At 41.2% G+C, this 288,358-nt stretch overlaps 1 protein-coding gene and 1 non-coding gene across 3 annotated transcripts; both read right to left on the bottom strand.

Annotated features, from left to right (window-relative positions):
• Nucleotides 1-84,640: 84,640 nt before the first annotated feature.
• Nucleotides 84,641-222,704, bottom strand: LOC126416107 (phosphoenolpyruvate carboxykinase [GTP]-like). 2 transcript variants are annotated; one of them, XM_050083617.1, is made up of 12 exons: nt 222,558-222,704; nt 95,080-95,197; nt 93,173-93,318; nt 91,525-91,709; nt 90,783-91,041; nt 90,244-90,376; nt 89,943-90,156; nt 89,603-89,804; nt 87,616-87,814; nt 86,413-86,565; nt 85,609-85,809; nt 84,641-85,263 (listed from the first exon to the last, which is right to left on the bottom strand). In XM_050083617.1, the coding sequence occupies exons 1-12, from the start codon at nt 222,584-222,586 to the stop codon at nt 85,159-85,161; spliced, it is 1,944 nt and encodes a 647-aa protein (XP_049939574.1). In that variant the 5' UTR covers nt 222,587-222,704; the 3' UTR covers nt 84,641-85,158. The 2 variants fall into 2 exon arrangements, with proteins under 2 accessions (XP_049939574.1, XP_049939573.1); XM_050083616.1 differs by lacking the exon at nt 222,558-222,704 and adding an exon at nt 103,950-104,055.
• Nucleotides 222,705-273,622: 50,918 nt separating this feature from the next.
• Trnap-ugg (transfer RNA proline (anticodon UGG)) lies at nt 273,623-273,694 on the bottom strand. The gene has a single exon. It is a non-coding gene; the product is annotated as a tRNA-Pro (tRNA).
• Between the last annotated feature and the right edge of the window lie 14,664 nt (nt 273,695-288,358).

Genomic DNA, 288,358 nt, shown 5'->3' with positions numbered 1-288,358 from the left:
AGTTAGATATAGTGGGAATTAGTGAAGTTCGGTGGCAGGAGGAACAAGACTTTTGGTCAGGTGATTACAGGGTTATAAATACAAAATCAAATAGGGGTAATGCAGGAGTAGGTTTAATAATGAATAAAAAAATAGGAGTGCGGGTTAGCTACTACAAACAGCATAGTGAATACATTATTGTGGCCAAGATAGACACAAAGCCCATGCCTACTACAGTAGTACAAGTTTATATGCCAACTAGCTCTGCAGATGATGAAGAAATTGATGAAATGTATGACAAGATAAAAGAAATTATTCAGGTAGTGAAAAATTTAATAGTCATAATAGAAAAATTTAATATTCATGGGTGACTGGAATTCGTCAGTAGGAAAAGGGAGAGAAGGAAACATAGTAGGTGAATATGGATTGGGGGGGAGAAATGAAAGAGGAAGCTGCCTTGTAGAATTTTGCACAGAGCATAACTTAATCATAGCTAACACTTGGTTCAAGAATCATGAAAGAAGGTTGTATACCTGAAAGAATCCTGGAGATACTAAAAGGTATCAGATAGATTACATAATGGTAAGACAGAGATTTAGGAACCAGGTTTTAAATTGTAAGACATTTCCAGACGCAGATGTAGATTCTGACCACAATCTATTGGTTATGAACTGCAGATTGAAACTGAAGAAACTGCAAAAAGGCGGGAATTTAAGGAGATGGGACCTGGATAAACTGAAAGAACCAGAGGTTGTACAGAGTTTCAGGGAGAGCATAAGGGAACAATTGACAGGATTGGGGGAAAGAAATGCAGTAGAAGAAGAATGGGTAGCTCTGAGGGATGAAGTAGTGAAGGCAGCAGAGGATCAAGTAGGTAAAAAGACGAGGGCTAATAGAAATCCTTGGGTAACAGAAGAAATATTGAATTTAACTGATGAAAGGAGAAAATATAAAAATGCAGTAAATGAAGCAGGCAAAAAGGAATACAAACGTCTCAAAAATGAGATCAACAGGAAGTGCAAAATGGCTAAGCAGGGATGGCTAGAGGACAAATGTAAGGATGTAGAGGCTTGTCTCACTAGGGGTAAGATAGATACTGCCTACAGGAAAATTAAAGAGACCTTTGGAGAGAAGAGAACCACTTGTATGAATATCAAGAGCTCAGATGGCAACCCAGTTCTAAGCAAAGAAGGGAAAGCAGAAAGGTGGAAGGAGTATATAGAGGGTTTATACAAGGGCGATGTACTTGAGGACAATATTATGGAAATGGAAGAGGATGTAGGTGAAGATGAAATGGGATATATGATACTGTGTGAAGAGTTTGACAGAGCACTGAAAGACCTGAGTCGAAACAAGGCCCCGGGAGTAGACAACATTCCATTAGAACTACTGATGGCCTTGGGAGAGCCAGTTATGACAAAACTCTACCATCTGGTGAGCAAGATGTATGAGACAGGCGAAATGCCCACAGGCGAAATGCCCACAGACTTCAAGAAGAATATAATAATTCCAATCCCAAAGAAAGCAGGTGTTGACAGATGTGAAAATTACCAAACTATCAGTTTAATAAGTCACAGCTGCAAAATACTAACGTGAATTCTTTACAGACGAATGGAAAAACTGGTAGAAGCGGACCTCGGGGAAGATCAGTTTGGATTCCGTAGAAATGTTGGAACACGTGAGGCAATACTAACCTTACGACTTATCTTAGAAGAAAGATTAAGAAAAGGCAAACCTACATTTCTAGCATTTGTAGACTTAGAGAAAGCTTTTGACAACGTTAACTGGAATACTCTCTTTCAAATTCTGAAGATGGCAGGGGTAAAATACAGGGAGCAAAAGGCTATTTACAATTTGTACAGAAACCAGATGGCAGTTATAAGAGTCGAGGGACATGACAGGGAAGCAGTTGATGGGAAAGGAGTGAGACAGGGTTGTAGCCTCTCACTGATGTTATTCAATCTGTATATTGAGCAAGCAGTAAAGGAAACAAAAGAAAAATTCAGAGTAGGTATTAAAATCCATGGAGAAGAAATAAAAACTTTGAGGTTCGGCGATGACGTTGTAATTCTGTCAGAGACAGCAAAGGACTTGGAAGAGCAGTTGAACGGAATGGACAGTGTCTTGAAAGGAGGATATAAGAAGAACATCAACAAAGGCAAAACGAGGATAATGGAATGTAGTCAAATTAAATCGGGTGATGCTGAGGGGATTAGATTAGGAAATGAGACACTTAAAGTAGTAAAGGAGTTTTGCTATTTAGGGAGTAAAATAACTGATGATGGTCGAAGTAGAGAGGATATAAAATGTAGACTGGCAACGGCAAATAAAGCATTTCTGAAGAAGAGAAATTTGTTAACATCGAGTATAGATTTAAGTGTCAGGAAGTCGTTTCTGAAAGTATTTGTATGGAGTGTATCCATGTATGGAAGTGAAACATGGATGATAACCAGTTTGGACAAGAAAAGAATAGAAGCTTTCGAAATGTGGTGCTACAGAAGAATGCTGAAGATAAGGTGGGTAGATCATGTATCTAATGAGGAGGTATTGAATAGGATTGGGGAGAAGAGAAGTTTGTGGCACGACTTGACTAGAAGAAGGGATCGGTTGGTAGGACACGTTTTGAGGCATCAAGGGATCACAAATTTAGCATTGGAGGGCAGCGTGGAGGGTAAAAATCGTAGAGGGAGACCAAGAGATCAATACATTAAGCAGATTCAGAAGGATGTAGGTTGCAGTAGGTACTGGGAGATGAAGAAGCTTGCACAGGATAGAGTAGCATGGAGAGCTGCATCAAACCAGTCTCAGGACTGAAGACCACAACAACAACATGTGTGAAAATATTGCAGAACACTGTCACTTGCTTGGGTCACACTCTCCCTTATGCGGCCAGTGGACCTATAGTAGCAGGCCATTGGCATCCTTTTCTCCCATAGTGATGTGATAATATGACGGCAGACAGGAAGTGCCCGACTACATTTGCTCAAGAAATGAGATACATTACAATATTGTTATATGTCATTCCTGTTTAGAATTGTATAACAGAGACATTTCTGTGCTCGGCCAGATTTGTTTGATAATGTGTTTGCTGTGTTTGAAGTTCAGTATTAAGGAGCTTCATTTTCTTGAGTGTGAGAAATGTTACAAAGAAGTGTTGGTTGTTTATTCTTTACAAGTTGCAATTTTAGCAGTTGTGTGTAGGTGTCATCTCTCTACTTTAATCCCATGCAGTTGGGTACTAGTATATTTCAAGACTCATTAATTATTGAAAACAGCAATTATCAGAGGATTAAATTTATGCCCAGTGATTATCAGAGGATTTAATTAGGCCCATTTTGTGTGGTGTTTGCCGTGGGTACTGACAAGAAATTAATGCATCTAGATTCTGGTAGTCCAATTGGTAGGCTCTACCCTATTACCAAGAATAATTCAGCATCTCCCAATAGCAAATTTGCCATGCCCTTCTAACTATCTTACACACAAAAATGTAAATCCGTATCACACCTACTCAATTTGTTTCTACTGCCAGTTGGGTCACATGATGTGATATTGTGCTGCAGATGTGGTTCTGATGGTAAGGAAGAACACCGAGACCAATTTTTTCCCAATATTTATTCAGTATTATTTTTCTCTTTTGTTAATGAAATTTGTTGTGACAACATGATCTGTTGCATGTAGTGTTCCCAATGTTGATATCTAATTTATTTATGAACTGTAATTATTTGATATTACTTAGCTGACTGATTTATATCCTCGTGGCCATGGATACTAAAAAATTCAGACTTTTAGAGATTCTATAGGAGATGCTGCAAGTATAGAACTTATCATAACATGTAGCTGCATAAATAAATACAATCCTTTTCCAGTCCGTGTGACATATATTCTTGCAATATTATACAATTTCTTCATAATGAACTTTCTTCAGGAATATTAAAATAATTACTTGACTCTCACTCTCAATGTATTCTTGGTCAGATGCAGACACACCTTCTGAATGTTGGCATGCATTACACTTGCTGTAGTGGTATGGCTTACATCCACTGTGGGTGGTAGGTGCAGTAATCAGTGGATTACTACATAATGTAAATGCCAAGTTGACAGATTGAAATACAACAATAAAATGAGTACATATTTCAAATTCCTTTATTCACTTTAATAACATTTCATACTGTGATTTGTGGCACTTACTCCAGGGCTGATGTGCTTCTCAAGCATGGGGAAATTATGCATAGACTGTGCACAAACACACCCACAGGTACTGCTACTTTTGTAGATAATGCAGTCACCATCCCAATACAAAGATTTGTCTCCTCCAGATAATTTCCACATGCAACTACATGCCAAACACATACACAACAGTTGTGCTCTCCTAAATATTAAATTATTATGTTGTTTTATGATTCACAAACATCATTCATCAGTAAGGTAAATGTAGGGATACACGTCAGTCTTCTGGAACGACATGTAAACCCATATGTTAGGTGGGGATCTAGGTTAGGTTGAAAGGTTCAAATGTGTTATTGGTTTATGTGTTTTAAAGAAAGTGATTTTTTGCTGTATTTCACATTTATACTTGTGTACTATGAAAATATCTCATTTAACTGCTACATCACACTAAAGATCACGAAAAAATGTGTTTTGTATAAAAGTGTGTACAGAAGCATCAGGAAATGTCTTGTTGGTGGCTAAAAGTGTTACTGGAATATAATTCATTTCAAGTCACATCTAGAGCTATAGTTCTTAAATGGGAAAATCAACTATTATTTTAAGATTACGTATATTCATTTCTGAAAGTAAGTCCCCAATTTCAGCATTCAGTAACTATCAGTTACCAACTTTAGTATATTACTGCCCTCAGATTTACAGCATTTTTAAACAAGAATGAGAAAAATGACAAATTTCATGTGATATTTCACAAAAACTGCTTTGTTTGTGTTGTGTCAGAAAAATTGCATATTTGGTTTTATCTTTTACGCAAAATTTTGCTGTCCCTAATAATTACTATGTAGTTAACAAATACATCTGAAATAAGGTTTTGCATTTATAGGTGGAAATTCAGCTTATAAAATTTTCCCACTTCTTCTTAAAGCCTTCTAAGATTTATCTAGAAAATGAAATTTTGCTGTTTTAGTATTCCATTAACTAAAATGTTTGTCAGAAACACAATTTATTTTTGGATACAGAAAAATCAAGGCAGACAAATAACAAAAATTATATTTGGAAACTATTTTGATTTAATATTCAAACATCTTGGAATTCTTATAAGTATTTAAAGTATTTCTTAAATTACATATGGTTAAAAGAAGAATGCCTCCATAACCAAACTATGCAGTCCGCCTTTGGCAGCAGTGAAATGAGGATGTGATGTTTGCATCCATCCTGCTGTGCAGTGCATGTGTGAGTGTTTCTTTCTGCCTTCTCGTCGTGGCAAGTGCATTGTGTCTGCCTTTCAAGAGCACCGTGGCACAGTTGTACCACCATACTACAATTAACATCTGTTTTCAAGTGGACCACCGAAGACCTTGAGCAAAAGAGGCCGTACATTTTATTTCAGTATGATCTTCATATTACACCTCAAGACGTCATTGGGATCCACTTACCAGTTACTATAACTGTCATCTATATCAGACTGATAAATGAGGAGATGTGCACAGATGTCATGTGTGTACAGATGTCATGTGCAGACATGCTTGTCAGCTCAAATTTAGGCATTCTGATGGCCGTATAGGGGCTGTCTCAACAGACCACAGTGGATTTGGCATCTGCACCCTGATGTTATTAGAGCTCTCTTTTGAAGTCCTGCCAGATGTTGGGATGACACTATTCAAACCATTCAGTAATGTATAAGCCACCTGACTCAAAGTGGCAAACGTTTGAGGCACATCACATCGTAAACTGTGGGCAGCAATTAAAATTGAATTGATGAAGATATGCCATCCTAGTTAGTTACTGAGGGCTGCAGGTCCATCGTCCTGTATGATGAACAGCCACGTATCCAATGCAGACTGCTTCAGACACTGGTCAGCAACATTGCACCCCCTTTGACACCCACTGCACTCCCCCTCACTTAAATGGCGGCTACAAAAGCAACAGATATTCTTGCCCAGGATCAACACACCCCACTGCTGTCAATGGTCAATGACAGTGCAGCAGACCACGCACCTCCTTCCACGTTGTTTCTGGCCAAACTGCCTAAGGAAAACAACCACTCACACCCAAGGGCTGGCCTTCTTGAGAAGACGGATGTCAGACCAGGAGTTGTACTGACTTCTGCCTTCCTCCCAAAGGGGACAGCATTGGATGACTGTCACCCACACTCTGTCATGAAGCAACACATCCACAAACATTGGTCTCCATGAAAATGAAAGGAACGGTGGACTTCTTCTGATGCATGAACAGGACAAGGACCTGCCGTGAGATGACACAAAGCATTCTACCACCCAGGCATCGGGTAGCAAACTCCCTCTCTACCACCACAGCCCTCTGTCCTGTCACAATGTTGCAGTGAGTACAGTACCTGCATTCTACACAAACAGCCCACTTTCTACTGCTGAGCATGCATGCAAGTGCTCCACTGACAGTACTCTTCAGTGACTACCAAGTGTCACATCTGCTGACTCCTGGGTGGACTACATCAAGGATGAACCAGAGCACCCCATTGGTGATGAGAGCAGCGGTTCCCCTTCAGCTTTGTCCAGCACCACCCAGCCACGGTAACCATGGCTGCTCTGGCAGCTTTGATGGGGCTGCCCCTTGTGGCCACAAACATTGTACCAAATAACTTATTGGTGGACGGGGGGTGGGGAGGGGGGGGGGGGGAGGGGGGTCTATCAGACTTACCACCTAGCAACAATTAAATAACACAATGCATACCATAAACTGGCCTTGCTCCAGGACACACACAACACAACAGACATTGACATCGCCCTCCTTCAGGAGGTACATATTGAAGATTTCACAGGACCGTTTGGCTACATGGCTTGTGTCTCACATGCATCTGCCACTGGTAGTGAAATGCCGTTCCTCCTCTGTGAAGCTGTATTTGCTGAAGACATCAAGTATTTCCCTGACACCAGAGGTATGGATCTTACTATTTCAAGGAGTCAGACTCATAAACATCTATGCACCGTTCGGATCGGGTCGGTGTCGTGAACAATGTGCATTCTTTGCAGACACTGTCATACTCTTCTTCAAGGGATGGTACTGGAAGGAGATTTCAACTGCACCAAAATGCCCAAGGATAAGATACCACATCACTCTCCATGCACACAACTTGTCCTAGTTGTCAATAACTTCAGCTTGTATTGATTGGAACACATTCAAGGTGACCAGTGTGGCTTTATGCACTATACTAACCAATCATCTAGCTGCATTGCTAAGGTTTACATCTTATGCTCCATTGTTAAAGGGACAAGAGTAGTCAAAGTGAGATCTATAACATTTTCTGACTGTGTGGCCTGTATGTGTGCAATCATCCATGGCCTTCAGAAGGTATGGCATGGCTGTGGTCCATAAAATTTGAATGTGGCAGACCTCACTTCTCCTGAATGTCAATGATTCATAGAGGACGCGTAGGACTCTTGCATTTACTGGCCTTCTAGTCTGCCTTTTTGTGGTGGTTACTCTGCATCAAGCCTGCCTTCCGGTAGACCTGACTGGCTATGGTAGAGATGTGGCGGCATGTAGGCAACTTTCAACTGACATCTGTTATAGCAATCTATGACAACATTCCTGCAATGTTCCTGCCTGCCACACTCACCCACATGGCAGAAGATGGTGAATCATGCCAAGGCGCAGATCACCACCCTCACCAACTGCCAGCTTGAGGGAAGGATCAGGGAGCATGCTCAAGACAGAGTGGCTCAGAAGGGTCTGTCCATATATCGTATCACTGCAGAAAGACAGTGCCGGCGAAGAGCTTTGATCCTTGTTGTCACGATGGACAATGCCTAGATACTCATCATGACGCAGGAAATGCACTTTTACACCCACTATACTGGCCTATACTTGGAGCATCACCATCTCCTGGACATGATCATGTAGGGCTCTCAGCTCACTTTGGCACAGCCGCACTGGCTGTGACAATGTGACAACAGATTCAACTGAAGATGTAATGGAGGTGGATGTCCTTGAAGCGATACAGGCAGGAGCCGCTCATAAGCTGCTAAGAACTGACAACCTCCCTCTGGAGTTCTGCTGGGCTTTCCAGCAATTGCTGGCGCCAGCTTGGATGGACATTTGCTGTGATCTAATATTTCCCAGAGTGCATCTCCCTGAGGCTTTTCTTGAAGGACTGATTGTACCCATACATAAACCATAATGCAGATCCAGGATCAGTAATCATCACCCCTTGACCTTACTCAAAAGTAACTGCTGGAGCATGTCTCAAGCAGATGGCCCAATATATTACTTCTCAGTACCAGGCATCATTGGGAGATAATCATAACATCTGCACTGCACTCTTTCAGTATTGTGACATGATTGTTCTTGCCTGGCTCACCAAATGTCTTGAGTCTTGGTCTCCCTTGACATCAGGCCCTTAATACAGTTGCCTTCACACTTTTGATGGTGGTACTTCTACGTATTGGGTACCCAGATGCCATCATAGAGGTACTGATGTGTGCTGGCCGGTGTGGCTGCGTGATTCTAGGCGCTTCAGTCTGGAACCGCGTGACCACTACAGTCGCAGGTTCAAATCCTGCCTCGGGCATGGATGTGTGTGATGTCCTTAGGTTAGTTAGGTTTAATTAGTTCTAAGTTCTAGGCGACTGATGACCTCAGAAGTTAAGTCGTATAGTGCTCAGAGCCATTTGAACCATTTTTTGGTACTGATGTCTCCTTTGTGGTGCGACGTCCAGGGCACTCTACAGCTTCTGTCTCATGCTGTTGATCATGATCCAATGCTCAGTGAGTCAGGGCTGTCCTCTCTCAGCGATATTGTACACCTTTGCTTTGGAACCACTGCTCTGTGGCCTCTGACAATACCTGGTGCAGATGACACTACATGGAGTCACTTTATGCTGCACTGCCTATGCCGACAATCTGGTACACCTCTTCTGTGGCAGTGATGATGTCTGCACAGCATTGGCATGGGTAGTGACCTATGGCGCATCTTCGAGCAGTAGTCTCAATGTTCAAAAATCGCATGCTCTATCTGTAATTAAGGGACTACCTGATGGGTGCATCAACCTTACAAGTAAGTGACATAATACATAGCTTAGGCGTTGGTTTCACAATTGACCTCTGGTGTACTATAGTTCTCAATGACAGGCATCTGTTAAACCAAATCACAGCTGGGGTAACTGATCACCATCGTAGGACTCTAAACAGCCTGCAATGGATGTGATATGCCAACGTCCATTTGGCATCATGCATTCCCCTTGATGCACAGGTGCTTCCAATCCTGCTGACTCTGTCCCACTGCGTGCTGGTAGCTTTGGCATCCTTTGCTGGTATGAGCATGCTGTTTAAGATCCATGGTGAGAGGAGACTTGGGTCTTTTTCATGTTCAGGACAAAGTGAAGGCCTTATTTGTAAGCTCTTACATGAAGATGTGGTGACGTTGTCTGATATGTCATACAAGCCTGTTCCTGGAGGCCTTAGTGCTGACCTATCTCTCCCTTGGTGCTGTTATTGGACAACCCAGCACATTTCTTCTACATTGGCCAATTCTTCCCTATACTAAGTTACTTATGCACCACACTATTGCCCACACTGTTAAAATCAGCTGAAGTGATGTAAATGAACCTGCAACTGAATAGTGTGCCAAAAGTGAGTGAAAGGAAATTCTCCTATCTGGAGTGACATGTTGTAAGGCATACAGTGAATGCTGGTGCTTTTGATATGGTCTTTCAGTGTACTTGGTATGAAACAGTAAACAGGAAGCAGATGTGACAGCCCTGCTGATATCAAATTCACCTTGCGGACTGTGTGTCATCTGTCACCTGTGTAGTAATGGATATGCATCATGACCATCACCATGTCTGTGGATCAGTGAAGGACATTTGCCATTTGGTTTGCCAGATGTTGGCTTTTGACTGAATAACTGTAAAATACCTCTTCTTCGCAGATGAAGTGTATTTTCCGAGAGCAAATATGAATTCTGTGACACTGAGGCCATGCTGTTTGTTACTTGTTCAGTGATGGTGAGAAGACAGTCCTCGATTTTTGACAGTACTTAAACAAATGACAATGCATGATCTTATGGCACCACAAGAACCAACAGTATTTCTGAAATTTTCTCAATTGCATGTTCCATAACCCACCGTGCAGGTGGATTATCCATGACAGGAGAAGTTGAACCATAAACTCTTTTTTTGGTAGGATTGAACTCCCTACATTGATCACGTAGCTACAGAAGACATGCATTGTTAATTTTGCTCAGTGTTGTAGAGGGAGTGTCCTTACGTAGTAATGAGGTGATCTTTTTTTTTCCTTCCTTCCTTTTGGTAGGCAATGAGGGTTGCTTTTATTTACCTTCACCTCAATATTATGAGGCATGTCATAGTACAAGCTTATGCAACACATTGGTGATGATAAAAAAATCCTTTTTCATTTTCGCTCATGCACTTTGGCCCTCTGGCCCTCTTGGGTGCCATACACCCTTCCTAGTTCTGAGGGGGAGAATGGTACCTTTTGACCAAGCCTGGCCCACTTTGCACCCCCCCCCCCCCTTTTACCAGAAATTAAAAAAACCGTTTCCCTTTACCTAACAAAAAATGGTTAGTATCTCTGTGTTTGATGCAGAAGGAGCTGAGATGGATACCTAGTACCAACTCAGATTTTTTTCTGAGAGAGGGAGGTCTGGCACAGGATCCACTCAGCCCTTGTAAGGTCAACTGAGGAGCTGTTTGAATAACAAAGTAGCAGCATCCACAGGATTCATCTACCGGTATTAATGTCTGGAAAGATTGATGACACGCTAATCTCATGTTCCATAGTCATAGATTGCTCCTCATAACACCTCGTAGATGCTGCTCAGCCAGTCGGAACAGGCCTGAGGCCTAATCTGTGAGTGGTGTTTAAATTTTATGAAACAAGAAAATGGTTCAAATGGCTCTGAGGACTAGGGGACTTAACATCTTAGGTCATCAGTACCCTAGAACTTAGAACCACTTAAACCTAACTAACCTAAGGACATCACACACATCCATGCCCGAGGCAGGATTCGAATCTGTGACCGTAGCAGCCCCGCAGTTCCGGATTGCAGCGCCTAGAACCGCACAGCCACCACGGCCGGCTATGAAACAAGACAAGATTTTTTTACAAGGAAGCAAATGAGGCCATCCATGTAAGGTTTGTCAATCATAAAACAGATACTTCTAAGTGGGGTCCAAATTTTATGACCATGTGGTTTTGCAGAGTCTAAGCTTATCAATATTCCATCAAATAGATTGTTTCTACTTAACTACTTATATCATTGTCATGATTCAAGTCTCAGTTGCCCATCATGAACAATAAAGAATAACAGTTAAGGCTTTTATTGGTGTCACATACATGGCTGTACTTATTTTATGTAAGAAAGATTTGTTTATTTCAGTGTTTTCAGGAAGTGGTTGCAGTCAACAAGGTTTTCCTGGGTTGTGAGTTCTGTGGAATGTATGAAGATATGTATATTATTTTTTATGCACCTTTTTCTAGTGTTTTTGGAACAACTTTATGTCATAGTAACAGACACAGTCTAAATGATTATATTACAGTATAAAATCCCCTCCCCCCTCTCCCACCTCACACGTCCCCCGAAATTCCACACATATTCCACAAGGGATGGAAGTCTGCAACCTGCACATTTGCTTTAAAATATTTTAGTATAGAGGCAACACCAATATCTGCGACAGGTTTCTTTTAAAATTTCTGTCTGACAAAATATCATTCCAAAGAAACATCAAAATTTTTTGAAATTTAGTTTCACTCATTCTAATTCTTGATTGTATAAAAGTTCTTGAGAAATGAAGTATGACAAAATTAAAGGAGTTATGAATGGAGATACAAAACTTCCTGGCAGATTAAAACTGTGTGCCCGACCGAGACTCGAACCCGGAACCTTTGCCTTTCGCGGGCAAGTGGAGAGCTTCTGTAAAGCTTGGAAGGTAGGAGACGAGGTACTGGCAGAAGTAAAGCTGTGAGTACTGGGCGTGAGTCGTGCTTTGGTAGCTCAGTTGGTAGAGCACTTGCCCGCGAAAGGCAAAGGTTCCGGGTTCGAGTCTCGGTTGGGCACACAGTTTTAATCTGCCAGGAAGTTTCATATCAGCACACACTCCGCTGCAGAGTGAAAATCTCATTTTGGAAATGGAGACACAATTTGAAATTGAAACAACTTACTGGTGATAAATAAACATTTTGCTTCACAAATGCGAGGCTACAGGAGGCAGTTCTTCATGCATATTTTTCTAACTGATCGTTAAAAGTTATCAATGCATAGTCTCCTTAACATCACCATTGTACACCTCTCAGATCTCCGTCATTTCCTAAAATCATATGCTTTTATCAAAAGTTAATCTCAGTTACATGTTCAACATACGTACATATGCTCAACAAATATTTAAGAAGATCAAGGATATCCAGTCAGCCAGAAATCATAGAGAAAAACAATTTCTGAAAATTAATTACTTTCATATGGTTGAAAATACAAAGCAATACAAGTTAATCATAAGATACCGTATGTAAAGATCAAAATATAACTAATAATAACCACTATTATGAACAGAAAAGTTCTTGTACATAACTATATACAATAGTTACTCCTCAAAATCAGTTTTAGCATATGAACAGAGGTGTTTGAATATCACGCAGTTGTATATTGCCATTTACCATGAATATGAATATTATGTTATTTGGCTTACACAGAGGCAAACTTGACCATGTAGAGTGTGTTGCTGCCAATGAGGAGCAGGCATGTAATAATAGAAATAGTAATAGCACTAACAGTAATTTTAAGAATCAGCAGAATGGCAATGCAAACATCCAAACATAAGGTGTTTGCCATCCTAAGAAAGGTAGGAAATGGAGAAATAATAACCATAACCAACAATGGCAACCAGATGATAGTAATTTTGTTCATAACAAAATGTGCAGGTAAACAACAGTATTGAAAGTAATGCTGTTCCAGGGAAACAGTAGTTGGCAGGGGCAGGAAAAGTAGTTCCCGTCTATGAGGACACCAGCGCTCACCAGATGGTTACATTTCCTAAGCCAGTAATTGCACCGATTAGTAAGACAGATCAGAATACTCAAACTGAGCATTTGGATGATGAGTCAGTAGCCTCCAATGATACAGCAGAAATATTAAACCACTCACAGAATTCAGTTGATACCGTGTTAGAGATGCTTTCTAAATGGGAAGAGCAAGAGAAGGCACAGCAACGCAGTGTTAGGGAAGAGCTGCAAAGTACTGAATTGTCAGGTGAAGAAGCAGAAGAAATTCATGCTTATATCTACGATGAGAATGATGTTCTCTTATCTAAAGTGCCTGTGCAGGATGTTGATACTGTGCTGATAGATTTAGGGCAGGAGGTAAGTGAAAATGTAGAGGGTAGCCTGTTGTGGGTCGATGAACCCAGTGGCTGTGACCAGTTGTCACTTGAGAAGGAACCCGACAATAATAATGAAAGAGGTTTAGCTGTACCTAGTGTTATGCCTGGTTTGGAGGTGCAGAGTCGTTCTGACCACCATAATTTGGGTCACATTTAGCAAACTAAATGTAATGAAGTCGTGCGGTATTTTTATTTGAAATTAGTAGACTGACTGGAAAAAGCAGCTGAAAATGTGGTTCAGGAAACCCCTACATACCTTGATATGAATGTAATGAAGACAAATGTCGATCACTTTAGCTGGAGACAAATCAAGAAGGAATTGTTGGATGAATTTGAGGAACCACCTGTACAACCTAGAATAAGCCACCCTATAATACTAGTAAATATATTTGGTATCGATATACATTGTCTCTTAGACAGTGGCACTGAGGTGAGTGCATTGTCTCAGTCCTTCTTTGATGCATTACCTAGTAAAGATAAGCTTACAGTAAGGAGGGTATCAGGACTGAGAATAATTGATGCTATTGGCAAGGTGTTAAATATGGTAAAGCAAGAAGCTTTGCTGCCCTTTAATATTAATGGTAATGTAATTGATCATCCATGCTTAATAGTAAACAATCTAAGTATCGAGGTTCTAGTTGACATAGATTTCTTGTCAAAGTAACAGGGCATTGTTGACTTTGAGAGAAGCCAGTTAAAAATGGTCTTGCCAATAACTGGAGTAATTACAGTACCATTTATTGACAAACACATAGTAACTAATGATGAGACTTGGGATCTGCCTATACGAGTTCTGAAAAATAGAAGGTATTGGGATGAAGATGTTGATCTTAGTAAAGGTAGGTTGAACACAGCAGAAGGAGAAACAAAAAATTTCATGTTCGTATACCAAGGAAATTTCAGGATTATAGGAAAACCGAATGCAAATGTGTGTAAGCTGGACTACCCGAAGAGTAAAAAAGTATTAGGTCTCAGAAATGTGATCGACCTAAAGAAATTCATGGGTAGTGAATGAATTCGGTAGGGAGGAGGTTGTTCTGTAACCGGAGAGGGTAAGGAGTCATTCCAATCCTGGGAGCGGAAAGACTTACCCTAGGGGGAAAAAAGGACGGGTATACACTCGCACACACACACATATACAGACACAAGCAGACATATTTAAAGACAAAGAGTTTGGGCAGAGATCAAACTCTTTGTCTTTAAATATGTCTGCTTGTGTGTGTGTGTATATATAAAAAAAAACAAAGATGAGGTGACTTACCGAACAAAAGCGCTGGCAGGTCGATAGACACACAAACAAACACAAACATACACACAAAATTCAAGCTTTCGCAACAAACTGTTGCCTCATCAGGAAAGAGGGAAGGAGAGGGGAAGACGAAAGGAAGTGGGTTTTAAGGGAGAGGGTAAGGAGTCATTCCAATCCCGGGAGCGGAAAGACTTACCTTAGGGGGAAAAAAGGACAGGTATACACTCGCACACACGCACATATCCATCCACACATACAGACACAAGCAGACATATTTCATGTCTTCATGTCTTCATCAGGAAAGAGGGAAGGAGAGGGAAAGACGAAAGGATGTGGGTTTCAAGGGAGAGGGTAAGGAGTCATTCCAACCCCATAAATACTTCAAGGACGTAATAATGGCCCTGAACAGTATTTGTGGTTGAGACATGGAGGACACGTCCTTGAAGTATTTATGGCGTTGGAGCTGGCCATTATTTTGGTGTAGTGTGTGCTAGGACACACCTACACATATTAAGGTTATGAGTTGGAGGTGTGAATGCGACCGTAGGTACCCTTATCAAACAATGGAAAATACGTAGGTACCCTTATGTTAGATGAGACAAAGCAGCTCATGGCGTCCTATAGGTTTAAGGAATTTAGCATAATGCATATCCATGATTACTTAATGCACTTTCGTGGTAAGTCGAGAGAGACTACCTGTGGTTTCAGCACCCGATCAAGTGGAAATGGAATGCCACGTGAGTAAACTGATCAGCTGCAAGACACCATAGAAATGAAATCAGTGAGCTATCCTGTGCTTTAAATTATTACTAGAGTGAGTGTTACATAAGTACATACACTAGCAACATAATTGAATAACATAACTGCAGACGTGAAACATTATTAATAGCTCAGCATAATTAAACTTCAATTAAATGTGGAACTGACAGAGCAGCAAAGGACCAATAAGTTAATTTAGTAATCGACTAATCATAATGTGTTTTGAACACTCAGCAATTGTACTCCTATTACCACAAGTTATTCAAATGTACAGAGAAGGTAAAAATGACAATAATAATTAAGTATACTCATACCGTATCTAAGAATGAGATAGTTGACGATGAGCCAGCCTGTAAATAAATACAGATGTGTCAGGAATGTACCAAGCATTGGTTCAGTGTTCTGGCCCAGAAATAATAATTTGAGATTTAAAGGTTTCATGATTGTTTGCCTTGGGCATAAAATTTTCTTTAATACATGATTAATGGCATATTCAGCCATTTGTTTACTGATTTAATTACAGTAAAGTAACCATGAGATTGAAAAAGAAAACCATTCTGTTAACTTTGTTTCAGTAACGAGTGAGAGGTAAAATGTATATATCCCCATTTCATTGTGACCCTTCCTTAGTTATTACGTGAACGGAGTCTGAGGCACTTTTTTTATTTTTTTTTTTTTTTTTTTTTTGTTCTACAGGACAAACCAGATAATGGCAGCCTGGTAGCTGCGTGAAAGTGTGGAGTGACTTGGACGCAACTCACAGTGACCCCTCCCCTTTCCCCATTGCACTATAAAGTGGACGTGAAGGATGCACACCATAGCAACTTCCCTCCTCTACCCTTGTGAATCGAAATGCCAAAGTGGCTACAACAAAGTATGTAAAAGTGGAAGTGTTATGATTTGTGAAATTCTCTTGCAGGTGTAGAAAAGACTGCCAACATTTCATTGTTTATTTATGTAACAAGAATAATCATGTAATTTTCTTTGTACCTATGTATGTAAAAATATCTACAGACAGCTTAATAGGTTTAAGAGTTTCACCTAATTAAGTGAAACTTGGGCCAAACATTTTCATAATTTTACATGTTTATGTGTTTATGGATATATGTATGCCAAATTGTTTCATTGATTTTCGAAACTACTTAAAATTTTGAGTGATTTTCTAGGCAGCATCATGCCATCCATTTAATACCTGTTTCATGAATAATTTAATATGCAAGGCATTAGTGTCATGAATTCTGCAGGCTTGCTATTTATGTATTTTATAGATGTTCTTATCAGTTTCACAATTTTGCGTAAGAGGCAGTGAACATGCCAGCAATCTAAATAATTGGAGTAGGTAATAAGTTTTCTTTTAATATTTCTAAATGTTTAAATTTCAATTTTTCCATTTTTGTAGGAGTTAAGCTGTACTCTTACTTCCCCTTTTGTAATTAATATTTTCATTTACATTTTAAAAAAATTAAGTAGAGGGCTATGTAGGGAAGCAGCCTACTCATGACATATAGAATTCGTATGCTTTCCACTGTGTGCCAGACTAGTCCGCTCTAACCAGCTATGACATCACAAATGTTGCACAGTACCTTAAATGTAAAGTAAATCATCTGAAAAGTTAATAGCATGTCAGGAGTGATGCTAAAATAATAATGTGTTAAGTTTTAGTTTAGTAACTTTAATAGTTTTCGAAATTTGGACGTTTTACGTAAAAATCATCGGCGCAACAGGAAGGAGCTAGAAACTTCAAAATTTATATTCAGATTCCTTTTTCATTGTAATTTAATGAAAACAGCATGCTGCATCTCACAAAGTAATATTTTGGTTGAAACTCATGATTTTCTGTTTTTGTGACCTAAAAATCCGAAAGCAAGCTTACAACTGGGGAGATATCACATATGGGGCTCTTCAAGGCTCTATGTTCTTCTTCACCTATGTAAATGATCTTCTGTCTAATATCTTCATCTACATGTATATCTACATAGATACTCTTCAAGGTACCATATGGTATGTGGTGGAGGGTACCCTTTACCATTAATAGTCATTTTCTTTCATGTTCCACTCGCAAATGGAATGAGGGAAAAACAATTGTCTATGTGCCTCTGTATGAGCTCTGATTTATCGTATCATAACTTTATGCTCCTTACACGCAGTATATATTGGGGACAGTAGAATAGTTTGGCAGTCAGCTTTAAATGCCACTTCCCCAAATTTTCTCAATAGTGTTTCTCGAAAATACCGCCGTCTACCCTCCAGGGATTCTCATTTGAGTTCCTAAAGCATCTCTGTATCACTGACATGTTGTTCAAACCTAACAGCAACAAATCAAGCCCACCTGTGGAATGGTTCAATGTCTTCCTTCAACCTGACCTGGTAAGGATCCCAGACACTCGAGCAGTACTCAAGAATAGGTCACACCAGGATCCTACATGCATAATCCTTTACGGGTGAACCACTCTTTCCTAAAATTCTCCCAATAAACCAAAGTTGACCATTCACGTTCCCTACCACAGGTGTCACATGCTCACTCCATTTTATATCACTTTGCAATGTTACACACAGACATTTAAACAACTTGACTGTGTCAATCAGGACGCTAGTAATATAGCATCTGAACATCACAGGTTTGTTTTTCCTATTCACCCACATTAACTTACCTTTTTTCACATTTAGAGGTAGCTGCCATTCATCACACCAACTGGAAATTTTGTGTAAGTTGCCTTGTATCTTCCTACAGTCACTCAACTTCAACACCTTATGATACACCATGGAATCATCAGCAAACAACCGCAGACTGTTGCTCACCCTGCCTGCCAAATCATTTATGTGTTTAGAGAACAGTTTTCCAATCACACTTCCCTGGGGCACTCTTGACAATACCCTTGTCTCTGATGAACACTCGCCATTGAGGACAACACACTGAGCCACTCACATATCTGAGAACTTATTCCGTATGCTTGTACCTTGGTTAAAAGCCTGCAATGGGGCTGTGTGTCAAATTCTTTCTGGAAATCTAGAAATATGAAATCTGCCTCTGGCTCTTCATCCATTGTTCACAGTATATAATGCGAGAAAATGGGGAGCTGAGTTTTGCACAAGTGATACTTTATAAAACCATGGTGATTAATAGACATAAGCTTCTCAATCTCAAGAAAGCTTATTAATATCCAACTGAGAGTATGTTCAAGGATTCTGCAGCAAACCGAAGTTAGGGATATTGGTCTGTAATTTTTGTGGGTCCTTTGTTTTACCTTTCTTATATATGGGAATCGCCTGTGCTTTTTCCTGTCACATCTAAATTTATGTGCTGTTGACCATAGACTTTCTTTGAATGACTCTAGAACTGTGACAGCAGAACTGGGTGGCTGGTAAATACATTCAAAATTAGCTTGGTTTCATCTACACCTGTTATATGTGACCAGATAACGTCACTGTCACACTCAACTTGGACCTCAATAGAGACAATATTTTTCTCAACTGTATTGAATACTCCCCTCCTATGGCCTCTAACCTATCTTTTCAATATACTCTCCATGACTCACTAAATATCTCAGAGCTTTCCACTTTGGGTTTCAGCCAGTTCTCAGTCCCAAGAATAGTTTGAGTGTGAGACCTTTCCTGGAGAGCAGCAAATTCAGGAATTTTATTGCAAATACTTCTACAGTTTACTGATAAAATTATGACAGCCAAAGTGTCTTTTTTCAGAATGCAGTTTATTGTCTTTCCTTACTGTATATCGACTGACAAATATTTGTCAGAGCATCTCGAAATACTGCCTAGCCTAAAAAACCCTCATGTTCACTCCACAAGCACTCTGCTATCAGAGCAGCTGCTTCCTTTGTGTAGTGTACCCATGACCTCTCAAGGGGAGTCTTACAAATCCCCATGTGATAATGTAAGTCTAGAAACTTGCAGCCCATACCATCACTCACCCTTGGTTGAGACTCTGCCTTTGGCTCCAAACCAGAGGACCCTGATCAACTCTCTGAGCAGTGCTGCAAATTGCAAACTCTACTTGCACTGCACAGGTCTTCGCCACTTCTGCCAGATTCCTGTACAACCTGGGGATGGCCTCAGAACCCACACTACAGGTGTCGTTGGTGCCAATGCGAGCCACAGCTTGCAGATAACTGCACCCTGCATACTTGCTAGCTGCAAGCCAGGCTGCCTCCAGAACCTCAGATGACACCTCTGAACAGACATACCAAGTGCACTTCGCCTTTCTTTCCAGCCTGAACACTATATGCCTATGAGGCTCCTAATGAGCCTAATGTTGGAGCTCGCAATAACTAGTAAACCCCTCCTCCTCATGTGCCTGCTTGGACCCTGCTGTAGAAGTGGCCATTCTGTACACTCAGTGGGTGAATGGGTGAGGCAAAGTGCCAGTCTTAACATTGGCCCTCCATCTCAAGTGACACGAATGCGTTACTACTCGCCACTCACCCCACTGTGAGGGTGATTCAACCATGTCAGATGCATTAGGAGCTGCCTCTGAAGCAAAGTCTGTGGGTAAAGCAATCGACACCTGAGGTGTCCCATGCAATGCTACAGATTCTCCACCACTGCCACACCCTGAGGCAGCAGCCTGAAGGTGACTGACCACAGCCAAAAGTGCATACAGCTGTTCGCGAACTGCAACCATCTCCTCCTGAGTCTACATACAGCATACACACATCATACCCATCCTATAATTTAACAAATATACTATGAGTGAAACACAGAAAAAGATACACACTTAACTTGCTGCTCTGTAGTCATGTATCAGCTGACAGCTGGAGCTCGACAAACTGGCTTACTGAATGAATGGACAGTTGCTTTCACAACAAAAGAAATGAGAAACTACTGTGCAATAGAGTGAATGAATTTATACTTACAAAAACATGATATTAAACCTCTTAAACAGAAAAGCTCACATGAATTTTAATAAATATCCTAAGGAAAAACACAGGAAAAGATAAACACTTAACTTGCCACTCTGTAGTGATATTTCAAATGAGAGGTGGAGGCTGATTTAAAACAAGCATAATTAGTTTTTTTGCTTATAATACTAGTATTGTAATCCAAGCATACATACAGAAACAGAAAAAAATATAAACAAAATTCATAAAATTATTATTGACTGGTTTTCTGTGAATGGTTTCACCTTCAATGTAAAAGACACAATATATTTATGTATGCAAGTCGTGGGTTACTACACCAGTGATAAGTGTGACACATGGTGGGGAAATAATATGTAGAGTAGAATCTTCAATGTTCTTGGGTATTCATGTTGTTGTTATTGTGGTCTTCAGTCCTGAGACTGGTTTAATGCAGCTCTCCATGCTACTCTATCCTGTGCAAGCCTCTTCATCTCCCAGTACCTGCTGCAGCCTACATCCTTCTGAATCTGCTTAGTGTATTCATCTCTTGGTCTCCCTCTACGATTTTTACCCTCCATGCTGCCCTCCAGTACTAAATTGGTGATCCCTTGATGCCTCAGAACATATCCTACCAACTGATCCCTTCTTCTAGTCAAGTTGTGCCACAAACTCCTCTTCTCCCCAATTCTATTCAGTACCTTCTCATTAGTTATGTGATCTACCCATCTAATCTTCAGCATTCTTCTGTAGCACCACATTTTGAAAGATTCTATTCTCTTCTTGTCTAAACTATTTATCGTCCATGTTTCACTTCCATACATGGTTACACTCCATACAAATACTTTCAGAAATGACTTCCTGACACTTAAATCAATACTCGATGTTAACAAATTTCTCTTCTTCAGAAATGCTTTCCTTGCCATTGCCAGTCTACATTTTATATCCTCTCTACTTCGACCATCATCAGTTATTTTGCTCCCCAAATAGCAAAACTCCTTTACTACTTTAAGTGTGTCATTTCCTAATCTAATTCCCTCAGCATCACCCGACTTAATTCGACTACATTCCATTATCCTCGTTTTGCTTTTGTTGATGTTCATCTTATACCCTCCTTTCAGGACACTGTCCATTCCCTTCAACTGCTCTTCCAAGTCCTTTGCTGTCTCTGACAGAATTACAATGTCGTCGGCGAACCTCAAAGTTTTTATTTCTTCTCCATGGATTTTAATACCTACTCCGAACTTTTATTTCGTTTCCTTTACCGCTTGCTCAATATACAGATTGAATAATGTCAGGGACAGGCTACAACCCTGTTTCACTCCCTTCCCAACCAGTGCTTCCCTTTCATGCCCCTCGACTCTTATAACTGCCATCTGGTTTCTGTACAAATTGTAAATAGCCTTTCGCTCCCTGTATTTTACCCCTGCCACCTTCAGAATTTGAAAGAGAGTATTTCAGTCAACATTGTCAAAAGCTTTCTCTAAGTCTACAAATGCTAGAAATGTAGGTTTGCCTTTCCTTAATCTTTCTTCTAAGATAAGTTGTAGGTTCAGTATTGCCTCACATGTTCCAACATTTCTACGGAATCCAAACTGATCTTCCCCGAGGTCGGCTTCTCCCAGTTTTTCCATTCGTCTGTAAAGAATTCGTGTTAGTATTTTGCAGCTGTGACTTATTAAACTGATAGTTCAGTAATTTTCACATCTGTCAACACCTACTTTCTTTGGGATTGGAATTATTACATTCTCCTTGAAGTCTGAGGGAATTTCGCCTGTCTCATACATCTTGCTTACCAGATGGTAGAGTTTTGTCAGGACTGGTTCTCTCAAGGCTGTCAGTAGTTTTAATGGAATGTTGTCTACTCCCGGGGCCTTGTTTCAACTCAGGTCTTTCAGTGTTCTGTCAAACTCTTCACGCAGTATCATATCTCCTATTTCATCTTCATTTACCTCCTCTTCCATTTCCATAATATTGTCCTCAAGAACATCGCCCCTGTATAGACCCTCTATATACTCCTTCCACCTTTCTGCTTTCCTTTCTTTGCTTAGAACTGGGTTTCCATCTGAGATCTTGATATTCATGCAAGTGGTTCTCTTTTCTCCAAAGGTCTCTTTAACTTCCCTTAGGCAGTATCTATCTTACCCCTCATGAGATAAGCCGCTATATCCTTACATTTGTCCTCTAGCCATCCCTGCTTAGCCATTTTGCACTTCCTGTTGATCTCATTTTTGAGACGTTTGTATTCCTTTTTGCGTGCTTCACTTGCTACATTTTTGACATATTTTTCATATTTTCGATCGATAATGTCATATAGAACAGGGTTCTGGGGTCTCATCTTTAAGGAAGAAAGTCTTCAGTGCTCAAAAACATGCTGTAAGAATAATATGTAGTGCTCAACCATGATCATCCTGTAGACATCTGTTTAAGGAGTTGGGCACTGTGACTACTGCTTCACAGTAAATTTATTCCCTCATGACTTTTTTTGTAAATTCACTAAACTCCATATAAGATAATATCCCAATCCATCCTGTATAGTTTTCACTCTGAACTACATGTTACAAATTATCCAGAGAGTTAAATGTCCTGATCAAGATCAAAACTAAATTCAAACCTAGTCATGGTATCCTAAATTCAGTTGACTTAGTGAACAAGTTAAGGGGCTCCGGAACGCCCTATACTTGCAATGTTAAAATAACGCTTATAAATTACATCTTTCCTCACAAAGTATTTGAGGTAGGAAGTTGAACTTTTTACAGATTATTTATTGGAATATGGGCTACAACTTAACACAGGGATTTTACAAAATTTTAGTTCAGTTATTAAAGATTTTCTTCAGTTGCAGTTACTGCAACACTGTTCCAAAAGGTGGTCATGTATGAACACTTATCACATTTCAGTTGTATTTCACTAGCAAGTCCTACGTGCTTTATTATGGAGAGTTCCAGACCAACTTCACTACAATGAATACATCTTACACAGTTTGAAAAAATTCCTTTGAGAACCGACATATCAAATATTTCATTCACATCCGATTCGCCCATAAAACATTCATAGTTTTCACTCATTGAACCAAGCTTCTTCTGTGAAGTATTTTCTTTCCCACTTTGACTGCTATGGACAGGTGTACTTGAGAGGTTAGGTTCACTCACTTGGTTATCGTCTTTATTGTTTACAGTAATAACACATACCTTTGGCTTTCCAACATTTCTCCTTTTCTTAAAAGCCTTCAGAGGATTTCTAATAACTTTACTTTTACTCATTATTATACTTCAACAAAACAGAGACTCAAGAAACAGAATTAATTACGAATATTTTCGGGATAACAACAGAGTAAATAAACATGAAACAATCGACAATCACACCAGCGATATATATTGAACCATCACAGGTTAGCCACAACACATACTTTATCTCACATCACTAAAATGTACCTGATGAACACGGACGCTAATAATAACACCATTTGACAGCAGTTTAACAGCGCCACAGTGGGTCACGCCCATGTAGAACACATTTCAAAAAAAATTTAAAAATGGTTGTAGTCTTCGGAATTGAATAAATTATATATCTATTAAAAGGTAATAGTCTGCAGATTCAGAAAACTCAAAAAAGTAAAAATTGAACTTTTCATGATTTTGAGCCTTTCCGGAGCCCCTTAAAAGACATGCAACCCCACAGGTTTTATATTCCAATAATCAATACCAGTTTTAACAAATATACATGACCCTCCATCACTCGATGTAATTCTAGAGAATGATTATGAAAGATTGAAGTCTGCAAGTTTTGTGATTGACATTGCATCTTTAGGCAGCCAGTGTTCAGTTAAACACATTACAGAAGCATTTTTAACTCATCAGTAAATAAATTTTCAAGATCACTTAATTTGTTTAGCAATGATTGGACATTTTGATGAATGAGCATGAAATTAAAAGATTTGTTGGACTTTGGCATATTTAATTGATCACTTACCTTTATCTTGTCAACAAAAATCATTCAGGTGTACTGGAAGTACTGGTTTTCTTTTCCCTACTGCACTTATTCTTCTGTTATCATCTGCTGCAGAATTTTCTTCTGTGTCTAGTGCCCCTGTTAGTTGTTAAGCTGCTCCAGTTGTTGATTCTGCTGCTGATGCTACTGTTCATGATTTTGCTGCTGGTGTTACAGCTGGGTCTGCAATTGGTGGAGCTGTTACTGCATTCATTGTTTCTGCTGTGACTAAATATTGGAGGCATCTTGATTCTTCTTTTGTTGTTGCTGATGTTGGTGAGTGAGGTCTTGCTGGCGTTGTTTCCTTCAAATATTTGGGGGGATTGGGGGGGGGGGGGGGGGAGGGCAATCCAGGACGATTTTGCTTTTGAGTGTTTGATGCCTCTAGTTGATAATTTCTTTAATTTCTCCTCAAGGAAGTGTGTTGGGTCCCTTGTGGTTCATGTCGCATATTAATGACCTGACAGATTTTGCAGATGAGGCAGTTATCTGTAACAAAGCATCATCTGAAAAAACTCCACAATGTGTAGTCAGCTCTTCATAAGATCTGAAAGTGGTACAAAGATTGGCAATTTGCTTTAAATGTTTGGAAATATAAAATTGTGACCTTCACGAAATGCTACAACATAGTCTCCTATGGTTATAATATCAGTGTCGCAATTGAAATCGGCAATCTCATACAAATACGTGAGTGTAGCAACTTGTATGGGTATGAAATGAAGTAACCAGATAAGACCAGGTGTAGAGCAAGCATGTGGCACATATTTTATAGGATGTCAGAAAAATGTGATCAGTCTTGAAGGAGAGTGTGTGAAGGGGAGTGTTTAAAAAACACTCTTGCAACTCATTCCAGAATATTGCTCATGTGTGTGGAACCCATACAAAATAGAACTAACAGAATACATTGAGCATACAGCAAGAAGGGTGGCCTGAATGTTCACAGATTTATTTGTCTCATGGGAGAGTGTCAGGAAGATGCTGAAAAACCAGAATTGGCTGTCACTAGAAGATGAACTACAACCAACTTGTAAAAGCCTATGTACAACGTAGAACCAGTATTAAGTACGGAATATGCCACAACTCTCTCCGTATTGCTCTGTAGGTATTGCAAAGAGAGTAACAGACTAATAACAGTGTGCACAAGTTGTATAAGCAATCATTCCTCCATCATTCCATATGCAAATAGAAAAAGAAGAAACTATAATATGTGATACAATAGGAAATACCCATCCAAATTATAGTGGTTTAAAGAGTATAAATGTGTATTAATGTTATGGCATTAATGCAGTTCAGTTGTGTAGATTGATGGTGAACATCTACTATTAATAAACATGTATGACAAAAAGATTTCACTAACACTCCACAGATATTTTAACTTTATTTGCCAACTTGTGACTTCTATCCTGAGAAATGTAACAATATTATGAAAAGGAAAATTGACACTCATCATGTACTGGAGATGCTGAGTCACAGATAGGCACAACAAAAAGACTGTCACAAATAAAACTTTCAGCCACTAAGGCATTTGTCAGGTAACTGTAGCCACACTGCAAGCAGTAGCACCAGTGCATGATGGGAGTGGCAACTGATTGGGGGCAAGGAGGAGGCTGGGGTGGGGAGGAGGAGGGATAGTAGGGTAAGGGTGACAGACAGAGCAGTGCTGCTGGGGAATGCGCAGGGACAAGATGGAGAGAGGACAGGGCAGCTATATGCAGCCAGGAGGTTAGATGAAGGGCAATGGAGAGTTGGGGAGGGGCAGGGGTAGCGGAAAAGAAGAGAAGTAAAAAGACTGGGTGCAATGGTGGAATGAGGGCTGTGTGTAGAGCTGGAATGGGAACAAGGAGGCTGGATGGGTGAGGACAGTGACTAACAAAGGTTGAGGCCAGGAGAGTTATGGGAGTGTAGGATATATTGCAAGGAAAATTCTCACCTGCATAATTCAGAAAAGCTGGTGTTGGTGGGAAGGATCCATACAACACAGGCTGTGAAGCAATCATGAAAATGAAGGATGTCATGTTTGTCAGCACGCTCAGCAACCAGGTGGTCCACTCATTTCTTGGTTACAGTTTGTCGGGGGCAATTCATGCAGACAGACAGCTTGTTGGTTGTAACGTCCACATAGAGTGCAGCACAGTGGTTGCAGCTTAGCTTGTAGATCACATGACTGGTTTCACAGATAGCCCTGCCTTTGCTGGAATAGGTGATGTTCCTGACCAGACTGGAGTGGTGGGAGGATGTATAGTGTTGTGGCCACATGTAGTAAGCGTTGCTTCACGCGGTGGAGAATGGCAAAACAGAGGCAGCCGGCGATCATGGCATTGCGAAGTAGGCACGGCCCAGATAGCCTTGCTGACAGTTGCAGTCTACCAACTGGCTGACGCAAGGATGCCCGCAGACAGAGCGCCGAGCGAAGCCTGGATAGTGCTGAGTAAGGCCAGCACGCTAAGTTACGCTGCAATATACTGCGGGAGTAATAACAAGAAGCTGCCACTGAGGGTAAAAAATGCCCTCCTGCTGGATATAAATAGTGGTACAATAGGAAATACCCATCCAAATTATAGTGGTTTAAAGAGTATAAATGTGTATTAATGTTATGGCATTAATGCAGTTCAGTTGTGTAGATTGATGGTGAACATCTACTATTAATAAACATGTATGACAAAAAGATTTCACTAACACTCCACAGATATTTTAACTTTATTTGCCAACTTGTGACTTCTATCCTGAGAAATGTAACAATATTATGAAAAGGAAAATTGCCACTCATCATGTAGTGGAGATGCTGAGTCACAGATAGGCACAACAAAAAGACTGTCACAAATAAAACTTTCAGCCACTAAGGCATTTGTCAGGTAACTGTAGCCACACTGCAAGCAGTAGCACCAGTGCATGATGGGAGTGGCAACTGATTGGGGGCAAGGAGGAGGCTGGGGTGGGGAGGAGGAGGGATAGTAGGGTAAGGGTGACAGACAGAGCAGTGCTGCTGGGGAATGCGCAGGGTCAAGATGGAGAGAGGACAGGGCAGCTATATGCAGCCAGGAGGTTAGATGAAGGGCAATGGAGAGTTGGGGAGGGGCAGGGGTAGCGGAAAAGAAGAGAAGTAAAAAGACTGGGTGCAATGGTGGAATGAGGGCTGTGTGTAGAGCTGGAATGGGAACAAGGAGGCTGGATGGGTGAGGACAGTGACTAACAAAGGTTGAGGCCAGGAGGGTTATGGGAGTGTAGGATATATTGCAAGGAAAATTCTCACCTGCATAATTCAGAAAAGCTGGTGTTGGTGGGAAGGATCCATACAACACAGGCTGTGAAGCAATCATGAAAATGAAGGATGTCATGTTTGTCAGCACGCTCAGCAACCAGGTGGTCCACTCATTTCTTGGTTACAGTTTGTCGGGGGCAATTCATGCAGACAGACAGCTTGTTGGTTGTAACGTCCACATAGAATGCAGCACAGTGGTTGCAGCTTAGCTTGTAGATCACATGACTGGTTTCACAGATAGCCCTGCCTTTGCTGGAATAGGTGATGTTCCTGACCAGACTGGAGTGGTGGGAGGATGTATAGTGTTGTGGCCACATGTAGTAAGCGTTGCTTCACACAGTGGAGAATGGCAAAACAGAGGCAGCCGGCGATCATGGCATTCCGAAGTAGGCACGGCACAGATAGCCTTGCTGACAGTTGCAGTCTACCAACTGGCTGACACAAGGATGCCCGCAGACAGAGCGCCGAGCGAAGCCTGGATAGTGCTGAGTAAGGGAAGTGAGGCCAGCACGCTAAGTTATGCTGCAATATACTGCGGGAGTAATAACAAGAAGCTGCCACTGAGGGTAAAAAATGCCGTCCTGCTGGATATAAATAGTGGAGCGCAGGCAGCAACGCACAGAAGCCATTAGGAAGCAGTTCAGATCTGAGGACGGACGTGGTCCGTGTCCGAATGTTCAATCTTTATAGGTGATGATTCCGGAAGTCTATTCCAGCTCACAGGAGTCATCCGTTTGCCGCCAGATGTCAACTTCAGCTCAGGGGGTCGGCCTGAGCCCAGTCGGCACCATAGCTGACTAACTACAGCGAGAACTTCCAGCAGGACTGGCCGCAGTGTGGTCTTGGGCACAGGCACTGCTGGGGACTGACGCCCGGACTCCACGGCACCCCGGCCCCACAGCGCGTGGTCTGTCCATGACGGGAGTTTGTGGACATCGTGACTGATGGCTTCCCAGCCACTGGTGCAGTAGGCGGTGGCAGCTAACCTCACGGCGACAAGGCTCCGTGGGGGTGCCATACTGGGTTGCCGAGCGGCGATGAGTTCATCTCAACCACAGGACATCCTGACTTCAGCCGAGCACTGGTGGCGCGCGTTGCGTGCATTGTCAGAGAATCTACACAGCAGCAGCCAGGTGGAAGAATCCGCAGGGCTGGGCAGTGACGACAAGGGAGAAATTGTAAAGAAAGCTCAATAAATAATTTCAAAACTCCACGCCGTCTCAGTCTTTGGTGCAGCCACTGTGTCTGCTGCTAACAAGTACTGCAGAAGTCATAACAAGTAGCAAATGGCCATAACAAGTACTGCAGAAGTCGTAACAAGTGCCATCTGACATAACAATAGGACAGGTCTTGCATCTAGGTCTATTAAAGGGGCATGAGCCATGAGATAAGGGATGGACGAGGATATTGTGTAGGTTCGGTGGATGGCGGAATACCACTGTGGGAGGGGTGGTAAGGATAGTGGGCAGGACATTTCTCTTTTCAGGAGATGATGAGAGGTAGTCAAAACCCTGGTGGAGAATGTAATTCAGTTGCTCCAGGCTTGGATGGTACTTAGTTATGAGGGGAATACTCCTCTCTGGCAGGAGGGTGGGGCTTCTGGAGGTGGTGGGTGACTGGAAAGATGAGGCACAGGAAATTTGTTTTTGTACAATTACCTCTGAGAAATCTGGTGCCAGTTCTGTCTTCAGCAGTGCTGTTCCATCAAATTCAAATTGACCTCTTGGGGAGGTTCCCATGGTTGACAAATGGGAATCAATGAGTAATAATGTGCACTGACTATGATGCTCTCACCAAAACTGTGCTGACCGCCAATGCCCTGGAAATTGCAAAATTCCTTGTAGCAGACATCATTTACAAGCATGAAGTAACCTGTGTGACAATTTCTGTTCATGGAAAAGTTTTCCAATCGAGACAAGCTTCAGAGGTGATTTCACACTGGGATATCACCCACAGGATGACAATTGCCTACCATCAACAGACAAATGGTCTCACAAAACTTTTTAATTAGACATTGTAAGATATGCTCTCAATGTGCTTTGATGTCAAACAGAAGACTGATATACAATATTGCCTCTTGTGACATTCACATACAACCTAGTCAAGCAAGACACTGCAGGCATCACACTATTATTTCTGCTCCATGGTCATGAGGTCAGAATAACAATGGATATTCTGTTCCTGTTTCAACAACTACATGAAATTCCTCATAACCATGCTGAAGAAGCAAGGTAGCTGGTTCGCATACAGACTCTGGATGCCCCGGAGAAAGGCTAGGAGCACTACACTGAGGTGACAAAATCCATGGGATAGCAATATTCATGTGTACAGATGGTGATAGTATCATGTGCATAAAGTATAAATTGTCAGTGCATTGGTGGAGCTGTCATTTGTATTTGAGTGATTCGTGTGAAAAGGTTTCAAACATGATTATGACCTCATGATAGGAATTAACAGACTTTGAACATGGAATGGTACTTGGAGCTGGACGCATGAAACATTCCAGTTTGGAAATCATTAGGAAATTCAGTATTCCAAGATGCATAGTATCAAGGATGTACTGAGAATACCAAATTTCAGGCACCACCTCTCACCACGGGCAATGCATTGGCCAACAGCCTTCATTTAACAACTGAGAGCAGCAGTGTGTGCGTAAAATTGTCAGTGCTAAAATACAAGCAAAAATGTTTGAAATAAACACTGAAATCAATGTTGGATGGGTGATGAATGTATCCTTTAGGGCAATGTGGTGAAATTTGATGTTAATAGGCTATGGCAGCAGACGACTGACGGGAGAGCCTTTGGTAACAGCATGAAATTGCCTGCAGCACCTCTCCTGGGCTCATCACCATATCAATAGGACCCTATACAGCTGGAAAACTGTGGCCTGGTCAGATGAGTTCCAATTTCATTTGGTAAGAGCTGATGGTAAGCTTCAACTGTGGTACAGACTCGTGAAGCTCTGGAGCCAAGTTGTTAACAAAGCACTGTGCAAGCTGGTGGTGGCTCCATAATGGCGTGGGCTGTGTTTACATGGAATGATTTGGGTTCTCTGGTCCAACTGAACCAATCACTGACTGGAAATGTTTATTGTTGGCAACTTGAAGACGATTTGCAGCCATTCATGTACTACATGTTCCCAAATAATGATGGAATTTTTATGGATGACAATGTGACATGTCGTCAGGTCACAATAGACTATTTTCCTGTGTTAAAAATATGGTTCGGATTGTTGTTCTTGTGATTGATTATAACACTGAAATAGCATTTACAGTCAATATTCTCGCAAAATATCTATTATTTTTATGTAATTAAAGCAAAAAATATCAAGGTCTGGTCATGTGATTGAAAATGCTCTGTTATTCACTGATGCTCTGGCTATGTCAAAGACTAGGAGCAAGATGAAGCTATACATGTGTTATAGGAGCATCAGCCAAAGTTATGAGGTTTTTTACATAATTTTTCTGCAATCTGAAGTAACAATAGAAAGGAATATTGTGAACGCTGATAGTGGAAGCCTTGCAGAAGTTGATGTGTTTATGCTCCACCCATTTAGAGTGGCGATACGTGCAACAATGGACATTCTTTTCTTGTTCCCTGGAACATAATTAAACTTGCTCAAAAATAAGGAATTGTAGAACTTTTGGAAATGGATCCATATATTGTAACTTGATTGTCGACTAGCAGCTACGAGCTACAATGCAAAGCATTGTGCTGATTTCCTATGTAGAATACAGTCAGCAGAGTTTCTGCTTACAGCAAGCATTTGGTGGTGTAATGGATAGCACATCTGACTGCAAATGGAGTGGTCGATATTCAAATACTGGAAGAGTCATATTTTTTAAAAAGTTTTACATGAAATATGAAAATTACATTAGCAAAAACTGACTGCAGCAGTTCTTTCGACTGCAGGATGTATTATATATAGCTTCACATTAGTCTTAGTCTGAGAAATAAAAACAGAGAATAAGTGCATTTACTGTGTGAACAAAGAATTTCTATTTTGGGAAGCATTGTTAGTAGTGAAGATATCACCAAATACCCACAGTACAATGTGGTATAGGGTGAGATAGAAAGTGTGTACAACATGCAGGTAACACAAACATAAGGGCTGTGATGTTTTTGAGTGTAAACTAATGTTACCATCTGAAGCAGACTTACTTCATCTTTATGTAAGGTGATGAAACTGCAAAGGTTCAAACAATAAGGAGTCTAGCTGTCTAGCTGGACATTATGAAGGTAAAAACATTGTTTCTAATAATGTAAAAAGTGTGGTCACATTAACTACAAAACATCTTTTTGAACATGACGTGTGTGAACAGTGATTGCGAATGTAAGTGCATGTAAACAGCATGGAACACACAATAATATTCTGTTTCTGATTGGTGTGGTGAAGTTTTGTAATTATGATTTGGTTTTCATATGAGAGGGCTGTCAAGTTATTTTACAAATAAGTTAAAATGTTCTTTCAGGTTAGGTTCAAACCAGTGATCTATGGACATCATAAAATATGAGGGTCTACCGCTGTAACAACTGTGCTGATGAGTAATTGGGGTGCGGCTGGGTAAAATGAAAATTTTCAGCAGCAGTTCAATTTTGTTGAATGACACTAACCCTGTTGTAATAGAATGAGAGCACATTTCAAAGGTAAGTTAACATTAACTTTGCAGTGCAACACATTTTTAATAAGTTAGTGAACTTGCGCGTTGATGAGGTGGCAATTTGCCGATACAGTGCAACCACATTTTATGTATCTTCTCATTCTCTAGAATGTGCAAAAGCAACTTTTCAGGAGTTTTCATAGATGTATTTGTACAATATGATCGTACACACCATTTGCAACCCATTTTCCAAAATATAAATTCCAAAACATCACTGTAACAGTAAGCTAGCCAGTGATGTCATAGGCACCAAATGGCTCAAATTGAGCATTTTAGCGGGCTTCCAAATTACTTGAATTTAATTTCCATTTTTATAAAAGAATACTGAAATTCAAGTGGAGAAAAAAGCATGTTAGGAACATAAAATCACATACCAGTAATTAATCATTTAAAACACTTTCCAGAAAACAAATACCCTGTAGTTTATGATTGGTCTGAAAAATATTTTGTACAGTTTGAATGAATGATGTGGCCACCCAGATTGCCTGTCATGACTCTCATTGAACATTTATGTGACAGTTGAGAGGTCAGTTCATGCACAAAACTTGCACCGGTAACACTTGTAACAATTATGGATGGCTATAGAGGCAACGTGGCTCAATATTTCTGCAGGGGACTTCCAGCAACTTGAGTCCATGCCATGTTGAGTTGTTGGGCTATGCTGTACAGAAGGAGATCTGACTCAATATTATGAGGTATCTTATGACTTTTGTCACCTCAGTGTATAATGCGAAGCAGCACTCAGTGAGATACAGGCTGTGAGACTCTGTATGGATTTTTACACCTGTTTAGGAAAGTGGGACTACTGGGAAAGTTATTAAAGTGCTACTCTGGGCATGTCAGACGTGATAAATGAAATTGAGGATTTTGATCCCTCATGAAGAAGACGAAAACATAGATACATCCTCCATCCCCTTGTATGAAGATCTACCACAGCCCAGAGGCTCAGATCGATGGTGGATTGTTCAAGGAAACTGAAGACCCACTTTTCAATTGCAAAGATTTGACAGGAGATGATGTAACATTACAACTATGACCTGAGAATTCACCAGAACCACCATACACATGAAGATTGGGATACAGGGTGCCCTAGTCAGCTCCAGTGAGAACTTCTGGAACGTCACTGTTTCTCCAGGGGAGGGAACAGTGCTGCATGCTGTGGTGCAAGCAGTGTGATGTAGGGATTAGCATAGTTGTTTGGTATGCTGTGGTCACCAGTTCAAACAGGACCAACAGCAATTATTTGTTTTGTAGTTTCTATAATTTTTAGAAGGTTCTTGAAATATCTTGTGTTTGTAATGTTTATGTATTCTGGAATATTTTATGTTTGTATAAATACTAAATATTTGATGTTTGCATAAATGTGTACTGATGTCAATAATAAATGTGTTCCCAATACTAAGTGCAGAACTTCATTGAGAACCCTGCCTTTGGTTTTGGACTTGATTGTAGTTTAGACAGGTCTGTATTTTGAGTAATTAAGTTCGTTCCTGTGTCCATGCACACTTATTATTCAGCATCATGCAGTATATACGTTAATCAGTTTTCTTTTGTGTGTTTGAGTAAAGGTACAGGGAAAGTATACGGCTATTGCTATTGAGTTGCACATTACATTTAATTTCATTATTTTCACCTCAGAATTTCAAATGTGAAATTAATCATTGTTAACTAACAAGAGAATGGTCCAATATGACATGACGAAATCTGCTTTGAAATTTTACGCACAGGAAGAATACACCAAAAGAAATGCACTGTCAAAATTTTAGCTGCTAAGCCACACTGCAACTATTTAAAAAAAAAGTTAAATCACTTATTTTTGCCACATGAAGAACTGCTTATAACGGCAGTTTGTCAGCCCTACCTACCTAGCATGCAAGATGGTGAATAAGCAGATGCTGCCATGAGAGAATATAGTGCCACATAGTGTGAAGTCCAAAGTGCTAAGACATGAATTTTAAGCACTTAAACCACACCAAAAATGTCTCAGATCTTTTATGTTTTGAATAACATGCAGTTCATATTGGTAGCTAAACTGCTGCAGATGTAATTTTTATGCAAGTGACTAGAGGAGGAAAGAAAATCAAGACAGTGTATGATGTTACATTACAGAAGACTTCCATCAGTTAGAACTTTAATTCGTTGAGATGAAATATTTAATAACAATTCATGTAGCACAGTTCCTACAACAAGTTTTGAATAATGTGTATTTTCCTAACAATGAAGCAGTTCCTTGTTTATTCCCTGTAGTCATCACAAAAATATGAAGTGTCTATTGGATGATGAAAACAAATGTTTTTCTTACACTAGGCACATCTGAAAAGAAAAAAAAGAAAAATTATTCAGTCATGCATTTCACAGATTATTAGTATTATTTAGACAGGACTAGACTGGAGTAAGAAATACTCATGGCCGCTGCTCTGCATATTGTGGTGCATACCAGGAATATTCGATCAAATTCCTGAAGTGTGGTGATGTAAACTGACGGTGCTGAAACATGTGAAGTTTAACAATACTGTTCCACCGATAAACACAAAATGACAAAGAGTTATCAGCAATTATAGTGTCTGATTATTTTCCAAAAAATGCTTACTGCTTAAGTTTAAGTGTTTTCTCCTTCCTTCATTTAACAAAAAAATTTAAAGCTTTGTTTTCTCACTGAAGACTGTTACTGTACATGTTTTCTTTGGGCTTGGAAGGTACTCTATTTTTGTCCTGGACTGTAATTAGTACAATAATCATCATTCCAACCACAATTCATGAAATTTCCAAAGTCATTTTCTGTTTCATTTAATGGTTTCACAATTTCTAATGAAATGTCAGTGTCATTTGAATCAGTGTCCAAGGAATTAACTAATAAATAACTTACATGTAGGTTTTCAGGAAAATTTGGTTATTTTGATTGCATTGATTGCATAACATGTTCTTCTATTTCACCTTTTAAAGGCTGAAAACAATAATTATATTCCACATTACTGTGAAACTCTGGAAACTGCAAAGAGACAGAAAGAAAATTAATTCTGTTTTATATCCATTGTTAATGCTTAATGACATTGCAAAGGCAACTAGTAACTATTATGGATATTACATGAACTGCAAATTTAGGCGAATAGAATCAAAACTACCAATGGGAACTGAATTTCTCTTTACAAATTATGATTGCATTGTGCCATGTTATTTGCTTATCATTGTGCGATCAACCAAGTATATGTGCCTGCTGTGTTGTGCATTCACTGTGCTACGGAGGGGTTCAGATGACCCTGTCTGCCTGGTGAGCAAGGAATTTGGCAAATTTCAACATTTTTTTTAAAAAACACTTGCAGTGTGTCTTAGCACTTAAAATTACAACATTGTGTTTTTTTGTGTATTTTTCCAGTATGAAAATTTACAAGGCAGATTTCAACATGTCTGATTGCACAGTACCCTTGTAAGACACTTCATTTCATTTAGTGTAGAAATGAAATTAGGTCTCCAGTTCATTTACATTGTTTAACATTAGGTCAGTCAAGATGTTATGTTATATATGACACTGAGTGTAATAGGACTTGAGAATTTTATGTTCAAAAGTCTTGAAGTTTTAGTGCAAGGGGAGAAGTCAGGTACTATGTAGTGGAACACAGAAACACTTTTGTCACAGTTTACATCTGTTGCTCAAATTGACTATCAGTGAAGAAGAGAGGAGACCTAGTTTTCAAAAAGTAGGTGATAAAGTAGTAGGGGATGACAAGGAAGCTATTAGTAAAGACATAGAAATAAGATTAGATACCAATACAAGTCTTGATTAGAAAAAGGATATTACTACAGGCATTATTATAGGCAATTTGTGAGCTCACATCCAAGTGAAAGGTGGTTGTATTTAAAATCAATGATGCTGAATCTAAAAGCAGTGGTGTTTAATATAAATTTCATGAGTGAAATCTGGAATAAAGGCCCAAGAGAAACCTTTGAAAGGCATAAGTGAGCATAAACTCGAATGTCTTCTCAAGATCCACCATTGTTTTGTTTTGATGGCTATTTTCAACCATTTTTCTGCTAATCCATCCTCTGACTTCAAGGTCTCTTAGGGTTTATCCCCCCTCCCCCAATTACATTTTCATCAAGCATCAAGCCAACTCAACATTTCTTTCACTGGTAATTCACAGAGTGTCACTAAAACTTTCCCATTACCAGTACAGAAATACAACATTGAATCTCACTTTAGTTGCCATTTAAGACTGTGATTATCGCAGGGACAGTTACTACACACCCTCTTGAGCACTAAGTCATTATCATGCAATCCAGCCATCTGTGCTGAAGGCTTTGTGTTTGGGTCACTAACGTGCACCAATAGTGACAACTCTGTTCACTCAAGTTTTGTCAGTGACAAGAAAAACTGAATACTGTAACTGTAAAAATTAAATACAAAATTTATTTCTGAATTTGATACTTAATCTGAAACTGGTTACTGCAATGAAAAACCACTGAGTTCTTAAAACTGATTTTGTTTCCTGAAGAATTACACAATTTTTGAAACTTCCCTAGACGACTTTAGTAAGATGTGAGAAAAGTGAATTGTCACTTTGATTCATTTTTGTTGTTACTTTTCCTTCCTTGCTGCCTAATTATAAAACCTGCTGTTCTGCATGTATTTTTTACTGTACTAATTCAGTAGTACAAGTGTCATGTGGATAGTTTTTAATTGATTGTCATAGGCTATTGTTTTATAGAGTGCAAATTATATTGTTTGCTACATTGCCTGTGTGGGTTGAGGACCATCCACATTATGGCTTACTTTTGAATGATTTTTGTAACCCTTCTGCATACTGTCCTATCAAGTTGCAGTGAATGAGATATATATGGGCTATTTATGGTCTTGTTCTATTACACTGATGCTGATTGTGATCCACAATAATATCTGTAGAATGAGGTTTGTTTGGAGAAATATCCTCTGGAAGCTAAGTAAAGTTAAGTGGTCTCTTGAGGATGATGATTTAACAAATGAAAACTTAGTAAATTTTTAAATAGTATTCTTGAAGTATGTAAAGGAACTTTACAGCTATATTGCAGTAAAGCATCAAGTAAGATAAAGTGGATCACACCAGGAATAAAAATTTTCAGTTAGAGGAAAAGAAAATCACACAATCAACTGAAGTACAACAAAGATCCTGATTTTGTAAAATATGGTAGAAACTATAAAACTATTTTAAAAAGGTGTGAAAGCTTCAAAATAAATAGAAAATAATACATTCATTCTAGGTAAAAAAAATAAATAAAACAATGTCAGTGTGGTCTGTAGGTAAGTTTGAACTAGATGTCAAAAATTACAGGCAAGACATTTCAAAAATTAAACTTATGGAAAAATCTGTTGTAAATCCAGCTCAAATATCTGAGTACTTGATCAGATTTAGATGTAACAAATTACGAGCAAAAAGTAAATAGTTTTGGATTGAAACCCAATACAGTGAACGTCTTAAAAATGCAATGCAGTCTCGCCAAAGTTGTTGAAAAGATGACTCTGCAGGTTGGGATGGGATACCTACCAAAGTAATTAAAAAAGTTTACAACATAATAGCTTACCCTCTATCTCTCATAATAAACAAATTTTTTGAAGAAGGTTACTTCCCTGATCTTTTAAAATCTTCAGAAGTAAAACCATTTTTAAAAAAGGTTCAGAAGATGGTATGGGAAATTATTGCCCCATTTCTACACTCCCAATCATATCGAAAATATTTGAAAAAATTAAATTTGAACTAAATAAGCCCTCAGCCACAATTTTTAGTCTTTTTGACCAGGTTTCAACACTTCTAACAGGGTCTTCATCAGAATTTAAATATTTAAAGTGGCATGTCATGTATAAATTAAACAAGCCAGAAGGGCTCTAGTCACAAACTTTTTTAAAAGGATACCTACCCCCATGAACCATGGACCTTACTGTTGGTGGGGAGGCTTGCGTGCCTCAGCGATGCAGATGGCCGTACCGTAGGTGCAACGACAACGGAGGGGTATCTGTTGAGAGGCCAGACAAATGTGTGGTTCCTGAAGAGGGGCAGCAGCCTTTTCAGTAGTTGCAGGGGCAACAGTCTGGATGATTGACTGATCTGGCCTTGTAACACTAACCAAAACTGCCTTGCTGTGCTGGTACTGCGAACGGCTGAAAGCAAGGGGAAACTACAGCCGTAATTTTTCCCAAGGACATGCAGCTTTACTGTATGGTTAAATGATGATGGCGTCATCTTGGATAAAATATTCTGGAGGTAAAATAGTCCCTCATTCGGATCTCCGGGCGGGGACTACTCAAGAGGACATCGTTATCAAGAGAAAGAAAACTGGCGTTCTACGGATCGGAGTGTGGAATGTCAGATCCCTTAATCGGGCAGGTAGGTTAGAAAATTTAAAAAGGGAAATAGATAGGTTAAAGTTAGATATAGTGGGAATTAGTGAAGTTTGGTGGCAGGAGGAACAAGACTTTTGGTCAGGTGAACACAGGGTTATAAATACAAAATCAAATAGGGGTAATGCAGGTGTAGGTTTAATAATGAATAAAAAAATAGGAGTGTGAGTAAGCTACTATAAACAGCATAGTGAACGCATTATTGTGGCCAAGATAGACATGAAGCCCACGCCTACTGCAGTAGTACAAGTTTATGTGCCATCTGGCTCTGCAGATGATGAACAAATTGATGAAAAGTATGATGAGATAAAAGAAATTATTCATGTAGTAAAGGCAGACGAAAATTTAATAGTCATGGGTGACTGGAATTCAACAGTAGGAAAAGGGAGAGAAAGAAACATAGTGGGTAAATATGGATTGGGGGAGAGAAATGAAAAAGGAAGCCGTCTGGTAGAATTTTGCACAGAGCATAACCCAACCCACTATTCTTCAGAGGAGCATTTCTCCTGCTCTCATCTGCCCTGTCCCTGTTTCCCACTGAGGTTGGCTACCAAATCTTCCATAGGATTCCTCAGGTTCCCAAGATTTGAACAAATTTATACATAGAGAAAACAACCATACTGAGAACATAAACTATCTGTTACATAAGTTTGAGAATATTAAACTGATGACAAGCTTATATTTAATGTCCTGATTTCAGTGAACTCCACTTGCTCTAGGATCTACAAAATACACAGCGTTTTTGTATAGTGGTAAATGCTATCAGTATTGTGTTGTACTTTTTGGTTTAAATGTATCTGTAGCTGAGTTCATCAGAGTTCTGGAACAAGTTCTAGGTCAGGAATTATCTTCTAAATTAACTATATATATTGAAGAAATTTTGCTTTGCAATTAGAATTTGGATGAACATTGTTACTAAAGGAAGTGATGGACAAATTGAGGTCAGGTGGGATGACATTAAAACTGGAAGAACGTAAATTTGTGGTTAATGAAATGAAATTTTTGAGACTTAATATTACTGAGAAAAGCATATTACCAGATTTTGACAAAAGTAGAACCACTGCCAAGTTTCCAATACCAAAAAATAAAAAAAACTGCAATCCATTTTTGGAATGTAAGGTAAGGATATTATTGAAAGCACTGTAATAGATCGAGTATGATTTGGTTCTGGGACAAGGAATGTCGGGAAGCTTTTGATGTTATAAAAAGTCATTTGTGTTGTTGTAACCTACTATATAGACCAGACTTATCCTTACCATTTTGAATGTCAGGCGATGCTAGTGGTTATGGGCTTGGTACATATCTATTTCAGACAAGAACTGTAAAAGGGGAAGATACATGCAGACAGTTGCCTTCACAAGTAGGATGCTCCAGAAACACAAAAGAACTCAACACTAATTGAGAAGGAAAGATAGCTGTACACTTGGTGTTTACTAAATTCACAAACCTTTTGCCAGGCCATAAAACTATTGTGTACTCAGACCACAAGGCCTTAAGCTATTTAAAAGACTGCAAGCTGTATCACAGTAGGTTGTCAAGGTGGGCCATATTTTTAGAACAGTTTGACTATGAAATTAAGTATGTTAAGGGATCTGAGAATCTAGTTGCAGGACACTGTCTTGATTACCATTAGGAGAAAATATAGTTAACATATTATAATTATAATATTGAGGAAGAAGAAGAAGAGTTGAGGATTATGTATCAGAAAGGGGTGAAAAAAGAGAAGGTAATTAAGACTATCTGTAATGATATTCATAGAAACAGGAATCATGATGACAGTTGGAAACTAGTGAAAAATTGCTTTGGTAAAAGGATAGTGTTAAAGTGGACAAATATTACTAAATATGCAAGAGAATGTATTCAGAAGAGTGAATTTATACTCAGACCATTGGAGATTGTATTGGCCAGAACAGTATACTGATAAACTTATTATATACACTCATGAAAATTATGGACACCTTGGTACTCAGAAATGCTTAAATGTATATTTTTGCAATATGGAAAAAGGGTAAGAAAACAAATATCAGCTTGTGGCAGATACCAATAAGTGAAATTAAGTAACAGGACTTGTCAGGATCAGTTGCAAAACATAATACCTGAGAAACCTATGAGTGTGATAATAATGGAGCAGCAGCCCAAGAGCCTGGTTGCTATTGGTTTAAACCTATATAAAATGGGGCACTCATTTATATTTGTCACAGTGGACAGTTTTCTAAGTATATCAGATTATACCGTGTTAGAAAACTGACAAGTAAAATATTGATTTCAAAAATAGAAAAGGGCTATTTTACACAGGTAGGCCCATTTGAAGCAATGATGTCTGATGATGGATCACAGTCTGTTTCCAAATGGAAAGCATGTATTCAGAGAACAAGAATAGAATACAGTTTAACATCTACTTGCCACACAGCCATGAATCTGGCAGAGAGAGAGAGATTACTGTGTTGGGCAGGACCTAACTGCAGTCATAAACACCCATCCTGTATTGGACGGATAGCTAATTTTGATGATGTGACAAACAGTTAGCAACATCATCCACAGGTCTTTCACCACATGAAATATTATTTGACAAAAAAACCAACTAACCATCATTAGTGAGCTCATTGAATTTCCAGAATGTAAACCTATTTCATGAGAGAGAGAGAAGCTGTTGTGAAATAAGTAATGAAGAAACAAGGCAAAGAAAAATAGAAGATACATGATGCTAGGGTTAAAATTAACACAGTTGAAAACAAGAGAGTTAAGGCCCAAGAGATACCTCTTGAGTTAAAAAAGTTATTTGATGTTCTGAAGCCTTATATTCAGAAAACGTATTGATTGCTTACTTACATAAACTGAGGCCAAAAAAAATTGTTGTTGATCAAAAGGAAAACTTTTCACTGTGGACATTTTTTCATGTGTTTGTTGTAGATGATATTTTGTTTAAGAAAAACGTATTTGAATGCTCCTATATAGTTTTAATTGTTTTCTCTATTTTAATAAAATGTGTAACATGTGTCTTTCCAAGTGCATTTAGCATTTTAGGTCATGGAAACAATGATGAACATTGACACTATTAACCAAGATTGAGAACATTTGCAACTCATGAACAATTGAATTATCTATTAATACTATGTGAAAAGTCAAACAATTCAGTAGAATATGCTATATAATGGTCAGCTAGTACAACAGATTTATACTGTTTTGACATTGTTGAGCAAGGACACAAACATACACTACTGTAAATTAATAGATGATTCAAGGAACTTTTACCCATGAACAAACATAACTGAATATTTACAATATAAGGAAAACATAGATTGCTACTTACCACAAAGATAACATGTTAAGATGCCGGCGAGTACAACTAAAGGCACTTACACGTTATCTTTTGGTCACTGCCTTTGGCAGAAAGGTAAACATATACACATTCATTCACACAAGCAAGCGCACCTCACACTCACATAATTGCCATCTCCAGCAGCTCAAATCAGAATTCTGATCAGAGCTGCTGGAGATGGTGGTCATAAGATTTACTTCCTTCTTCAGTTAATATTTATTACAATTTCAATATTTACTATGTTTTTATGTGAACTACCCTTGTAGTTAGTTACATGTTTTACATTTAATACTGTCTTTTCAAGCTTACAAAGAACTTTTAAGTTGTTTTGTCTCTCATTATTAATAATATTAGTTTTGGGATGCATTTTGCCATTTCATTTGTGTCAGTTCTCCTGTGACACAGCATTGAGCCGCACATTCAAACTTTAGTTAATGTACTGTATTTCATCTGTATTTAAATGCCATGGAAAATTCTTGCACATAAGTTTTATGTACACTTGTAGTTGTTGAGTATCATTTGAATGTATTTAAACTATTGAACTGCACACATAAAAACATTCTCTATAAGTGCTGAATGACGATGTCTATATTGTCACAGACTTTGCATAATACTGTTAAGAAATTTCACCTCACATATTTTTGACATATTTATCTATTAATTCTAATGCTTTCAATTCATTGACTGGATTAGAATGTAAATTGTTGTATCTTGTGTTAGGGAACCTGGTTCTGTGTACTGATGCCAAAAAACATGTTTTAGGGCAAAAGGATGATTAGTTTGTGACATACCTGGTCATAAATCACCTTGTAGTTCATCATGCCAGCGATCATGACAAAAAACTGGCTTTAAATGTGGGTGGGTACAATACTATGTGCATCCACACACTTATGTGGTTTCAGTTTTAACTTCCACAAACGATGGGTCCCTCACTGAATTAGTTATGACCAGTCCATGTCTTAATTACATAATTAAGTCTCATTTGCCAGGTATTCCTGTACTGCACCTTCTAATCATACAACAATAATCACTGTTCAGTATAACCTAACCAACCTACAACAGTCTCACTGTGATGAACAATAAGTGAGGCATTTTTGTATTATATTTAACCAGCAATCATTGTTATTTGTCCTTCTTCACTGTCCATCTTTTTATTCATCACAACATATCATTACACCACTACATTGTTACAGTTCTGATTGACATGGGTACCACTCTCAAAATCTCAGAAGAGACTGATTCCAAAATGGTTTCAGAATCAGTGCTGATATAGCTTTGCAAAAATTGCTACTAAAATTTCTCATTGTTAAATATAACAACAAAAACAATCAATTATTCAAAAAATTTATTAATTGGTTAGATAAAAAATCTGCTCACCAAGCAGTGACAGAACACACATGTAAAAGATGGTTGTAAGTGGCAAGCTTCCAGAGTCAGTGGGTCCTTCTTCAGGCAGAAGGGTTGAAGGGATAGGAAGAAGAGTGAAGTAAAAGGACTGGAGTGGCCAAAGAAAAGGGGTAGATTTTGGGAAAGTCACTCAGAACCGAGGGGCAGGGGAGACTTACTGTACGAGATGAGAAGGAAAGACTGATTGTTGGGGACTGCATCAGACAAGATTCGAAAACCTCAGACCTTGTAAGTGTAAGACAGGGTAATATGCAGACAGAGATTACACTCTTATTAACTCACACATGATGTTTAAACATTAATCTCTATCTGCATATTACCCTGTCTTCCACCTTTAAGCTGCCAGGTTTTAAAATCTCGTCCAATGTAGTTCGCAACAATCAGTCTTTCCTTCTCATCCCATATGGTAAGTCTCCCCCAACCTGCAGCTCTGAGTGACTTTCCTGGAATCTAAGCCTTTTCCCAGACCTCTTCAGTCCTTTTGATTCATCCTTCTTCCTTCCCCTTCAATCCTTCTGCCTAAAGAAAGAGCCACTGGCTCAAAAAGCTTGCCTATTACAACTGTCTTTTATGCATGTGTTCTGCCACCGCTTGGTGAGTCGACCTTTTACCTATACAATTAAATAACATTATTAAATATGTACTTTCAACAATTTTACATCTCATATTAATTAAATAGTGTATGAAAATTGGGTTTTAGTCTGAACTTTGTGTTACAATAAGAGTTTCAATGGAAATAAGCCTTCTTGATGATGAAAACTGCAAAAATAGCTAGATAGACACTGCCATACATAAAAGTTTAATTTTTGAAAATAATTAAGTGCCAACGTTCCTGCCATGTTTTAGAAATTAGCTACATTAATGCTTTAAGGATTCATATTAGTTATTTTCCCAAATTTATTAGTAATATAGTAATTAAATCTGTTTACATTTCTACAATGTGACTGGAATATGTAATAATTAGTGTTAGTTGATTGAACTGTGCTTCATAGTAAAACTAGTTACTTGAAATGGTTCAAATTAATTAGGAAATTATTCTGACTAATGTAATCTAGCATTTGTGGTCTTGACTTATACTCGGAACTAGAGAATGACAGCTCTATCTTATGGCACTTCTCTCATTAACACTGATGATAACTAAGAAGGCAAAAAAATTGTCATTTTCAGATCCAAATAACAAAATAGAATGGGTCTCAGCTTGCTTTGCTACATAGCCCCCTTGTTGAATTGACTAGAAAGATATTGAAAAGAATGACTAGGAAATTCAGTGACCAAAAACAAAGCATGAAGAATACACATAAGCTTATACAAAGGATGATACATATATAGAGAATATTTTTCACAGCAATACAACATACACATTTGACACCAATCTGATTATTAGGACTGGCCATAAAAACCCCAATATAAAGATATACAGATTGGATATTGTGTAGTCACATAAAAGATCACACAAGCTGCATTTGCCACCAGTGAGTCCATACATATATCAGGTCTAAGCAGTAATGGGTGTGGAAATAATTGCTATCCGTGTCCTTGGAGGTGTGCTGTCAGTGCCCTTGGAGGTGTTTCTTCTCCACCGCATTACATGAAAAACAAACAAAATACCCTACTTCAGTACGTGTGTATTTACTCCAGCTAACTACAAGAAAAAAAATTTTAATTCTTATAAAATCCAATGATCATTACCTAATATTAAACACATTTATATACAATTTTCTCACAATGTTAAAATAATTATTCCTCATCTGACTATACTAAGAAAGTGCAATCTGTTCAACAGTAAGAAAAAAATAAAAATAAAATCTGATTCACATTACTTTACTCCTGCTTAAATCTGCCTCAAACTAATTAAACTTGAAAGTCAACCCTCTCAGTTTTATTAGCAAAATTGCCAAAAAAAAAACACCTTTGAACTACCTTTTTTCAATAGTGTCAAATATGGGTTGTGAAACACTTCTGTTTATCCATTCCAACAGTTAATACTTCAATCAATAGAATTTTATTTTTTCAACTCTTAATATGTTCACAAAAACAGACATTCACCCAGCAAGAAATCAAAGTGTGCAGCAGTATAAACTCATCATTCATCACATTATCAAAAATATTAAAATCCTTATCACAATAACATTACATAATTACTAAGTAAATTAAATTAAGGGAATGGAAGACGTTCAAAATTCCTAAATGTCGCCACAAAAGTTGAGCATTGTCAGAATATTCACTTTACTTTTGAATTACTGTTATCAGTAGCAAAATTATTTTCTTCAATTCATCATCACTACCTTAGGCCAATCATTACCCAGAACACAAATAGAAGCCGGACGCTGTGGCCAAGCGGTTCTAGGTGCTTCAGTCCGCGTGACTGCTACGGTCACAGGTTTGAATCCTGCCTCAGGCATGGATGTGTGTGATGTCCTTAGTTTAGTTAGGTTTAAGTAGTTCTAAGTTCTAGGGGACTGATGACCTTAGATGTTAAGTCGCATAGTGCTCAGAGCCATTTAAACCATTTTAACACAAATAGAAGTTACCAGTAGCACGTAAAACCCAAATTTGTAGCGTATAACCAGTACTTCACTAAAATACTGCTCTAATATTCCAGTCACAGTGTAATGAATTACACACATAAATATTACCAGATGTTGCCTAGCTCAAAAGGTTTTTCACTATAACCAAACCAAACATACCTGTGAACACTTACCATTACATTACTCTATCATATCCATTAGTTCCATCATCTACTTTTTATTCTTAACTTGTTGTCTAGGGGAGTGCAGTCTCAAAAATTACACTACTGCAAAGACAGGCTCCACAACCATTAATATCCTAGAACATTTCTCATAAATTTTCATTGGGGGACTGATGACCTTCGCTGTTTAGTCCCCCTTAAACATACCAACAACCACCACCACCATAAATTTTCATTATTTCATCAATGCATCATTATACTTCATTACTACATTAACTAAGAAATAAACAGCTGCTTTGCATCTCAAACGCAAAAAATGAATCTACAGACCAACACTCCACAGTTAACAAGTCCTAATACTGTATGCAAACTTTACCTTCATTACATAACAGAGAAAACACCATTTTCAAAAATCATTACCTCACTGTATTCCATAACACAAGAGTGTTTCAAAATGAACATACCAGTTTTAAGGCATTGTAGCATTTTATTATGTTCAACTTACAATTGCAAATAATACACCAAATGAAAGAGCAACTCAAACAGTTTTGTTAGTATACCTGTGCGCAATGGGAAGAGTATGAAATGACAAAGAGTGTTGAACGAGTGAAAGTCTTTCACGCTTAGCCCCAAGAAATATCCCCATGGAAAGTTTGTGGGCCTCACACACACACACACACACACACACACTAAAGCAAACACAACTTGCACACGTCTGCAGTCTCAGAGAGCTGAAACCACACTGCGAGCAGCAGCACCAGTGCATGATGGGAGTGGCAACTGGGTGGGGGTAAGGAGGAGGCTGGGGCAGGGAGGGGGAGGGATAGTATGTTGGGAGTGACGGACAGTGAATTGTTGCAGTTTAGACGGAGGGCAGGAGAGAAGGTGCAGAGGGGAGAGGGGCTAAGTAGCAGAAAGGAGAGAAATAAAAAAGTTAAAAGACTAGGTGTGGCAGTGAAATGACTGCTTTGTAGTGCTGGAATGGGAACAAGGAGGTGGCTGGATGGGTGAGGACAGTGACTAACGAAGGTTGAGGCCAGGAGGGTTACAGGAATGTAGGATGTATTGCAGGGAAAGTTCCCACCTGCGCAATTCAGAAAAGCTGGTGTTGGTGGGAAGGATCCAAATGGCACAGGCTGTGAAGCAGTCATTGAGATGAGGGATATCGTATTTGGCAGTGTGTTCAGCAACAAAGGGTCCACTTGTTTTTGGCCACAATTTGTTGGTGCCCGTTCATGCTGACAGACAGCTTGTTGGTTGTCATGCCTGCACAGAATGCAACACAGTGGTTGCAGCGTAGATTGTAAGTCACATTGTGGGGCGGCGGGTGGAATAATTGTTATATGTTCCTATTATTTATTTAATGCTGTTGTTTGCCGTTCTCAAAACTGGCTCTCTAACTACAATATTGGCAACCAGAAAGTGATTAGCAAAATGTGAAGCCTGTAATTAGAATTCCTAGTGCCCACTTCATCTGAGAAATACATTTATAGCTCCAGCTTATAGCTCTGAGGAATTAGGAGATTGTCTGGGATTCATAATCAAAAAAACCATTCTCTCTAAAATGTTCACTATATTCTGAAAGTCACTGACCAAAAAGAATCCACACAATCCAACTACCAGAGCAGTTCTGAGTCTAATGTGCTGATGCAACTATAACTGTTCAAATTAAATGTTTAAGTGAATGTTCGCCATAATTTGATGATAATGTTCATCCAATGCCACGCTAAATAATGGTAGAATGTCTGTCCTGCAGCGGCACATGAAAATACGACATACGCAAACTAAGGATAGATCATTAACGTCATCCCAAAATTAACACTTCACTCGAAAACAATTTCATGGTTATGCATATCCCGAGTAACTTATTATTGCATCCGAGGCTGTTTATATCAACGATAACAACGCGACGCGACTCCCGGCACAGGTGGTGCGCTAATCAGCATCTGGAGAGAACTGGGGCCTTCTTTTTCTCGCACAGCTTTCTTACATATAAAGCCACAGTGTGGACGGCTAAGGGAATGCCTGATCAAATCTGCTCTCCCGACTAGCCGCTGGGCTAGTAATGCACCACTTTAAGTTATCGAATAAATCATTGCTTCCTTTGCTGATGGCCTATGAAGCTTTCAATTTAATTGTGCAATCAGCACACAAGTAAGAAATCATAATAAAAGTCTGACGTGGGTAAGTCAAATATTTTGGGCGAGAGAATTAATTTAATTACACTACACACAGTGGACGAGCTCTGAACTTGCTCTTTGGAGATACGCTGTAGCTATAGTTTTATAGTTATTCTGTTGAAACTTCTCACATTTTTATGATTATAGCGGATCTCCCTTCTACTTAAATTTAAACATCCTAGCTTTATATATTCGCCTACTTAATCTAAGACAAAAACTAGAAAATCATGAATTTCAAGTAAAATTTTAATTTGTGAGATCCAGAATACGGTTTCTACTAAATTATTATGCAAAAGGAATCTAAATATAAATTTTTAAGTTTCTAGCTCTCTTCTGCTGTGCCAATGATTTTTAAAGAAAAACGTCCAAATTTCAAAAATGGTTAAAGTTATTGAACTGATATTCAACACATATTGATTTTGTATTACTCCTGACATGCTAGAAATGTTTCAGGTTATTTACTTGATTTTTAAAGTATTGCGCAACATTTAGGACGTCAGAGCTGGCTGGCACACAATGGAAAGACTGACGTGAATTTTATAAAGCGTGAGTAGGCTGCTTCCCTACATCACCCCCTACTTAATTTTTTTGAATGTAAATGAAAAAAAAAAAAAAATTAATTACAAAAAAGGGAAGCAAGAATACAGCTTAACTCCCTATGAAAATTAAAATTGAAATGTAAACATATAGAAATATTAAAAGAAAACTTATTATCTACTTCAATTATTTAAATTGCTGGCATGTTCACTGCCTCTTAAGCAACATTATCACTCAAAATTTAAGCAGAATCAATGAAACACTTTGGCATACATATTGCCTTAGACAGACAAACACATAAAAATATGTATAATTATGAAAATCTTAAATCCATTAAATTGTCTGTAAATATTTTTACATACACAAATTCAAAGAAAATAACACAGTTCTTCATGATACATAAACAGATAATTATATCCTAGCAGTCTTTTCTAAACCTGAAAGAAAATTTCACAAATCATGACAATTTCATTTTTACACACATGGTTGTAGCTGCTTTGGCTGGTGTTCTACGCTTCTATTCACATGGGTAGAGGAGGGGAAGTTGCTATGGTGTGTGTCCGTCACGTTCACTCTAAATTACATGGGGAAAGGGGAGGGGTCACTGTGAGTTGTGTCCAAGTCACTCCACGCTTTCACGCAGCTACCAGGCTGCCATTATCTGGTTTGTCATGCAGTACAAACAAAAAAAGGGCCTCAGACTCAGTTCATTTAAAATCTAAGGGTGGGTCACAATGAAATAGGGATATATATATACATTTTATCTTTCAATATGTTACTGGAAGAAAGTTAACAGAACTTTTTCAATTTTACTCTCGCGGTTACTTAACTGTCATAAAATCGGTAAACAACTGGCTCAAAACGCCGTTAGTCACGTACTAGAGAAAATTTATGTTCAAGGCATACAATCATATATCCTATTTAATCTCAATTTATTATTTCTGGGCCGGAACACTGAACCAATGCTCGGTACATTCCTGACAAATCTGTATTTTACTTACTTAACTGACTCATCTTCGATTACCTTATTCCTAGAGATAGTATGAGTATATTTGATTAGCAGTTGTCTTCTCAGCCTCTTTGTACATGTGAGTAACTTGTGGTAATAGTACTATTACCACAAGGTTCTGAGTGTTCAAAGCACAATATGTTTAGTTGACTACTAAATCCACTCATTGGGTCTCTGCTGCTGTGTCAGTTCCACACCTGCAATTATGTACTTAATTCATCGAAGTGTATTTATGCTGAGCTATAAATAATGTTTCACGTCTGCCATTATGTTACTCAATTATGTTGCTAGTGTATGTACTTATTTAACACTCACTCTATTAACATTTAACGCATAGGATAGCACATTTATTTCATATCTATAGTGTATTGCAGCTGATCAGTTTGCTCATGTTGCAATCCATTTCCACTTGATTGGATGCTGAAACCACAGGTAGTCTCTCTCAACCTACCACTAAAGTGCATTAAGTAATTATGGCCGAGTGTAATGCTAAATTCCTTAAACCTATAGGACACCATGAGCTGCTCGGTCTCATCTAACATAAGTGTACCTATGGTCGCATTCACGCCTCCAACTCATAACCTCAATACGTGTAAGTGTGTCCTGTCACACACTACACCAAATAACGGCCAGCTCCAACCTTATAAATATTTCAAGAACGTGTCCTTCGTGTCTCAACCACAAACACTGTTCAATTCTATTACACAGCCATTCCTTGCTACACAAGGTGAGTTCATTCTTACAACTTATCTGCATATTTTTCGTAACACTAAGCAATCTCTTTTACTATTAATTAGTTAGCTCTACAGCATACAATAGGTTTCACTGCCACTTCAGATCCTGCTTGTACATGAATTTGCATATCTTTTTAAATTACTGTTGGTGGACCATTTCCAATAAAACAACAACTTTGTACTTATAATATTACCAGGGTTCTATACATACTTGTTACTCAAATACCTTTGTATCTTAATTACATCATACTTCTCTGTTGTTTATGTCACTGTTAGGTTTGTCACATTAGGTATTTTCTTCGCTAATCGGTGGATAGAATGGTTACAGAACTCATGGCTTGACAGCCATGACGGAAAATTTTTGTATTGCAAAGAAGGAGTCGAAATTTTGGTGGATAGGAAAGATGAAGATAGAGTGAGACCTGAAATGGGAAAGAAGATCTCACCCAGCTGGGACTGCACAGCTGCCACACTGTGCAGAGGTTACAGAACAACCTCCTCCCTACAGAATTCATTAGTTTATTATTGGCTTGACAACCATAATGGAAAACTTAATGTGTTGGAAAGAAAAGGTCGAAATTTCAGGTGGATAGAAAAGATGAAGAGAGAGTGAAATCTGAAATGGGAACAAGATCTCACACAGCTGGGACTGCACAGCTGCCACACTGTGTAGAGGTTACAGAACAATCTCCTCCCTACAGAATTCATTAGCTTGATAACCATAACGGAAAATTTAAAGTGTTGGAAAGAAGAGGTCGAAATTTTAGGTGGATTGAAAAGATGAAGAGAGAGTGAAATCTGAAATGAGAAAGAAGATCTCACACAGCTGGGACTGCACGGCTGCCACACTGTGTAGAGGTTACAGAACAACCTCCTCCCTACAGAAATCATTCACTACCTATGAACTTCTTTAGGTCGATCACGTTCCTGAGACCGAATAGCTTTTTACTCTTAGGGTACTCTAGCCTATATCCACTGGCATGTGGTTTTCCCATCATACTGAAAGGTCCTTGGTATACGAACATGAATTTCTTTGTTTCTGCATTTATTTTCTTTGATTTTTCCTTGGTTTTGACGAGGACTAACTGAGCTATTTCAAAACTGGTGGGTACAGCTTTTGCGTCATGACGCTTCTTTCTTTCTAATGTTCTTTTCTTTATATTTTCCCTAGCCTTTAACTTCTTCTCATCTGTGGATATTCACTTACTTTTACTAAGATTAACACCTTCATCCCAATATCTCCTATTTTTCAGAACTCGTATAGGCAGCTCCCAAGTTTCATCATTAGTTACTACATGTTTATCAATAAAAGGTACCATAATTACTCCGGTTATCGGCAACACCAATTTTAACTGGCTTCCTTCAAAGTCAACAATACTCTGATATTTCGACAAGAAATCTATGCCAATTAAAACCTCAATACTGAGATTGTTTACAATTAAGCATGGATGATCAATTAAATTACCATTAATATCAAAGGGCAGTAAAGCATCTTGCTTTACCGTTTTTGACACCTTGCCAGTAGCACCAATTATTCTTAGTCCTGATACCCTCATTACCGTAAGGTTGTCTTTACCAGGTAATGCATCAAAGAAGGACTGAGATATCGCACTCACCTCACTTCCACTGTCTAAGAGACAACGTACATTGATACCCAACATATTCACTATTATTATAGGGTGGCTTATTCTAGGTTGTACAGGTGGTTCCTCAAACTCATCCAATAGTTCCTTTTGGATTTGTCTCCAAATAAAGTGATCAACATCTGTCTTCATTACATTTAGGTCAAAGTGTGTAGGGGTTTCCTGAATTACATTTTCAGCTGCCTTTTCCAGTCGGTCTATTAATTTTAAATCGAAACACCACACGACTTCATTACATTTAGTTTGCTGAACGTGACCCAAATTACTGTAGTATGCATCATTATACTTCATTACTGCATTAACTAAGAAATAAACAGCTGCTTTGCGTCTCAAATGCAAAAAATGAATCTACAGACCAACACTCCACAGTTAACAAGTCCTAATACTGTATGCAAACTTTACCTTCATTACATAACAGAGAAAACACCATTTTCAAAAATCATTACCTCACTGTATTCCATAACACAAGAGTGTTTCAAAATGAACATACCAGTTTTAAGGCATTGTAGCATTTTATTATGTTCAACTTACAATTGCAAATAATACATCAAATGAAAGAGCAACTCAAACAGTTTTGTTAGTATACCTGTGCGCAATGGGAAGAGTATGAAATGACAAAGAGTGTTGAACGAGTGAAAGTCTTTCATGCTTAGCCCCAAGAAATATCCCCATGGAAAGTTTGTGGGCCTCACACACACACACACACACACACACACACTCACGCAAACACAACTTGCACACGTCTGCAGTCTCAGAGAGCTGAAACCACACTGCGAGCAGCAGCACCAGTGCATGATGGGAGTGGCAACTGGGTGGGGGTAAGGAGGAGGCTGGGGCAGGGAGGGGGAGGGATAGTATGTTGGGAGTGACGGACAGTGAATTGTTGCAGTTTAGACGGAGGGTAGGTGAGAAGGTGCAGAGGGGAGAGGGGCTAAGTAGCAGAAAGGAGAGAAATAAAAAAGTTAAAAGGCTAGGTGTGGCAGTGAAATGACTGCTTTGTAGTGCTGGAATGGGAACAAGGAGGTGGCTGGATGGGTGAGGACAGTGACTAACGAAGGTTGAGGCCAGGAGGGTTACAGGAATGTAGGATGTATTGCAGGGAAAGTTCCCACCTGCGCAATTCAGAAAAGCTGGTGTTGGTGGGAAGGATCCAAATGGCACAGGCTGTGAAGCAGTCATTGAGATGAGGGATATCGTATTTGGCAGTGTGTTCAGCAACAAAGGGTCCACTTGTTTTTGGCCACAATTTGTTGGTGCCCGTTCATGCTGACAGACAGCTTGTTGGTTGTCATGCCTGCACAGAATGCAACACAGTGGTTGCAGCGTAGATTGTAAGTCACATTGTGGGGCGGCGGGTGGAATAATTGTTATATGTTCCTATTATTTATTTAATGCTGTTGTTTGCCGTTCTCAAAACTGGCTCTCTAACTACAATATTGGCAACCAGAAAGTGATTAGCAAAATGTGAAGCCTGTAATTAGAATTCCTAGAGCCCACTTCATCTGAGAAATACATTTATAGCTCCAGCTTATAGCTCTGAGGAATTAGGAGATTGTCTGGGATTCATAATCAAAAAAACCATTCTCTATAAAATGTTCACTATATTCTGAAAGTCACAGACCAAAAAGAATCCACACAATCCAACTACCAGAGCAGTTCAGAGTCTAATGTGCTGATGCAACTATAACTGTTCAAATTAAATGTTTAAGTGAATGTTCGCCATAATTTGATGATAATGTTCATCCAACGCCACGCTAAATAATGGTAGAATGTCTGTCCTGCAGCGGCACATGAAAATACGACATACGCAAACTAAAGATAGATCATTAACGTCATCCCAAAATTAACACTTCACTCGAAAACGATTTCATGGTTACGCGTATCCCAAGCAACTTATTACTGCATCCGAGGCTGTTTATATCAACAATACTGATGTGATGCGACTCCCGGCACAGGTGGTGCACTAATCAGCATCTGGAGAGAACTGGGGCCTTTTTTTTCTCGCGCAGCTTTCTTACATATAAAGCCGCAGTGTGGACGGCTAAGGGAATGCCTGATCAAATCTGCTCTCCCGACTAGCCGCTGGGCTAGTAATGCACCACTTTAAGTTATCGAATAAATCATTGCTTCCTTTGCTAATGGCCGATGAAGGTTTCAATTTAATTGTGCAATCAGCACACAAGTAAGAAATCATAATAAAAGTCTGACGTGGCTAAGTCAAATATTTTCGGCGAGAGAATTAATTTAATTACACTATACAGAGTAGACTAGCTCTGAACTTGCTCTTTGGAGATACGCTGTAGCTATAGTTTTATAGTTATTCTGTTGAAACTTCTCACATTTTTATGATTATAGCGGTTCTCCCTTCTACTTAAATTTAAACATCCTAGCTTTATATATTCGCTTACTCAATCTAAGACAAAAACTAGAAAATCATGAATTTCAACTAAGATTTTAATTTGTGAGATCCAGAATACTGTTTCTACTAAAATATTATGCAAAAGAAATCTAAATATAAATTTTTAAGTTTCTAGCTCTCTTCTGCTGTGCCAATGATTTTTAAAGAAAAACGTCCAAATTTCAAAAATGGTTAAAGTTATTGAACTGATATCCAACACATATTGATTTTGTATTACTCCTGACATGCTAGAAACGTTTCAGGTTATTTACTTGATTTTTTAAGTATTGTGCAACATTTATGATGTTAGAGCTGGCTGGCACACAATGGAAAGACTGATGTAATTTTATAAGGCGTGAGTAGACTGCTTCCCTACATCACCCCCTACTTAATTTTTTTGAATGTAAATGAAAAAAAAATTAATTACAAAAAAGGGAAGCAAGAGTACAGCTTAACTTCCTATGAAAATTAAAATTGAAATGTAAACATATAGAAATATTAAAAGAAAACTTATTATCTACTTCAATTATTTAAATTGTTGGTATGTTCACTGCCTCTTAAGCAACATTATCACTCAAAATTTAAGCAAAATCAATGAAACACTTTGGCATACATATTGCCTTAGTCAGACAAACACATAAAAATATGTAAAATTTTGAAAATCTTAAATCCATTAAATTGTCTGTAAATATTTTTACATACACAAATTCAAATAAAATAACACAGTTCTTCATGATACATAAACAGATAATTATATCCTAGCAGTCTTTTCTAAACCTGAAAGAAAATTTTACAAATCATGACAATTTCATTTTTACACACGTGGTTGTAGCTGCTTTGGCTGGCGTTCTACACTTCCATTCACATGGGTAGAGGAGGGGAAGTTGCTATGGTGTGTGTCTGTCACATTCACTCCAAATTACATGGGGAAAGGGGAGGGGTCACTGTGAGTTGTGTCCAAGTCACTCCACGCTTTCACGCAGCTCCCAGGCTGCCATTATCTGGTGTGTCATGCAGTACAAACAAAAAGAGTGCCTCAGACTCAGTTCATTTAAAATCTAAGGGTGGGTCACAATGAAATGGGGATATATATACATTTTATCTTTCAATATGTTACTGGAAGAAAGTTAACAGAACTTTTTCAATTTTACTCTCGCGGTTACTTAACTGTCATAAAATCGGTAAACAACTGGCTCAAAACGCCGTTAGTCACGTACTAGAGAAAATTTATGTTCAAGGCATACAATCATATATCCTATTTAATCTCAATTTATTATTTCTGGGCCGGAACACTGAACCAATGCTCGGTACATTCCTAACAAATCTGTATTTTATTTACTTAACTGACTCATCTTCGATTACCTTATTCTTAGAGATAGTATGAGTATATTTGATTAGCAGTTGTCTTCTCAGCCTCTTTGTACATGTGAGTAACTTGTGGTAATAGTACTATTACCACAAGGTTCTGAGTGTTCAAAGCACACTATGTTTAGTTGACTACTAAATCCACTCATTGGTCCTCTGCTGCTGTGTCAGTTCCACACCTGCAATTATGTACTTACTTCATCGAAGTGTATTTATGCTGAGCTATAAATAATGTTTCACATCTGCCATTATGTTACTCAATTATGTTGCTAGTGTATGTACTTATTTAACACTCACTCTATTAACATTTAACGCATAGGATAGCACATTTATTTCATATCTATAGTGTATTGCAGCTGATCAGTTTGCTCATGTTGCAATCCATTTCCACTTGATTGGATGCTGAAACCACAGGTAGTCTCTCTCAACCTACCACTAAAGTGCATTAAGTAATTATGGCCGAGTGTAATGCTAAATTCCTTAAACCTATAGGACACCATGAGCTGCTCGGTCTCATCTAACATAAGTGTACCTATGGTCGCATTCACGCCTCCAACTCATAACCTCAATACGTGTAAGTGTGTCCTGTCACACACTACACCAAATAACGGCCAGCTCCAACCTTATAAATATTTCAAGAACGTGTCCTTCGTGTCTCAACCACAAACACTGTTCAATTCTATTACACAGCCATTCCTTGCTACACAAGGTGAGTTCATTCTTACAACTTATCTGCATATTTTTCGTAACACTAAGCAATCTCTTTTACTATTAATTAGTTAGCTCTACAGCATACAATAGGTTTCACTGCCACTTCAGATCCTGCTTGTACATGAATTTGCATATCTTTTTAAATTACTGTTGGTGGACCATTTCCAATAAAACAACAACTTTGTACTTATAATATTACCAGGGTTCTATACATACTTGTTACTCAAATACCTTTGTATCTTAATTACATCATACTTCTCTGTTGTTTATGTCACTGTTAGGTTTGTCACATTAGGTATTTTCTTCGCTAATCGGTGGATAGAATGGTTACAGAACTCATGGCTTGACAGCCATGACGGAAAATTTTTGTATTGCAAAGAAGGAGTCGAAATTTTGGTGGATAGGAAAGATGAAGATAGAGTGAGACCTGAAATGGGAAAGAAGATCTCACCCAGCTGGGACTGCACAGATGCCACACTGTGCAGAGGTTACAGAACAACCTCCTCCCTACAGAATTCATTAGTTTATTATTGGCTTGACAACCATAACAGAAAACTTAATGTGTTGGAAAGAAGAGGTCGAAATTTCAGGTGGATAGAAAAGATGAAGAGAGAGTGAAATCTGAAATGGGAACAAGATCTCACACAGCTGGGACTGCACAGCTGCCACACTGTGTAGAGGTTACAGAACAACCTCCTCCCTACAGAAATCATTCACTACCTATGAACTTCTTTAGGTCGATCACGTTCCTGAGACCGAATAGCTTTTTACTCTTAGGGTACTCTAGCCTATATGCACTGGCATGTGGTTTTCCTATGATCCTGAAAAGTCCTTGGTATATGAACATGAATTTCTTTGTTTCTGCATTTATTTTCTTTGATTTTTCCTTGGTTTTGACAAGGACTAACTGACCTATTTCAAAACTGGTGGGTACAGCTTTTGCGTCATGACGCTTCTTTCTTTCTAATGTTCTTTCTTTCTAATGTTCGTTTCTTTATATTTTCCCTAGCCTTTAACTTCTTCTCATCTGTGGATATTCACTTACTTTTACTAAGATTAACACCTTCGTCCCAATATCTCCTATTTTTCAGAACTCGTATAGGCAGCTCCCAAGTTTCATCATTAGTTACTACATGTTTATCAATAAAAGGTACCATAATTACTCCGGTTATCGGCAAGACCAATTTTAACTGGCTTCTTTCAAAGTCAACAACACTCTGATATTTCGACAAGAAATCTATGCCAATTAAAACCTCAATACTGAGATTGTTTACAATTAAGCATGGATGATCAATTAAATTACCATTAATATCAAAGGGCAGTAAAGCTTCTTGCTTTACTGTTTTTGACACCTTGCCAGTAGCACCAATTATTCTTAGTCCTGATACCCTCATTACTGTAAGGTTGTCTTTACCAGGTAATGCATCAAAGAAGGACTGAGATATCACACTCACCTCACTTCCACTGTCTAAGAGACAACGTACGTTGATACCCAACATATTCACTATTATTATAGGGTGGCTTATTCTAGGTTGTACAGGTGGTTCCTCAAACTCATCCAATAGTTCCTTTTGGATTTGTCTCCAACTAAAGTGATCAACATCTGTCTTCATTACATTTAGGTCAAAGTGTGTAGGGGTTTCCTGAATTACATTTTCAGCTGCCTTTTCCAGTCGGTCTATTAATTTTAAATCGAAACACCACACGACTTCATTACATTTAGTTGGCTGAACATGACCCAAATTACTGTAGTCTGAGCGATTCTTCGCCTCCAGACCGGGCATAACACTAGTTACAGGTAAACCACTTTCACTATTATCGTCGGGTTCCTTCTCCAGTGACAACTGGTCACAGCTACTCTGTTCATTGACCCCCAACAGGCTATCCTCTACATTCTCACTCACCTCCTGTCCTAAATATATTAGTACAGTATCAACATCCTGCACAGGCACTTTAGATAAGAGCACATCATCCTCATTGTAAATATAAGCATGAATTTCTTCTGCTTCTTCACCTGACAATTCAGTATTTTGTAGCTCTTCCCTGCCATTACACTGCTGCGCCTTCTCTCTCTCTTCCCACTTAGAAAGCGTCTCTAACATGGCATCTATTAAATACTGTGAGTGATCTAATATTTCTGCTGTATCCTTAGACGCTACAGATCCCTCATCCACATGTTCAGTCTGAGTATTCTGATCTGTCTTACCAATTCCTGTAACTACTGGCTTAGGAAAAATAACCGCCTGGTGAGCGCCAGTGTCCTCATAGACGGGAACTAGTTTTCCTGCCTCAGCCTACTACTGTTTCTTTATTTCCATTATTGTTAACTGGCACAGTATTGCTTTCTGCACTGTTGTTTACCTGCATAATTTTGTTCGGAACAAAATTACTATCATTTGGATGGCATTGTTGGTTCTGATAATTATTTCTCCAATTCCTACCTCTCTTAGGATGGTGAACACCTACTGTTCTGATGTTTAAATTGCCATTCTGCTCGTTCTCAAAATTACTACTAGTGTTATTACCTTTTCTGTTATTACGTGCTTGCTCCTCATTGGCAGCAACACGCTCTACACATTCCAAATACTCAATGAAACGATCAAGATTGTCTCTAGGGGCAGGTATAATTCTAGTTTGCCAATACCATGGCAGTTTGGCTTCAAGACCTAATATTATCATTTCAGGTTTCAGCTTTTCCGCCAAATGTGACAAACGTGAAATCCATGACCTAGCAAACTCTTTAATAGATTCCTTGCCTGCATTGAAGCATTTTCCACTCCAAAATTCACTCAACACTTCATTTTGCTTATTGCTAGACCAATACTCATTAATGAAAGCTGTTTTAAATTCCGCTAATAGTTTTACACTTCAACATAACATCAGCTGACCAACACATGGCGTCACCTGCTAAATGGCTTCTAATAAATGAGATTTTCTCTCGTTCAGACCAAGTTAGTAGAATCACATCTTCAAAATCGTTCCAGAAATCTAGCGGGTGGATATTTTTATCTGGATTGAACCGCAAGAAATGCCGACATCCGATAAATGCGGCGTTTGCAGCTACAACTTGTTGTATACTACCATTACCAGAAGTTACTGAAGCTACTTTACTCTCAATGTTAGCAATGTTAGTACTAATACTGTCTACTCTCATTTCAACATTATCTACTCTTTGCACAATATGAGTAGTATCAGTTTTGATTGCATCTACTTCTGCTTGACATATGTTTACTTTTATATTAACATCGATAAACCTATCTGAACTTCGGATTTTACTGTTTTATACATTTCAGAAAATTGTTGAGCAACTTTTTTCTTAATATCCTCATGACTGTAATCAATTTTATAATTCACACTGTCCAGATCCTCTTTCAACTTATTGCAACCAGCCTTGAAGGTACTGTCCATTACCTCCAATCGTTTATTAAAATTAGTTTGGCTGGCCACAATCTCATACTTTAATTCAGCTATCATTTTAGCATTACTGGTAGCTATTGCTTGTAATGTAACATTTAAATCAATAGCCCCAATATCTTTCGGTTGCTCACTAGCTGGTTTTTTATCACACTCAGGTGACAAAAAACTAGCTCCAATACCAGAATCATCGAAACGAAATGAAACATCTGATTGATCAGTCATATCTAACTTATCCTTTTTAAACTCTACCACCTCTGATGACTGTTTCGTTTTTAACTCATCAGATAAACTATCATCCAATAAATTAACAATTTCTGATTACTGCTTTACTACAGGGGTTTCTATTATTGAATCATTGCCCCTTTTCACACTACTGTCAGGAGACAATACTTCATATTTCACTTTAACATTACGATTTTCATGCATATTTACACTTGAACCGTTGTCTGGATTTACAGTTCCGTCAACAGACATAGGTTCTGATTTAAGTTTAACCTCAGTTTCTTCTGGCAGTTCCATCGCAGACAGTCTTTTAGTGCAGGTTAGTAAAAAATTGTAACAGCTTTTCACTTAACTTAGTCCCTTCTGCATGAAGTATGGCGTTGCCGGCATGGCGTACCAGGATTACTGATGCGACGAGGCGCGTTGAACTGCAGACGGCACTTCGACAGCTGCTGCGTGTTTGCGTGGCCCGCAACTGCAGGTGTGACTCCGGTTGCTCCAGCGGACGACTGCAGTGAGGTGAAATTGGCTTCTCGCAATGCTGGCAGCACCGCTAGAATCAGTGCCAGCTCCATCAATCCAGATGCGTTGTTAATCCAATTGCGTCGTCCACATGCACACGTAACACTATCACTGTTCTATTACTCAGTTGCGTGTCGCATTTCACTCCCCACTCCAAATATTTAAAAATCACTTTCACTTTTACTCAGTTTCTTTCCCGGCCGATGCACCACATGTGGGGCGCGGGTGGAGTAATTGTTAAATGTTCCTATTATTTATTTAATGCCGTTCTCAACACTGGCTCTCTAACTACAATACTGGCAACCAGAAAGTGATTAGCAAAATGTGAAGCCTGTAATTAGAATTCCTAGTGCCCACTTCATCTGAGAAATACATTTATAGCTCCAGCTTATAGCTCTGAGGAATTAGGAGATTGTCTGGGATTCATAATCAAAAAAACCATTCTCTATAAAATGTTCACTATATTCTGAAAGTCACAGACCAAAAAGAATCCACACAATCCAACTACCAGAGCAGTTCAGAGTCTAATGTGCTGATGCAACTATAACTGTTCAAATTAAATGTTTAAGTGAATGCTCGCCATAATTTGATGATAATGTTCATCAAACGCCACGCTAAATAATGGTAGAATGTCTGTCCTGCAGTGGCACATGAAAATACGACAAATGCAAACTAAAGATAGATCATTAACGTCATCCCAAAATTAATACTTCACTCGAAAACGATTTCATGGTTACGCGTATCCCAAGCAACTTATTACTGCATCCGAGGCTGTTTATATCAACGATACTGATGTGATGCGACTCCCAGCACAGGTGGTGCACTAATCAGCATCTGGAGAGAACTGGGGCCTTTTTTTTCTCGCACAGCTTTCTTACATATAAAGCCGCAGTTCGGACGGCTAAGGGAATGCCTGATCAAATCTGCTCTCCCGACTAGCCGCTGGGCTAGTAATGCACCACTTTAAGTTATCGAATAAATCATTGCTTCCTTTGCTAATGGCCGATGAAGCATTCAATTTAATTGTGCAATCAGCACACAAGTAAGAAATCATAATAAAAGTCTGACGTGGCTAAGTCAAATATTTTGGGCGAGAGAATTAATTTAATTACACTACACGGAGTAGACTAGCTCTGAACTTGCTCTTTGGAGATACGCTGTAGCTATAGTTTTATAGTTATTCTGTTGAAACTTCTCACATTTTTATGATTATAGCGGATCTCCCTTCTACTTAAATTTAAACATCCTAGCTTTATATATTCGCTTACTTAATCTAAGACAAAAACTAGAAAATCATGAATTTGAACTAAAATTTTAATTTGTGAGATCCAGAATACTGTTTCTACTAAAATATTATGCAAAAGGATTCTAAATATAAATTTTTAAGTTTCTAGCTCTCTTCTGCTGTGCCAATGATTTTTAAAGAAAAACGTCCAAATTTCAAAAATGGTTAAAGTTATTGAACTGATACCCAACACATATTGATTTTGTATTACTACTGACATGCTAGAAACGTTTCAGATTATTTACTTGATTTTTAAAGTATTGCGCAACATTTATGACATCAGAGCTAGTTACAGCGGACTGGCTGGCACACAATGGAAAGACTGATGTGAATTTTATGAGGCGTGAGTAGGCTGCTTCCCTACAACATGACTGGTTTCACAGGTAGCCCTGCCTTTGATGGGATAGGTGATGTTAGTGACCGGACTGGAGTAGGTGGTGGTAGGAGGATGTATGGGACAGGTCTTGCATCTAGGTCTATTACAGGGGTATGGGCCATGAGGTAAGGTATTGGGAGGAGGGGTTGTGTAAGGATGGACGAGTATATTGTGTAGGTTCGGTGGACGATGGAATACCACAGTAGGAGGGGTGGGAAGGATAGTGGACAGGACATTTCTCATTTCGGGGCACAACGAGAGGTAATCGAAACCCTGGCGGAGAATGTAATTCAGTTGCTCCAGTCCCAGATGGTACTGAGTTACTAGGAGAATGCTCCTCTGTGGCCGGACTGTGGGACTTTGGGAGGTAGTGGGAGACTGGAAAGGTAAGGCATGGGAGATTTGTTTTTGTACAAAGATGGGAGGATAATTACGCTCAGTGAAGGCTTCAGTGAAACACTCGGCATATTTTGAGAGGGACTGCTCATCACTGTATGTCTTTGCTATCTGGATTGAAGGTGAGGACACCTTATTCACTTTCCTACAGAACCTCAACACCTTCTTCCCCATTTGCTTCACCTGGTCCTACTCAACCCAACAAGCCATCTTCCTGGATGTTGACCTTCACCTCAGAGATGGCTTCATCAGTACCTCTGTCCATATGAAACCTACTAACCACCAGCAGTACCTCCACATCGACAGCTGCCACCCATTCCATACCAAGAAGTCCGTTCTGTACAGCCAAGCCTCCAGTGGTCGTTGCATCTGCAGTGACGAGCAGCCCCTCTCAGAATATACTGAGGGTCTCACTGAAGCCTTCACTGACTAATTATTCTCACATCCTTGTACAAAAACAAATTTCCCGTGCCTTATCTTTCCAGTCTCCCACTACCTCCCAAAGTCCCACAGTCCGGCCACAGAGGAGCATTCCCCTCGTAACTCAGTACCATCTGGGACTGGAGCAATTGAATTACATTCTTCACCAGGGTTTTGATTACCTTTCGTCATGCCCTGAAATGAGATATGTCCTGCCCACTATCCTTCCCACCCCTCCTACTGTGGTATTCCGTTGTCCACTGAACCTACACAATATATTCATCCATCTTTACACATCCCCTGCTCCCAATACCTTACCTCATAGCCCATATCCCTGTAATAGACCTAGATGCAAGACCTGTCCCATTCATCCTCCTACCACCACCTACTCCAGTCCGGTCACTAACATCACCTATCCCATCAAAGGCAGGGCTACCTGTGAAACCAGTCATGTGATTTACAAGCTAAGCTGCAGCCACAGTGCTGCATTCTATGTAGGCATGACAGCCAACAGGCTGTCTGTCTGCATGAATGGCCACCAACAAACTGTGGCCAAAAAACAAGTGGACCACCTTTTTGCTGAACATGCTGTCAAACATATCCCTCACCTCAATGACTACTTCATAGCCTGTGCCATTGGGGTCCTTCCCACCAACACCAGCTATTCTGAACTACGCAGGTGGGAACTTTCCTTGCAATACATCCTACGTTCCTGTAACCCTCCTGGCCTTAACCTTCATTAGTCACTGTCCCCACTCATCCAGCGCCCTCCCTGTTCCCATTCCAGCACAACACAGCCGTCATTTCACCGCCACACCTAATATTTTAATTTCTTTTTATTTCTCTCCTTTTCGCTACTTACCGCCTTCACCCTCTGCACCCTCTCTCCTTCCCTCCATCTAAACTGCAACACTTCACTGTCCGCCACTCCTACCAACTATCCCTCCTCCTCCCCACTGCAGGCTCCTCTTTACTCTGACCCAGTCGCCACTCCCATCATGCACTGGTGCTACTGCTCGCAGTGTGGTTTCAGCTCTCTGAGACTGCAGACATGTGATATATAATATATATCTAAAAACAAAGATGATGTGACTTACCAAATGAAATTCGAGCTTTCGCAAACAACGGTTGCTTCATCAAGAAAGAGGGAAGGAGAGGGAAAGACGAAAGGATGTGGGTTTTAAGGGAGAGGGTAAGGAGTCATTCCAATCCCGGGAGCGGAAAGACTTACCTTAGGGGGAAAAAAGGACAGGTATACACTCACACACACACACACACACATATCCATCCGCACATACACAGACACAAGCAGACATTTTTAAAGGCAAAGAGTTTGGGTAGAGATGTCAGTCGAGGCGGAAGTGCAGAGGCAAAGATGATGTTGAATGACAGGTGAGGTATGAGTGGCGGCAACTTGAAATTAGCGGAGATTGAGGCCTGGTGGATAACGGGAAGAGAGGATATATTGAAGAGGAAGTTCCCATCTCTGGGGTTTGGATAGGTTGGTGTTAGTGGGAAGTGTCCAGATAACCCGGACGGTGTAACACTGTGCCAAGATGTGCTGGCCGTGCACCAAGGCATGTTTAGCCACAGGGTGATCCTCATTACCAACAAACACTGTCTGCCTGTGTCCATTCATGGGAATGGACAGTTTGTTGCTGGTCATTCCCACATAAAATGCGTCACAGTGTAGGCAGGTCAGTTGGTAAATCACGTGGGTGCTTTCACACGTGGCTCTGCCTTTGATCGTGTGCAGGAAGGTGTAACAGATGTCATAGTTAAATTGCTGTAAATACATCAACCACCTAGTCAGTCTTTCGTGAAGTAGTTTACAATCCTTCAGATAAGTGAGCGCCTTATGGTCCGTATGAATTATCACCTTACGGTCCCATAGGTAACACTCACACACACACACACACATATCCATCCGCACATACACAGACACAAGCCTTTACAAATGTCTGCTTGTGTCTGTGTATGTGCGGATGGATATGTGTGTGTGTGTGCGAGTGTATAGGATGTGGGTTTTAAGGGAGAGGGTAAGGAGTCATTCCAATCCCGGGAGTGGAAAGACTTACCTTATGGGGAAAAAAGGACTTACCAAATGAAAGTGCTGGCAGGTCGACAGACACACAAATAACCACAAACATACACACAAAATTCAAGCTTTCGCAACAAACTGTTGCCTCATCAGGAAAGAGGGAAGGAGAGGGGAAGACGAAACGAAGTGGGTTTTAAGGGAGAGGGTAAGGAGTCATTCCAATCCCGGGAGCGGAAAGACTTACCTTAGGGGGAAAAAAGGACAGGTATACACTCGCACACACGCACATATCCATCCACACATACAGACACAAGCAGACATATATATATATATATATATATTAATCCCTCTATTATATACATATATAATAGAGGGAAACTTTCCATATGTATATATATATATATAGACACACACACACACTGCTGACAAAGGCCTTAATGGCTGAAAGCTATAATTGTTTGAATCTTTTTGTTGTGCCTATCGCGACTCAGCATCTCCACTATATGGTGAGTAGCAACTTTCCTGCTCTGGTATTGTTACATTCTATCCTCGATTTTCCATTGTTTGACTTTAGAAACAGAGTTATTGCAACAGTTACTCTTGACACATTGATCAAGGTTTCGGAAAAAAAGCACTTATCGACTCGATGTGTGATTGATTTTCACACAGAATAATTGTAAAAAAAACTGTTTGTGTTTCTCTTTCATTTGGTGTTTTATTTATAATTGTAAGGCGAATGCAATATGTGCTGCAAAGCTTTAAAACCCATATATTCGTTTTGAAACACCCTGTGTTACTTGATAATCTGTCCAGAACATATAAACCTTCCTTGTTCATTCCACACATTACTGTAGGCAACAGTATCTTAACTTTATTCCATAGTACTAAATCCGAGAAAGGCTATATCATGACATTACCACACAGATGGATGGTGTAATGGGACACCCTCTTCTAGCACCACCTTTCTTTTTAGAAATAACCGATACCATATATACTATTGACTCTTGAACAGGTGAACATTATATCAGCTGATTAACTTAATGAACTTCATATGATTTTGTTTATGATGTCTTATGTTTCAGGCAAATAAGTATAAAAAGAAATTAATTTGTTAGTACTTTGAATGTACAGTTAAAATTACCCTTCTTTTAAAAATATTTGAAATTAAAAAACATCTGGCATATTTAAAATTCATATTATTAATTGCACAATCTGAAATTAATTATTAAATTTATTTCTGGATTCATTTATAGAATAATGATGTGGCTTAGTAAAGATTCTTCTTTTGTCAAGAAAGTATGTAAACTCTGCTGCTTTGTAAACTCTTTGGAGTATTGTGAGTACCGCAGAATGTAAGGAGTAGTGGGAATGCCTCTGATGGAAGCTCACTTTTTTTTTAATTTTGTCTACAACAATGTAATTGACAATTTCATGAAAATGGAGACTGTGAAGTGAGTGTGGTATAGAAGAATGGGATTAAATAAAAAGATATTCATAACAACAGAAAGAATTCAATCAGTATTCAGTTCAACAAGGACCTATAAAATCAAAATTTCAGCCTCAAGAGTGAATGCCCAGATGCAATAACTGCAGCCAACATCAAGAATAGAAAGTTTTTCTTTTGTACATCTTATGCCCCATGAAGCCTTCAAAACTTGTACAGAGACAGAAAATTTTAATAATGATATGTGGAAGGGTAAGATTACAAGTGTGGGCATCAGATGGGATCTGTTGACTGATAACAAAATGTTGTCTGTTACAGAAAAAGATTCATGTCATTTACAGTTTATATATAAATGAAACTAGAGTCACTCGAAGAAAGAAGACCCGAAAGCTGCCCAACAAAGTTGTATCAACAGTGATGAGATAATATCAATAATTTTGGACAGGACCGGATGAATTGAAAGAGGACTTTACAAATGTGACAAAGGACATCAGAAAAGATAAGTACAAACTATCTGTGAAATTATTATTATTATTTTTTGTTGGAGCCGGCTGGGGAGGCTGAGTGGTTCTATGCACCTCAGTCTGGATACGTGTGACCACTACGGTCGCAAGTTCAAATCGGGCATGGATGTATGTGATGTCCTTAGATTACTGAGGTTCAAGTAGTTTTAAGTTCTAGGAGACTGATGACCTCAGCTGTTAAGTCCCATAGTGCTCAGAGCCATTTGAACCAAATTTTTTTGGTCTCATGTGATCATGTGATTGCTAGCAATATTAATAGAGATGAGGGTAGTGATGTAGATGTGAAAGCTGTAGGACTCAGCCTTGACATGTTTGAACCAAGTGAATGTGTGGTCAGCAAAGAAATAGTTCAAACTGATGTTAGGCAGTTGATTTTGGCAAAATTGAGTGCAGTTAATGATTAGTTATCAGAAATAAAGTCAGATAACAATAGCAAATTTTGTGCAGTTAATGATCAGTTAACAGAAATAAAAACAGATAACAATACCAAATTTAATGCAGTGAATGAGCAGGTAACTTAAATAAGGTCAGACAATGATAACAAACTTCAGACATTCTACAGTATATATTCACTGGTTCCTCACCCTCAGCAAGTAAAAAATAAATAACAGAATATTGTTCAACTAATATGGATGTTTCAAGTGGACTTTCCATCTTGAAATGTATTTTTGAGGTTATAAACAAAGTGATGCCAACTTAAAGCCATAAAAGAACCAAACTTGCCCTACTAACAGTTTATCCACAGACCCTCATAAAACTTTGTAAGAGTAATGTGGATGTAGTATTTGATGAAACTGAAAGTGATGTTTTACATGAAGTATCTAATAACAAATACAAGTGTTTTATTCCACTATTGAACATATTTACATGCAATTGGTGTCGTCAGTGTTACATAATAATAATAACAATAGTAATTATATAAACTTCAACATGACAAATGTTATTAACTACAATAAAATAATCCAAGATGAATACAATACATATTTGTGCAAATGTCAATAACAACAAGAAGTTTACTAATAGATCAATTACAAGATAAATGAACTGCATAGTTCAGTGAATGACAAATAAATAATCAAACAGATAATCAACCAATAACATAGTTTGCAGTTCATTTATAGTTCAATCTCATAAGGAAAGTGGGTCAAGGAAATCTTGAGCAGGGTAAATTACTTTACTTTTGATCCACCTTGAAAGACTAGTTTTAAATTATTTACTGGCACTGTGTAGGCATTTCCAGGCAATTTGTCAAAGTAGACAGGACCAAGATATTTGTAGCTGTTATGTGTCTTTGCAAACCTAGCATATGGCATATTAATTGTATGACCAATTCTTATGTTATGTTCATGAACTGTTCTCCTTAAGTCAAATTTTCTATTTAATGAAGACAAGGCCATTGTAAATATACAGGCCAGGCATTGTCATTATATTTAGTTTCTTAAAATAATCTCGACATGATTCATATGGGCTAAGTTCTGCTATGCACCTTATGGCTTTCTTATGCCATTTAAACACTAATTTTGGGCCTGTAGAATTGCCCCATAATAGTATTCCCTAATTCAGGTGCAAATGGAAGAATGTAAAATATGCATATAACAGAAGTTCTTTACTGAAACTGCTCCTCAGCTTGTAAAGCATATATATGGCACTTGACAATTTGCCACATATCTTCCCTGTGTGGGTATCCCAGCTGAGCTTTTGATCTATATGAAATCCTTATGAGAATGAACTATAAATTATCTGCAAACTATACTTATGTCACAATATGCAACTATTTTATTACTGTTTCATGTACTTATTGTTAATTATCTGTTTGATTATTTATTTGCCATTCACTGAACTATGTAGTTCTTTTATCTTGTAATTGATCTACTAGGAAACTTCTTGTTGTTATTGACATTTGCCCAAATATGTATTGTATTCATCTTGGATTATTTTATTGTAGTTAATAACATTTGTAATGTTGAAGTTTATATTATTATTATTATTATTGTTATTGTTATTGTTATTGTTATGACATTAACACTGAAGAAACCAATTGCATGTATATATGCTCAACAGTGGAATAAACATTTGAATTTCTATTTTGTATTTGTAATAATTTTACTGTTTTGTTATCATAACTGGGAACATTGAGATTGAATATAATAGCTTCAGTTTTACTGTCATTCTTCTGCAGTACATTTGCTTCAAACCAGGTAGTGCACTTCACCATTGCCACTGCCATGCTGTGTTGCACATTTTCAAGATTGGTATCACATGTGATGAATGTAGTTTCATCAGCATATAGCATTGCATCACATTATAAAACTGCGGGTAAATCATTTATATAAGTAATGAAAAGGAAACGTTCAAGAACAGATCCTTGAGGTTCGCCCGTTACAACTGGGAGACGTTCTGATATTTGATTATTTACCTTAACGAACTGCTTTCTATTGTCCAAGTGTGACTGCATTAGGCATAGAGCATTCTTTCTCACTGCATAGTGGTAGAGTTTTTTTTATGAGAATATTGTGGGAGACCATATCAAAAGCTTTCCTGAGATCACACAGTGTTGCACAGATAATATCTTTATTTTCAAAATAATTGTATATTTTTGCTACCATATTCTCAACTGCTTTGACTGTAGAAGGCTGGAACTGAAACCATACATTATGTTCAAAATATTGACTCATCTGTTTATGCAAGCAGTATTCTATTACTTTTGATATTATGGGTATTAGTGATATTGGGCGATAGTTATCAGGTGATGCTATATCTCTTTTCTTATGTACTGGGTTAACTACAGATACTTTCAAACATTCTTGATAATTACCTTCATTTAAAATTTTGTTGATTATTGTAGTCAGTGGAGATACAATTTGATTTCTGATGTATTTAATACCAGTAACATAATTTGAGAGACCATACTAATCCTCTGCTCTAAAAATACTGAGCTTAGCCATTGATTCATTGACCATTTACTCAGTTACGCAAGTCCAGTGAAAGCTGTCTGTCTGCTTACTGTTCATTTCTGGCAGCAGTGCCTCTGCCTTGCTCACGTTCTCCATTATGCTGTTATCTGATTGAGGACTGACAAAATGCACATTTATAATATCAGGTGGAATTGGTGTCTAGTATACTTTATCATCACAGTTAGTTTCTGTTTTAATAATTTCCCATGCAGCTTTGCATTTATTTACTGAGTTCAGTATATATGTATCATTTGCTTCACACTTAGCTGCCTTGATTTCAGACCTGTAAATCTTTTTCACTTTCATATACATTTCCTTGTCGGCATTACTGTGCTTGGACCCATCAGGATAAAGCAGCATTATGATTCTTATTCTTCTTAGGTGTTGGGTGTACCAGCTTTTTAGATTTTGTGGTTTGGTGTAAAAATTTTGCTTTGATATTTTTAAGCAGCGTTTAGGACAACATGCTTCAAAATTTTCAGTTAACAGTTCTAGAAATTCGTTGGTAGATTCATTTGTACCTGCACTGGTTATTATTTTATCCCATTTTATTAAATTGAATTTACTTATCAACTTGTGTAGCTTTGATTCGTTAATTTTTCTTATAATTTTTCTACAGGCTGTGGAAGTTTCAGTTGCTGTACTGTTAAGAGATTGTCTGAGCCATAGTCCCCCATGATCTAAAATGGTGAGCTTGATTGTGTTGAATTCTGTTTTGTTTAGATAACAGAGATGATGATTCAGATTTTGGATGTCCTTACACTAAGATTAAGATTGATCAGTGGGAAGGGAACTGATAGTGCAATTTGTGGTATATCTGAACAATTTAGAGACAAGATACAGTATAGTAAGAATTTTATGGAAATGTCCATTGCATGTGTAAAGATAAGAGGAGCCATTGGTAAGCAAAGCAAGTGTTTAAAATGTCAAATACTGTTAACTTTCAGTATAGAGGACAAGACCTATGAACATGGATGCATAATGATATCTAGTGTAAAAGAAAATATTCACTATGTTTGTAGATTCATAAGAATGGTTATCACGAATACTAATTGCCCTGAGCCCAAACTCTTTTATGTTACCACAGATAATACCAAATGATGTATTCCAGATGTTCTCTCTATGTTGCTTCTGCCACTGCACCAATTCCTAATCATTCCACACATGAGCTGATTCAGTTCTTAATCATTCTGCACAAGAGCTGATTACTGTAGATCTTAAATATGACTTTTAGATACTTGCACATTTTTCACATATCCTGACACACTTTTCAGTTTCCATTCATCTTATCGTTTGCCTGACAGATCTACTAATAATGGAACGAAATAATTCTCATGATCACTTTTAAAAGCAGAATAAATACAGCAGGCCATCAGTTTTACCACATACCATAGACATCTTGCATATCGTCCTTGCTTCAATCCTCTTACAGGACCATTACTTAAAATCACTAATCCAACACAATTTTATAACAGCATAGAAAAAAAAAAAAAAAAAAACTGAAATGTGTTACTGCACAAAGAATCACACAAAACGTGAAGAAAATTACTGATCCACTTACAAGTTACAGACAAGATAGTAGAAGAGGTTGAGTGTCTCAGGAAACAAAAAGGATTTTGACAGCCAGTTTGGGGATGCATTATCACCACATAATGAATTCAATACAGAGCACTGAACCTCCTACTTTCTATGTGTCATTCTTGATTAAAAATACATTCCATTCTTTTTTTAAAGTCAATATTTACACATTATTTACATAAGAAAGTAGTCCTAAATGTGATATCGAAGCTGAGATTTTGTATCACCAAGAAACTGCACTCCAACTGTTGTTTTGCTAATTCAACACTCAACAGTACTTCTTGTTTAATACTTTCTGACAACTTACCAGTAGCATCTATGATCCTTATTACTGAGACATGCATCACTACTATACCCTTTGTATTTTTAATAGACTCAAAAAATGCTTGTGAAATGCAATTTAAATCTCTACCACTGTCCAGTAATCACTTAACAGGTACACTTTATACATTTGCTGGTATTACAGGATGCCACACCTTAGTCAATGTTAATTAAGACACTTATGTGCATTCAGTGTAGGTCACCACTTGATTTACACTGTTCAAAACTAAGTCGACCAACCCATTGTGTTGTACGTGGCACTGTGTGTGACAGGACTTGAGATTATGTTCAAGAGTCTTGAACTTGTAGTTCAAGGGGAGCATTCAGGTACTGTTGAGTGGATTATAGCGACACTTGTTAGGTTTGACACTGATTGTTCAAAGTGAATATTAGTGAATAAGAAAGGAAACCTAATTTTCAAAAAGTATAGGAAATAAAGCAGCAGGTGACAACAAGCAAATTATCAGTAATTGAATAGAAATGAAATACCAGTGCAAAGTATGGTGAGAAAAATGGTATGGATGATATGCTAAATACATTATTACAGGTAATTCATGAGATTACACCTGCAGTGAAAGGTGGTTGATTCTAAAGTCAGTGGTGTTGACTAAAATTAATCTGTGAAATCTGGAACAAAGGCCCAAGGGATCTATTAAAGAATTGAGTGAGCAATTGATAGAGACCAAAAAGTCATGGAAAATGTTTAAATTTAAGATAAAGAAGGTGGTTGATGATAAAAAAGAAGAAACACTGAGATGATTTAATGAGAAAGTAGTAGGCTTTAAAAATAAAATCAGTGAAATAATTTCAGATGGTGCAGAGGAGTGAATCTGATGGCGATGAGTCTGAGTTTCATTTATTTGAGTAAGGAGATGAAGGTGTAAGTGGATTGTGTGAAAGGGAACTGAATGTCACAAAAAATACGTATTCTATAGAACGGTGGTCATCAAAGATTTTTTTCTAAAGAGCCAATACTGAGACTGTGGGAGGGGGAGGGGGGCACCTTGGTCTGATTATTAATTGGTAGCCCACATAAATTAGTATGCTATGAGTGCCCAGTAGACTATAGTAAGGGAATGATAAGTTAGCGGCTGCCCTCCAGGTACTCATCACTAAAAACTGGCTTCATTCAGAACACTTTGTATTGACTGTTGTCTGTATCATGTTCCTGCCACCGTCGTTGACCCGAGAGTTGTGACTCTGTGATTGCCTGATGAAGCACTGTTGTTTTGTCCATATGAACAGCTAATTAATTGATTAATGGTAGTAATTGTACTTATATTTAAATGCACCACACAATATGAGACAATGTCACAAATGTTTATTAAATGTTTTGAGCATCATGTTTCTTCTACTCATTGCATTGTACTCCAGCAACCATAATTTTGTGTTACAGATATGTACCACATTTGAAGATCTCCGTCTCTACAATGCAGACTCATACATCCACGTTACTTCCATTTGAAATTTACAGCATAGCAGCTGATTGGCTTGAGTTGGGCATTCCCATGAGTTGTCAGTACTGGAAGACACAATAAAACATTTCCCCTCTTACATCCACAAACTCTGCAGTGGCCGTGCTACTTTACCCCTGCCTGTGAGGGAAGTGGCCAGCATTACCTAGCTCACAGTGGGATCCACCAACGTTAATTGAAATGAAGCACATGCCAAAATATTATTGTTTCATCAATTTTTTTTTGTTACTGAGTGAGAAAACTACACTCTTAAGACGCTCCTACCATTAGCTGACATTTTTGGATTCAGCAGTGAGTTGCTAGATCCATGTTGCTATAATAAATGATTGATAGCCACAAGCCATATGAATACTTCATTTGACAACCATTTTTGTCAACCACTAGTCCATCCCTATGTCACTCCCAGTGCCAACCCCTCACCACAGGAATCGTATTCCTGTGGAAGGCCCATGTGAAAAACCTGCCTGATACTGCCATCCAGCACTTCTTATTCCAGTCCTGTTACAGGCTTATCGTACTCCATCAGAGGCTGGACAACCTGTGGAAACAGCCATGCCAAATACTATTTCTGCTGCAGTCATTGCACAGCTTGTTATATTCATTTAATTATTACCCATCTGCCCCCCCCCCCTCCCCCTCCAGGATGAATGACCATCACTAAACTGTGGCTAAGAGCAAAGTAGACCACCTGCGGCACAACATGCATTTGAACATACCATGCTTGGTTTCAATGGCTGCTTCACAGCCCAAGCCATTTGGTTCCTCCCCTCCAACTCCAGCTTCTCTGAACTCTGCCAGTGGAGGTTGCCCTTATAACATGTCCTTCATTCCTGAAATTATCCCTTCCTCTCCCTACAGTAACCTACTGTACCCACACCTCCAACCAACAGTTTCTGCCCCCCCTCTTCCTCTCACCTCCTCCCAATTCATGTCTTACCACCATTATTGCGTGCTACCCTCTGCCAACTTCCTTGACCATCTTTCCCCTTCCCTTCTCCTACCCTATTCTGCTACCAGTTCCTCCCTCCCCCCCTTCCTTGACTCCCACAGTTTCCCAAGCTTTCATCTAATGGCCGTCTTGTCATGCCTCCATCTAGTCCCTGCACACTCCATCAGGCAGCGTTCTTCTCTCCCACACCCATACCCTGCTATCCCTTCCCTTTCCCTGCCCCTTTCAAACTCCTGCTTTCATTCCATATGACAGATGCATTGCAGTTCAAGCTGGTGGGGGTGGAAGTTGTCTGCATGAAGTGTACTTGCTTGTGTGAATGGAAGTGTGTGTGTTCCTTTTCTGATGACGACTTTGGCCAGAAGCTAAGTGTGTAACAGTCTTTATGTTGTACCTGTCTGTATGTACCTGTCTGTATCTCTACATGCCATCTTTAAGGTGAGTAGCAATCTTTCTTTTCCCTTATATTGTAAATATTTAACAAGCCTAGATTTACTGCAAGTTATTGGCAAATACAATTAGGAGAAGCATGCTGAAAGTATACTGCATTTTTTTTCAGGGGGAGAGGGGAACAAGACCTACCAATTCAAGATGTTGTAGTGATTAATGCAAACCACGTCAGCTGCATAGTTTCATGTTCATTGTGTACCAGAAACAGTGATCACAAACATTCTGCCAACTGCCGGGCAGATGTATGGCAAGCAGTCATGGTACGCTGCATACAGTAAACTGCATACAGTAAACTATGTACCATGAAATTTATAAGTTTACTGTAGGTAGCATACTGTGTTTGCTCACTATACTTCCACCAGGTGTTCGACAGAATGTTTGTAATCATTGTTTCTGCATGTGGTGTTTAAAATTACATACAGCAGCCAGACTACTTATATCTTGACTTTAGCATAACTTGACACCGTGAAAATGTTATAGCACAATAAATGTGTAATTATACAGGTGAAGCGGTTTTCATTAATCATTAAAATTTTTCAGCTGTGGTGCTCAACACAATCATAATTATTTCAAAGTATTGTCATTTGGGCTGAGTGCTAGTGTGTGTTTTTTTTGTCAGAACCTTAGACCAAATACTGGCACTAGAGCTGAGTCCAAAAAATACTGTATGTATTGGTGACTTACTGATTGCCACATCCACTTGGAGTGAGCACTGTGAATTATTAAATGAGGTACTTCGACATTAACCCGTTGATGTACAAATATTTTTATCCATAGTAGAATCTATGTTTACTATTTAAATTTTCGAAACTCAGTGTATTTCGTCTTACACATTTTTCTAAAAATCATATAATTTTTGATAGGAGTTCTTTTAAATCTATCCTTACTATTTATTGAAGTGCTGAGGAGTGAAGATAATACTGTTTTAGAAGTTTTTGTTGTAATGAAATATCCAAAAAAATACAGGCATGTGCAGCGCCACTAGACATTTCTCACACTCATACCATGTACCGCTTTTCTTCTTCCTTGCTTTGCATGCTATACAGTTTCTGGAGGGTGTTTCCTTGGCAGCACTGGGGATGATAAACCTAACAAAACCTGAAAGTGATTGCTTACAACTGACAAAATATTGAAAGAAATCGAGTATGTCGAACACTGCTAAATAGATTGATTTCTCAGCTTTTGGTTTTGGTTGGTTTGTTTGAGAGAAGGGACCAAACAGCGAGGCCATCGGTCTCATCGGATTAGGGAAGGATGGGGTAGGAAGTCGGCCGTGCCCTTTCAAAGGAACCATCCCAGCATTTGCCTGGAGCGATTTAGGGAAATCACGGAAAACCTAAATCAGGATGGTCGGACGTGGGATTGAACCGTCATCCTCCCGAATGCGAGTCCAGTGTGTTACCACTGCGCCACCTCGCTCAGTTTTCTCAGCTTTCCAATGGTGAATAACATACATGTCATGCCATTACTCTAGGGCAAATGTTTGTAAGAATAGTTTTCAAGAGATAACCTGGAATGAAATTTATGATGAACCAAACACTAACACAAAATTTAATCTGTTACATGATAAATTAATGTCATTGTTTGCAAATAGATTTTCACATAAGTTAATCAGAAAGGACGTTAAACAGCCATGTAAAAAGCCATGGATCACTAGTACCTTATGAAAAGAAAAGGAAAAGATATCTGTTGGCAGAAATGAGTAGAAATCCTGCAATAGTTGCACACTACAAAAATGACACAAAATTACTAAGGAAGGTTATTGAAAATTCAAAGAACATTCACATAATGTCAGAAATCAGTAATTCTTACAACAGGCATATGGCTATATGGAATGTAGTGAAACGAGAGACAGGACAAGCAGCCACAGAATAGGATAACATCACTATTGAACTGAGTGAAAGGGTTATAAATGATGAGTCACAAGTGGCAATTATATTTAATAATCCTTTCTTAAATATAGTAGAAAGTATAGGAATAAACAGTTCAAGAGAAAAATTACAGCAGTACATTGAAAAGGTAACTCTCACAAAATTCAGTTCTTCTGAAATTAAGAAAATTATATATCCTCTAAAGAATAAAAGTTCATCTGGCTTTGTTGGTGTTTCCAGTAGCATAATAAATATTTGTTCTGATGCAATAAATGCAGTCTTGTCTGAACTATGTAATGCATCACTATCCCAAAGCATTTTTCCACAAAAACTGAAATATCTCATTTCCAAATGTCTATTTAAGAAAGATTGTAGGAAAGATCTCAATAACTATCAACTTATTTAACTGCTGACATCATTTTCCAAAATTTTTGAGAAAATGGTGTATTCTAGAATCGTATCTCATCTACGCAACAATAATATCCTCAGCAAATCACAATTTGGATTTCAGAAGAGCTGCTCTACTGAGAAAGCCATTTACATGTTTACTCTCTAAATTTTATAAGTATTAAAAAAATAATATAGTGGTGTTTGGTATTTTCTGCAACCTCTTAAGAATTTGACTGTGTGACAACAGTATTGTCCTAGATAAGTTGAAGTTTAATGGGACTGGTGGTATAATTAACCAGTGGATAATGTGGTATCTAAGCAGAAGAATGCTGTATTCAGCTATATGTAGTCTGAGGACATTATTCTGACAGGGGAGAAGTCATGTAGAGGTTCTCTAAGTCTGTCTTCAGATGACTATTGTTCCTCATATATGTAAATTATCCTCCATCTAATATACAACAAGCAGAATTACTTCTTTTCGCGGACAACGCTAGTACTTTAATCTGTCCAAGCATACATACAGAAACAGAAGAGATGGGAGCATTGTTCTTAAAAGTATCATTGACTGGTTTTCTATGAATATTCTCACCCTCAATTTAAAAAAAAAAAACATATTCAGTTCTGCACATCTAGGGGTGCTACACTAATGATTAATGTAATACATGTTGAGGAAACACCAAATAGTGTGGTAACTTCAAAATTCATAACTTCCCATACTGGTGAGAATTTAAACTGGAAAAAGCACATTTTGGAACTGCTAAAACAAGCTTAGTTCAACCATGTTTGCACTTAGAATCACTGTAAATCTTGGGGATGTATAAATCAGTAAGTTGACATATCTTGTATATTTTCATTCAGTAATGTCATATAGAATAACGTTGTGGGGTAACACGTCTTTAAGAGAGAAAATCTTCATTGCTCAAAAACATGCTCACCACGATTATTGTGTAGACATCTGTTTAAGGAGTTGGGCGTTCTGACTACTGCTTCATGATTTTTTTTATAAACTCATGAAGTTTGTTGTAAATAATCCACTGCAGTTCAAAAGGAATGACAGTGTACATAATTACAACACCAGAGGAAAAAAATGACATTCATCACTCCACAGGAAGGTTGTCTTTGGCAGAAAAATGGGTGCACAATGCTGCAACTAAAAATTTTGATCACTTACCTAGGAATATAAAATGTCTGACAGACAGAAAAGTAAAATTTGAAAACAAACTGAGAAAGTTTCTCTCCACAGCTCCTTCTGTTCTGTAGAAATAAATTTCTGTTATTGTAATGAGTAAAAGGTGGTGGGTAGTAATTACTAACAGAAAGCTGAAATTATTTTTTTTTCACGAAAGATAAAGGAAACCTTATAAATTTTCAGCGTGTAGCCATTTTTACGAATTACAGTTTGGGGTGTGAATGTAAAAATGATTCATTCGGCACCATTATGATTTATCAAACAAAATTATCCATGGAAATAGAAATGAACTAAGCAGTGTTTCTAGTAACAGTTGTATCTTCATCACTAACCTAACCACAATCCTGTATGACATATTCCTCATTCTCCTTACTACTAATATCTTCTTTCCCTCTAGAATTTCATCAGTTCATATGCTCTAAAGATTTGCTACAGATCCTGCATCTGGTTCTATTTCCATACTATGAGTAACCTTTTTCTGATTTTCTTCACACATATCTATATTTATAACCTCCCAGTCATAAGGTAGTCTATTCATTCTATATTTATTCATATATTTGCTTTGGTGCCAACATGGTAAAATTATCTCTCCTTCCCAAATTCCTATCCATATTACTGTTAAGATAGTTAGCCTGATTTCATCTGTTTCTCTTCACCCCAGACTGACAGGCTCCCAATGGGATGATGTTTAGTTTACTAGGTTATTACCCCTGTTTGCATATCTGTTGAGTTTAAATGGTCTGTTATCCCTTTCAAAGGTCTGTTTCTACTGTCATGTTGCCTATTATGATTTTTATTTCTATCATTCCATTGTGGTTCTCTTCTCTCCATTCTTCCATGGAAATTACTGTTTCTGAAATTTCCTCCCCCTCTACCCTCCCATAAATGCCAGTGTGAAAATAACTTTGATTTCAACCCCATTCAGAATGCCACTAAATCTATTTTGATTGAATTTATATCTCCAATTTCTTTCTGATGCCTGTCTAGTTTGTCTACATATTTTAAGAATTGTTCTGTACAGTCATCTGGTCCATATACCAAACCTCACTGCACTTTTCCTGGTAAATTCCTCTTTAATGGATCTATCTGTGTAAGCTTATCAAACAATTTGCCTAAATGTATTAATTTTCTTAGTTGCATTTCAAAGAAACCTTTCATACTGCCATTTTCTTCTTTATAATGTACTCCATTAATAAAGCCCTTTTAATTCTAACCTCTCTATAGTGTGTTCCATTAATAAAACCATTTTAATTCTAGCTTGTTTCGTTTCTAACCAAAATTTATTCAGGAACCATTTCTCAAAATCACTGTTAAGTCTTAAGAGCATAAGAGTGTGTCACCATCCAAAACCTGTTTTACAAACTTAATTTTAGGCATATCATTTATACCACTATGAAATTATCATGACAGTGTTGTAGAAAATCAACTGAGTGCAGTTTATATGCCTCTTGGAAAATTTGTAGTGGGTACATTGGCTGACATTCCATTTCCGTTACTTTTGAAAGTGTTTGTGCCAAACCTTTCTTCCATTTCAGCTGATCTGTTACAAACATTGCATACATTACTTCATACATCCACATTGCTAGTTGTAGCTTTTTCTACCTTAACTAGGTACTTTATTGCCAATCATGAATAATTAATTTTCAGTTTTATTTTCCAATTTACTGATTTTACATTCAAGATTTTGATTGTTAGTACCCTTATGGGTCTCATCTTGGCTCTGAGGTCATACTTGGATCGTTCCAGTGACTGACAAAGAAGATTGAGAAGACCAGCCTTGACATGGAATTTCTTCAGAGCCCACAATTTGCAGCATTTTTCCCAGAATTGACTGTGAATCTTTGTTTCCGAGTTGAGTGGAAGGACTGAATCAGATGTCAAAGGTGCTCCTGACAACCAATGAAACTCACATGATACTGGATGTAGAAAGCTGGTTGAAACCTGAAACTGACAGCAGTGAGATTTCTGGGGACAATTTAAGTGTACATTGAAAGGATAGGAAAATGACAAACGGAGGTCTTTTATTTGTCACAGTAGCAAGGAACTCAAATTCAGGCAAGATAGAAACTGAAGCTGCATGTGAGACTGATTAAGCAAGACTCAGTATAAGGGCTGGGCATCAGATTGTGATTGGATCCTTCTATCTCCAACAAGATTCATCTACTGATGTAACAGAAAGCTTTAGAGAAAATCTCAGTTCACATGTATGTCAGTTCCACAACGATACTGTAATCATTGGTGGAGGCTTTAATCATCCAACAGTTAATTGGTAAAATTGCAGTTTTGATAGTGGTAGCCATGATAAGGCATCCTGTGAAACCGTACTAAATGCCTTCTCTGAAAACTACATTGAACAGATAGTTAGGTACCCCACTCATGATGGAAACATAGTGGATCTAATAGTAACAGATAGACTTGACCTCTTTGATGATGTCCACATTGTTTCAGGTGTCAGTGACAATGATGCAGTTGTGGCAACAATGATTACCAAAGTACAAAGGACAACTAAACCAAGTAGAAAGATATATATGCTCAATAAACTAGATAAAAAGATCAATAGTGTCATATCTCGAAGAGAAACTTGAAACTTTCAGTACAGCACAGGGGCCTGTAGAGGAACTAAGGCTCAAGTTTAAAGGAATAGTTGACCACACACTGGATAGTCTACTGGTACAGCAGTTCACAATGGGAGGGAACCTCCATGGTATACAGTCACTGCAAAGAAACTTCTAAAGAAACAGATTTTATAGCAAATAGGTGTAAAAGAAAGCATAGGGCTATAGATAGAGAGATACTGAATGAAATGCATTTGGCTATCAAGAGTAATGCGTGATGCCTTCAGTGACTACAATAACAGAATATTGCCAATGATCTTTTGCAGAACTCAAAGACATTCTGGTCATACATAAAGGCTGTCAGTGCACCAAAATTAGTGTCCAGTCCTTGGAAAACGAGACAGGAACTGAATTGAGGGCAGCAAAGAAAAAACTGAAATGCTTAACTCCATTTTCAGATGTCCCTTTACAATGGAAAACCCAAGAAAATTGCCCCAATTTGATCCTCATATAACTAAAAAGATTAATGAAATAAGCATTAGTGTCAGTGGGGGTTGAGAAACAGCTGAAATAATTAAAACTGAACAAAGCTCCAGAACTTGATGGAATCCCTGTCAGATTGTATACTGAATTTGTGGCCGAGTTAGCCGTTGTTCTAACTATAATCTATTGTAGACCCCTTGAACAAAAAAATGTGCCCAGTTCTTGGAAAAAAGCTCAGGTCACACCCATCTACAAGAAGGGTAATAGAAGTGATCCACAAAACTACAATCATATATACTTGACATCAATTTGTTTTAGAATTCTAGGTTCCCTTGCTCTATCTGTGACTGGAACAGGAAAGGAAATGACTAGTAGTGGTACAGAGTACCCTGCACCATGCAACATATGGTGACTTGCAGAGTACCTGTGTAGTTATAGTTGTACACTTCTGTAACCAGGCAAATCCCTTGCAAGAATTACTGCAGGTAGACACCAAATTTTCCTGAAATGAGGTGCAACTCAAGTACTGGCATTGCTTAATGAGAAAGCTGCGACAGAACTTCACGCCAATGCTAGGAGTTATGAGTGGATGCAGTTCTAATACAAATTCAGGAAGGTGTTGAGAAGATGATAGCTTATGCTTTCTGAGTAGTCTTCAAGTCTGTGATGAACTGCTCTGCAATTGTGAGAGAGTACCTCAAGATTGTATGGACCCTCAACCAGTTCTACAGACTACATGGTGAAGCAAGACACTTAGGCTTCAACTATTCTTTCTGCTCTTTGGTCATGAGAATGAAATGACAATGGATACACTATTGTTGTTTCAACCAGATGATAGGATATCTATGTGAAATACCTAATCACCAGGACCAAAGAAGTAAGGCAAATGGCTCACATACGGATCCTGGACACCCAGGAGAAAGATGAGAGCATTATAATACCAAGAACCAGCCAGTGACATACAGGCTAGAAAACTTAGTATAAATTTTTATGCCTGTACAAAAAGTGGGTATCAGAAAAGTTACTAAAGAGCTAATTTGGGCCGTATCATATCTGTCACTTTTTGAATGTCACATATGAAGTTGAGAATTATGACCCTTCATTAAGAAGAAAAAAAGAGCACAAACATCATCCATGTCCTTCGTATGAAGCACTGCTGCAGTCCAGAGGCGAAGATAAAAAATGGGAGGTACAAGAAAACTTAAAGACACATTTGTCAAATGTAAAGCTTCAGTGGGAGGGGCTACCTTCTTGCTGCTCATGTTGAAGAGGATATAACAATGTGACCAGAATGTGAGGATCTTTCAGTCCCACTAAAAATGCACTTTCAGTGCTAAGTGTTGTACTTCATTGATAACCCTGCTTTTGGATTTGGTCTTTAGTGTGGTTATAACATGAAAATATTGACAAAACTCAGACAGGTACCCCAATAACTTTATGTTCCTATTTTGAATAAACATTCTTTTCCAGTACTAACAGAGTTGTCACTGAAGTGAAGCCTTCTGAAAACCAAACAGAGAATACTGTTAGGCCATAATTTCATTGAAAACTGGTGTATTAAAAATAGGTCTCTGAACCAAAAATCATCACTAATATTTTGCCTGAGCCATAGAGAGACAAACAGTAATGAATCAGTGTTAGATTTCACATTTTTCTACTTTGCAAGTTGAGAACTAACTTATTCTTGTATATAGGGTTTATGAATGAAATTTATTGGTTTTAGGTACTGTATCCCTGGTATTGTATACGTTATATCTTTGAAGATGACCCTGTTACCTAGCTGACACTTGTGTGTGTAAGTCCGATGCTAAAGGTGATGCTAAAGCATGTTTCTTTTGATATGAGCCATCTCACTTATTTCAGAGTCTTTGGATTCTGGACAATAAATTGCATCTTTGAGGGTCAAATAATTTGGTGTTCTGTATCTGCTAAATACACAATTCAGGCCTGTTACTTTGATCTTCTGTAGAAGAACTGTTATGGATTTTGATACTGAAAATTTAATACCTCTCTATTAGCCACAATCTCTATGATTTCTTCCTCTTGCATTCTCATTGCAAAATTGAATTGTTTTCCACCTGTATATAACACAATAACAAAGATAACTGTACTTTAATGCCAAAACTGAAGAACAGAGAAGTCAAAAACATCAACAGGAGACCCAAACAGCACTCTCAAAAACTAAGCAACTGAATCTGAGATGCTAGGTGAACTGGGCAAAAATATAGCTGTGTGTCTTAAGAAATTCTCGGTACACACGTATCTGTGTGGTACTGTGCCTGAATGCATCCATAGCACACCGAGTATGAGCACGTAGTGTAAGAAAACACAGCCACAGCATTATGAGAAAGGCAGGCGGATACATGTTGAGATGTCAACGATGCCTGGGAAAGGGTAAGGCTTTCCATCTTACCATCCCCCCAGCAGTCAAAGTAGCATCACACAGCCAGACCTCTTGTGAGCCACATGCTTCCTCTGCAGAAAGCCACTCTTGACACTACTTGCAGCAGCTAGTTAAATAAAGTAAATTTACGTTTATTAAAACGTACAATTTTTACTACTTTGTAAGGGAGACACAATTCAGTGAGAAAAGCCCCTCACTCATACACATATCTAATGTAACTGCCCTTCTCTGAATTCTTGATCATTAATGATTTCACGCGTGACACTTGTCACAGTTTACTCCATTACTGGTTCATGCAGCTGCCTTTCAACTGATGCACTGTCCATTATCACTTTGGATTACACTCCTAAGGACCTGAGAAGGAAATATGACATTTTTAAGCTTTTGTGAAGCACAAGTGTTGCAGTTCCAATCCAATAGCGAGAGCCACAGTGTTCTTAACTCAACCTACAGCCTATTGCAAGGGAAATAGATTACTATTTGCATAAGATTTGCTTATATACATTGCCTGTAAATTACTCGCAGTAGTACTTCAACCTCTATAAATCTATCAATGAGAAACTTAGTATCTACAGTTTATGTCTGGAATTTTCAAATTTGAACAGAGCTGTATGCAGGTTTACGGACTACATTTTAATATGTTCTTCCTTTTGTCATGTCATGTGCATTTGCTTGTAATTCTTATCTTCTATGGAACATAATGTAGAAATACTGAAACTCATTCCTTTTACCAGACTAACACATTTATTATACATTTGGTACAATTTACACACTTTTCTCAACCAAGGTACAAATAAAAGGACAAATTCAGATCGTTTCACATGTAACACAAAACACAATTGTTCAAACTCTTATTACAAAACGAACTGTAACTGAATACTGTAAATATCTTTTTCACAAAGTGAAATACTTTCATTAACAATAACAAGAGTCATTCGGCACACACATTATTTTCATATGCCTTCTTGTTTTTCCACTTGCATGCTAACACTCAGTCTTGCTTACGGGGTTTAGTATTACCACAAAATTTTCTTTCACACACACACACACACACACACACACACACACACACACACACACAAACCTTTTTTCCTTTTACAAAGGACATTGTAGCAGTATAAAAACACATAACACAATCATCATAAAAAAATATAGTTGATGAGATGTTTAGTGGGAAACATTTCTCCTGAGGCTTTTGGGCACTTGGCACTCCATAGGGCAGCATGTAGCATTTATTTTAAATCCTAGTCTTCATCACATTGTTTGTACTCTTTCCCTCAATCGGTTAAGTTCTTCAGCAATTGCTGAGGGTAGGTCTTTTCCAACTTGTTCTCTGAAGTATTTTTCAACATCATGAACCTGAAACATCATTCATGCTACATAAAATCTTAACATTATTTATACCAATATTTATAAAAAGAATGTGAATTCAATGAAGTAGATGTGGACAATTATATTTTACTTATAAATTGGGAACAGTGACGAACACTCACAGTCATTTGGAAGCACAGATCCTTTAATGTGGCTAAAGAGGGGTAAAAGTTTATGGAAAATAGACTAAACAGGGGTAAATGGAGAAATACTTGGGAGATACGGTTATGAACTACAACAAGAGGAGAAAAACATTGCTTTTCAATCACAGTATTCTGCTTATTTTAATGTGTATTTGTATGAAAAAATGTTATTGCAGTTGAGTATCATTACCTCTTGAAGCCAAAAGTCCTTTGGAATCCTAAACAGTTCTTCCAGATTGACTTTTTCTGGAAGTCCATCCAATCTGAGTGTTCCACTCTTTGGAATGTAGCCAATAGCTGTTTGCTCAGCAATATCTTCATTCTCAATGCGACGCAGAATCCAGTCAAGTACACGTGAATTTTCCCCAAACCCAGGCCATAGAAATTTGCCCTACAAAAATCCAGAAATATTTATTTTTATAAGTGATATTACATCACAATCTTAATTCAAACATATGAGTATAATATTGAACAAATTTTTTAAAATTTATAAAAGAGTTGTGTGCCCCATGTCTGCAAAAAATAAGTGTGTTTCAGTATTAAAACTGGTAAATAAAATGTTTACAAATCCTAAATATCTTTAACTACAAACAGAACTTGTCATCATTTCTGACATACATTATATTTTATTTCTTGTAAAGTTGTGTAGTTTGTTGACTATGGAACAAGATACATTAGCAAAAAACACCATGTTCTTTCTTTTAACTTATTCTTAGTGAACGAACCACAGTAAAAAAAAAAAAAAAAAAAAAAAAAAAAAAAAAAAAAAAAAAAAAAAAGGCAGGACCTTGCCAAAAAATAATTTAAAACTGTTTCATAAAATTAACTTATGAACCATTCTGTCCAACAGGTCTCCATAATTTATCACAGTGAAATTTGAAACTGAACAATGAACAATGAACAATGCATTAACAGTAAGTGCAAATAATCAAGAGAATTATTCAAGAGTAATATCATTGATTAATACAATATAAACTGAAGAAATGATACTCACCTCACTGCTTTTCCTAAACCAGTTGACATGAAATATTTTTGGTAACTTAGCACCTTTACGTGCCTCCATGCTCAGCCAGTGTGAGAGGTAGTGCCCAAAGTTGTAGCCAAAGAATGGTCTCATCGCGAAGGGATCATGCATCACAACTTTCCCCTGCAAGAAATGATTGACAGTGTCATTTCCTCTTTAACTGTTGTGTGTAGTTAACTTCACTCACATAGCATAAATTGCCACAAACTGAACATTTTACCATTGCAAATATGTGGAGATCTCCAGCACACTGAAGGTGACATGGGACCACAGCTTTAATGAAAGAAATGTTGGAGCTCTGTTGCAAGTAGCGTTAGGATGTCCCTTATATATTGATGGTGACTAGTTTTGGACTTGCGTCCATTCACATGCCATCCGTCTTCTTAAGTGACTGAGTACAGTTATGTATGCATGTGTGGAACAAGCGTAGTAAATAATCAAAATGGCAATACAGATACTTTATCATGTAGGAGACAAGTTACAATGAACAATGTGAAGAGCTCTCTTCATTAGTCACCATCAATAAATAAAGGATACTTCCTAACGCAACATAGGATGGTACTCAACCAATCTTTCATTACAAATATTTGGCTGTTTCACGTCTATTTTGATTACGTGGGTATTGTAAATGAATCACTGCATATGAATCTAAAACAATATGCAACTTAAAAGAATTTATTGCTCTGTGGTGAAGATTAAGTGACATCTTGAGAACATGATTAAAAATTAGTGGATTTTCTTTCAATGACTTTTTGCTTTTATGTAATTTGCAGATTTTATTGTTAAGTGGCAGTAATTATTATTTTCAATCACAGACAACCGTTTAGTGTGAAAAAGTTATTCTTTCTTACCACTAAAAGAAGAATGAAGATTTGGTGCAAAAAAAGAAAAAAAAAAGTCCAAAATGGGAGACTGAATTATATCTCCAATAAATAAGAAGTAGCTGTGGTACTTTCAGTGAAGAAGATTTTTAAAATGCATTTTGTGAATCACATTAGATAATGAAACTTTACTGTCAAGTTTTTCCAATATTCCCCAAGATATAATTCAAATTGTAAATCAAAACAAAAGCATTACATATGTACCGAGATTATTGTCATATTGAGATGGCATATAAGAATTTAGTACTCTATTGCATAAAATGGCTGCTGAACATACATAACAAGGGCTTACTTTATGTTCAGCTGCTGCTGTAGATTCTGATCTCATAGAAGCACCAACAAATACACCATGTTTCCAGTTAAATGCTTCATACACAAGAGGGACACCCTGAGGCCTGCGCCCTCCAAACAATATGGCATCAATGGGCACTCCAGCTGGATCTTCCCAAGCAGGATCAATGATGGGACACTGGTCTGCTGGTGAGCAAAATCTGCAACAATTGTTAAAAACAATTTCATTAACTTTCTGATGACTGGGCGACAGCCATTAAAATATAATTATTCTCTGCAAATTCCATAGAGTTCTCATTTAAGTCATTGTATTCATTTGACCTTTCTGCCCATCTGACTATAATTACATATCTTTGAACATCCAGATGCTTTAAATGTAAATGACTACTGTAGATCGCAAGGAGATTTGTTTTAACTCGTTTTCTAAAATGTGTCTCTCTTGGTTGGTTGGTTGGTTGATTTGGGGGAGGGGACCAAACAGTGAGTCATTGGCCCCATGGGGTTAGGGAAGGAAATCAGCCGTGCCCTTCCAAAGGAACCATCCCGGAATTTGCCTGAAGTGATTTTGGGAAATCACAGAAAACCTGAATCAGGATGGTTGGACACAGGTTTAAAGATTGTCCTCCCAAATGCAAGTCCAGTATCCTGACCACTGCACCACTTCACTCTTTGTGTGTCTTATCTGGTCCACACCTTATAACTACCATCTTTGCAATGTGTCTACAGCTCTCTCATTTCTTTTTCTTTTAGCATTTGTAAATGAAAAACGGATTACTGAAGTTTGAGATTCATTACTGATGTATTTTTCTGTCAGTCATCCTTCACTATCTTACTCTGATGCCAAAATGAACTAAATTACCAATTTTGTCTTTTGGAATAAACATTTATTTCATCAGGAATTTATCTGGGCAAGAAAGAGCCACAGGGGCCAGGGGACAGCAACAAGAAAAGCAAAAAAATTAAATAACCTTGCATCAAGAAAGGCACAAGCAGTTGTCCAATAAAAAATGTGTTACCAGTAGATTAATTTGAAGTTATGGTAATACATATAGTGGTAGGCAGCAGCTGCTGTTTACAATATACAAAAAGCTGTATAATCCAGACAGATATATGCCACACACTAGAACTCCTGCCATCTGTAGTGATATTACTTTTCACGAAAATAAAAAGGCAAGAAAATGTGTGACAGATATTCATGTGTATGGATCAGTGATTACTTAAGAGTGAACATACACAGATTGCTAAATTTTGGAAGTGGAAGTTCTTTCATTTGGAAAGAGGAATTGAAGCTTTACAAGCACAACTAAATATAATCATATGTATTGTTCTGTTTTGTTATGTTTCTATTGACTTGGGGCCCTGAGTGATTATTTCCTCAGTCAGTTTCCATATTCTGCAGAATGGAAGACCCTGTAGTTGTTTGCCATTTGTCATGCACATTTATTTTAGCTATCATGAAGTAAATAGACGTTTTTCTTCCATAACTCGACATCAGATTCATTCTAGATGTCCTTTTCTTTGCCATATTATTAATTTTATCCCAGAAATGTCTCAGAATAAGCAACCATGTACCGATTCCCTTTCATTCAACACTTTACACAATAATGTGCACTAGTACTTACTGTAGAACGTATGTCATCTTTGCTTCTCTGTTTCACCCAATGTCATTCATATATTAAGAGCTCACAACATAGGACTACTGAAATTATGATGGATAATTTTATGTTTCACTGAGGTAAGCTACACTTTTTTCTGTAACTGGTGCAAAAAAAAAAAAGTATCTCCAGAAATTATAAGAGAAAAGACTTCAAAAAAATTTTCAGTTACTACAATTAGTAGTCATTGAAATTGCTCTCAATATAAATGCCACCATACCAATTCATTATGACTGATTGCATAGTTCAAGAATCTGTAGGGGATACCCAGCATTTCATGCATAAGACTGTAAACACCTACAGTCATTCCTCCGCGCTTAGTAAAGTTTATACCTTGAATTAGGATGCGCAGCAGGCTTTCCACTGTTTTTGTCCCATGGTTTGCCCAACCAGTCAGTGATCTGCATGGTTAGGTCTGTTTCTTTCTCAAGTCCTTCCCAGAATACTCCTCCATCATTAGTGGCAGCAACATTGGTGAAAATGGTGTTTCTGAATATGGTCTTCATTGCATTTGGGTTGGTCTGACTTGATGTTCCTGTTATTAAAAAAGAAGCATTGGTAGTAATAAAAATGTGTTCACTTGGCAAAAATAAGCAATAATAATTGTTTTCTGTGCCACATAAATATATTTTTGCCCCTCTGCTATATATAACAAATGAGAAATAAAACGTACCTGGAGCAACCCCAAAGAAACCATTTTCTGGATTTATGGCACGAAGCTGCCCATTTTCATCAAATTTCATCCATGCAATGTCATCACCTACACATTCTACTTTGTATCCTGGTAATGTTGGATTCATCATAGCAAGGTTTGTTTTCCCACATGCACTGGGGAAAGCTGCTGCTATGTAACGCTTTTTCCCTGCTGGATTTGTGATACCCAGTATCTGAAATGAGATAGTAGAGTTAAGGGAGAAGCTATATCCCATCATTTGCCAGAGTCTTTACACCTGGAAAGTATTGTTGACACTTACCAGCATATGCTCTGCAAGCCAACCCTCTCGTTTTGCAATGGTTGATCCAATACGCAAGGCGAAGCACTTCTTGCCCAAAAGAGAATTTCCACCATAACCACTGCCATAAGACACTATCTCGTTGTTGTCAGGCCTATGACAAACAAATAAACTGAACATTTGATTTCTGTAAACCCTATTTATGCTTATAAGTAAATAAATAAAATATTTTATTACCATTCTCATGTTTAAATAGTAAATATAGCAATTACTATTTCTGAGAACGGCTTATTGGTCTCCATTTTCACCACATAAATTTATTACACATGCAGTAAACATAATGAATATATCAAATAACTATCCCAGTTATGACCCTCATAAATTTATAAGTGCCTATAATTCAGACAAAAAATTAGTCATTGTGTTTCTATAAGTCCATCTCATTTTGTTTAAACTTTTTATTTTCTTCCCTTTTCTTGCTATATTTTTCTATCTAGTGGTACTGTAATATTCAAACAGTAAATTTTTAAATAAGCAACAAAAAAAGAAGTTAATTATACCTCTGGAGAATGATTGTTCTTTCTGGATCACATGGCCAGCTAGCATACTCATTTGTTGGTTTTGCTGGGCTGCCAACAGAATGCAAGCATTTTACAAAATCTGCTCCTTCTGCCAAGAGATCCAACACAGGGGTTCCCATTCGCGTCATTATTCTCATTGAGGACACAACATAGGGTGAGTCAGTAACTTCGATACCAATCTTTGACAGAGGGGAACCAATAGGACCCATACTGAAAGGAATGACGTACATAGTCCGACCTGCAAAATGAGAAGCATTAGGTTTTAGCATGAAAGCAGATTTGTTAGAACTATCAGCTTTTTAAAGATGCAGCAGAAATATTAGGAATGGGAATAATGATTGGTTTTATAGGTGAGCTCTTGTTTATTTGATCTCAAGACCAATATGACACATTTGTTATATCTACCATGATTGTATGAGAAAGTTCAGTCTAATAATGTACAGTGCATATGTTACAAAGAAAGTTATCTCATAGCAGACAAGGAATTGCAGAAAGTACAATAAAAAAGATATGCACACAAAAGTGTCATATTTAAGTTATCTTTGCTGAAGACAATCTTATCTTTATTGTTCACATAATAAATATGAAGAAAAGTAGCGAAGAACCTCCCTGTTCTATAGATAGATAAATATTATGTGGCATAAAAGAAAACTGGTTTTACCAAATTTAATCACAGTTCCATTAGTAATACTTAAAAATGGTACAACTGTGCTGCACATACCTCGCATACAGCCTGGAAATCTTTCACCAATGGCTTCCTCCATCTGGCCTGGTGACATCCAGTTGCCCAAAACTCCTTTCACACCTGGAGCTACATCAGGAATTGTTTCAGATCGGTTGGTTGTGCAGACAAAAGTGCGACTTTCTACCCTGGCAACATCAGCCGGGTTCGTCCTGGCCAGCCAACTGGACAAACAAACATTTTTTAAAGTAACAATTTACATTTTTGGTACTGTAAATACAATAGTGACTCTCAAAAAGTCATTGTGAAATAATTTATAATGTAAGGAAATTTTAATCCCAAGTGCATTCCTTTTACTGAAAGCTTTTACTAGTTCCACTGATTGATGGACAATGATGTTAGCAAAGGAAGAAATAGTAAATGTTCTTTTGTTAATCATGCAAAGTTTTGTGACTTTTCCTCCACATTTAGTTTCTATGTGAAGAAAATTTATCTGTAGATATGACTATAAAGTAATGAAACTTGTGGTTGAAACATGAATTGAAAATAGAACATAACAGGTGATTTAGGTAAGATATCTGTATGGTGCAAAAAGTGGAAACTGACCCTGAACAAAGAAACGTGTGAAGTTATTCACACGAGTACTAAGAGAAATCTGCCTAATTTCCATAATTCGATAAGTCACACTAACCTAAATGCTGTAAATTCAACTAAATACTTAGGGATTACAATTACAAGTAGCCTAAATTGGAACGATCACATAGATAATGTTGTGGGTACAGATGTGGGATCCACATCAGGTGGGACTAACGGATGACATCGAAAAAGTTCAAAGAAGGGCAGCTCATTTTGTATTATCGCAAAATAGGGGAGATAGTGCCACAGACATGATACGTGAATTGGAGTGGCAAACATTAAAACAAAGGCGTTTTTCGTTGCTATGAGATCTTCTCATGAAATTTCAATCACCAGTTTTCTCCTACAATCGCAAAAACATTCTATTGGCATCCACCTACATAGGGAGAAATGATCATCATGATAAAATAAGAGAAATCAGGGCTCTCACAGAAAAATTTAAGTGCTCGTTTTTCCCGTGGGCTGTTTGAGAGTGGTATGGTAGAGAGGCAGCTTGAAGGTGGTTCATTGAAACCTCTGCCAGGCACTTTATTGTGTATAGCAGAGTGAACACAGTGATGTAGATGATTCACATTAGAATGTGAAAAATTAAAAAGATCTAAAGAAAAATGCACATCTTCTACAGAGTACACTCCAAAATTAAAAAAAAAAAAATAATGTCTGAGAATCATTCCTGAAGTAACTCAGTTTTTTAATTAAGAACAATGTTGTATTCAGATCTTTGTAAGTAATCAATGCAAAATAAAATGATAAAATATTATTAATTTGATTGAAAACTTCGTGTAAAGCAAAAAATAACACAATGTCAGACATAATTTAACATAAATTTAGAAAAGTTTTAGATTACTTTCTGGACAATGCAAATAGCGAGGGGAATTAAAGTTAATGAAATATTCAATGTATGTGCATTCCATCAAAGAATTCAAGAAATTTCATAGTAACTAAAATGAAAGTTTAATTTAATTCCCTTTGCAGGAAGTTTATGATGTGACAGCATTGTTACTGAGATCTGCAAATACAGATTATTAACACAAGCCAAATTAAAACTTACCAGTTCTCATATTTAGGAAGCTTTTGTATCGTTCCCTGCCTCTGCATTAGGTTGAGGAGTTGCACATTCTCCCTTTCAGAGCCATCACAGATGTGAATGTTCTCTGGTTGACACAGGGACACCGTCTCTTCCAAGTAGGCACGCACCTTTAAAGTTAACATTTTTTTTTTTACCTTATGTTACCTGATACATTCAATAAGTCACAGAAATGCAGTTTGCTTGTACAGGCTTGATACTAGCAGGTGGGCAATTTGTGCATTTATACATGCTGCCAAATTCTGACAGCAGCCAATGTGTCATATTCTAGGTTTGAAATAGAAACATAAATATTATTTAATATTTTTTTCCATTAGAATCATCAATGCTACAATAGTAAACATGGGGAAGATTTGATATTGCAATCAGTTACAACTAAACATCAGCATACAATTAATGTAGTTGCAAGCATGTGCAGAATGGCCTCCGTTTGTGTGAAGAGTCACTACACTAAATGTCAGTGTGCTATCTAGCACAGTGTTTATGCTGTCCTACTGTCTGTGGTGCCTAGTTTGGATCTGAAAGCACTGTCCCCTTCCAAACCATACTATTTTTGTCTGCTGCTGTCATAATACGGACAACAATTAGCAATAATAGTATGGACCTGAAAGCAGTACTGCAGCTTGCAAAGGGGTAAGGCACTTTATAGCAGTTGCTGTGTGAAGGCGGAAAAAGTTCTCTATAACACATTGCACTTAGATGTTCACTTTGCTAATACTGTGCCGATGTGCATGACTTTGGAAATACTGGGGCAGTGATCATCTTGCATACTGCATACTTTGAGTCGACACTGGGTAGCAGACTATATACACAAACTCATAACCTTTTATTTTGTTGACAATTGTTTTATAGAAGATAGCTTATATAATTTAATGCTCACATATGAAAGCAATCTAAGGTCATTAATTTAAAAATAATTAATTTCTATCAATGATTGCAAAAATTCCACTACAGTTGTTTCTTTTAGCTCTGTACGGTCACTTTCAGATACGTATAGCGAAAAATATAATTTAGAGTCTGTGCAGAACACCATAGCCGGTTGATGCACACATGGCAAGGCATGCGTGGGGCCATTCTTGTTTGGTTTCTTCCATTTTATAGTTGTATGTTTTGCTACACTTATCAAAAATTTAAAACCGTTTAACTTTGTTTCACAATTTTTTTACTGCAAGTGGGCACATCCCTTCTTTATAATTATGTCTATTCACTTCCAAAGTAGTAATAATGTGCAAAGTCAAAGAGGTACAAACATCTTATCCACATTCTTACTTATTGCTTTTGAAAATAACACCATGACCCCTGTCCCTACAAGCCTTACAGTGATGAAGTATTTTAATGAAGATACTTTGTACCTTTGGCAAGTTACCTTGCAAATTAAAAGAAGTATCTGGGGACATCAGAATTCATGCTATTTATACATAGATTTAAAATGTAAATGTATCAATTTAAGTTATTATTAGAAAGTAGTATTCAAACAAATTCAATATTTCAACAGCTGTTTTACTTTATGTGAAAATGTTTATTTTCTCTTTTGTAGTAGTGTTATGAAAAAAAATGGATGGAATTAAAGCTTGTGTCCACAGGTAGTTAGTTATCTTATCATGGACAATGGACAGGTGAACATGACGATGTCCATGTATCTCTTTGACAGTTTTACGTGCCTGCTACTGTCACTGTTACTTTAATAGATAGTTTGAAACTCTTGTATGCTCTCTTCTGGCACTGCGTACCATTTAAAATTCATTTGATTGTCTAGTGGCACACAGTACAATTCATCTTTATATTTATATTATCTCGTAAATTTAGTTCCTTGCAATGGACTTTTAGTCAAAAATAAAACCATTCAAAGTGAATTTGTGTACATTTCTTACCTTCGGTGACAGCAGATGCACATCTCCATTTGTCACATTAACACCTCTCAGGTGGTTGAAGAGACCAACATTTGGTTGTGATAGTGTCTTCGCATATCGTGACACAAGGGCAGTACATCTGGAACAGAGTATGGAAGAAATGAACCAAAAAATAATGCAATTTTTTGTGCATATTATAATTCTGTGATGCTTCATTAAATTGTGTGCAGAGCATTTTACATGAAGTCCTTCTTGTCAATGGATCAAACTGAGTTCTAAACTCACTCACAGTTGATACAGAAGAAATTCTGGAATTTTTCAACTTTATTCCCTCGAATACTCAGCTAAAAACTGATTTTATTCAATTTCTTATTGCTTTTGGCAAAACATCAGTACCAGACAACTGCCCAGATATAGAAGTAATTCGCTGTGTCCTGTGTGCTAATATGACACCTGGACAAGAACATTAAGAAGAAATTACAAACGCTAACCTCCATAGTTAAACAGTATGTTAGGGCAATAACAAACACAGTAGCAGTGTTGAACTTCTGAACTTTTTATTTATTTAACTGATTTATTTCATTTACACAAAAAACTTGTGTGTTTATCTACTTTCTACGTCTGCATGAATCTCTTTGTAATAGGTGCTACAGCTAAGTCCGAAAGCACAGGCTGTGTTTGGCAACACTTAGTGAGGAAGATAGACTTTACCACCTAGCATCACACTTCCCATGACACACTACTGCTGGCTGCAGCCTACTCTCTCCACTCCACACTAACCCAGTTTGAAACTGGTAAATATAAAATGCATGGGCAGTAAACATTTCAGTCTTTCAACAACATTGCACTAAATGTAATTCTTCTGGCTTTCCCTGCAATTTGTTGACATCTTGATGTGACAGGTGTTCTACTGGATATCAGTGTTGTCCGTGTACAATATTTTGACAATATGACTGGTTTTCATCATGCGCTGAGCTGCAGGTAATACCCAATGAAGACGAGCCACGTTGTCTAAATATTGTGCATGGATGACACTTATATCTGGCAGAACACCTGACATCTCAAGATGTCAAACATTGCAATAATTTGAAAGTTTGTGCCAGACGAACACAAATCTGATCCCAAAACTTCCGCCTTTCACAGTCATCCGCTCTACTAACTGAGCTACTCAGGTCTCACATGTGACCTGCCCCCACAGATTTACTTCTGCCAGTATCTCTATGCTATCTTCCAAACTTCACAGAAGTTCTCCTTGTGTGCCTTGTACGACCAGCACTCCTGGAAGAAAGAAATTATGTTGAAATAACCACAGCCCAGGGATTGCTTCCAGAATGAATCTTTCACTCCTCAGCGTAGTGTGTGAATGGCAGAGTTTGGGACTGAGTCATGGTCCAGTGCGCAATCTTTATCTTCCAGGAAGTTTTACATCTGTTTTCATTCTGCTGCTAAGTAATATTTCGTTCCATAAACATTGCACTAGTTCCTTGATTTGACCATTATCTATCATTTAGAAAACAATTGTTACGTGTGTGTGTGTGTGTGTGTGTGTGTGTGCGCACTCAAAGGCTCAATAGAAACAATCGACTGAGTATACTGATTTAAACAGAGACTATGGTGCAAGGCTATTTTTGTTTGTCTGGAAATAATTCAGTCCTCTTGTCAGTTCTTTACCATTTACCGTTATTACGCATAAGCAAGTATCAGTTGGAATCTGCAGCCAGCACAAGAATAACGAAGTAGCTTGATTAACTCCACTGTCGCCATTACTGCCGTGCTGAAGAAGGAATTTCTTTCCTTTGAGGCTTTGTAGTCTATAATCGAGCCGGTACAAGTAGATCCCTAACTGATAACAACGCTGTTGCCATTACCTGCATAGCGATAATGGTTGCAATACAGTAGCAGTCTATATTCCTGCGACAACACTGTGGCGTTGCCATAGAGATGCAGACTCGACTGTAGGTACAGGAAAGCCCCGTTAAAACCCATAAGGATGTTTTAAGCCGATATTTTTCGGTATTTGTTTGGTGTCGGTTACAACAGATATTTTCTTATTTTCACTAATAACCGAGTAAAAAAAACAAAATATCAATTAGCCATAGTAGCAGTGCTAACATTTTTATTTTTTAAACTTGACATTTAAAAAAAAAGTAATTTATATTCGTAAAATTTGCATTGACTTGAAATACTGTGTTATTATAGAAAATGGTAAAAGCGATCAGTGCTATTACAATAACAATGCCGACAGAGTCGAGCACAAAAAAACGGCATAAGAATTGGTACAACACTGCTGAGACAATACTGTCCATTTTGCCGTGTGTCGTCGCTTAAGGCACGCTTGTACGTGCCGTGTACACGACCTGTCCCCACTTGGTGTCAAGACGTTTCTCCGTGTCTGCGCCGGACATCCGTTGTTTTGCAGAAACGCACCAATCTTAGTCTGGAAATGTTTTTACGGAATGACGTGGCAGACTACAATGCTTCATTTGCTTTAAAAGACTGGAGATTTATCTGTCATTTCTACAAAATAATAAAGGAAGGAAATTTGGCAACAGTAGCAAATTTTACAGTTCATTGACAGTATACAATAAAAATAGAAAGTAGCTGATCTGCTACCTGTGTCTACATGGAATGCTTTTATCTGCTTGTAGCCCTCAAATAAGGAGAAATTAACACGAAAAACAGTTCTTCAGCCTATTTTCAGCCTTTAGGACTGTCTAATCGTAATGTCTAAATTGTGATACGATCAGCGATTACAATGAGTTTTGAGCAGAGGAAAGCATCAGTCATAAAATACAAATGATTCGTCTCGTGTGTTTTGTATGAAGATAACAGTAACGTCCATGACTTGCTTGATACAGTGGAATATTGCCGCTGATTTTCACATTTCTTTCTTTACAAAAAGTCGTTGGGATGACTGTTTAACAGCACTTTATCCTGCGAGCTGAAACCGAAACAAAAGAGTTGACAAAGGGAGGGTTATCATCTGAGCACGTAGTAGGCAATTGGAATGTAATTCCAAGGACGAGTTTTCCACACTCGTCTTTGTGAAAATGGCTGGTACTCGATATAGCTAGAATAGAATGATGTATACGTCTTTAACTAGATCCTTTCTTGTTGTAATTGGGGCAAATGATATTTCAATTTAGAGGTGTGGCATTTGAGACCATCCTAAGAAATGGTTAGATTTTTTATATACGTTTGCTTGGCACTAGGCTGCTCGGCGAATCCTGATACATCTCCTCTTAAAAAGATGCAGTATGAATTATACTTTAGGTATCTGCTGATAAGCTAAAACAAAATGCTGTTTGGCTACTGCTCTACATACACTTCCGCTAGACACAAGTGTGGGCTTCTTGAATTCTCATGCGCGTGTCGTTATGTGAAAACTGCTGTTAGTACGGTAATCAGCACTTCCGTGACACACTAAGCAGTTTTCCTTGCGCCTTCGTCTCCATTGTTAAATACACTGCGTTCTAAATTAAGATCTTGAGGAGGACGTGAGTGGTCATTCACCTGATTGATGATCCTTCTACGAAGAGGCATCAGCTTTAAGACAGAGGTTATACAGATAACTGAACATTATGAGAGCGACTGGTTTCCAGTGCAGTTCCTGAATGTCTGTGTAATATAGTCAATGCGTAAGTATCAAACACTGGAGGACCTTCTCTCGTCATGCCCCGCACACTGTCAGAAACAGAAAAGAAGTTTAGGGTTCATGGCCGTTTGGGCGAATCGTCAAGAGAGGGCTTACAGTTCTGATTAAGCAAATACAGTGCAGGAAACCTACGATATCTTCTTCGAACGAGTCGCCCTAGCATTCGCTGAAACGAGTCTGTGAAAAATAGCAGAAAAGCTATGGATGACTTGACAGAGATTTGAGCATCACTCCTCCAGAATATGAATCTGGAGTGCTGAACCATTACACGGTGTTTTTGCAACAACATAGCAGTAGTTGGAATGTCTTCTCGCAATTTGAGGGAAGCTTTGAGTGCAACCCAGTGTCTTGAATGATCGAATCTGGTGTTTTTTTGTGATGTCTTGTTCACTGGTGGAACTAATTCAGAAATGAAAGAAGTTGTTTTTTAGGCAAAGTCAGTCTGGGCACCAGTGATAGATATTACTGAATAAGTATTCGGAGATATAAAAATACCCTCGCTTTATCAGCAGCGCACTATTTCTGATATTCTACGCAAACTGCTTCTTTCTGGGAAGGGATGTAGTACGTGCAGGGCCGGACCCTCCCTACCCCTCCCCCAGCGGCCCACCTGTCCCGCCTTTACTCCTCTTACACTTTCACTAGTGTCAGTTTTCGCCACTAATTGTGATACGAACTGTATAGAAATCTTACAGTTGTACGAGTGATGGGTTGTGTCGCCTGGGCTTTTAAACCGGCCCTGAGTGTATGCATACCACACTAACATGGGAACATTACATCAAAATCTGTTCTCAGCCTCGTAAGTGATGATGGAATGTGTGTATTAATGTATTTGATTCAAATATGAGACTGCGCTGTGATGCGTCAGCATCTTCCATAATTATGTTCGCCCATCATGGGTGAAGAATAAGGTGGCAGAATATAATACCTTGGGATGGAACTATCGCAACCTAATGTTGATCCTTTCAGCCACCTTCGAGTTGTTAATACGGGAAATGGAAGTGTGCATCTGCTGTCTGGTTTGAACGTTTTACATCTTTGGATGTTCAACGAAAAGAATCAAATTTAATGTAATGTGATATTATAAGTACGCGTATAATTGTAGTTGCGCTTAGGATGAAAATGTAATATATTAGGGCCTAGTGTAAGGTGGATGCGCAAGTGCTTATACTAAACGTTCCACAAGAAATACTTGTATTGTTGGTCGTATTGTGAGCAGATGTGCACAAAGAAACTATCTGCACTTTCTTCACTCCAAGTAGATACGTTAACGTAAACATGCCTGAAGAAGGCGAGACATTAACTGTTGATTCCCGAGCTTCCCAAAAAATCCAAGTGGAGCCGTTTGAGACCTTGTTTCATCACAATAACAGGCCTGCTTATAGTTCGACCAATAACACAAGCATTTCTTGTGGAACTTCGAGTGTAGACATCTTACACACGGCCCTATTTGATTACATTCCGATCCCGAACGAAAATGAAATCATTTTCATAAGATGCAATATTGTGCTGCCTTCATTACCTCATTTGAGAAAATGTGAAGGTAAATTACATGAAAAGACGAGAGTTTACATTTTTCTTCATATCATTCAGAGTAATCCCCGTAAATAAGATGGGAATGAAGGAAAAGGGGAGGGGGGCGTTGGCCAGGATAAAATAAATTAAGCTTTTCTGAGCATTTATAAATATGCGTAGCTTCAGAGAGGGGCTAGATAAACTGGACGACTAGCGAGTAGGAATGGAATAGCTTCATTGTTAACTCTCCTACTTATAGTGCACCGATGTGTTCACGACGGTTCGAAGAAGATACCCGAGATATAACTGAAGATGGGTTTCACATTCTGCTTGGCAGCCCAAGGAATGCGTGAGAGAAGGATATACATGTCATGTATCATACTGAACACGATATAAAATTTCGTAGTTTTCTTTTTGTCTTATGTTGTGTGAGATTGTGCAGAGGGCCGCGCGGGGTAGCCGAGCGGTCTAGGACGTCTTGTCACGGTCCGCGCGGTTTCCGCCATCGGAGGTTCGAGTCCTCCCTCGGGCATGTGTGTGTGTGTGTGTGTGTGTGTGTGTGTGTGTGTGTGTGTGTGTGTGTGTCGTCCTTAGCATAAGTTAGTTTAAGTTAGATTAAGTAGTGCGTAAGCTAGGGACAGATGACCTCAGCGGTTTGGTCCCTTAAGACGTTATCACAAATTTCCAATTTGTACACTTCTAAACGTTCATTTGAATATTTTCAGGCAGTAATGACTATTTTTATACATCAAACAACTATACTGAGTTGACGCAAAAATTATCAACATTTGGAACCTTTCAAGACAGTTCGAAATACTTGCTAAATGCCGCGGAACTAAAAAGCTTAAAAGGCGGTAATGAGAATTCTTATATTTCGAATTCCACAAACAATCGCTTGTGGTAATTCTGGATGGCTTTACCTCCAAGTGAGCGCGAAAAAGAAATACGCGCAGATTTCTTTTCCTGTGTAATTCATCCTAATTACGCAGCAGGTTACCTGGTTCTCGCGAAATGATAATGTGAGGCAGCGAAACACAAACATCGAACAGCCACGTAAATAAAGTCACTTGCTTCACTGAGCAGTTCGTTACATCAGCCACATTATCAATATATCGAACATCCACGCGAAAGGGTTACTGGCTAGATACAGATATTCTGATAATGGCTGTGGATTATATGCAGTTCTGTCAATAGTAAGACACGTAGGTGAAGATTGATGGGAATTCGTCGATTGTCATCTGGTTCTGCGCCCTGTACTTTACAGTTCTCGCAATGGTTAACATTTCAGCTAGATATCGAAAGAGCCCTTCTATGAACTTTTTTTTAATTTTTATTTTATTTTATTTTATTTTTTTTTTTTTTACGAGGAATTTCACAGAAACATACGTAGATGAAAGATATATGCTAGTGCGTGACATTTACAACAGTTTGTCTGAACAGTTAATGCTTCAGTGAATCTTGGACAATGGTTTTGCAATAATTTACTCGGGGCTATTTCTCTGGCAGCTCGTAGAATTATTTACTCTCCTGTTGTTTCCACTGAAAAACCGTCTACCAAGCAATGTCAAAGTGATTGTGTCACCGGGCTTTCGTGCAGGAAGCGAATGCTGCAGATCTTTCGTCTGGTCGATTCTCATCTCTTGTTTCCGTGGCTCCTCTAAAAAGCTTCAGGGCAATTTTGGGGTGATTCCTTAAAGTCACGGGTGAGTCCTTCCTTCGTCTCTCTCCACCGAGCTTGTGTTATATTTTCAGTGGCACGTGTGTGATCGAAAAATGAACTTCTTCCCATTCGTAATCATTCCTCGTAAGTCTCAATACAGACACAATTCACTCTTCTAGCCCTTCTGGAAAGGGCAGTTCATACGGCCAGGAATCGTCACATAAGGCGCTAGTAAGACCCATTCTGGAATACTGCTTTAGTAATTGGAGTCCTCTTGACATAGACTTGACACCATAAAAAGGAATTCAGAGGACGCTGCAGCGCGTGCGAGGTCGCTACAGCCAACATAAAAGTATAATGTAGATACCCAGATAATTTTCATGAAACCCTCTGGAAGATGGGCAACCGGTCGGGAAGCATTTGTGAGTTTACGAGGACCGGGGTGCGAAGTAGATCGGGGAACGATTGTATTGCCTCCACCTTGAACCTCGTGTATGGATCATGGGAATGAAAGAGATTTGGAACGGAAATATACAGCCATCCATTTCTACGTAGCTTGCAAACTGAGTGGCTAACACATATAAAGTACAGTTCGTCATGTACTGCCTCTCTTCGGTGTTTAGCCGGCCGGTGTGGCCGTGCGGTTCTAGGCGTTTCAGTCTGGAACCGCGTGACCGCTACGGTCGCAGGTTCGAATCCTGCCTCGGGCATGGATGTGTGTGATGTCCTTAGGTTAGTTAGGTTTTAAGTAGTTCTAAGTTCTAGGGGACTGATGACCATAGATGTTAAGTCCCATAGTGCTCAGAGCCATTTGAACCATTTTTTTTCTTCGGTGTTTACATTGCTCCTTCGTTACGTCTGAACTCGTATCGAACTTTCACACATTGAAAACAGTTTTCGGACAATGGAAACTGCGTCATTCAGAATACACCTTTCTTCCCGTCATACTCCACGTTCCTGATGGCAACACTGTTTATAAGCGCTCCCAGTTTTTCTCAGACAGGCCAGATACAAGAAGATGTCAACGTTTTCCATACTCCCAATCAACTGGCTGCCCGTGGTAAATTTATGCAGACCGAAGATGACAAAGCCGCAGCCACTGTCACGTCTGCATGGATCCATAACGTCTAGTGATATCGTCATTAACCGCATTTTGACAAGTAACTAATATGAATTCACTTTCACGCTGTTCTGATGAACGTACAAGGCCGAGAGAGAAAAGAATTCCGGAATTGCACCAAGTTTTCCCAAGACTAAGACAAAGACAGCAGTCCAAGTCAGGAAGAGAATATCGACTCGTTCGTAAGAAAGACTGAAGCCAGGATTTGTACGTCTTTCTGGAAGTAAATGTCTCCGAGTAGTTTCATCGTATACGTGTCATTCACGGAAAGAAAACAGGAAGAGTAACGTATTCTAGAGAGATAAGTCAGCACCTTAGAGTTGGTACTGTTGGAAGCCACTCTAGCTGTTGCGGAAAGTCTGGCTACTCGCTTCTGTTACACTTTTAACAGCAATGTTCGTGCAGCTACATCATGTTGAAAAGGGTGTTCGTTCGATTCTCTTAAGAGAATCACAGAAACGTAACCGAGGCTAGGCAGATTGGCGACGTCGTAGACGTACACTTGCTCGCGATGACCAAGTCCAAGATCAAGATCCAGAGGATAGCACCAACACAATTGATTTCAGACGTCCTACGTCGTTACCCAGAAGCTGGTTTACTGCTGAAGATACGTATATCTTATTCCGAAATAACTGGATCCAAACGCGCACTGCTGTATAATTTAGGGTTCCACCGATTTAGGAAAATCACTTCAAGTGAATACCGGGATAGTTCCTTTCCGAGATCATCCTAGATCTCATTCCCGAACCTTATTCAAAAGGGCCCGTCTTTAGTCACCACCGACAATGGGGAAACCTGCCAGTACGTTGTAAAGTAAATGACTACGACGTGAGTCTTGCCATGATCGTCAGTTCATTTCAATCATTTTCCAGTAACTTGCTGCCTATAATTAATTGGACACTGTGTTAAACACAGGAGAAAATACCGTCTACACTACTCACTGATCGCGAGGGGCCTTGTCCGCGATGAAGTCTGGCATGGTGGCTACCGATGGTGGACTGTGGTCCTGTGTCCTGGAGAAGAAGCAGGGATGTCCCTCGAGTTGCTCCTGACTGTAACCGCTTAACGACGTTGCAGTTTTATACGCGACCGGTGTGGTGCTGAGGGGGAAGAGGGGGGGGGGGGGGGGAGGGCATGGATGGAGGTTTGGGTGGAGGAGGAGAGGGGGGGGGGGGCGGAGCGGTAGATGACGTCCGCGTTGAGATAGGCCAGAGGCTTAACGGAGGACCTGTAAACTGACTACTGCCAGCATTTACTGGTTGTCCATTTTTCCCGTGTATCGACTGGAGACTTTGCTCTCACGTGGCCTTCCTCGTACGCTATTAACTCTTCAGTTACGTGACGTCACTGACAGCGACAAAAGACGTCTCAGTATTCCACAGCAAGGAAGTTACGTTATTTCCGGTTTACCTCGAAGCCATTTCGTAATCAGTGTCTTATTTTTCTTCAAAGCTCGTTTTGGAAGAGTTTAGTCTGCTACATGTAAAGTCAGGTATTCCGTTTTCAAATTCATATCACCCGTTGGTAATGTCCTTCGAGGTATTAAACACAAAAGCATATTGTTTGCTAACCACTGTTTTCACATATTCAGTTTTACATGAGATAGATCACATAATGACCCCAAATGCAGTATGCTCGTCCATTTGTAGCTGGAGTCATAGACGGCCAGATCTGGATTTAAATTTCTACCTTATGCTCCTGAGCAAGACTTTACATAATATTCCTAACTACATGGAACGACAGCTGATCTTTTCCTCCTTTCTCGCCAGTGTTCTACCAGTGACAAATACACTACTTGTATGCAAGAAACTGAAAATTTGAACAAAGCAAAAAAGTATAAAAAACAGGTCCCATGCATTTCGAACTCTTTACGGTCAGGAGAACATTTTCTGTTATATACATATTGTGTACAACGCCTCTGGATCTCTCTTTAAACTTTTCTGTGAGTGCAACATGCTGCAAGCGTGTTGAAGTTTGATTTTATTTAAGTTGTGGTGGTATGTGACTATCATTAAGCAATTAACAGGCATGTTGACGAAAACACAAGAAAACAATGGAACTTGTTTTTATGAACTCATACTGTCATAACACCGAGCTCTACGTATGTTGATTATGAACAGAGCAACAAAGCTACTTAAGTGCGAGCGTAACAGCGTGTTTACACTGAACACAAAAGTAAATTTAACTTATGCGTGAATTTTACAACGTATTTACATTGAACAGGCCAGCCAATTTAAGTCGAGGCGTTTGATAAGAAACCCACTGCAAAGGTCACATTCATTGCCGAATTTTGCCACTGTCTTTCGTTTTCGACAGAGCCGCGCGGGATTAGCCAAGCGGTCTTAGGCGCTGCAGTCATGGACTGTGCGGCTGGTCCCGGCGGAGGTTCGAGTCCTCCTTCGGGCATGGGTGTGTGTGTGTGTGTGTGTGTGTGTGTGTGTGTGTGTTTGTCCTTAGGATAATTTGGGTTAAGTAGTGTGTAAGCTTAGGGACTGATGACCTTAGCAGTTAAGTCCCATAAGATTCTCACATATGAACATTTTTTTTTTCGACAGAATATTTGTTATCAAGAGAACAACTATTTTGCACCAAGCATAGATGTCGGAGCTTGTTATTGCACATAACGCGGCAAAGAGAGACATATACGGCTATCTCAAGAATAGTAATTTACACGAAACTGTTTCTGTTTTTGAATGCATGTACGCCAAAGAGCAGTGCTGCTTCCGCCTTCCTGAAACCAGATTCGTGTTCTGTTGATCGGAGCATTAGAACTTAACACCATCCTCTAGTATTCGCCTAAATAAGTACGGAATACAACCGCAAATTATACGGGTTCGTTCTTCAAACCTCTTACTTTGTAAAACACGAATCTGATGAGCCAAAAACGGGAGTACGACGTCAACATGCCATCGACAACACAATCGCGACAAGCGTACAGAATGAAACGTCCGTGAAGGTACTGGAAGGAATTGACTGGAGAACAACTGATTTGGTATGTCAGGATGGTCGTATGAGGATGCGAAGACCACTATTATCCAATACGGCTCCAGTACCAACCTGTTCGCTACCTGGGTCGGTATATTCGCATTATGCATTCGGAACTTCTCGAATCAATCAGAGACACTAACACAAATGTCGGACGCGGTGTCGCTGTCAAAAAGTACTACTTGCATTACGTCTGGAACTTAGAAAATGCATCTTAACGGCGATCTTGAACTGAAACAGCGCTTTTTCTTTTATGAAAATGGGATTCACGAAGCTAATAAATTTCCAATCATGTACACAATCACTCTGATGTAAACTGTTTCCTTTAGCCTCGTGTGTCATAGAACTACTTTATCAGTGGAGCTGCATACAGGACAGACTGACCTAGCCTACCAATAATTTAAGTTCTGTAACGGTTGGCCCAAACCTGTGACTAACGCACTCAACCACTGATGTGCGAAGAAGGAAAACTCGTTAGCTTTTGCTTCTGTTACGTGCGTCATATCGATAAAGCAAGTTTCCAAGATTCCAGTGAAGTCAAAGAAGTACGCAAAACGTGACTAAACAGCATAGCAACATGGCGTAAGCTGTTTCTGGAATACGTATGTTTCTTTATCAGACAGTGAAATGCATGATGCAGAGCTTACGAAAATGTAAAACAGATAAACAATGGATTACAGATGCCCTCCTTTTAGGTCTTACGCTGTAGTCTCTGGAATCAATTTGTGCCTCATTTGCCTTCTACTGCAGTGGTTGGGGGGAGAAATATTTAAGTTCCCCCACGTAAACTGTTACGAAAATCAAAGCAGAAGAATTTAAATATCCATACCCACAGTCACTGGTAGGGCCTGTCACAACGAGAGACGAAACGTTATGCAGATTATGTATAACGCTACAGCATAAGAATTCAGAAGTATGTGTTATCAAGCAAGTAAACAGCGACCGTGAAGACTTGCATTAGATAGCAAAGTCTGTTTCATCGCGCGAGGTTCATCCCTCCGTTTCGAGTAATATCGCCAGAAGTTTTCGGTCCGCGGAAACTTACGTCTGAGGGTCGTACATAGTTCAGTCCGTGGAGCGATACGGTCCGCCTTCTTCGTTACCAGAGTCCATAAGTCAGTCACCAAGCCGGACAAAGAATGCGGGTGAAGAACGTCAGCACACATCCGTTTTCATGATACGTTGTATCAAACTAGGTTTGTTCCTGACAGTTCGCACTCATCGTAGTACCCATACTCTGCGTCAATCAAGCCTGCGGTCTCGCTGTTTGTTCACTGCGTCAAATTACTTCATTTGAGTATCAGTGAATTCGGCAAGGTATGTATCTGCACGACATTAACTTCCAGTAGTTTAATGATTCTGAGTGTCCAGATTACATGCTTCAGTGTGTACAAGAACTGTCAACATAATTCAAGAAAATAGGAGAGATGTATTGTAGTAAAGGAATATAGAAATTATGAGTTGTGACAGGGTGAAAAGGAAATTTAGATGGCGGAAGCCCAAGTATTGCCTTCATATTTACTGCGGGAGGGATTCATAATTAATTAGGTGGTTCTGAAAAGTTGTGTTTCTATTGAGAAGTGAGGAAACAAATACTTCAGTCTGAACCACAGATGCATTCATATGAGATCGTTAAATGGTACGCAGTTTGTACATTTAAGAGTATCTTATTTGGAATGCGCCCTGCGGAAATTCGCTGCAAAAGAGTACACGAATACTAATCAAAGTTCTTGTTTAATAGAACAACAGTCGTCCAGATTAAATAACAGGAAATCCAGATTCTACAGAAATTTTAGTTTATTAATTTTCTAAGAGGGTTGCCCAGAAAGTAATGCACCGCATTTTGTTTTCTCAACCGAAAACAATGCTACAAATACGAAACGTTACGTATGTATTATTTGAAGTTTTCTGAGTGAGTGCGCCCAGTTTCCGTGACCTTCGATAGACAGCAGCTGCAGGACAGTTTCAAAATAGCGTCTGTACATGATGTACGTTACAAGAAACGTGCCGTCATTGAATTTCTCACTGCAGAGAAAGAATCTGGCGAATATTCACAAACGCTTGTGCAAAGTCTATGGAGAATCTGCTGTCGACAGAAGTACAGTTAGTCCTGGGGCACGGAGGGTGAGGTCATCAGAAGGCGTTTTGGCGAAGCTCCACGATTTGCAGCGGTCGGGGATACCATCTACGGCTGCCACACCTGACATGTTGCAGAGAGCTGACGTTGTCATTCGCCATTAAAGGATGCCGTTCGTGGAAGAAATTTTGAGGACGATGAGGAGGTGATTCACATAGTGAAGCACTGGCTCCGCCAGGTACTGTCAGGGCATAGACGCCCTTGTCTCGTTCTGGAGTAGGGCCATAGAAAGGGATGGAGATTACGTGGAGAAATAGGGCGTGTAGATAAAACACCATTCTTTCGTGTGTGTAAACTCATTGTGTTCAATAAAGATTGTTGAAGAAAAAATGTGGCGCGTTATTTCCTGAGCAACCTTCGTTTGTGTGTCATGGTTTCTCATCATTGCGTAACGAAGCATTGTCCATTTGTTTTTATTGCAACCTGGTAACGGTATATGGATCCGTATCGATGACGCAGTATATCTATTCCTTCTTGAATGACACGCTAATATTAACTTATATCACCATCCTTGAAAGCTGGAACCATTTGCCATTACTGTAAAATGTGTGAGGGGGAGGAGGGCCAGTGAAAGAAAACAAGGCCCCAGGCTTCACAGTAACTTTTGATACGGAACAGTCTTCCAATTGGCAGTTGAATATTCAAGCAATAGGCATAACGTTACGACTCTGCTTTCAGCTCGTGAGAGCAAATGTTCTTTGTTGAAAACGAAGCCTAGGGTCTTAAAGCGACTATCGCCAACACGGAGAGCTTCAGATGAGAATCCTTCAATCTCTCTGTCTTCCCTTTAGGTAATACTCGAGAGTACAAAGGACGGAGACAACTTGTTTACGCGCACGAAGGTGGCGTGTGATCTTCACCTGCTGCGAGGAACACAGGGAAATCCGGTCCAGGAAGATAAGCGGCCAGAGAGCCGGCCTTCACCCACTCGCATTCCGTCCTCGCCTCACTGGCGCAGTGATTGCATATCACGCGGACTTCGATTTCCGATCGTGGCGAGCCAGCGAATAGTTCCGTCGGTCACGGACGGTGCAGACCGATCGCCTGTCTACGCAATAAGATTCAATAGCTCACACACGACGGTTGTTTCCGGTCTAGTTTTTGGGCGGGCTGCCTTAATTTTTTCTAACAAGGCAATATTTTTAACTCATCTTGGCAAAGACGAAAGTCCGAAACGTCCTATAACATAACCAACGACTCTCAGATGACTACAGTGAGGAAACATTGACGAAATTTTCGTCGTATATTACATACTTTCCATTGGGGATAAAGGACTTTGGAAGCAGGGATCTACTATCGGTAATAACATTCATTATCTCCTAAAAACTGCTGTACAACCGATACAATTTTACAATTTTATTCTTAGAAACATTAGTATTACGTCACGTTTGGTCATTTTATCCTCTGTTTACCTGCGGATATGCACTTGGCCGCGCAGTAGACGGCATTACTGCCCTTTACTTAGAGGAACCCAATCACCCCTCGCCAGTATAAACTTAAATCTGATTTTTACGCTGGGCTAGATTGCGCAATAGACAAGACAGATGACGGTTTGAGGGTTCGCGACCAGTCACCCCGAATTAATAATTTTAAACGTAACATCTATCCAGCAAATTAGCCACTGGAAATTTATTTAAAATGTACTAACGCGAAATTTTGAGGTAAATCTTGCGCGTTTCGTGCGGGGGAGAGACACGGAATGAGGTGACTTCTTCTAGATCGTCATTCCAGAAGAAGTTAATGAGTTACGCTGGTGGTTTACTGGTTGCTGGTTAAAAGTGTACTGGAAACCATATATTGATTTAAACTAACAAGATCGGGCTCAACAATTTCTTTCCAATAGATTCATTAGTTTTCAAACTAACAGTTGTACTTGGAATTTTGACGTGACGCAGAGTGCAGATATTTTATTGCGATTCTGTTAGTGGCCTAAGCCGATACGTTTTAGGATGTGTAATTGTTTTTAATAGACAAAGACGAAAAAGAAGTGAAACAGGCCCATAACATTTATTAACTAAAGCACGCTAGTGGCTAAGTAGTGAAGCGCAGTTATTTGCTCAACGCAAATAAAGTCCAAACTTAGCAGCAGCAAGTCACTCTGCGCTGATAAACCACACAGCGAGAGGGCTCTGGAGGTGAACACCCCGCGTGCTTGATCACTGCCTCCCAGCCACCTTCCTTGGACGCTGTTGCAGACCTGGGAAAGAAACATTGGTGCTGCATTCGCTTTTTAAGGGAATTTTGTTGTTGTGATCTTCAGCCCGGAGACTGGTTTGATGCTGCTCTAAAAATGGTTGAAATGGCTCTAAGCACTATGGGACTTAAAAGCTGAGATCATCAGTCCCCTAGACTTAGTACTAATTAAACCTCACTAACCTAAGGACATCACACACAGCCATGCCCCAAGCACGATTCGAACCTGCGACCGTAGCAGCAGCGCGACTCCGGACTGAAGCGCCTAGAACTGCTCGGCCACAGCGGCCGGCGTTTCGAGTTAAAAATTATGCCGTCTTCACCTAACTGTCCCAGTATGAAAAGGACGCAGTTCTTCCTGGACGCCTGGCAGCAGTAACTGAACGGATGTTTCATTTTAATAACGCAATCTTAACATACCATGCCCGCCTCCGTAGCTGAGATAGCTAATGCACACTTTTACGGCGTCCCACGACTCGGGGGTAGTCAGTTCTAATCCTGATCATGGGAGGAATTTTTACCGCTAGTATTTGTCCGACAAGGGAGAAGAGACGGTGGTGTGTAGCTTTTGATCACTCGACTTAGTGCCAGTATCCTGGATGAAACTGCAATCATCCCTTTAGCGTGAAAGCGTGGAACAATGTTGGAAGTGATTCGTCCGTCGGATGGTAACAAGGCTTGTTGACCTTCTTGGCGCTATTCAAGAGGTGGAGGCTATGTCCGGTGCCAGAGGTTTACTTACTCACTCACTCCTCTCTATAACTATCTTTGAAACACAAGCGCACCAGTAATTACTGTACGCACTCACTACAGTTGCCGACAAACAACTGATATATCTAAGAGACAAATCACACTTCGTGAAAGAAACGTGCCATTGTGCACGGAGGAAGAAAACCACTCCAAGTAGACGGATACACCATCCCATACTATTTTTCCTTTCTTGCAACGGACGGTAGCTATATGGACGATTAATACGTTGGAAGTGACTTTAGTAATAAAATGCATTGTCTGAAGTTGACACTTTATGTTGCAATTGACTTGAAAATAGCCCCTTGGACTAGATTCTACGTAAAATACGTCTTGTTATCGGTTTGTGTCATTTCCCTAAACAGCGTGAGGCGAGTATGGAAAGGTTGCGTCAGTAGTCCATGGCGTTATCCTCGAACACTGGAGAGTTTTAGCAACTGCACATATTTTCAAATCTGATGTACGGAGGAGCGCTCGTCGGACGTTCTTCTGACCTGCTATCAGTGGACAGCCTGCCTCCTTGATCGCCGAGCCGTATTACATCAGATTTCTATTTAGGTCACCGATAAACTCTGCGACTTCCTTTATTCTTCGTAAATATGACTGTCCTTCGAAAAACGAGCTTTTTCCATTGTTTTCAATCCACAATGTTTTTTGTCTTCCAAATAAATTATCTATAAATTTTGGCGTCATTCATTTACGTTGGGTGTGAAAAAAAACTATACATATAAATTTGTGTTCACAAGAGATGGAAGAAACATTTTGGTCCAAGAAGGATTAGATGATAGTGACAGTCAGGGACGGTGTTCAAACAGCCGTGAGATGAATATTGTTTTAGAGATGTTGCTGACCTCGTATGAGTGTCTTTTTTGTTGTCGAGATGAAGAGTTTGGTGTACGAAACACTGATTGACGCTCTAGAGGAGACTTTTTCCCGTTAGGCTGAAGCTGTAGCTATTATTCGTAAAACACCCGGTTGTTTTGAACGTGTCGGACAATCATTAATATGTAGATGCCATTTGTGCATCAGTGTAAAAGGACAACATTTTCAGCAACATCCTTAAAACAATTTTCATCACACGGCAGTCTCAACACCGTCTCTATGACAAGTGTCAAAATCTTCATGGGCACCCTGGCAGAAAGATGGTCACGGAAAAACGTGTTTCTTTTTATCCCCGCTTAACACTCTAAAAATCTCTATACGCAGTCTTATTAAACTCTTTATATGTTTTTTAACTGCCAGATAATAATAACCGGACAAGGGGGAAACAGGAAATACAGCAGCAAGTTCTTCAAGGGAATCATCTCGGCATTTGCGTAAAGTGCTTTTGGGTAACCGCAGGAAAAAACCTTAATATAAATGCTTAAATGGAGATGCCAACGCCACTTTTCTCGAAAGCGGTTTCAGTGTGCTGAGCACTACGCATCTCGCACAGATCAATGACTATGGGATTGTTAAAATACCACAATTCTGCGAATAGTAGCGGCGAGTAGCAACCCTCAACAATTCTCGTACAGTCGCATGCAATACAGATCATTGAAACATAGGGTTCTGTATGCGTTAATGACTGCGAATACTTGGCACAGATTTACTACCTCTGTCCTCTTCCGTAGATGAGTGGTCAGCGCGCATGACTGCCATACAGAGGACCCTGGTTCGATTCCCGGTACTGAAAGGGATTTCTCCTTGCTGGGAGGACTGGAACGGGGTGCACCCAGTCTTGTGAAGCCAACTGAGAAACTATACGATCGATAAGTAGCGAAGTCAAGAAACTCGACAACGATCGGTAGAGGGGTGTTCTGACAGCATACCGCATCCTATGACGCCATTAGCAGAGTATGAAACGGCGGTCGGTCGACCAGGTTTGGCCCATCTAGGGCCATAACATGGAATTTCACCTTATGGCATCTGCCTATAGTTGAAACAGATGACCAACAAGCAAATGTCCTACTTATAGCAAATATCAGCTTTAAATTACACAACGTAAACATTTTTAACGGACGCGAATTCCTACCCAGCATCTATTGTCCCTGTTAACGAACTACGAGAGATGTTGAATATTGCTTCTTCACGCGTAACTTACTTGAAATGCCGTGAGGTAAAGCTTTGTGTTGGACAGGTATTCGAACCCAGAACGCTGGCCGAAGTGGCCTCGCGGTTCTAGGCGCTACAGTCTGGAACCGCGCGATCGCTACGGTCGCAGGTTCGAATCCTGCCTCGGTCATGGATGTGTGTGATGTCCTTAGGTTGGTTAGGTTTAAGTAGTTCTAAGTTCTAGGGGACTGATGATCTCAGCAGTCAAGTCCCATAGTGCTCAGAGCCATTTGAACCATTTGGACCCAGCGTTATCGTAACTGCGCGGACTATCTCAGCATACCTCACTGCCGATCCACATTCCCATCGAGCGCCACCTATCCGCAATCCCTGCCCATTTCCTCCATATTCGCTCTCTGAGATTTCCACAGTAGGTCGGACGTATTTGTGCATCCGCACTGAAGAAGATGTTTCCATTGCCTAGCTAGACCACTCAAGTTATATGAATGCCCGAAAGAACAGACACCATGAATTCATATAATTAAAGAAAACTTTATGTTTCATTAGGTCAGCACCCTATCCCATCTTGTTGTGACGATATCCATACTGTTTCTAACTGCATTCTAACATTGAAAAAAAAAATTTTTTTTTTTAAATCTATGACTCAACCTTCACTCTTGAGTAAATAATGTGACGTCAGCTGTTTCTTTTGGAGAGTCTTAGATTTAGAAGCAAGAGATTATCCAGATCCGAATCTTATCTACACATCGAACTGACGACTGTTGGTGTGGTCAATCTGCTAGCGTGGTTTTAGTTTTGTGGTAAATCTGCTAGCGTGGTTCAGTTTTAGGCGATTATCGAGTTGTCCTCCTCACTTACACCTCTACGCCCCAGAAACAAAACGCACTAACAGTTAAAATACTAGCACACATATATCTTAGTTCACGTAGCTCGCTGAGAGAGCGTATTGAGAACTACTTAAACCTAACTATCCTAAGGACATCACACACATCCATCCCCGAGGCAGGATTCGAACCTGCGACCATAGCGGTCGCGCGGTTCCAGACTGAAGCGCCTAGAACCGCTCGGCCACACTGCCCGGCCATTTATTACAGAATCTTCTTGTATACTACTTTCCATTTCGTACGATTTATATTCTGTGTCGCGTTAGTAACACTTCCAGTTTGAAAGAGTAATCAAAACTGTGTGTTTTCCTCTTATAAACAGAGGATTTCTGCTTAATTCTCGGTGGCGCTTCTAGCAGACAGCTGTCGTATTGGGAGAGGATGCTCTGTTCTCGGCTAATAACCTTCCCAGAAGGCTTCACGTTAACAGCTGACAAACAGCCGATTGGGGACGATTCCATATTACGGTAGCAGCACAGGTGCTCGCTTATCTCCGTGTGTGTCCAACAGGCACGCGCACAATGCATGGCTTGCCCATGGAAACGATTCTAATTAGTCAGCAATGAATATTGATTGACGTGACAGGGGCCATTACAGGTGACGTCGTTTGGTCTCAAGTATTTTCACCAGAGTTGGCAAGCAACAGCCTCGTGCTTGTTGCGAGAGACAGTTGGAAGTTGGCCGCGTCATGCTAAGGATGGACCTGTTGCTGGGGGCAAGGGCCGATACAGACACAGTTCGAGGCATGTGGTTTCGTGACGACACAGTCACACCATGTTTCAAGACATGCCTTCGCTGCTCGTCAACAACAAAATTATCCAATAGCAGCAGTTATTGACGTTGCTGGACTTGCGTGCGTAGGTCCCGGGCGCTACGAGGAAGGACCTGCACGCCGCCTTACGTTTTTGAAATCTTTAACGCCATTTTAGATACCAGTATTAGTGATGGGAACTAACACGGGGCTATCAAGGGAAGATCAGAGTTTCTATCTACAGCAAGTGACTCTGCTGTTCAGTGTACCGCCCCGTATTTACTATTTAGCAGGGTTATTTTATTCATCTGTGGTTTGTATTTGCAAGGATATTGCACATATTGAGGTATTTCAGTTTAAGAACAAAAAATATAATTGATCCACAGAGGCATTTGTATAGTTATAGGTCTAGTTTGACAAGTATGGGAATGTGATGTAGTAGGCGTTGGCCCTATGGCAGGAACTTCCATGAAGTCTTTGGCCTTATGGTAGGTACTACCTTGAAGACATGTAGGGGAAACATGGAAAATTAAATGAGGATGAGAGGGTGGAAATTAGAGGATCCATCGTCTTCGGTTACTGCACACGCTATCGACTAACATCAAGATCATGACGATGATGCTTGATTTCTATTTACTAAAAGATTTTGTGTGTGTGTGTGTGTGTGTGTGTGTGTGTGTGTGTGTGTGTGTGTGTGTGTGATTTATTGTCAATATTTTCTTCTTTGTGCCAAGTTATCCGAAAATGCCTTCGCTCCTTATACGTTTGCATTCCTACGTGACAGAGGAGAATAATATCGACCGTTACATTTTCCTTGCGTGATGAGTACCCAACTCTCGCGTGGCATCGCATCGCTTGATAGAACCATCTTCACTATCGGCCACACACTTTGCTTAGCCGAACTACATTACAGAACTGAGTACTGTGTTCTTTCGAAGCTTGTGAGAAGCGTAATTTTTTATCCACTCGTAAGAAAGGATAGCTTACTGAACTGTTCGAATTCCCGTCTTTGGTCTTCCCGAGTTTGTCAGGGAGCACTCAGCCCTTGTGAGGCAAACTGAGGAGCTACTTGATTGAGAAGTAGCGGCTCCGGTCTCGTAAACTGACATACGGCCGGGAGAGCGGTGTGCTGACCACATGCCCCTCCATATCCGCATCCAGTGACGCCTTCGGGCGGAGTTTAGCTTTTGTTTTTCATTCCTCTTATCTGAAACGATCTGGTTTTAAGGTGTTAGAAAACGAGAATTTGCCATCTCAGAGGTTCCATGGGGCTAGGTGGCTATCGCCTTTGTGGACTAACTTGCTGGCAAAAGAGCTAATAAATCTCAGACGCTTTCTTCGAGCTCTTACTGCATTGGCCCTTTCAGCATTAGATAGGTCACTGTCACTAGAAACATCATCAGCCTTAATGAAATTTTACAAAACGATGGCCTTAAAAATATTTTAATGGCAGTTAACAACGAAACAAAAGGGAATGGCAAGGAAGAGTCCAAGCAGGAAACATTAGATTTTTGCTTCGTTTTTGTGTTCTCAGTTGCCTTTGAAAAACTCAAACTTTTGAGTACATTACAAAAACTGCTAGAGGCACTAGTGTTAGATGTAGGAATTGTGGACGTCAATGACGTTCCTCTTATGAGCTGGCAAGCCTGTCTGCTAAAATATGAGTAAGATGTGCGAGCTGCGAGCGCTCCCTTAATCGTATGCAGATTGTATTTTGCGAAGAAAGGATGAACACATTCCGAAACCAGTGACGTTATTCCGAAACCAGTGACGTTATTCAAGACATTTCATTTGCGGCCGAGGTGGTGTACTGCTAACATTCGTGTAGTTCAAGCTGTACGTTGCTGCCACGTTATCTGCACCCTCAGCACGAAGAAAGTAATACCGGAAAGCTTTCAGGCAGTTCATAACGTACATAAAAGGCGATTACTTTTATGTATATTGCTCGTAGCTTCACTGGTTACCGATTTATTAATGTAACGATGATTTTTCCATAAGGGAGCCCATTGAAAAAAGAAATATACTTACACGACGATGGGATGATTACAGAGAGACAATCTAATCTCGACCTGATCGCAAAAGGAGAACAAAACCGACAGTTTACTGTTCAGAGGAACAACTTCGACATTGGCCCTCAACGATTTACAGAAATCACAGGGCCCTGCTTCTCCTAACTATTCGAAAGTATTAACCATAGAGTCGTCGAACTTGGTCATAGCTTCACCTATTGAACTGCGACGCACTCCTGTAGGTAGATACGCCAATACTTTTCTGTATCGCCGTTACGTCCGTAGTACGTCGTTCCGAAATCGGATGATGGATTTTATCACGTCACGGGCACGTGTTTGGTAGGTAGACCAGGCGCCAGCAGCTTTTTATATGTTTGTAGACTGATATCGCCAGATAAGAGATGTGTTTTCTGTTGCCAGGAAAGTGAAACACGTGGAATCATCCACCGCCTCAGTGACCACCTATCTAATCTTTGCTCGTGAACGAAGTGAATGAAATGACGTTTTGCCTCAGATGAGAGTACCCAGTGGCTTCAGGAAAGCAGACACTCGAATAAACTTGTACATTGACTGTCAGTTTTATAATCCGGAATATGGGAATACCATCGCAGTTGTACGTAGATTCTACATATGCGCTATCTTGTCTGCTTTTCATGGAGAGTTCACAACAATCTACATGCTTCGTGGGCCATCTCGAAGTTTGAAACAAGCAGGTGTCGGGGTTCGAATCCCCACGTTAATCTGTTCGGCGTCGGAGTGTACTTCCATAAATAGTAGAAAAATAGATCAATGCATTGCAACTTAGCCTGAGTTAGACACACTACTATATAGACCGTAAGGAGCTTGCGGAAAATACACGAGGGTTGACTGCAAAGTAATGCCTCCACCTTTGTTACTCTTCAACAGTTGGCAGCATTGGTATGCGGCAGGTACTGGCTTGTTCTGTATTCTCTTCCCTACAGCTCCAATCGGCGGGAAGCCTATTACTGAACGGTTGTGCTGTTACAGTGTAAAGCATGGAACCCCGCGCAGACGGTCGGTCAATGCGATTTAAGCAACGTCCAGTCATTGAATTCTTGATAGGAGGGGTCACCCCAAAGGAGATTAATCAGAGAATGAAAGCAGTTTATAGTGACAGTGCTGATGTGAGTACTGTGCGTCGTTGGGCGAGGAAGTTTAAAGATGTTGAGGCGGCAACATCTGACCTGCGTGACGAACGAGTTGGACGCTCTGTGACAGCAACCACCGAGTTTCACAAGCAAAATGTTGACAGATTGATTCAGGACGATCGTCGTATCACTCAGAAATTGCAAACAAAATCGGCATTTCACAAGAACGTGTGGGTCACATTATTGATTTGCTTAGCTATCTGAAGGTCCGGGCACGGTGGGTACCCCGGATGTTGACTCTTGAAATGAAAGCGCACAGACTTTAAATTTGCCATGAACTCCTCTCGCGTTACGAGAATGAAGACGCACAGTACTCACATCAACACAATCACCATACGCTGCTTTCATTCTCTGATCAATCTCCTTTGGAGTGGCACCTTCTGGTCTCAAGAATTCAATGACTGCACGTTGCTTAAATCGCACTGACCGACCGTCTGTGCAGGGTTCCATACTTTACACTGTAACAACACAACCCTTCAAATGTTCAAATGTGTGTGAAATCTTATGGGACTTAACTGCTAAGGTCATCAGTCCCTAAGCTTACACACTAATTGACCTAAATTATCCTAAGGACAAACACACACACCCATGCCCGAGGGAGGGCTCGAACCTCCGCCAGTACCAGCCGCAACCCTTCAATGCTAAGGCTTCCCGCCAACTGGAGCTGTAGAGAAGAGGCTACGGAACAAGCCAGTACTTGCCTCATGCCAATGCTGCCACCTGTTGAAGAGTTACGAAGGTGGAGGCATTGCTTTTCAGTCAACCCTCGTATAACATATTAACACTAGAAACGCCTATTACATAAGGTAATGCTGAGGCAAAAGTAAATGGGAATGATTCACCTTCTCTCTTTCAGAAGTAAACATTCGCATTTTTGGTACTTCATCTGTTTTAGGAACATGCAAGCTCATGGGACTGGCCTTTGTGAAATTACTTTAGTCGTGAGAATCAACCTAACTTCTCAATCACGCGCAAAACATGGAATTGTTTGATGAACTGATACAATTATGTTTTCCCAGTGGTTATGTACTTTTAATATTTTTTCTGGCTAGCTGCTATCGGATCGGTAGTGAATGCAAATGATCTGAACTCTGAATTTTGTGATATTTTGTATCCCAAGGAGAAAGTATGGCTTGCGTTCCCTAAGACTCGTAGTAAGAAATCTGTTACAAATGTACATTGTGTTCTTATGACAGTGCGTCAGTGCATTTTAAGAGGAGGGGAGCATTTCAGATTCTTTTCTGAAGGCCGATTAATAGCCAATATTCATTTTTAAGTAAGATGCTCATAAGTATGAAAAAATAATTCACACATCTAAAATGTGCGCGTCTCGCAAGAGGACATTGTACCCGCACAGTGATTAGTAATAAATAGTAAATAAGAATGAAATATGTAAATAAACGGAGAAATAACTTCAGTTCCTATTGTCTTTTTTTATTCTGGACCAAGATGCAGTCAAATATTTCATATTTGTAGTGGCGGAGAAAATATCTTCTGGTTATGCATTATTGTGTTCAAAAGAGCGTAAAAAGTCTAGAGTCGTAATATATTGATAATGAATTGAATTTTACATTAAAACAGTGAACGGAAAACATCGACAGATTTCAAAACAAGTGACACTGAAGCTTTAACAGATCACATGCGAACATCGAGGATTGGATCGTGAAATCAAAAGTATTTGTAGAAAAAACTGATCTTGTAAGTGCAATAATATCAATAGCCAAAACGCGTTATTACACTTCCTTTCGTGCTTGAACGGCGCAAAGGTTAACGGTAAGGATGGTGGTTATCGCTGAAAGAAACCGTTTTCAGTTACACCGGTTCTTTTCGTCTCCAGTTTAACTTTGCTGTTGAAACTGCTAAAAACAACCGGTTTCTGAAATAATCTGTTTTCGGTTTCTGATTGCTGTTACTTCTACTAATAAGTGTACACCTCGAGCAAAGTTTGAAAATTTCTTATTAAGGTGATGGAGTCGGAGATCACGGTCGATATATGGTTGAGGTTGCGGCAGAAATTGGTCTCACTGTCTCCAGCAAAGACTGCGAAGGTTAAGGAAACGGACGCGGCGACAGCCAGAGCGAAAGGTCACAAGACGATGACGTCCCTGCATCGTTACTTTCGGATGGTATGTTTTTCACCCTGAAGCAACGACAAAATTATAGGTTGAGTTGTTATTCCAAGTTTATAGCAAGTCAGTAAAATTATAGGTACATCAACCAAATTTACCTTCTCTGGCAAGGAACGGTGTGGATATTTGTTTTATCTGGTGTCTGAAGTTTGTTGTGTCCCCTCCAGTTTTTAATCTTTCAAAGCAAATGGAGCATTCTACTTCATTGCTACCGCACTTCATAAAATATTTCCAAACTTGGGGTGGTAACATTTTGCAACACAACTAATGTCCAAGGACGACAGCAAGAAACCACCGTATAGGCTCTTGCACACCGCACATGCACGCGTACCGTCTAATAGGCAACACTGCAATTGGTACAATGTCTTTGCAGCGCTGTACCAATTGTTATGTCATTTGTTTCTTACTGGTCTCTAACTGTAGGAGCTGTTATCGAAATAGTGCTAATCACTTTAACCAATTTCTATAATAATTTGTAAACTTTCCATTGCTTTGAATATTTTGATTAACATTACACTTAAAAAAAAAGTTTTATTTGAAAACCAAAACTTTTAACACTACTGCTATGGCAAACTGATTTGCTGATGTTTTAACCTAATTATTAACAGAAAATTTAAAAACCTGTTACAACCGAGACCAAACAAATATCCAAAAATATCGATTATCAGCCCTAAAATACCGATATCGGTTTTAACTGGTCGGATTTTCCCACCCCGAGTTTTCGGTCTCAGGAATAACTGAAGGGGTTTTCTCGTATAGCTTCACCAGAGTGATACAAGGTCTACCAAGAGAGTGGGACCTCCAGCGAGCAACTGGTTTCATAAAATTTCGTACAGGATGCAACGAGTCAATATAAAACCGTCTGAAAAATCTGAAAGTCAGAGGCCTACCCTAGCTAACGCTTACGTCTTGCCTGAAGAAAGTCTTTTTTTCCCTACAATAGACCTTTTTCATTTTTATTGTTTGGAACAAACTTTATTTCATTAGCGATTACTAATTTCTCTCCCGTGGGACTTTATCAAGCAACAAAACTCAAACATTACGTTACATGGCCGGCCGATGTAGACGAGCGGTCCTAGGCGCTTCAGTCTGGATCAGCGCGACCGCTACGGTCGCAGGTTCGAATCCTGCCTCGGGGATGGATGTGTGTGATGTCCTTAAGTTAAATAAGTTCTAGGGGACTGATGATCTCCGGTGTTAAGTCCCATCGTGCTCAGAGCCATTTGAACCATTATGTTACATGCTTCCATCTGCTGGCATATCACCGTGGAAAGACCAACCTGTACCCGCCCTTATTCAATATTCCCGCCGAATGGAATAGCATCGTACAATCACGGATGACAGGCTCTGTACCCAGAAGTTGCCATTGCCCTGAGATGTATCTATCATTGCAGCTGTTTTCACTTAAGACGACTGGAAATTTTTACGACGAGAGCAAACAAAAGGCGAGAGAACAATGTTAGCTACCAGCACCAGCTCTTCGTCTTCTGCGTTACGTAATAATCCAAATACAACATACGACAATTTTTAATCAAATCTCTTAGATAGTAACATGTTCCGATAGTATTTGAACGATTCTGTTATCGAAATGATGTGCAACGTGTCAGTTTACATGATATATAAACAAGATTAGTATTTACGTTAATGAACACATTTTTAGTTCTATTCATGCAAATACACTTAAATTTTTTTAATGGCTACGAGCTTTCAAGTAGAAATTCGTCAATGGAACAGGAGACGATTTTAAATTAGATTAAAAACTTGATTCACTACCTGTCAGGCAGCTTCGTTATTGGGCAAATTATCAAAAATTTTTGTTGCTGCATATGCAACTCCTTTCTGAGCCACTGACAGCTTTAACAATGGGTAGTCAAGATCCTTTTCCCATCTAGTGCTGTACGTATGTACATCAATGTTCTTTTCAAATTGTGATGGATTATGACGAATTTCATTAACGAATATATGTATTGTGACGGCGCAGTTAAAATGCATAGCTCTGGAAGAGGTACCCTGACATGACGTCCGTGGGTAACCGCCACATATTATTCTTACTACTTGCTTTTGTGCAATCAATACTTCGTTTCTAAGTGATACGTTTCTCCAGAAAATTATTCCGTACAACAGTGAGTGGAAACATGCAATATAGGTCAGGAGATTGATACTTTCTTCCCAAATTATCAATAGTGCGAAGAGCAAAAGTAGCTGCACTTAATTGTTTGGGAAGCTTAATGATCTGCTTATTCCAGGTCAAGTTTTCATCAGTATGTACATCCAAGCTGAGTATGCTTCGACATGTTCATTCTGGCCAAGCCAAATCGTCACCATTATTTGCTACGCGACCTGTACTAGCGTGTCTCATAAAGATGTGCAGTTTCAGTCTCTCTCTACAATTTCCATACATTTTCACACGTCATCGAAGTTCTCCTGTTCGTCACAGATTAGGGTAGAATTATAAATTGTTCTCCAAGTTTCAGAAAACATGAAGTTATTTTTAAACTTCTACTTCCTCCAAGACTGCTAAATTCGGAATAAAACGATTTAAATCCTATAGGTCTCACTTAAATGCTCTCGTTACCAACCAGTGAGAGGTCGTGTGTAATCGAAACACGTGTTTATAGAGTCAAGCGTAAACACTATTTCGATAATCTGACAACGTCGATCGAAAGAATACTTATCTAAAGTACACCGCAAGAGTTTGTGCAAGAGCAGATGGCACTTCTTTCCATTCGCTTTATCTCGCGCGTCATATGCTACGAACCTGACCCGTTGCTTCACATTCGTGTGTGAAAATACTTCGCTTCTTTTCTGTAAACAACGGTCTTTGACGCAATGGCGCATGATGACATACTAGCTACACTGTGAGTTTATGACACGGTCTACATCAGTATTTCGCAAGCCACCGCATTTTGCAAAAGTGTCATTTTGCACTCTTCCTGCTCCATTCGTGAATGGCATATGGGAAGGGCGTCTTTACGTAAGCGTCCTTGAGGCCCGGTTTTTCTCTAATTTTACCGTAACGTTCATTATGTGGTACAGATATGTGACTATGTAGTGAACAGGAAACGTGTAGCAATAACTCTAAAGAGAAAGAGCGCAGTTTCCATGAAACATTTATTGGAATGGAAACAGTAGTACTTGAGCTACACATGCGGATAATTATCACTGGTATTGAGACACTTGTCGTGGCACTTTACATTTCGCCAAAAGAAAGTAACAAGTACTCTAAGAAATCCATATTACCATCGTAAGTCTCTTTTATGGTCGATTGGCTTCGGTAAAAAATACCATTTTCAAATCTACGAAAAATGAGTTACAATAAAAATATCTTGGTAGGCTAGATTAGTACATAAAATGTATATTCAAGTTAGTTCTTGTCTTTGTCAGGAAGATTTACTCCAAAACTTAAAACTGAGTGCTGTTCGTTCTTGAAATGTGAATTAGAAGTCGATTGATTGCTTCAACTTATAGTTTACATCTTTAGAATGAACAGTATTCACTCTCAGGTTTTGATGTTAATTTTATTGACGAAGGCAACTGCTAACTTGGATATGACATTTTACGTGTTAACTTACCCAGCCAAGGTGTTAGTAACGTATTTTTACATCGGTTTATTCAATAAAAGAAGCTTATGATGGTAATATCAATTTCTGTAAATATATGAGAACTGTAGAGCACGTGCTACAAAACATGTTTTGTACATTTATTCGCATTATCGAAGACCTAGAGACGGGTAGTGAGAAGCGGCGCTACCTCTGTGCTGTCCGCCTGTAGCTATGCAGCCCGTTCGTCAGGCTTGCTTCGTGTGACGTGAAACGCGGTCGTCGTGTGACGTCATCGGCTAGCCGCCGGCAGACACCGCGGCGCCACTCAGGCAGCTACGACGTCACGGCGCCGACTGATTCACTGCGGACGGCTTTTCCTAGGTGCCAGCAGGGAAGCTCACCTCCCCGGGGGAGCTGCATTCAACTTCATTTAATAATCCATGGTTCCAAGAATACTCCACTCATCCCAGAACAAAGTGCTTGGCGGAGAGTGCCTTACACCAATGTTCTCACACTCCGTGCGATGCTCCACTCGGGCGGAGAACGAGGGAAAAGCAGCGTAAAAGCCTCCCCGCGAACGTTGATCTCCATATAATTCTCATTTTCCCTACGCGAAATTTACACTGATGTAGAGTTGTTGATCTGTCTATTCCTATTTGGGATTCTAGAGTACATGTTACGCTTGCATGTGGACCATGTCAAGCTTATACGATCCTGTTGTATTTTGCTGTTTACTGACTCCAAACGATGGAACAGTGGAACGTACTCTTAGAACAGGAAGCAGCGAAGTCTCACATGCGGTTTCCTGCACACTTTGTTTGAACCCGCTCGGAAAAGACAAATATTCCAGTCGCCATCTCTCTTGCTACTGACGTGTTCGTTACTCTTCACGTCGCTCCATAGTGTGATACACAGGTTAACAGACAATATGACAGACACTATAAGTTTACCACGATTGTTGTAATCGGATATTATCAAACTAAAAACTTCCAACAGCTAAGGCCGCATAAATATTTATTTATTTCAAACAATCTGTTTCGACAGACTTTGCTGTCATCTTCAGGTCTTAATCGTTTTGTTGAAACGTGTTCATTTTACCCTGGACCTCACGCCAAGTTGTCATGTGGATAAAAATCGACACATTACAAAAGATGTCGTAACTAAAATATATAAAAACAAAGTACCTCCCGCAAATGTCGACACACACACACACACACACACACACACACACTATATATATATATATATAATGTTTGTGTGTGTGTGTTTGTCGACATTTGCGGGAGGTAATATATATATATATATATATATATATATATATATATATATATAATGTTTGTGTGTGTGTGTGTTTGTCGACATTTGCGGGAGGTAATATATATAATGTTTGTGTGTGTGTGTTTGTCGACATTTGCGGGAGGTAATATATATATATCTCCCTCACAGATGCTTGTTACATCACAGTACACAGTATAGAGTAGCACATGTGTTTAAATAAGCTAGACTTTTTCTAATAATTAAAAATGCACTTTGAACGGCGTATAAGGTACAACTGACAAGTCAAGACCTTAAGATAATAGCAAATTCTGTCGAAACTGGTTGTTTTAGGTAAAGAAATATTTATGTGATCTAGGCTGTTGAATGTTTTTAGCAAGTAAAACAGATCGCTCCTTCGGTCTTCTCAAAATGAGAAAATTCAGTTGGATACCGTCAAGTTTTTTCTTCTTGTATATGGACACTATTTTACGTTTATCCACAGTTAAAGATGGTTGCTTTTCGGTACATCAAGTGAAACAACAGCATCAGCTGCAATGTGAAAGAGTGGTGTTGACATGTTTTTACCCGAAACTTTCAGCAAGCACTTTTGTAATATGTTAATGGGAATGTGTGAAATTAAGGAATCCGTCTGCATGTAAATGCTGAATGTTTCCTTTATTGTTACCAGAGACTCGCGTTTTGCTGGTGATCCTTTCGCAACCTTGCCCCTGTCCTTGCTTCCACGTGCAACAGCACGTGTACACGTTTATTGTCATTCCTACTAACAAAGCTTCATAGGCAACACACTACAGTTTGCATTAAACCCGCTTGAGCAGATGCTCATGGTCAAATGTTTAATAATTTCTGAAGGTCTTTGAAGCACAACAATATTTTATAATGTTATTTTATCCATTTTGGATCTTGTGAACTCCGCGGCCGTTAATGATAGTTTGTGAATGAGGCAACCAGCCACAAACACTTTAAATGTTTTATTTTAGTGCCATAACCGATTTCGGGCTACCACGCCCATTTTTAGACGACATGCTGTTGATCAAAACATCTATGTAACGAAAAATATTAGCCTTCTCAGTTGCATCTTGCCATTTTAACATAAAATTAATTTGCTCAAAATAATAAACTCAAGTAATATTTCCTGGTTTGGGAAAAGTTTATTTCTTAACAGACAAACAGCTTCTGCAGAAATTGGTGCCACATGGAAGCATTACATTCTGTAACACACATCTGAACGCCGAAAGCTCATGCATTCAGGAAGTATCTAACCAAGCAACACGCTGCAGCAGTTATGGCATTGGTTCTTTTAGGATACAACTGGTATCGAATTGCCGGCGGAGTATCGTACTTCAGGTGTTCGCGGTCATTCCATCTCACTGGAGAAGAACTGGAGTGTAACTCTTCCAAAATTTCTTACAATTACGTGTCTATGCCATTTGCGACGTCGACGGCGCCCTAAACTGCTCTGTATCCATAGACGATCGCCACAAAATTCATAGGATTCTATTGTTTTGTTTGATGGCATATTTTTCGAGTTCTGCTTTAACAGCCGTAAATACATAACAAAAAATCGTTTGCCAATTACGATGTCGGCTCGCCAAGTCAGATACTTTATGTGGTGTGCTTTACTTTCCTCGACTCACAATAATTTCTTCCCAAAAGCTAAGCTACATTGACATCTGAGAAAATACCTTATCATTGCGATAACTTCCTCTACGAGGAAAATAGTCATGGAAGGAGGGGGAGGGAGGGAGGGAGGGAGGGAGGGAGAGAGAGAGAGAGAGAGAGAGAGAGAGAGGGAGGGAGGGAGGGAGGGAGGGAGGGAGGGAGGGAGGGAGGGAGGGAGGGAGGGAGGGAGGGAGGGAGAGAGGGAGAGAGGGAGAGAGGGAGAGAGGGAGAGAGGGAGAGAGGGAGAGAGGGAGAGAGGGAGAGAGGGAGAGAGGGAGAGAGGGAGAGAGGGAGAGAGGGAGAGAGGGAGAGAGGGAGAGAGGGAGAGAGGGAGAGAGGGAGAGAGGGAGAGAGGGAGAGAGGGAGAGAGGGAGAGAGGGAGAGAGGGAGAGAGGGAGAGAGGGAGATAATAAAATAATAAAATTCCTGACATTTAGAGCATTAGACTGAAAAGGAGTAAATTTCTTGTGGAAACTGCGGACTCACTGTCAATGAACGTTAGTTAGATACTCTTCATTCAATTTGCTATATCTTTAAAAGCTATCAAACACCAAGTTTCAGCAGTAAGTGACAAAGAAAGAGGCAGAGCCTAAGATCGGTTTGGAGAAAAATAAATTGGCAGTGTCCTTTTGAAAAGGAACCATCCCGCCTTTTGTTTTAGTGTGCTTCGGGGAACAACGAAAAAACTATATCTGTATGCCCGGGCGGGGATCTGAAGACCGTTATTTCCCTGTGTGTGCCTACTGACGTAAACAGTGCGTCACCTAGTTTGCTGGGATGAAAGTAAACGGTACTCTTTCCTCATATCCGTTCCCTGCGTCAGTTCGTGACTGCAGGCAAATATCTATTTTGATTTAACAGTATCTCACCTAAATTGGTGTCGCACTACGACGAACAGAAAAGACTAATAGTTTCTCCATGTTCAGAGAAGGAATGGGAAAAACCGATTAGTGAAACTCTATAACGGTATTTTAGTTACAAATAACCTATATTTTTCGATATTTGTATGGTTGCTGTCGCAACAGTTATCTTTTTTTAAAATAATAACAGAGTACAAATGCGGACATCAGTTTGGTATTGCAGAGGTACTAAAATTTTTAGTTTTTGGAAGTAATGTTTTTTCATATTGTTCCTATTGCTTTAAAATGCTGGATTATTATCGAGAATGAGAAACGCGATCAGTGCTACTTTAATGATAACGCCGATAGTTAGAAACGAATAATATGACTTAAATTCAAGTATAGCATTGCTGAGACAGTATTATTGCACCTGTTTAGTGTAGCTTCTAGCCTTCGGAAACGGACAAAATGATACGAAAAATGGAGTTCTGTAACCTTAGTGTCACGCACTAACACCGGCTATTCGGAATGCCCTAATAGTGCATTAAGTGCAAATAGTGAATTTTGAGCAGAGATTCAAAAAGCAGAACACTGGTAATTTTTTGTGGTATTCAGTCCCTCATTACTTTCCGCGAAAAGCACCAAAGGGTGGAAGGACTAAGTTTCCTTTTATTTACTTATTTTATTTGGTATTTTGATTCTGCGTATCTTGAAACGTATAATGCAAAAGTGTCAGACAGTCTTAGAATTTTTCAGTCTTTATTCGGTGTCTTCGTTAATTGCTTAAAATAACTGCAATAAAAAGTAAACAGATTATTTCGAAAACCGATTATTTTATGAGGTTTTGACAAACTGGAGAGGATAAAAACGGTATTACCGAAAACCGGTTGTTTGAGCGGTAACCGCCATTCCTCGTTCACAAGGTGCTGCTATTCCGCAACTGCATTCAACTAATGAAAGGCCTATTTGATTTGTTAATGGGTTCCTTATTAAGTCCACGGCCAATTTCGGCCTTTATAGTCAGGCCATTTTCAAGTGAACCTGAAACCGCTATTATTAGAGCATAATACAATGGCTCTGAGCACTATGGGACTTAACTTCTGAGGTCATCAGTCCCCTAGAACTTAGAACTACTTAAACCTCACTAACTTAAGGACATCACACACATCCATGCCCGAGGCAGGATTCGAACCAGCGACCGTAGCGGTCGCGCGGTTCCAGACTGAAGCGCCTAGAACCGCCCGGCCACTCCGGCCGGCCCATAATACAATGCATATATAAACGTTTTACATAACAGGAGATGAAAAACAAACGTCGAGCTTTTAAGAAGCAACATAAAACGCTAAAAAACTAAATGATTAAAAAAGTTTCCAGAATGAGATTTTCACTCTGCAGCGGAGTGTGCGCTGATATGAAACTTCCTGGCAGATTAAAACTGTGTGCCGGACCGAGACTCGAACTCGGGACCTTTGCTCAGTCGGTAGAGCACTTGCCCGCGAAAGGCAAAGGTCTCGAGTTCGAGCCTCGGTCCGGCACACAGTTTTGATCTACCAGGAAGTTTCATTAAAAAAGTTATTTACCCAATGATATTGTGAAGAAAGAAGTTACTCCCCGTTTTTATTTTTAATGCATCGAAATGCTGCGTTTTCGTACTCATAGAAGCCCATTTCTCACACGGTATCATTGGGAACATAGCTTTTTAAATCCATCTACCCTTTACTTTTTTATCATTTGACGTTACTTGTCAACAGAGTAATGTAAGTTGTACATTGATTCTGCACTTTTACTATAAATATGTAACCTTCTTTTTTCCATCTCCTGTTACGTAAAATATTTGCAATTCCATCTTACTACGGATGAATAATGGCAGTTTCAGATCTGCTTGAAATTGGATTGATTGTAAAGGTCGCAACCGGTCTTAGAGTTAATAAGGTACCTATTAACAAAAGAAGAGGCTTTTCGTTAAATGGATGGAGAAACATTTAGATTCAAGGGCAGGGTCTGTACCGTGGCACATTAAAATAATGGAGAAGTGACAATCGAACAACAACAAATTCAACATAACCTCAGTGTCGAGGATATCATAGGTATGTAAACAAAGCACGAAACGAAAGGTAAGTACGGCTATGCTACACTCAGTTATAAAACTTTAAAAAAAGGTACTTTAGATATTAACTGGTATTGTTATTTTCTGAGTAACCGTATTGGCTACGTGGACTTGTGTTAAAAGAATGAACACCATTATAGCAGTCAAATGAAGCATTACCCTACTGCCTTAGAACTTTTTTCGTGAGTGATATGAAATGAAGACACTAAAGCTACGTAAAATGATGTAACAAATTAATTGATCAACTTGCACCCGGGAGTTGGGTAAGTGAGCGTTACTTACCCAGAGTGGTCGACCAGCTGAGTGCTGGTACTTCTCATCCCGTGATGTCTGGAGGTAGAATGGCATTTCCCTGCTCATCTTAACTCCTCTGCAGGTAGGAGGAGGGGGAGAAAGGAACGATTGTCATCTTTGTTACTGCGCGCTTAACAAGATGTGGCCTAGGAGACAATAGGACATACACGTGGCCATAAAGGCGCTGTGTGGACCAAGGTATGCAAGCCAGCAAGAGGCAATTACCCTGTGGGCAGTTTTGCCCGTTCACGACGGCAACTAGCCACCTGGCAGGCGGCTGTGCGCCGCAGGAGTGTTGCGAAATTCGATGGAACAGGGCCACATTGTCCTGAGCTTTCTCTGTTGGCAATTTCCGCAGTGCAAAGTAAACACACCGTCACCAGAAGCTCTCCCACATACTCAATTAATAGCCAGTGAATTATGACAGAACAGCCCTTATCGACAACTGCTTGAACACTTTTTGAAAATTAAAAAATGCAATACTAGTTGGAAGACTCAATAACAAAATCCGTCTTGTAATTTCTCGTAGTGTTTTATCGCCCTAATGTGCATTTCAACGGCACAGCTTCATTATTAGGGCTTCAATTGCTATGTAAAGGCAGTCACTTGCGATGTCAACAAGCCAGGAAAGCGTAGCTGCGAGTTTTTCTGATTTCTTCAGTATTTGCCATCACAACGAAACAACTCCCACTTGTTCAGTATACACAGATTTTAAAGATGACAAGTGTGTATGTTCAGCATGTGACAGCGGCTTCATTGTGATACATACATACATACATACATATACATGCATACATACGTTTCCAGCAGTCACAGGCCCTACACACCACACGCTGCTCCCAGAAAGCGCCTCCATTCCTCTCCATTTTGTTCTCGGCTCCTCCAGATGTCTGCAGTCTCCAGGGGTGCCAGATCCTCCGCCACGTCGTCCATTCAGCGCTGCATTGGTCGTCCTATGGGGCGTCTGGTGTTTAGTTTCCCCTCTAATGCTTTCTTCGCCTGTCTTTCTTCTGGCGTCGGGTTACATGGTCTTCACACTGGATTTTTTTTTTTTCTCTTCAGCTTCTGTAGTATCGTTGCTTGTTGCATCAAGTGGTAGATTTCCTCAGTCCTTCCCCTCCTCCATATCACTGTGTTTCTAGATTCTCATCTTAGTATTCGCTGATAGAGATTTTGAGCTGAGCGTTTCCCTGAGGAAAACATGCATTTCATTCCCACTGCTGTTCTTTCCCTGAGGTCCATTTTTATGTTATTATTGGTGATAAACCAAGATCCCAAATATTTGAAATGGTGATCTTCCTTGATCCGCATGCCATCTGTCAAGAAATTTTTGCTGCTCTTGTCTTCTTACTAATTGCAAGAACTCCGTTTTATCTTGATTCACCTTTAGCCCAACTTCCTGTGCGTAGTTGTCTATTTTCTGGTACATTTCTTTCAACGCATGGAAAGATCCGCTTGGCAATACTATACCATCTGCATATGCGAGAGAACAAACTACCATCCATCTGTACGAGTACTCTAGCCGATTCCTGTTGCCTATACTTCCTTCTTACTTTCTTTAAGCTGACATTGAACAGAACACATGTGAGAGCATCCCCTTGTCCGAGGCCTCCGCTGTGGTATCACACATAAAATAAATAAACGAAATATACGCGTTTCTGGGGTATTGACGTATCAGTGAAGGTCCCTACAGAATAAATTAAAACTTGATGAAGCTGGTGCTTCGAAATGTACTTTGACATTGTAAAAACACTATGAAAAGACACACACATTTCATTAATTTCCATTCATTTCTCTATAAAGGTTTGCCAAGAACAGCGACTTTGCCAGAATAGATTTTCACTCTGCTGTGGAGTGTCCACTGATTTGAAGATTACTAACATATTAAAACTGGCCGTGTTAATGGCATTTGGTAATATGTAGTATTCAGCTAAGCCGTTAAACTACAAAATCGCTGTATTTAACACTTGAAGTTTGCAACACGAAGTTGAGTATAAAAGAAGTGATGCTCTTGACGCTAAGTTTTTGAGAGTATGTCTTGTGAGCAGAAAAATGAAAACTTGCTGAGTTTACGGTTCTGTTCGCCCATCAATCATATTTTTACATGCAATATTTTGGAAAATATAGAGCTTTTAAGACGAATGAATCATTTATAGTTGCCTGTATTTCAAGTAAGTTACGGATACGATATGTGAAACAACACTGAAGAAAGAAGACCGAAGGACTAGCAAATGTGAATTACATTGTGGGGTCCCGTCAAAACACAATAAGCAGGTAGCGGTTGAAAAGCGCCTTCCGCGAATCGCGTGCTGACCAGCTGAGACTCGGCTGACGTAACCAACGGCCGTCGTTACTAGGCGGTGCCGGAACCGGTCCTGCTGTATCGCTCGTGACGTCACAAGGAGAAGGGTAGGTGTGTTCCAGGACGGCGGAGACGTGTCCGCCAGCACGCGCAGCGTTTCTCTACCCACAGACTGCACCAGTGATCAGAAACTGCCTTGTCTTCTCTGGTCAACATACCCCCTGCACGTATCAGTTGATTTCTTTTTCTTTTGTCTTCGTCAGTCTTCTGTCTAGTGTGATGCCCAGCACCACGACTTCCACTCCTGTGACAGCCTCTTGATATTCAAGTAGCACTTACACCGAACGTCCTCAACTGTTTGATGTTTATTTGCACCTTCATCTTTACTCCGAAAACCACTTTTCAGGATGTGTGGTGGAAGGTACTTTTGGCATAACTATTATTTTCCTGACCCTTTTTGCTGTTCGCTTTGCGAATGTTGTGGGACGAACACCTGTCTGTCGGGTGCTTTAAGATCTCAGCTCTTATTTCTCCGGTTTTCTCTGCTCTTCACTTCGCGATACGTACATGGGATGAAGGAACATACGTTCCTCGCAGTTATGACAGTGAATTTCTCCTTGATGCACAACGCTTTACTTGTAATATCTGCCACTACAGTTTGGTGAGCATTTCCAAACCCGTCTCGCTCTTAGTATACGAACGTGTGGCGAAACGCACCGCTCTTCTTTGGACGTTGTCTATCTATTCTGTTGCCGTGACCTTGTAAGGGTCTCAGACTAACGTGCAGTTCTCAATAATCGTTCTAACAAGAGTTAGTAAGGTACTTCTTTCGTGCACGACTTATTTCCTTAAAATTCTTCTAGTTAGTCTCAGTTTCTCTGCAACCAGTTTTTCGCTATCGTTGCACAAAAGGTAATTCAAGACGGTTACAGGTAATTTGTGATTGTTACTGTTTGTAGTGGCTTATCGAAAATTTGGTAATCGAATAGTAGTGAGTCCTTCCGCCTATGTAAAATATACGAGTATTTAAGATAAGGATCAGTCAGTTTCTGCCCTACTAAGCTCCCCTCCCCCCCCTACACACACACACACACACACACACACACACACACACACACACACACACACACACAGCCTCTTCCAGCATTTCGCTGGTGTTCTGGCGTTGCAATTTACTTACTTACAATGACGTCATCGTCGAACATTCTCACGAAGCTACCGACGTTATCTACAAGATCATTTATGTATACTTTGGACAGTAACAACTCTATAACGCCTCCTTGGGGTATTTCCAAAATTACTTTACCTCCTACTATTTCGTCCCATTTTCGTTGAATTTTATCTTTTAGAAAGTCCTTAATACAGCCATAAAGCTGGTTCTGTATTCCGTAAGCTCATATTTTGTTCACTCGGCAGCAGTGCGGACATGTACCTAATGTCTCCCATAACCAAGGTACACACATAAACCCAGGTCTCGCTATGCACTGTCCTCTAGTTCATAAAAATTCCTTTTATAATAATATTTTTACTCAAGATACATATGTTTAGTCCTTGTCTCCTTCAGAATCATCGTTGTTGCCACCGTGACATGCAGCCCTGGAAAGCTTCTTTTGCGACAACCATCTGACCCTTCATGTCAACAGTGATATCAAAACGGTGAACCTAAGGCACTGATTGCATTTGGGAACAAGGAAAAGTATCTCATGCGAGTGTGGCACAAATCTCATGAATAGACAAGGCTGTACGGGTAGGAGTGTCGTCACGGTGAAGAAACCAAGATTTGTGCTGCTAAAACAGTAGTCTCTTTTAAGTTAATTTTGCCGAGTAAATTTTTCGGACTTTTGCAGTTGCACAATGGAAAACAACGTGCTGACATCAAGTTTCTGTCAAAAAATCATCACAGGTATGACCTAGAAACCGTGGTTCCACAAGCCCCCACAGTGTGGAGGAAGGCCTAAATTTTGGAGATGGAAAAATGTTCTCTTCCACAACAAAGTACATCGTCTTACTGCATCCTCTATATTCAAATAATCCTGCTCCATCTGACTTTTCCTCAATCCTCAGATGTCTTTAAGACATCTAGAAAGTGCCAAAATTTTCCGAACAAGTGAAACTGTGTACGAAAACAAGCGTCCTAATAAACGACGATTTTGCAAGGGTAATCGCTGGGCAACTCCTCCTAAATAGTGCGTATCCGAGACTCATGGCTACCGCCCTTCTTTCCGAAGAAAGGGAATTCTCTTCTGCGTTCCTCGTTTGTACACTGATTATAGGATGACACAGTCTGTTTCTTACATCATTGTCCTTGTACTAAGTAATCCTGCTCTGATAGAAAATCAGAACAGAAGCAGATAGCAGTTGTTTACTATGCGGTATCGTATTATTTTTTCCTCTATCGTATTCAATGACGCGCAGTGGGTGTTGGCTCCTTGATATATATCTCATCGATAAAAAACAGTTATGAAGAAACAGAAGACATTAGTAGACGTATATGCAGAATCAATTAAGTGATAATATTGCTGGTAATGTGTAAACAGAAAAAAAGGAAAGAAAAGATTTATGACCCAAATTTCTTGGAAGTTACTGCGTTGGATATGTGAATTTACATCATCTAACAAGCCACAGATTTTCGCAATGAATGATATGAGTAAGGAAGGATAGCTGAATGTAATAGATACAGTTCACTCTTTCGTAACGATAGCTTCGTAATTTATATAAAACACCAACGCTGTAGCACTGTCGCCGGAAATGTATGCTGGGAAGAATAAAGGTGAATCTTGGAACGACGTGAGTTATCATATTCAGACTATCTGAATTTCATGTCCGTTTGTATACCTCCTCGTGAGAGCAAAACGAGGTATAATTGATGACTGTTAGTATACCGTTTTTCATTTGCCCCAAATAGACGTTTACTTCTGAGCACAGCACATCACATTGCTGCTCCCACTGCTAGGTTTACTGTTAATGATAAGATTTGCTTATAACATTGATGTATTCAGTGAAAGTGAGGAAGAACTATAGTCTAACGTGCCCGACATATTGATTGAGAGTAAGTCAAAGAAAGGCGAAAGTGATAAGGAGTAGAGGACATGAGTTTAGCGATAAACTCATAGAAATTGGAGATGAAGTGAAAGAATTATGCTACTTTGGAAGCAAAATAAAGCCCGGCGGACGAAACAAAGGAAAATATAAGCAGCAGAACAGCACAAGCAAATAGGTAATTCCTCGTCAAAGAAAGTCTGCTGGTATTAAATATGTACCACAATTCGGGGAAGAAATTTCTGGAACGGTAGACCTGGAGCTCAGTGTTGTACGGAAGGGAACTGACTACGGGAAACCGTAAAAGAAGAGAATCGAAGCGTTTGAGATGCAACCAGTCCACTTACTTTTTAACATATGAAAATGACGCACAACAGAGCAAATGTCGACGGTATGTGTTGCCCATCCTGCTTTGAACCAAAGTTTTCACACTCACGCGTGGCTCTTGCTGCCGACAACAGTAATGTCAACTTTTGTCTACGCCCTCAAGCTTGCTTTTAGCACTGCTCCGTTATGTCTCAGGTTTGTTTTTCCGATAGTGTTAGGTGCATGTTAACACTGATACAGAGCAGTAGGGGCAGATGTATTGATGAAGCGTAGGTCTCCTGTGTCGATTCACTGAATGCAGTGTATGAGCGGAGAACGCGTGGGCTGAGCTGTTCCTGCAGAGAGAGCAACTTCATCGCAGTACTTTTGCATCTGTACATCGGGGCCCTCGAGAAACTGGTTCTTTCCGTGTTAGAATGATGGCATATTACATCATTTCCATTTATATAAAGGCATTTTCACAGAACAAATGTGAGAGGGGTAACAACCTGAATAAATCATAATGTAATTATTACTCTCCAACGAGCTACCAGCGACTTTGGGTCATTTCCCGAAGCACCTCTGAAAGTGTATCGGTGGAGCTCTTGTTCACCTTGTATATTTATTGCGTAAAGTTAAATGCGACGACTTTCCTGATCCTGGGTTAGAGTTGTTGGATGTCTAGCCCCAGACAGGGGCCACCATATCTGAACACCTCAGCGAGGCTCTCACGAGAGCTGCATCCCAGCATCGTTGGCGACTATAAGAGCGCTTGTCAAGTTTGATCGTGTATCCACAGAAGATTACGAGCGTTCACAGCATCCAAAATACAGCTTACCGACGAGATTGTGGCATTGTCATTGTGACACTATTCCGAAAGACTCGACGATCGCAGATTGTAAAAGATACGGTAGCTTACTGGAGTTGCAGAGATCTCGATAGGCTGTGACCCAGCTGAGTGCTGCGTCTGTTACCCATGGACCAAAAGCGCATATTGCTTAAATGTGTTTAGACGTGTTCAGACGCAACTGAAATCGAGTTGCTCCGACGTTTCGTGGGAGTAGCAGAAAAAATGGATTGTCCTAGACGTGTGAGAAATCGAAACGCTGGAAAAAGGTGAAAGTATTTGAAAGAGAGTAAAACTGGTTTCACCTTCAGTGTGGTGCGTACAGACTACCACCACATGGAAGATTATTAGGTTGCATAGTTGTATCAAGCCTTCAGATTTTTTACTTGTTTCCACACAAGCGAAGTACATACATCAGATATAGTTTTCCAAATCCCCTTCTTATATGGCGGAAGTCAGCACATACTTCACCGGTTACAACAATCGTAGCTGACCTTGCTTGTATCTTTGTTGTACAAAGTAGGGCAAAGAGAAATTACCTTTACTCTCAGTAGCGTAGGCTTATCTTCTTTGTCACATCTCGTATGACGACGGAGCTTGGCACGAGACCTCACGTGGCGGTGTTTCCGTCGCGATGGCAGATTCTGCCCGCCTTTACTTTCGATTTTTTTCATTTCTCGGGTACTTCTGCCAAAAAGTTTCGAAGCCATCATTAACAAGCACTGTATGAGTTTGTCTTTTCAGTGCTTTCGAATGCCTTTCAAAAAAAAAGTACAACGTGCTATTAAAAAAATACGTATTTGCTTCAATTACTCGATTGATATAATTGTTAAATAGATTAAATACGCAACAAAATTGTTCCCCCCTCTGCGTACTATCTACCATATGCCGAAACGCTCGTCTGGGTCTCTCGAACGATTCACGAAATAAAAGGGATGCAAGTTTGTGCTGATTCGCTCTGTATATTGTGAACAGGCCCTGCAACACTCTCTTGAGGCGCCCTAGTAATTACCTTTACATTAGTCGAGTTTGTTTTGTTCTCACTGATTCACAAGGAGGGCGTCAACACGGCCAACCGATTCAGCTCAAATTTAGCTGCTGTCTGTCGTCCCTCGTAACGAATTCGCAGCAGTATCACTCAGAATTCTTTTCATACAACGGGGCTTAAAATTTTAATTCTTTACTAATATACGTCGTTTGAGAAATTTATTTGCCTATCCTCGTTATAACCCTTATTGATAACCTTATTAACCCTCCAAATTTGATACGAGAAAAAATAGAAATAAAAACAATTGCAGAATGCATTTGAGGCTCGAAGACAGGTTGTCTGCTCCCCAGCCAAATGCCGTGGTCGCTATACCAGCGACAGTTTCGTTGTACGTGATTTACCTTACAGATATACAGGGTGAGTCGCGTAAGACTTAACACCCCCTTTATTCCGGGGGCGATTGCACGTATCGGCATGCTGTTTTCGGCTAATCATAGCGGACTGTGGGGCACATACGTTGGTACATGCACAATAATCACAATGTTTATATTGACCAAGATAATGAGGCAAGTACAGGTTTTGTAAATGGGACGCTATACTTTTTTTGCCATCATTCGAACGCTCTGGAAAAGACGCGTATAGTGATGTAACGCATGTTGCTATTGTGATTCAAACTTTGCTTAAAAGAGGGCGGATGAGGATTTACTCACGTAGCGTACGCAGTGCATACTGCATAGAGCACGGCAACTCGGCCTGCGGATCGCGCGAGGCGTGTTTACGGTCTGCAGCCCCTTACGACCGCCTTGACCTTCAATCGTACAATATTTCCCAGGGTCTTTTAAGCGAAGTTTGAATCACAATAGCAATATGCGTTACATCACTATACGCGTCTTTTCCAGAGCGTTCGAATGATGGTAAAAAAAGTATAGCGTCCCATTTAAAAAACATGTACTTGCCTCATTATCTCGGTCAATATAAACGTTGTGATCATTGTGCATGTACCGAAGTATGTGCCCCATAGTCGGCTATGATTCGCCGAACACCGCTTGTCGATACGTGCAATCGTCAACGGAATAATGGGAGTGTTACGTCTTACGCGACTCACCCTATATAAGCGGCAATCCTAACGGTTCCTTTCCTCGACTTCAAAGAAAATACTTGTTTGTGGCCTCGACATACGATAATAGAAAATGCTCAGTTTCCAATTATCTATCGATTCCGTCAGTTTTGAGTCAATTACACATCACGAAATTTAGAGGTGGTTCAAATGGCTCTGAGCACTGGGACTTAACTTCTGAGGTCATCAGCCCCTAGAACTTAGAACTAGTTAAACCTAACTAACCTAATGACATCACCACATCCATGCCCGAGACAGGATTCGAACCTGCGACCGTAGAGGTCGCGCGGTTCCAGACTGTAGCGCCTAGAACCGCTCGGCCACTTCGGCCGGCGAAATTTAGAGGCGATTTTCTCAAAAACGGAGGGGGGGAGGGGGGGGGGGAGGGGTAGTCAAAATATCTTCTAGTCTTTCATTTTAGGTTGTACGTCAGCGACCTGCAAAATCTGAGCCTAGTCGGTTGGCTGTATCTGAGGCCTTCCCCATGTCAGTGTTAAAATGCTATACTACGGGTCCAAAGGTCACGAATTCGATCACCAGTCAGCCCTATGATTTTTATCTGTCTTATGCCACTGGCAATATTTGCTATAGTGACCAATCCTGAATTAAATGGTAGTTCAGAGTCCACGTAAAAGTATAAGTCCCCCTATAACTGGCTGGGCTAATCAGTCGGACGAAGGCAACAGCATACGACCTCCAATAGGACCATGCCTAGTGAAGCACTAAAGATGTTGGAAGCAACATCGGGTTGGTGACAGCTTTACTTAAGGATTGTGTGTGGTGTGGTGCTGTACTGTAAGGAAGTCCTGGACTCAGCTACTGTCTCTTAAGGAAAGCTGGCCAGGCCCTGTGAGGTAGCGACCTGCCTCTCCAGACGGCGGCAGGACACGTGCGCCGGCTCACGTGCGCCGCCGCTGATGCAACGCTGCGGGGGTCTGGCTGGCCGCGCAGTTACCGCTATCTGAGAGCCGGGGCCAGCGGCCACTCTTATCCGGACACGCCCGTACCCTTGCCGTTTCGTAATACAACCACGCTCCTGCGAATACACTGACGTAGCCACAGTCGGTTTATTCCCACTTACCTGTCCAATCCGAGCCACTACACCTACACTAACTTCTCGGGCATGGATGTGTGTGATGTCATTAGGTTATTTAGGTTTAAGTAGTTCTAAGTTCTAGGGAACTGATGACCACAGATGTTAAGTCCCATAGCGCTCAGAGCCATTTGAACCTACACTAACTGATCCACATTAGTGGACATTAGTATAGGGTCTGTCACCCTGGTCCAGTTGGAACGCACACAGTGCCATATTTACTCAACTTTGCACTTCAATAGCTGTTGTACATCAGTTTTTCCGAAATGCGTAAGTCTATACTACTATACAGAGACAAGTTTTCTTTTAAATTAGTTACCAAAAATCTCGAAAAGTACTTGACCGATTAACTTCAAATTTTTACACGATATTTTAATAAACATTCAGACATACACAGGCTATAAATCTTTAACATACAGGATATAATGGATATAAGTGCAGATATTTCTATTGGTGACAGAGGGATGGTGCACTGAACAAGATTATATCAGTATTTACACTCGGCGGACTAATTAAGTATAGTAATTAAAAGTCGTATGTTTTTAAGTTGGTTAGTATCTTCAAGTACAGGTAAGCAAGTCGCAAGAAGAAGACAAATGTTCAAATGTGTGTGAAATCTTATGGGACTTAACTGCTAAGGCCATCAGTCCCTAAGCTTACACACTGCTTAACCTAAATTATCCTAAGGACAAACACACACAACCATGCCCTAGGGAGGACTCGAACCTCCGCCGGGACCAGGCGCACAGTCCATGACTGCAGCGCCCCCAGACCGCTCGGCTAATCCCGCGAGGCAGAACAAGACATTAAATCTTATTTTCGCCTTGGCAGCAGGTCAGAAGTATGGACGCAAAACGGGAAATCTATACTGACAGGCGCAGTCCACTTAATGGTGCAGTACAACCGTCCAAAAAACATCATGTGCCACGCTGTCTAAGGGGGGGGGGGGGGGGCGCCTTGTCACGGTTCGCGCGGCTCCCTCCGTCGGAGATTCGAGTCCTCCCTCGAGCATGTGTGTGTGTGTGTGTGTGTGTGTGTGTGTGTGTGTTTTGTCCTTAGTGTAAGTCAGTTTACGTCAGATTAAGTAGTGTGTAGTCCTACAGACCGATGACCTCAGCAGTTTGATCCCATAGGAACTTACCACAAATTTCAATTTCAGTTTCAGCATCAGATCATGTTGTTTGTGACGCGTTTGTGGTAAGGCTGTTCGATGAAGAGAAAAACCAACAAACACACTAGCGTAAGCATATTAAGGTACACACACAAAAATATTTGCACTGGTACCCATTACACCATCATAAGACAGGCTGTATATTTTTTTAAGTAACTGCTGTATTTTTGGCTTATGATTATGATGTTACTATCGAATCTGAATCCTCCAAAACTTTGCAGTCCTGCCCATTCGCAGATTAAAGATATGTGGAATCCTCCCACTGGAATTGCTGCCCTAACTCAAGTCCAATCAAGGTTTCGTTTTCAATAACAATAGGCAAGACTTAATGTCAGAAGAAGGGTACAAGGGGAGTTAGAAGAAACTGACGTACAGAGGGGGAAGGAGATGGACGGGGGGGGGGGGGGGGAGAGAGAGAGAGAGAGAGAGAGAGAGAGAGAGAGAGAGAGAGAGAGAGAGAGAGACTAAGGGGGGGGGGGGGAGAGAAGAGTTATAACGCATACACAGTTCCCATACATATTCGGCAATTGCGAAGCATTGCTTGATTCGCTAATTGTTTAGTAAAATTTGTTGCATGTGATTCTTCATCCCACTATCTTGGACCCTTTTTCTTTGTATGCTAACTAATTGTGTAATAAACAACAAATTTTTGATCGTAATCATCCAGTATATTCATGAATTAAATTGGAACAAGAATGAACTACAAAACTGTTACCAGACTGACTTACAAGAACTGAAATAAGACAGATAATGTGGCTTCTGCAGTGTCGCTTGTCTAACAATTTAACTATCACATTCATAATTCCGTATTGTTACTTAAGTGTTATCGTAAAAATACAACTGAATTTATACAAGTTATACATATTTAAAATTGGAGAATGAGAAAATAATTTCTTCGATTGGTTGTGTTCATTACGCAAATAAAACACGTAAAATTACATAAACTTTAGTTCATTGACAATGCCTTTTTAATTAGTCAACAAATAACTGAAAAATTACTCCCGATCGAAAGGTTCTAACCTATTTTAAATATTTTTTTATTAAATTCTTTCCACTGAACTAATAACTTTTAACAGAGCAAAATTGTGATGTCTTGATTCTAGGAATACTTGCGCTCTGAAAATTACCTCATGTGCGTAGGAAACTATCTAAACATATCAACTCAATTACGGTCAATATAGTTCAATTACACATACAAATAAATTTAGTTGGTGTTCACAGTATAATACACGACATTGAGTATCAAGTATTCCAGAATCGTTAAATTCTACTAACAACACAACGCTCTCCGCCTCCTTTTACACTGCAGAGTCAGCCTCTTAGTGGTCAGGTCCATAATACATAGAGGTGCCTTGGTACTTTTCATCAGTGTACATCGGTACTTCGCAATTAACCACATGTTGCGTGGGAAGGGTACTATCCCTAATGACCTCGACATTTACGGAACGTTTAGGTACAGTTTGCTTTCTTTTCCCAGTACTCCATCATCAACGGATTGCGCGATGAGGACAAACTCGTCTTCTTGACAGCGGTAGCTCCAATTTTCTCGTAGACAACCAAATGAGAACATACCGGCCACCTAACTCGCGGCCAGGGCAGAACGGTACGACGTGCCGTGAACGGAGGGGACGGTACCAGGGTAAGAACAAACCGAATAAAGGGAAAGAGGTCTCAAAAAACCGCCACCGTGGCCTCGGATCCGTAGCAGTGCTCTACCAATCCGAAACGGAGTTCAAATGAACGCCATCATTCAGTTTTCAATGAGGTCACAGAGACAGGCTTTCCGAATGCAATGAGTAATGGAATGAAATAAGGTAGGATATATTTTAAGGAACATTACAGTGCAATAACGTATAAAAACCGTGTCAATGCTAAATAAAGTTCGACGAATATTTCTAATTGCCATATGAACGAGCAGTTTGTCTCTCACGTACAGAATTGAAAAGAACGTGACAAGGGGTTAGGAACAACCACTGTAGAAGAATAAAGACAGAAGTATTGTGGCTCGCAGAAGAAATACGTGGACAGAAGATAACGTGCGACCCTGCAAGAAACTCAAGTTGTCTGGTAATTGGCAAACGTCTTTGCCCCGCCCGGACGGGCTCTGTCAACAGCCGCCGTCACAGAACCGGATCGAACGGGATTTACTGCTCGATTGCTGAGCAGATGCCAAGGCCGGAGCACGCATGTCAGACACAGACGACCACGTCGAAATACATGCCACTCGAATGCTGCCTCCGCCCCGACTCTTCATTTGCGTCCACGCCAATAGTTTTTTTTTTTTGAGGCACCCATTTTCCATTCTGCCTAGAATCCATCAACGGCTGTCATTTCAGACACTGTTCTTACACCTATTATCAAAACTCGTGAAATGCTCCCAATAATAGCATGCCAACATACACAGCAACGTGTTCCTGTCTTCGAGCCTTCACTAAAATCTTTGATAGATCTTTTAAGAAAGCTGAAACCACTCTCTAATAAAAGACGTCATGAATGTACTCCAGAATAACGTCAACTTTTTTTCCACGAAGGAACTTGGACAAATTTGACAATTTATTACGGACACACGCAAAAAATAACGATCTTGAAAGTAAAAATATCACCAGTTGCACTATTTAGTGATTTCCAGGCATATATGTGTGACAACCATAATCTCTCATTCGAGGTATTATGTTTTTCTATGAATGAGGGTCATATACTTGCTAAAAGAAACAGATACAAAAAAAACTATGCTAAATATTTTACTCATTGTTTGAAACAGCTACGAATATAGCAATTGAGGCGCCTCCTCTTGTAAATTCCTCCTTTCAGAAACAAATAACTTTTAAATCATACACCATGTCATTTCTGGCCCTGCGTGTCCATTTCCAGACGTTCTAGATACTAAGGCACCTGCATGCATCCTTCCATAGACTGTCACGTGCCCTTTTATCAAAATTGAGTTCGATTTAGTATGTACAAAATTACCATCAGAGCAGATGAGGGTTCACAAGAAATCCATACTTCCCAAGTCATCTCATAGTACAGGGAATTTCGGGTACCACCATCACTTCGCCGCTTTCCTGTTACACTCGCGAATGGTACACGGACGAAACAACCACGTGAAAGCCTCCGTATGAGTACGAATTTCTCTGATTTTACCGACACGGATACTTTGTAAAATTTACATGGAAAGAAGAAATTTGTTGCTTGGTTTTTCCTCAGAACATGTTTCAGCGCGCGCCCCAGCTGCTTATGAAATCAGCGCGGAAAGACGGATCGTCATGGAGAAGTGGCAGAAAGAACCTATCCTGTTTTGACCACGCTGTGAATAAATTCGCACGTTTTGTTTGTGTAGCCCTATTAATGCAGACTGTCCAACATGTCTCCGAGGAAGAGTGTATCGCTCAGTCGTATGGCATGGCATATGAACAATGACCGTACAAAGATCCCAACCGACTGAGACTGGATACGAGGATCACGCCTTGTCATTGACAGTAGATTTCAAAACCGAAACGAATTGCTGCTGTCAATGAATACAGGTCCATCTCAACTAGTTTCTGAACGGACATTGCGAAGGGAACTGTATGCCGTTGTCGGGTATCCCGCAAAAGACCAATGCTCGCAGCGCCAGATAATATTTTGTATCTTCGGTGGGTCAAATAACACGCAAATAGGACAGAAGGTGACTGGAGACTTACAGCGTGGCTCACAGAGTCGCGATTTCGCCTCCTTTAGACTGATAAAGGCATCGAATACACCGGGGCCGAATGGAGAGTGCATGGAGAGTGCAGTTCAGGCCAAGGGGATTCTGTGACGTTTAGGGTTGATTTTCGTAGCACGACTGGCGACCACCCGTTCAGTATACCGTGAACATGAAGCAGGAGGATTATTTCAATATTCTCAGTGACCAAGAGTTCCAGATTCCTTCTACATGTCCATGATGAGTATGCTGTGGACACTATCATTTTCCAGAGAGAACAGACGTGTTCACTATGTTGGAAGCGTACTTCCCTGGTTTTGGGAACACTCGGACCCCTATCGCTCCTCGACTAACCTGCCAATCGCCCGACCTTACTACCACAAAAAATATCTGGAACTGTTTGGTACAGCTGGGTGGAGCGTAGCAATCTCCACCACCGTATTTCGTAGCTCTAAGGGATTTAATCGTCAATGAGTGTTTTCAGCTAGGTATGTCATACCTGAAAAGACTGGTGCACTCTCTTCCCTGCCAAGATAAGGGCTTTATCAAGGCTACTGGCGCTGCTACACGGTATTTCCGGGCATTCTCCTGGGGGACACTAATTTTTTTCGCTGTGTTTATTATATCACTGTTGCTTTTATGATCTGAAAGCAATCAACTAACCCAACTGGTAATCAATACTGTATCGTGCAATCAAGGCAAACAAAATTTTTATCAAACTGTGTGCGGACCATTGCAGGACTATATATTGGGTTTTCTGTTGTCCGCCAGCGTCGAGGGCAACCTCTAGGTAGGAGGGAAGAGCGGCGCCTGTGGAGGGCAAGGCGGTCCGTGTTGTGGCAACCCTGCAGCATAAGTGCCGGGCGAGCTCCCTCGCAGTCCCTTAAGGGTCGCTTTGTTCCCCTTCATCATCCTGTGTCTACGAGACGCCGCCGCAACGCCGCACAGGTTGTCGGCACACTCTGCGTATACCCTGCCTCACGTATTCTTCCGCAATCGGCCGTACTGCTGCAGCCAAAGCAATCTGCGCTATAACAGCAATCTCAAGCCGATTTGAAATGCTCAAAGTAAATCTACTGTACATACGAATGACACACCTATCGTGCGGTTGAAGCTCACTAGTGGTAAATTTTTGAGGTAATAAAGCTTCTTGCATTCGGGAGGACGACGGTTCAAACCAGCGTCCGGCCAGCCTGATTTAGGTTTTCAGCAGGCAATAGCTTCAGGCAAATGCCAGGATGGATCCATTGAAAGGACACGGCCAACTTCCTTCCCTAATCCGATGGGAGCGATGACCTCGCTGTTTGGTCCCCTCCCCAAAATCAGCCAACCAGTAAACTTTCCTATACTACGCACTCTTTGGCTGGAGATGACCAACTTTGTAAGAAACAGCTGTAACGTTACTTTTAGACAGACATAGGAATCACAACATGTATCATAAAATTATCTGTTTTCAGTTTCGTGAATAATATACTTTGAAATTATGTATGTACAGATAGGGTCAACCAATTTTTCCTGTTTATTAATACAAAGAAATCCACCTGATGACGATGTAACTTCATCGAAACATGTCTGGGTAGAAAGGAAAGAAAGAATTATTTTTTCTAAATGCAAAACCTATAAAAAAAAAAGTGTTGCTTTGTGAAACAGTCCTCTATGCTGATGACAGTGCATTAATTGCACAAGATACCAGCCCAGAATAATTACAGCTTATTGTAGGAACAGCAGTAGACGCACGACGGTGATACAGAAACTGATGATATGCTCAGTTTAAGTTAACCTCCTCCCACCGACACAGGCCAGTAAGTCTATATTCCTGGGGTCCATTACTGACCAAAGACTTACAGTAGATACTGACACAAACTATCCAACACTCTGTAAGGTAAAATATCTTTTACTCGAACTGAGAGGTCAGATCAGCAAAAGCATACTTGGCTTTTTTCCATTCTCATCTGACCTACGGGATGGGAAAATTTCAGTGGTGCAAAAATAAATATTTAAATTGCATCAATGCGATTGGTATATGGCAGGACTTGCACCACAGGAAACTTGCAGGAGATACTTTAAGGAACTCCATGTTATGACAGTATATCGTTTATATTTATAGGTGCGTGGCCTCTGCTGAGGAAAACAGGAAACACTTTAACCTTAAAAAGTCAGTATATTAACATAATACAAGAAATGCATATGTACATGCCATACATCAGATTAGGGATGATCCACCCTAACATTTTTCCGTCGTGCTTTTGATGAACTCCAACGGAATGCCTCTACAATGTCTGCTGAAAACATTCAGAAACAATACAGGAAAGTGGACTGAAAGTGAATGATATGCTACACAGGGCAAGAATTACAAGACAAAAGGGCCTACTTTTAAGATGTTGATCTATTTAAAGCAAATGCGATACGTGTCAATAGGTACAGTACATAAACGTATTATATGAAACTAATCAGTATGTAATGTGCACTAAGTTTAATTTCGCAGTGTGTACTATTGAGCGACATAAATGACGCAATGTATTGCATTAAAACTGTCACTCAGTTCATAGGTTTTTGAAAACGTAGTCATAGTGTTTTCAGTTGTATTTAAACTAGTGAGTTACTAAGTTATTTCAAAGATGATCACAGTAACGGCATAAAGGTGCTGTATTACTGTAGTTGCAGCTGCATTGAGACTATGACACCAGTTACACCGATAATGTTCAAAGGTGAATAAATCAGCCCCACTGGAAATACTTCCTTTTAAAAAGAGGCTGAAAGTTGAAGAATTCAAATGTCTCTTACTGCATTCCCGATATCCTCTGTACACAGCTGTGTGGCTGAGAAACGAATGGTGTAACTGCGTGCTGTAAACGAGAACCGTCCACGATAAAGTGACTAATATAGACACACATGTTTCTTTGAAAGGCGTGTCTATGTGGCAGATTGCGTGCGAATGTTTCACGGGCACAGTGAAACGTGTGGCAAAGCAGTGCGCTGACAGCTGCCAGTGCGGCCCGTCTCATATTCCGCACACGCAACAGTAGAACCTGCAAAAGATTTGTCGTTTTCACACAGCAGGGGTTCCTAACATAGCTGAAACATTACCTGTGTACTGGAAAATTATTAATATTACTATTCCTAAAAAGGTGGAAAATGAATATACAGTTGCACTCTGCAAGTTACCTTATGAAACGTGGGGGAGGGTACTTCTGGCACCGTTTCATCTCCTCCCCCCCCCCTCCGCCCCTCCCCTACCGTCCCCCGGCCCTTTCTTGACTGTTCCATTAACTAAGGTGGAACATACGCTCTCAGGATTTTAACAGTAAATCTCTCTGGAATACACAACTCTTCTCTTGTAAATATTACGTAGTTAACGTCCAGACAAAGAAAAAACTGTTTTTGCGAGCGTTTTACGAAAACAAGAAATAGTGAGCCATGAGACGGGTAGTGCTGCTTATTTTTAACAATATTTTCCATATTCAGTTTGGGCCTCGGCCAGCAAATAAATTCCAAATTCATTCTATTGCACGCTTTTGTTTTACTTGCCACTATAGTCGAAAATTCATTTCACAACTATAAATTGTGGCGAATTAAATCAATCTCTCTCTCTCTCTCTCTCTCTCTCTCTCTCTCTCTCTCTCTCTCTCTCTCTCTCTCTCTCTGTGTGTGTGTGTGTGTGTGTGTGTGTGTGTGAGAGTGTGAGAGTGTGAGAGTGTGAGAGAGAGAGAGAGAGAGAGAGAGAGAGAGAGAGAGAGAGAGAGAGAGAGAGAGAAAATATGTCTTAATTTGTAACATATCATGTTGTACTGGAGATTGGCTGAGTGTGACCATGTTTGGAATAAATTTCTAAAAAAAAGATTTTTTCCGATGCTCCACTATGGAAACTAAATTCAAAATGGCTCTGAGCACTATGGGACTTAACTTCTAAGGTCTTCAGTCCCCTAGACTTAGAACTACTTAAACCTAACTAACCTAAGGGCATCACACACATCCATGTTCGAGACAGGATTCGAACCTGCGACCGTAGCGGTCGCGCGGGGAAACTAAATGAGTTACTGATTAATTATCTACTAATATTAGAGGCTACCGTAATTATGATGATGAAGATTACTTTAAAAAATAATTTACGAAGCCCTTTTGGTTTGTCAATAAATAACTTTTATTCCCTAGAGAGTAATTAAACTCTATTCTGTACCATTGTCGTACAGCATAAACTTCACATAGTAGAAATGTGACAGCAGTCTTTAATCCGGCAGCGGGCTCAAATGGCGTGGATCACACTCGAGAGAGTCGTTGCAGTTGAATCTTCGTACGAACCCTGACCTCTCAGTGTCGTGGCTCTTGCTCCTCCATTTCAAATATACCGGCAAACTTCTCAGAAAAACGCAGAGCTTGCACTTGCTATCTCTTGTTTCCTATCTTAAATGGAACTCCAGTTCTGAACCACTCTCTACCCTCGAACCAGTAGGAGCCATTATCACAACGAATCGCTTCAAAAGTTATTTCCCAAGAAATTCAACTTCCTTGTGCAATCTCGTGAAGTCTTTCACAGGCAGTGACAGCCTGACCGTTTGGAAGCATTCGTTATTCCAAAGTTTTCACGCTATGATTTTAGTGACTGAATATGGAATCCGTTGGATGCCACGAGAAGAATACCCAACAGCCGACAATGTCATTCTGTTTCTGCAAAATTTCAGCATCATTCCTAATGCTTACCCAAAAGAGCAAAACTGTCATGATTTTTAAGTGACGAAAGGCAGTGCCTTGTTATATGAATATTGAATCGGCCGATAATGTGAGAGAAGTCGTTATCACTCACCACGACGTTACCATTGCGATAATAAATCAGTTTCAATTCTGAGCTTCTAAGAGGTTGTCTGCGAAGGAATGAAACCTTGAGAATACCATTCGTATTTTTCTTCTTCTTTTTCCTTGATTGACCCCAGGTCTTCACGGTACTGAGATATTTTTCTGGATTTGGCAATGTCAGCGGTGCAGCATGGCCGAACGTCCCTCCTGTCGCCATCACTTCCCCCTTCCCCTCTTCCTCCCCCTTACATCCCTCCCCGTCACTGAAATAGTATTTGTGTACTTAATCCGTCTGCGTTTAGTGTTATCGCATGTGTAAGTGTGGAGATCGATACTGACAGTGCACTGAAAGACGTAAGTCGAAACAAGGTCCCGGGAGAAGACAACATTTCATTAGAACTACTGATAGCCTTGAGACAGCCAGTCATGACAAAACTTCCATCTGGTGAGCTAGATGTTTAAGACAGACAAAATATCCTCAGACTTCAAAAATAATATAATAATAACAATCCCAAAGAATGCAAGTGTTGACAGGTTTGAAAATTACCGAACTATGAGTTTAATAAGTCACGGTTGCAAAGTACTAACACGAATGCTTTGCAGACGAATGGAAGAACTGGTAGGAGCCGGATTAGTTTGGATTCCGCAGAAATGTTGGAACACGCGAGGCAATACTGACCCTACTACGTATCTTAGAACATAGTTTAAGTGAAGGCAAACCTACGTTTCTAGCATTTGTAGACTTAGAGAAAGCTTTTGACAATTTTGACTGGAATTCTGTCTTTCAAATTTTGAAGGTGGCAACGGTAAAATACAGGGAGCGAAAGGCTATTTACAATTTGTAGAGAAACCAGATGGAAGTTATAAGAGTCGATGGGCACGAAAGCAAAGCAGTGATTGAGAAGCGAGTGAGACAGGGTTGTAGCCTATCCCCGATGTTATTCAATCTATATATTGACCAAGCAGTAAGGGGAACAAAAGAAAATTTTGGAGTAGGTATTAAAATCCACGGAGAAGAAATAAAAACTGAGGTTCGCCGATGACATTATAATTCTGTCAGAGACAGCAAAAGACTTGGCAGAGCAGTTGAACGGAATGGATAGTGTCTTGAAAGGAGGATATAAGATGAACACCAACAAAAACAAAACGAGAATAATGGAATGTAGTCTAATTAAATCAGATGATGCTGGGGGAATTAAATTAGGAAATGAAACAAAGTAGATCAGTTTTGCTATTTGGGGAGCAAAATAACTGATGATGGTCGAAGTAAAGAGGAGATAAAATGTAGACTGGCTATGGCAAGAAAAAGGTTTCTGAAGAAGAGAAATGTGTTAACATCGAGTATAGATTTAAGTGTGAGGGAGTCCTTTCAAAAGGATTTTTATGAAGTGTAACCATGTATGGAAGTGAAACATGAACGATAACTAGTTTAGACAAGACGAGAACAGATACTTTCGAAGTGCGGTGCCACAGAAGAATGCTGAAGAGTAGATGGGTAGATCACATACCTAATGAGGAGGTATTGAATGGAATTGGGGAGAAGAGGAGTTTCGGCACATCGTGACTAGAAGAAGGGATCGGTAGGTAGGACACGTTCTGAGGCACCAATGTATCACCAATTTAATACTGGAGGGAAGCGTGGAGGGTAAAAATCGTAGAGGGAGACCAAGAGATGAATACACTAAGCAGATTCTGAGGAGTGGCAGATGAAGAGGCTTGCACAGACAGTAGCATGGAGAGCTGCATAAAACCAGTCTCCGGTCTTAAGATCACAACAGCAACAACTAGTGTGGGAACATTTTCGAATTATTTGCAAATAGTGTAACTGAGGTGGGGCATAGATACCAGCCTAGTATTCACCTAATCGGATGTCAGAGACCGCCTAAAATTCACATCTGGGCTGGTCGACACACCGGCCTTCGTCTTTAATCCACGGTGCCGTTTCGCCCGGTGCCGGCACGCCGTCCCGAATCCCGGAAACGACGTGCTAACGCCAGCGGTTAGCAGGGCGGATATTACCTGTGATATTCTGACCTAAGATGTTCATGCAGGTACTACATGAATGTCGTAAGCAGAAGAATCGGCACGCACTCAGCTATCTCCCGCATATGATGATAAAGAGACACTCTTCAGACTGTGCAGAATATACGATAATGTCCCTACGTGACTCGAGACCCACGAGCTGCCATGTCAGAATAAAGACAGCCTTGACAGTGTTTTCACAGATTCTCACTAGGAAAAGTCTCATTACCTTTACTTTAATTCCAAAAAACATTTTAAACCTAACCACTTGGTCGCGTCCAATTCCTTCTAATGGTGGTTGGTGAATCTTTCCATTCTCGCTAGTTTCGATTATGCAGAAGTTAGCTTGCATGCTACGAATACACGCATTTGATCGGTAACGTCGATACTGAAATCTAGTCATGTAAATGCAAAAAGCTGTAACCTACAATTCCATATCACATATATTGTATTTGTAAATAATACAAACGCTGGCAACCAAGGTGGCTATCACATAAACGATGGAGACGTTACATAGAAACCATGTCTGTCTTGTCTGTCTGAGGATGCGAGAAGCAGTTCTTATGAAAAACAGAGACTGTGACTGGTGATGATTTCTAGGAGGACTGTAAGGTAACGGCAGTCCCAAGAGCATAAAGGACTGTTCTCACTGTACTCATCCACGTTCGACTCATTCACCAGAGATGCAACAGCACAAACAGGAAAGTCTTAGGACTGTAGCTGATGTTTCGGTATCAGGTTCACACAGCTTGCTTATCGCGATAGGACCGTTGAAGTGCCAATATCGCCCACTCACTCGAGTGTTTCGCAAATGAACTTCTGTGCGCTAACTGTACCTGCCATGTTTATATTGGCTTATCACGCAGCTGGCAGGTGTCAAAACAAGAGAAAGTACTTTCCGGCAGCGTGGTCTACATATGGCCATCAGTCTCATCACGATGTAACATTCTTCTGTCCTGATATTACGCTGTTTATTTTTGTCGCAGAGCAGGACTCAACTGTGGTACTATTCTGTACTTGCGCTAGAAAAGCGAAGTTTACATGATTTTAAATACACGAGAAAAAATAAATGAGAATAAGACGTGCAAGCTCCACATTTCATTCAACAAATTCTTCTTGCTAGTTGGAAGTATAACTTTAAGCCTGTTTCGTTCACCGTATTTTGAAATAGCTCCACGTAGGAGTTTCTGTTTAACTTCAAATAAATATGGATAACAGCTCTAACCACACGATGGTAAGAGCATTATTTATTTCTTTAATTTCGGTAAACGATCACAACCACTGTCGTCAGACCAGTGCTTTCGGTCCACAATGACCATCATCAGATCTGCGAGGAAAAGCGAAACCAAATACCACTGCTGTACAGTGGACGTATTGTAAACAATAAACTATTAAATAATGAAAAGTACTAATTTCATACATGTGGGAAACAGGAGCTTAAAACACACAACAGAAGAAGTAAGCTACTTGACACATGAGTATATTATTATCATCGTCATCTACAGCTACCACCATAGTTCGGCATCACATATTGTCACTCACCAATTTCCTTTTCAATAACCTAACAAATAATTTATTTACCTACTTTTATGTATTTTACTATAACCACATTTTAGTTACGCTATAGTTTTACTAGTGTACTCTTTTTACATAAAGTACTCTTGTACTTTAAGTACCTAAGTGTACTCTTTTTACATAATTGTGCATACAGACTTGTCGTACATATGTTTTCGAGTCTCAATTGCATCCAATTAGTAGGAGCAGCAACGGCGTTCGCATTATAATTCTTCCAGCAGTGTGGCTTGGTTTGCACTTCATTATTGTACATATTCTACGATGCCAAGCTGATTTTGTTTATATCGACTTTGGCTTAAATATATTTGAATAATATAAGACTAATTCTGTGTTAATCAGGTATGTTTAATCACATTTTAAGCTCCTGTTTTATACATATATGTAATTAGTACTTCAATTTACTGTTTACAAGGTATAGACTGCCCAGCAGTTGTATATGCTTTCCCTCTTCTGAGAGATTTGGCGATGGTTACTATGCACCGACATCGATAGAGTTATGATTATTTGGTTGTGATCATTGACTGGAACTAGAGAAAGAAGTTCTGTACTTTCTTGACCACAGTCTTTATTCGTGATTATGTCCCAGTTTGTTAAAGATGGGAGCATTAATACTAGTACTATTTTTCTTCTCTCGGTTATAAATAACGTCATCACAATACGACTTAACATTCTGAAGACACCACCTTATTGTGAAAGCTTTAGGCGGTTTTCTGATGATGTACGATCACCAAAAGAAGATTGAGGAAACATAGTAGTGAATGAACAGGGCAGAATTGAATATTGATGGAGTGAGCAATGTTTCGTGACACCACATCACTTTATACACACATCAAAAAACGTTTTGCATCACCCCGGTTCCCAGAACTCGGGAAGCTAGACGTTGACTGTGGATATTTTATGACAAACACAGTCCCTTTGACTGTTCAGAGATGTCACTAAACCCGCCCAAAGATATAAACAACCATGCATGAGTAGCGCCTATTAGACGGAGGGGGTCCGAGAGCCGATCAGTTCCAGTCATACACCAGGGAGGAGGTACACGGTTCGTGTTGTCTGCCGTTCAACCGTGCCTAGACGGTCAATACCGCGGTTCGATCGCGTCCACATTTTTACTTTGTGCCAGGAAGGGCTCTCAACAAGGGAAGTGTCCAGGCGTCTCTGAGTGAACCAAAGTGATGTTCAGACATGGAGGAAATACAGAGAGACAGGAACGTCGCTCAGGCCGCCCAACCTACGGGTTATGGCTCGGAGGAACCCTGACAGCAAAGCTGCCATGTTGAATAATGTTTTTCGTGCAGCCACAGGACGACGCAATAGGGTGCATGATGCGCAACTTCACTTCCGACGTCCATGGCGAGGTCCATCTTTGCAACCACGACATCATGCAGTGCGGTACAGATGGGCCCAACAACATGCTGAATGGACCGCTCTGGATTGGCATCACGTTCTCTTCATCGATGAGTGTCGCATATGCTTTCAACTAGACAATCGTCGGAGACGTGTTTGGAGACAACCCGGTCGGGCTGAATGCCTTAGACACAGTGTCCAGCGAGTGCAGGATGATGGAGGTTCCCTGCTGTTTCGGGGTGGCGTTATGTGGGGCCGACGTACGCCGCTGGTGGTCATGGAAGGCGTTGCAACGGCTGTACGATACGTGAATGACATCCTCCGACCGATAGTGCAACAATATCGGCAGCATATTAGCGAGGCACTCGTCTTCATGGACGACAATTCACGCCCCCATCGTGCACATCTTGTGAATGGCTTCCTTCAGGATAACGAAATCGCTCGACTAGAGTGACCAGCATGTTCTCCAGACACGAACCTTATCGAACATGCCTGGGATTGATAAAAAGGGCTGTTTATGGACGACGTGACCCACCAACCACTCTGAGGGATCTACGCCGAATCGTCGTTGAGGAGTGGGACAATCTGGACCAACAGTGCCTTGTTGAACTTGTGAATAGTATGTCACGACGAATACAGGCATGCATCAATGCAAGAGGACGTGCTACTGGGTATTATAGGTACCGGTGTGTACAGCAATCTGGACCACCACCTTTGTTGGTCTCGCTGTATGGTTGTGCAACATGCAATGCGTGGTTTTCATGAGCAATAAAAAAGGCGGAAATGATGTTTATGTTGATCTCTATTCCAATTTTCTGTACAGGTTGCGGAACTCTCGGAACCGAGGTGACGAAAAACTTTTTTTGATGCGTGTATATGCTCCTATTCGGGCAGGGTTAATAGGTTCGTACAGGATAGCCCTTCCGCGTTGCTGATGCTACGACAAATGCCATTTGTAGGATGAGTCCATAGACGCAACTGTTTTTTATATTTTGGTCATTAAAAAAGTAGCCGATCATCATCTGGATCTAGATGGCTTGGTTCTAATCGCTTTTTCATAAATAATTGCTAATGGGTGAAGTTGAAACCATTGTAACACAACCCAATCGGATTCGCTTTCGTGAGCTATTAGGCAATCAACAGTTATAATTTTCTGTTGGACTTGGATTGATTCCTCGTTTTGGAAGTATTTCGGTCTCAGCGTCCGCATCTGCATGGAGTAAACTGCCCTGTGAGCAGTTATCGATGCCACATTTCTTTGAAAGTCTCGAATGAATCTAGTAGCATCTGAAATTCACAAAGGCGTGGCCTCTATGGACGCGGAAATGCCAGTCGGAGGGCATACCTGCAGGCGAACAGAAGTCAGGGACAAGAGATCAATGCAAGGACATTAGTAAGTTTTCCTGATACTTCGACTCCGGACCGTGGCTTAAGCTGCTAAATGTCGGCGTTCAGTGTCGCTGGATTTGCCTTCGCCCAGCTGTTGGCCTTGACGCCTCGACTTGAGCACTTTCCCGTAACACAAATAGGTGCCGTCAAATTTATTAACTTGACTCGAAGTCAGTGAATTAACTTCATACGAAGTCGAGGTAGAGGCGTAATTTTTACGTGTCCTGATCTTTTCCCCTCCAAAGATACATTCGCAGGTCTTCGTATAAACAGTGATCAGCAGTTAAAACAGATAAAAATTCATCTACGAGGGGCATTCAGCAAGTAATGCGATATTTTTTTCTGAAAGCAGGTTGGTTCTTTTTCCTATTTTCAACCTACTCTCCATTCAATGCTATGGCCTTACGCCGCCTTACTGGGAGGGCCTTTATAGCCGCGTGGTACCACTCCACTGGTCGACGTTGGAGCCAACGAATTGCTGCATCAATAACCTCCCCCATCATCCACGTACTGCTTCCCGCTGAGTGCATCCTTCATTGGGCCAAGCAGATGGAAACTGGGAGGTGCGAGCTCAGGTCTGTAAGGTGGATGAGGAAGGACGGTTCGGTGAAGTTTTGTGAGCTGCTCTGTGGTGCTATGACTTCTGTGAGGCATTGAGTTGTCATGGAGAACGAGAAGTTCGTTTTCATTTTTGTGGTGACGACCACGCTGAAGCCGTTTGTTAAGTTTCATGTTGGTAGCACAATACAGGGAGGATGTCAAACAAAACCCCTTCAGAGTTCAGGAAGACCGTCACCATTACTTTATCAGCTTCTTTTTCTTCGGAGGGGAGGTGGTGTTACGCCACTCCATGTAGTGCCGTTTTCTTTCCAGTTCGAAGTCATGAACCCCGTTTTATCGCCTGTGACGATGTTCCACAAAAAATTGTCACCATCAGTCTCGTAACGCGCAAGCAATTCCGCACAGATGGTCCCTCGCTGGTCGTTTTAGTCTGCTTTTAAGCGGCGAGGAACCCAGTTGGCACATACTTCTGAGTACCCCAGCTGGTGTGTCAGCACCATCAACACAGAGGCCCAGTTGAGCAGCGAAATGGCTCTGAGCACTATGGGACTTAACTTGAGGTCATCAGTCCCCTAGAACTTAGAACTACTTAAACCTAACTAACCTAAGGACATCACACACATCCATGCCCGAGGCAGGATTCGAACCTGCGACCGTAGCAGTCCCGCGGTTCCGGACTGCAGCGCCAGAACCGTACGGCCACCGCGGCCGGCTGAGCAGCGAAGTGCTCGTGATCCGTGGGTCACCTCGATTGAGAGAGTCTGTACGCTACAACATTGCACGAGTCACAACTAAATGCGGCCGGCCGGCACGCGGGAGATCGGACAGGTGTGTGCGACTTCTTCGCGATGGTGAAAGATGCCTCGCCCTACGAATCGCCGTGCTTTTGTTGACTGCCAGCTCTTAGCAGAACTTCGGCAAGCACCTATGAATATCTGCAATGCTCTGGTTTTCCGCCAAAATAAACTCAATGACAGCTCTCTGCTTCGAACACACCACGGTTATAGGCGCCATTTTGAAGACTGCTTACAGCGCACCACCTATCGGAACTTCATGAAACTTAAGGTACTGAAGTGGGAATATTCCACGATGTCCTACTATAAAGTCCGCATTTTTTGAACGAACTGCAATTGGTAGAGAAAAAGTATCTATTGCATTCCTCGTAATATTGTCAGTATTTGGAGCCAGTCTTCCTCAGTTGCTACTTCAATTGTGTTTATGATGCAGATAAGGAAAACTCTGTCTTCTGCAACTGGATGCTAATTTTGTTCTAAACAAACATGTTTCGCCTATCAGTATTAATAAATAACTAACCTGTTGCACGATACCCCCGTCCAGTTCCAAGTTGCCTATCTAACTACTTCCTGGGACAACAAAAATTTCAGTTTTCAGTATTTCATACAGTTATCAATTAAATTTAAAAATGTAAACTGGTGTCATACTATACTCATTAAGAGATATAATCTGGCGTTAAAGATTTAACGTAGCAAGACAACTATTACAGAAATAAATTTTATATATAAGAGTGGTGTCTGTTCTTTTGGTCATGTACGAAAGAACAGACACCACTCATATAGATATATATGCGCCGTGAAGGCTAATGTGATCATTCACTGCAGAGCACTCTTCACCCAGTCTCGTGTGGGACTTCATGAGATGCAACGAGTAAAGATAAAGGGTTGGGGACGCAATTTTGGTAGTGTGCGGCAAATGGGATTGAGGGGGTAAGCGTGCATGGGTAGTCCGTGCAGTTCTGCCTAATCACTGTGCGAAGGTGGCTTAAATGGTTAACTCAACTGCCTCGTATGCAGGAGACGCGAGTTCGAATCCTGGCGTTGGGGCACATTTTCATTTGTCGCCAATTAATTCTTTCATTGCTCAAATGCAGTAGAGATCAGAATTTCTCCTTTATGAACATAATACAACATTTGTGTATATATATATAACAGACGCGATCAGAAAACGCAGATTAACTTTCTATGGGCACATACAGAGAATGGACAACAACCGACTTACAAAGAAAATTTTTGATGTAGTAAACAGCTCAAGCAAGAAAACAAATTGGTATCATGAAATAGACGAAGACTTAAGGCAGATAGGGATCAACAGGCAAATGATAGGAGACAGGAAATACTTCAGAAACAAAGTTAGGAGTGCAAAATTTATTGTAAAGGAGAGAAAGAAGAAAGGAACATTATGGACAGAGCAAAGGAAACAGGAGCACAGCCAAAGGATGAAGAGATTTTGGGAAGAGAAGAGGAAGAAAGGAAAGAAGTGAAAATTGTGTCATAATGTGATTTTCGAGTTCAAACACTGTCCATAAGGGCAACAATGAAATGAATGAATGAAATATATATATATATATATATATGTCTTGAAGCAGTTCAACTCCTACTGTATTAATCCAAAGACTACATTAATCCAGTATTTGCTCGTGGTCGTGCGGTACCGTTCTCGCCTCCTGCGCCCGGGTTCCTGGGGACTGATGACCATAGCTGTTAAGTCCCATAGTGCTCAGAGCCAATCCAGTATTTCAGAGCACTAACGACCTCCAAAAAACTTTAAATAAAATTTCAGATATTTTAAAACTTTTCTTCGTTTACATGCTTAACGTCAAATATGTAACACATTAACTCACAAGCTTGAAGCTGTGTTTACGTAGATGTTCGATTTTTTAAGGAATCGGGATTTACTGGTTCATACCAGGAATCATCCGAGGTATGTAATATAATAAAAATTCTGTAGTTATGCCTATTTTGTTAGGAAATCTGTTAGAGTTTCTTAGCGGCCCATTTAAATTATCCAACTGTTTAAGATGCATACGGCTGATTTATCACTGAGTAATTTTTCCATTTTTTTCTGTATGATGTTATGTAATCACTAGATACTCACTGTACATGTTTACCATTTCCATCTAACAGTAAGTCACAATTCATTACGTATAGCCTTTCCTGTTGCACACTGCATACAGTGTTCCTAATTTTCTGTAGGATTATGCATTACGGACGTTGAACCTGCGATTACAGTTAAAATATTGATTTTTTGTATTGATACAACGATCAATCGCTTTATAATACCTTTTTTTAAAACAGTTTTATTCTTCCTTTTAAGCCGGCCGAAGTGGCCGTGCGGTTAAAGGCGCTGCAGTCTGGAACCGCAAGACCGCTACGGTCGCAGGTTCGAATCCTGCCTCGGGCATAGATGTTTGTGATGTCCTTAGGTTAGTTAGGTTTAACTAGTTCTAAGTTCTAGGGGACTAATGACCTCAGCAGTTGAGTCCCATAGTCCTCAGAGCCATTTGAACCATTTGAATCTTCCTTTAAGCAACTTTCGAGCCACTTTTTATCGATGGTAGGCAATGAAAACCTCGTAACTCCGTTCTGTTAAATTTTGCAAGTGAAGCAGGAACCGCTACCTAAAAAATATTAAGTGAGAAAGGAAGTTGCGAGACGTGTAACTGTATAGCAGAAGCCTGGTTATTGACGGGTTAGAGAAATCCATGCACTTTAAAATCTGTTTTTGACTGTGAAGCTACTGTTTACTGGAATTAAAAGTTTTCACAGACACATTGAGGTACGGGGTTTTTATTCATACCATCGATGTTTCATCGTCTCAAGTATCGTGCCTACATCATACAATTCCCGAAATTACAAGAATGACACTTCAAAACAATGCCTTATATATCAACGAGGAAAACGCAACTCCTTGACGTACTCAATTTAACAACCTGTATATTAACATTCACCTTCTGTTTGTAGACAAGTAGTTTCATAAAGTTTTGTGAGGCTGTATAGATGCTATTCCAGGCCTTCTCGACCCTCAACATTCCGAAGTGTGGTATTATCCAGAAATCGCTGTGTTACAGCAAAGTCGGCAACGTGAATCGATACCGCACGCATTAGCTAGGGCTTGCTGCAGTCCGCAACGATGTGTAGGAGGCGCTCCGGAAGACCACGCCACCCTCTGAGCAACAACAGCGACCACACACTGAGGTCAATATAGTTTTGAGCATGCAAGACCTCAACCCAGTTCGAGACCCCAGATACAGCAGTCAGCATCATCGAGTAGGACAATGATAGCTAAAGTTTCAGACGAACTTTTAGTGTTGAACACTGTACCTCAAGAGAACAGATTGTTAATTAGTGGACCAAGTGTTGCTTTGCTAGTTCACGGCAGATTTAAAATATCCGGCACTCCTGTGGCAAAAAAGTGTGTCAAAGTTAAGCAGATCTTTTATTCATTTATATAATAAAGTTAACTAATGTTTCGTATGTTCTAGTTTGATGTGGCGCCTCACCGAGCAATGAAAGATCCCACAGCTGTGGCCGGACGAAAGTAGTTTCGCCTGGTCAAAACAGAAGGTATCCACCAGGAGTCGAATCTGAGACCTCAGCATCCGTAGTAAGGTACCACACCAAGCACGGGGATCTGGAGGGTGAACCGTGACACAGTGGTTGGCCCACTGAACTTTTATTTGGAAAGGAAGCAGTTCAATTCCCAATCCGGCCACCCAGGTTTACCTAAATCACCTGAAGAAAACGGTAGGATTGTGTTTGTGACTCTCCATTCTTCCCCCAAGCCGAGTTTGTGCTCGATCGTGACTTCGTCGTCGGCTGGACGTTAACTCAATCTCTTACTATCCCAGGAGCGAGGTTTTTATCAGAACCATACAATCATCTGACTGGAATACTCTCTTTCAATTTCTGAAGGTGGCAGGGGTAAAATAAGGGAGCGAAAGGCTATTTACAATTTGTACAGAAACCAGATCGCAGTAATAAGAGTCGAGGGGAATGAAAGGGAAGCAGCGGTTGGGAAGGGAGTGAGACAGGGTTGTAGCCTATCCTCGATGTTATTCAATCTGTATATTGAGCAAGCAGTAAAGGAAACAAAAGAAAAATTCGGAGTAGGAATTAAAATCCATAGAGAAGAAATAAAAACTTTGAGGTTCGCCGATGACATTGTAATTCTGGCAGAGACAGCAAAGGACTTGGAAGAGCAGTTGAAGGGAATAGACAGTGTCCTGAAAGGAGGGTATAAGATGAACATCAACAAAAGCAAGACGAGGATAATGGAATGTAGTCGAATTAAATCGGGTGATGCTGAGGGAATTAGATTAGGAAATGACACACTTAAAGTAGTAAAGGAGTTTTGCTATTTGGGGAGCAAAATAACTCATGATGGTCGAAGTAGAGAAGATACAAAATGTAGACTGGCAATGGCAAGGAAAGCGTTTCTGAAGAAGAGAAATTTGTTAACATCGAGTATAGATTTAAGTGTCAGGAAGTCGTTTCTGAAAGTATTTGTAAGGAGTGTAGACATGTATGGAAGTGAAACGTGGACGATAAACAGTTTAGACAAAAAGAGAATAGAAGCTTTCGAAATGTGGTGATGCAGAAGAATGGTGAAGATTAGATGGGTAGATCACATAAGTAATGAGGAGATATTGAATAGAATTGGAGAGAAGAGAAATTTGTGGCACAACTTGACTAGGAGAAGAATCGGTTGGTGGGGCATTTTCTGAGGCATCAAGGGATCACCAATTTCGCATTGGAGGGCAGCGTGGAGGGTAAATATTGTAGACGGAGACCAAGAGATGAATACAATAAACAGATTCAAAAGGATGTAGGTTGCAGTAGGTACTGGGAGATGAAGAAGCTTGCACAGGGTAGAGTAGTATGGAGAGCTGCATCAAACCAGTCTCAGGACTGAAGACCACAACAACAACAACAACAACAACAACAACAACAACCACCATCTGTTTCCTTACACTAGCATGATCCTCAAACCGAGTGGTCGCCGTCTCTAGGCGACCGACAGGGTCGGCAGTCGAGCAATTAGCGTAGTGGGCAGCGAGCTATGGGTGGGTGCCGCGGCTGTTGCTAGGCGGGGCCCTGCAGACGCAGAGATCGATGCGATGTTGTCTGCAGGCCCCGCAGCCGTCGCGTCACGGCCAAAAAAGGAAAGGAAAGGTACCGCGAGAAACGCGCGCAAAGCGATGCGGAAAACGAGAGTGCGTATGCCGGGAATCTAAGCGATCAAAGGGCCACTCTTTTCTCTCAGTAGACTTCCGCAGTGTATCTGCAATACAAACTCTGACAGAGTGTGATCTTCCTTCAGTAACGTATAGTTTCAGAATCTTGAGGAAGCGTGTTTTCAGAGTAGTGAATCATCCGATCGACATTTTAATTCGGTGAATGTTTGTCTCGATGTCGATGTCGAAGTCGTCTTTAGTCTCTAACACTGGTTTAATGCAGATCTACGTGCCAGTCTATCCTGTTCGCCTTTTCGCATCTGCAGAACTACCGCAACCCACAACCCGCTTCATCAATTATTCAAAAACAGTCTTAATCGCATTTATTTATTATACCGCCAACCGGTTTCAACCCGTCGTAGGGGTCATTTTCTGGGCGTTTACACCATTGGTCGACTGCTGGTGGTGTCACTCCTGTCTACATAACGGCAGGAAACTATAGTGACACCACCAGCAGTCGACCAATGGTGTAAACGCCCAGAAGATGACCCCTACGACGGGTTGAAACCGGTTGGCGGTATAATAATAAATGTGATTAAGACTGTTTTTGAATAATTGTTCAAATGTGTGTGAAATCTTATGGGACTTAACTGATAAGGTCATCAGTCCTTAAGCTTACGCACTACTTAACCTAAATTATCCTAAGGACAAACACACACATCCATGCCCGAGGGAGGACTCGAACCTCCGCCGGGACCAGCCGCACAGTCCATGACTGCAGCGCTTCAGACCGCTCGGCTAATCCCGCACGGCTTTGAATAATTGATTAATCATACTAATCGCTGCTTCATCTCCACAACCATGTTGTCCACAAGCTGCTTACTGCAGTCAATCCTTGCTGTCCCTCTGCAATTACCTCCCGCACATTCCTCCGCTACCAGGTTGATGAAATGGTATGTGTCCACTCATCCGATCCCTTCTGATAAGCAAGTTGTGCATTAAATCTCTCTTCTACCCGATTCTGTTGAGTACCTATACATTAGTTACACGATCTATCCACCTAATCTTTAGCTTCCTTCAGTAGTACCACACTCCAGAAGTTTCTGCTTCCTTCCAGTCTGTACTATTTGCGTCCACATTACATTTCCGTATGGGGCTACACTCTAAATATATTCAGAACATTCCTGACATTTAAATTGATATTAGATGTTAAATATTCCTTTGTTTTGTTGGCCGGCCGGAGTGGCCGAGCGGTTCTAGGCACTTCAGTCTGAAACCGCGAGACCGCTGCGATCGCAGGTTCGAATCCTGCCTCAGGCATGGATTGCGTGATGTCCCTAGGTTAGTTAGGTTTAAGTAGTTCTGAGTTCTAGGTGACCGATGACTTCATATTTTGAGTCCCATAGTGCTCAGAGCCATTTGAACCATTTTGTTTTGTTTCCAGTCTGCATTAAAAATGCAAAATGACATCGTCAGTTATTTTGCTGCCTAAATAGCAGAACTCGTCTACTACCGATCTAATTCCCTCGGTTGATGACGACCATCTTACAGCCAATTTTTAACACATTTTTATTAGTCGCTTTCTAGTCTGTTCGTTCGGAAAATAATTTTGCGACTGATTTCAAACTTACTTCCCCATGAGCTAGAGACTTGAAACTTTCACCACAGCCCTGAACTGTATACAGTCTTACGTTAACCCGTCTTCTTGTCTGGTGTATGGCGAAGGGTACTTTGTACACCACTGCTATTTCTCCCTTTTCCTGTTTCAGTCGCAAAAGTTTCGCTGTAAGAACGATTGCTGGTAAGCTTCCGTGTGAGCTCGATTCTATGGTTTTCGTCTTCACGGTCTCTTCGCGAGATACACGTAAGAGAAAGCAATATATTTGACTGAGATGAGTAAAAACTGAAATAAACCTGAAATTTACGACGTGTCTGTCATAATCTCATCAAAATATTTGAAAAATTTCACACACGCAAGACTAAAAAGCAGAAAATAATTATTTAATAAAAAGCTTTTCAATATAAAAAGTTTTTAGCACAGACTAAAAAGTATAAAAAGTTTTTAGCACAGACTAAAAAGTATAAAAAGTTTCTCCTCGCCCTAGACAGATCGCCAAACCCATGCAGTAAGTCCCGAAAATTTTTGCTTTTGAATTTTTAATAGCTATGACAATAGTTGTACAATTCAAAACCGTAAGCAAAGGGCGCATGCAATAGATAAAAACGAAGAATGCAGAGAGTATCTAACGTTGAGAAAAATCACAAGTTTATATCATTTGCAGTGCAGGAAAATTGTTAGTGATTTCAGGGAACTATTCACACATCATTTATCTACTTGTACTACATGTGCTCTACGTTTATCGATTTAACGTTTACAAGTGAATGGAAATGTTGAGAAACCCCACATGTCTGTTTTCTTTTACAAAATTTGTGAAATCCCACATGTTTACTAAATAAGTTTGAACGTAAAGCAAAAAGTATCACGATTATCTACAGCGCATTGGATTCCTTCTCTCTACATTTTAGCGTAAAATGTGAATGAAACCAGAATTTCAGCATAATTGTAAGACTTGGAATGTTTTTTATGTCACCTGAAAAGTGTTTTTTGGACATGTGGGGATTTACAGTATTCCCGTTCATAGTGTTTTCATGGCTATTAAAAAGTCACAGGCACAGATTTTCAGAACTATCGGCATGGGGTCAGGAATCTGTATGGGACCAGGAGAAATTATTTTATACTTTTAGTCAGTTTTAAAATTGTATTACATTAAACAGTTTTTTTTATTTAAATAATTCAAGAATACCGTTTCTCCTCAGTCATTACTTGAATTATGCTTTATCACGTACATAAGAAAAAGTTCTGTCTTTTGTAAGAGCATCGGTTTGTGTTTGCCAAACATGTTTCGGATATTCATGCTAGGCATCTTCAGCAGCCTGTAATACAAATAAATTAATTTGAATATACATATTTTGGTGTGAAATCTGTAGTGTTTCTTTGCAGCTTACTTAAATCTATTTTTATTTACAACTATATGGTTGTCTTTTTTACAGTTACATACATTTTATGTCCTAGTCATACTTCCAGTTGCTGTTCTGTATGTACTACATTCATTTAGTACAGATTTCTTCCAGATGATAAGTCACATTTGAATATTTCTCTGCATATAATCTATACTGTAGCAAACTGCACATGCTCTGCTCTCATTATCCATACAGTTCATCCGAAATGCCAAGTCCTTTATTATCTGTAACAGGATTAATGTAATCGAAATCCTGTTTTTATTTCTTCTTCTTGAACTTTATAGCCGCGCGGGATTAGCCGAGCGGTCTAGGGCGCTGCAGTCGTGGACTGTGCGGCTGGTCCCGGTGGAGGTTCGAGTCCTTCCTCGGGCATGGGTGCGTGTGTTTGTCCTTAGGATAATTTAGGTTAAGCAGTGTGTAAGCTTAGGGACTGATGACCTTATCAGTTAAGTCCCATAAGATTTCACACCCATTTGAACATTTTTTTTAACTTTATAGTTCTTTTTCAGATTCGTCTTCGGTTTCCTTTACTGCATGTTCAGTGTAGAGACGAAATGAAATGGACTTTAACAGAGAAATAAAATGTTGTACCCGAAAGCGATGTATTACTAACAAATACAACCTTAACCTAAAATAAAAGAAAATGTTTCTTCCTCCAGTTCCAACTAGTGTAATCATGCAGACTACGTGTTCAAGCAGTAGTCATCTTCGAAGTAACATCCATTTGCACCCTCACACGTCTGCAATCTGTCCTTCCATTGCTCCGAACATTGTGCCTGTCATTTATGTAAGACAGATTTTTAATTCCGACGAAGCGCAAGACCACGTTGGTGACGTCGTAAAAGATTCGCGCACTAATATATAATTCCTTTCTTGTTGTGGTAGTCGTTTTACATAGTTTAATTTTCTTTTTCACCTTCACATTGTTCAGATGATACCAAGTAACAACTTCATTTTTGCTACTCTCTTTGTTTACCTTTTTTTTTCAATAGTCGCCCATGCTGTTCCATGTTGCCTTTTTCTTTCTTCCGTATATGTTGTCCGTACTTTTTGCATTTTTCCTGCTTGTCAGTCTCATGAATTGACGACCATAATTCTAAAGGAGTTAAAGTTTTTTCTGTTTCTTTGATGACTTTTCTTGGTAGCTCTTTCCTTATTTTATGTGGTCCAGGCCACCGTTAACTAGATACTATAGAAGATAAATATAGTAATACACTGTCAAATGGTGACTTACTCTTTCAAAAAATATTACTTGACTGTGGCTCAACACTAGCGAAAACTTTTTATCGTTAACTTCTTACAGAAATAGTTGTTTTACAACTCTTTAAAAAGTGATGTTCGCTTTGCCATTACCTCTCATGTTTTACGATAATTTCGGAGGAATTCTTCATTGTCCACACATTCGAGCCCCATTTTGTATATATTCCACCCACACATTTCTAGTAATCTGTCATACAAGTGGCCGGCCGGAGTGGCCGAGCGGTTCTAGGCGCTACAGTCTGGAACCGCGCGACCGCTACGGTCGCAGGTTCGAATCCTGCCTGGGGCGTGGATGTGTGTGATGCCCTTAGGTTAGTTAGGTTTAAGTAGTTCTAAGTTATAGGGGACTGATGACCTGAGCAGTTACGTCCCATAGTGCTCAGAGCCATTTGAACCATCTGCCATACAAGTATCCCTTGCTCATCCGGCTTGCAGTTCAGTGTCAAGCTCCCGCATTCCATGTAAATATTTCGGCTTTACCACTATAGTATAGCGGATTAATTCTGTATTTTTTAGAGATGAACTTCTTTGATGTTTTATTACTCTAATTTATTTTTATAAGTGCTGAGGATGTTATGATTTGTTCTACGACAGTGTGTCACAGACAAAGGGTCATACCAAATAAAAAGTAAATGAATGAAAGGAATACACTATTTTAGTCGTCGTTGCTCTGTGTTCGCTGGTACAGAACCGCCGCGTGATAGCAGCGATGACTCAATCAGCGCGAGACAATGCTGACAGAGCACCGCCGAGCAGGACTGCCGCCTGCCTTTGTTCCACGACTGTGCACAGCTCGCTGTGGGCGCGGTAATTGCAGCCAGCCAGTCGTTCACCCCACTTCCCTCTCTGCTGGCCCTCAGCACCCGTGTAGCCGACCGCAGGAGAGCTAAGCGTGGCGATGCGGCATCGGATTCCTCGTTATACGGCGACGGCGCTCCCACGCTTTTGACCGAAACACCATCTGGGATCCCATTCCGTGACGTTCATGCCAGAATACGTGAAAGTTTCTTGCGGCCGTTTATTACATGGCTTAAACAGTAATTACATAGGGTCACACCGAAACGGTACTATGAGGCGCTCTCTAATTTACATCCCTCTTTTTCTTCGAACTTTCCGGGAAACACAAAGAGGGGGACGACTCCGTGGTAGTTTTCTACCCTACTGAGGAAGCGCTTTCTTGATGGGGCAAACGTCTATCGATGAAATATAACTTCGTGTGGATCAACAGTCTAAAACAGATCTTTCGTATGAATGCGTGGTGTCTTACTTCTCTTGTGTCTGAAAGAACAGACGCCACACATTCATATAACTGATTCGCCTCGATGGGCAATGAATCCACTACTTTCAGCGCGGATGCGCAATTATGTCAGACCTCCTGCGGGTATCAAAGCAGCCGGCACGCATTTTCACTCGTCGCCGCTGATTCCACATAAGTCCCGATGCACCTGAAATCAACATTCCCTTCCCTTCTACCCCCTCCCCCCCTCTCTCTCTCTCTCTCTCTCTCTCTCAAGCCCTCCATCTTCAATCCACATAATAGGTCTTTCAATTGGACGCCGCTTCGCCACCTTGCTTGTCCACAACCTACTCCAATAATCCGCTAGGAGAAAAGGAACCTACAATTTAACGTGGCATCCGAACCACGTTCCCTTCCTAGCGAATCTTCATATCGTTGAGAGATGAGGGCTGGATTAAAGGTAAACTACGAAGATCCGAAGACAGACTGGGAGCCTATCCAGCGACCTTCCAGTTTCCAGGCACGCGATTTACCACTATAGCGTCTGGCAGGATATATAAAGCGACATATGTATTCCGACCAGGGCCTTTCCGAGGCGTTCCCGGCCACTGGCAGAATTGTCAAAGCTGCGTCCCCTCCCTCTAAAACTACACTCCTGGAAATGGAAAAAAGAACACATTGACACCGGTGTGTCAGACCCACCATACTTGTTCCGGACACTGCGAGAGGGCTGTACAAGCAATGATCACACGCACGGCACAGCGGACACACCAGGAACCGCGGTGTTGGCCGTCGAATGGCGCTAGCTGCGCAGCATTTGTGCACCGCCGCCGTCAGTGTCAGCCAGTTTGCCGTGGCATACGGAGCTCCATCGCAGTCTTTAACACTGGTAGCATGCCGCGACAGCGTGGACGTGAACCGTATGTGCAGTTGACGGACTTTGAGCAAGGGCGTATAGTGGGCATGCGGGAGGCCGGGTGGACGTACCGCCGAATTGCTCAACACGTGGGGCGTGAGGTCTCCACAGTACATCGATGTTGTCGCCAGTGGTCGGCGGAAGGTGCACGTGTCCGTCGACCTGGGACCGGACCGCAGCGACGCACGGATGCACGCCAAGACCGTAGGATCCTACGCAGTGCCGTAGGGGACCGCACCGCCACTTCCCAGCAAATTAGGGACACTGTTGCTCCTGGGGTATCGGCGAGGACCATTCGCAACCGTCTCCATGAAGCTGGGCTACGGTCCCGCACACCGTTAGGCCGTCTTCCGCTCACGCCCCAACTTCGTGCAGCCCGCCTCCAGTGGTGTCGCGACAGGCGTGAATGGAGGGACGAATGGAGACGTGTCGTCTTCAGCGATGAGAGTCGTTTCTGCCTTGGTGCCAATGATGGTCGTATGCGTGTTTGGCGCCGTGCAGGTGAGCGCCACAATCAGGACTGCATACGACCGAGGCACACAGGGCCAACACCCGGCATCATGGTGTGGGGAGCGATCTCCTACACTGGCCGTACACCACTGGTGATCGTCGAGGGGACACTGAATAGTGCACGGTACATCCAAACCGTCATCGAACCCATCGTTCTACCATTCCTAGACCGGCAAGGGAACTTGCTGTTCCAACAGGACAATGCACGTCCGCATGTATCTCGTGCCACCCAACGTACTCTAGAAGGTGTAAGTCAACTACCCTGGCCAGCGAGATCTCCGGATCTGTCCCCCGTTGAGCATGTTTGGGACTGGATGAAGCGTCGTCTCACGCGGTCTGCACGTCCAGCACGAACGCTGGTCCAACTGAGGCGCCAGGTGGAAATGGCATGGCAAGCCGTTTCACAGGACTACATCCAGCATCTCTACGATCGTCTCCATGGGAGAATAGCAGCCTGCATTGCTGCGAAAGGTGGATATACACTGTACTAGTGCCGACATTGTGCATGCTCTGTTGCCTGTGTCTATGTGCCAGTGGTTCTGTCAGTGTGATCATGTGATGTATCTGACCCCAGGAATGTGTCAATAAAGTTTCCCCTTCCTGGGACAATGAATTCACGGTGTTCTTATTTCAATTTCCAGGAGTGTATTTTGCTGCAAGATTTTTCTGGATAATTCAGAGGTCTTACGACGCCAGATGCTTGAATAATGCAGTCGTTAACTAACGGCAGAGCATCCGTTGCTTTCCACGAGGAATCAACATAGGTGAACATAGCTTAGCGTCTATAACAACGACGACTAACAACTCCTGCAATATTATTTATCATCCACAGAAGGCTTATTCTTGAATTATCTTTTATTTACACAGCAGATCGTGCCAATGAAAATGTGGGGGAAGCAATAGTGCTGGCTGGAGAGGCAAGTAAAATAGATTCCCCACCACCTCTTGATTTCTTCCTGCACCGTTGCGTCTCGCTCGAGTTATCACTCGATAGAAATCAGTAGATACGGGAAACCGTCGGTCAAATGGCTCGCCGATCTTTGAGAAGCAACAACACTGTAGCGAAGCAATACCAGGAACTCCGTTGTTAAATAAGAGAGAACTGAGTAGGTGGCAGTTGTGTGAACGAAGCACAGTGTGGTCACATTAATCATGTTAGCGACAGGCATCTTTTTGGTAGTAGTCATTTGTTTATGATTTTACATGGACGAAATGCTGCTGTAGAAGTGACCCCCCCCCCCCCTCCCGCCTGGTAATGTGCGTTATGCAAAACGCGTCGGTACTGCGAGGTTTAAACGGTATTTCCGGTTTTTGGCGCTTAATTTTAGCATCCTCTCCCGCGCCACCCTCCCTGGGCCTAAGCTCCTGGTGGGGTCTATCTTGCCACAACCTCGGACGGCCCTCATACCAACGCAAGACTCTTAGAGTCCCTGAAAGACAACTTAGGTCTATACAAGCAAGCCATGTCCGTTGGAGTGGTGGCGTGGTATATACAGGTCAACTAGGAACGTATATTGAACGTAAGCTAACTTTCGCTTATAACCGCTAAGCAAATATATTGCCAGAAATTGTATCGACATTGGCCACACCAAGGAGTACGGCAGTGGAAAGATTTTGTTCTTCGTTCCTAACTGTTGAGACTCGAGGCTTTATAAACAGGTATGGATAGTATTGTCTGAAATCGGCGAGGGAACCCGCTCCCCCCCCCCCCCCCCCCCTGCCACGCCCCCCTCTCTCCGCCCTCAACATATACACACACACACACACACACACACACACACACACACACCTCTGTCAGTCAACAGAGGGATCAAGAAGCGCCACTCCTTACCACGTAGGCAAGTGCTTGAGTGAGAAACCACTGACTCTTAATCGGGCCGAAGGCAGTTCAAATTCCCGCCCGGTAATCCAGATTTAGGTTATCAGAGATTATTTATGGTTGGCAGGTGACGCTAGAGTCCACAATGTGTAATCTGTCCTGCATGCTCTCCTTTTCTGTGTGGCGATACAACCGCTCACCGTGGATTGGAATTGCAGAGTCCTGACAAATGACACTGAACTTTCTGCCTATAGAATGATGGGAAGGTTACCCGTCGAAGTGTTGGCTGATTTAGCCGATGGTAACTGGACACATTCCCTCAAACTACGTGTATTTATCAGCTTTACCTACCTGGCAAGGAGATGAAAAGTGGTTACGTACATTTTTTGAATAGACTTGAACGTATTCCAGTCGTTACATTATCATTTAGTCCACAATAACCTTACAGACGACACTACACAGACACTGTACTTGATTCGAAAAATTATGCAAATTCCCAGTAATAATGATAACAAATCTATAGTGATATCGGTTCTCTTATATTGGATAACCATTCGCGTTTCCTAAGGGTGGAAGAGGCCGAGAGACTCCCCACTAAATTCGTCAATGTTGAGATTAGTTAATCGGGAAAAGTCAATCACAAAGAAAAATTTTTAAACTAGGAACTTGCAACGAACGCTGATGTCTTTTTCAGCGAATCACTGTCCTCCAGTTTTAAGATTCAACCATCATAATGAAATCATTTTCGATCCTCTTAGATGCCTTGCTCAGGGACAAGGCATCAGAAATTGCGACAGCGAAAGAAAAGAGCAACGCATTATCCTGGAATTCAATCTACAAGTGGGACGAACATGGTTCCAAGCACCTCCCGTAGCGCAGTGGACAACGGCAACAGTATAATGACAGTTGCGTAGTATACAAACTTGGCGGGTCGGTGGCAACAAACAGTACTGGAGAAAACACGTAATGAACAGCGCATTTCCAGCTCCAAGGAAAACAAACAACCATCGCGAAGTGGATCAGCCTGGATCCTCTCTGGCATGAGCACCCAGCAACGTGTACTGCCGCGTCTCCTCTAGGTGTCCTTAAATACATATACACACACTAGCGAGCGCTCGCGCGTGGCGTCAACACCACTTCGTCACCTGTTTACTTGCCCGGGAAGCGAATGGGTAAACAGCTCCGCCCGTGTTCAAACGAGGCTCCTATCGACCAAGGAAACTCTAGGGAGCCCATATACGTACTTACTGTCGCGTGCACAAATCGGAACACGGTTTCGGAACGACCCGTGCTCGAATTCTAGTGCGTATAAAGGCGGAAATTGCATACACAAGAGTGCACTGAAAAACACAAAACTTCCGAACTATGTATTCCCAGTAACAAGCATTTACTGCCTTCGGTCAGTTCTTCTCAACATCAACGTCTCATATCAATACCCATATCTAAGTTTCCTGCATTCTATTACGCTAGTAAACCACCGATTCTTTAAACAATCTAACTCTCTTGTAGCCCATAAATGCAAATTTCAAAGTTCTGATTGCTTTACAAATGACTTCATGTGTGAAATACTTGAGATTAAGCATGAAGCGGAAAAAACTGTACAAAAGGTTCGAAATTAAATCAAAATTTGTTGCAAGTCGATATGTGCTCTCATTCTGAAACACTGAACGAGCACAGTGTGGGTACTTTACGCTTCGTTTTAAGCAAAAGCTGGTTTTTCAGCACCTCACTGTTAATGACGTCATATGTCCTGAACTGTGTGTCGTACAATGATATAATTGTGTAGGTACATTCAGTGCTACATGTGGATACTGTCTGTAAAACCTGTGACGGATAGAGCTAGTAGTGGAGAAGCAATGAATTAAAATGTCAAGCCTGATGCTTAAGCACTGCTGAATGAACAGCGAAATGTCGTAAGCGACAAACTTTTTTACAGTTTTTTGTACCGGGTGTCATCGAGGATGAGTTTAGAAAAGGTTTGAAATTATGTGCAAGTCTGTTGGGGGTCATTAACTGCTCTCGTTTTCAAATACTCTACTATATTCAGGGTAATTCGCTGCCCCAAAATATGTACACAGCCTAACTGTAATACTTTTCTTACTGTGTTAAACTTTTGGCATAAGATTGTACTTCTTAATAATTACATTACGACAGATTTTTTAAAATTCGGTGAATAATTATATGAAATGCTATAAATCGTATATTTCGCCGCTGGAAGCCGTTAGATAGGCAACCTTCAACAGTGCTTAGGGCACAGTGTCTCCCGCATAGTCGTTTAGTAACGTACAGTGTGGTTATAATTAAACTTTCGCTACTTGAGAGCTCCCATGACAAACGAGTGATCGTAAGGTACTGGAACTTTATGGAAAAATTTATAAGGACACGCGGAAGAGAAATGGCAAATAAACCACTGAAAGAGACTCTTTAATTACCAAGTAAGAGGGTAACATTTTTGTGTACCATTGCGGTCCATGCTTACGTTCCAGGCTACAAACGTGGCCCAGAGTGGCTACAGTCTCCATCTACTACAGCCTGGAACCGCACTAGAGACTACTGTTCTGCTGCCCGAAACAACGACGTATCACTGAATGTTCAGTTGTCATGACACAGCTCGTGCACTGCTTGAAGAACGCACGTTGCCTCCAGAATTCTTAGCCATGGCAATAGTAACTTCTTCAACAATTTGTGGAGTACTTTGCCGTCCGACACCAAACATGACTCACAACATGTTAGGACATTCGTCATTTCCAGAATGTTACCAGCAGTCTAGCTAGCGCAATGACTGTGCGTAGGGAGTTAAAAAGATCGGAGAACAATGTTCGAAAAATGTTCGAATGTGTGTGAAATCTTATGGGATTTAACTGCTAAGGTCATCAGTCCCTAAGCTAACACACTACTTAACCTAAATTATCGTAAGGACAAACACACACACCCATGCCCGAGGGAGGAGTCGAACCTCCGCCGGGACCAACCGCACAGTCCATGACTGCAGCGCCCCTGACCGCTCGGCTAATCCCGCGCGGCACAATGTTCGAACAGCTCTTCCTAAGCCACGCATATCTGCAGTCAGTGCTAAGCTACGATGGTTTGAAAAGCCACGCCGTTTAAAGTGGATGTCTGGAAACGAGTGATCGTGTGTGATCAGTCACGCAGTCCGATGGAAGGGTTTGGCTTTGGCGACTGCCCACCATCAGGTGTAGTGCCAGATGGTGTTACAATATGGTGGTGGTTTCGTGCTTAGGTATTGTACCCTTATTGCGCTTAAGAAAATGTTAAATGCGGAAGGAGATAAGACATTTTACAGCATTACGTACCGCGCACAGTATATAAATAGTTCGGGAATGATGAATGATTGAATCAGCATGACAATGCATCCTGTCATCAACCAGCATTCTGAGGGAATGGTTTGTGGACAGTAACATTCCTGAAATGGACTGACTTGCACAGAGTCCCGGCCTGAACCTAATGGAACACCTTTTTGACGATTTACAAGGCCGTGTTCGTTCCAGAACCGAGCGTCCAACGTCACTTTCTTCCTTGGTTTCGACTCTTCAGGAAGAATAGGCTGCCATTCTTCCACAGACATTCAGACACGTCATTTAAATTATCCCCAGCATAGTTCAAGGCGTTGTGAAACTGAAGAGTGGACGCACCCCATATTAATGTCCCGTAATTGATGTCCGGATACTTTTGATCAGATAGTGTGCCACTAAAATTATTGAGTTTGTTAATCACAGCTCTTGTGTTATAAATATAGATTTTTACCCTGTTTCTGTCAGTTTGCTGATGCGTGGTGTTTGGCAGAGATATAATTTTAAGATAATGGACAATGGTACAGAAGGAATTACATCCAAAACACGATGCTTCTTTCTCTCTCGCATTCATTTCACTTGCATCACCTATCTCTCCGAAACCATGCTAGGCTAAAGGAGAATGAAGAGGGAGAAGAAGGGGAAATAAGAGATTGCTGTACCCTGTATAAAGCAAGGAAGATTAGAATTTATCATCATTAGAAGGGGAGCTCAGGCTCGGATATCTTAAGGAAATCGGCGGTGATGTTTTCAATGGAACCATCAGGGCATTTATCTCAAGCAATTTCGGGTAACTACGGAAAATGTAAATCCGGATGGCCAGGCGGGGTTTTGAACCTTAGTCCTTCAGAATGCGAGTGCAGTGTGCTAACCACTGCGCCATCTTCCTCGGTCAATCAATAAGATATGAAGGATTTGTGTATAGTGCCTTTGGGAAACCTGTGGCACTTTGTGGAAAAAAGGTGCTAATTGTCATATATTTGCCTGATGATGGAGGGATAATCTCCACACGGGGCCTCCAGCGGGAGGGGACGCATATATTTAATGGCCAGAATGCGGCCAGATGTACGCTGCAAAACGAGCAGGCGTCGATCACAAACACGATGGCTACGAAAAATGAGACCGATTGGTCCAGCATACAGACAATAAAGTTCCCATTGTATGCCTTATATCATGCCACTGTAGCAGAACACCGTGCGAGAACAAAATCTATTTGGAATGACTGTACACAATTATTTTGTTTCGTTTTATGTTTAGATCAGAAACAAGTCATAATAGCAAACTGTAATGTTATGTTGATGATCGAATCTCAGTTCCAGTAAAAAGGAGAAACGATTTTTCAGACTGAAACGCCAACCAGGAACAAGTCATAATAGCAAACTGTAATGTTATGTTGATGATCGAATCTCAGTTCCAGTAAATAGGAGAAATGATTTTTCAGACTGAAACGCCAACAGCGTGCTGTAACAATACTTATATCTAAATATGACAGAATTTTCTGTGCTGGTTTTAAAACGTTTTTTTAAAAGGCTTGAGGTGGTGTTGTGTGCATGTTTATAATTGTAAGTAGGTTGTTTAAGTTTTTATATTGGTAACGCCACGTAGCGCTCTGTATGTGCTGTGTGCAGTCTGTGGCTGGTTTGCATTGTTGTTGGAATATCTCCCATTGTAGTGTTGGGCAGCTGGATGTTAACAGCGCGTAGCGTTGCGCAGTTGGAGGTGAGCCGCCAGCAGTGGTGGATGTGGGGAGAGAGATGGCGGAGTTTTGAAATTTGTAAGACTGGATGTCAATTATGACTATTAAGGTAAATACATTGTTTGTTCTCTATTAAAATCTTTCATTTGCTAACTATGCCTATCAGTAGTTAGTGCCTTCCGTAGTTTGAATATTTTATTTAGCTGGCAGTAGTGGCGCTCGCTGTACTGCAGTAGTTCGAGTAACGAAGATTTTTGTGAGGTAAGTGATTTGTGAAAGGTATAGGTTAATGTTAGTCAGGGCCATTCCTTTGTAGGGATTATTGAAAGTCAGATTGCGTTGCGCTAAAAATATTGTGTGTCAGTTTAAGCACAGTCTTGTATAATTGTTCAAAAGGGGACGTTTCATAATTACATGAACTTTATACGCCGTTCAAGAATGTATGATGATAAAAATTAAGGTCAAAGGACATAATACCGTAGTCCAATTCTTTTGGCTTCGCGCCGGCAGGAGTGGCCGTGCGCTTCTAGGCGCTACAGTCTGGAACCGCGTGACCGCTACGGTCGCAGGTTCGAATCCTGCCTCGGGCATGGATGTGTGTGATGTCCTTAGGTTAGTTAGGTTTAAGTAGTTCTAAGTTCTAGGGGACTGATGACCACAGTAGTTAAGTCCCATAGTGCTCAGAGCCCCTTCTTTTGGTTTCGCTGGAATTATTTCAGCGTTACATTGATTTAATGGATGCAAAACTATCTTCTAGTGTGGTTCATGCTACATCATGTCTGTAGAGACATGGCTGCTGCAACACACACCAGAAGGCGCGAACACCGTCAGTTTCATGATTTTACTATTAATTTTACAGATTTTTTACGTTTACGTTTCCCGATATGTGCATGGACTAGAGACTATATTTCGTTTGTGTTCTATTTTCATCAATACAAAATTTTGTAATAATGATAATTAAAGAGGGCGCTGTTGCGTCCGACATTGGCAATGAGCATACCTACGTGGGTCCATGTATGCAGCTAGCCCAGTTGCTTTTGTACCTTCGGTATAACAAGTACTGGTTCAGATGGCTCTGAGCACTATGGGACTTAACTTTCTGAGGTCATCAGTCCCCTAGAACTTAGAACTACTTAAACCAAACTAACCAAAGGACATCACATACATCCATGCCCGAGGCAGGATTCGAACCTGCGACCGTAGCGGTCGCGCTGTTCCAGACTGTGGCGCCTAGAACCGCTCGGCCACGTAGTAACAAGTACTCTTCATTGATATGTGAAAATATTATAGTTTAACGGCTCGTAATCAAGAGCCTAAAGGACTTTAATGCTAGGTATTTTGATGCAAACGACCTCTTCTACATGTTCTTACTTGCATAATTGGGCAGATACTGTATGTTATAGTGCATTCTGATTATTTTATTCTTGTTTTATCTACAGCACTGATGATGGTCAAGCAGTGAATGAAATCGATTTGCAACAGAAATAAAGATTTCTACTTCAACGACCAATGCTGAACTTCCTTTTGTTATTTTAATTGATATTTATAGCGGTCACGGACAAGCTTAATCTTTTCGCACGCTTTCAAACTCAGCAGAGTCTATACTTGTCCGTAATAATTTCTTTCCGGTCAGGTGGTGCCTCGTAATCTAGACCAGTGTCAGGAGCACCTGTCACGCCACAGTGCCAGACACGATACTGCGCTGACCTTCAGGCTTTCTTTGGCCTGACAAATGAACCCCACGGAGCGCAGCTGTGACGTGTGCGGGTCGCGGCCCGGCGCGGCGCGGCGGCCAAGTTCATCGGGAATAAGCGGCCAGTGGGGGCTCGCCGCGCACGTGACGTCACGCCGGCGACCTCCCGGCTCTTGCATCAGCGGCTGACGCGGCGACGCCACGGCACACCAGCCGTGGGAGGTCCCGGGTTATCGATAACAACATTCCTGCGGCCTCCGCGGAGACCCTGTATTGAGCAATTCGGCCAAGAATAATGCGCTGCTTTTTATTGGCTCGATGTGTGGGTCTTTGACATTTAACGGTCAGCCACGGAAAATACCCACGAACCCTTCAGCGAAGGTGACCCTGAGCTTTGTCGCAAATGACGGAAACAGTAATGGGACGTGGAGGTCTTCCTTTCCTTTTTGATTGCATGAGTTCTGTCAACGCTTATAGGATTATATCAACAGATTAACGCAGTCCTGACCAAAAAATTGGATAAATTCCCAAAAATCTACTGCCATGACAGGCAGACAGACATCCGGGATTAGGCAATGAAAATTAACTCTTTACTTTTTCTACTAGTCACAAAATAGGCAGAAGTTTCTGCTGTGTACAATTTGATACTGTCGTCTCAGTTATGCGACTGGATTCGTAATTTCCTGCCAGAGAGGTCACAGTTCGTAGTAATTGACCAAGTCATCGGGTAAAACAAGTGATTTTTAGGGTTCCCAAGGGAGACCCTCAGCAGTTCTTTATTTTTATAAACGATTTAGGAGACAATCTGAACAGCAGTCGTATGTTGTTTGCAGATGATGCTATCGCTTATAGTCTAGTAAAGTCATCAGAAGATCAAAGCCAATTGCAAAAGGATTTAGATAACATACCTGTATGAAGCGAAAATAGGCAATTGGCCCTAAATAATGAAAATTTTAAGATAATCCACATGAGTGGTGAAAGGAATCTGTTAAACTTCGGTTATACGATATATCAGTCAGATCTAAAGGCCATAAATTCAACTACATCTGCAGCTACATGGATACTCTGCAAATCACATTTAAGTGCCTGGCAGAGGGTTCATCGAACCACCTTCACAATTCTCTATTATTCCAATCTCGTATAGCGCGCGGAAAGAAAGAACACCTATATCTTTCCGTACGAGCTCTGATTTCCCTTATTTTACTGTGATGATCGTTCCTCCTTATGTAGGTCGGTGTCAACAAAATATTTTCGCATTCCGAGGAGAAAGTTGGTGATTGAAATTTCGTGAGAAGATTCCGTCGCAACGAAAAACACCTTTCTTTTAATGATGTCCAGCCCAAATCCTGTATCATTTCTGTGACACTCTCTTCCATACTTCGCGATAATACAAAACGTGCTGCCCTTCTTTGAACTTTTTCGATGTACTCCGTCAGTCCTATCTGGTCCCACACCGCGCAGCAGTTTTCTAAAAGAGGACGGACAAGCGTAGTGTAGGCAGTCTCCTTAGCAGGTCTGTTACATTTTCTAAGTGTCCTGCCAATAAAACGCAGTCTTTGGTTAGCCTTCCCAACAACATTTTCTATGTGTTCCTTCCGATTTAAGTTGTTCGTAATTGTAATACCTAGGTATTTAGTCGAATTTACGGCTTTTAGATTAGACTGATTTATCGTGTAACCAAAGTTTAACGAGTTCCTTTTAGCACTCATGTGGATGACCTCACACTTTTCATTATTTAAGGTCAAGTGCTACTTATCGCACCTTTCAGATATCTATTCTAAATCGTTTTGCAGTTTGTTCTGATCTTCTGATGACTTTATTATTCGATAAACGACAGAGTCATCTGCAAACAACCGAAGACGGCTGCTCAGATTGTCTCCCAAATCGTTTATATAGATAAACAGCAAAGGGCCTATAACACTACCTTGGGGAACGCCAGAAATCACTTCTGTTTTACTCGATGACTTTCCGTCAATCACTACGAACTGTGACCCCTCTGATAGGAAATCACAATAACTGAGACGATAATCCATAAGCACGCAATTTCACTACGAGCCGCTTGTGTGGTACAGTGTCAAAAGCCTTCCGGAAATCTGGAAATACGGAATCGATCTGAAATCCCTTGTCAATAGCACTCAACACTTCATTTGAATAAAGAGTTAGTTGTGTTTCACAGGAACGATGTTTCCTAAACCCATGTTGACTGTGTGTCAATAGGCAATTTTCTTCGAGGTAATTCATAATGTTCCAACAATATATGTTCCAAAATCCTGCTGCATAACGATATGGGCCTGCAATTTAGGGGATTACTCCTATCTTTCTTGAATATTGGTGTGACCTGTGCACATTTTCAGTCTTTGGGTACGGATCTTTCGTCGAGCGAACGGTTGTATATGATTGTTAAGTATGGAGCTAATGCACCTGCCTACTCCGAAAGGAACCTAATTGGTTTACAGTCTGGACGAGAAGACTTGCTTTTATTAAGTGATTTAAGTTGCTTCACTACTCCGAGGCCGCGAGGGATTAGCCGAGCGGTCTAAGGCGCTGCAGTCATGGGTTGAGCGGCTGGTCCCGGCGGAGGTTCGAGTCCTCCCTCGGGCATGGGTGTGTGTCTGTTTGTCCTTAGGATAATTTAGGTTAAGTAGTGTGTAAGCTTAGGGACTGATGACCTTAGCAGTTAAGTCCCATAAGATTTCACACACATTTGAACATTTGAACAACTACTCCGAGGATATTTACTTCTACGTTACTCATGTTGGCAGCTAAAGTGCTCTTCGGTGGCTCGTTACAGAGTAGTGATTGAAGTATGATTTATCCAGTTGGTATCCCGTTACTTTAATTATTGAGAAATAACTTCACAACAATGAAAAAGTTTGTAATAAAGCAACTCAGAACGCCCCCTTCCGCCCGCCCACCGTGTCGTCCTATGCGAATGACGTCATCGCTGTCGACTTTCTTTGTCAAAGCAGCTCCTCAGTTGTCCTCACGAGGCTGTGTGTTCACTGTTAAGACATCCCGCCAACGAAAAATCCCTCCCACTACCGCGAGTCGAACCTGGGTCCTCTGCTTGGTAGTCCGATATCCTAGCCACTCAGCTATGGAAGCAGACAAGGACAACAGAATACGTAAATCTAAATGGGCTTTGGAGGATTTTAATCACAGTCCACACGAAAACGGGTTCAGTGTCTGAATCACTACGACGTTCTCGTTTAGCGTATCTTTCGCGAAGCGTGCATAGGAAACAAATTGTTATACAGTTTAGTGTGTTTTACAGACACATTTATCGATGGGAAGCAGTTAGTATTAAAATATTGAGTCTGGTTGACGACAGAACACAGAAAATGCGTTCAGCAGCTAATTTTGGGCCACCCGCGGTAATATGCCATAGGACATTTGAGAGAGATCTCGAAGTCGGCTATGTAAAAATAAAAATATTAAGAGTGTGGATTTGGAGAAATTATTTATTATCAATTTACATAAATTCAATAGACCAGCCCTTTCAGAGTTGCAGTTTGTATCTCTTGATATACAAGAGGGGGTCCAAAATCTGTACAGATTTGTAAGACTTACGACTAACCAGAATAAATGTCAACCTTGTGCTACCAATGATGTGCACATATCTTTACATTGTTTTGATAATTCGCGCTCATTGAGAAAGAATCGTTCGGAGTGCTTGGGTTAAAAATTGAATTTTGAAAACTATTTTTACGGAACTTGTATATGCCCAAATTACTGTACGCCACGAGCTGTTGTCGTCAAATGTTGGAATCATACGAGAGGCTCCTCAACACGGATTACAACAAATGAATTAAAGAAAATCTGCTAAATTTCAGAACTGAAAAGGACAAGGAACGAAGGAAGAAATACTAGTCAACAATATTCAGAAGTACGGAAGACGTCCAAAGCAGTGAAGGCAGAAAGTGGCCTAGTACAAGCTAAGGAAATACTCTCTAACAAAATGCTTAGAACCCTTTAGCCCAATATGAAGACGGAACTTCATGAATCGATATGTCTTGAGCACAGACAATGAACAGAAATTACATGCGATCAGCGAGAAAACCGAAAATTAAATGAATGCAGTTGTTAATGCCAAAGTAAAGATATTACAGCAATTTAGTCCATGTTTTCAGGTCAAATTACATTGCCTTTACTCTACGTGTGCAGGCTACCCGCCAGGGTAGCCGACAGCGCTAATGCTGCTTCCTGGACTCGACTAGGCGCGGCGGCTCCGGATCGAATCCGCCCAGCGGGTTAACGGCGAGGGCCAGTCCGCCAGCCAATCTGGATGTGATTTTTAGGAGGTTTTCCACATCTCGCTAGGTGAATACCGGGCTGGTCCCCGCATTCCGCCTCAGTTACACGGCTCACAGACATCTGCAGATGTTCGCAATATTTCATGGCTTACGCTACACGCAGACAGCTGGGGTACACAACTTCCGTCCTGGGGGGTTCGGGGTGGCGGTAGGAAGGGCATCCGGCCGCCCTCTACAACTAACTCTGACAAATCCGTAATAACATGGCCGACCCCGCGTTGCCGCGGGACAAGGCCCAAAGAAAGAAAGAAATTCTACGTATGCAGGCTTTCCTTGTGAAGGTACTGAGAATGGCAAGTAGCAAGTAACATGTTACTATCCATGCCTGGGGAGAACAATATCCTCCTTTTAGTGTCAATTACAATAAAACGAGTCTAAATGAACAATTTTTTTACTTGTAACAAAGCTTAAAGTTTCATCCATAAACAGACGTCACCTTTATTTTTTTGCAATTAATTGCATTTTGTTAGTTTCTGACTATATTTTTTATAAACAATGAAAACAAAACCTCTAAATTGATAAAAACAAGTGTGCTGGACCTGGAAATCTAACTTTGATCTATGCCTTTCTTCATCCATGCGTAATGCGGGAAGTTGCTGTTCAGTGTAACGCGAAATACAGTTCGTATCGCCGGCCGTTGTGGCCGAGCGGTTCTAGGCGCTACAGTCCGGAACCGCGCTGCTGCTACGGTCGCAGGTTCGAAACCTGCCTCGGGTATGGATGTGTGTGATGTCCTTAGGTTAGTTAGGTTTAAGTAGTTCTAAGTTCTAGGGGACTGATGACCTCAGAAGTTAAGTCCCACAGTGCTCAGAGCCATTTGAACCTACACTTCGTATCTGTCACGCACTCTCATGTAAGAATAAGCGCTCGTGAAAAATCATTCACGTCATTTTATGTCTCACTCTTTGCGTGCATTATGCGAGGTATTATAGCCAGACAGCAGGACATTGCTTATTCGCTGGTTATGTCCTTACCAATTGGTAAATAATGCGCACAACGGATGTTATGACCGTGTATCATTTCGTTCCTAAGCCATCGTTTTAATAATAACTGAAAGCCTGACAAATGCGAGACGAAACTCAGTCTTCTGGTAGACACAGCCAACATGGCACGCTTAAGAATTTTTGCAGAAAAAAAAGCTTTGTAACGACAAATATAAAAAGTATTTAACAACAGATACTGGGCAAGTAGGGAAGGTAAAGAAATATTCAAATATTTGAGACAATAGATTTTTATAATCTGTTTAGACGAAAGGAACCTAAAAAACTTTAAGCACAACGACACAGTAGTGAAACCAGAATGCCTCTATGCTGGCGGATGTCTAGTACTAAATTATAAACTTGATCAGTTAGAAGTATTAGAAAGAAGAATTATACGGAAAGTTTTAGTTCCTGAGCAAAATGAAGCATTTAGGAAATTAAGAAGTAACAATGAAATTCGTCAGAGCATAGAAATTCCTATCAGAAACAATAATAATGAGGAGATTAAAGTTTTTGGACATATTTACAGAATGTGCGACAATAAATTCACCATGCAGATCTTCAGATATCTTAGGAAAAGAAAAACCACCTGGATTCAAGAGGTTAGGAAAGGCTTGGAAAGGAATAACACAAGAGAAGTACTGGAAACAGATTTTTAGGGAAAAAGATTTAAAACAGAAAGGACTCCAAAGCAAGTAGGAAAAAAGATCTGGCACAAAGTGGTGTGAAGATAGGGAAAAGAAACTTAGTGAGACAATGAAGGAAAGCTGGGAGGAGGAGAAAGAAAACGAAGAATTAAGAACTGCAATTGGAACGTGGTCCTTAGAAGACCAACGCAAGAAGATGAATAATGAAAATAGATGAAAATGGAAAGATCTTATTCCATTTTTCGTCTTACAAGAAAATCGATCAGTATATCGCTCAATTGTATGCGCCGAATCTCTTTATTTCATCTAAAAACCACTTCCTTAAAGCAACCTGAACCGGCTGAACAAAGTTTTCACGACAGTGAAAGGCGACGGTACACCGTATCGCTGTGAATGAATAAAGCGCGTTTAAAGACTGGGTCAACAGCCTTTCGCGTAACACAGACGACTTGTGTAATATCAGGTAGTCGGTGCTCGTGCCCACGCAATACCCTGTGACATAAGGAATGCTAGATTGCAAAGATACGGTAAAAACGTGGCCTCGGCAATACACATTGACCTAATGCAACAACTGCAAGCGTAAGGCGCGAGAAACCGCGTAAACCGATCACTCACTCACTGTCAATTTGAATGAGCTTACCTGTCTGTTAATAATTTTGATGGCTCGAGTTAGATGTAAGGATTAGTACTATGTGTATGCCTAAACTCTTGGAAGTGATCATTCAAAAATTACGAATAAGAAGACGAAACTGTTACAGACATAACATTAAGAGAAATGCTTAAGGATATCTGCATTTCTACCGTGAATCATCGACTATGTTCTGAAACGCTACTGCAGTAAAATTCGCTTTGACCGCCAGCTCTTTTTTCCTGAAATTCTCTTGACCCAGTGGCCAATCCATTATTCTGCTTCCACCTACACCAAATAGCAATTATCAGCTCTTTACATGATCTGTACTTTTTATTGCAGGGCTATTAAATGTCTCGAAATAAAATTCCAGAATTAGAGATTCTTTTCGGTAATAAGACTTTTTATGAACGACTTTCACTTTCCGAAGTATGAAAGACAACTTAGACAAGCGGCAATACTAAAAAAAGTACAGAAATAGCAGTAGTCAAAACAAAGGTAACCTGCAGCCGATAGCAACGAGGTGTCTGTGCAGCTCCACTACAGGAGCAAGTCAGACCTGTTGCTTACGACTATGGCGAACTTCCTCCTTCCATTAAAAATGCAGTCCATGTTTCAATTTTCATCTTAATTGCGTAAGTTATAGTCGTATAGTTTTCTTACAATTATTTGTATACATCTGATGAAAAAAATGCTTAAAATGTGTGCTCTTTATTTTATACCAACTCTCAACGAGAAAGTTCAAATACGACTTGACTCATTGAATTCAAATCGCAAAATTTTTCACGAAAACAGCCATTTGGGATCTGCTGTTGTTGTGGTTGTGGTTTTCAGTCCAGAGCCTCTTCATCTCCCAATAACTACTGCAACTTATATCCTTCTGAATCTGCTTAGTGTATTCATCTCTTGGTCTCCCTCTACGATTTTTACCCTCCACCCTTCCCTCCAATACTACATTGGTGATCCCTTGATGCCTCAGAACGTGTCCTACCTACCGATCCCTTCTTCTAGTCAAGTTGTGCCACAAATTCCTCTTCTCCCCAATTCTTTTCAGTACCTCCTCATTAGTTACATGATCTACCCATCTAATCTTCAGCATTCTTCTGTAGCATCACATTTCGAAAGCTTCTATTCTCTTCTTGTCTAAACTGTTTATCGTCCATGTTTCACTTCCATACATGGCTACGCTCCATACAAATACTTTCAGAAGAGACTTCCTGACACTTAAATCTGCACTCTATGCTAACAAACTTCTCTTCTTCAGAAACGCTTTCCTTGCCACAGCCAGTCTACATTTTATATCCTCTCTGACAGCAAAAGCCATTTACTTTTTAAGTGACTCATTTCCTGATCTAATTCCCTCAGCATCCCTTATTTAATTTCAAAAAATGGTTCAAATGGCTCTGAGCACTATGTGACTCAACATCTGAGGTCAACAGTCCCCTAGAACTTAGAACTACTTAAACCAAACTAACTTAAGAACATCACACACATCCATGCCCGAGGCAGGATTCGAACCTGCGATCTTAGCGGTCGCGCGGTTCCAGACTGAAGTGCCTAGAACCGCTCGGCAATTCCGGCCGGCTGATTTAATTTGACTGCATTCCATTATCCTTGTTTTGCTTTTGTTAATGCTCATCTTATATCCTCCTTTCTATTTGGGATCTATCTTAAGTAAAATACTCTGCGAACATCCGATCACTAAAATTCATCGACGGACGTTTTTTGATTACGGATTGATTCTTAAAATAACGTAAAATCAGCAAGCAACCACTGTTGATAACGCTATTTTTTATTAGCAGGTAGCGCCGTTACCGGTTTCGAACCGATAGGTTCATCTTCAGATGGTCTTTCATGTTTGAAATTACATTGTGCTGTAAATGTCGACAGCCATCTGAAGTTGAACCTGTCGGTTCGGAACCTGTAACGGCATTATTTATTCCTATTTGAAATGGAATAGCCCTTAGGGACAACGTTTAGATCACTTCCCGCGCGCGAGCTAACAGCGATACGCTGTTGTCAGGCTTATTGCACTTAGGGTCACAAATGTTCAACAATACCTTTCGATGTGCCATGGTATGCGATTTATAACTGCAGTACTATAACTGCAGTACTACAACTGGACGTGCATGTAATTCATAATCGTCAAAACATTGACCATGACTGCGTTGTGAACAGGTTCGACAATGTTGGCTGGAACATACATGGACTTTCTTTCCAGTATTTTATTTTTCTGAGTTACGTATGGTCTACAGACAGTAGAAGTATGGTCACGTTTCTAGTGTTATTATTAATGTATTACCTGAGACTTAACAACTAGGATTTATCTTTTTAAATTTCATTTTTGGTTCGTGTTTGTCCGTTTTGTGTTAATAGATAAATGCTTCATAATGACCATTACGTTGAAATTAGCCAACGGCAAATAAAAATACTACGTAAAATTACAGTCGCAGCGGAAACACGTCTTCGTTCACCCATTCTCTATCACGGAAGCCCACGTATTTTGTAGGTATGTGCAAAAATTAACCATTGTAAATGTTTTGGATTTTGTATCTCTAACTAAGACCTATCCGCGTTTGTGTAGAGGTATTCGTAATAATGTGCAACAGGTGTGATACTTAATTGTATCATCTTGCGCTAACTTTTCAATAGATTTCATTGATCGGAATTTAAAACATCTAAACACAAGAACAGTTACTTCAGTAGAAGATTTTAGAATATCACAAGTCACGCTGCTTTTAATTCGCATCACCCAGAGGTGAGCACGGTAATTACTCAGCGAGAAATCGTTAGAGAAACGGACGTAAACAGCTAATCTAGAGAGGCAGATAATTTCGCGAAGATATCGGCAGCGGTTTCTCGGGAAATTCTCCTGTTGTTTGGAGCGGGGATGTGCCCTCAGACAGCGGGTCGGGTCGCAGACGCTCTACGCCGACGTTATCTCCAGCGCCGAACCAGCTGCCCTGACCCGGATGCCCTGAAACCGGAGAAATCGCTGCGGAGCCTCTCGCTGCCCGACGCCTGACGTAACTCGCCAGCTCGAAACGTAAGCCCGTGAGGAACGCCCTTCACCTCAGAGTCTGGGAAGATTCCCGTTCTGGTTCGTACAGTCGGCCGGCTGATACAGCTACCTTGTAACAAATTCATAGCATTGAGATTACAAAGTACCAAAGTGCCTTTGAGCAGCACATCGTAGGAGGACGGTATCAGCCATTATACACTGGAGCGCCAAAGAAACTGGTTTAGGCACGCGTATTCAAATACAGAGGTATGTAAACAGGCAGAATACGGTGCTGCGGTAGGCACTGTCTATATAAGACAATAAGTGCCTGACGCACTTGTTAGGTCGGGTACTGCTGCTACAATGGCACGTTTTCAAGATTTAAGAGAGTTTGAATGTGATATTATAGACGGCGCACGAGCGATGGGGCACAGCATCTCCGAGGTAGAGATGAAGTGGGTATTTTCCCATACCACCATTTCACGAGTGTACCGTGAATATCAGGAATCCGGTAAAACATCAAATCTCCGACATCGCTGCGGCCGGAAAAAGATCCTGCACGAACGGGACCAACAACGACTAAAGAGAATCGTTCAGCGTGACAGAGGTGCAGCCCTTCCACAAATTGCTACAGATTTCAATGCTGGGTCATCAACAAGTATCAACGTGCGAACCATTCAACGAAACATCATCGATATGGGCTTTCGGAGCCGAAGGCCCACTTGTGTACCCTTGATGACTGCTCGACACAAAGCTTTACGCCTCGCCTGGGCCTGTCAACACCGACATTGGACTGTTGATAACTGGAAACATGTTGCCTCGTCGGGCGAGTCTCGTTTGAAAATGTATCGAGCGGATGGACACGTACGGGTATGGAGACAATCTTATGAATCCACGGACCATCCATGTCAGCAGAGGACTGTTCAGGCTGGTGGAGGCTCTGTAATGGTGTGGGGCGTGAGCAATTGGAGTGACATGGGACCACTGATACGTCTAGATACGATTCTGACAGCTGACACGTACGTAAGCATCCTGTCTGATCACCTGCATCCATTCATGCCCATTTTGCACTGCGACGGACTTGTGCAGTTCCTACAGGACAATGCGACACCCCACAGGTCTGGAATTGCTACAGAGTGGCTCCAGGAACACTCGTCTGAGCTTAAACATTTCCGCTGCCCACCAAACTCCCCAGACATGAACATTATTGAGGTTATCTGGGATGCCTTGCAACGTGCTGTTCAGAAAATATCTCCACCCCGTCGTACTCTTACGGATTTATGGACAGCCCTGCAGATTTCATGGAGACAATTTCCCTCCAGCACTACTTCAGACATTAGTCCATGCCACGTCGTGTTGTGGCACTTCTGTGTGCTCGCGGGAGCCCTACACGATATTAGGCAGGTGTACCAGTTTCTTTGGCTCCTCAGTGTAGATACTCCTTTGTTTTTCTTAATCGTCTAATTTCATTATTTGTCCTTCATCTGTTTGATTTTAAGCATTTACAGAATTTCGAGCATCCTACATTTTGAAAGTCTTCCTGTAGGTCCACAAACGACATGACCTCCAGTTGTGTCTTAGTGCAAAAGGAAGAAACCTGAAGGCAGCTGTCGAGAATCGCAAAAATGACCTGTGCGCACACACAATACAGGGTTAAAGCTCAACCCATCCAAAACCCAAGCGGTACTACTGGTTGGCCCTACTAGGCTCATTAGTTCGAAACATCTGAAATCCCTATCAACTTTAATCCTAAATGGAACACATGTCCATCAGCAAGATGTCTAGAAGTAATAACAGATTAAAATCTTCATTGGGCTGAGCACGTAACTGCAGTGTGCAAGAACACATCAGCACCTCTCGCTGCACTACAAAAATTAAAAATCTCTTCCTTCTTGACCTAACGAAGAAACTTGTATAAACATGTTTACTTCCAGTTACATATTACAGCGGTGTTATCCTGCAAGGTCTTTCTCAGGAAAGCTCACTGCGTCAGATACTGTTTATGAACGCCTGTGTTCTTTATATCTGTGATGTTCATATTTGCTCTTATTATTATTATTATTATTATTATTATTATCATTGGCAGCAGCAGCAGCAGCAGCAGCAACAGCAGCAGCAGTAGTAGTAGTAGAAGTACTGTGCCAGTATTAACTTTATTAGTTCCTAGTTAGTATTATTCAGTCACAGTGTTTCTATACACACTCAAATCATTTTAATACTATTTGCCAGCCGGCCGATGTGGCCGAGCGGTTCTCGGCGCTTCAGTCTGTCAGTCTGAAACCGTGCGACCGCTACGATCGCAGGTTCGAATCCTGCCTCGGGCATGGATGTGTGTGATCTCCTTAGGTTAGTTAAGTTCAAGTAGTTCTAAGTTCTAGGGGACTGATGACCTCAGATGTTAAAACCCATACTGCTCAGAACCATTTGAACTATTTCTCATATTAAAACTTATTTCTTAGGCAATCATGATGTAAAAAAGGTACTGTATGTGTGGAACGCTGGTGGTCTGGTAGCCCAAATCAGATCAGATTAAATAAATAGATAACTAAATCATGTTCTTCATTCTCCCTTTCATGTCTAACCACAAATTCAAAATGTTTCTATGGCACGAACCACTTCTTGCACATCACAAATTATTTTATTCCTACGTGTATCATTCTTTTGAGCCATAAATAAGCGAAAGCTGCCAGACAAGCCGCCCGTTATTTTTCATGTTTACCTGCTCGGGCTTCCTCGCTAGTACAACGATAGCACTTTGCTGATGTCTTTTCTGCTGTCTCAGATTTTTTATACCACAGAGCAGTCTAGTGACTATACCGTCCTAATTATACTACATCCGAAGAGGACTTCATCGATTAGCGTATTTGAACGCATATAATTCAATGTCAGCTCACCTCGGTAACTGAGCTGTCATCGTGTCTGACTGCCATAAGGAGGATCTGAGTTCGATTCCGGATACTGCCAGGGATTTTTTCTTCGAGAGAGAACAGAAACGATGTTCACAGAACCTCTTGAAGCAATTGAGGAGTTACTTGAATAAGAAGTAACGGCTCAAATGTTTGGAACACTAACAACGGCATGGGTAGCGGTGAGCTGACCATAAACCGCATCCTAATCCGTAGAAAGGCCGATGATGACACGGCAACCTGTCAACATATCGCGGCTCTCAGGTCCTTACCGCTGAGTTATTTTATCGTTCAATATCATGTCGAATGCTGAGCATAAAAAATCAACTCCTAAAACCTATATTTCGACCTTCTTCCCTATCCCACTCCGCTGCAGCTTATTTCTGTTGAACAGATCTTCGATGTATATCGGGAGTGTATATGCGTTTCCTTCGGGCCTTTCGAAGTTCTAACCTGCTTGTCTCAGATTAACAATATTACTTTTTACTTTGCCGAAAATACTTTTACTACAAGAATATCAAAACTCAATTTTTCTGGTACCGTCTCTTCCTTGATTTTTTTGAGTGTGTGTCATGTTAATTCAGATTTTTCTTCTTTGTAATTCCTGCTAGTTTCACATCTAAGCAAACTAAGTCTCATCTTTTGCATTCCTATATTATCTTCTTTCGTCAATAACCGAATTATTTCCGGAGTTATCTCTGCCGTTTTTTCTCTTTCTATTAGATTAGCAGCTTGGTCCATGTAAATCTGTACAATAGTCAGAGTTCCTTTAATTTCAATCTTAAGATTAGTAATTTGGTCGTTGTGTGGCTCTTTGTAACTTTACTCCATCAGCCGATGCTGTTATTAGTCTGCTTTGTCCTCTTCCATTTCAATTCGGTAATCTTTGCTAAGTGTAATTTCAGCTGGTCCATCTCTCTCTTAAGAAATTTAAGTGAGGAATAAAACTGTTACCAGCCACAATGAATGAATAAGTCATTTCTCCGTAACTAGTTTCAGGATTAACCCCATAATGCGACGGCAGCTAGGATTTATTGTATAAATTTCGCTTTTTGAACTGTAATATGAAAGAGTGTGATTGGTTTTGTGGCTTAAAGATGCTTTTCACAGTATGCTAATCTTTACGGCCTCCTTACTTGAGGCAACATTTTCTACCGAGCAAGGTGGCGCAGTGGTTAGCACATTCGGGAGGACGAGGGTTCAAAACCCGCTTCCGGCCATCCTGATTTAGGTTTTGCCTAAATTCCCTAAATCGCTTCAGGAAATGTCGGGATTGTTCCTCTGAAAAGGCACGGCCGACTTCCTTCCACATCCTTCCCTAATCCAATGGGACCGATGACCTCGCAGTTTGGTCCCCTGCCCCAAATAAACCGACCAAAATTTTCTGTGAGAATTACGACCTAGACGTCTGCTTCGTTGGTGTGCTGAAACATAATCTAAACTGAAGACAATATGGCGGACAGATGTATAGGACAGAATGTGTTATTTGCAGGACATATCCTCGCTGGTGGCTGATGATCGGCCTAGGACCGGAACTAGTTACGGAAAAATAAACATTAATCTTTCGAAAAGAGTATGGGTGACGGCAGTTTTATTCCACACTAATGTTTCTGATGAGAAAAATGCACAGTCTCAGATTAGGCTTAGCCATGAATATTCCAGTTTCCTCGCAACATTCCCTCTTCTAAAAATTCACCTAATTCGTTGAACATCAGTGTTAATTGTCGTCCATCTGATAACCTCCGCAGCAGTGATATTTACTTGGTATGATAAATGAAATTTAGCTCAGATTGCCTCTTAGGAGCACTGAAAATAAAACTAACAAAAAAATTGGATTTGATCGGCATGATTGATGACCGTTTGCTGTTGTCAGGCAGACGTACTTCTTGTGCATGGCCGTGTGTGTGTGTGTGTGTGTGTGTGTGTGTGTGTGTGTGTGTGTGTGTGTGTGTTCCTTGACGATAGTGATTGCGAAAATGCAACGACGTGGGAGATGTTTTCCGACGCGGGCAACCGGTACCATGACGTCACGGTGTTTACAGCGCACTGACAATCAGCGAATGTGCGATATGTTTCGCAAGCGTTGGCTACGTGCCACCACGCCCCAATACGTTGGTGTACAGGCCTTCTTGTTGCTATCGGAGATAATGCCGCCGCATGTAGACGCACGGAGGGCACGACTCTGGTCTTAATAAGCTCACGTTTTGCGCTGCGTGCCATAAAAAGGTCGTTTCTTTTGCTGTTATGCTAAATCTTCGACGTTCTGTTACATCATGCATGTAGCAATCGCGTAAAATTCCTGGCTCTGTTACGGACTATATTTAATCTGGTAATATTTGTGTCCCAACTTCGCGCCCAACGCAGATTCCTCGTAAAACTGCACAGCCATCGCTACTGGCTGACTGAGCTGATTTGTGAATTCGGAAGAAGGAAAAGTTCTAGTCTCCGATACGATCCTACTTAATGAAACAATGAGGTGTTTTACGAACTTCTTCGCCTAATGATTGCAATTTATATTGTTTTGTAGTCACCATTTACATTTCGCCTATACGGAGCGGGTTGGCAGCGGCTAGGTTGCTGGTTCTCAGCTTTTGCTGAACAGAAGTAGACGTAACTTAAATATCAGTTTTAACGGACCGAAATGGTCTTCATCTCATGAAGTGTGATGGTAGTGATTTCAGTTGTCTCTGTTCTATAGAGATGATGATTGCATGATCTCGTGATAGTACAAGGTGGGCGTTGTGAGAGCTGACAATGTCTTAAGAAATATCTTACTTACATACATGGGGAACTCCTAATGGATGGAAGCTAGATACTGGAAAGATACTGAGCAGGAAAATGCTGGAATGGTGCCTTTTTCTTTGATTAGAAGAGGGAGTTTGGCTGGTAGGAAGATCTCAGGGTGATGTCATAGTCTGGGAGGGAGAGGTAGTTAACATTACGGTGAGAACGGATAATATGATTTAGTGATGGAGAGGTTGGCAGAGAAATGGGAGCAGGACTGTGTTCCCGACGATGGGATATAACTACGGTGTTGGGTTTACGTTAAATATAGAACATACATGCCCAACTTTTTTTTTTCTTTTTTTTGCTGGTAAGGTCCTATGGCACCAAACTGCTGAGGCCATCGGTCCCTAAGTTTACACACTACTTAACCTATCTTAAACTAACTTACGCTGAGGACGGCGCGCGCGCACACACACACACACACACACACACACACACACACACACACAGACACACAGACACACAGACACACAGACACACACGCACACACGCACACACGCACACACGCACACACACACTCACTCTAACCTCCCACGGGGGGAGCCGCGCTGACCGTGAAAGATGCCTCGGACCGCACGGCTACCCCGCGCGGCTCATGGCCAACTCCAAACCACTAAAAAACTATAGTGCATCTAACATGAACAAACGCAGAAATGGAGACGCACCTTCTCAAAGATATCTGGTGTATCTCTACGACATCCTGCTAACCGTAACACTCCTACACACTAGGTCCTCCAGTGATGTAACTGGTGTTTCATACACAACGCCCTTCAGATACCCCCATAGGAAAAAATCAGTTTGAGACAGACCGGTTGTTCATGGTGTCCGTATGACTGGTCCACCATGACCAAGCCAACGGCCGGGAAAGGTTGCCTGCCATGTGCCCTCAATTGTCTGCTCAAGTGCGCGGGGGAGGGCTCTGTCGTGCTGAAATAGAAAGCGACGATGAACAAGCATCGGAAAATCATTCATCACGTCCGGCTGAACCTCTCGCAGAAATAAGAGATACGTGCGACCGCTTCAAGTCGGTCCGGGAGAATGAACGGACCAATTAAATGCAACGCCCTCTACATCTACATCTATACTCCGCGAGCCACCTTACGGTGTGTGGCGGAGGGTACTTATTGTACCACTATCTGATCCCCCCTTCCCTGTTCCATTCACGAATTGTGCGTGGGAAGAACGACTGCTTGTAAGTCTCCGTATTTGCTCTAATTTCTCGGATCTTTTCGTTGTGATCATTACGCGAGATATATGTGGGCGGTAGTAATATGTTGCCCATCTCTTCCCGGAATGTGCTCTCTCGTAATTTCGATAATAAACCTCTCCGTATTGCGTAACGCCTTTCTTGAAGTGTCCGCCACTGGAGCTTGTTCAGCATCTCCGTAACGCTCTCGCGCTGACTAAATGTCCCCATGACGAATCGCGCTGCTTTTCGCTGGATCATTATCTCTTCTATTAATCCAACCTGGTAAGGGTCCCATACTGATGAGCAATACTCAAGAATCGGACGAACAAGCGTTTTGTAAGCTACTTCTTTCGTCGATGAGTCACATTTTCTTAGAATTCTTCCTATGAATCTCAACCTGGCGCCTGCTTTTCCCACTATTTGTTTTATGTGATCATTCCACTTCAGATCGCTCCGGATAGTAACTCCTAAGTATTTTACGGTCGTTACCGCTTCCAATGATTTACCACCTATGGCATAATCGTACTGGAATGGATTTCTGCCCCTATGTATGCGCATTATATTACATTTATCTACGTTTAGGGAAAGCTGCCAGCTGTCGCACCATGCATTAATCCTCTGCAGGTCCTCCTGGAGTACGTACGAGTCTTCTGATGTTGCTACTTTCTTGTAGACAACCGTGTCATCTGCAAATAGCCTCACGGAGCTACCGATGTTGTCAACTAAGTCATTTATGTATATTGTAAACAATAAAGGTCCTATCACGCTTCCCTGCGGTACTCCCGAAATTACCTCTACATCTGCAGATTTTGAACCGTTAAGAATGACATGTTGTGTTCTTTCTTCTAGGAAATCCTGAATCCAATCACAAACCTGGTCCGATATTCCGTAAGCTCGTATTTTTTTCACTAAACGTAAGTGCGGAACCGTATCAAATGCCTTCCTGAAGTCCAGGAATACGGCATCAATCTGCTCGCCAGTGTCTACGGCACTGTGAATTTCTTGGGCAAATAGGGCGAGCTGAGTTTCACATGATCTCTGTTTGCGGAATCCATGTTGGTTATGATGAAGGAGATTTGTATTATCTAAGAACGTCATAATACGAGAACACAAAACATGTTCCATTATTCTACAACAGATTGACGTAAGCGAAATAGGCCTATAATTATTCGCATCTGATTTATGACCCTTCTTGAAAATGGGAACGACCTGCGCTTTCTTCCAGTCGCTAGGTACTTTACGTTCTTCCAGCGATCTACGATAAATTGCTGATAGAAAGGGGGCAAGTTCTTTAGCATAATCACTGTAGAATCTTAAGGGTATCTCGTCTGGTCCGGATGCCTTTCCGCTACTAAGTGATAGCAGTTGTTTTTCAATTCCGATATCGTTTATTTCAATATTTTCCATTTTGGCGTCCGTGCGACGGCTGAAGTCAGGGACCGTGTTACGATTTTCCGCAGTGAAACAGTTTCGGAGTCGAAAAGTTCCGGTCTATTTGTTGCTATGAGGTCTAAAACGTTAGCTTCACGAGTTGGTTCTCTAACTATCTGCTCGAAGTAATTCTCGGACAAGGCAGTCAGGATAATGTCACAAGAGTCTCTGTCCCTGGCTCCAGTTCTGATTGTGTGACTATCCCATTCTATACCTGGTAGATTGAAGTCTCCCCCTATTACAATAGTATGATCACGAAACTTCTTCACGACGTTCTGCAGGTTCTCTCTGAGGCGCTCAACTACTACGGTTGCTGATGCAGGTGGTCTATAGAAGCATCCGACTATCATATCTGACCCACCTTTGATACTTAACTTAACCCAGATTATTTCACATTCGCATTCGCTAATAACTTCACTGGATATTATTGAATTCTTTACTGCTATAAATACTCCTCCACCATTGGCGTTTATCCTATCCTTGCGGTATATATTCCATTCTGTGTCTAGGATTTCGTTACTGTTCACTTCCGGTTTTAACCAACTTTCCGTTCCTAATACTATATGCGCACTATTTCCTTCAATAAGAGATACTAATTCAGGAACCTTGCCCTGGATACTCCTGCAGTTTACCAATATTACGTTAACTTTTCCTGTTTTTGGTCTCTGAGGACGGACGTTCTTTATCAACGATGATAATGTCCTCTCTGGTAAGCCGTCAGGTATTTTATCGTTTCGCCCAAGAGGGGGTCCCTCTAACCTAAAAAACCCCCGTGTGCACGCCACACGTACTCTGCTACCCTAGTAGCTGCTTCCGGTGTGTAGTGCACGCCTGACCTGTCTAGGGGGGCCCTACAGTTCTCCACCCAATAACGGAGGTCGATGAATTTGCAACCATTATAGTCGCAGAGTCGTCTGAGCCTCTGGTTTAGACCCTCCACACGGCTCCAAACCAGAGGACCGCGATCGACTCTGGGCACTATGCTGCAGATATTAACCTCAGCTTGCACTCCGCGTGCGATGCTGGTTGTCTTCACCAAATCAGCCAGCCGCCGGAAGTAACCAAGGATGGCCTCAGAACCCAAGCGGCAGGCGTCATTCGTTCCAACATGTGCTACTATCTGCAGCCGGTCACACCCAGTGCGTTCAATAGCTGCCGGAAGGGCCTCCTCCACATTACGGACGAGACCCCCCGGCAAGCACACCGAGTGCACACTGGCATTCTTCCCCGACCTACCCGCTATTTTCCTGAGGGGCTCCATAACCCGCCTAACGTTGGAGCTCCCTATAACTAATAGGCCCGCCCTCTGTGACTGTCGGGACCTTGCCGGAGAATCGGCCACTGGCCCAACAGGCGAGGCATCCTGTGGTGGCTCGGAAACGATGTCATCACCACTAGGAAGCACCCCGTACCTGTTGGAAAGGGGTAAGGCAGCTGCCACGCGGCCAGATCCCACCTTTGCCTTTCGGCCAGGCACGCGCGAGCCCACCGCTGTCCGCCATTCACCCTGGAGTGATGGCTGACCGGTAAGATGCTCACTGCCGGAAGACGCAGCGACATCAGGGGTTCCATGTGATTCCAAGGCCACCGAAGTAGGCATAGGTCTCACCACAGTTGCCCCAACGCCACTACGAGCCGACGCCTGCGTCTCGAGCTCGATGAGCCTAACAGACAAAGCCTCCACCTGCCCCCGAAGAGTGGCCAATTCTCCTTGCGTCCGCTCACAACAACCACAGTCCCTACACATGACTATGTTTACCCTACTCTATACGGTGACAAATTCCCAAGATAATCTTCTGATGAGCTACTCTGATAATCAAGAAACACTCACTGAAATACGAGACGCGAAAATTACGCTAGGTTTTCCCAGAAAAACTATTTAAAAGCTAAGCGCAGCAAATAAGTACAAAAACGCTTTATACAAACAGTACTCGCTGCTGCTGGTGCTCTCGCTCTGGCTGTCACAAGACAACTGCTCTAGTGAGCGTAGCGCCCTCTCGCGGCGTATGTGACCCCCCCCCCCCCACCCCCCCCAATTCCTATGTGTTTAGTGGTGTCGTTGCTAGAAGAAGGAACGCACCTTTGCGAAATTATTCACACAGTCTCGTGTCCAATACAATTAGTTGTGCAAATGTTGGTGCTGAACACATTTGTAATATCATAGAGATTAATGTGAGCGCCTCTGATCCTAATTCAACCAGCTTCCGTCATTTTTTTTAGGAGGTGTGAGGGGTTGAACTTTCATTGATCAGGATGTCTCATGGAGTCTATGGCACGCCATGAGGCAGAGAGTGTTGCTAAGCGATCCTAAACAGATTCTTCTAACTTCCGAGTCTTTGTCAAATTACTCTCGGGCTATACTTCGAATATGTGAAAATTTTTTATCACGCAATGTGCAGGATTCTGCATAACGACTAACCGATGGGGTGACCCGGTTATCAGAGCAAAGCAAGGTGAAGTACTTTATCATAAGAGACGAGTACCGTACTGTGGGGCGTAAATCGATATTCTATTTGCCTTTGGACATTCTTCTGAAAAGTACAAAAAATGGTTCAAATGGCTCTCAGCACTATGGGACTTAACTTCTGAGGTCATCAGTCGCCTAGAACTTAGAACTACTTAAACGTAACTAACCTAAGGACATCACACACATCCATGCCCGAGGCAGGATTCGAACCTGCGACCGTAGCGGTCACGCGGTTCCAGACTGTAGCGCCTAGAACCGCTAGGCCACCCTGGCCGGCTGAAAAGTACAGGTGAAAAAAAAAAAAGTACAAGACACATCACAGAAACGATGTCTGCGAAGAATAAAGGCGCGAGCGCAAACAAAAGGCTACAGTGACGGAATGACAGATACCCCATTACTGGAAAAGATCTTGAGATGTGGAATGTCATTCGGTAATTTGTGAAGGCAAATGGAAAAGATCTACACCAGAAGATGAGACACCGGTGTTTAAATATGCTCGCCAGCTTATTGAAAGGTCAAAGCTCTGATTACACTAATTTCTTTGTATCCGCCACTGAAACACTAGATGTTTAAATATTCCGTCCTCAACATCCATTGTATGGATTTTCAGAACGTTTCCACGAATACTGAATGTCTTTTTTCGCATGTATAACAATTCAGACTTCCCACGATTTCTGTGACGCGCTGGCGTTAGACAAATGAGTGTGTTATAATTCACGTTGTCCTTCTGTATACGGATTCTATGTTTCATGATCGATCAAAGAAATGTGGATCCTTCGTAAGCTGTCATTACTTAGCGGACGTTGTGATTGCGCACTAATAGTTTTTCGTAAGTCTAGTTCTAGTAACACCTGACTCTTCGAAACTTCCTGGCAGATTAAAACTGCGCGCCGGATTGAAACTCGAACTAGGGACCTTTGCCTTTCGCGGGCAAGTACTCTACCATCAGAGCTACCCAAGCACGACTCACGACCCGTCCTCACAGCCCTAATTCCGACAGCAGGTAGAGCACTTGCCCGCGAAAAGCAAAGTTCCCGAGTTCGAGTCTACGTCCGGCACACAGTTTTAATCTGCCAGGATGTTTCATATCAGCGTCCGACTCTTTGGATATTGTGTCTGGATACCGCATTGTCTATCATGAAGTCTTCGACAAGGTTCAAAACCGGCTAGATATACAGGGAGTTTCACAATTTCTGTTACAGGCTTCTGAGGGCTGTAGAGAGGAATTAGCAGATAAATTTTTGATAAGGAACCCATATCCGGAAATATGCCGTTTGGATATAAAAGAAGTTCGAAGATCGGACCACTTTCAAGTCTCCCGCTTCACGGTAAACACACAAACCGAGAAGAGGCCGCTGTCGTTAGTTATTTTATTTATTTAGCGTATGGCTCATAACATCACAGTAAAAATTACAGAAACAACACGATTTAAAAAAAAAAATCACATATGTATAAACAGAGTGTCGTTAGTCTCTGTTGTATTGACGACATCAAACACAATTTTCGTCCGAGTGCAGCAAAGGCTGCCAGAAACTGGTACGTTCGCGATCAGGCGGCTTGACTGTGGTGCTCCGCAGATTCTGCAGAAAAAGTCCTTAGTCACGTAGAAGCGAACCCGGCCGACGAATACTCGAAACACTGCCCATGCCATCGGCTCCTGTACACCACGCAAGTCAGAGTTCTTTCTTGTCTCCGCTGTGTGCGTGCCGTGAAGCGGGAGATTTGAAAGCAGATCTGATCGTCCAACTTATTTTACAACCAAACAGAACGTTTTCGGACACGGATTGCTTATCAAAACTTGATCTACTAATTCCGATCTACAGCCCCAGGAAACCTGCATCAGAAATTGTGGAACATCCTGCGTAATTCATCCGTAGCAGAGACAGTGAGTACTGCGTTACTGGTATGTGGTAAAATGAAACGCAGTGCTGTCGTGATCGTGATTCTGCTTTCGTGCGTGTGCGTGCCTGGCTCCAGCGGCCGCAGCAGCCTCCGCGTCACGTGACGTGCTTGTTGACCTTGAGAGGACTATCTTCGCCGTTAAGCATGTTGGGCGTTCCCTGGTGTGACAGGCCATCGAGAGTGGACCGCCACGTATAAAATGCTTTCTCTGCATACACAGATATCAGACCATCCGTTTGTACTGTGACTAAAGCTAATTTTTTTTCCCCTTTAGCTGTTTTTATTGGTGTTAGTTTTACACGCTTTCGATTATACATCTGAAGAAAAAAAAAAGAATGAAATCTTTCCGTTATATTGAGCCGTCTCCGTACCTTTGGCCAACATGGAAGAGTTGGAAGGAAAAACGTTTCTGTAACTCTGGCTCTTCCACAACGGATTGTCTCGCGAACTTCTAGATGGCTGTGAAGTGCACTTCCGTGGTGTCTTGCAAGAACACAAGTTTTTAAAATCTGTGCTGTAGAAAGGAACGTGGTATCACCAGCACCTTGTCAAAGCCTGCACGGTGGGTACGTTTTACCCGATACTAGTTTATTGCTTTTGATTTTTCGTCACCTGACTCCAGTTGTTAAATTATAGCTGTGTACAGCGATGTATGACTTGATTTTTTTATTAGGTCTACAACTTGGTTTCCGCCGTTTCTCTCTCAAAGTTCGACGCTTTATTGTGAAAATCTGACGGACATACACGATTCAAAGTACTGGCCATCGCTGGTCATACACTACTGGCCACTAAAATTGCTACACCACGAAGATGACGTGCTACAGACGCGAAATTTAACCGGCTGGAAGAAGATGCTGTGATATGCAAATGATTAGCTTTTCGGAGCATTCACACAAGGCTGGCGCCGGTGGCGACACCTACAACGTGCTGACATGAGGAAAGTTTCCCACCGATTTCTCATACACAAACAGCAGTTGACCGGCATTGACTGATGAAACGTTGTTGTGATGCCTCGTGTAAGGAGGAGAAACGCGTACCATCACATTTCCGACTTTGATTAAGGTCGGATTGTAGCCTATCGCGATTGTGGTTTATCGTATCGCAACAGTGCTGCTCCCGTTGGTCGAGATCCAATGACTGTTAGCAGAATGTGGATTCGGTGGGTTCAGAAGGGTAATACGGAACGTCGTGCTGGATCCCAACGGCCTCGTATCACTAGCAGTCGAGATGACAGGCGTCTTATCCGCATGGCTGTAACGGATCGTGCAGCCACTTCTCGATCCCTGAGTCAACACATGGGGACGTTTGCAAGACAACAACCATGGGCTCGAACAGTTCGACGACGTTTGCAACAGCATGGACTATCAATCAGCTCGGACACCATGGTTGCAGTTACCCTTGACGCTGCATCACAGACAGGAGCGCCTGCGATGGTGTACTCAACGACGAAACTGGGTGCACGAATGGCAAAGCGTCATTTTTTCGGATGAATCCAGGTTCTGTTTACAGCATCACGATGGTCGCATCCGTGTTTGGCGACATCAAAGTGAACGCACATTGGAAGCGTGTTTTCGTCATTGCCATACTGGCGTATCACCCGGCGTGATGGTGTGGGGTGCCATTGGTTACACGTCTCGGTCACCTCTTATTCGCATTGACGGCGCTTTGAACAGTAGACGTTACATTTCAGATGTCTTACGACCCGTGGCTCTACCCTTCATTCGATGCCTGCGAAACCTTACATTTCAGCTGGATAATGCACGACCGCATGTTGCTGGTCCTGTACGGGCATTTCTGGATACAGAAAATGTTCGACTGCTGCCCTGGCCAGCACATTCTCCAGATCTCTCACCAACTGAAAACGTCTGGTCAATGGTGGCCGAGCAACTGGCTCGTCACAATACGCCAGTCACTACTCTTGATGAACTGTGGTATCGCGTTGAAGATGCATGGGCAGCTGTACCTGTACATGCCATGCAAGCTCTGTTTGACTCAATGCTCAGGCGTATCAAGGCCGTTATTAGGGCCAGAGGTGGTTGTTATGGGTACTGATTTCTCAGGGTCTATGCACCCAAATTGCGTGAAAATGTAATCACATGTCAGTTATAGTATAATATATTTGTCCAATGAACACCCGTTAATCATCTGCATTTCTTCTTGGTGTAGCAATTTTAATGGCCAGTAGTGTAGTTAAACCTAACTAAACTAAGGACATCACACACATCCGTGCCCGAGGCAGGATTCGAACCTGCGACCGTAGCGGTCGCGCTGTTCCAGACTGAAGCGCCTAGAACTGCTCTGCCACCACGGCCGGCCGGCATAGTTATAGTGAAAGTGTGGATTCAGAACGAAATGTCTCACTCTACAGCGGCAGGTGCACCGAAGCAGATTGTCAAGAAAGTTCTGACACGCGACACGGAAACTATCTTCCGCAGGCTACGTCGCCCTCGTCTAGTTGTGTGGCAAACGGTGTGTAAGAGTTCAAGGTGCCGCTGCCGCTGACAATGGGAATGAGCCGGTCTGCCGCGTCACTCCAGACGTTTACTGGAACGCTTCCGTAAACAAAAACTCAGACGGGCTGTCAGCGCCTCCGGCAACTGCGCTGTTTACGGATAGTTGCGCAATACCGTAAGAAAGAAATGTTCTTACATCAGTACAGAGGTAATGAGCCAGCGAAAACGGTTAACCCAACAACTGCAGAGCACGCGAAGATAGCTGCAAGTAATGCACACGCTATTTATCGCTTGTATTCGCTCTAGCTACTCGTAGATGGATATAGCTTGGTGTCTACCAATTTTTCATCACTATAGTGTGTGTGTGTGGGGGGGGGGGGGGGGGGGGGAGTATACTTCGTCAAACAGGCAGCATCGACAGTGGCAGCTAACGTTCTTTCAACAAAAGAACTGTTACTAGTATTAAATACCGACATAGAGATTATAAATAACTTCATTTAACTACCAGTCTAGAACGACTTTTATGGTAAAGAGCATATTAGTCTGCAAAATTCGTTCCAGCAGCGACAGATTAATAGAATATGGCCTCAGTTTATTTGAAGCATTTTCTGTGGTAGTTTGTATTTATTTTACATTTTCATGTGTGCGTGATTTTCTGCTGGAGAATTCGCTGTTCCGCTTCCAGCACTGTAACTGCTTAGGTGGTATCCTTTAATTACATGACACCAAAATTTAGGTGAAGGGTCTGGCAAAATCTAACGAATTCTCATTTAAGGGGAAACTGGAAGAGGGGCGGGGAAGGGGGAAAGCATGGGCGGTGAAAATTTCACGTCAGCCTTTAATCCAGTGAACACACGTAATTATAACGGATAATATTTTGTTTTATAGCATTAATCCCGAGCACAGAAAGTCTTAAAGTGCCCACCAGTCTTTGTGGCCTCTCTAAACTGAATGCGTTCCCAGGATTCCCCGATTTGAAAAAAGTGTCGCGCAAGATGTAGATCTATCAGATTTCAGTCGAGTAATTTTCTGCCGCATCAGTCGGAATCACTGTGTCAGTGAGTGAGCGAGTGAGTGAGTGAGTGAGCGAGTGAGTGAGTGAGTGAGCGAGTGAGTGAGTGAGTGAGTGAGTGAGTGAGTCGTGATATTCTGCAAAGGATATAAAGCCGATGTTATTGTGTTCAAAACGAATTTGCATCAAAACTATTACAATGCGTATGTTAAGAGACATGGCGACGAATCTAAACTAATGCGCCGCCAAGAAGTTGATCGTTTGTGGAAGGAAGCTGAAGTTAGCCGAGTAGAATTTTCTTAATGATCACATAAATCAAAAGACTGAAAAGCTCAGTAATCGTACGGTTCAAAGGAATGTTGCAAAGTAAAGGTTCAGTGACATTTGATGTACATGAAGTATGAACAAATGGTCCGTTTTTTTCGTGAAAACGGTCAATAGTATTTTCACGAAGCCTTTTAGTCCATCTCTCCGACTACACCGTTCAGTACATTTTCTGAATCTAGGTTCTACGTTTCTTCTGTGAAATTAGAGGCGAATACGATAACTACATTTAAGAAGCACTTTAACGAGTTTCAATTGAATTAATTCTCTTAAAAGCTCCCAAATGGCAGAGAATGTTCAGAGAATATCTATTATTATAATGGATAACATTTTGTATTACAAAATTGTTTCACAGCAACGTAATAGGTATTTTTAGTGGTATGAAGCAAAAACATGAACATATCTAATAAATTTAATTATTTAAAAATTATAGGGTAAACTTCACGTGATGAGGAGGGTGGGTCTCCTCCCACATCTCTCCACATTGTCAGGGGGGGTCCAATTAAGACAATAAATAAATAAAAATACCTCACGTAACTGACGGACTTCCGTTCTCATTACAGCAAACAAGCTGCATAGCTCTATGTTCTTATAACAATGCGAGGTACACTACTATAAATGTCGAGCAAGTCCTCGACCTAATGCTGTAACAGATACACGAACTAGGCCTCCATATCAGCGTGTGGCGTATATTGTGCGCACCACAAAGCTACAATCCTCTCAGTTTGTAGAACCAAATACTGGAAATGGATTTCCCCTTCCCACTTAACCCCCCCCCCCCTCCCGTCCATTGTCAGTTCTTCCAAAATTTGTAACTCACCAATCACAAAAAAGCACATTATATCCGATGTACTGATGTTCTGTGGCAATATTTGAGTCTCAGCCAAGGAGCTGAGAGGTAAAGACAGTAACATCAGAAACGAATCCCATGTCTCAGTTTTGCTCTACGGTATAAATACCTAGTCGTCATATGAGAGGTCCCTCAGACGCGGCATTGGGGAGGGCGACGGTTTAAACCCGCGTCCGGCCATCCTGATTTAGGTTTTCCGTGATTTCCCTAAATCACTTCAGGCAAATGCCGGGATGGTTCCTTTGAAAGGGCACGGCCGATTTCCTTCCCCGTTCTTTCCTCCTCCTCGCTGTTTGGTCCCTTTCCCCACATTAACCAACCAACCTGAGGCGTGTCAAGCTATGGACTTCGGATTCATTTGGAATCGCAGTCAGGGAATCACCTGAATTTCCCAGTACATGTGAAGGAGTGGGGACAGCGAGCATTTATCGACGTCTAAATCCATTTCTCGATATCTAAATCCCCCCTCCCCAACAATGCAATGTGGGTAGTAAGAACGACACTGTTGTTGATGATGAGTAATACATTGCAGCGACGAGTTTGGGAGGCCATGTTAGGGTATTTCCAGGGCAGCCCATGGACCGGCCGCTGTTATCTACCCTCTCAATAGTTTTCATCATCAGTAGCTTAGGCACATCATACGTCACAGGCATCATGCTAATGAATAGTGTCAACTACTTCAATGTCAGAGAAATTCAATTCGGGGGCTGTGCACCCCCAGAGGTCTCGCACCTTGCTACTGGTAGAGATTAGTGGTTGACGCAGAGTTAAGGAGAAGTGTGAGAATGTCGACGGTAACAACAGCAGGGTTCTTTGACCGACCATAATGGCTCACAAGGCCACGTAAACAAGGGCAGCCTGAACGACAGCTGCGGCCTCTGGCTATGATTCTTTGGAGATTAAGAGGCGGACAGAAACATCCAAAGACTTCATATACCGACAAGACCTTAAATCCTAACAACTTGGCAAGATTTCAGCAAACAGAAACGCCCGTAAAACTTTACTAATATTACGAGAGTAGGATGATTCCGTCAGATTGGTGCCCAAATCATTGTCAAATTGGACTAGTTGGGTTGATTACTACTGTAAACTTGTTTAAGCTCTTAGCGTTGTGGATGGATAGGCGGTGTTAACAAATGTTGTAAGTAAAGATTGTAGTACAGAAATAAAATGTCGGGAAAAAAAGCTTGCAAGGTATCTTCGGAGTTGTCTAACAGAACATTGCATCAGGCCAAGTGGTACGCTGACAACAAAAACAAAAGCAGTGGCGAAATTGTTGCTATTCGAAGGAATTCCAAAGGTCTTGCGTCAGTATTTAAGCGATAAGATTGCGAGTGAATAATCCCACAAATTCGATCACATACAATACTTTAGAAGCAAAATTGTGTGAATGTGTTGCTGAAAGCGGAAAGCACGCCGGAAATCATCAGCGTCATACTTTATGTTACATGTTTGCATGGGGGCTTCGGAAAGGGAAAGTTACAATATCACTGTCAGAACGACCGCGATAAAGTTCTTATGGAGTAGTTACATTGCAAATAGCTTCATAATGTGGAGATCCCTTTTGGGCAACACAAATATACAACAAAAGATCAGAGAAATCTTCAAGTGCACATAAATGTACAACAATACTTTGAAATGAATTATCACCATTAGATAATAACACGACTATATGAACATTCAATTTAATATGCTCCGTTATGGAGAGAGTACACAACAGGAGGTTGGTAATTTCTCCCTACAAACGATTTTCCTGTATTCATTACTGTGGTCCTACTACCATGCATGATGCAATCAACTTCTGCAAAATACGATTCTTCGGCATTTCCGGAAACTTATGTGAAACTTTCATTGGCTCCTTGTCTTCAAACCTGTGCCTACAGGTCTACTAAACCAAGAAAATCGGGTCAGCCCGAGCATATTTGTTCTAGGAAACTAAATTACCTTTAGATACGTCACACGATAAGCGCATGGCAGTTTGTTTCAAAGAGCTAAATGTATCTTGGCGGTTTATGTACGGATAACATGCAAACACTATTTTTCCGTACCATGAGTATTATTGTACCATTAACTAGTTTCCTAGCTACTGCTGGCTTGTCAAGTTATTTTCTAGACAATTTGCCCCTAGACGCTAGGGCCTTGGTCGTGTCGGAAATAGCGGATAGTTATGTCTTAAGGTACTTACATCGGTCTGCTTCCTAGTATCCATGACATTCATTCCGATAATACACATTTGGTAGGATTATCACGAGGCAAATTGCACTGATGACAGATGCACCAATGTCGTGGAAGACATCACGCGTGAAGGGATGCAGACAGTCCGCTATGAAAAGACAGCAGCAGGCAAACGATAGCACATTGTGCTTTCCCAGCGGCATTATCGTGTGTTAGACAGCCTATATAGACAGTGTTGTCAGCGGTGATATCGCCCCTGATCGGCTGAGAGCTCCGGATGCGATGTTTCTACCCGTCGAGTGTTTCTGTCAGTTTCTGTCAGCTTTAGATTGTTACAGTGCTTCACGTACCGATTACTTCGTATATTAATTGTGAATGGAAATATGGTACGCTTCGCCTCACCATTACATGTCTCACATCAAAACAATGAAATGCAATTTAACGTCGATAAGATAGTTTTACATAAGCATGATTAAATGTGTGGCTCTTAACTATATATTTTTGTTGCCTTTGGCTCTGTACCCATCAAGATTTTTATGTTTTAATGATTCGGATTTTTATGTTTTAGTGATTCGTAATAGAAGTACAGGAAAACTGTACCTGGATTTCCCCAGTACAACGCGTTATTGAAGCCGCAATGAGACACGCAGACTCAGTCTGCTGAAACAGGTTTTTCAGAATTTAGTTGATACTAGCTTGAACGATGAATGTCAAAGCAGAAGAAAGAAATCGCATTAATTCCTTTGAAATGAAACAAATTAATCTAAATTGTTTCCCTAACATTGAATAACGCGACTGATTTTTCATAATTGTGGCGGTCATCGAACATGTACACTGCTTAACAACAAACTGCTTCGTTTACTGTCAACTTTAAATACATAGCCAAATGGGAATGGCGTTTGCTTTAATCTGCTTTTGGAATTTCTCCTAGTCTTCAACTCACTATCAACAGGTCTCCTAAATGAATAAATTTGGGCCCGCCCGAGCACATAAAATGACTTTTAGGTATGACACATTGTACGTGTGTGGCAGTTCTCTTTCCACCAGCGACAAGGCGTTGGTCAAGCGGCGGGACTGTTCTACCTACGCGAAGAAATGTAGTACATATTGGCAAACCACTAGGTCGGTAGAGAAGACAATGTTTTCTTGGATGGAGATCCAACTATTGTTTTAGCCGATAGGTGGTTATTTCACCTCGCAATGCTACCTAATTGTATATACCGAAAGCAGTGAGAGAGAAATGTGACCATCGCAGAGTAGCAGAATCGGCAAAAGTCTCGAGACAGTGTCCGAGCGAAGTGGTGCAGTGGTTAACAACAATGGACTCCGTTTCGGAAGGACGACTGTTCAAATCCCCATCCGGCCATCCAGGTTAAGTTCTTCCGTGATATTCGTACATCATTCCAGGCAACTGTCGGGACTGTTCGTTTGACAACAGAGCGGCCGATTTCCTGCGTCATCCTTCCCTAATCCGACCTTGTTGGTCGTCTCTAATGATCTCATTGTCAGCGGGAAGTTAAATCCTAACCTCCTCCTCTCCCCCCCCCCCCCTTAAAGACAGTGTACCATTTTGGACCGATATTCAATTGTTCAGGCCACTACCAACCTTGGCCGAGCATAGAACGCAGTGTAGACCGCAATGTTTTCGCCATTCTATGTTGTCGTCCCTGTGCTGAATTTTATTTGGTGTGCCGTTCAATTCGACGTGTCACATCTGCTTTCGTATACAAAAGCAGACGAGATGGTGAACTCGACTGCTATCTAATAAGAAAGTATCGAGGGAAAGCTGGCAATGCCGATCGAGCACATATCTTAATGGAGTGAGCAAATATAGAAGGTGAAAATTATTTAAGCCGACAAACTGTAGGAGGTTGCACGGGACACCGAAATAAATATTTTTCGCTAATGTCGCATTTTCCAGTGAGGATTTTTTAAACCGGTAGAGAGATTTATCTCTGGATGACATTTAATTAAGCTAACAAACTGTGGGAGATTGCGTGATACGATGAGAACACGTTTTCTGATCCGTTTTTTGTCTCTGCTACTGCTGCTGCTCCGGCAATCAGATGCTCTTCTGATTCAAAAAAATGGCTCTGAGCACTATGGGACTTAACAGCTGTGGTCATCAGTCCCCTAGAACTTAGAACTACTTAAACCTAACTAACCTAAGGACATCACACATATCCATGCCCGAGGCAGGATTCGAACCTGCGACCGTAGCAGTCGCGCGGTTCCGGACTGCGCGCCTAGAACCGCGAGACCACCGCGGCCGGCTCTTCTGATTCAACAGGGGTTTTGTAAACAAGGTTGCATCTCTCTCATTTTACAAAAAAGTGCAGAGGAGTCAAACCAAGGGATCGAGTAGGCCGTGGTACAGGACCACCACTCCCAATTCACTATTGTGGAAACTGTCGGACGAAGAATTGATGCACAGGACGAGTGAAATGTACCAGTGTTTCGTCTTGCTGTATCCACAAGCGCACTCTTGTAGCGAATGGCAATGATCAAGCGAGGAAATTGCAATAATGCATGCCATTTAATGGCCTATGTAGGAGATATGGCCCAATTAGACCGTCACCAAAAACACCTGTCCACGAGCTCACTTAGAACCACACTTTTGAGCGCGACTAAATGTAGCATGTTGATTAATCTCGGTCAAAACATGCGAATTACTGAAGACCCCATTACACCTGAACGTTGCTTCATCTGTAAACAGCATAGAGGACGGAAGTGCAGGATTCTTCTGAAGCTGCTCCAGGTACCACTGGGAAAACTGCTCTGAGTGGATAATCGTCTGGTTCCAGGTTGTGCATACGCTGTAGGTGTAATGGATTAATTCTTGCTCATGAAGCACGTTTCTTACATTTGTCTGATGTTACGCGCAATTCCACGAGTGCTTAGAACGACTATGCTCTCTACCGGATAAACAAAATTAAAAAAAATGCTCACAGGTAATTATGACATTCGAGAAAAATGTTTGTTGTGGTGTCCCGTGCAACCTCCCATAATTTTCAACCGTTATAGGCTCTCTATAAATATTGTGTGTGTTGTACTGCCGTAACGGTCCAGTAGAAGTTGCGAGGCGGCGTCGCGGCCCACAGCTGTGTGGCGAATCGCTGCCACGCCTGGACCGGACTGTTCACTGTTGTTGCTACGCCAGTACCGTTAGGCGACCTTGAACCGCGATCATACACAGGTTGTCCACTGCCAGATTTCTCTCCGGCGACTTAAGGCGTTGGTCAAGCGACGGGACTGTTCCACCAGTGCAAAGAAATTGGTACCCACTGTCGTACCACTAGGTCGCTAAGCAAGACACAGCATGTTTTTTGGGTGGAGAGTCATCGACACATGTAGAAGTAACTTTAGGCGTACCTTTTGCAAGTGTGTTACTTGCTGCTCATGTTATATTAATGATTTGGCAGATAACGCTGGGTGTTTAAAAATGAATATCAGGGTTTTAAGTCTTTGTATTGCATATCATCGATGCGCACGTCAGAGAGAAAGCAAGTTATGTTACTGTTAAACAATCTTTGATCTTGTTGTGGCACAGTCTCTGCCTCTACGCCGTCTGATATATTCTTAGTTGAAGTGTGCAAAGTGATGGACGTGTTCAGTGTGGTTGTGTTTACTTGTGATTGTGTCTGTTAGATGATTGTAAAGGACAGCAAGGATGAATATGGTGTATATATTGAAAGGTGAAAGGAATATATGTGTGAAAATCACACGAAATTGTACTCTGTGTTTTTGAATAAATACTTCATTCTGAAATCTTTGGCTTGAAATATCATTTCATAGGAATTGCAGTTGTTTCAAAGAAAATGCTTTTTTGCATACTGCACAACGAAATTATTTTTATTTATGCACCCAGACACGTTTCGCCTTCTTTTACATGGCATCTTCAGTGGGTGTCCTGAAATATTACATTATTTGTCCATTTTTACACATACGTTATGATTTCATATCTAGGTTATAGATTTAAAAACAGTTCCTTAACTTTTTTTTAATGGAAAGGTACTTACAGGTAACTTCTAATTCATTGCATCTAAGCAAACTGTTTTTTCTCATCTGGCAACCAGGTGGACATCTTACAGTTCACTTTCTTTTCGCTGTTTACGTTACACATCACTGTAACAGCCATCTTTTTAATACAGAGTTTCATTTGTTTTTCTGAGTGTTACCAACATTCTCAGTTTTCTGCATTCAACACACACACATTCACAAAACACACTTCCCTCCAATACTAAATTGGTGATCCCTTGATGTTTCAGAATGTGTCCTATCATCCGATCCCTTCTTTTGATCGAGTGTCTCCCAAATCTGTTCGTACCTCCTCATTAGTTACTTGACAGACCCAATTAATCTTGAGCATCATTCCGTAGCACCGCATATCGAAAGCATCTATTCTCTTTTTGATTTAACTGTTTATCGTCCATGTTTCACTTCCATAAATGGCTACACTCCAGACAAATACCTTGAGAAAAGACTTCCTAACACTTAAAACTACATTCGATGTTAACAAGTTTCTCTTCTTTAGAAATGCTTTTCTTGCCATTTCCAGTCTACATTTATATCATTCTACTTCGGCCGTCATCAGTTCTTTTACTGCTCAAACAGCAAAACTCATCTACTTCTTCATGTGTCTCATTTCCTAATCATAAATAATACATCAAATGAAAGAGCAAATCCAAGAGTTTTGTTAGCAAACCTGTCACGAGCTCTAAAGCCGACAGGCTATGGTTTACGTGCCAACTTTGCAAATGAAATATTGCTTCGTGACTAAGATTTTCTGGACTGTGTCGTCTCTGGTGATGGATCGACATTTCGCCCCAGTAGAAATGTGAACACACATAATGCGCGAATCTGGAGGATCAGCAAATCCCCACGATTTGGGACAGCTGCAACAATTTCCCGCTAAATTGAATGTTTTTCGTGTCATATCTCGGCGGAAAGTTTATGAGCCATTCTTTTCCGGTGAAGCAAGTGTAATTGGTGTTTCTTGTCTTAATGCGCTAGCACGATGGCTGTTTCCTGAATTGAAAGGGTTTGAACCACAAAACTTCATTTAGCACCTAGACGGTGCTGCGCCTCTTTCGGCTTAACTCAATACGCGACTGGTTAAATGGCGTTATACCCGACCACTGGTTTGGCTGCATGGGGTTGGGTGGCCTCCACGTTCACCCTATCTGACGCCATACGATTTTTACCTTTGGGGGTTCATAAAGCATGTGTATGTGCGTCCGCTACTAGCTGATCTAACCGATTTGAGAAACAGGACTGGAGCGGTTTTAACAGGTATTCCAGACACACTGATCAAGGTTTGGGAAGAACTCGCCTATCGACTTGATGTGTGCCGTGTGACGAATAGTGTTCACACTGAACACTTGTAAGAAAGATTAAGTTGTTCTTTCATTTGATATATTTTTTATAAAAAAATAAGATGAATGTAATTAATGCTACAAAGCCTTACAACCCCGATATTCTTTTTCAAACACCCGGCGTTAACAGCAAGCCCATACTTTTTCGCAGACGAAGCATTTATCTGTTATGTGCTCAAACACTTGGGTGTAACGATTTTTAGGAATATGACATGGAAAGACGACAGCCTCTGTCGTAGTTAAAGTAGGTGGCAGGATACTGCGGAAAATGCAATCAGTTTACAAAGAAATTGTTTACAAATCACATGTGCTATCCATCCTAGAATATTGCTCAAGTACGTGGGACCCGTACCAGATAGGACTAACAGGGGATACTGCATGTGTGTAAAGAGGGACAGCACGCATGATCGGGTGTTTGACGCATGGGAGAGCGTAACGGAGATACTGAAGAAACCAGAGTTGGCAGACGTTCGAACACAGGAGCCAACTGTTCAGCGAAAGACTACTCACAGAATTTCACGAAGCAGTATTAAGTGTGGAATCTAGGAATATACTAGACCCAGCGAATATCACTCCCATAGTGTCCGCAAAGACACGACTAGAGTGATTACACTGCGCACGTAGGCATTATCAGTCATTCGCGATAATACGCGTCGTTACAGTGAACATTATCCTTTGCCATGCACTTCGTACTGGTCTCCAGAGTATAGATTTTGCTGTAGATGGACGGACGGCCGCCGGCTGGTGTGAACTGCTGGCTTGAAAGTATCTCGCTGCTGTCTGCAGCCTCAATTTCTGATTTTCGGACATAGGTGCTTCGCTAAACAGTAATGTCCTTTTCAGCAATCGGGATTCGTCACGTTTTGCTGCTAGATCGCTAAATTTTATTTGTGACTGCATTTCAACCTATAAACCTCACCAGGCATTATTTAAAATATATATGTATTAGTTTCTTTCAATGATAATGTTGTGGCGTTACTTTTTTTACTTAATAATATTTCCTGAAAACGAATTTTCTTTTACGCAGACTTGTTTCGACACCCATTTTACTGTGGGTCTCATTTCATTTCCTGAAGTGTCTCATCGACGTCTTGGTAGATAATATAGAGTGACAGCCCGTCATGTTCTGTTATTTGAAGAGTGTTTGCAAGATTCGAACGCTTACATAATGACTGCAAACTTCGTGACACATAAATATAAGGGTCAGTCAATTGACGAAACAAAATAAGTAGACTGTTTATTATTTAAAAGTAATCGTCATAACCGTTAATACATGTATCCCAATGCATGAAAAGACGGTCAATGCCTCCACGGAAAAAGTTGGCGGTTGCCTAAGGAACTTTGGTTGTACCCTGGAGTGCAGCTCTTCGTTGGTTGGTTGATTGATTCGGAGGAGGGGAACAAACAGCGAGGTCATCAGTCCAATCGGATTACGGAAAGTTGGGGAAGTCGGCCGTACCCTTTCAAAGGAACCATCCCGGCACTTGCCTGAAACGATTTAGGGAAATCACGGAAAACCTAAATCAGAATGGCCGGACGCTGGTTTGAACCGTCGACCTCCCGAATGCGAGTCCAGTGTGGTAACCACTGCACCACCTCGCTCGGTGTACCTCTTCGTCCGAAGTAAATCTACGGCCACTAACGTGCTCCTTCAGGGCTCCAAAATTATTAAAATCGCATAAGGAGGGATAGGGACTGCATCCACGATGCGTAAGGGCGTTCCTGCGAGACTTCAGTAGCGTATGCTAAACAACCTTGGCAACATGCAGAAATTCTGCTGGGAAGCCCTTACACATCCTCAATGCAGTCCTGATATTTTTGGAGCCCTGAAGAAAGAGCTTGGTGGATCCCGATTTACTTCGGACGAAGATATGCATGTCCGGGTACAAGCAAGGTTCTGTACGTAGCCGGCCGCTGTGACCGAGCGGTTCAAGGCGCTTCAGTCCGTAACCGCGCGACTGCTACGGTCGCAGGTTCGAATCCTGCCTCGGGCATGAATGTGTGTGATATCCTTAGGTTAGTCAGGTTTAAGTAGTTCTAAGTTCTAGGGGACTGATGGCCTCAGATGTTAAGTCTCATAGTGCTCAGAGCCATTTGAACTATTTCTGTACGTAACCGCAAACATTTTTCCATGGAGGTATTAACCGCCTCATCTAACAGAGGGAGAATATATATATATATATATATATATATATATAATGCGAATACTTTTTAAAGAAAAAATAGTTTACTTACATTTTCTCCTTCTGTCCCGTTTTTAATCGACTGGCCCTCTTGTACATTAGAATAATAAAGACTGATGTGTAAACTAGATGAAAGGTATTTGCAGTTGTGAATAGGGACAACCATCAGCTATATAATAGAATGACGACAGTGGAAATGTGTACGAGACCGAGACTCGAACCCAGAATTGCCACTTATCGCAGGCGGTCTCCTATCCATTACGCTATCCAAGCACGCCTCACGGGCACACGCACACTTTCTAAGTCAACCAAGTCTACACCCTGCACTCGTATGATCATTACGTTTATTGCCTCCTTTTTCCCACCCTCCTTCCAGAAACTTAGACGATCCTAGTTCCAGTTCCTGTACAACCATTTGCGTCAGGTTCTGCCTCTAGCTGAATACTCTCCGAGAAGGTCCTATTCGTGCCCATCTTTTTTGTCAAAACTCAACCACTGCGCACGTAGGGTTGCAATATAATCAAATGTAAATCAACGCGTCGAGAATTCTTTGGGAATCTGGTACTGGTACTACTGAAAAGAGTTCATTCACGACATGTTAACAATGCCTCACACACATGTTGCCCTGTATGTTGCCCCTTTTTCTTGGTGTACTTCTGTACCGAACTGTTGAGGTGACCTGTGATCCTTGTACTCAAGAAGTTCCATTTAAGATAATGATGAACAAACTGACATTATGATAATTATTATGATCTGAATCAAAAATATTTACGTTATCTTGTATCTGCCTTATCTGACCCTCAAGTATAAGTTTTTGATAGTATTGCTGTCGTAACAACTTGCTGTTTATCATCGGAACATGGGCTATAAGAACAAGAAGCAATAAGTCAGCTGGCACACGAAAGTAACGTCACTGAGCCTCTACAATAAATCACACTGAATAATTTGTACGGTCATATTACTAAACAACTTTATAAGGCTTATCAATTTTTTTTCGGTGTAAAAGCTACAATTCCAAATTCAGAATGCCTTCCATGTGCTATGCTATCATTTAACAGATGTTAGTTGCTAGAGGTATTCAGTTCAATGACAGAGGTCATGCTTCTGGAAACATTTAAGATTGGAACTACGTAGCTGAACACAGATAAACGATTTTGTACAATACAAGTTCGTTATCCTGTGTCCACAGACCTCCGATGCGTGGGAAATGTCATCTCTGTGTGTGCGAGTCACACCAAATACAGCTGAAATCAACGATATCTTCACAATGTAGCTCACTGTTCGACAGTATTCTTCAGTCGACATGACGCGTGAGTTCACCAGCACATCGACAAGCTACGTTGTTTAACCTTCTAGAGGGAAATGTCTGCATTTAACTGTATGGTGGATGATTACTTTCTCTTTCATAAATGTAGCTAACTTCCTGTATTTTATTGTAATATACGTATTCAACGTCTTCTCTCAGAGAAGTTCAGAACTGATAAATTTGTTATCAAACCAGATTATGTCCAGCACGTTCCACGGAACCTCTATTAAAAATTAGTTGCCTACTCTGCCTCAGTACAACATCTTGGACGTTTATCGCTAGACGAAAGAAGCAAATACTCTCTAAAAGACTGGTCACACCGAACTACATTTGCCCCTGCAAGAGAAGTTGATTTTCGTACGTTTCATTTCGCGAGAAAGTAAAGAATCGCTGCCAGTGCTGTTGAGAAAGCATTGTTCAAGAACAGTAAAAAATAGATCTTTTTTTGCTATCACATCTGTCGTAGGTCAACAAATTTATTTTGTATTCATGCATTATTATTTCTCTCCATCGTTAAAGGCAAAAAAAATGGTTCAAATGGTTCTGAGCACTATGAGACTTAACAGCTGAGGTCATCAGTCCCCTAGAACTTAGAACTACTTAAACCTAACTAACCTAAGGACATCACACACATCCATGCCCGAGGCAGGATTCGAACCTGCGACCGTAGCGGTCGCGCGGTTCCAGACTGTAGCGCCTAGAACCGACGGCCACTCCGGCCGGCCGTTAATGGCATTCTGCAGTGTCCAAAACATGATAGTATTCTTGTATGTGAGTAGTGAATATTTATACAAGAAAATTATCAGTCTTAGATGCTAACCAAATTGCACAAACTCTTGTTAGTACAGTTAATGCTGATTTTCTGTACTAACAAGTGTTACTTTTGCAAACTGGTAGCATTAACTACCTGTTCCGCCTTTTCTTGGTAGAATATTTTAATCTTTGTGAATGAAAAAACACCCGACAGTGGTGTAATATCCTACAATAGAATATTACACAAGCGTCGCGTGTTTTCTTTGTAATTCATAAAGAAAATTAAATTCACCCTTTGAAGTTGTCCGGTGATGGGACCAGAATACGAAATATCTTATTTATTTTAGCAAATAAATGATACATTCGTTGAGTTTAACGAAACACTGAGCAGCAGAAGTTACTCACAAGGGAACCTCCCCATCGCACCCCCCTCAGATTTAGTTGTAAGTTGGCACAGTGGATAGGCCTTGAAAAAACCGAACACAGATCAATCGAGAAAACAGGAAGAAGTTGTGTGGAACTATGAAAAAAATAAGCAAAATATACACACTGAGTAGTCTATGCGCAAGATACGCAACATCAAGGATAAAATAAGCCCAGGAGCGCCGTGGTCCCGTGGTTAGCTTGAGCAGCTACGGTAGAGAGGTCCTTGGCCTTGGTTCAAGTCTTCCCGCGAGTGAAAAGTTTAATTTTTTATTTTCAGACAATTATCAAAGTTCAGGCACTCACAATTAATCAGCTTCGCTCTCCAAAATTCCAGGACATGTTCAGATTTGCTTGGACATATGCAGGATTTGACGGTCTACAAACGGAAGAATTTGAAAACATTAAAAACATATGTTTTGACAGAGCACAGGGAAAACAGTGCGATTGTGAAACTGTTGCATTCATTTGTTGCCGTTTATGTGACAAACTCTTATGTTTTCATCACTTTTTTGGGAGTGACTATTACATCCACAAGAAAACCTAAATCGGGCAAGGTAGAAGAATCTTTTTACCCATTCGCCAAGTGTACAAGTTTTGTGGGTCGACAACATATTCCTGTCATGTGACGCACATGCCGTCACCAGTGTCGTATAGAATATATCGGACGTGTTTTCCTGAGGAGGAATCGGTTGACCTATGACCCTGCGACCAAATGTTTTTGGTTCCCATTGGAGAGGCACGTCCTTTCGTGTACTAATCGCACGGTTTAGCGGTGCGGTCGCAAAACACAGACACTAAACTTATTACAGTGAACAGAGACCTTAATGAACGAACGGACAGATCATAACTTTGCGAAAATAAAGAAAGTAAACTTTTCACTCGAGGGAAGACTAGAACCAAGGAACTCTCATTCCGCAGCTGCTCACGCTAACCACGGCGCTCCTGATCTCATATTATCCTTGATGTTGCATATCTTGCGCATGGACTACTCAGTTTGTATATTTTGCTTATTTTTTTCACAGTTCCACACAACTTCTTCCTGTTTTCTCGATTTATCTGTGTTCGGTCTTTCAAGACCTATCCACTGTGCCAACTTATAACTAAATCTGAGGAGGGTGCGATGGGGAGGTTCCCCTGTCAGAGCCATCGAGAAAAGGGAGAGGGGTTCGCCTTTACTTGACAAATATGAACGAAGTGTTTGGAAGAACTTCGGAATATTTTTAACCAAGGTGTTAGAATTATTTATCGGTTATAAAAAAAACGGCAGATTAAATTTTATTCGTTATGAGGTTCTGGGAGAAACAGAGGCACAGAGGAACTCACGCTCAGCTTATCTGAGAGTCGCTGGGGTGTCACCTGCTTTGCCTAATGGTACGAAATTACACTCAATACAAACGGCCCACAAGACGACAGCTCTTTATTTCGTGTCAGTGGGGTACAGTTAGGTCTGATAACACTTGTAAGATGGCAGCAGAATACAGCGAGGAGTTTCTTTAGTAATAATAGCGTAGCTTCCGAAGTTTTTCGCCTCTTTTTTCGCTCCTGCAGACAAACAGTCGCACTCTTTTATGGGATCTTCAAGAATACTCCTGAGACACAGAATATACGAATAAAATTTTAAGAACAGACAGAAAATCATTTCAGGTAGGAGTGCTTTTAATAGACTGACAACAGAAACATTAATTACTGCACTGATTTATTTCTCACTTTTAGTAAGCTCTAATACTTCTATAATTTCATTTTACTATGTTCTTTCGTAAGAAATTATAAACTACAAAAAACGTAAATAAATAAAAATTAAAAAACGCTGCTGCTACTGTTTCTCATGTTCTTTGTTTTTGTATCGTTACGAAGACGTACTTGTTCACCATTTGACAAAACTTTATGCTAATTTCTTGTGCTCAAAATATGTCACTCACATCGACTTATGTGGCTATAACGAAATTAGTGTGAAAGGTGATATGTCCAAAATGCCACAGTGTGTTGTAACTTAATACTTATGGAACTGAACGATTTAAGACAATATTTTCAGACATAGTAACAATTACTCGGCCATTTCAAATTAGAATATTCGAACTTTGGACAAGTCACTCTGCCATCGTCTTCAGAAAGAAACAGAGGGTACAATAATACAGACCCATGTATTTTCAGTACGTGTCTATGACCACCAAAGAATTATCTCGCAAACGGAATTATGGGAGTATAAATTATTGTTCTGTGAATTACCTGCGCTTCTAAACAGAAATACCACATCGTTCGCTCGAAATCATGTTGGTTTCATTTGGAGAAAAGCTAAACTTCTGATTGTACCCTTCACTGAGGTACATACGTAAGATCTCTGTGTATGTTCCTCGAGTTATCCAATGTTTAATGTGTTTCAGTACCGCAAACTTTATTATTTCTTCAGGTAGTCTGTATCTAAGCAAAGTTATTTAAAATTAACTTAAAGTAGCCTGGATCAGTCTGTGCAACAGGAAGGACGCAGCACTTTGTCTTGGATGGAGAGTCATCAACAGACATACTTCAGGCGTGTCACAGAAAAATGTATTGGGAGTCTTGCTGCTCATGTTATATTAATAACTTTTGCAGTCAATAATAATAGTAAGCTCGAACTGTACAGACGATGCAGTTATTTGTAATGAAATACTGTCTGAAAAAGGCTGCACATGTATTCAGTTTGACCTTGAGGAGGTGTCAAAGTGGTGCAAAGACTGAAAACTTGCTTTAAACGTCCAGAAATTTAAAATTTTGCACTTCACAAAGAAAAACGTACTATCTCATGATTACAATATCAACGAGTCACAGTTTGAACTGACTAACTCGTACAATTACCAGGGTATAGCACTTTACAGGGATATGAAATGGAACGATCACAAAGCCTCCATTTATAGTAAAGCAGATGGCAGATTACGGTTCAGCGATAGAATACCAAGGAAATGGAGTTAGTTTACAAAGGAGTTTGCTTACAAGTTTCGCGTGCGACCCATCCTAGAATATTGCTCAAGTGTATGGGACCCATGCCAAATAGGACTAACGCAGAATACTGAGCGTATACAGAGAAGAACAGTACGGATGACTACAGGTTTGTTTCGCCCGTGGTAGTGTGTCGCAGAGATGAATATGCAACTGAACAGGCAGACACTTTAAGCTAGACGCAAAATAACTCGAGTAAGCTTGCTTACAAAGTTTCAAGGACCAGCTTTAAATAATGACTCTAGGCATATATTAGAACCCCATACGCATCGCCCCCGTAGGAGTAGACTAATTACAGATCGCAAACAGGCGTTTAAGCAGCCAACTTCCGCACTGCATATGTGAATGAAACGAGAAGTAGCTCTGACGTCTCTTACAGTACTGTTTGTAGTGCAGTTCACAATGGTTTGCCGAATATCGAAGTAGACGTAGATGTAAACAGTAAAATCTAAGACTCAGTTACGCATTGGTATTATTACAACTGACACTGAACTTCTGTTTTCAAGTTCTCTTTACATCGGATGTAGCATAGCCGATACGGCGTTATAAATGAAACTATATTAAGCGATTTACGTGGCGCTAGCCGTTAAAAAATATCTTTTACAAAGTGCGAAATTTTGCAAGTATAAAATGTTTCGAGCCGTGCAGTCGAATGCCTTTAAAAGATCTATTGTGACTGTGTGACTTTTCTGTTGACCCTTTCACGTGTAAGATAGCGCATACATAGAGATCTGTGCCCACGAAGTTTCTTTCGCGAACCCGTGGTTCTTTGAGAGAAGAATTTTAGACCAGCCAGAGGTGCAACTTATAAAATGCTCCAGGCTGCTGGAACGGACGGTAAGGATGTGGGGCCGTCATCGATGCTCCTTGGGACACTTAAAGAGATCATGCACATTTGCGTTTATGTACTTCTTTGGTAAGTGAGTGGTAGTCTAAAAGAATCCGTGCACAGGCTTTAACTATTGCCAAAGCAAAATGTTGGAGATCAGGAAGAAAATAGCTCGAGACAGCTGAATACACCACCTAGTGTCGCGTAACTACGATTATTTTCATCACAAGCCGTACAACATTCCGCAATCCGACTTCGGCAAATCGATAGGAAGGGGAAGCTTACGTAAAAGGCGAATGCGGTGAACTTGCGGGGTTGCCGGGGGACCCCTAGCCCCGTGGGAGGTTTCGTAATCTGGCGCCACTGTTGCGGGGTGCCAGAGCGCGCCCCGCCATTGGCCACGTTGCGCAGGTCAGTGCCCACTGCCGACCAATGACAGCGCAGCGCGTCGTCGCCCGTCCTCACTCAAAACGTTCCGCGGGAACGGGGGCGCGAAGCGCGTGCCAGACACTGCGTGACGTTCCCAGAAGGGGACAGGCGTTATCTTTCGCAATCAGTATGTAGACGTAATACCCCCACATACCGATTGCAGCCGTGTGCAGCGTATATTTAACCGGAGCCGCAGTACCAACTGCCAGGTGTTTCGTTCGAAGGCTGGCTGTGCGCTTTCGCTTCGCTCCGGTTTTAGTCACTGGCAAGACGCGGGTGCCAATAGACAAGAATCTGGCCGTTAGTACCGAAACTTGATGTGAACGCGTCAATATAACAATACCAGCTTAGTTCCGTAACTTCTCTTATGGTTGTGTCGACTGAATTAACCACCGCCATGATAGGGTGTAGCTTGTTTGGGATAGCGTTTCAACTATGTCCATAAATGAATGTGTTCGAAAAATTAGATTAACATAAAATGAATTATCAAGACATTTAATGAAAGCACGAAGGGATACTGCAAAATCTATTTTTTTCGGGTTTGGTTACAAAATTTCATTACTTAATAATTATGGAAGAAAAGCACTAAACAGACGCAATGTTCTCTAAATATTATGCTATTTATGCTAACTGGTTTCGAGCCTGCACCTGTCTTCAGGCGGTGGTAAGCAATTCAAGGGCGAGTAACACATTGATTAGCGTCAAGAAGTTATATGCAAAATAATAAAAGTAAATCCCCTTCAATATGTAATTTGTAAAGGAAATATCTGCCACTGGCTACGTCTGTCATTAGACCTGAAACTAATTACGACTGAACGAACTGTTTATTCATCCTTTACTCTACGGGTTTCATAAACATTTGTTCGATTGCACTGTTTCTACTGTTCGTCGAAATTCCCAGACCACGAAGGCATAGCGGTTTGATAATTATCGTAGTTTGACCATTACAAGCCACATCGTGCACTATTGCACACTGAATAAGCCCACATTACCTGCAAGTTTTCGGAAATCCTGCCGGTAAATAGAAAGTTACATTTACTCGTTACACACAAGCTTCCAAGTTTTCTGTAGCATGTTTTGTATGCGAAGTAAAACACTGTAGCTGGGACATTACTGTGTAGCTTTCAATAATTACGACACTCTTTTTAAGGGCAATATTACACAACACGGCGTTTTTTGGAATGTTACGCACAAAACAATGTTATATTTACGAGTTCCCCCTCCTATTATACTTACGTCCAGCTTAGTAACTAACGTCATTTCGAGCCCCAGCATTGGCATTATTCGTCCAAACAATTTATGATAAATGCTGCTTATGTTTTTCCATAGTGTAAAAAAACACCAAGAAAAAAGGAAGTTGGAGATTTGGGTAGGCCGTAAAACCTTCAAGTTTTCCCTACAAGAAATTCGAAGTATTAATGGGAACAAGGTAGTCGACACAGTGATGGCAAATCATTTACAAAGGAGCAATGTTCTCCACCCTGAGACTGAAATGTATAGGTTACGACTGTTGGTGACGGCCGTTGTTTACATGGAACCGGATGTTTGCAGAAGTAGGTCGATGATACAGAACGTAACCAGTTGTGTGCATCGTTGGTATTAACAGTTGTGAGCGTACAAAGTAGCTTCAACGCGTATCCATTCAGTCGCTGAACTAGCTGGTAATGAGGTAACAAAGTATCAAACAGCGAAGCAAGCGTGGCGCGGCGCGGCGCAGATTTCCACGCGGTGACAGCTGGTCACAGAGCGTAGGCGAAGCAGTGCTTACCTAGAGGCGAGGTGGAGCAACTTGGTCATGGCGGCGGAGCTGCTGGTGTGGCGGGCTTTGTCTGCTGGAGTGGTCCCCCTGGCTGTGCGGTCTGGTCGGCGAGCGCCAGGCGAGTGTCAGCTGTTGGCGGCGGCCAGCGCCTGCTACCAGCCTCGGCCTCGTGACGTCACGCGACTCGAGCTGGCGTTCGCGTCCGGCTCCACGGGCGCAAACAGCTGGTGCGCGATAAGGAGCGTCCAGGGCGGCGGATCCCTGCGTCACGTTTCTCGCGACGTCCTAGCACGTGACCGCAGGTGCCCAATCTGATCGTCACGCAAAAACAACACGGCACGTGTCAGTGTGGTCTTTGCACTATATCACCTGCCTGTGTAAATTCACAACACGACACATGAACTTGGAGCCAGTCGACTAATTCGCAGTGAGCACTGTTGTTGTTGTGGTCTTCAGTCCTGAGACTCGTTTGATGCAGCACTCCATGCTACCCTATCCTGTGCAAGCTTCTTCATCTCCATCCTTCTGAATCTGCTTAGTGTATCCATCTCTTGGTCTCCCTCTACGATTTTTACCCTCCACGCTGCCCTCCAATGCTAAATTTGCGATCCCTTGATGCCTCAGAACATGTCCTACTAACCGCTCCCTCCTTTTTGTCAAGTTGTGTCACAAACTCCTCTTCTCCCCAATTCTATTCAATACTTCATCATTAGTTATGTGATCTACCCATCTAATCTTCAGCATTCTTCTGTAGCACCACATTTCGAAAGCTTCTATTCTCTTCTTGTCTACACTATTTATCGTCCATGTTTCACTTCCATACATGGCTACACTCCATACAAATACTTTCAAAAACGACTTCCTGACACTTAAATCTATACTTTCAAAAACGACTTCCTGACACTTAAATCTATACTCTATGTTAATAAATTTCTCTTCTTCAGAAACGCTTTCCTTGCCATTGCCAGTCTACATTTTATATCTTCTCTACTTTGACCATCATCAGTTATTTTGCTCCCCAAATAGCAAAACTCCTTTACTACTTTAAGTATCTCATTTCCTAATCTAATTCCCTCAGCACCACCCAACTTAATTAGACTAAATTCCATTATCCTCGTTTTGCTTTTGATGATCTTCATCGTATATCCTCCTTTCAAGACACTCTCCATTCCGTTCAACTGCTCTTCCAAGTCCTTTGGTGTCTCTGACAGAATTACAATGTCATCGGCGAACCTCAAAGTTTTTATTTCTTCTCCATGGATTTCAATACCTACTCCGAACTTTTCCTTTGTTTCCTTTACTGCTTGCTCAATCTATAGATTGAATAACATCGGGGACAGGCTACAACCCTGTCTCACTCCCTTCCCAACCACTGCTTCCCTTTCATGTCCCTCGACTCTTATAACTGCCATCTGGTTTCTGTACAAATTGTAAATAGCCTTTCGCTCCCTGTATTTCACCCCTGCCACCTTTAGAATTTGAAAGAGAGTATTCCAGTCAACATTGTTAAAAGCTTTCTCTAAGTCTACAAATACTAGAAACGTAGGTTTGCCTTTGCTTAATCTAGCTTCTAAGATATTTCGTAAGGTCAGTATTGCTTCACATGTTCCAATATTTCTACGGAATCCAAACTGATCTTCCCCGAGGTCGGTTTCTACCAGTTTTTCCATTCGTCTGTAAAGAATTCGTGTTAGTATTTTGCAGCTGTGACTTATTGAACTGCTAGTTCGGTAATTTTCACATCTGTCAACACCTGCTTTCTTTGGAATTGGAATTATTATATTCTTCATGAAGTCTGAGGGTATTTCGCCTGTCTCATACATCTTGCTCACCAGATGCTAGAGTTTTGTCAGGACTGGCTCTCCCAAGGCCGTCAGTAGTTCTACTGGAATGTTGTCTATTCCCGGGGCCTAGTTTCGACTCAGGTCTTTCAGTGCTTTGTCAAACTCTTCACACAGTATCGTATCTCCCATTTCATGTTCATTTATATCCTCTTCCATTTCCATAATATTGTCCTCGAGTACATCGCCCTTGTATAGACCCTCTATATACTCCTTCCACCTTTCTGCTTTTCCTTCTTTGCTTAGAACTGGGTGTCCATCTGAGCTCTTGATATTCATAAAAGTGGTTCTCTTTTCTCCAAAGGTCTCTTTAATTTTCCTGTAGGCAGTATCTATCTTACCCCTAGTGAGATAAGCCTCTACATCCTTACATTTGTCCTCTAGCCATCCCTGCTTAGGCATTTTGGACTCTCTGTCGATCTCATTTTTGAGACGTTTGTATTCCTTTTCGCCTGTTTCATTTACTGCATTTTTATATTTTCTCCTTTCATCAATTAAATTCAATATTTCTTCTGTTACCCAAGAGTTTCTACAAGTACTCGTCTTTTTACCTACTTGATCCTCTGCTGCCTTCACTACTTCATCCCTCAGAGCTACCCGTTTTTCTTCTACTGTACATCTTTCCCCTATTCCTGTCAATTGTTCCCTTATGGCCTCCGTGAAACTCTGTACAATCTCTGGTTTAGTCAGTTTATCCAGGTCCCATCTCCTTAAATTCCCACCTTTTTGCAATTTCTTCTGTTTTAATCTACAGTTCATAACCAACAGATTGTGGTCAGAGTCCACATCTGCCCCTGGAAATGTCTTACAATTTAAAGCCTGGTTCCTAAATCTCTGTCTTACCATTATATAATCTATCTGATACCTTCTAGTATCTCCAGGATTCTTCCATGTATACAACCTTCTTTCATGATTCTTGAACAATTGTTGGCTATGATTAAGTTATGCTCTGTGCAAAACTCTATCAGGCGGCTTCCTCTTTCAAGCACAATACTTGGTTCAAAATAACTTGATGGTTGAGGTCTGTCACATCGGCAGGCGGCTACCTCTCGGTTACAGTGAATACGTACACAAACACAAGTCACCTCACAAGTGATGTTATGTGTAACACGAAGCAATGTTGGAAGTGGCCGCCGTCAGGTACACTGATGAGCCAAAACATTTTGACCACCGAGCGAGGTGGCGCAGTGGTTAGCACACTGGACTCGCATTCGGGAGGACGACGGTTCAATCCCGCGCCCGGCCATCCTGATTTAGGTTTTCTGTGATTTCCCTAAATCGCTCCAGGCAAATTCTGGGATGGTTCCTTTGAAAGGGCACGGCCGAATTCCTTCCCCGTCCTTCCCTAATCCGATGAGACCGATGACCTCGTAGTTTGGTCTCTTCCCCCAAAAACAACCCATTATGACCAACTGCTTAATAGCGTCTTGTTCCACTTTTCAAACACAATACAACAGAGATTCTGCTTGGCATGGATTCTGTAAGTCCTTGACTGGATTCCACAAGTATGTGGCATACGATGTCTACGCACAGGTCAAGCAATTTAGGGGGATAGGACGTCAAACGGGCCGACTTGGAGCAGGAGAGGCATCACAGGACATTTTAATTTCCAGTGTCTATACTTTTACAAATAATTTCATAAAACTTTGTCAGCATCCCCAGGAAGGATTCAGGATTCACACTCATTGCAGTGGAAGTTCGAAAACATAACAAAATAAATTTTTTTGCGTGTGAAAATTCATAATTTTTTCACTTACTAATGGCTGCATTTGTTGCTATAGGTACACTTTTCTTCACAAGTTAGAGAGATTCTTCGATGAATTTTGCACAGCATACATACCGTACTTACAAGTGTATGAAACTCTGGAATTTATTTAATTTATGAAAAAACGAATGAGCTGTTGTATTTTAAACTTCATGTTTAGGAAAAACATAAATTTTGTAATTAATTACCTCAATTTTTTACCACAGTTTTTAATAGATTTGGAAAATTCTAGAGTTTCATACGCCTTTAAGTATGGTTTGTATGCTGTGCAAAATTCATCGAAGAATCTCTCTTATTTATGAAGAAAAGTGTACATATAGCAACAAATGCTGCCATTAGTAAGTGAAAAAAATGATGAAATTTCACATGTAAATAAATTATTTCGTTATGTTTTACAACTTCCACTGCTAAGAGTGTGAATTCTGAATCCTTCCTGGTCATGCTGACAAAGTTTTATAAATTTATTTGTAAAAGTATAGACAGTGGAAATTGAAATGTCCTGTGGTGCCTCTCCTGCTCCAAGTCGGCCCGTTTGACGTCTTACCCCCCTTAACGCAGATTACGAGATGGTGGGCTACAGGCACGCAGCTGGCGACCGAAAGGTGTTCCAATGGCTACAGATCAGGCTCATTTGTTGGTCAAGACATCAATGTGTTTTCGTTCAAGCCACTGTAGTACGATTCTGACATTACAACAAGGACAGTTGTCCTGGAAGATGTCATCGCCGTAGGGGAAGACTTCAAGCACGAAGCAATGCAGGTGGTCCGCAATAATGTTCACGTAGTTAACTGCTAACATGGTGCTTTCAGTTACCTCCACAGATCCCACGGAAGCCCAACTCGGAGTATAATTCTGCCCTCACTTCTATGGTGCGGTGCATGTTTCGTGTAGCCATTCACCTGGATGACGGGGTGCAAGGACCCAACCATCGGCCTCGTGTAACAAGGAATGCGATTCATTCGACAAGCAACATGTTTCTATTGATCCACGGCGAAAATTGCTGTGCCCACTGTAGACGATGTCGTTGGGTCAACACAGGAACATGTAGGGGTCGTTTGATGTGGAGCTTCATGTTCAACAATGGCCTTTGAACGGCGTGCTCCGAAACACTTGTGCCTGCATCAGCATTATACCCTGTCGTCAGATCTGCCACAGATCGCTGCCTGTCCTGGATTACACAGTGGGACCTCTGCGTTTTGTGATGACACGTGACCGTCCAATAGCATAGGCTTGCTGGTTGTTTCACCATCCTTCAACCACTTTTCAAATGTGCTCACGACAGTAATACGTTCACAGGCGACCAGCTTCGCCGTTTTGAGAGATTCACGTTTCCTGCCGCGGCGCCACAACAATGTGTCATTTGTCAAAACCGCTCATGTCAGTGGATTTCCGTATTTGCGTCCCGTATCGTCGCTATATTGACTGCTCATTCGTCTCTCTTCCGTTAGCATTCTTTCCTTACTGCGTTTGGTGCCCGCAACACCACCAGAACGCATTCAACCTTGCGGTGGGCAGTGGTCACAATGTTTTGGCTTATCGGGTATGTCGGAAATGCGAGATACTCTGTCGACAGCCAGTTTTAAGTGACCAATGACTGAACTGCGCCAGGAGACGCATTTTATAGCCCTGAACTTAAAAAAAATATTCAAATGTGTGTGAAATCTTATGGAACTTCACTGCTGAGGTCATCAGTCCCTAAGCTTACAAACTACTTAACCTAAATTATCCTAAAGACAAACACACACACACACCCACGCCCGAGACAGGACTCGAACCTCCACCGGGACCAGCCGCACAGTCCATGACTGCAGCGCCTTAGCCCTGAACTTAAATTCATGTCCTAAGCTAACTACAACCTACTGAAGTGTGAGTATCCGAGAAAGGGGTGGTCAATAGTTGCGGCAGAACCAAAATTACTATCGCTTTATTTTAAAGTTAAGTTTCAGCGCTAAAAGCTGTCACTGGTTACATGAGCTGTCTAGTTACCGATCAATGAGCAGTCTTCGTTGGCCCTTGGGTGCAGATTGTAGACCACACAGGCGGATTCCGGGGGAGAAAAGAATGATAGAAAAACAAGAGCAAATAAAAAAGGCATTTGATAGTGGAAGTGAAGCGGCAAAGAGTTGGAAAAAAAATTTAAACCAATAAATGGGACAAAAATGATGCTCAAACTGTTTTCATTCAATTCACGACATGGAACCATCTTTTTTAACAACATCGCAGGTTTTTACGTTAACCATTGCGCTAAAGAACAAAGCTAAGTTTTTTTTTCCTTACTACTATCGCCCAGTCGCTATGATGAATTGCAGCCTTCAAAAACTCGGTTTCACGTAATGTCATACGATGCTTATTGAATGTAAGTCGAGCTCTGTGATTATGATAACCGCATATGTGACGCTGATTCGCGTCTTGTGCGGAGGTATACAGTAGTATTTAGTTAGCACTGTCTGTGAAACGTGTGTATTTCATTAGCATCGTTATGTGTGTGTGTTGTTTCTGGTGTGGTTATCTTGTATGATGAAGTACGAAATAAATGTGCCCGATAAACATTAAGAAATAATGCCGGGCAAGGAATTGGAAGTGAATTGACTAATTGTTGTGACAGTTTGGCAACGGTGAACGGTTCGGGAGTGATGTTGAGCGCTTTGGTTGGAGGAAACCAGTTCCAACGCATGAAGTGTCAACTATCAAGCAATTTTAATCAGACTATACGTTCGGTCTGTAAACTGACCAACAGCCACGATGGTTCTCAGAAAATTTACACTTTTCCTTTAGGCATCCGCCTATCGACTGATTTCATGCTGCCTTCCATCTTTCTCTACCTTTTACTAATGCTGATTCCTTCATCGGTTCTTGGTAAAACATCATTATAATGAATGAAAAGCACTATACTGCTTACGTCATGAGGATTAATGTGTTGCTTTAACCGGTTTTCGGCTTGCAAAGCCTTCATCAGACTTTAACCGAATATCGTTGGCAAATAAGTTAGATGTTACACATCTGGAGTGAGGCACAAAGACACAGAAAATGACATCTTTGGCAGAATGATGGCAATGCAGTTTATAAGATAAGTAGTTGAACAATAAATAAATATAAATGGAGCAAACAGGAAAAACATTAATACTAAACTGGAAAACCGTGCCTACATAACAGTTTACATTAAACAAACACAGTAAACTAAAATTAGTGATCGAAAAGGCTAATTGAAGAGGTATTAAACATGGACAGTGATACAAAAACCAATTAAAAGAAAGAATTAATAACTGTTAGTAAATGTCGCGTGACTAGGCCCTCCCGTCGGGTAGACCATTCGCTGGGTGCAAGTCTTTCGATTTGACGCCACTTCGGCGACTTGCGCGTCGATGGGGATGAAATGATGATGATTAGGACAACACAACACCCAGTCCCTGAGCGGAGAAAATCTCCGGCCCAGCCGGAAATCGAAACCGGGCCCTTAGGACTGACATTCTTTCGCGCTAATCACTTTTTTTTCGGTAATGTTCGTTGCGTTTGGTCTGGGCGGGCGTCACAAACCATCCGTGCAAGTTGATTGTTGATTCCACGGGGGCGGACACAACTGTTAGTGAAGCCTGACATTGTCAGGGAGGAGACGGCGGTCTTATTGTAGCGTATTAAATAAAATAAAAACTTTTAATCCCTAGACCGCAAATTTCCTATCACAATTAAAGTGTGACAAATAGTTTCGGTTGCTATCTGCAACCAACTTCAGATCGTTAAGTATGTGAAAAGGCGGTGAATAAGCACTGGAAAGCATAATTAGCTATCGTCATGCAATAATATGCATTCGTAAGTACCAAAACAATAACAGAATGTAGTTTGAAAACATCACCGTGAGCCAGGCAGGTTGTAGAACATAATTTCGCAGGATGTCGGTAATATAGGAACATGTCCAATTGCATGAGTAAAAGTTGGATCAAAAGCTCATTACTTGCTATACTATTACAAGCAATCAGCTTTTGCTCCAACTTTTACTTATGCAATTGGACATTTTCATACGTTACCGTCATCCTGCGAGATCACTGTCTACAACTCGGTCAGCTCACGGTGATGTTTTTAAACTACATACTGTTATTGTTTTGGTACCTATGAATGTATGTTATCGCATGACTACAGCTAATGTAGCTCGCCCTTTCACATTTTCAACGATCTGAAGATGGTTGCTACCTGCTACCTGCAGGTAGCAACCGAAACTAGTTATCGTATTTTAACTATAATAGGAAAATTGCGGTCTAGGCATTAAAAGATTTTTACCCTAAAAGATTTTATTTAATAAATTAATAAATTGTAACAACAGAATATATGGAGTACACAACAAACCTCAATAAGATAAACAGAAATGAATATATACAGGAAACTAGAGGATTATGAAGCGTGCGAAGTAATGGAAAACAGAGGATTATGTCAAGTTTAGAAGAGGAGAAGTATTAAGGTGTGTTTGGTCATTTAAGGTTAGATCAGAGCTGCTGTGGGCGAGATGCCTGTTGATTTACAGGGCTTCCAGCAGACAGCGCTCGGCCTTTGTTTGTTGAGTGAAGGCCTTGGGACTGTGGTTGGCAGCTGTGGCCCTCACTCTGTGCGCGCTCGGCAGATGTGGAATCACAATTCTGCAACCACTACCAGCTTTCGTGTCAGCCAGCCTATTCCTTTTAAACGCTTTACCACCACACTATCAAAGATGTCATTTACTGTGTCTTCGTGCCTCGATCTAAACGTGTAACGTCTTTTCTAGTGTTGTTTGCAAACAATGTAACATCTTAGACGCCGGTAGTCAATTAAAATCTAATGATGGCCTTGTAATACGAAAACTGGTTAACGCAATACATTAATCCTCTAAACACTGTTGTACTTCCGTGTTGATGTCTATGTAACTACATCCAACATCATCTACAAACCGCGTTGCACATTGTTGTCTTTGTCTGTTCCTGTTATTTTCCCCTCTGCTGATACTTCCAGTCCCATGTTAACTATTTCTGGATGCCGTATTTGAGGTCCCATTAACCTGTTCCTTCTTTTGGTAGCAGTCTTCCATAGGCTAATTTTCTCACGTGTTCTCTGCTTACTTCTTCATTTAGTCCATTATCTGTTTACTTTTTTTACATTCTTCGATTGCTTCACATTTGAAATGCTTCGAGAGTGTTCTTCCAGGTTATAGATGGTCCACGTTTCCCTTTCATACAATGTTGCGCTTCACACTTACACTTCCATTACTTCTTTCACCAGTAGCTGATACCAGTAATGACCTTTTACTGAAGAAAGCTTTTCTCGTCTGTGCAAATCTGTTACTGTTACTTCGTTGCTTCGTTCATCCTGTTTAATCTTACGAGATAGGACAAATTTTTCATTGCTGTGCCGTTTCCAATTTTGATGCTGATCAAGTCGTTATTCTACTTTCTGCTACCTTCCTTCACATTTGTCGTTGCTTTGTTTATCTTTAAGATACCTTGCTGCATATACTCTCCATTCTTTTCAAGAGACCTCTTGAGTCTTCCTTTCATCCAGCGAGAAGCGATATGTTATTGGCGATACTTATCATTGATATCTTTTCCTCTTGAACTTAGATTCCTCTTCTGAAATTTGATTTCACTTCTGTGACGTACGAGTTGAATAACTCTTTGAATGATCCTACATTAAACCGTTCTTTACAAGCATATATCTTTTTTGACGTTTCAGTTTTATTACTCCGTCTTTGGTTTTGTAAATGTTTTAGTTTATTCATCTGTATCTGTACTTCAGCTTTGATGTTTTAAAGAGTAGGAACAAATTATTTCATCTTACATTGTCGTAGACTTTCTCCAGGTCTACAAATGCGAGATACGTATCCTAATATTTCCTCAATTTGCCTTACATTATTAAGCACGATATCAGTACTACATATATGATACTTTTACCATTCATGGAACGAAACTGATCCTCATCTAGTCTTCCTACAATTTTTCTCTCTATTCCTATGTATGTTATTCCGGTCAGCAGTTTACAAGCGTGAACTGTCTGAGTAACTGTCCAACAGTTTAGCTATTTCAGCATTAGCTATTTCACGTCCTACTAAGCCACCTCTTACATAATAAAATTTGACAACCATGACACCTATTACAATAAAAGTTTGACCTCTTATATTAACAAACTTCTACAGCCATGACATCTATTCTTCTTTGGAGACATCGAAAAATGACTGTATGTATGAATCCCCTAATTTCATGATCCATAGTTGAAACATGCGAAGTAGGTTGCTGAATAGTCGCACAGTCTACCTCGAAAGAATGGTCTCCAAGTTAGTCCAGCAGGGTTCCGCGGGAGTAGCGTGTCGTTCTTCCAACGATGTCCGTTAGAGAACTTCTGTTGAACTTTCCTACTGACTACAGCGCCTTGATTCGATCCTAGCAGCGCGGCCTTGAAATCCTTCGACATCATGCGCCAGGCGTATTGAGGACTCCACTGAAGCAGTACTCGAGAATAAGCTACACTGGAGTCTTAGCTGCAATCTCCGTAACCGGGGAACTACAATTCGATTTGCCTTCCCTGCCGCTTGTTCTAAGTGTTCGTTCGAGTTCGTACCGCCTTGTTGTATTACCCCTACATATTTAAACGTGGCGTACACCAAGAGTTTACCTTTGCTTAAAATAATCATACTGCATTATACATTTCGGAAGTAAACAGTCCCTTCTTCAGATGTCCTAATTAAGTCTACAGACGTCATCTAAAAGTAAATATCATTCACTAATGTCAAATATAGCGTGCCTCGAATGGTACCGCATGCGACTGATACGCCCGCTATTAACAACTGTGACCTGGTCTCTACAGCTCTGCTGACTGCCTGATTGAAAGAAACGAAATTCTTGAATGAGGTTTTCGTTTGGAAGACGTATGCGGATTTCGAGTAATCAGAACAGCTATAGGGACATCTGAAGAAGTAATATGAATGTCCTAAATTAAAAATGTCATAAAGCAAGAATGCAATCTTTCTTCCTGCTGTCCATTATGCACGTCGGAGACACACTGATGGAAGCAAAATAGTCAGGAGGGGGATGAAAATAAAGGATGGAAGGATGTCAGTGGTAAGATCCGATGATGACATCACTACCTTCAGTGAAACCGAGGAAGAATTACAGTTGGTGTTAAATGAAATGAACAGTCCACTGATCACACAATATGAACTGAGAGTGAACCATAGAAAGACAAAAGTAATGGTAAGTAGCAGAAATGAGATTGGCGGTGAACTGAAGAGCTTAACTGCGCGCCACGTAGTAAATAGCGAGAAGGAATTCTACTACTTTGTAAACAAAATAGCCCATAGTGGACAAAGAATAAGAAACAGATTACCATAGACAAACAAAGCCCTCTGCATTAAAACAATTTTACTACTATCAAACGTAGGATTTAGTTTGAAAAAGAAGTTTTTGAGAATGTGCGTTTGGAGGACAGCATTCTATGGAAGCGAATCATGCGCAGTGGGAAGTCCGGGAAAGAGGAAAATGAAAGCTGCTCAGATGCGGTGTTACAGAAGGGCTCTGAAAATTGGGCGCACAATCGACTAGGAGCGTAATATGTAGAAAACATTGACAAGAAGAAGGGACAGAATGACAGGACATGAGTTAAAACAACATGGAATAACTTCCAAAGTACCAGAGGGAGGAATTTAGACAGGAATATATCCAACAAATAATTGAGTATGTCCTCAGATGAACAGGGGAGGAAGTCGTGGCGGGCCACATCAAACCAGTCAGCTGCTGATGACCTTCCCCCCTCCTCCCCCCCGCCTATCACTCCCCTCCCACCCTTACCCCAACACCACGACCCTAAAAAAAATAAACAAAAAACAAGCGAGTAGAAATTTACCAACTATACGATTAAAAAATACTTTTCGGTGGTGTTGAGCCACAATCGTGCAATACTTTTTAAAAGAGCAGAGCGCCATTTGATTGTGTATTATTATATTTATCTTTTGTTCAATACAGATTTCGGCTCTTATGCCATTATCAAGTACAATGCTAAAGGCTGTTAGAGTATTACTAAGTCATATTTGTTAAGGCAGTCCAAAGGAGATAAACATGGCTAACACACTTAATAATGGTCTAAAAACCTTTAGCAATGTACTTGAAAACGGCATAAAAGCCGAAATCTGGATTGTAAAAAAGATAAATATAATAATACACAGTCAAATGGCGGTCTACCCATTAAAAAAAAAGTTAAAATCCTATTTGGTTGGTTCTGCGAAGATATTTAGAGAGAGCTGCATCCTGTAAAGTGGACTAGTGTGCTCTGTTTTTTTTTTTATTTTTTGCAATCCTCCGCCGGCCGCGGTGGTCTCGCGGTTCTAGGCGCGCAGTCCGGAACCGCGCGACTGCTACGGTCGCAGGTTCGAATCCTGCCTCGGGCATGGATGTGTGTGATGTCCTTAGGTTAGTTAGGTTTAAGTAGTTCGAAGTTCTAGGGGACTGATGACCACAGCTGTTAAGTCCCATAGTGCTCAGAGCCATTTGAACCATTTTTTTGCAATCCTCCAGCGACGATTCTTCCCTGTAGACAGCAGCATCGTTCGCGAACAGTCAGTGGTGACGACCATTTAGGATTGACTTTGATAACATTTGATAACATTAACCGTCCTATGAGGGACATTCGCTTTCACTTTCACACATTCGCCTTCCAGTACAAGATTCTACATCTATATTCTGCAAGCCACTTTACGGTGTGTGGCGGAGTGTAATTTATCCTTTTCCTTTATACTTTTCCTGTTCTAGTCGCGTTTGGTTTGCGAGAAGAACGATTGCTGGTAAGCCTCCGTGTAGGCTCGCATCTCTTTAATATTATCTTCATGGTCTTTTCGGGAGATAGGCGTAGGAGGAAGCAACACATTGATTGACTCTTCTAGTAATGTACGCTCTCGGAACTTCAAGGTAGACCATAATGTGATGCTGAACGCCTCTCTTGCAGAGTCTGCCACTGGCATTGGCTGAGGATACCCGTGACGCTTTCGCGCTCACTAAGTGAACCTGTAACGAAACGTGCTGCTCTTCTTTGGATCTTCTCTATTTACTCTATCAAGCCAATCTGGTACAGATCCCATACTGTCAGGCAATATTCAAGTAGTGGTCGACGAGTGCTTTTTAAGCTACTTCCTTCGTTGATGGTCTACGAACCGTGCTGCGGCTCGTGTTGGTGCTGTTTGTAAGTTTCCGCCCTCTGTTGCAGGCCAGACGGTGTCGTTTAGTTGGCATGGTTGCGGTTGTTTGTCTTCTTCTCGTGTTGACTGGCGCCACTCGGTTTCGCAAGCGTTGACTGTCCACTAGTGTCAGCAGCGGCGGTTATCGATGTGTAGTAACTGTTGCCCTGTCTTTGGGGCGACGTCGTTGTTTTCCCGTGTCGTGTGAGTGCGGCAGATTGGTGGGGGACTCAGGAGGAGCCAGGTCCGTGCAATGTGAGAACACGCCGGGATCACTGGCGGCGCGCATGGACTGCCGCTTGGAAGGGCTGTGGTCATGAGGGTGCACGGCCTCGTCATAAACCAGATCCTGCAGGCTTTAAGATGAGTATATTTCAATCCAAGTAGAGAAACCTCCACCATTGTGACATCTCGCGATTCTCCAGTGACTCGGGTTTGTGTTGCTGCTCGTAGTTTCACCGAGGCGAAGAGCAGTGAGTGGAGTGTTTGGGGAAAGCGGATCTGATTAGCTTTCCTGGACTTCTAATTACTATTTACTGCGTTCAGCTTGTTACAATTTGTTAATTTCAACCAGCTGTATTTTTCCTGCATGGTGGCTGCTAATGCCCCAGTTACCTGCCCCAGGGGTTAGTGTATGTAATGGCAGTGTACATTTCATCGCCTTGCCGCTGCTGTCTGGTAAGGTGTATAGTTTTGACAGCTTTTTTGATTGTAGGCCGTCTGTGATTCTTCTGCTCTGGTGGTAGTGATTCCTTTCTCGTTCCGGGCGCTCTAAGTACAGTATTCTGGGGGCGTAGTGCAGTCCGCCAGTTCTGGCTTTGGCGTGTTGTTTCATTCTTGCATTTGGTTTATTGGACGTCAGGTAGCTTCAGCAAGATTATCATTAGTCATTCGTCAGACTGCCACTAGTCTGAGTTACCATCTTCTGAAGTGAATGCAGCTCTCGGCTGCCTATCTCATCGCTCGTGAAAATGTTTGTTGCTGGACCTTCTCAGAGATCGACTCCTAGAGCACTGTCTGTGACTAATCCTTCGTTTTATTATTGTATTATTTATTACCACACCTTGTAATGCCTACATTAAAGGTTATATATGTGTAGTTAATAGTTCTGGTCGCCTTCTGGAATAAATCTAGCAGTGTAAGGGTCGTGTTACTAGGTTACCATCAGCTTATTTCACCTGTTTGGTGGTCAGGTGCTTGTTTCTTTTAATTATCCTTTGCTTGTATTTGATGTTTTACAGCACGTTTCTAAATTTTTTATATAGTTGCTGTTCCTGGCGTGTAAGTCCTTCAGCCGTGATTGTGGTCATTTGCTTGAAAAAAAAGGTCGATATTTGAATTTTTGGAATAAGCTTAAAACCTTATTTACAGCCATTCCTGGCGTCTGATACCTTCTGCTATGTTTGTCGCGCCAAGCGGTTCTAGGCGCTGCAGTCTGGAACCGCGCGACCGCTACGGTCGCAGGTTCGAATCCTGTCTGGGGCATGGATGTGTGTGATGTCCTTAGGTTAGTTAGGTTTAAGTAGTTCTAAGTTCTAGTGGACTGATGACCACAGCAGTTGAGTCCCATAGTGCTCAGAGCCATTTGAACCATTTTTTATGTTTGTGGCCACTTACGTTTTAATATTTCAATACCTGTAAGTTGTAATTGCAGCGAGTACTTAAACATCCTTAATTTACTGCCATTCTTGGCGTGTAAGGCCCTCAGCCGTGGTCACAGTGGCTTGTTCTTTTTCTCTTTTTTTTTCTTTTTAACATTGTCTGTATCTGCATTTTATGGTGATTTGCTAAGTTGTAGCACACTGAAAACACTATTATTTACAAAGTTATTATTCCTTCATTAATAACGTGTGGTATTTTTTATTTAGTGTTGAGTCTGGAATTACTGTTTTAAAAATAAAATGTGTGTAACTGTAAAAGGCAACCAATAGTAACTGATTACGGCCCCCTCCACAATCGTAACCGAATCCTGCCTTCCCCTGACCATTCAGGTCTCAGTCTACATTTCCCTAGGATTCTTCCAGTGAATCTGTCTCGCATCTGCCTTATTCGCGACTAATTTTTTGTGGTCGTCCCTCTTCAGATCGCTCCGTATTCATACTCTAAATATTTTATAAAAGTAACTGCTTACAGTCATTGTTCTACAATTTTGTAAGCATACAATAATGGGTCTTTCTATATATGTCTTCGCAATACATTACATTTGTCTATGTTGAGCGTCAGTTGGCACTCCCTACACCGACCGTTGGTCCCCTGCAGGTGCTCTTGTATCTCGGTTGGTTGGTTCATTTGGGGGAGGGGACCAAACAGCTAGGTCATCGATCCCATCGGATTAGGGAGGGATGGGGAAGGAAGTCGGCGGTGCCCTTTCAAAGATTTGGTTTTGTTTTGCTTCAGGGCGCAAAAAAGAACTTGGGTCATACGCGTCCAAGTCAAAACTAAAGAACACGAAGCCAGAGAGGAGTTAAAAAAAACGACCATACGCCAGTCCCAGTTGACATAAGAGAAGACAGCTAAAAACAGGCACGTGGAGAAAGGGTTAAAAAAGACGCCATACAGAAACGGAGGTCCAAAACTAAAAATTAGATGACCTTCGCCATATTGCTTTGGCGGATGAAATGTAAAAGGCGGTCGACAGTCCGCGCGTCATTTGCTAAAATGGCCGATAATTCAGACGGCAAACCCAAGCGGGAACGTAAACGGTTAAAAAAATTGGCATTCAGGTTAAAAAAATGGGCATTCCGTTAGGAAATGGCGGACAGTTAAAACTTGGGCGCAATGTGTGCAAAGTGGTGGGGTAGCGCTACTTAGCAAATGACGATGGCTAAAAAGGCAGTGCCCAATACGCAGCCTAGTTAAGCCGGAGCTTATTCCCGTGAAGGGAGGACCGTTGGTAATGTCAAAGGGACACCACCTTCTGACTGACAGCAACACTGAGACCATCGGAGGGAATATAAGAACTAGAGGGGTGAGGTACGAGGACTGCAGCCTTGGCAGCAGCGTCAGCAGCCTCGTTTCCTGGCAGACCGAGATGACCAGGAACCCACAGAAACATCACACTGGCTCCACCAAGAACGAGCAAGTGACAGTTTTCCTGGACCCGCTGCACTAAGGGATGGGTGGTGTACAGCGCACGTAGACTTTGAAGGGTGTTGAGTGAGTTTGAGCAGGGGACACAACTGAAAAGGCTGTGCAGCCGGATGTACTCCGTGGCCTGATACAGGGCGAAGAGCTCGGCTGTAAATACTGAGCATTCCGCTATTTGCCTAAAGCGATTTAGAAAAATCGTGGAAAATCTAAAGCAGGATGGCCGGACGCGGGTTTTAACCGTCGCCCTCCCGAAAGAGAGCTATTGTACTAACCACTGCACCACCTCTTTCGGTCATGCATTTTGCTACAATTTTCTAGCGTCGCAACTTCTCTCTGTACGACAGCATCATCTGTGAAATGCCTCATGTAACTTCCGACACTTTCTACTAGGTCAAAAAATGGTTCAAATGGCTCTGAGCATTATGCGACTTAACTTCTGACGTCATCAGTCCCCTAGAACTTAGAACTAATTAAACCTAACTAACCTAAGGACATCACACACATCCATGCACGAGGCAGGATTCGAACCTGCGACCGTAGCGGTCACGCGGTTCCAGACTGAAGCGCCTAGAACTGCACGGCCACACCGGCCGGCTCTACTAGGTCATTTATGTATATTGTGACAAGTAATAGGCCTATAACAATCCCTTGACGCACGCCCGAAGTTACTTTTACGTCTGAAAACTTCTCTCAGTTCAGAATGGCACGCTGTGTTCTGTTTGCTAGAAACTCTTCAATCCAGTCACACAGTTGGTCTGACTTTGCATACGATCGTAATTTGTTCACTCGACGAATGGCTTTTGAAAGTAAAAGAACACAACGTCTGTCTGGGGGCCTGTATCTACTGCTTTCTGGGTATCGTGGACGAACAGAGCGAGCTGTGTTCCTGTTTGTTGAGCCAATCACATATTTCCGACAATAATATGATGGTATCTCACTTATGAGAGTTATAAGAGTCGAGGGACATGAAAGGGAAGCAGTGGTTGGGAAGGGAGTAAGACAGGGTTGTAGCCTCTCCCCGATGTTGTTCAATCTGTATATTGAGCAAGCAGTAAAGGAAACAAAAGAAAAATTCGGAGTAGGTATTAAAATTCATGGAGAAGAAATAAAAACTTTGAGGTTCGCCGATGACATTGTAATTCTGTCAGAGACAGCAAAGGACTTGGAAGAGCAGTTGAATGGAATGGACAGTGTCTTGAAAGGAGGATATAAGATGAACATCAACAAAAGCAAAACAAGGATAATGGAATGTAGTCTAATTAAGTCGGGTGATGCTGAGGGAATTAGATTAGGAAATGAGGCACTTAAAGTAGTAAAGGAGTTTTGCTATTTGGGGAGCAAAATAACTGATGATGGTCGAAGTAGAGAGGATATAAAATGTAGGCTGGCAATGGCAAGGAAAGCGTTTCTGAAGAAGAGAAATTTGTTAATATCCAGTATTGATTTAAGTGTCAGGAAGTCATTTCTGAAAGTATTCGTATGGAGTGTAGCCATGTATGGAAGTGAAACATGGACGATAAATAGTTTGGACAAGAAGAGAATAGAAGCTTTCGAAATGTGGTGCTACAGAAGAATGCTGAAGATTAGATAGGTAGATCACATAACTAATGAGGAAGTATTGAATAGGATTGGGGAGAAGAGAAGTTTGTGGCACAACTTGACCAGAAGAAGGGATCGGTTGGTAGGACATGTTCTGAGGCATCAAGGGATCACCAATTTAGTATTGGAGGGCAGCGTGGAGGATAAAAATCGTAGAGGGAGACCAAGAGATGAATACACTAAGCAGATTCAGAAGGATGTAGGTTGCAGTAGGTACTGGGAGATGAAAAAGCTTGCACAGGATAGAGTAGCATGGAGAGCTGCATCAAACCAGTCTCAGGACTGAAGACCACAACAACAACAACATCTCACTTATTGGTTGAAAGTAACAATCTACTTTTTTGCCTTCGCCTACTATTTTCAAGGTAAAAAGTTTGGTACACTACTGCTGTTTAGTCGATAAACACGCCCTAGTACGTTACGGAACGACGCAGTTTGAATTGAACCCGTGGCTTCGAACTTCGAAATCATTCTCGCCACAGCTGCGTTTGTCAGCGGGCCTTGACCCGTTCGAATCCCCTTCCTATGGCGATAGGATCGTAACGCTGAACTAGCACATTCCCCATTCTGATAATACAGCTTCACTAAAAGCGCCTTTTCAGGTAACGTCAACAAACTCCGACTGATGGCGCATCTGATTCTCTCTCTCATTACAGCTCCTTTTATACACGATTGCCATGCGCAGTCACTGACGTTTGGCTGTCCAGCGCCATCTATCGGACATTTTATGAACTTTGTTTTATTTTTGGTTCTAATAAATCCCCATGTCATTGCAAGCATGTGTGTCAATTTTTACCTCTCTATCTACATTATTCCGTGGTTTATTAAGTTTTCAAATTTATACTGACATTTTGATCACCCGGTAGATTATGATACCACTGATGGGGATTCTTAGGGTCAGGCCGTTTCAAGTGGAGAACGCTAGATGTTTCAGCCAGATTTCAGCCTCTTCCGTCCTTCCATATTCTGTAACCACCGAAGAACACAGACGTAGGAGCGTACATTGAAAGCTTCATGGATGCTACGAGAAGGTACGAGGCAGTTATCATCACTAAGATACTGTTTGTCGCAGCGTATTAGGGCGTGGCTGTTTTTCAACCTTGGATTATCCCTTTCGATGTGACAAGTTTCGTCAAAATCGATGATCATGACGGTATTTTGCCGTGACCTAACACCTAGCATTGAAGCAATTGTAACTGCAATCCTTCCCCCTACCACACTAGTTCTCACTGTCCTCTCGTCATCGGTACTGACCTGAAAGCGACAGAGAGCTCTTCTCAACGGCTGCCGAAAATCGTCTTCAAATAGACAAGGTGACAGGACTATTTCTCAAATACTGATGCTGACACTTGCGTAGGAAGTGAACCACAGTTCCAAAGATAGCATCCTTATCATGACAGTTAATTTCGTTCTTAAGGAGTTTGTTTGTCCGTAATGTACAGTGAATAATCAGCATTACGGAACATTATTTGTAAAATTCGCATGAAAGCTATCAGTAAATAATGTTCCATGTGCTGCCACCAATCGCTGTTTACTATCGGCAATCAGTTTCATATGAAGAAATATGTTGTGCGATTACCGGTTTCGTCTAGTTTTCTCATCTTTAGTTGGCACCGAATTTCCCGACCACAGTAATTTCGCTACCTGCCTGAAAAACAATGAATGCTTACAATAATTGCAGTTTTACGTAATTTGCAATACAGTCATGGAGTCTGCCGCAATTTAAACAAAGTTTACAAGACAGCAATGCACTGCCTGTAGATTTTTTGAATTCTAACAGGGCAAATATTTATTTTGTCTATTTTAATAGAGACTGTTCGTCACGTATAACAGTAGAATTGTTTATTTTATTCAGCACTGTGCTTTTAGAAGATGTTGCTGTGGACAATAGCTGTTATACTTGAAAACATAAAGAACTGCAAGTTAATTAAAAGATGTACGTTTAAAAATGTTATGGATCAGTAAGTTGAAGAAATAAGACAGTCAAAAGTGATTGCCAGCTATTAGGTAAACTGTGTAGGGTAATGAATTACTCAACAATGCAAACCGGAGACCCTGCCATGGTGGGGTCTAAACCGGTTGCATAACTAGGTAGAGCCGCCTTCCAATTCAAAGTAGCGCGCGATGTTACCTGCGGGTACAAGAACGGAAAGAGATCACGAACAATGCCGTGTGGCGGCAGTGATCGCTTTCTGTCAGTGTCATTAAATTTATTGTTGATGAGAAGAAGGAAGAAACGACAGTACTAAAGGAAAAGGTGGTAGAACCTGCAAGTGAAATGTTAAAGACGCGCAAGTCGTTCGTGCGCTGGTTGTAGGAGGGATGACATGCCAAGCAGGATTTAAGTATCTATTTCAAACAAGAAGAAAACGAAGTGTATACAATATATACTGTCCAGTCACATATATGTTACCACCTGTCAAAAGTCTGAATAACAACAGTTACGGTGTAAAGTCACGTGCCGTCACGTCAGTCGGAAACGATAGAGAAGAGATGGCTGTGAGATGACGTCAGGCAATCTCACGCTGGCCGACCCCTCTCCAGGACGACAACGCTACAGCAGCGGCCCTTATGTGAAGAGGACATAAGCGCCGCGACAGACTGGTGACGTCCCAGTTGAATAGCAGCTTCAAGACTAGGCACTTGTATAGTTGTGTGAATGCTAGTTACTTCATTTCTACTGTCTATGTAGCACAGAACTGTGATTGTTTACACTGAAGAAGTTTGCTTGCGACACCTCTGTGTAGTTGCAAAGTTAAGTATTATATGTTTATTTATAGTAATAAAACTCATGAACATTTTGCCGTCCGCACGTCTCATACAAATTTATTCACTTGGCGCCGGCAGCACTAACTTGGATTACTTGGCTTGTCACCGGCCGCTTGTCACCTTTCCGTTGATGACAAGCTTCAAACACATTGACTTTTGCGCGCTTTAATTTTTCCGGAAATCCTCTGTTTTGCCGTATTGTTCCACAAAGTCGAATTTTCTTTTTAAGTAATTTCTCTATAAGTTCTACTCTGTTATAATAATCACCCATGTAGAGGTGATGCCACTTTCCATTAGGTGTCAGTAGTTCCATCACTGTTTTTGTTAAAGGCTGTCCAGCTTCGGAATATATCATGAATGAGGAAATGTTTCCCGTATTTGAATCACACAGCATCCGAATGAGTATACCATATTTCGTAATTTTCGACGGACTATAAACTTTTAAATTTAACTGTCCACGCCATGGTATCATTCCTCCATGAACTGAGATGTTTTGACTGAGATTAAACGTTTCTTTAAACTTTTTGGAAAAATCATCAATTACGAATTGCACTTCGAAACGCCGGTCGGCCTTAACCGGTTTATTATTATTGTCGGAAAAATGTAAAAATTACAATATTTGTCTGAATCGGTTGGGGGACATCGTTTTGCGAAATATCGATGTGTCTATCAATGGATTCGTTGACCAATAATCATCGATCCTTACTTTTTTTACATTTCCCATAAGGACAGCAAGCCCAAACCATTTTCTAAGTTCGGGTCCCGCAACGGCGACAAATTTGGCATTTTTTTTATCCAGTTTCCTTCTATGGCAATTTTGACTGTAATACTTGTTGGTTTCGTTGCTAATATATTCAAATAGATCGTTCCCAATATATAATTCTACGACATCCACGACGCTCGGTGTATCTTTGGGAAATATGTGTGGACCTGGAGATCCTTCAAATTTATTATTGGTCCTCAGTAAATCAAAGTCTTTCTTCTTCGTCTGATTCATCCGAAACAGTTGGCAACCGTAGGGTCCGCCGCATTCTTCTTGGACGCATTTCACTATCTTCCGACGATTCTGCTTGACTTTCATTTTTTTTTTTATCCAATGTCTTCTTCCCAATCGGCCAAGTCGTCCAGAACGTCAGACAACACGTCCGAGCATTCATCGTAAATAATCGTATCGTCTCTTTCGTCTGCCATGGTGAAAGTACACAAGTACTTATAAAAACAAGAAAACTTGTTGATGTGTGTAATTTATTGTTACCTAAACAAAACACCAACAGAATGAAAAAGATACCAAAGTGCTGTCGCCGGCCACTGCGCGATACTATGCTCATGACACCACTGTAGCGTCGCCGGCCACTGCGCGATACTATGCGTACAAGTAATTTGTAAATACACTCTAAGGAAAAAAAAGACGTACCACTAAGTAATTACCCGAATGAGACAGAAATCTGTAGATGTGACGTTTATCTACAGACGAACAAATTATTGTAATTTCAGAAGAATTTTATGATTTTTTCAAGAGAAAGAGCTTGATAAATTGAGGAAATCAATAACGCGTTTGTCCACCTGTGGTCCTTATGCAAGTAGTTGTTCGGCTTGGCATTGACTGACAGAATTCTTCGTTGTCCTCTTGGGGGATAGCGTGTCAAATTGAGTCAAACTGGCACATTAGATCGTCAAAACCCCGAGCCGGTTGGAGGGCTGTTTTCTACATGCTCCAAACGCTCTTAGTTGGGATAAAGTACAGTGACCTTGCTGGTCAATGTAGGTTCTGACAAGCACGAAGACAGGCAGCAGAAACTCTCACCGCGTCTGGGCGGGAATTAGCTTGCTGAAATGTAAGCCCAGGATGGCTCGCCATGAAGGGCAACAAAACGAGGCATAAAACATCGTGGAGGTACCGCTGTGCTGTGTGGGTGCCGCGGATGACAACCAAAGGGTTTCTGCTATCAAAACAAATGGCACTTCCGAATGACTGCCGGGCCGTACGACGCACTACAGTGAAGTTTGTTTTTAGCTTTCTTCTGTATTTTCATTGGACACAATGAAGGTCATTGGAGTCACCAAAGGTCATACCTCATAGCCTGACAAGGAAGTGTCAGGGAAGACTGGTGGGACCGAAGAATGACTGCTAATGTCAAGCATCTGCCTGGTCAACCCCGGACTGTTGTGTGTAATGTTACAATATCACTCAAATACACAGCACCAGAATATGGAATGGCGTCAATTCTCCTGCTGATCACCAGTGTCACATATCTGGTTCAAAAATGGTTCAAATGGCTCTGAGCACTATGGGACTTAACTGCGGAGGTCTTTAGTCCCCTAGAACTTAGAACTAGTTAAACCGAACTAACCTAAGGACATCACAAACATCCATGCCCGAGGCAGGATTCGAACCTGCGACCGTAGCGGTCTTGCGGTTCCAGACTGCAGCGCCTTTAACCGCACGGCCACTTCGGTCGGCCCGTCACATATCTCTCGTCAGCCGCCTAGTAACGGTGTTTGCAGCTGCCTGCGTGATAATCACGTGTGTTGTTACGGTAATCAGCTTCACCTGCAAGGAGCTTGCTATCTTATTGTCAACAGATTAGCGCATCACTCTTCAAGCTTCTAGAAACACGCCTCGGCTCTATCTCAGCTGAGCATGATAAAGAACAAATTCCAGCACCAATACAGAACCTTTACACTCTTAGAATTTCAGATACATTCATCACAGGTACCCATAGGCTGCTGAATTGGCATACATCTGTTTGAGCAATGAGATGGGTCTACTAGGAAGCCCTCTTCCCCCATTCCCTTAAAGGGAGGTCCTCAGAAGAATGTGCAGCGTATATAATGCAGTATCGAATCTTCTCTACCACCACTGTTAAACTGATATAATATAAAGACGATGTATAGTATGGCTCTACTTAACGGACACGTCACTCCAGGATATGTGTGCCATATACTAGACTAAAAAAATAGATTAGCAATATCAAGTCGTAAATTCAAAGTAAAGGAGTTTAATCAAATCGTATGCATCACCTAGCTCCGCAGATGAAGAATACAGTAACGTCGGCGGTACATTCCTGGACTAATCTCTGCCTCACGGCTTGGTATGCCTCTTGCGAGGCTAGGACAAGCGATAAATTTTCTCCATAGACAGGCTCATACGTGGTTAATGTACCTTAATTACATTCTAACCCAGTCTTTTACTACCATAGCATCAAGTTAGCACACACATAATTAGACAAAACGCAGTACAGCTGCGTTAGAATCTATATCAACATCAACTCTGCTCTGGGAAGTAGTGGAAACGTTTCTCCATATTCGGCTTCAGTTCGTGAAGGAGAAATTTATGTGGTGGAGGACCAAAAATCTGGAGCTCCCACGTATCTAAAAATTAGCAAACCTATTGGAGCTTCAACGGATTAATGGCCAGTTGTCTGTGGGAACAAAAAGTGAGCAGCTGTATACTAATTGCTGTTTAACCAGACCGCTTCCTTCCTATCCAGTTCACAAGTTGAATCAGTGCTTCGAAACTCCTTTCCTTGGAATTCCTCCTTCCTGCAAAAACCGTCTACCCTCTCCCCCCCCCCTTCCCCATATGTGATACATAAAAAATAAACAACGTATTCAGGACAACTGAGCAAATCCAATGGCCAGATGCGATGAAAATATTCATATCTGACCGATTTTATGTGGGAGGTACACAAAATGTATTCGCAATTGCGAATATGGACAACCATCAACTGTACAACGGAATGTCGACAATGAAAATTTGTGCGGACCGAGACTCGAACCCGGATTTCACGCTTATCGCGAGTGTTGGCCTTACCATTAGGCTACCAGACCACGACTCACGGCCAGGCCCCAGTTTCCACATGTCGTCAACAATTTGCCTACAAACTGCAGTCGTACATCCTTTATGTATATTCACGTACGGGGGAGACGTTTTAATGCGTTTTCAGACGAACTTTGCATTGTACTCCTGAACAGGCACTACATTATCGTATAATGTGGGAAGTGCCTTCTTGCAAAACGGTCATACTGCCTCCCTCAGTACAGATCAGTGTTTATGGCGGAGAAATTGACCATTATTTAAGCTGCCCAGTTCATCAGACATCTAGAGCTGAGAGTGTGATCATATCTTATTCTTCAAGATTACTGCTACCATTCAAGACAACAACATTTATCTTTCCGACATAATGCAGAAGGTGTCTGAAGTGTAGCGATAATGGAACTTCGTTGAACTTGACAGTGGGACATCAAAGCACTCAACAAAATGAGTATGTGGACCTCGTCTACAAGGGCACAACACTCAACAGACACTTCTTGAACGCAGATTTCCATGCATTCAAACATATCCCTAAGCGTTACGAAGGGCATCTACTACGAGGTGAGAAGAGAAAGAAGGAACAACATTGCAGAGCGGCTGCCTGTACTAAACCCTGCAACCTACTCCCACCAGAAGATTGTGGTTTACGGGCTGCTGTACCCAGCACCTAGTCCCATCAAAAATATGCGCTTCCCCAATGGAAACTGTTCCTATACAGAGTAGATATTAATGTCTTCTCAATTTGCCTGTGTCACTTAACATTGGAAAGTTATTTAGATGAAGTTCTTCTGTCGGCGGCATCGCAACTAGACATTCACTTTATGCAGGAGTCTAACCAAACGGAAACACTAGTTTCACTAAATTATTAACGCTGCCCTCGCAACGGAATATACAGGGTGTTTCAGAAGTGATGGTCAATATTCAGTGATGGTCAATATATGACAAGAATGATCATTCGAAACAAAAAAGTCAAGTAAACACCGGCTCTAAAACGCATACCTTAAGAGCTATGAGCAATTGTTGATCTTCGATACTGTGAAAAAAGTCTCTTCTACTGCAAGCTCTTTGCTTTCCATATTTTAGGAAGTGGTAGTATGAACCATAACTGAAAAAATGTCCAGTTAACATGTGCTCTAAAATGCATACCTTAAAAGTTAAGAGCACTTGTTCATTAGAAGAGTTTTGTTTCAAAATATCGAAAATGAACAAGTGCTCATAGCTCTTAAGGTATGCATTTTAGACCATATGTTTGCTGGACATTTTTTACTTGTTTTGGTTCATACTACTACTTTCCAAAATTTGGGAATCAAAGAGCTAGCAGAAGAAGAGATTTGTTTCACAGTTCTGAAGCACCCTATATAACTTCTTACAAAAACGTCATTCACAATTTAACAGACTGTATCCTAAACAATAAGAATGGGAGATCAAGAACGAAGGGCTCGGATTAACAAGAGTGTAAGATAGGGATGTAGTCTTTCGAAAAGTTCAAGAGTGGAACTAAAATTCAAGGTAAAGGATACCAATGATAAGATTCGCTGATGACATTGCTATCTTCAGCGAAAGTGAAGAAGAATTACACGATCTGCTGAATGGAATGAACAGTCTAATGTGTACAGAATATGAGTTGAGAGTAAACCAAAGAAAGACGATGGTAATGAGAAGTAGCTGAAATGAGAACAGCGAGAAACTTAACATCAGGACTGGAGATCATGTAGTAGATAAAGTTAAGGTATGCTGCTACCTAGGCAGCAATATAACCCATCTACATCTACATCTACATTTATACTCCACAAGCCACCCAACGGTGTGTGGCGGAGGGCACTTTACGTGCCACTGTCATTACCTCCCTTTCCTGTTACAGCCGCGTATGGTTCGCGGGAAGAACGACTGTCTGAAAGCCTCCGTGCCCGCTCTAATCTCTCTAATTTTACATTCCTGATCTCCTCGGGAGGTACAAGTAGGGGGGAGCAATATATTCGATACCTCGTCCAGAAACGCACCCTCTCGAAACCTGGCGAGCAAGCTACACCGCGATGCAGAGCGCCTCTCTTGCAGTCTGCCACTTGAGTTTATTAAACATCTCCGTAACGCTATCACGGTTACCAAATAACCCTGTGACGAAACGCGCCGCTCTTCTTTGGATCTTCTCTATCTCCTCCGTCAACCCGATCTGGTACGGATCCCACACTGATGAGCAATACTCAAGTATAGGTTGATGGACTACATTTTCTAAGGACTCTCCTAATGAATCTCAACCTGGTACCCGCCTTACCAACAATTAATTTTATATGATCATTCCACTTCAAATCGTTCCGCACGCATACTCCCAGATATTTTACAGAAGTAACTGCTACCAGTGTTTGTTCCGCTATCATATAATCATACAATAAAGGATCCTTCTTTCTATGTATTCGCAATACATTACATTTGTCTACGTTAAGGGTCAGTTGCCACTCCCTGCACCAAGTGTTCATCCGCTGCAGATCTTCCTGCATTTCGCTACAATTTTCTAATGCTGCAACTTCTCTGTATACTACAGCATCATCCGCGAAAAGCCGCATGGAACTTCAGACACTATCTACTAGGTCATTTATATATATTGTGAAAAGCAATGGTCCCATAACACTCCCCTGTGGCACGCCAGAGGTTACTTTAACGTCTGTAGACGTCTCTCCATTGATAACAACATGCTGTGTTCTGTTTGCTAAAAACTCTTCAATCCAGCCACACAGCTGGTCTGATATTCCGTAGGCTCTTACTTTGTTTATCAGGCGACAGTGCGGAACTGTATCGAACGCCTTCTGGAAGTCAAGAAAAATAGCATCTACCTGGGAGCCTGTATCTAATATTTTCTGGGTCTCATGAACAAATAAAGCGAGCTGGGTCTCACACGATCGCTGTTTCCGGAATCCATGTTGATTCCTACAGAGTAGATTCTGGGTTTCCAAAAACGTCATGATACTCGAGCAAAAAACATGTTCTAAAATTCTACAACAGATCGACGTCAGAGATATAGGTCTACAGTTTTGCGCGTCTGCTCGACGACCCTTCTTGAAGACTGGGACTACCTGTGCTCTTTTCCAGTCATTTGGAACCTTCCGTTCCTCTAGAGACTTGCGGTACACGGCTGTTAGAAGGGGGGCAAGTTCTTTCGCGTACTCTGTGTAGAATCGAATTGGTATCCCGTCAGGTCCAGTGGACTTTCCTCTGTTGAGTGATTCCAGTTGTTTTTCTATTCCTTGGACACTTATTTCGATGTCAGCCATTTTTTCGTTTGTGCGAGGATTTAGAGAAGGAACTGCAGTGCGGTCTTCCTCTGTGAAACAGCTTTGGAAAAAGGTGTTTAGTATTTCAGCTTTACGCGTGTCATCCTCTGTTTCAATGCAATCATCATCCCGGAGTGTCTGGATAGGCTGTTTCGAGCCACTTACTGATTTAACGTAAGACCAGAACTTCCTAGGATTTTTTGTCAAGTCGGTACATAGAATTTTACTTTCGAATTCACTGAACGCTTCACGCATAGCCCTCCTTACGCTAACTTTGACATCGTTTAGCTTCTGTTTGTCTGAGAGGTTTTGGCTGCGTTTAAATTTGGAGTGAAGCTCTCTTTGCTTTCGCAGTAGTTTCCTAACTTTGTTGTTGTTGTACCACGGTCGGTTTTTCCCGTCCCTCACAGTTTTACTCGGCACGTACCTGTCTAAAACGCATTTTACGATTGCCTTGAACTTTTTCCATAAACACTCAACATTGTCAGTGTCGGAACAGAAATTTTCGTTTTGATCTGTTAGGTAGTCTAAAATCTGCCTTCTATCACTCTTGCTAAACAGATAAACCTTCCTCCCTTTTTTTATATTCCTATTGACTTCCATATTCAGGGATGCTGCAACGGCCTTATGATCACTGATTCCCTGTTCTGCACATACAGAGTCGAAAAGTTCGGGTCTGTTTGTTATCAGTAGGTCCAAGATGTTATCTCCACGAGTCGGTTCTCTGTTTAATTGCTCGAGGTAATTTTCGGATAGTGCACTCAGTATAATGTCACTCGATGCTCTGTGCCTACCACCCGTCCTAAACATCTGAGTGTCCCAGTCTATATCTGGTAAATTGAAATCTACACCTAAGACTATAACGTGCTGAGAAAATTTATGTGAAATGTATTCCAAATTTTCTCTCAGTTGTTCTGCCACTAATGCTGCTGAGTCGGGAGGTCGGTAAAAGGAGCCAATTATTAACCTAGCTCGGTTGTTGAGTGTAACCTCCACCCATAATAATTCACAGGAACTATCCACTTCTACTTCACTACAGGATAAACTACTACTAACAGCGACAAACACTCCACGATCGGTTGCATGCAACCCATGACAGACGGAGCAAGGAAGAATAAAAAGCAGACTAGCACTGGCAAAAAGGGTATTCCTGGCCAAGAGAAGTCTGCTAGTATCAAACACAGACATTAATTTCAGGAAGAAATTTCTCAGAATGTACGTTTGGAACACAGTATTCTCTGTCGGGGACTGTGGGAAAACCGGAGCAGAAGAGAATCGAAACATTTGAGATGTGGTGCTACAAAAGAATGTTGAAAATTAGGTGGACTGATAAGGTAAGGAATGAGTAGATTTTTCGCAGAGTCGGCGAGGAAAGGAATATATGGACAACGCTGACAAGAAGAAGGATGACAGGACATCTATTAAGACATTAGAGAATAACTCCCATGGTACTAGAGGGATCTGTAGTGGGTAAAACCTGTAGAGGAAGACAGAGATGGAAATACAACCTGCAAATATTTGAAGATGTAGGTGCAAGTACTACTCTGAGATGAAGTGTTGGCACAGGAGAGGAATTTGTGGTGGGCCACATCAAACCCGCCAGAAGAATGGTTACTGAAAAAAAAATGCTAAACACATAACTGTATACTTCTATGGACTTCCAATCAGAAATGCCATATACACACATTGTTTATCTATATCTTATAGAAGCCATGACTAGAAGATGTATGTAGAAATTTAATTTCAGGATGAAGTTATGTATTTGTACTATCATTTGCTTTTTATTCTGCAATTGCATACGATAGTTATATCATCTGTTATCACTATGGACTTGAAGGTAATATGAGGTGTCAGTTGAAGTGTCTATCTTACAGCTAAGGTGCTATAAATCCTAGCTCTGGTGACTTGCAGGGCAGGGAAGCTCCCTGTACGGTCATGCAAATTTAGAAAAAACAACGTCAGACAACGGAAACACCTTATTAAAGAAAAACCACCCGGAGTGGTCCAATCAAGCATGGAATTAAGTGTACCACACTACACATGGACATATTAATGAGGGGAATAATGCAAACTACAAAAGAAAGTAGCCATTGCTATAACAATTTGATTTTTTACCGTAAAGCAACGAACAAATGAATTACCCACTGAGGTAAATACGTAAAAATTTAAAAAGTGGAAAAATGATTGTATTGCGAAATGCAGCCTTGAGACTGGTGGGTGGACATATGATAGCATAACGTGCAACTGTATCACAGATACTGCCAATGACTTGACAATGGTTAGTGGTTTACGGAAAGAATCAGGAAAAATAAATACGAATACTAATTCAATCGTCAAAGTGCGTGATGGAAACAATAGCTGTGTGCAAACGTTAAAACTGTGCATTTAAACTTCGATGTAAGTCAACTAGCCTTGTGTCCCCGTCAGTTTGGTGACTATGTTGCTGGCTCACTTTTATCACTCCTAAGGGTGTGAAAATGGAAAACGGCGTGAGTAACGGCTGAAAATTCTGAGTCGAGCTTGCTCTCTGTACTCGGTTTTAATATGGAGATATCCTTCTGTGTGATGTCTCGGCAGCAAGCGTATCTCATCGAACTCCCAACAGCAGCTATACTCTCTCTCGACACCTGGGAGCAGGCGTTGTCTGACTCAAGTCTTCAAAACAAGCTGTTTCTGCCAGTGTAGAAATCTCACCGGCCAATTACAGCAGACCTCGAAATATCTGACCATAACAATTTTCTAAATAAGTTTATTGAACTCCTATTCTCACAGATTTCTTTCATGGTTAACCATTGATGATTTGGCACAGGGAGGAAGGTAGAAAATCTCTCCCACTCCATGATAGATTTATAATCTCAGCTAATTGAAGGGCTTACACGAATACATTCACGAGAAACCATACCTATAGAAATAGTTATTGTGAATCAATCACAGTACTCATTACTAGGATTCTAAATGAATATACTTTCGTGGTGTGACCACAGAGATTTGCCATTCTGGTGGCTGCACCTGGGTTCACATATTATCCTTTCAAAACGATTCCTTCTGGTATCTCACACAAAATACAGTTTTATGGCAGGTAAGTTGGACCTCTGAGTGCTGTGCTAAGATGGGACATAGTGAATTCCCTGTCTGCTACCTGCTCTGGAGCACAGCGTTCAACTCAGAACACATTTATGACACCTCCAGGTCCTTTTTTAAAAAAAACTTCTATGTTACATGGGCCAGTTGGAAAGCATCTCTCAGGGCTGCAGAAAATAATAGGTCCCTTCACCGTCATAAAATAAAGAGGCAGAAGAAGTAATTACTTGAGCAATCACTGGTACTATTGAGTATAGTCTCCAGTTACACTGCAGTGTTAAAAGGTCAAGTAGATTGATTATGGGGCTGTGCATATTACAATATAAAATATGGTCTGTGACAGTTTGGGTATGTATTGCCATGAATCAGCAATATTATAGAAGGGGAAGAGGAAGTAGGTGAAGGTGGGAGATATGATATTACGAGTATTCGACAGAGCAGTGAAAGTACGAAGTCGAAACAAGGCGCCTAAGGTAGATGCCATTCCATCAAAGTTATTGATATCTGTAGTAGAGCCATCCATGGCATAACTATTCCACCGGGTGTGCAAGATATACAACACAGGCAAAATATCCTACCAAAAAAAAAAAAAAAAAAAAAAAAAGGAAGTGCTGACAAGTGTGAATATTACTGAAGAATCAGTATGAAATTCACCATGCTTCTTTGAAAATTCTGACAAGCGTCGCTAAAGGAAAGCTACCTGCTTTCTTTTTGAGAAATTTCTGACAGGGTAGCGACAAGAAAGTTATCTGCTTCTCTGCACACAAATGGTAGGCAGGGATCGCCAGATGAAAGGTAACTGCTTGTCTGTGCTTGCTGTCTGCCTTGCCTTGTTCTATGAAAGGCACTTCCAGTGGTTGAACACACTCATTGCCAGTTTCTCATTAACCTCCGATGTTTATTGTCACTGATGGAGTTAAGTTATGATCAGATTTGTATATATTAGGCCCATAACAGGCGTTTGTGCTACCAGGCTGTGTACAATGGATAACACAGAGAGGTAAACATTAATGATGAAACATCGTATTACAGACAGGGACATATGGCTTAAGCATGTGACTTTTATTGCAGTGACATCTTTTACAAACAACTATGTCTCCCTGTACGGGTATTATTAATAGGCTTGCATAAATCCCTCAGAGTAGTATAGAATCTCATATGAAACTGTAATCTGAATTGGTTGTTAACAGTGAATGACAATTTACATCGATTATGCATATGATGGCTAATTTGAACGAAATGTGCAACAGATTAACTGTACAAAGGAACACTCCTCCTGCAGAGATCAATTGTAATTGTGGTGTAAAATATAACAAACTAGATGGCCTTTACTCATGATAATTGTTAATGTACATGGCCCATCGATGCAAGAAAGAAACCCAAGTGCTCATGATTTAGGACGGCATCAAGTAGTGTAGGAAAGCTGGTTCAATGAAGGACAAACGAAAAAATCTTTCACCCACCAGTTCACATGGGCAATAAGAGTAAAAGCATCATTCTTCACCAAGAATAGTAACCACACATCTATAGTAAGCCTCCAAGATGGAGTGTGTGTCCTCATTCCATGGGTGGCCACAAGTTTACAGGAACACATCAACTCATTTGTCAGATTTTGAGCAAATGAGAGAAAATTATATGGGTATATGGGTACTCGTTCAGCATGGAAGCTGTGTATTATAAGCTGAATAAACAGGTCTAGGTGTTCATTGGCAAAATGGAAGCACATGAACGTCTTTCCATACATAAAGGGGGGTAGTTGCAGTACCAAAATTCACAGTAGAGTTTAGTTTGATTTGCTTACACTTGGTATGAGAGAGGATGGTGTAACCTCCCCCCTCTGTCCTAATTCCATATACTGCCCACATTAATCTTTTATGAAGATTTGAGGAGAGCAAAGATTACAATAAACTTTCTACTTTACTTAGCTTTTCATGTAGAGTTGGCTCTAGCTCTTCTTGTCGAGGGGTCTGATTCTTGAAGCTGAAAATGTCACATTTTGGATCCTCTCGGTTGGATTGAACTAAATAAATTTGAAGACTGTTGTTGCAGAATTTTTGTTTTTACGTTAATATATTTTCTCACATTTTAGTATATCATACACTCTTTTGAGTTTTCACATTAACAAAGTCAAAATTGCATTGTTCGCGCAAGGATATGTCCGACCACATCAGAGGCATGCTTACGACTCTCACACTCTGCGACAATAACCATATTCCAAAGGGTTTTAAACTTTTCTTAGTAAGTGAATTTCTACTAGTTTCTGTTACGTTATTACTCTCGATTATTATTTCATAAATGAATCCATAAATAAACATAGTAACCAGTACAGTATTGCGTAATTAATAATAGAATTTTTAACTGTGCCAATAATTCGTAATTTCAAATGTTTCTACAAAAATAATTTTAACTGTAGATTCAGAACTAGTACTCATCGATTATAACTTCGGCACTAAAACATTTCATTAAGCAGCTCATTTTCATAAATTTAAGCTTGAAGTATAACATACTGCGTATAAAATTATATGAAAGGTTTCAGGAAAAACAACTGAGATAATACTGATCCCTCCAAAATTCTAAAAATAATACTGGTGCCGATAACTACTGTTGAGGAAAAGTAATGCTAGAGGAGGATGTCCCGTTACAATGGGAGACATTTAATAATTCAGCTTTAGGGAAGAAGCGAGTCTGATGGACTCATGATCACAAGTATTGAACATAAGAAAGGAAAAAATTTATCATTCATAAAGATTCACAAGACGCGATTGAAAAAAATGAGCAGACCCATTGCTGGATAAGTGCTGAAGGCACATGCATTTGAAATTTACTGGACAAGCGGCTGGCATATATCCTGTTCAACACCATGTGGGAGGTGGTTGAACAAAGAAACAAGTTTTTAACACGACACAGTTCGAATCAAATTATGCCGAGTTAAAGGGAACTGATACTGTACCAACTAATGGTTGAAGGAATTTAGCCTGCAGATAGATCTTAAACAAACATCACCACACTGTTCTACTAGTTTTCGTGGCGGCAGTTAGGATGAGAACAAAATGTGCTCATGAAGATCCCATTAACTACACTCGCAGAATACCAATATTGAGAAAGACTGTAGTGTGCCACACACGGCCATGCCAGGAAAGAAAGGTGGTGAGGACACACAAAGTGGTACCTAGAAACCTCTACAAATAGGACAGACCGAACACGAAAACACTATTGGCGTGACCTATGGATGTACATAAACCCCTCTGCTTACTTTAATGGCCATCTCAAGTTATCAGAACTACCACATTAATCTACAGGTTACACTTACCCGCTTTCATTCACATGAGGGGCACAGGCATAAAATTATCTGCATAATATATGGAAATAAAAGCGCCTCTATCTTCTAAAAGAATGCTACCATCACTTATAGATAATTTTTAGCGTGAGCTTCAGATAATGCTCACAGCGAGTGCCCTTTCCATAGGGAACGTTTCAGATGGACCCATTTCAACTTTTATAAGTAATGCTTGCAAAATACTTACACTAATTACTTATGGAAGAATTGGGAAACGTCTTCTTTGAAATTCTGAGTTAATTAGGTATAAACTACAGGGAGTGAATGGTAGTTTACAACTTGTAGAGCAGTGGTTGCCAACCTGGGCTTCATTACTCCTCTCGCCCGCCTCATCCTGAAGGGTAAAATGTAATTTTCTTAAGGGGTTAAAACAAAAAGAATTAATTGTTTTTCGGTCACGATATCAAATTATTTTTTGAAGATCATTACTATTGACATTATTTTATATGACTATAATACTGATTACGTAAATTACCAATAATTCAATATGAAACGTCCCCTTAGAAAAATTTATGAATGACTGCACTGATAAACCTCTTACATTATTTGATTTTCAAACAGCTGAGCAGAACTGAACGTACTCAGACATTTCGCTCTTTACCCATTCTGATCAACACTAAACTGACACACAATATTTTTAGCGCAACGCAATCTGACTTTCAAAAATCTCTACAGACGAATGGCCCTGACTAACAATAACCTATACTTTTCATGAATCACTTACCTCACAAAAATCTTCGTTACTCGAACTACTGCAATGCAGCGAGCGCCACTACTGCCAGCTAAATAAAAGATTCTAACTACTGAAGGCACTAACTACTGATAGGCATAGTCAGCAAATGAAAGATTTTGATAGAGAACAAACAATATATTCACCTTAATAATGTTCCCAAGTCATTATATATGTATCAGTTCATGATATCCAATATTACAAATTTACTCTTTCTGATGGACACATGTCCAGATCGTCCGCTCTCAAAATTCTGCCACTTCTCTCCCCACATCCACCACTGCTGGCGGCTCACCTCCAACTGCGCAGCGCTACGCGCTGTTAACATCCAGCTGCCCAACACTACAATGGCAAATGTTCCAACAATGCCAACTAGCCACAAACTGCACACAGCACAGTCAGTGATTTTCATACAGAGCGCTACGTGGCGTTACCAACATTAAAACCTAAACAGCCTACTTACAAATAACTACATCTTTCCAAATTCATAAGGCGCCGGTTATAGCTTGTGAAACGAATGTATGACCAATATCTTCCTCACACAGCTCACCAACTGTACACATGCTTTGCATCATGCATCTGTGACAGTAAAATCAAGATATATACATTAGATATGCTTAAATATTTCATGAAAATGTCTTCCCCAATCTGTAAGTAGTTCTTGTAGTAGACCAGAACTGCTTCATCATTCTCTTCGCAAAAATACAGGAACTAATTGACAGCACAACACAACGGTAACTACATAATAGCTGCTTTACTGCTGAAGGATACACACTGTCTTTTTATTATTTGTTATTATTACCATAGTTATTGTTAGTGGTAGTGATCAGACACATTGGTAGACTGAAGTCTTTCAATTTCAGCCAGTTCATAAGTAAGGCGTCCACCAATCAACTTATTTACAGATATCTGCACTGCATGCATTTTAATTTAGTTGATTTTAAGTATGCTGCAGATTGTGGCTGAAGCAAGTGTCGCTAGGGTGAGTAGTGGTGCAGAAAAGCATGTTTGTAATGAGGTCTACCTTCAATGTAGATCGTTAGCTTTCTTTTCTGAGGAGTTGCAGTACCAGCTGTCTCGTTGACTCATTAATTCGTGGTTTAATAAAATACCTACAAAAACTAAATACTATTTATCTTTCAGAAAATAAAGGTGTGAAGAGAAAACATCAGTGATGGCGGAGTAAGCCGAGGTGAGGGACGGATTACAGATGATTGTTCTGAGCGACAGACAGGGTGGGAACCACTGTTGTAGAGAAACCTGGCTGCAGTTGTAAGAGTCAGAGGACATGACAGGGAAGCAGTGGTTCAGAAGGGAGTGAGATTTGGTTGTAGCCTGTCCCCAATGTTGTAAACGGCCTTGCCATAGTGTTAACACCGGCTCCCATCAGATCATCGAAATGAAGCGCTGTCGGGCTTGGCTATCACTTGGGTGATTCGCTGGCTTGGTCTGCAGAGTGCTGTTAGCAATTGTGGTGCACTTAGCCCTTGTGAGGCCAATTGAGGAGCTGCTTGATTGAGAAGTAGCGGCACCGGTCATGAAAACTGACAACGACCGGGAGAACAGTGTGCTGACCACATGCCCCTCTGTATCCACATCTGGTGATACCTAAGGGGTGAGGATGACACGGCGGCCTGTCAGTACCGTTGGGCCTTCAAGGCCTATCCCGACGGTATTTTTTTTCTGTCCCCAATGTTATTCACTCTGTACATTGAGCGAGCAGTAAGGGAAACCAAGGAGGGAAAGTTCAGGCAGGAGAAATGGAACTTTGAGATTAGCCAACGGTATCATCGTTCTGTTAGAGACATCATACGTGCAAAAGCATTTGAATGGGTTGGATAATGTCTCAAAGGTCATGGAATGTACTCGAATTAAAGCAGGCAAAGCTAAAGGAATTAGATTAGGAAATACGACGCTAAAAATAGATAAGTTTTGCTATTTGGGTGTCAAAATAGCTCATGTTGGCCGATTTAAAGAGGATGTAATATGCAAACTGGCTATAGCACAAAACACATTTCTGACAAAGAGGAATTCGTTAACATTTGATATACTTTAAAGTGTTGGGAAGGTATTTTCGAAGGCATTTGTTTGGTGTGCAGCCTTTATAGTCGTGTCAAGAGTGGTTGGCTCCTCCACCGTTGATTACAATGGGATTGGCGAGTTGCTGGATGAGATGCTCTGTTGAAGAAGGCTGAGATGTACAGCCGAAGAAGGTCAGGTAAAAATTATAGTAACTTCTTTATTGCAGCTTGTTCACAATAATTGTCTTGGAACTGCAAGTAACGATGGCGGTCCAGGTGATTATCATGGAGTTTCCCAGTGTGTCAGTCCCTGGCTGCCGACCGTGCGCCCTGCTGTCGCCACTGCGTCGCCGGATTCACGGATTCCCCCGTCGGATAAGGTGTGGCCTATGGTGGTTGTTGCGAGAACATTTGCTGCGTTACGCTCCAGTGCCCAGAGCGTAGAAGTGTTCTGTTGATACCCCGACGAGATCAGGTACGGCTGGACCTTCATCTCGTGCTCTTAGGATGGCGGATAAGTGTGGGACTGCACTGGCGCCCAGATGCTTAGGCGGCAGCCAGTGGTTCGTGTCCCGACAGTGGTAGATACCTCTACGTCATCGGCAGGATAGCACACGTTCGATGACACGTAACTGCTCTACTGATGCTTGAGGGCTGGTTCAGGAGGTCTTAAATGCTGCTTCTCCCCACTGACTCTGCGACAGTGGCGGTTTTTGTGTGTCACGGCAAATTATCTGGAATAGAGGCAATGATCAGCTGTCGTAACCGGCAGCGCGTCGGGCTGTAGTACTTCCTGGTGATTGACCTGGTTTCGTAATGTGGTAGGCCGTGACGAGGAAGAAATGTTGTATATTCAGTACGTGGATCACGGAAGTGGCATTTGGCTGACCCCAGTATGCTCTGATTACCATCCTGGTGTCCGCCCCCGGTAGCTGAGTAGTCAGCGCGACAGAAGGTCAATCCTGAGGACCCGGGTTCGATTCCCGGCTGGGTCGGAGATTTCCTCCGTTTAGGGACTGGGTATTGTGTTGTCCTAATCATCATCATTTCATCCCCATCGACGCGCAGGTCGCCGAAATGGCGTCAAATCGAAAGACTTTCACCTGGCGAACGGTCTACCCGACGGGAGGCCTAGTCACACGACATTTATTTATTACCAGCCTGGTGTTCCACCTCTGGCTCCAAGCCGCGTTATAACCTTTTCCCTTCAACACCTTATACGGAAATGAAACGTGAACAATAAGCAGTTCACACAAGAAGAGAAAAGAGCCTCTTGAAATGTGTTGCAATCAAAAGAATACGGAAGAAAACGGATAGATTAACTAATGATGAGGTATTTAATAGAAGTACCCCCCCCCCCCCCAATCCCATAAGTTTGGAAACACCAAGTGAATATGGAAACAGGAAAGGAAGTATACTATAAAATTGCGTTTTATTGTTGTCTATATGTTCATTGAGCTCAAACTATACATAGGAAAATGCATCTTTTAAATTCTAGATACCTCAAAATAGCCACTCTTTGCTTTAATCGCTGCCTTGCGTGTGACTGGTCACTTCTGAGAGGACTTCAGTAGGAATTAATCTTCATTCTTGCTGCAGGACTTACCACAAGTGTGTCCCCACCCATAATTGCACGTTTTCGGTTACTCCTGTCCAACCCATGCCGTAGGAGCTCGATTACGTTACAACCAGGGGACTGGAGAGACCATTCCACTTTTTTCATAATTTTCTGAACCTCTAGAGACTTCACATAGTTCTGGCACAAGCGAGATGTGTGTTTTGGGTCGTTGTGTAGCTGCAAGACAAACCCTTTCCAAACAGAAGCATAACCAAATGCCTTGGCATGTCCCTGGAGATTGGCATGATAATCCTTTTCCTTCATTTTTCCATCTGCTTTCACCAAATCTCCGACTTTGTTCCATCCAAAAGATCCTCATACTATCACATAGCCCCACCCATGCTTCTTGGTGTCGAAGCCCACTGAAAGCTTTTCTTCTTGTTAACAGAGCTTCCTTGCTGCTACATAATCCTGGATGTTGTTTTCTGCCAGGCGTCGTCCCACTGTTGACTCACCCACTGGTGTATCCCTCGCTGTGTTTAGTTCAGCAGTCAATTCACGGACAGTTTTGAATCTATTACATTTACTGGTTACTACCAAATACTTTTCCTTGCTTTCTAATATTTTCCTGGGCGCTCCTGAGCGAGGAGAATCATCATGGGAGCCTGTATCTCCATGCTGGTGTATGGTCTTGACAACTCAGCTAATGGAAATCTTCAGTTTCTTTGATATTTGTCGAACACTGTTGCCTTTTTGGAGCAAAGTGATGGTCTTTACCCTTGAACCACAAGGAATCTGGCACTTTGGGGCAATCTGGCACTTTGGGACCATTTTCAATTACTTTCGCTGCGCATATTACTTTCTTTCGCGGCATGGCACACCTTCATACATATAAAACTATAACTGAACGGAACTGTAAACGACATACCTGTACACAGTGCTGCCGTCTATTGGCACAACATGACGTGTTTAGTAGAACTGCTTGCACAGGTAAAATCAGTTAACATAAAACTGTGTAATAATAATATGTATCAATATGTATATATATGTACAATAATTATCTGTACAATACTATGTCACTATTAAAGGTTATTTGAGCATACTATTCAGCATTCTTATCAATAACTCACGTAGGTCACTCCCGCTTTGCTCCGTTGTTATACGCAGCAAGGTGTTTCCAAACTTATGGAGAGTGGGGTAAGGAATAAAGAAATTTGACACAACCTTACTAAAAGAAGTGATCGGTTGTTAGGATACATCCTGAGCCTTGAAGGAATCGTCAGTATAGTAACTAAAGGAAGTGTGGGGTGTAAAACCTGTAGAGAGCGACCAATGGATGAATGCAGTAAGCAGGTTCAAAGGAGAGTAGGCTGCAGTAATTAATCGGAGATGAAAAGGCTTACAGGCATAGACAAACGTGGAGAGTTGCATCAAGTCAGTCCCTTTAAGTCACTCAAATGGTATCATTATCGGTTTGGACTTATTACCAACTCATCAGCAGATGACTTTCATCAGTTTGAGTTTCTCAGGGCAATATATACAGTATCTGAGGCACAATCCGATACATATCATAATGTGAAGGACAATCAAACAATTTAAAATCAGAGATGATAAAATAGCCTATATTAAAATTGAGTGAAAGTCCAAATCCGCAATACCTGTTTATTGTGTTTTCAATCTGTGACGACCGGTTTTCATACCCTGGAGGTACATCTTGGCTTCATAGTATTCAGTGTGTGGTTATAACTGTGACATTTCGCTCTATTTGACGAATGCCAATACACAATATTTTAGTATTTGATGACTCCCAAAGATCGTGTGTCTTTTAATTCTTTATTTCTTCTGCGGATTTTGACGATTGTAGGTTTCTTCTCTTTTATACTCTACTGACACCGCGAGCTGTGTTTTAACTTACATTACATTCATTCTGCAATGTTTTGTGCTCATAGGTTTTATCCTAGCGTACGTGGATTGTCATGTGCTGTCCGAGCTCGTATTTTGACTGTGTCTGGGAGATGCATTAGTGATCATACATGGTTCGGATCAGATGCCCGTCTGCCGATCAGTCCAAGGTTTTACCGAGGAGTGACGTGTTTTTACTCGGACTTTTATCTTGGAATTTGTGACACATAAAGTATTAGTTTTGTGTGTACATCGCTTTACTGCCGATTTTGTTCGGTAGGTCATGTTGCCTACTAGTGCTTTCACCTATGTAATTTTATTCTATATGCAGATGTGACCTGAAGATACACCTCCAGCGTATGAAACCGGTCGTCATACAGTGAAAAGACAATAAACAGCTACTGCGGATTGGACTGTCACTAAGTTTTAATAGAGATTTCAAATGGTTTGATTGGACTTCACACATTGTACAAGTTTTCTAGCCTTGGTTGCCCGACCTATAAGGTTATTCGTTGTTACACGTATCAGGCATACTGTATTGGAGAAGCGCAATAGAATTTGTTCATCATGATATCATTACAGCAACCTGAAGGGGGAATACATAATAATTTTTTACTAGATCGCCACAGTATTTTCTCAATGCAGTATGCCTAGTCTCCTATGTTACTGTGATAACCTTGTCCGACATTGTGTGCTTTACAGAGCCATACGCAAGTTTTTTTAACTATCAGACATACCACTTATGCAATAAGGTATTGGCTACGTGTTATGTACTTCAAAAGCTAACAAATAAAATAAAAAAATCTCCAAGTTTAATTGAGGGTCAATTTTCTGAAGTAAATTCGGCTTTGACAATGGATGACATTTCCCATAAGCGCGTTACAACATTTTCCTGCCTGTCTTTGGCTAATTTATCATACGAAAATTCAAACTTCTTCTTCCAGCTAATGGATATAGGTTGTCACTCAGTAATCCTAAGCTTCCTTCCACAGACCTATCGCACTTATTATATTGGTAATCATGAAAAGATTTAGACTAATACAAGGGCAAAATGCTGTAAGATAGTATTTATGTCAACAGGAAAGATTTGTCAGTGAAGAGAAGTTTCAATAACGTAGTTCTGTCACAATCACTAACCTTTTAGAACAAACCATGGAGCTTCGAAACTGGGAGGCAGTGCAAAGACTCACACGTTTTCGGGAGGCAAGCGGTTCAGACACAGCCATATAGATTTTTGTTTCCTATATTTTCCCTAAGTCAGTTGTGACGAATGCTGGAGCGGTTATTTATAAGCAAGACCAATGTCAAATTCTTTCTCTGTCCTCTGTTTCTGCGCTTGTGATCAGTGTCCTATAACTTCGATATCGAGGGACAAGATCTATCTTTTCTTCCTTCCTTGGAGCTTTACAAATATAATTATGATATTCACGAGCTATGAATTTCATGTGCTGCAGTATTAGATTGTGATTATATATTTACTCTGCTTTCGTAAACGTCATAATTTATTACGTTTGTCCATAAGGACAACGTCAAGACGGCGTTGCACAAAAATTGTTTTTAACTAGCTGAGGTACCCGGCTTCGCTCAAGGAGTTGACATGATATTGTGTGGTAGTTGGAATAAAAGGATAAACTTTAAATATAACAGGCAAAAAATATTTATTGAAAACATATTCTATTTACAATACTTATTAAGAAATAAAAGATAAAAAATTATTGAAAATGTATTCTAACTGTTTACAATACTTGTTTATAAGTGTTGGGAATGCAGGAGGACAGTGTAGGTTATATCCAGTCAGAAAGGTTCCCAATAATTTCTAATAAAATGATAGCAATAAATATGAAGAAATTATGTCCTATAAAATATTAAAATACTGTCACTGTGCCTCTTAGGGATGTCGATGTGGAGTCTACAACTGGCCTACGAGCCCTGCGGAGCCTAAGTCTGGGAGACAACGGACGAACACTGCGCCTTGTAGACTCAGCGGTAGCTGGACAATGTACACGCAGTACTTAACGACGCATCGACCAATCGCTATCCACAGACGTTATGCCCATGGATTGGCAGCTGCGCCTCCTAGCAGACCTCGGTATAGTTCGTACTGCCAACCCATACAGCTGTTGCACTGCAAGTGTTTCGAGCGCCGTTTATCGACTGTGGTTCGGTACTCTCTGGAGTCGTGAGTACCGACACCGCAATAAACAACATTGTTCGTTTTGTTATACGGGGTACATATGTACAAATTTTTCGAATTTCCTACTCGAGAGCAAGATACGTATAGTTGACCGTAAGACAAGCAGGAGTCTTTGAGATTGATGCCGCAATATTTTAAAGTTTGTCCTTGCGCTTTGTTAATTGTAAAACTGTAGGCTAATCTCATTGGAATTTGCAGTCTTTCAAATTGGAATGGCACTTCAGTAAAGATCAGTGGTATCCTGGGAATAAGTAGTGAGTGTCCTTTCTACTTTCGAGTCATAAGTTCGGCTTCGATGATGTTATTCGATAGCTCTTTGACGATCGTCCTTGTTCCATTACACACTTTTGGTGAATTAAGATTTCTAAGTAGTATGATCAGAGATCAAATTTTAAGTCGAAGGCAGTGTAATGGTGTTCCTGGTACTTGCAAAGAGTTCACACTTTCTTCAACGTCGATCGATTTGTATGGTCTCTCTTCACCGGTATTTTTTTTTTTAAATGTTAAAGCTGATATAGTCGACAATATTATTTTTAATTGCCAAAATCGTCTTTTTATATAGCCAATCCCGATTGGTATATTTGTGAACAATGTTTGGACAAATTTGGTAGATAGGTTCGTTTTCAGCAGTGGGTATGTTGCAGAAACCACTATTGAATTTAACGAGGTCGGCCGTCTGGTCAGTAGAATATGTGCCTTCGCCTGTTTCTAAAAGTTGTTGAGCAAAGTGTGCTGTTGTTTCGTCTTTCGGTAGTTCAACTCTCATATTTTCTGTTAGTCGCAGTATCTTATGTGCAGCCAGAGATGTGACTTTTATAAGCATCCATCGATCTCGTCTGCTGGTATTGACTTGGGAATAACTGGATGAGTTAGTCGAAAATCTCCTGAGATTATGAGTAAAGCTCCTCCCATCACTTCAGACATTCCTCGCAACTCTTGTAATGTTCTGTCCATGACTTCGAATGACCTTTTATGTACCACTGTGCATACGTACCAGAAGATAATTTTAGGTTACTTCAGAAGTTCACCCCGTCCAAATGCTCTTGAGATTTTACTTGTCAGAAATTGTTCTTCGGCTATATTCAACAGTAGCTGTAGGGCGGAATGGGCAGTTCGTACTCCTCTCCTACATGTGGCTGCAGTGCCGGATGATCTAAGTGCGTGTGCTATGTGTTGTTTAGCACATATTTCCGCCAGCAACAGATTTATTAGAAAAGTTTTCCCGGTGGCGCCTGGTGCGTCCAAGTAAATAATTTCGCCAGTCTTGTTGCCGATGCAGTCCATGGTATAGTTGAAAACTTCCTTTTGATTGTCACTGAGGAGTGGTTTCTTGTGAACAATCTATTGAAGTTACTTCGTCGATGTCGTAGCTGTTTTCCTTTGTAATTTCGTAGTTTAGCACACTGATAGCATTTTTTCATGGCGCTTGCATCCAAAGTTGTACTAAGGTCTGGTTGTTTATTGCTAAAAAGTTATCTTCTAGGCGAATGAGTGTTTCATTGAATATGTCGTCGTTGAATTCGATGGTCAGTTCATGATGAGCTTATCGGATTTTGTACAGTATTTCATCACTCATACTCTCTATGAAGGAGTCCCACAGCTGTTTTTGATTCGATGGGTTACATGTTAGAATTAGGCGAAGAAGTATCTCACTTGTTCAGCTGAGGCTGTGAATGAGGCTTCGTGTAGTTTTGATTCCCAGTGGTCCTCGTTTTCCAGTAGTCCTCAGCGTCGGCATGCTTCTCCGTACGTTTTGAGATCTGAGAGACTTGTTAGTCCCCGTGCTTCGTGTAGCAGCATCCGGAGATAGAAACATTCGGCGTTGTTCGGTGTATACTCGGTCTAGTGCGCCAGTCTTAATGATTCCTGGATGATATTCCACTGGAATTCCTTGTTTTAGTCTATGAAAGATTTTTCTTGTTGTGTCCGCGTGTGATAGGTAGGGATGTCGACATATAGTAATATTTTCGAGAATCAGTCCGTTTGGCACAGTTGGTAAGAAACTGTTAATGTGTTCTGGGGTGGTTCACTTGCAATTTTTCTCGCGGTATCTTTTGTGGAGTAAACTGTCTGTCCATTCTCAAAGCGTACAGTTGGTTCGCGTTCGTGTATGAGAAAACTGAAAATGCAACGCTCTGCTTCGTTACTGTTGATGTATTTTCCCATTATATACATGAGGATCTTGTCGTTTCTATTTTGGTATTCTCTGTCTTTGGCTGTTTGAAATACTGTCATGACACTGCCTTTGTTCACATACTTACAGACATATTTGATGGATTTCACTGAGTAGCAGTGTTCTATGTTTACGTGCGCTTGGGACATTTTGGAAAGTAGTGTGTTATACGGTGCTACCCATTGATTATTTATTTCCAGATCGTCGCTGCCTCGTATTCGTATTTTTGCTGTGATCGTCTTCAACATATGGGATAGCCATCAACTCCAAGTATGGTAATGGGTATTTTTTGTGCGTTTTCCATAACTCGTACATGGCGAATTGGGATTTAATGGTCCGCATGGTCCGTGAATCATGTTTCTCATTACTATGTCGTACAGTTCCGGATCTTCTTGTTGATTGGGAAATTCAGCTTGGATGATTTTGTCGATATCTGTGAGATGAATTCTGTCGTGCAGCCATATGAGATTGCGTGGTGAGGAAGTCCTCGTTTTTACCATTCGATTATGTACATCCAGCATCTAACGGTCCCAAAGATGTGGTATTTTGTGATGAGTTCAATAAATCTCATTTGTTTTTGTCGGAAAACTAGGGCTATTATGTTGTGTCTATTCATGGGGGCTTCTCCGTATCGTCGTTGTTCTTTGATTTCTAGCGACGACGAGTTGCATGTGAATGTTATGAATAGGTCAGGTCGTCCATATTCTCTTATATAGGTCATGGCATGTTGAGTGTATATGAACATATGAAACGGACTCATCATACATGATGAGGGTAAGATTACCATTGTTCTATTGGCATCACTGTTTCCGTCATTTATGACTGCGTCTCTTTGATGAATGTATTCTTCCGTGCATAGTCTTATGCAAAGCATGAGTTCCGTTTCCACTTTTGCATACATATTTACCAGGAATTGTTGGAATAAACGGCGAGTGTTGAGAATGTGATTGTATGTTTCATTGTCTTTGATCACTAAGCGGTAAGCATAGAGCTCCTTGGAAGTGACGTTTTAGTTTGTAGCTAGGTCTGTTTCAGGTTGGATTTGTTTGACAATAAAATGATATCCTCCCTCTCCGTGCGGAAACATTGATGGATATTGGAGGGCATCACATGAACGCTGTGTCTCTGCAATGCGTTGTACTCCTTCTCATCTTCGTTGTACAATTACGTCACGCCTTGTGTTTTCATTGACCACAATTATGATGGAGACTTCGTCTATCTGAGGTGCATTAAATCGACGTTCGCGTTCTCCAGGTGGTCTTCAGTCGGCTCGAATTATAACTTTATAGTCATCAGAAATCATTCGGTCTAGTGCTGTTATGCCCGCATCTCGTGGTCGTGCGGTAGCGTTCTCGCTTCCCACGCCCGGGTTCCCGGGTTCGATTCCCGGCGGGGTCAGGGATTTTCTCTGCCTCGTGATGGCTGGGTGTTGTGTGCTGTCCTTAGGTTAGTTAGGTTTAAGTAGTTCTAAGTTCTAGGGGACTTATGACCACAGCAGTTGAGTCCCATAGTGCTCAGAGCCATTTGAACCATTTTAGTGCTGTTATGAATATGTGAATCAGTCGATATTGTAAGATCCTTTGTACATCTTGGACCACTTCTCGTCTCAGTCCACTGAGATTTGTGCATCGTTGATCAATTTCTGTTTCTTCATTTCCTATGAAATGTACTTGCAGGAGTTTATGGTCTTCGTTGGGTAGTGGTAATAACAATTCCAAGTTGTGACAGATTCGTCCTAGGATGGAAAAAGCATAATCGATTTCGTCTCTGTTAGTGTTGATCGAAGTGACACCGAAAGAAATCATTTGTCAGCAGGCATTCTTTCGTCTGGTCATTGTGGAATGCTTCATTTGTTAGATCGTAATGTTTACTTGTCCGCGTGCGAGCTTTTCGCATTTTCATGTTTGGCTTGAGCCTACAGTCTTCCGTTCATGTAATCGTTCTGCGGTTTCTCTGCTTCTCACGGTGCTCATTGTCGCTCGCTTCGCGCTCGTCGTCTGTTTCGTTTTTTCTCTGTTCTTTTTGTTTTCGCCGTTTTGCTTCAGAACTGACAAGATCTCCTCTTTTACGTATGGCACACTTTTCACACTTTATTTTCAATTTATATCCAGTCACTGTATCACTCGGGCTGCTCACACTTCACAGTTTGTTTTTATTCACTCACTGCACTACTTTTTCGGTTCCTTTCTTCGTCACTGATAAGAAACCAACGTAAGGTTTCGAATGGTCCACAATGTTGCAGAACATTGCAAGACATTCGAGAATATTCTGGAATGTTCCAAAATGATCTAGGATGTTCCCGAACATTCTGCAATCTTCCCGAACATTCCAGACTATCTTCGAACTTTCTAGAACATCCCAGATCATTGTGGAACATACCGGAACATTCTGGAATGTTGTGGAACGTTCTCGAATACTCTAGAATGTTCTGGAATGTTCTCGAAATTTCTAGAGAGCAAAATTTCTCAGCCACTATATCTTCAAAAGCACGCCCTTCAGGTGAAAACAGACACCTTCCTCATGGATGGGGGATAGAGTGCATAGAGTGCCACAACACATGTAACTCTCTTGATCGTTCGGGGACTCGTTTACATTTATAACATATGTTGATTATGTCACTAGTCTCTATTGGTCACAATAAGATTGGGTTTTGGTGTCACAGAAATTAAAAATTACAATGACACTCGGGGAATACTCTCTTGTTTCCACTTATCATCAGCTTCATGGCAGATCTAAATAATACATTATCTCGGACTTCAGCTGTAAGGTGGGGGGGAGGGGGGGAGATGAGGGGTTTGATGCTACCTTTACAGATATTGCTATTACGATTTCTTCATCCCTAGTTTCCACAGTACAAACGTGACAGCTTGATTGTTGGTGCTGCCATTTTTGTTCATTACACTGTTATTATCATAGCACGCAGGACAGCGCAGGCATGGTTATACTTTTGTTACATTCGCCCGAATATTATGTCTGGCTTGCTTTAATGAAACACACATTATGTGTCCTCCACGTCATCCTTCAAAAGATCTCATAAACGTTAAGATTGCCTGTGTTGCTACCTGAAGTATCGCCGTCAATGAGCTAGTTCACGAGAGCAATGAGTATTCTGTGAAGAATATAACTGAGTGATGGTCGTTTAAAATGTTGAGGAAATATTACAGACGGTGCCATTTCCCAGTTTTTCGACCCAGATCGCTAATACCGAAAAGAACATCCATGAGACCATGATCGCTTGGTCTCCATGGCCTTACCTATTGCATTGCGTGTATGAAGATAAAAATGGATGGATACTTTGTTAGGTTTGGTTAGTTAATTATTTTCATGTTACAGGGATCATTTGTATGACTAATCGTAATGATGTGGAAGAATCATTTTACGTTCACATTACACATTCATTTGCAAATATGGGTACATGCTGGCAATTTACAAGTGTTTTTCATTTTTTTTTGAAAATACACATCTGAATTAGTAATTCCTACCCAGCATATTTTACAAGCAACAAGTTTGCAGTCTGCAAGACGATTTATACACTCCTGGAAATTGAAATAAGAACACCGTGAATTCATTGTCCCAGGAAGGGGAAACTTTATTGACACATTCCTGGGGTCAGATACATCACATGATCACACTGACAGAACCACAGGCACATAGACACAGGCAACAGAGCATGCACAATGTCGGCACTAGTACAGTGTATATCCACCTTTCGCAGCAATGCAGGCTGCTATTCTCCCATGGAGACGATCGTAGAGATGCTGGATGTAGTCCTGTGGAACGGCTTGCCATGCCATTTCCACCTGGCGCCTCAGTTGGACCAGCGTTCGTGCTGGACGTGCAGACCGCGTGAGACGACGCTTCATCCAGTCCCAAACATGCTCAATGGGGGACAGATCCGGAGATCTTGCTGGCCAGGGTAGTTGACTTACACCTTCTAGTGCACGTTGGGTGGCACGGGATACGTGCGGACTCGCATTGTCCTGTTGGAACAGCAAGTTCCCTTGCCGGTCTAGGAATGGTAGAACGATGGGTTCGATGAAGGTTTGGATGTACCGTGCACTATTCAGTCTCCCCTCGACGATCACCAGTGGTGTACGGCCAGTGTAGGAGATCGCTCCCCACACCATGATGCCGGGTGTTGGCCCTGTGTGCCTCGGTCGTATGCAGTCCTGATTGTGGCGCTCACCTGCACGGCGCCAAACACGCACACGACCATCATTGGCACCAAGGCAGAAGCGACTCTCATCGCTGAAGACGACACGTCTCCATTCGTCCCTCCATTCACGCCTGTCGCGACACCACTGGAGGCGGGCTGCACGATGTTGGGGCGTGAGCGGAAGACGGCCTAACGGTGTGCGGGACCGTAGCCCAGCTTCATGGAGACGGTTGCGAATGGTCCTCGCCGATACCCCAGGAGCAACAGTGTCCCTAATTTGCTGGGAAGTGGCGGTGCGGTCCCCTACGGCACTGCGTAGGATCCTACGGTCTTGGCGTGCATCCGTGCGTCGCTGCGGTCCGGTCCCAGGTCGACGGGCACGTGCACCTTCCGCCGACCACTGGCGACAACATCGATGTACTGTGGAGACCTCACGCCCCACGTGTTGAGCAATTCGGCGGTACGTCCACCCGGCCTCCCGCATGCCCACTATACGCCCTCGCTCAAAGTCCGTCAACTGCACATACGGCTCACGTCCACGCTGTCGCGGCATGCTACCAGTGTTAAAGACTGCGATGGAGCTCCGTATGCCACGGCGAACTGGCTGACACTGACGGCGGCGGTGCACAAATGCTGCGCAGCTAGCGCCATTCGACGGCCAACACCGCGGTTCCTGGTGTGTCCGCTGTGCCGTGCGTGTGATCATTGCTTGTACAGCCCTCTCGCAGGGTCCGGAGCATGTATGGTGGGTCTGACACACCGGTGTCAATGTGTTCTTTTTTCCATTTCCAGGAGTGTATCATTGGTTAGGAAATTAGAAGTGTTGGTGGCAGCACTCAGGATTCCTTTTTGTGCTAAAGACAGCCCTATTGCTGAATAATGAATGTTATTTTTTTCTTTTGGGATTGCATTTATATACATCTTTGCTTCTTTTGAACTGTGGTGGGTTATGTTTGAAGCAGAAGTAAAAGTGAAAGTTTTTCTTTCTTAAAATGAAGTGCCCCAGAACATTATTCCATATGCCATTATTGAATGATAACACACAAAATATATTTACGTTCTAATTTGCCCCGCCCCAAGATTTGCAATGATTCGAAGTGCAAATGTTGCTCAACTTATAGTTTTTTATTTATTTTTTTAGCAGTTCCAATATGCGTTTTTTTTAGTTTAAATCTCATCATTATGGACACCTATAATTTTTGAAGTTTCCAGTCCCGTTATTATTTCCTCACCTTTCGCTAAACATTATTTACCATTTCTTCTGTTGCTGTATGTATGCTAGAATTGACTACAGTACTAGCGTCATCTGCAAAAAAACTAATCCTGCTTGTTGTACGCTCTAAGACAGAAAAAGCGACGCACTATGAAGGAATTTCCGAATGGGACGGAAATCAGTGTCTGCGATGTACATATACCGATATAAGACCAGGATGACTTCCTATGAAGGGCAAGAAAACTGGGCGTAGAATGTCATCGACGTACAGTTGTGGTGCAAGGGTGCCGTTGGTGACAACCAAACAGTCCTGTTATGAAAAGCAAAGCTTCACTCCTGATTGTCTGGCCGTATGGCGGGCGACAGTAACGTTGGTACCCCACCGCTGTCCGGGGCGTTTCCAGATCAGTCTTCGACGGTCATCAGGGCTCAATTCGAAGCGATACTCATTAATGAAGACAATGGCGTATCATCGATGTCGAGGGACATTATCCAAACAAGCGGTGTTCTACAAGGAGATCCGACCAGACCGGTACTATTTTATGTAATGACAGCAGATACCGGGCAGGCTACAGACACGAGAAACGTAAAACTGCTTATATAGATCACTTTCTCCAGGAGCGTACTAGACCTACAACGAAACAGGGAGATCATCAGAAAATAGGCACTAGAAAACTTGATGCAAAAAATGAGCACAATGACGAAATCAAAAAAATTTAGAAGAGGGAGTAGAATACCAGAGAGAGACCGTCTCAGCTGTGCTGGATAAACATTAGAATTCGTATGCAATTTCAAATACTTGGGATTAACGCTGCAAACAATTGGAAATACTTTCTTTCTGGACACTATACAAGAGCGTGCGGCAGCCGCAAAAAGCCCTTTACGACACAGCCAAGGTAAGAAGTTCACCCCTGCCAACTGTGGTAATACTGATCAAGCTCAATTCGGCTATTATGGACCGATCTGACGGTGAAAAACGAAAACAAAGTAGAGAATGTTAAAGCCAGATTTCTAAAAAGAGTTCGCTCAATTTCAACGTTTCTAAGAAATAACTACACTTACATAACAACGCAGGAATCTTTCTTCATAGAACGCATTGAACAATGCTTCAGTCTTTCAGAGACGACGGCATACAAACGACTGAACAATGCCAGGATGGTACAGAAGAAAGTCATGGAAACAGAAGGGGTGAATTCAGATACCTAGAAAAAATCGAGCTTCTAACTCCATCACCTGTACACGCATTTTGCCTTGTCCCAAACACCTTTTAGTGAATTGTGAAAGCAGAACTTAACCACTAAGCACATTAACAAAAGAATGATGAAAGCATGACTCAGCTGTACTATGTACCTACTGTGTTTAATAAAGTCATTAATGTAAAATATAAGGGCTCAGCCGGGATTTGAACCCGGGACCTCCTGCACCCAAAGCAGGAATCATACCCCTAGACCACTGAGCCGGCCGGAGCGTGTGCTGTAACGGCCCGGTAACCTTTACAGCCAACAGATACATTCCAGCGCTCGCGTTACGATTTCTGAGTCACGAAACAGCGTGGGTTTCTTAATGGAAGCCAGTTCGCTAGCGTACCCATTTGAACACTTTCCTCTTCACCACAGGAAAGAAACAAAGTCATATTTCCTTTAGCTAATCGTCACAAGGTCTTTCGATAAACTTGTAGAAGTTTACAGGCGATTTGTGAGCGACCTTCCACAGAAACGTTTCACTGGGTTCACTGGTGCATAGATTGACAAGTTACAGTACTTTTAAATCTTCAGCAGTATAAACGTATGCACTTCACAAAATGCAAACAAATAGTATAATGTTGATGAGTCACTACTGGACTCAGTCAATTCATAAAAAAGGACCTGGTTGTAACCATTTGTGGGATTATCAAATGGATTGATCGGCACAGTCATGCGTAAAGCAGGGAGCAGACTTCGGTTCCTTGGCAGGATATTGGGGAAATGCAATCTGTCTACAAAGGAGAACGCTTGAAAAGCATTTGTGTAGGCTTGCTATAATGTTGCTCAGGTGTGTGGGTTCTGTATCAGATATGACTAATAAATAGGACTAACAGGGGATGTTGAAGAATCGCAAAGAAGGGCAGCACGAAAAAATCAGACTGAGTAAATATAAAGTATGGAGTCCCACAAGGCTCAATTCCGTGGTCACTAATTTTGCTAATCTACATTAATGATCTACCAATCACAATTAATAACAGTGCAAAAATAGTAATGTTTGCCGACGATAAAAGTATTCTCATAAAAGGACCCTACTCCACAATGCAGGATACAGCCATGACAGTCTCTACTCAAGTACACAAATGGTTCACTGCAAATAACCTAACCTTAAATCTTTCAAAAACCAATATGATACAGTATCTGACAAAAAATAAAAAAAATAAAGTTCCTGAAATACATGTTAACAGTCACAAAATTAATGAAACCACACAAAAAAATCCTAGGTATCCAGATGGACAGTCACCTAAGATGAAAAGAACAAATTAGTTAGTGGGCAGAGAAATAATGTTGTCATATTTTGCATATTTCCATTCTGTTCTCTCCTATGGCATAATCTTCTGGGGAAATGCTACAGGTGTTGAAAAAGTCTTCAGAATACAAAAACGAGCAGTGAGACTAAATGTGGGGTCCCTAATGGGGCATATTGCAGAGGTCTCTTCAAATCTCTCAGGATACTTACCATCACAGTTCAGTATATATACTCACTGATGTTATTTGTAGCAAACAACAGGGAATTGCTTCAGAAAAATTGTGACATCCACAGCCATGACACAAGGCAGGTGATAAATTTTCACCAAGGCTCTGCAGCTCTCACTGAAGTGCATAGGGAGTTACTGAATCAGGTATAAAGGTCTTCAGTAAGCTCCCTACCAATTTAAAAAAGGAAATAAATAATGTACAGGTTTCCAAAAGGTAACTAAAATTATTCCTCATCGAACAAACTTTCTATGAAATGAATGAATACTTAGAGTTATAAGGTATAATAGTGAGGGAAACTGCCTAAGAAAAGAACTCCCTTAAAGATAAATTTGATGCTGTTACTTTTAATTTAACTGAAATTGTTGTGATAAAATGTAAATTTATCTATATCATTACGAGAAAATGTGAACTCCCATGTATCCCACACTCTTGAGCATTCACACAGACCTCTTCTTAAGGAATGTAGTTAAAATTTGTATTCAAACCATGACCATGAAGCAAATTTACCTGCTTATATATGTCAGTAGCATAAAAATATGCACTATCACTTATTCTAGTATTTTAAACAGTCACTTAAACTGTTTTTGGCATAATGCAGGCTTTAATACTGCATGCATGTAATTGTTCTTGGTAAATAAACAAATGTATGTGCAATGTGATGTATAAATGTTCATGAACTACTGTAATTGTATCAGTTGACTTGTCCTATATTACTTGTACACTGGTTGCGTAATATGTAATCAACAGGACCAAATAAATAAATAAATAAATAAATAAATGGTCACAGATTTGTTTGACCCATGAGAGAGTGTTATGGAACTGCTGAAAAATCTGAACTGTTAGCCTCTTCAAGATGGTGACGACTGCATCTTGGCAAAACTGAATCGAATTTAGTTCCCCGATCCCATTGCATGATCTGCTACTGCTGACTTAATTTTTGTGTAGACTATGCATGCAGACTAAAACGACGAATGAGAATTTCTATGAAGGGGGGAATCCAACCCGGGTCTCCTCTTCGCTGGGCAGATGCGCAGATGCTTTGCACAACAGCACAGACTATTCTAGCACGCTTCCCTCCCTCAATCTAAACTCTCATTCACGCCTCAGTCTGCTTGGTATTCCCCCTAAATTTGAACAGTACAACAGCGGCTCTCCAACTGCGCTGGAATTGCACCTGAGCATCAAACGAAGCAGGCTGTCGTACCTGAAACCCAGGCGTAGGTGCTTTTAACCAAATGAAAAACTATGTGGTTGCAAAGACCTTTTCAAGTTTCAGACCTCATAGATGTTGGAGAGCCTCTGCAATGCTGTTCGAGTTTAGGGGGAATACCAAGGGGACTGAGGCGTGAATGGGAATGTGGATTGAGAAGGGAGGCTTGATAGTGTAGCACGTGCAGTTATTCAAAGTCAGTGTGCAAGAGTGGTATGGTGGTTAACGAATCTGCCTGGTGAGTAGGAGACCCGGGTGCAATTTCATTCGTCGCATCAGTCCGTGTATATATACATCATAGATGTTGGGCACTTGAAAAGGCCTCTGGAACGATATAGCTTCATTTGGTTAATTTGTGCAATCTTCACGGCACTTGGTGTTGCGTTCTCTAAGCAAACTATCCCACGAAAACCTAGCTACAAAAATTCAAGAATCATTATTAAGTGAGGGGATATGTGATTATACTACAGCGCCTTCTTAGGGACCGCGAAGACAAGGTTAGACAAATTACAGCGCCAGGGCCGATTTAAGGCCCAAAGCGACAAAAAAATGGTTCAAATGGCTCTGAGCACTATGGGACTCAACTGCTGTGGTCATAAGTCCCCTAGAACTTAGAACTAGTTAAACCTAACTAACCTAAGGACATCACACACATCCATGCCCGAGGCAGGATTCGAACCTGCGACCGTAGCGGCCATGCGGTTCAAAGCGACAAAAGCCACCACTTGGGGCGCCAAGCTGGGAGGGGCGACTAAGTGCAAGATTTTATGCAATGCATATCAGAATTAGTAGCGAAAACTGACACAACTGAAAGTGCACGAAGAAAAAAAGAAGGGGAGGGGGGGGGGGGGGGGGCGCCAGATGAAAAGTTCTCGAGTCGGCGCTATACAGCGTGGACAGAAAATTTAAGCAGTCATTCTTCCTGCGCTTCATACGTGGGTCACTGTGGTTTGCAGAGTATGGATGTCGGTGTTGGTGGTTTTGGAAGAACTCAAAGTAAGCTCGAGGAGGAGGAGGAGGATATTAGTGTTTAACGTCCCGTCGGCAACGAGGTCATTAGAGACGGAGCGCAAGCTCGGGTGAGGGAAGGATGGGGAAGGAAATCGGCCGTGCCCTTTCTAAGGAACCATCCCGGCATTTGCCTGAAGCGATTTAGGGAAATCACGGAAAACCTAAATCAGGATGGCCGAAGACGGGATTGAACCGTCGTCCTCCCGAATGCGAGTCCAGTGTGCTAACCACTGCGCCACCTCGCTCGGTAAGCTCGAAATAGATCACGGTTTATAGGAATTAAGTCCTCCTAGTACATCGTCTAATTACTATTGTTACAATAAAAGCTGTACTTCAGTACTGCCGCGAGCGCCATAGTCCATAATGAGCAAAACACTGAATCTGAGAAATCTTTTTGCGATATTCTGTAATTCGCCTGGTCATTAATATGAAAGTATAAGGTGTACAACTTTGCTTCCACAGTTTGCCGATAGGTGGCAATAACGGTAAGTAGCGGTCGGAAGAAACAGATCGCAGGCGTCAGGCAGTTAGCTTGGACCTCGATCAATATAACCTCATTCAAACATTAGTCGATTTGTGTCTGCATCATAAAGTTGTTCTTGATTGAAAATGTCAGTTTACGAGCGTAATTCTCGTCATTTGCTGGAGGTGTTACTGATTTGTTTCAGTATGAAGAAAACAGCGGCGGTAAGGACGCTGTTGGTGAACGAGCGTGTCGTGAGTGCTTTCAGTGCTTCAAGAACGGTGATTTTAACGTCGTAGACCGGCATAGTGGTGGAAGAGAAAATGTTTTCGAAGATGCAGAATTGGAGGCATTGCTGAATAAAGACTCGCGTCAAACTCAAGAAGAATTGGCACCATTAGTGGGAGAGACACAGCAAGCCATTTCAAAACGTCGTTATGGGCATGATTCAGAAAGAAGGAGCTTAGGTTCCGTGTGAGCTGAAACCGTTGAACGGCGTTTGTGCGTTTGTGAACAGTTACTTCAGAGGCAAAGACGGAAGGGATTTCTGCATCGCATTGTGACCGGGGTCGGAAAATGGGTTCATTACGATAACCCTAAACGCAAAAAATCATGGGAATATCCCGGGCATGCTTCCACGTCGACGTCCAAACCGAATATTCACGTCTCCAAGATTATGATCTGCATTTGGTGGAACCGGCTCGGCGTCATGTACTATGAGGTGTTAAAACCAAGTGAAACAATCACAGGTGCTCGTTATCGAATGCAATTAATGCGTTTGAGCAGAGCATTAAAAGACAAACGGCCACAATACAGACAGAGGCACTTTAACATTTTAATGAATGCAGCTAGCCGCTATCTCTGTGTAATGCCTTGTCTGTATAACGTGTATCTGTTGCTTTTAAGATCCCTTCACCTTCACACATAAATCTATACAGTAAAATAAGGCCCTCCCAGTTCTTGGCTGATCCGTGATAAGACAGGCGAAAAATTAACTAATGGAGGATTATTAGTATTGTCTCTATTTTCATTCGCTCTCTCTCTTTCTCTCCTTTATCTATGTGCAGTTTTTAATATAATATTTCATTACGTGAAATCAGCCAAATAGGATCTTTGGTGGAGTCCTTCGTCTTGGTAATCAGCGGCTGGCTTGCTGTAAGAGATCTTTACATTTATTATTACTGTTAAACACTGCAGTCAGTCGGGAGAATCAATCGTTTGGACAATTTGTTCCTTTTACGAAAGATTGCGAATTCCAGATGTGTACGAAGGCTTTTTGGACGATTTAACACAGACTCAGTGATTGCAGGCTCTCTTCGACACAGCTGAAACTTCCCCACTAATTACAGGGCCAACGTGATCATCAAATGATTCAGAAAAAAACTCATTCGTTCATTCGCTCCAGAACAAAAAAGTCACAAACCTTATTTATGAAGGAAATTGTGTATTAAACCATATCCATTACATGTCCATATCTCCGGTGATTCCACGCCTTAATTATTTTCCTTTTACAGTCTCTTTCTCTTCAAACAAACCGCTAGCGGCACAAATGTTAATTGGCTCGCTTTAGCGAGAAGAAAAGCAGAATATGTATCTCTCAGAAACACGTCAATCCCTTAACAGATACTCCAGAAGCTGTCCTAGTTACCACTCTAACAACCATGCAGAATGCATATATGCATCTCTGTTATTTCAAAGAATAAACGCACTAGAAAATACTTTGGCGTCGTCGAGCTGTCGCCGCATATATATTACGAGAAAATCAGATCAGATAACTTTTCCAAAGTGAATGAATGTGGATGGTTTGATTGAAAATGATTAATTGGTGCGTGGTAGAAGGTATTTTCTGTGGGGACATTACAGCACGATAAAGTGATTTTGTAGCACGACAACGCTCGACCCCACGATGCAAAAGAGGTCAAAACGTATTGGAAATGTTAAAATGGGAAGTACTACCACACCCACCGTATTCTCCAGACATTGCTCCCTCTGACTATCAACTGTTTAGATCAATGGCGCATGGCCTGGCTGACCAACACTTCCGATCTCATGAAGAAGTCACAAAATGGATCGATTCGTGGATCGCTTCAAAAGATGAACAATTTTCCGACGCGGGATTCGTACACTGCCCGAAAGATGGGAGAAAGTAGTGGCCAGAGATGGAAAGTACTTTGATTGATACATGTGTAACCAATTTGTTTCATTAAAGCCTCAAATGTTGTGGAAAAAACGGCGGAAGCAAAGTAGTACACCTTGCATATAAGCATATCGTAGTATCTGAAACTTGTCAACACATACCGATTGTTTTTTGATGAGTGGCCGAGCGGTTCTAGGCGCTCCAGTCCGGAGCCGCGCTGCTGCTCCGGTCGCAGGTTCGAATCCTGCCTCGGGCATGGATGTGTGTGATGTCCTTAGGTTAGTTAGGTTTAAGTAGTTCTAAGTTCTAGGGGACTGATGACCACAGCAGTTGAGTCCCATAGTGCTCAGAGCCATTTGAACCATTTGACGTTATCTTTCGTGATGGTAGTCTATCTTACTGTGTATCTAGTATCTGTTATTTTTATGACTAATGTTTTTAAAATCGTGATAAATGTTTGAAAATAATTAATTGGCATCAGTTATGCCGGCTGTTAACGTAGGTACAAGCATATGGAATAGGTTCCCAGGTACGCGGATGACTCAACGGAACCCATTATGTAGTCCTCAAGGGCGAGTGTTCACCAGAGACAAGAGTATCGTCTTGAGAACCCCAGGGAGGTGTGATAAGACCGCTATTACTCTCCATATACATAAATGATTTGGCGGACCGGGTGGGGGTCAATTTGCGGTTGTTTGCTGATGATGCTGTGGTGTACGGTAAAGTTGAGTGACTATAGGAGGATACAAGTTGATTTAGACAAAATTTCTAGCTAGTATTAGGGATGACAGCTAGCTCTAAATGTAGAAAAATGTAAGTTAATGCAGATGGCTAGGAAAAAGAAACCCATAGTGTTCGAGTATAGCATTAGTAGTGTGTTGTTTGACACAATTACGTTGATTAAATATCTAGGCGTAAGGTTGCAAAGCAGTATGAAATGGAATGAGCAGGTAAGAATTGTAGTGAGGAAGGCGAATGGTCGAGCTCGGTTTATTCGGAGGATTTTAGGAAAGTGTGATTTATCTGTAGAAGAGACCTCATATAGGACACAGGGGCTGCCCATCGTTGAGCGTTTGGGATCCGTACCAAGACAGATTAGACAAGGCGGGCTGCTACGTTTGTTACCGGAGATGCTTCAGGAGCTCAAGTGGGAATCACTGACGCGAAGGCGACGTTGTTTTCCGAGGAGCACTATCGAGAAAATTTAGAGAACCGGCATTTGACGCTGACTCCAGAACGATTTTACTGCCCCGAACCTACATTTCGCGTAGGTACCATGAAGAGAAAATGAGAGAGATTAGGGCTCGTACAGAGACATATAGACAGTCGTTTTCACCTCGCTGTACTTACGAATGGAACAGGAAAGGAAATGGCCAGTAATAGTACAGGGCATCCTCTGCCATCGACCATTCGGTGGCTTGTGGAACATGTATGTAGCTGTAGTTGTAGATATGCAACTGTTTGTCGAATATTTAGTATAGATATGATTACGAAATGTAAGGGGATTATTACGAAAACGATAGTATAGGTTTATCGGATGCTTACTAGACTGCAACTTGCGTCTGTAAGCGAGGTCTCTGAAGCACTCTTGTGCGGCACCAGCTCATTCGGAGGAAGCCGGTTCGCGACCTAATGGTTGGAAAAATTCCACCCCTGTATTCGGTAGAGATGAGCAAACTGAAACACGTGACTGTTTCGAAACAAATGAAACAGTACAATGTAATGTTTCGATACGCTGTTTCGAAACAGTGAAACAGTTTGTGTTTTGTAATCTAATAAACCTACACATTTTATCATCTTGATTGTCTACTGTATAAGTATGTACACATAAACACAAATGAGGTGCGAGAGCGCTAATCATATCGCAGAAAGTATGAAATTATCACTTAGACGTCTTGGCAGTTTCGTATTTCCTGCAGCAAATGCGCTGCTTTCGTGTCGTGTGATTTTCATACTTCTTAACTGACTGAGGACAGCCATAGCTGAAGACAGAAGAGCCACCACGAACGGAACTGGAGGTGGGAGCAAACTGCAGAAGCAACGGATATGCTACTGGGATTCCCACATTCCATGAGTATGGGTAATATACCCATCCTGCTAATTTCCATGCACACAAAGGGAATCATTAAGGATAATAGGCACAGTGACTATAGACTCACAAATAACGCCAAATAATTCGAATAAATAACAAAATATAACAGAAAAAAATTTTGTCTTTCAAGGTGTTTCGAACCGTTACTATAAATTCACCATGCTTCCTAGTCCTTCCCGTTCACCATTACACTATCAGTCATGTCATACAGATTGCTTGCAATTATACCTACGTCAAATTTATGTACATATCTAATAACTGTCACTCTACGCCTTTTTTATTCAAAATGTTGTAGTCTTACTTACGTTTCTTAATTTGATTACTGTACTTGAACAGAGAAGCGTATGTTATCAAAAAGTGTAATTTAACTGAATGATTTTCACATGTTCGTTAGTTTGAATGTGAATACTATGCGTTGTTTTATTGTTTGGTTAGTGTTTATAAAGCAGACGTTATGCCATTTCGGAATATGACAGTCAGCTAGAAACGAAGCTTTATTTTCGGATATCTTAAGCTTCATGCTATTGCTTCTCAAAAAGATTTCGACACTCTTGAAAGTGTTTCATGAAGTGATATGTTAAATGTGTTTCAGTACCTGTTCCGAGCCCGAATCTCGTCCGACACAGAGGGGAATGAAACATTACTGTTTCGATACAACGTTCCAAGCACAGGTGGACTGAAACAGCCTTAAAACAACGATACAGTTTCTGTGTCTGGCTCGAGATCGAATCTGGTCCAGTTATCCGAGACAGGAGCGGAATGAAACACCACTGTTTCGAAACAGTGAACCGTAGCCGTTCGGAAACACTGAAACAGTTACACGTATCGATACACTGTATCGAAACATAGAAACAGTGGCCAAGTCTAGTATTCGGTGACAAGGCGAGGAGAGGTGCTGACGTACACTCCTGGAAATTGAAATAAGAACACCGTGAATTCATTGTCCTAGGAAGGGGAAACTTTATTGACACATTCCTGTGGTCAGATACATCACATGATCACACTGACAGAACCACAGGCACATAGACACAGGCAACAGAGCATGCACAATGTCGGCACTAGTACAGTGTATATCCACCTTTCGCGGCAATGCAGGCTGCTATTCTCCCATGGAGACGATCGTAGAGATGCTGGATGTAGTCCTGTGGAACGGCTTGCCATGCCATTTCCACCTGGCGCCTCAGTTGGACCAGCGTTCGTGCTGGACGTGCAGACCGCGTGAGACGACGCTTCGTCCAGTCCCAAACATGCTCAATGGGGGACACATCCGGAGATCTTGCTGGCCAGGGTAGTTGACTTACACCTTCTAGAGCACGTTGGGTGGCACGGGATACATGCGGACGTGCATTGTCCTGTTGGAACAGCAAGTTCCCTTGCCGGTCTAGGAATGGTAGAACGATGGGTTCGATGACGGTTTGGATGTACCGTGCACTATTCAGTATCCCCTCGACGATCACCAGTGGTGTACGGCCAGTGTAGGAGATCGCTCCCCACACCATGATGCCGGGTGTTGGCCCTGTGTGCCTCGGTCGTATGCAGTCCTGATTGTGGCGCTCACCTGCACGGCGCCAAACACGCATACGACCATCATTGGCACAAAGGCAGAAGCGACTCTCATCGCTGAAGACGACACGTCTCCATTCGTCCCTCCATTCACGCCTGTCGCGACACCACTGGAGGCGGGCTGCACGATGTTGGGGCGTGAGCGGAAGACGGCCTAACGGTGTGCGGGACCGTAGCCCAGCTTCATGGAGACGGTTGCGAATGGTCCTCGCCGATACCCCAGGAGCAACAGTGTCCCTAATTTGCTGGGAAGTGGCGGTGCGGTCCCCTACGGCACTGCGTAGGATCCTACGGTATTGGCGTGCATCCGTGCGTCGCTGCGGTCTGGTCCCAGGTCGACGGGCACGTGCACCTTCCGCCGACCACTGGCGACAACATCGATGTACTGTGGAGACCTCACGCCCCACGTGTTGAGCAATTCGGCGGTACGTCAACCCGGCCTCCCGCATGCCCACTATACGCCCTCGCTCAAAGTCCGTCAACTGCACATACGGTTCACGTCCACGCTGTCGCTGCATGCTACCAGTGTTAAAGACTGCGATGGAGCTCCGTATGCCACGGCAAACTGGCTGACACTGACGGCGGCGGTGCACAAATGCTGCGCAGCTAGCGCCATTCGACGGCCAACACCGCGGTTCCTGGTGTGTCCGCTGTGCCGTGCGTGTGATCATTGCTTGTACAGCCCTCTCGCAGTGTCCGGAGCAAGTATGGTGGATCTGACACACCGGTGTCAATGTGTTCTTTTTTCCATTTCCAGGAGTGTATTATTTCTGTTCCAGTATCTTGGTCATGTCACAAACCACTCAGAGTGTCTCATAGAGTGAGAACCTGTAATACCTAATGCTGATAACTCATATGGTGCAAGTATAGCTTCTTATTTCAATAAAGGACATTATTTTTCGTCATTCAGGCAGTGTTTTACTAAGCTTTCCTTGTAATGTCTACCTACAGGGAAGAAATGGAGAAACTCCGTTTTCAAGGAGAGTGCGATATTTAAAAAAAATTGGAGTAAATCATTCAGTGTCACCCAATGTGTTGGGTGAATCGGACAAAACGTCCTCATCAAACACTATCAAGAGCACCACATACCCTCATTCCATAAGACGCTGTGGAGAAGTTTGAATCTGAAACCAGGACATTGGTACCAAGTCTGTCAATCAGGCACTTCAAGTCATCAGCTTTTCACTATTTAGCAGCCAATATTTCTTCGCAACCGGCTATCGTCGTGTTGAGCACAACTACACAGGCACGTGTTAGCGGTCGCTGCTAAGTAAGCTGGCCTTGGTGTAGATGTTGCTGCGAAGGAGAGACGTTGTCTTCGAAGTACAGTATCATTATCTTAGTATTATGTACAGTTTTAGAATGTCTAAAAACATAACGATACAGTACAGAAAGTACAAACGTCGTGAGGGAAGCATCGTTCCGTATACATAACTTTGTTATTTCAGTATTCCCAAGTTCTGACTGCAACGACATTTCCCACCTTGTCGTCTGGATGACGTGTAAAGTACCAGCAGATATTCACTCCACTGTTTATACACAATTCGATCCAGAGATTTGTTTTCCCTCGTCGCTTTCTTAAAAACCAAGTGATTCCGATTTTTTAAAAAAACATCTGATTGGCCATTGCAAGCTCAAAAATTCGATACTCCTAAATTTTTGGCAAATCACGAGCTTTTTCTTTCAACAATGGCACATATACAGGAATATGTTTATCAAGGCTTTATTTCATCCATTCCACGAGATACATTTCAATGCTAGGACATTTAACAACTCTGTTTCTCATACAATGTCCCTCAGGGCACTGAGAGATTATGGTATCTTGGTGTATTATGAACTTTTAAAAAGGGGGCTGAAGTAGGCCAGAATCACCTAAAATCTCACTTCGCAACATCTCGTCTTCTAACAAACTCAAAATTTTTACTATATCTCTTAAAGAAATCACTTTAACTCTTCGCTTTGTCATTCTGAGAACACGGCGCTCCTCAAAGAATGATGCTTGTCAGCTAATTCGTCTTTGTCACCTAAAGCACTGTTCACGATAAAGCGAAACAATAACCACGTGTGTGTCTGATCTGTCTAGACATGCACAAAGCTGAGCTACTTAAAATTAACAAACATTCGGTTTATCCACATACTTGTGCTCGTGATGTATCCACATTCGAAAGTATTTAACAATATGCTCATGTTTATTACACATATTATTCAAAATTCCGGATAAAATAACTGATCAGATAAATTATTTCTCCGCATTTCCCTAAAATCCCTCTTGCAGAGGTCCGGACATGAAAAACCGATTCTCACTTTTATAAGTTCCTACGTTCTCAGCTCTACAGGTGTTGGAGAAGTGGAAATGAGAGGCCAGACGATTAATCTCATAGCGTTTTCTAGCTTATTCATGTTTTCCTTACACAGATTCGACATTATAACCTGTGCACTTCGTTTCTTACTCAATAGTATGTGGGCGTGCTGAAAAGTAATGCCTTCAACTTTTTTATGTGAAAACTCTTCAAGCTTTTTTAATAAAACGAATGTTATTAACATCCTACTTCTTTATTGTTCATCCCATCCGACGAGGTACGACCTTTGCCTAATGGATAGGTTACCTAGCTAACACTGCCACAAGCTGTAACTCAAACCGTAGCATCTATATTGTGATTTATCTGTCATTTGTAGCTGGCTCTATTTACTTGTAGACGATTACAGCGTCATCTATTGGTAAAATTTTCGAAAATGTTTTTTGTTCGATAATGATATCGTTAATTTTTTTTGTTCAATGAGGACTCTCCCCGCCTCAGTAATATGTCGTTCAAATCTGACGTCATTGTGAGCAGTGGTTCTCTTTCTCCTGCGTTTTGAAACTGGAACTATAATTATGGACACCCTGTACTTCAAACAGAGTAACGAACTGACTAACGGCTAGTTGTTTACACGGCAATTACAATGGCAACAACCACACATAGAATGAGTGTCACCACGCCCTCCCTTGTGTTCACTGTTATCATATTGCTGTGCTGCCCCACATGCTATTCAGTTGCAGACGACGCTTCCGAGCGGTAAATTCATGATTCATTTCCGTTACTTGCACTGTGCAACGGAGCGATTATTTGCGTTTTGTCCAACATAAAACAGTTCCACTCACCTTGAGGGCTTTCCTCTTCTGCAGTCCGTTCCACACGCCTTCCTTATTAAAAATGAATAACGTTCCTCTCCTGGAAAAGATGTAATAGAACCAGTAGCATTATACGAATCCAACGGGTGCAGCAAATGTTTTTTCAGTATCAGGTTAACTGAGGGATCAATTGAAAGGTCGATTGTGAATGAAAACTTCGATGTATTGGCACTTGTTAGATAAAAAGCATTGGCAAGCCCGTGCTGTTCTTAAGTATTCGTTTAAACTCACACTCAATCATAGTCACTCCTCATTGCCAGCTTATGGTAAATAATCAAACCCATTACCAGAAGGATTAACAAGCGGATTGTGACAGAATGCTCGCTCAAATTTTACACAATTTGACTACCACGAATGTTCTGCTCGCTGTCATAGCTTGTGTAAAATGCCACGTAGATTTAGGTTATTCAAAAGTCACAGTTTACAAATTAAAATATAATTTTCACATGTTCGTATTTTTCACACGTTCGCGACCACTTTGCAGCACTTCACTGTCAAGTCTTAACCATTATTCCGTAAAATTTTTTACATCTATTCAGAGCTCCGTCATCCACGTACGAACACGACCACGACTCTGATTCGAACTGCACTTACCTAGGCTTTACTAAGCAATTCTCTTAATCCACGAAATACACGCGAACTAACTGTCTTCTGTCTGGCTGATATACTTTGTAAACAATCCAATGCTAAACCGCGCAATCTCGCGTCCGTTATTTTTGACCAATCACATCTTAATGGCTTTTATGAACAATTTATCAAAAGAACAAATTCACAAAACCCACAAATATCAAAATAACTCCCTCTTTAAATTACAAAATTATCGTAAAAGTTTCTTGTTTCCCCATTCCCATAAGCTGGCTAGTTGCACTTTACAAGTTATACCGTGAGTATGATTCACTCTCTGTTCCCAGTTCTCACCCTAATGATACACAGTTAATTTATATAATTATTCATTAGTTTAATACTTTGCATTCACACCACCATTCACACTAATAATTAAGAAAGTTAGTAACAACTAATGAAAGTCACAACAATTGCAATAAACACGATTTTATTTCTTAAATATGTTTTATCGATGTATTATTTCATTGTCCGTAAGATGCTGACATCTTGTGGCCACAGTAGTAACCACTTGATACTAGCTATTTGGATCCGAGCGCATCTGTCGTGCTTTGGCACGACACAAGGCGCTACGCCTGAATTGTTTCTCCGTGCGGCGAGATTATTTTAAGCGATTGAATATTCTAATTAGTTGCGAAAGTGAGCAGAAGAGTGACAGGACTGTTACCACAGTGTTAAGGAAACAAAATATCGTACATTATCGGGCAGCTTGTGAATGTATCCAGTACCGAAACATCGTGCTGCTGCTGCAGACAGATGCGTGCTCATAACACGTGAACCGACAATATCGTCCCCCTCCCATGCTTGACTGTCGACCAGTTTGTTATTATGACTGCGGTACAAGTGCCACGAGGACGGTACACAACTTTTTCGGGCAGCATATAGATTATGCTTCATCGTGGATGTAGCCAGCTTTGTTGCCGACAATAGAAAAGCAAGACACGCCAGCGCTGGCACTTTATGTGTAGGGGAAACGACTGTCGTCCCTTCTGTTTCGGCCTTCAGCTGTTGTGATCACTGTCCACCAGTCTGCGCGGTAGCTTTCCTTCGGCTTCTCTCATCTGATTGGAAAGCCATAAAAGTGATGCGTAGCTAACTGAGAGTACAAACAGCGCTCGATCGCCAGCGTCGGAA

The sequence above is a fragment of the Schistocerca serialis genome, chromosome 8 (assembly GCF_023864345.2).
Source record: "Schistocerca serialis cubense isolate TAMUIC-IGC-003099 chromosome 8, iqSchSeri2.2, whole genome shotgun sequence".
Lineage (NCBI taxonomy): Eukaryota > Metazoa > Arthropoda > Insecta > Orthoptera > Acrididae > Schistocerca > Schistocerca serialis.
Note: the sequence above shows the minus strand (reverse complement) of the source record. Positions and strands in the feature narration are given on the sequence as shown.

Excerpts from the sequence above, each read along its gene's own strand:
- LOC126416107 (XM_050083616.1), bottom strand. The coding sequence starts at position 103,987 with ATGCCAGACTTCATCGCGGACAAGGCCCCTCGCGATCA. Across the intron at positions 95,198-103,949 it reads GACAAGGCCCCTCGCGATCA|ATGTACTGCCCTTGTGTCAC; the intron begins GTGAGTAGTGTA and ends ACTCTGTTCCAG. Across the intron at positions 90,377-90,782 it reads AGAACAATCATTCTCCAGAG|GCCTGACAACAACGAGATAG; the intron begins GTATAATTAACT and ends TGTTTGTCATAG.